At 42.8% G+C, this 244,764-nt stretch overlaps 1 protein-coding gene across 2 annotated transcripts; it reads right to left on the reverse strand.

The window, feature by feature from the left end:
* Positions 1–113,316: 113,316 nt before the first annotated feature.
* Positions 113,317–243,400, reverse strand: LOC137372081 (endoplasmic reticulum junction formation protein lunapark-like). Of its 2 annotated transcripts, none has more exons than XM_068035460.1 (13): positions 243,315–243,400; positions 241,890–241,994; positions 228,818–228,859; positions 213,342–213,529; positions 207,272–207,330; positions 207,091–207,131; positions 183,489–183,572; positions 153,107–153,158; positions 131,398–131,616; positions 129,680–129,785; positions 129,393–129,463; positions 116,766–116,924; positions 113,317–115,180 (listed from the first exon to the last, which is right to left on the reverse strand). In XM_068035460.1, the coding sequence occupies exons 2-13, from the start codon at positions 241,914–241,916 to the stop codon at positions 114,978–114,980; spliced, it is 1,251 nt and encodes a 416-aa protein (XP_067891561.1). In that variant the 5' UTR covers positions 241,917–241,994; positions 243,315–243,400; the 3' UTR covers positions 113,317–114,977. The 2 variants fall into 2 exon arrangements, with proteins under 2 accessions (XP_067891561.1, XP_067891562.1); XM_068035461.1 differs by lacking the exon at positions 243,315–243,400 and adding an exon at positions 243,010–243,298.
* Between the last annotated feature and the right edge of the window lie 1,364 nt (positions 243,401–244,764).

Genomic DNA, 244,764 nt, shown 5'->3' on the forward strand with positions numbered 1-244,764 from the left:
ATCCCATCAGGCCCTGGGGACTTATCTACCTTAATGCTTCGCAAGACACCCATGAAGAACCCTCATCAATGGAGTTTGTGAAGGCCATAGACTACCTGGCGAACAGAAGGGCGCCGGGCAAGGACGGAATCCCAGCCAAACTGCTCAAACACAGAAAGTCCCATCAATTGCCACACAATTATGACCTCCTTCTTCTCTGCTGGAAAGTAGGCTCTGTTGCCAAGAGATGTGTGATGCCAAAATCATCAAACTGTACAAAAATAAAGGCGACAGAGGCAACTGCAACAACTAACGGGGCATTTAACTCCTTAGCGTCCTGGGGAAGGCCTTTGCAAGGTCATACTTAAAAGACTCCATTTACTTGCAGACCGAGTGTACCCAGAAGCATGGTGCAGCTTCTGTGTCAGCAGATCTACTGTAGATATGATCTTCTCCATACGCCAGCTACAAGAGGAGTGTAGGGAACAGAGTATACCCCTTTACCTTACTTTTGCAGATCTCACTAAGGCATTCGACACCGTCAGCAGAGCAGGGCTCAAGAAGATTTTGGAAAAGATTGGCTGTCCACTGAAGCTCCTCAGTCGCGTCTGCTCCTTCCATAACAACATGCACTGCACTGTACAGTTTAATAGCTTTACTTCTGACAGCTTTGGAGTGAAGAATGGAGTGAAACAGGGTTGTGTCCAAGCCCCCACTCTGTTTGGCATCTTCTTCTCCATGCTCCTGACCTTCACCTTCCCTGAAGATATGGAAGGAGTCTACTTTCACACTAGGTCAGACAGAAAGCTCTACAATCTATCCAGGCTAAAAGCGAAGAGAAAAACACATCACATCCTGATCAGAGAACTCCTTTATGCTGATGATGCTGTGCTAGTTGCTCACACAAAATCTCAGCTGCAAAGACTCATGGACTGTCTCTCCCTGCCTGTAACTTGTTCTTCTTCACTATAAGCATCAAGACAACTGTGGCCATGGGACAAGGTGTTGCATCTCCACCCCTGATCACACTAAATAACACCCCACTGGAAGTGGTTAGCAAATTCTGCTACCTTGGGTCCACGGTGACAGACAATCTTTCCCTTGATGCAGAGCTCGAAACACGCATAGGGAAAGCAGTTACCACCTTTGACCGACTTGTGAAATGCTCATGGGATAACACCAAGCAGACCCTTAGGGTCAAGCTGATGGTTTATAAGGCCTGTGTTCTCAGCACCTTGTTGTATGGTTGTAAAGCATGCGCAACTTACAGCTGCCAGGAAAAGAAACTCAATTATTTCCATCTTCGCTGTCTGAGATGCATAATATTGCGTGAGGTGCGTGTAATATCGCGGGGGCTCCTCGGCGGCACTTCCGTGTCGGAAGGCCACCGAGTTGAAAGCGCGCCGCAGATTAAAATTCAGCCCATCATTCTTTCATCGCCACTGGGCCAAAATCCCGGAACTGCTCCCTAACAGCACTGTGAACGTAGCTTCACCACACAAACTGTAACAGTTCAAGAAGACCATCACCTTCTGAAGAGCAATTAAGGATGGGCAATAAATGCTGGCCTTGCTAACAATATCCACATCCTGTGAATGATTTTTAAAAATGCTTTCTGTCGCTACCTATTACTGATTGAGCGATCTCATCCAGTTCAATATCAATATTTGAGGTACATATTTATCATTAGTTTTTTCAGTGAATATTTCAATGGGCAGAAAAATGGTAAATGGAATTCAATCCGGAGAAGCGTGAGGTAACATATTTGGGAGGACAAAAAGGCAAGTGGAGTGCACGTCCACAGATCCCGAAGGACAAGTCGTTAAGGTGGTTAAGAAGACATACGGATACGTCCCTTTTTTAGCTGAGACATAGAATGTAAGAGCAGGGAGGTTATGTTAAAGCTGCATAAAACACTAGTTAGGCTACAGTTAGAGTACTGTGTGCAGTTCTGGTCACTGTAATACAGGAAGAATGTAATCGCACCAGAGAGGTACAGAAGAAGATTTATGCAGATGTTGGCAGGAATAGAGAATTTTAGCTATACTGAAAGATTGGATATGCCAGCATTGTTTTCTTTAGGACAGAGAAAGCTGAGGACAGATTTAATTGAGGTATATAAGGTACATAAGAGTATATAGGAAAGGTTTATTTCCCTTAGTACAGAGGTCAATAGCCAGGGTGCATGGATTTAAAGTAATTGGCAGAAGGTTTAGAGGGGAGTTGAGACATCTTTTCACCCAGAGAATGGTGGGGGTCTGGGACTCACTGCCTGAAAGGGTGGTGGAGGCAGAAACCGTCATTGCATTTAAAAAGTACATCCTCACACCTAAATCGTCCTTCTCACATCCCACTTCCCCCTCATCCCACAATCTTTTCTGATTTACAAGCTGCAGATGGTGTAAGCATGAATCTTGTGCTTTCCCCCCTCTGCCCCCCCACCCCACCACAACCCTACCCTGTTGTCATGATGGTTGATTGTGTGCGTGGGCTTGAGTATTACATAATATATGGCACTTGGATGAGAAATGAAAGGAACACTCTGTACTATAGGGAGTCACTTGACCTGGGGGGTTGCAAGGTCAGATAGCACAGGTAGCAGCAGTAAGAAGAAGCCTCCATTAAAGCTTGTTAATTCTTTGTTAAAGTTAAATCTGTGACCTCAAGTGTGAGACCTTCAGCCTGAGATGCGACACTTGTGACTTTCTCCTTTCAGATACCTGAGAACTGCAACATGGTCAGGCAGTGCTAGAAGATGTGGAAGAGCAAGAAGACAGTGCTGAAGAGGAAGCACCATCACTCACTCATATTTGCAGCCACCAGCTCAGATACTGACACTGTGTATACTTTAGAGGATAGCTTGGAAGCAGGATTGCACATGGTGAAATACTGAGCATGAGTGGTCTGCTGCCAGGCGAGGTGACAAGGTAGCACATGCCAGCTTACCGGAGGATGAGGACACATACATGTTCTACTGCAGAGGACTCAGATGAGCACTTCAATGGGGCAGGGTATAGAAGAAGGCTGATGGGTACACTCAATGAAATACTTGGTACATTGGCAGGCCTGCCAAAAAGCCTGTGATCAATGTCAAAGAGCATGGAGTACGACATCAACTTGGTACAGAGCTTGGAACCCATGCTTTCCAGCAGGGAAGTGGTGAACCACTCCATTAGCACACTTTGGATGCAACTGCTTCTGTCTGGCCACAAGAATGAAATGTATTCAGCTCTCTTGGAATACAGTGCCTCAGGGGCCTCCCTTCTGCAACAGCAAACTGGAAGATGTTGCAAATATCACTTGTTCCAGCCTGGACCTAGCCCAATGCATTAAGGTTCATGGCCATGTTCACCTTCACAGCCACTGGCAATGTCATCTTCACCCTGCTTTGAGGCTGCAGTTGTGGCTGCAGCAGGTGGACGATTTCATTGAGGACACCCTTACTAAAATGCAGGCATTTGACACATTATTCCTTACTGAGGTTCAGGGAGGAGAGTTGTTCTTTCAGCACCCTGAGTGGATATAGTCTTCTACTCTGCACATTTCTCCCCTCCTCGTTTAGCATCCTGTCCTGGTCTGTGTCACCTCTGTTCATTCTCCCAGTTATGCTGTACTCCAAGGGAATACAAACTACTGCTCCCATGTCTGGGAAAGTGGTTTGCGCACAGTCCTTGAAGTCAGGACAAAGTCCATTAACAGCTGTCACTCCACTCCCTGTAGACTTTAGCAACTTTAAAGAACTCTAGAAACTACCGAACACTTCTACAATCACAGCAACAGCCATCAGAAATCAATCACCACCTAAGCTGAAAGTAGTTGATGATCCTTTTAAATAGCACTGGGAGGGTGTTGAGTTACAGAGATGGTCGTGCTGGCATCAAATCAGTGTTACATGCTGATTGATGTAACAATCTACCTACTCTGCATACATCCGGCAGACACTCCCTGCACGTGATAATGCTCTCAGCAAAATGGCGTCCAGTGCGGCCTGCATCAAAGTGTGCACTGTCATGGACGTCATTTTGGAGCCAAACAGCACTCATAGCACTGATAAACTGGGCACTAAAGAGTCAAATTTTGTGACCAATATGTTTAGGACAGCATAAGATGGGAGTAAAGAGTCAAAAACAAAAAGCTTTGAGTTGTCTTTATAGATAATCTAATTTTTTTGGCCAATTCTTCTTCTCCTCCCAAAGGCTTGTTCAGGACTAGGAGTCATGGCTAATTTCCTGCTCCCCAATCTACCCGATTGTAATGTGGTCCGAGAAGGGCCATTCAGGCTGGCTGCCTGAATGCACAAGGGTGAATAGTTCATTTTTGCTTGTATAATTGGATGTGTTATTTGATATAGTTGTCATGGCAAGTTTTTATTGATGGCTTTTATTGCAGGGTTCTGGCCAAGAGGACTCTATGATGGGACATCGCAGATGAATAGGAAGGTGGGGTATAGTAGAGTAATAGCAGTGAAGGGTTGCCATCCAACAGGAACTGGAATCTGCTCACAGGCAGCCCATCCAAAGCAAAGGCATCCAGGATGCCCCCTCCCTGCCTCCTCCTCTTCATCATCTTCCTCCTCCTCCCTTCGTGCAGAACTTTCCCTCTCCGCAGCCTCTGCTCCATTTCCCTGTCATGTTGCAGACCCAGAGGCACTGCCACTAGAACAGCCATACTTGTTGCAGACTTTGTTTGGACATGTCACCAAATCCTCTGACCTCCCTGTAAGAATGCAGCAAAACTCCCTGCCAAATCCAGCAACTCACCGCAGCACCTCCAAAAATATTCATCAGTATTTCCACAAACTTTGCAATAGCCAATATTAATCTAAATAATCTTACCTACAAGTTGGATGGCTGGCTTTTTAAATAACAGTAGTGGGAAGTGTCTCTTTGATGCGTGACAAGATAATGCATTGAACAGACCCACATGGTCCAAGTTGGGAATACGTGTGTCAAATCAACTAGAACAGCTGTTTGGTGTCATGATTTTCCAGGTGGGGAAGCTCCCCACACAAAGCATGCCTGCGTGAGTGCCCTTCCCAGAATGGGTTACTGTGCTGGAAATGTCCGGGACACCGCATGCCCCACTCAGAGGGCCTCCAGCTTCCATAGTGCCAGCTATGGAGCCGAATTTCAATCCCTGAGACATTAACTTCAACAGATCACAATAAGAGGGTTAAAAGGCTTCCTTCAAAGAGGTTATTGAACATATTTTAGAAATGTGACTGTTAATACATTTTTACAAGCAAGAGAATCATTTAAAAAATGGAGAAGCTCCACTATTGTCAGTTATTTTTTTTAAATTAATTCAGCCATGGATAAATTTTGTATACACATTTGTGGCTTTATTTGCTAATTTCTTTCTCCAAGAAAAAGTTTATAATCCACCAAAATTTAGCATATGTGAAGCTATAGTTACATTTAAATAAATAATTATAGAAGATCTATAAAAATTATATTTTTATAATCTCAAGAAATATTTTTATTTTTATCTATGAGCTATGCCACAACCTAAGCATTAGGTTGTATGAGTTTAAGCCTCAAATGTCTCGTAGAATTTCTTAAACTCTATTGTGTTTAAACCTTATACTTTGAACACTCTATTGATACTGTGGAGGTTTAAGAAAGTGGTGAATATATAATTTTTATATTCTACTAAAAATTTTTAGTAATGGAGTTTTTCCATCATCCTGAGTATACATAGTTAGTAACAATTTGTCCCCAACAGGCATTCGTCATAATAGCTGGACTTAGATGTATCAAAGTTTTTCAATTTGTGTTTTTCTTTTATTCGAATGCTGAAGTTATCAACAAAAATTCCTCTTCTATTTAGTCGCAAGCAATAAAATTGCTTTCATGAGAGTGAAGAAAACCTCTTATGTTCACACTTAGTTTTCCATACACCATATTTTAATCAGGATGAGCTGTCACTAAAACATCTACTTATAAAGAGCAGCCACTAACAAAATGGTTCACAGAATCACAGAATAATACAGTGCAGAAGAGGCCCTTCGGCCCATCGAGTCTGCACCGATGCATTAAAGACACCTGACCTGTCTACCTAATCCCATTTGCCAGCACTTGGCCCATAGCCTTGAATGTTATGATGTGCCAAGTGCTCATTCAGGTACTTTATAAAGGATGTGAGGCAACCCGCCTCTACCACCCTCCCAGGCAGGGCATTCCAGACCGTCACCACCATCAGTGCTGTTCAGCAAGTCTTGCCGGGAAAAAATGCGTAGCTGCATATTAGATGAGAACAGGATTAGGTTCAGCTGTGATGACCCCATGGTGGAATAGTCTGCCGACACCCACTTAAAAATGAAGAATGGCCAAGAATACTGCAGAAGCCTGTTGAACAACATGATAAAAATCATCACCTTGACAAGAATAGGGAAGAAAATTGGTTTTAAAAAAGAATGGTGTCACATTTTCATCTAAACATTGTTTGCCGAGCAAAAGAACATATTATATTATGGCAGCACCTACCTGCATTTCTTTGTTTTCATTCATTGCATGATTGGCAACACCGGAGTACATATGCATACAGAGGGCAGAATATCATGTGGCTGTTTAAGGCGGGTATGGTAGTGTGGGGGGACGGAGAATCACATCAGAGCTGTCTGGCCGGAAATCCGACACCATGACATTGGTTCCGGATTTTCGCAGTAGTGGGAAAGCGTTTGGGCGTTATTGATATCCCAATGCAACGGGGAGCTATTTTGAATTGCTGAACAGCTCTTTTAAATGTATTTAAATATAATTAGTGATAGGCTCTCGATTTCATAAATGGCGGTAGCACTCACGTGCTGTTGGGTTCAGGTCCACTTAAACCTGGTGGCACCGTGGCGAGAGGCCACATTGCCACGGTGGGGAAGCAGTCCTGAGCATTGCTGCTTTGGGAAAGGGGGGACTCGGGGGCCATTGTTAGACTGTGTTGCTGTGGTCTCTGCAAGAGGGTTTGGGGTTGCAGGGGGCTCTCCAAGAATTTAGTATGGGTGTGGTGGAGGGTGGCGGGGGGGGGTTGGTGGGGAGCTCTGCAAGGGTTTAATTTGGGTGTGGAAGGGAACTATAAAGGGTTTAGTATGGGTTTGGGGGGGTGGGGGGCTCTGCAAAGGTTTAGTGTGGGTGTGGGGGGGCTGTATTGGGTTATCAAACCGCTGTGTGATGTGGTTGTTCGGTCACACTGCTGCAACAGAGGGAGGGCCTTCAGCAAGGTTGAACTCTGAGGTCCCTTAGGGACTCTGCTGAGAGATTTGTCAAAAGCTCAGTTGCCAAGGCAAGGTCATCGCTGCATCGACGGCGATCTGAAGGCCCACAGGTCACCTAGCGTGGATCTCATACACCCTGTATTTCTTGATCCACGTGGCATGATCTGGTGCCTCCGACAGAGAGAGGGCCAAGAGGCAGCTGCGCCTGACCATGAAGCACTACAATGAGAGCTACAGCAGCCAGCCAGGCCAAGAAGGGCCTGTCCATGCCAAAGGAATTTGGGGTCACCCCATGCCAGTGACCATGAAGATCACAGTGACACTAAACTTCTACACCCCTGGATCTTTCCAGGGATCCACCATGGACAAGTGTGGGATTTCACAGGCAGCAGCCTACTGCTGCATCAAGGCGTTGAACAATGCCCTATTCCAGAGGACCAGCGACTATGTGGACTATCGGACCGACCCTGACAGTCAGGCTGAGCGGGCCATCAGGTGCAGGGCCATCACTGGATTCCCCCAGGTGCAAGGTTGCATGCGTGGCCATTGTTAAGACCAAGGCGGGAGGAATGCTCTGTCAGTTCAGTCCTATCATTCCACAGGTCGCAGCATATTATTAAAGTTTTCCCACCCAACCAGAAAACAGCCAAATTAAACACTCGAGTAACCTCCCCCAGAATAAACCAAACCAAACCAGGTATCTATAGACAACAACAAATTAACTATTTCTTAAAAATATAAATCTTAAACACTACTAAGATAAACCTATGTCTGAAGACCTTATAACTTCTTATTTTAACCTAACTCCCCCATTCACACACATACACGCAAAAATCAATGGTTAACTTTTTTTTTTAAATGGTTTTTAAAAATTAGTTGTTTCTTAATAAATAAATAAATAACTGGGTTATAAGTTGTTGTGGGTTATGTTCCTGATGAATGAAGTATACTAGTGTAAAAATAATCAGATGCCACTTGAAGTCTCCTTAGGCAATTAACACAGCCTCTGGCTCATTGTAGAATTTCTGCTGAGAGAATTCTCTTCTTTCAAGGCAAGCATGCTTCGCAAAATTGGTTTTAGCTGGTGTTTACACACAGTTAAATCGAAACATTACATCATGTGACCTCTCTGTCCTGCTGTTCCCTAGGTAACAGGTGCAGCTGTGGCACACTGTGCCTCTTAGTTTATAAAGACACATTGTATTTAAACAGTCTTAAAGGCACCCTGAGAATCAGAGAAGAAAAAAAAAGTTCCGTGACACCATTAAGACTCCAATGGACCAGCCAGCTGCCTTCATCAGCAAGAAGCAATTATCTTTCAACTGGTCTGCAACCACCGAAAACGTTTCCTGCAGGTGTGTGCTCACTTCCTGGGAAACAGCCACAACGCCTACAGTCCTTGGTGACACAGCTTTTCAGGCCTCCCACTCGCCTTCAGGGATGGATTCTCGGGAACAAGGGGTATCCATTGAAGACTTGGCTTCTTATACCTGTGAGGAATCCTCCCAATGCAGCAGAGGAGAGGTACAACAGTTGCCACAGCTCCACTCAAGTGACCATCAAGCATGCCGTTGGGCTGCTGAAGATGACGTTCCTCTGCCTCGATCGATCCGGTGGAGTCCTACAGCATGCCCCAGCAAGGGTCGCGTGCATTGTGGTGATTGGCTGTGCTCTGCGCAATCTAGCACTGCAGAGGGGGGAGGCCTTACATGAAGGCTCTCACTGCTCAACAGAGAAGGACAAGGAGCAGGAGAAATCTCCAGCCTCCTCTTGCCTTGCCACTGCTGCTGAGCTCATGGCCCAGGTGTGCAGGTCTGCACGGATCTGTGGAATCTGGCTCGCCATGAGGGTTACCAGCTCTCAAATGGAGGAAGCCATGTGCTCATAGGTTTGAGACATGGCAGCACTCATGGCATGGATGGATTCCTCCAACATCCACTCATGGTTGTGCATGGCCTCTGGCATCTCCGCCATTTATCACCTTACCTCTCTCTGCAACTCCAGCATGCCCTGTGCTGTCGACACCAGATGCTCATCATTATCCTGGGGCTCAGCATGGGCCTGGCCACCCACAATCCTCTGACTGTCAGAGGCCTTGGCTGTCTCAGCCTCAGCCAGCTTCCCGGGCATGTGTGTGGTGCTCTCACCACCCTGATTCTAAAACTGAGCAGTTGCCCACCAAAGTGGAAGTTTCTGCGCTGGTGGAAGGTGCAGGAGAGTCAAGGGATGATGCATCCTCTGAGGGGTCCTTCTCCTCAGAGTTAGATGACCGTCCCCCTGTGGCTGTGGTCTCCTGCGCATGCCAGCCTGCACGAGAGAACACAAACATTTATGGGTTAGGCTGCGCAGATCTCATCATGTCAACCATGCATGGTGTGGTTTGCCATAATTTGTGAGTATGTCGATGGAGGCCAGTCCTCACTCTCTTGTGCAGGGACTCCAGTCTCCCTCTCCGAAATTGTACGTCCACCCTGGAACTTACCAGTTTCAAGGCCTCTTCCTCAGCAGTAGTGAGAGGACACAGATCAAGGACTCCTCCACCAATCAGGGCCATCACTCTCCTATTGTGGGCACTCTTGTCCTGCAAGAGGAAGGATGGAGATAGTAGAGATTGGCAGAGAGATCAACATGACATTTCTGCTAATGTCAGATCCTTGTTCCCCCACCGGGGGATCTGATATCTCTTATGCTGCCTCATGCCTCAGTGGAGTTAATGGAGATGAGCTACGAAGGAAAATGGCATGTGGCTGAGATGCAGTCATGCATCTGTCAGGATGAGGTCCTAATCCTCTGCCATCGCTGTAAGAGCATCACCCTCCCCATGTCACACACCTTCCCGCGTAGTCATATGCAATCCCCAAAAAGCAAGTGGTATGCAGCTCTCACCTTTGCAGAATGCAAGAGGTTGCTGACCCTCTTCCTGCACTGGACCCAGTTGCGCTGGGTGACCCCACAGCTGCTAACCTCCTCGGTGATCTCCACCCAAGCTTGCTTTGTCAGGCAAGAGAGCCTCCTGCTTTTCCCTGGCAGCCTGGAGGAGAATCTACAGGGATGCATCACTGAACTGTGGGGCCACCCGGTGTCTTACTGCAGTCATCATTTTCTGCCCTCCTTAGGGAGTGAGTGGGGGGGTCCAGGAACCAGTCGTACTAATTTTAGGGCTGCACCAAGCTGCCAATGAATTTAAGGTAGGAGTGAATGCAGGGCTGGCAGACTTTAAAATAGACGTCATCTGATGCCGTAAATTGTGACTTGCATTCCACCCCCAAAATGTGATTTGGGGGGGTCTGCATCTCCAATATGCAAAATGGCCAACTGTCGCATCATCGCGGTGGGGCAGCTGCCCACATGACGGACAGGAACGGCACCCATTTCCGGGACTGCCAATCGTTAAATTCAGCCCTCAGTCTTAATTAGAAAGCATGATTCTAAATCAAACTTTTTTTATGGAGGTCCTGAAAACAATGTAAGCAATATAACTGTGCTTTGCAATTTCTATGAAGGAGCTTATTTTACATTATAAAATTCTGTTCCATGGGCTGCAGAGCTGATGCAAGAATTCAAGGAAATGACTACCAAGATCAACAAAAGCATCAATCTGACAGGAAGCACTGGCACAGGGTCAGTGAATTTCTTTCACTGTAAATTATGTATGGAAATGTATTACTTTTAAAAGTTTATATACTGTGACATAACTACAATGCATAAGTTTTTTTGGAAGAGAAAATAAGAAAAACAAAACCAAAACACTTACAACCGGTTAAAAATATGGATTAATAGGGCATCTGCTGGCATTAACTGACTTCATCCTGAACAACGGGGGCTTCACATTACAAATGACATGAAAGTAATTGAGGACAAGAGGAAACTTGCATATAAAAACATAATATAAATAGTGGCCCCATGTTTTGGTCATTTATAATCCATCTTTGAATATTGTAACCACACGTTGGCTGGACATAAATGCAGAAAAGTAAAACAGGAAGTGTTGACATTTCTAATGTTCTGGTTGGGAAACAAGAGCTATTTAAAAAAATTGTATCTTAATTTTTTAACTCATCATTATTGCATGTATAAGGAGTCCACGTACAACAGGAATGTAGTGGCAGCGACTTGTTTAAATGAGTATAATGGTTTTCAGAAACACAACACAAAACATAAAGCTGTCAGTTTCCTCAAGCACAGAATTCACATGTAAATGTGACATTTAATGGCAAGGCAAACTAATTTTTCTTCAGTCCAGCTGGTTACGTGAGTAGAATTAAAATAAAAAGCTGTTCAAATCAGTAGAGAATCTATGGGAAGAGGAAAGATTTAAGCTTGATTCAATCCAACTTAATTTTTGCTCCTTTATTTACACGCAAAAATTCATCTAAATCTAAAAGAAGGTCAGTTTGAATCTAAGTCTGAGGCGTGTAAAAATGGTACAATGTTTCAATTTTCATGTGAAAACTTGATTCTATGTTTTATGCAATAGCAGTTAAAAAAATTATGCAGCATTTCTTAATAGGGTGAGAGTCACAAAAAGCATTTGACATTTTTCTAGAATTCTGGAGGAATTGCCTTGAATTTGTGCTGTGTTCAGCAGTTTTGGATAGAACTAGACAATGGCACATAAGATCAAGGGAAGTTCACTCAAATCAGTATTTACATATGGAAATATCAATGATTGTGAGATATGAAGGCACTTTTATAAGCTTGCAGAAGAGAATGCCATTTGCAGTAAGACTAACACTGTACTCACAGGAATTACAGAATTTTGCACTGTTACGACCGACCGCTCCAGTCAAAGCACCCAATCAAAATATACGATTCTGATAGTGGTAGGAGAAATGCACTGTTAATTCAATCCTGTCCCTCCACAGATCGCCTAACATATCATTTAAAAGCTTTCTAAACTAAAGAAAGACCCAGTCAAATTGTACCATCTATTAACCCCCCGTATGAGGCTAAGCAAACTAGGTGTCTATAAATCAACAAATTAGCTATTTAATTAGAAAAACTAAATTCTTAAATACTATTGAGACATAAACAACATTTAAAATAGAAAAAATTCGAGTCCTTGCAAATTTACTGTCCAATGTTGCTTGAAGTACTCACAGCCGTCCGATGGGGGAAAAAAAAGTTCTTCAACAGTAGAACAGTCTGTAGTCTAATTCCAGCAGTAGGCGATGTTTTCCTTCTCCAGCGATGAATTTCAACAGTTAACAACTTGCCAACACTTTCAATAGAATCAATCTGACTTTAGAGTTTTTGAGGGGTAAACAATTGTCACAGTCTAACTTCCCTTCCTTCAGTTTAAGTTATCAGAGATCTCTGTTTTGGCTTGACTTTTTCTTAGAATTTTGAGAGATAATAAATAAACAGATTAAATTCTCTTCCTTCAGTTGAAATGGGCTGAGAGCTCTTCTTTCAGGTGCTAACACACAGCTGTCTATATCCTCTCTTAGAACAGTCTGTTTGCACTATAAGCCAGTTCAAAATTAAATTGTAACAAATGTATCTCTCGATGCTCAGTCCGAGTGGCTGTATCCAAGACAATGAGAATGCACCCTTTGAATCACAGTCTCCGAAAGGCTGTATCCCAGGCAATGAGAATGCACCTACTCGGTAACTCCTGAGGCCTGTATATTCTTAAAGCAGTACTGATCCTTTGCTGTCTTAAAGGCATACCACATATTTCCCGGAGAGAAAAAAAAGATGGGATCATGACACCTCCACCCCTGGTGAAATGAAATGCCATTCCTGAAAGGCATTTCATTACAATGGGTAAAAAAAATACAAATTGAAAAAATGCTAACACTTTTTTTTTGCATTTACAAGCATACACTTTCCTAAAAATGTTAAGACAACAGCAACAAGTTCCACCAGAACATTTCGGCTTTAAATTGTCAAAAGGTTGTCACAATTAACCCATTTTTAATTTCCAAGCATAGTCTTCCAATTGTTTCTTGTTTTCCTTCCAAGTGTTCCTATTGTCCATCGCCTCAGCCAGGTGAACTGCACAACTAGGAGCACTGACAACTACTGGGTTTACTCTTCTCTGAGAAGTTTCTCAAGTACCCCTTAACCTATGTGGCATCACTTGACACTGGAAAACCCTGTCCGGTGTAACAGAAGCTGATTTTTTCTTACCCTGGGGTGTCAAAGGAATTTGACAGGTTTCCTCCAGCACATCTGTCTCTTTAAGAGACATTGTGTCATCCATTCTGTCCATACAGTCCTTTAAATAAGAATTTGGGTCGGAGTCTGCCTTCTTTACCACAGAGACTTTTTCAGAATCTATGCAAGTTTGAGCGGTCCCACCAGGTTTAGTCATCAAGACCATCTGCGAATTCCAGCTGTCCTGACTAGGTTCAACTAAGCTGCCCTTCAGCATACAATGTACCTCTGCTTCCACTTGGGCCTGTCTGTCTGGACCTAAGCGACAAGGATATTGTTTTAAAGGAATGGTCCCCTATACCCACATTATGTGTGGCTAAGGTTGTACATCCTGGCTTATCCCTACAAACATTTGGAAACACTGTGAAAACCCTGGTTAGGACTTCACGCTGTTTTGCCTCTAAGTGTAAAAACCTATTGTTTAATTTTCCTAGCCATTCTGCATTCGCTAATCTGACAGTTGGAGGTTCAATCTGAGAATTTCTTAGACTTGTTTCTGCCTCATCCTCATTATTCTTTTCCTTCTCAACAGTCATGGTTACCTGACATACCTGCACTGGCTTATCCTCCTCCCTGCGGTAATATTGTTCAAGCATATTGTGACACAACCGGTTCTTCTTCCAGCGATCAGGGGTGTCAATCAAGTAATCTACCTTAACCACTCTTTTGATCACTCTATACAGGCCACTGAACTGTGCTTTTAATGGTTCTCCCTGTGACGATAGCAACACTAATACCTCATCCCCTGGTTTTATGGTAGGTTGTGGCTTTCCCACCATTTGACAAGTGTGGCATGTCCTACAAAATTGTCTCATATCCTTTGTAAGACCTTGCCAGTAATAATGTTTGCTTACGTGTGAGTTAGTCTTCCGAATTCCCCTATGTCCTGCAAAAGGAATGTCATGTGCTAACCTTAATAATCCTGGTCGATATTTAGGTGGTACCACTATCTGTTCAACAACTGTCCAGTCTTCGCGTCGGCAGGCGTATGAGGTGGTCTCCATTTCCTCATCAAAACCCCATTTACCATATAATAGCCTTCTAGAACTCGCTTCGTCTCAGTTTCTGACAGAGCCGTCTGTGCTATTTGGTACATCTCTGGATCAGCTTGCTGGGCTGCAATGATAGACGATCTGTTAAACAACTGATTATCTAAATCCCCAAATAAGGTTTTGCTTGCCTGGCTATCTATTTGTGGTGCCCCTTTTACCTTCGACAATGGATCTTGTTTAGCCATTCCTCGGGTAACTGCACAAGCAGGAAATATTCCCGGAACTTTTTCCTGTGATTGCTCCATTTCCTTAATTTCACTTGGTTCCTCTGTAACTGTAGGAGAAACTGATACTTTTGATCCAGCCAAATCATGTCCTAGGAGTAGATCAATTCCCTTTACTGGTAAACTATGGACAACACCTACAGTTATTATCCCAGATATTAAGTCACTCGCTAGGAGTACTTTATACAAAGGTACGGGTATACACACTCCGCAAATTCCATTAACTAAAACTTTAGTGTTCAAGGTGCTCTCTGGTGGAAACCTCATATCTTTCCCCAGCAAGTGTGTTTGGGTTGCTCTTGTATCCCTGAGTATAATGATAGGTTTTCCTGCCTCACTTACAGGATATGGAGTTACTCTCCCCTTTGACAGAAATTCATTATAACTCTCAGGTATTTTATTCTTAACTGCTACACTCCTTTTAGTTTTAGTATCTGGTTTCACATTCACAGCTGTCATTAAAGCTATAGCCTGGTCTGCTATACTCTCAGTCAGAGTCTTTTCCTCTGGACTAACTTTGCGTACCCCAACAAGTCCTATGGGTTTAACTCGCAATTTCCAGCACTCTGAACGAAGAAGACCCATTTTGTTGCAATAATAACACTGGCTTGCGAACCTCACTTCTATCCTCAGCATCTTCCTTTCTGACCTGAGGAGGTGATCCTGGGGCATTCGCAGCTGTTCCTTCTTGTCCCCGGCTACTTGTCTTCCTTTCACTCTCCCACTTTCTATTCTTCTCGGGTTTATGCAGGTGACGGACAAAATAGGTTGGCTTATTCAGAAGCTCAAAATCATCAGCAATCTCTGCTGCATGCCTAGCTTTCAAAACTTTCAGGTGATCTTTATGAGTTCTCACTAGTGAAGAAATTGAGTTTTTAAACTCTAAGAGAATCAATTCTCGAAGGTTCTCAGATGTGGTTTCTACCTTTAATACCCATATCCAACGGTGGAAATTCATTTGCTTCACCCTCTCAAATTCTAAACATGTCTGCCCAGCCAGTCTCCGTAAGTTCCTAAATTCCTGATGGTAAGCTACAGGGACTAACTTATTCGCAGCAAGAACAGCCCTTTTTGCCATCTCATAATCTGCAGTAGCTGCTTCAGAAAGCATGGCATAAGCTTCATGAGCTCTGCCTACCAGCCTGCTCTGAATAAGTAGCGTCCAGCTTTCTTTCGGCCATTTCATCTGTTTAGCCACTTTTTCAAACGGTAGGAAAATGCCTCGAAGCCCCTTTCTGCGAATTTAGGAAGTGCCTGTATAAATTTAAACAACTTCTCACTGGGTCCCGATCTAAACTCAGATTCTTGCTGACCCAAATTTTCCCTGGATTCAAGACTACCCTTTTGTCTTAGTGCCATCTCTTTTAACTTAAATTTCCTCTCTTCTCTTTCACTTTCTCTCCAAAATGCTCACTCTTTATCCCTTTCTTCTTTTTCCAATTCAAGTTTTCTTAATGTTATTGCTTTTTCTTTTACCTTTCCCTCATTTTCCGATTCAAGTTTTCTTAATCCTTTTCCTGCCTCCAGTTTTTTCGTTTCTAACTGAATCCTACCAATATCATTGCATCACTCTCAGACCTACTACCTTCTTGTTCGTTGTATTGCCCTTCATCAGTATCATCATCATCATCTTCTACTACTAATTCCAGATGTTCAGCTATTATGTCAATAATCCCTGCTTTTTTGGCACCAGATTTCAATTCCAACCCCAATTTCACGCAAGTTCTTTTAATTTGTTCTTAATTAAAGTTATCAAGTCATTCAGGGAAACATTCTGCTTTCCCAAAAACTCTGCTACAACTAAAAATGCCATGATAGTGGTATCGAATGTATCTTATTATACAAGAGACCTGGTTCTTTTAATTTCTTTGTAATTGGATTTAGATTTAGATCCCAACAATTGAGTTTCCAATTGATATGATCCCAGACTCAAGAGTAATTAATATGATGCCAAACGCAGAACCCCAATTGAATATGTTATCCTAGACGAGTAATTAGTATGATTCCAAATGCGAGCCCTCCAAATTAGTCTGATTCTGATCCCAAACACGAGCCACCGAATTAAATATGATTCAACTGCAAGTGAGTCACTAATTAAGATATGATTCAAATCCAGAGAAACCCAATTAATCTGTGACTCAAATTTCGAGCGAGACCCCAATTGATTTGTTACGACCGACTGCTCCAGTCAAAGCACCCAATCAAAATATACGATTCACATTGTGGTGGGAGAAACGCACTGTTAATTCAAACCCATCCCTCTACAGATCGCCTAACATATCATTTAAAAACTTTCCAAATTAAAGACCCAAATTGTACCATCTATTAACCCCGCCGAATGAGGCTAACCAAACCAGGTGTCTTTAAATCAACAAATTAGCTGTTTAATTAGAAAACCAAATTCTTAAACACTACTAAGATATAAACAGCATTTAAAATAGAAAAAATTAGAGTCCTTGCAAACTTACAGTCCAATGTTGCTTGAAGTACAGCCGTCTGATCGGGAAAAAAAGTTCTTCAACAGTAGGACAGTCCGTAGTCTAATTCCAGCCGTAAGTGATGCTTTCCTTCGCCTGCAATGAATTTCAACAACTAACAACTTGCAAACACTTTCAATAGAATCAATCTGACTTTAGAGTTTTTGAGGGATAAACGATTGTCATAATCTAACTTCCCTTCCTTCAGTTTAAATTATCAGAAATCTTTGTTTTGGCTTGACCTCTTAGAATTTTGAGAGATAATAATAAATAAACAGATTAAATTATCTTCCTTCAGTTGAAACGGGCTGAGAGGTCTTCTTTCAGGTGCTGAAACGTATATACGTATATAAAGAGCAAGAGGGTAACCAGAAAGGGTTGGCCCACTCAAGGACAGAGAAGGGAATCTATGTGTGGAGCCAGAGGAAATGGGCGAGGTACTAAATGAGTACTAAATCAGTATTCACCAAAGAGAAGGACTTGGTGGATGATGAGCCTAGGGAAGGGAGTGTAGATAGTCTCAGTCATCTCATTATCAAAAAGGAGGTGGTGTTCGGTGTCTTGCAAAGCATTAAGGTAGATAAGTCCCCAGAGCCTGATGGGATCTACCCCAGAATACTAAGGGAGGCAAGGGAAGAAATTGCTGGGGCCTTGACAGAAATCTTTGCATCCTCATTGGCTACAGGTGAGGTCCCAGAGGACTGGAGAATAGCCAATGCTGTTCCTTTGTTTAAGAAGGGTAGCAAGGATAATCCAGGAAATTATAGGCCGGTGAGCCTTACGTCAGTGGTAGGGAAATTAATGGAGAGGATTCTTCGGGACAGGATTTACTCCCATTTGGAAACAAATGAACTTATTAGCGAGAGGCAGCATGGTTTTGTGAAAGGGAGGTCGTGTCTCACTAACTTGATTGAGTTTTTTGAGGAAGTGACGAAGATGATTGATGAAGGAAGGGCAGTGGATGTTGTCTATATGGACTTCAGTAAAGCCTTTGACAAGGTCCCTCATGGTAGACTGGTACAAAAGGTGAAGTCACACAGGATCAGAGGTGAACTGGCAAGATGGATACAGTACTGGCTCAGTCATAGAAGACAGAGGGTAGCAGTGGAAGGGTGCTTTTCTGAATGGAGGGCTGTGACTAGTGGTGTTCCGCAGGGACCAGTGCTGGGACCTTTGCTGTTTGTAGTATATATAAATGATTTGGAGGAAAATGTAGCCGGGTCTGATTAGTAAGTTTGCGGATGACACAAAGGTTGGTGGAGTTACGGATAGTGATGAGGATTGTCAGAGGATACAGCAGGACATAGATCGGTTGGAGACTTGGGCGGAGAAATGGCAGATGGAGTTTAATCTGGACAAATGTGAGGTAATGCATTTTGGAAGGTCTAATACAGGTGGGAAGTATACAGTAAATGGCAGAACCCTTAGGAGCATTGACAGGCAGAGAGATCTGGGCGTACAGGTCCACAGGTCACTGAAAGTGGCAACGCAAGTGGATAAGGTAGTCAAGAAGGCGGACGGCATGCTTGCCTTCATCGGTCGGGGCATAGAGTATAAAAATTGACAAGTCATGCTGCAGCTGTACAGAACTTTAGTTATGCCACTCTTAGAATATTGCGTGCAATTCTGGTCGCCACACTACCAGAAGGATGTGGAGGCTTTGGAGAGGGTACAGAAGAGGTTTACCAGGATGTTGCCTGGTCTGGAGGGCATTAGCTATGAGGAGAGGTTGGATAAACTCGGATTGTTTTCACTGGAACGACGGAGGTGGAGGGGTGACATGATAGAGGTTTACAAAGTTATGAGAGGCATGGACAGAGTGGATAGTCAGAAGCTTTTTCCCAGGGTGGAAGAGTCAGTTACTAGAGGACATAGGTTTAAGGTGAGAGGGGCAAAATTTTGAGGGGATGTGTGAGGCAAGTTCTTTACACAGAGGGTGGTGAGTGCCTGGAACTTGCTACTGGGGGAGGTGGTGGAAGCAGGTACGATAGCGATGTTTAAGAGGCATCTTGACAAATCCATGAATAGGATGGGAATAGAGTGATACGGTCCCCGCAAGTGCAGAAGGTTTTAGTTTTGGCAGGCATCAAGATTGGCGCAGGCTTGGAGGGCTGAATGGCCTGGTCCTGTGCTGTACTGTTCCTTGTTCTTTGACACACAGCTGTCTGTCTGTGTCCTCTCTTAGAACAGTCTGTTTGCGCTATAAGCCAGCTCAAAATTAAATTGTAACAAATGCATCTCTTGATACTCAGTCCGAGTGGCTGTATCCAAGACAATGATAATGCACCCTTTGAATCGCAGTCTCCAAATGACTGTATCCAAGGCAACGAGAATGCACCTTTCCGGTACCTCCTGAGGCCTGCTTCTTCTTAAAGCAGTACTGATCCTTTGCTGTCTTAAAGGCACACCACCTATTTCCCGGAGAGAGAAAAAAGTGGGATCATGACAGCACTATGTCAGAAGGAGGTTTACGAAGGATGTACATGTCAGCAAACAGAGGAAAAAGAAAAAATGGTTCTCTCTTGCAAAATTAGCTCAGAATCTCATCAATACTAGCTGTTCAACATTAGTGTACGCAAAGTTATCACAGAATCACAGAATTGTTACAGCACAGAAGGAGGCCATTCGGCCCATCATGTCTACACCAGCTCTCTGAAAGAGCAATTCACTTAGTGCCTTTCCCCGCAACCTTGCACATTCTTCTTTTTCATATAACAGTCTAATTCACTTTTGAATGCTTCAATTGAACCTCCCTCCACCACACTCTCAGGCAGTGCATTCCAGACCTTAACCACTTGCTGCGTAAAACAATGTTTCCTTATGTCACTTTTACTTCTCTTACCCATTACTTTAAATCTGTGCCCTCTCGTTCTCAATCCTTTCACGAGTAGGAACAGTTTCTCCCTATCTACTCTGTCCAGGCCCTTCATGATTTTGAATGCTCCTATCAAATCACCTCTCAGCCTTCTCTTTTCCAAGGAAAAGAATCCCAACTTCTCCAATCTATCTTCATTAGTGAAGTTCTTCATCCTGGAACATATGAATTCGGAGCAGAGGTAGGCCATTCAGCCCCTCAAGCCTGCTCCGCCATTCAATAATATTATGGCTGATCTGTTGGTGTCTCGGATTCCACACTCCCATCTATCCCTTATAACCCTTAATTCCCTTGCCTAACAATAATCTATCTATCTCCACCTTGAAAATATTCAATGACCCCACCTCCACCACCTTCTGAGACACAGCGTTCCAAAGTCACACAACCCTCTGAAAGAAAACATTTCTCCTTGTCTCTGTCCTGAAAGGATAACCCCTAATTTTAAAAAAGCGCCCCCTATTTCTGAACTCACTCACAAGAGGAAACATCCTCTCCACATCCACCTTATCTACACCGTTCAGGATCTTATAAACTTCAATCAAGTCTCCTCTCATTCTTCTAACTCCAGTGAAAACAAGCCCAGTCTGTCCAATGTTTCCTCATAAGACATTCCGCTCATTCCAGGTATCAATCTAGTAAACCTCCTCTGAACCACCTCCAACGCATTTACATCCTTCCTTAAATAAGGATACCAAAACTGCACACAGTATTCGAGATGTGGTCTCACCAATGCCCTGTATAACTGAAGCATAACATCCTTACTTTTATTTTCAATTCCTATCATAATAAAGGATAGCATTCCAATAGCCTTCTTTATTACTTGCTGTACCTGCATACTAACCTTTTGTGACTCCTGCACTCGAACATCTAGATCCCTCTGCACTTCGGAATTCTGCAGTCGTTCTCCAGTTAAGTAATACTCTGCTTTTTATTCTTCCTTCCAAAGTGAACAACTTCACATTTTCCCACATTATACTCCATCTGCCCGATTTTTCCCCACTCACTCAACCTATCTATATTGGTCTGCAAGCTCCTTATGTCCTCTTCACAACATACTTTCCTACCTATCTTTGTGTCATCTGCAAATTTAGCTACCATACCATTGCTCCCCTCATCTAAGTCATTGATATAAATTGTAAAAAGTTGAGGTCCTAGCACAGACCCCTGCAGGACTCCACTCGTCACATCCTGCCTGTCAGAAAAGGACCCAGTTATGCATACTCTCTGTTTTCTGCCAGCCAGCCAATCTTCTATCGATACTAATATGTTACCCCCCTACACTATGAGCTCCTACTTTGCGCAATAACCTTTTATGTGGCACCTTGTCAAATGCCTTCTGGAAATCCAAGTCCAGTACGTCAACAGACTCCCCTTTATCCACAGCACGTCACTCCTTCAAAGAACTCCAACAAGTTGGTTAAACATGATTTCACTTTCACAAAACCATGCTGACTATTCCCGGTTACCTTGAGTTTTTCTAAGTGCCCAGCTATAGCCTCCTTAATGATCGATTCCAACACCTTCCCCACAACAGAGGTCAAGCTAACTGGCCTATAGTTACCTGTTTTCTGCATTCCCCCTTCTTCAATAGAGGGGTTATATTTGCTACTTTCCAGTCTGAAGGGACCTTACCAGAATCCAGCGAATTTTGAAAAATTAACACCATTGCATCTACTACCTCATTAGCCATCTCTTTTAAGACACTAGGACAAAGTCCATCAGGACCCGGGGACTTGTCAGCCCACAGCTCCATCAGTTTGGTCAGTACGGCTTCCCTGGTGATTGTAATTTCACCAAGTTCCTCTCTTCCTTCCACCTCCTAATTTACAGCTATTGCCGGAATGTTTTTGTATCCTCTATAGTGAAAACAGAAGCAAAATAGAACCATTCTCATGGATCTTTTCTGCACTCTCTCCAATGCCCCCACATCTTTGCTAAAGTGTGGCACCAAGAACTGGATACAATACTCCAACTGAGGCTGGATTAGTGTCTTATATAAGTTCAACATAGCTTCCTCGCTCTTGTACTCTCTGCCTCTCTTAATAAATCCCAGGAAACTGTATGTTTTATTAACTGCTCCCTCAACCTGTACTGCCACCTTCAATGACTTACACACATATACACCCAGGTCCCTCTGCTCCTGCACCCCCTTTAGAATTGTACCCTTTATTTTATATTGTCTCTCCATGTTCTTCCCACTAAAATGAATCACATCACATTTTTCAGCATTGAAGTTCATCTGCCACCTGTTTGCCCATTCCACCAACTTGTCTATGTCCTTTTGAAGTACTACATCCTCCTCCTCACAGTTCACAATGCTTCTAAGTTTTGTATCATCCACAAACTTTGAAATTGTGCCCTGTACACCAAGGTCTAGGTCATTCATATATATCAGGAATAGCAAGGGTTCCAACACTGACCCCTGGGGAACTCCACTACAAACTTTTCTCCAGACCGAAAAATATCTATTAACTACTACTGTTTGTTTCCTATCGCTCAGCCAATTCCGTATCCATGTTGCTACCATCCCTTTTATTCTCACAAGTCTGTTGTGCGGCACTGTATCAGACGCCTTTTGAAAGTCCATGTACACCACATCAACTGCATTGCCCTCATCAACCCTCTCTGTTACCTCCTCAAAAAACTCCAGCAAGTCAAACATGATTTCCCTTGAGAAATCCATGCTGGCTTTCTTTAAGTTAACCTGCATTTGACCATGTGACTATTAATTTTGGCCCGAATTATTTTTTCTGGAAGTTTCCCCACCACGGAAGTTGAATTGACTGGCCTGTAGTTGCCGAGCTTATCTTTACACCCTTTTTTTGAACAAGAGTGCAACGTTTGCAATTCTCCAGTCCTCTGGCACCACCCTCGCGTCAAAGGAAGACCGAAAAATTATGACCAGTGCCTCCACTATTTCCACCCTCACTTCTCTCAGTATCCTTGGACGCATCTCATCCGGTCTTGGTGCTTTATCCACTAAGTACAAACAGCCTATCTAATACATCCTCCTTATCAACTTTAAACCCTTCAGGTGTCTGAATACCTCCTCTTTCACCATTGCCTGGATTGCATCGTCTTCCTTGGCAAAGACAGATGCAAAGTATTCATTTTATACCTCAGCTATGCCCTCTGCCTCCATTTGTAAATCACCTTTAAGGTCCCTAATCAGCCCAACTCTTCCTTTTACCACCCTTTTTCTATTTATAGGTCTATAGAAAACTTTGGGATTCCCTTTAATGTTACCTGTCAGTCTCTTTTCATGCTCATTCTTTGCTTCTCTTATTTGCTTTTCCACTTCCCCTCTGGACCTACTATATTCAGCTTGGTTCTCAATAGTATTTTCTATCTGGCATCTATCGTAAGCACACTTTTTCTTCTTTAGCTTAATCTCTACCTGTCTTGTCATCCAGGGAGCTCTAGATTTGTTTACCCTACCTTTCCCCTTCAAGGGAACATACCTTCACTGTGCCCGAACTATCTCTTCTTTGAAAGTAGCCCATTATTCAGCTACCATTTTTCCTGCCAACCTTTGACTCCAATTTATTCACTCCAGCTTCGTTCTTAACCCACTGAAATTGGCTTTCCCCCAGTTAATTATTCTTACTCTGGACTGTTCTTTGTCCTTTTCCATATCTACCTTGACTTTAAACAAAACCAGAATAAGGTGGCATAAATAAGAAATCAAAGAACACATTACCCACAAGGTCATACAATACTCTTGTAAATGTATCAAACACCATTAGGTATACTTGAGATTGACTTTTACTGACAGAAATATATGTTGGTGCATACCCGAGGGTCAGTCTACTATATATGCCGCAAAATTCCTTTTACAAACACAATTTAAGTCTAATTTACCTGCAAAATGATAATTAAATTGCAGTTAAACCCCTTTAAAGCTCAGCCCAATATTTATTATAGAACCATATTAGTCATCTCTGGAGATTAAGGATCACTGAAAGATTTAAAGGAACCTAATTTAAGGAATCCAATTTGTGAAGCTAAGTAGACTTTGTAAAATTTTAGAAACAAAAGTATTCATTCTAGTGTTTGGCAGAGTTTATAAGGCATTTAAGTTTCAGCAGATGGGACATACACACAACTGGACTGTACTTTTTGCTGTCTGTTTGACACTTGACTTGGAAGCCTTGAAATGATGCTGTTAATATAACAGTGAATATGAAATGTGCTTAATTATATAATATTCCTATTCGGTCTTCAGGTAATTTCATTATTATGTAAAACGTTCATTGTATTCACAGAAACACAGTTGTTCTCCTAAAATTTGAAAATAAATGAACCCTTAGGTTAACAGCCAAACATTGATCAATTATTGGGAGCTGAATCCATATTTGCTTTATCCCCTTTTGGAAAAATAGCAGTAACTATACAAATATTACCATAGCAAAATTATTTTCTTTTTACTCCCTTTATCATGGCATTTTCCATAGGTACTTTTGCCACAAGCTTCCTTTAACAAAAGGATAAATAGCTGGAACTGCAGATTTCTCCATGACTGCTACCAATGCAGCTTTAACTTTGGTCAACAGGAATTCGGGTTTGTAGTACGACACAACAAATTCCAGTTTTTCTATCCTCCCACTAAGATGGAGTTTACCAACCTGATGAAACTGAAAAAAATTGAAAACAAGTTGGATTTGGAAGCAGTTCTGAAATTCAAACCCCAGTGCTTTCACTTTTGTGTGAACTTCTCTGTTTTACTGCTGAACTGCCAGCCCTATGGACCATGTGCAAAGTTTAAATGGAATACATCTGAAGCTGCTAATACTATCAGATCATGGTCTCAGATGGTATCAAAACAATGCTCAAAATTTGCTCTCAGAATTTTTTTGATAATAATGGAATCCTCTGATGTATTTCTGTCTCGATGTGTGCTCAGGCATCTGATATATGTATTAATTTTTAATTACTGATGGTCAAAACATTTCTAAAAAGAGAACTACATAATCTCATCTTCAACACCAAACATTTCCTGCTACATCGATTCCACATTGTCTCCACTAAATATAGCTATCCGTAGAAGTTCATCTGGACACACTGATTTGTACCAACATGATACGTAATCCCCTACCATAAAAGAATCACAACATAACTAATTATTTCCCTAGTTTATATATTCTGTTGCCATAGAGAGTATCTTCAGGCAGCAATTAAGTTGTTTGCTTTCCATTTTAACTTAGTTTTTTAGTGTGGTAGAATTGTACTCTCAGTATGCAATTGATTTTTGTAGATCGAGCTGCAGTTGTTGATGTATATATATTTAACACTACAAAAGTACTTTACAATACTATGGCAGACTCCTAAAGACATGGCCATACTTTTGAGGATCCAATGCCAGGGCGGCATTTTAACCTGGAGGAGTGTGTAGCTTTGGGTGTGGGTGGAAGGTTAAAACCTACAAAACTGAAAGCACAGCAGGAACCCAGCTCCAACCTGCCAATTTCTGCATTTACCTGCAGTGCGTTAGGCTCCTTGCGTGCAGCCCTTTTGGGAGAAGCGGATTTCCTGTTAACATATGGTAACCACTCCATATGCTAACACTCTTGCATTTAACAGCTCATCCATGCGTTTTCTGGGCTTCCTGAAATTCGCCAGTGAAAGCAAGGTGAAAAACACAATGGTAATAGAGGGAATTGATTAAAGTTTATGGAACTTCAGGGCCTCTGCCAGCCGCCATTGGGATCCTTCCAGCAAAAGGGCAGACCTCCGCCGTGCGAGAAGAACGCCTTGTAAAAGGAGGCACCCTTCCTGCGGGCTTGGGGGGGATGATCCCTCCTTCGTGGGCAATTTGTGGCCCATGGAGGACCACCCCAGAACCACTTTAAACTCGGAACCCCCACCTGCTGGACCAAGTGACCACTCCCCTTCCCCACTTGCCAGGGCCTTCCAGACTGACACCGGCGACCCCACCTCACCTACCTGTGTTCCAGGGTTCCACCGTTCATTCTGGGTCCGATGCCACTGCAGTACCGGCAGTGGCCGCTGCTCCCAGTAAAACTGCCGATGCTGCTGAGCTGCCAGCCTTCTGATTGGTCGGCAGCTCTTGGAGGCGGATCCCCATCCTGATAAAGTCTTTAAAGGGACGAGGGTCACGTCTCCTTAAACTTTGACCCCAAAAGACTGGAGGATCATTCCGGGTGTCTGAAAAAAAAACAGGCTTTTCGGCTCGGTGCCGGGAGCCCCACTTCCTGAACAAAATCCAGCTCTATATTTTTATGCCTCCGAGGGTGCCTCTGTGTTGAGGCACCCTCATGTTTGCAGACCTGCCTCAGCAACGCCCACCTCTCCTGGTGGGACTGCCGTGGCTCTTGAGCTGCTGGTCCTCTGATTGGGCCAGCAGCATTGAGAGGCCAACGGATGGCAAACATGGAGGCAGCCAATTAGGAGGCTGCCTCAAGGAACATAACTCCACTGGTGTGACTCCCAGCAAGTGTGGGCTCGGGACCTTCATTTGGTCCCAATGTCAGGGTCCCGAAGCCTGCGGGAAAATCCTGCCAAACATGTCAGGTCGATGATCTTTCATCAGAACCTTCCAATAAAAGATTATTGTCCTGAAACATTGAATTGGTTTCTGTCTCCACAGATGCTGCCAGACCTGCTGAGCATTTCCAGCATTTTCTGTTTCTATTTCAGATTTCCAGCATCTGCAGTATATTGCTTTTTTATTAGTGGCTCAGGAGGCTCAGGTTGTTGTGTTAGGTGGTGGCAGATATTTGCAGCCTCCTAAAAGGCCTGCTCTCTGCTGGAAATGGTGCTCTCGCATTACCAGTGGCTGCCCTAGTGACCACGGTCCACAACCTTTTTACTTCCGGATCCTTCCAGGGCTCTGTGGGGAGACGTATCCAGGATCACCCAGTTGGCAGCCCACAAATGCGTAAGAAGGGTGACTGATGAGTTGTTTGCCAAAGCCAACAATTATATGAATCAGCTTGGGCTTGTGTCTCTGGCTGGGTTCCCACTGGTCCAGGGAATCATTGACTGCATAAATGTACCAATCTACACATCCCCGGATCAACCATAAGGACTTCCACCCCATCAATGTGCAGCTGGTGCGAAGCACAAAAATTAATTCTGAAGGTGAGCACAAAGTTCCCAGGAATCTGCCATGATACTTCTATCCTGTGGCAGGCCAAGTTCCCTGCCATCTTTGGACCTGCAAGGTTATTTGAGCAGTGGCTGTTAGGAGACAAGGTTGGCACAGTGGCGCAGTGGTTAGCACCGCAGCCTCACAGCTCCAGGGACCCGGGTTTGATTCTGGGTTCTGCCTGTGCGGAGTTTGCAAGTTCTCCCTGTGACCGCGTGGGTTTTCGCCGGGTGCTCCGGTTTCCTCCCACAGCCAAAGACTTGCAGGTTGATAGGTAAATTGGCCATTGTAAATTGCCCCTAGTGTAGGTAGGTGGTAGGGAATATGGGATTACTGCTGGGTTAGTATAAATGGGTCGGCACAGAGTTGGTGGGCCGAAGGGCCTGTTTCAGTGCTGTATCTCTAAATAAACAATAAATAAATAAATAAAATAAAATACGGACCTCAATCCTGGCTGATGACACCCGCCAGAAAGCCGACCAAAGAAGCCCAACAGCACTCCAATGAATGCCATATGACCATCAGATCAGTAATCGAACAAGGCTTTGAGGTGCTAAAGATGTGTTTCAGGTGCCTAGACAGATCTGAGGTGCCCTTCAGTACACACCAGCCAAGGTCTCCAGAATGGTCGTGGTGTGATGTGCTCTGCACAACATTGCCCAGCAGTGAGGTTTGGACCTGCAGAGCACAGATCGCCTGCGATGAATCTGAGGAGGAGGAAGATGAGGAGGAGTAAGGTGATGAGGATAATGCAGCACCAGCTGCTCACATTACTGTCTAGGATGCCCTTATTAACAGGTTCATTTAGGTGCACCAGTGAACCAGCTTCTGAACCACAATGCAATGGCCAGTCTTCCCACTCTCTCCCCCGCCAATGCAACTGACGCAAAGCAGTTCTGCAAACAACCAACCACACCTTGCACATTCCCCTATTGCTCAATTCATGTTTTGCCATTCACGATCAAGCACATGAAAAGGCAACTTGCCACCCAGCAAATAAGAACAGGCAAGACGGGAAAATGGTGCAAAAGAATAACATTTATTTGATTCTGCTAAAGAACAGAAACCTACCAACGTAACATTTTCTCATACACGCATGTGCATTCCCTTGTACAGCAACAAAAGTTTACCCTTCCTTTCCTACTACTCCTATGGCAATCCTGTGGCTTCAGCAGAGGTAAACTGCTTGCTCTGACTACTGAAATGCTCTTCACCTGTGTTTTGAACCCTGTGAGGACCCTGCCAAAGACTGTTGCAGGGCAGTCTCAGCCACCACGATATCAGACAGCATGTGGGGTACTGACTCGGGTGGTGGGGCGGGGCGGCGATGGTGGGGTGGATGCAACTGGCGAGATGTGAAAGCACTTTGAGTGGAGTTCCCATTTCCATGTCCCCTTTTGTCATCATCTGTCTCATGAGCAGTCAAACCTCACTGCTAATACTCTGTTAGAGAACACTTTAGTGCAGTGCTGTAAAGTCCAGGTATCTGCCATCCAATTTAATGCAACATACATGTTGCAACCAGAGTGTGCATGGCCATGGTTAAGGTGTGCATGGATTAGAGTGTTTGCTGTTCCAAAGTTGGCCATTCTATCTGTGAAAGACATTATTGCAATGACCTGCAACATCAATCCACTCGGACTTTCACCGGACTCCTTCATTGTTTCTGCAATCATGGTCACTGTGCGTGGAAGGTGTGTCAGTATATTGTATATTCTCTGGTTTTCCTCCAATGATTATCCTTTTCATTGTCAGCCCTTGGGATACAGCATCAGTGCACAGCTAAATGCAGCTTGTCAGGGTTGCACCCTCAGATGTTGAGGGCTAAATTGGATTTCCCCTGGAAACAGGCACAGAGATCGTGTTGCACATATTGATTGTAACACAGGCAGCATGCTGATTTCATGCCACCTGCTTATTTCAATGATTTCAGAGACCAGCCAGTGCTAATTGCGCGGTTTGTTGGCTGGATATGTGAACAGGGGGGTCAATATTGTGAATGGTTAACACCACTTAAAGCTCGCCTGCCACTCTTAAAGGGGAGGTGCATTCAGGCTGGAGCAGGCACAGGCAGTCATGCAGGAATTGAATCTGATCTGTAAAACATTGAATCCTACCACAGCATAGGAGAGAGCAGACTCGAAGGTTTTCCAACACTGCACTGCTTGAGGAGGAGGTCAGGAGAAGATATGTCCTGAATCCACGTGGGGCCCTCCAGTTAAACTCTCAGAAGGCTGTGAGGCCAGATAATCATGGAAGTCATTGCCAGAAGTCAAGCCCTGAGGATCTGGATGCAGTGCCGCAAGAAGTTGAATGACCTCACATTAGTGGTCAAAATCAGTCAAAGCGTCTTCAAATGCCATATCCTACCAACTGCACCACGAGCCTCAGACACTACTCGCTTCACCAAACTCCCATGACTCATCTACCAACAATCACTATCAATCAGGACTTATGCTCCATCACACCCTCTCACACTTAGCACTGCTGCAAGCGTCACACCTACATCTCACAGCTTGCAAACACTGCCAGCTATTCAACCATGACAGCACATCACCCAAACAGATTGCACCACTCTCACTAACACATTTCCCTTTCTCTTGCAGGACAAGATGGCACACAACTGGCGGCAGCGGTGCTAACTGGAAGGGGGCAGGCATGCCGACAGATCCCAAACCCAATGAAGAAGTTGTTATCAATTATTGGGACATCCATTTTTGAGTCTGTTTCCTCATAGCTAATCCTCCTTCTCATATCCCTCCACCCCCTCATTCCAAACGTTTGTGATTAATAAGCTGCAAGTGGTATAAGCATGCAGCTCTTACTTTCATTCTTCCCACACCATGACCTTACCCTTGCACCTTTCTTTTTTGGATACATAAGAACTGCAACCTGGCCAGGCAGTGGAGGAACAGCAAGAAGACTGATAATGATGAAGACACATTGTCACGGAATTTCACACTCGCAGCCACCAGTTCAGATACTGACACTGTGCATAATTTCGAGAATTGCATAGAGGCAGGATCTGCATGTGGTGAGACACCGGACAAGAATGGCCTGCAGCCATGGCAGAGGGTAGGTAGCAGCTCAGAAGAGGGTGAGGTCACCCTCGTGTTGTGCTGCAGTGGACTCAGATGTGGACTTCAATGGGGAAACTTACAGAAGAATGCTGATGGTTCTGCACAATTAAGTGCTTGGTGCAATGGCAAGCCTACTAGAAAGCCTGTGGTTGATGTCAAGCAGCACCGAGGAAGTCCAGCATGAACTTGGCACAGGACTTTGCTCAGAGATAGGAGCCCATTCTTTCCAGCATGGAAGTGGGAGCTAACTCTGTAATGAATTCTTTATGTTGTCTGATGCAACATAAAATGAGATGTGTGGAGTCCAGTTCATTGACTATCTCTAACAGGTTTAACAACAGCTAAACTATTACATACAGTACAGAGCAAACTATTTGCAGAACCGTCATCTGGGTGTTACGGTTGCAGAGTGACCCTGGCTTCTAGTCACATGAGTACATCCTGATACTTAACTCGTTAGCATACCGAGTTCTTAAAGGCATCATTCTTAAGGCAATCAAACAATATCCCCATTCTTTTCAAAGATAAGTCTCATATGCTACAAGTAAAAACACACAAAATTGGAAATCAAAATTAGTTATATGGGATAAAGATTATCAAATTTACAAGTAAAAGGATAGGGATTGTGAAATTTCCAAGCATAGAGGCTTAAAAGTCCATAGATCATTTTGGTGGTTTGACAACATTTGCTCGGGGAACCTGCATCTCATCTGTTGCTGTTTTCTCTGAAGTTTCTCCCTCTCTGCATTCAGTTTCTGTTGCTCTGCCTTCAACCTGCTAACATACTCTGTTGCTTTTCTCAAGATGACAACTTTTGAGGTCTTGTCATTCTTGGAAAGTTCCAGCACCTCATCTCGAAGAGCAAACAGACAATGCTTCAACTCATTCTTCCTCTGCCTCTTCAGGACATTGCATGTCCTTCACCTCTCCTCATCCACTGCATCTGAAGGCCTGGAGCTCAACGTCGAGGACCTGTTGGGGGAGGAGTACTTGGTTTCATGGAGATATCTGTCCATTCTGGCTCGTTTTGGTGCTGGTGTTTCTCTTATAGAGCAGAAGTGCAAGTGTGGCATAAGTGCTGTTGCTGGATTTCCAGACTGCACCATTTAATGCTGGCCAGAGTCTGTGAGCGGGTTCCGGTCCTTGGAAATTTCCCTCTGGAAATGCTCCCCACTGCTAGCCTTTGCTTCTCAGTAGTTACAACGTCAATCTCTTCTTGTGAGTCTCTGGAGCGAGAGAAAACACTGCTTGTTGACAAAGAGTTTTCACCATCTGAATTTGGATCTTCATTCTCTTGGTGTGGCATCTCTGTGAAGAGGCTGATACTCTCCAAACTAGAATCACTGAAATCATGGAGGAACTGTGACTCAATCCCAAACACCAGCAGGCTGGAACCAGGGAGTGCATCCTCTGAGGCGCAGTTCAGCATCGCCTTTGAAGTTTCCCATGGCGGCAAACCTGTCTGGGTGCATTTGTTGTAAGCCCTGGATTGACTTGACTCAGCACCCTTGGTCTCTTCTGCTGTAATGGGTACCTTTGTGACTTTGTGGGTAGTTGAGGTGCTTACAATCTGGTAGTCCTGCCACTGCTGGTCCGTTTGTGTCTACCAGGTAAAATATTTGCGGTTTCCATGCTGACTTGCCATAGCTGCATTGCATTGTTAGTGGGCCACTGCAAGGGATAGGTCTATTGTATGCAGATAACTTTGCAGTTGTCAGCTGTATCAATTAATTTCCAATGACTCCGGTACATATCCTTCAGGATTCGGACTGGTAGGATATTTGCACTAGCCCCGGTGTCAATCTTAACCCTGAGTGTTTGTTTAGGCATGTGATGTTAATAGTGGTAAAAGCTTCCTCATCTTCTGGCTGAGAATTGCTCTGCTCTGAGTTTTGTCTCAGGTCTGTTTCGCTGTGGACTTCGTGTATTGGCTTGCGTTTACACAGGTCTCTGGAGCTCTCCTTGCTGCTGTTGCCATGCTGCTGTGCCTGTCTTCTGTTCATTTGTGTCTCGTTGTAACACCTGGCTGCACCTTTGGAGCCAGACTTCATGCATAGGCGGGCCCAGTATCCTTTTTCACCGCATGCCTTGCATAGGTCTTAAAATGCAGGACAACTTCACAGTGAGTGGGAAAAACCACACTTACCACACCGCTTGCTTGTTCTTTTCAACCTGGTTATCGTGCCGATACTGTTGGCAGCATCTAGTGCTTGCAGATGCTGTTGTCTAGCTACAATGGCTTCATATTTCCTGCCATATTTGAGCAGCACACCAATGCTGTGACCTTTCTTCTTCCCCCAAAAGGTCTTTCTGAAAAGCTTTAATGGGCGTTGAGACCATCGCCAGTTCCCTTAGTCGCTCTGACAGCTCAGTTTCTGAAAAGTTGCGTTTGTTGCCCTTGCTATGGCATCTACTGATGAACTGGTCTATTGATTCCTGTGGCCGTTGCCTGTAGGACATCAATTCCAGGTGGTGAATTCTAAAATTCACTCATAATTGGAGCTGATTTTCTAGCATTTTCCATATCTTTGTAGGATCATTCTGGTCCTCTTCTGATAAGCCAGATGTATTGATTCTGTACAACCCCTCATTTCCAACTGCTATCAGTATTTTTACAGCCTACTTCTCTGGCTCTACAATCGCTTGGTCTGTGAAGCATAACTGCATCCTTTGTTTAAAAAGTTTGAACTCTGATAGGATATCAATGGCCTTCCAGTTCATGCTGGGAAATTTGGTATCCATCTTTCTGCTGTTCTTTTGCTTTCTGCTTTATATTTAACTTTGTTCTATTCACTCTGAATTGTCTCCCCTTTAAGAAATTTTCTGTTGTTTAGATTGTCTGCTTTGATGGAGAGGAGCAAATGTTTGACAGTGTGGACTGTTTATCTTGCTTGCAGCATTTAACCTTGTCTGCTTACACAGCTGTTCAATAGGTAGTTCAATTGCTTTTTTTGCTGGAGGTTGTTTATGTTCTTCACGCTCGAGTGGTTTAATGATTTTCTTTTAGCTGTGGCTGCATGAATGAAAACTCTTCTTCATGTTCAAGTTGTTTAAGGATTTTTTTAAGTTGGCTTCCCACACTTTTTTCTATCGGACGCCGCCTGTAATGGTGTTGACCTCGATCGGCCTGGGAGAGAAATTGGGTCTTCCCATGTTTTTTTTTAAAAGGATTCTTTGAAAAAAAATCAGCTTTTTAAACACTTCAAAGCTTCATTTTAAATGGGGACTCCTCGCCTAATGGCACAATGGCTCACCCGATCGCAGGAATTTACTTGCAGCCTTTCATTCTGTGCTCTGTCTTCTACAGCTGGTGGTAAGTTCTTTTCTCTTTCCACTGTTTGGGCCAGTATTTCAGTTGAACTTTCTCTCTTCTGGCTTTAGGAAGGGTAATTTTCAAAGCTGTTTTACCTGTGGTCTTCAAACTTAGGCTTTGTCTTTTCACCACAGCTGCCACCATGGAATGAGTTCTTTATGTTGTCTGATGCAACATAAATGAGATGCATGGAGTCCAATTCAGTGAAGATCTCTAACAGGTTACAACAAATTCCATCAGCACATCTGTGAACCCAACCACGATGCAGCATCTGATGGCCGATGTCGCAGCTTCCATCACAGTAAAGCAGCAGCCACCGAATGCCTCAGTGCTGCCATGCAAGCTCAGGCTGCTGCCATCATGTGGCTGTGGATACCATTGTTCAAAGTGGCATGCAGGGTCTCGCAGCAGTCCAGCAATCTGTCCTCTAACAGATTACCAGGATTGCTGATCCTCGAGCCTGGGTGAGTGGCAGTGGCACCATGGAAGACAAACCTGCTATGTTTTCTTCTCCTTTATTAGGGTTGACCATTGGGCAGCACAGTGGCGCAGTGGTTAGCAACGCAGCCTCACAGCTCCAGCGACCCGGGTTCAATTCTGGGTACTGCCTGTGTGGAGTTTGCAAGTTCTCCCTGTGTCTGCGTGAGTTTCCTCCGGGTGCTCCGGTTTCCTCCCACATGCCAAAGACATGCAGGTTGATAGGTAAATTGGCCATTAGCAATGTGATGCCACCAGGATGAGGGTGAGTGTCAATAGAGGATGAATAGATGGAGATGCGAGGAAGTGCATTGAAAGGGACAAATGGGTGCGCTTGCAGTTAAGTGGGTGGGAGAAGTGATGCGATGGAGCAGACGTGACTAGGTAGAGTGGGAGTGGTGGTGTGATATGCGCAGTGGGTTGTAAGTGAATGTGCAATGGTACTTACCTTTCCTGACATGGTTAGATCATTAAAATGCTCCCTACACTGAATCCAGGAGTGTAGCACTCATTCTGGCCCACTTCCAGCCATGTCTTCATTGTGGTTGCAGCAGGTTTCTTCCTCCCATTGCTGGGGAACAGTATTTCTCTCTGGCTCCCCACTGCCCCAACAGTCCATCAAGCGAGGCATCATTAAAGCAGGGCATAGCCTTTCATCACCTCTAGTGCATTGTGAAATTACTGTCTGTGTGCGAAACCTCCCAACTCCTCCAAACTGAATCTTTAGATTAGCCCTTTAAATATGAAAATTCAAATCGCATCATGCAGGTCCTCATCACACCCACTGCAGCACAATTTCAAACCCAGAAGTAAAATTATAACGAGGTAGCTGTGTTAGAATGCCACAGACAGACACACTGAACTTACTTCTGAGTTTCCCACCTGATAACAGACTTCTCCTCCCAATGCACCTCTGAGTTAATATCATGGTCCATGTTACTGACTGCTTACATTTCTTACTTTATTCATTTCCTTTGTTTGATTCTGTGGGCAGTCTGGATAGGTTGTTCTCAACCTGTTCCTTCATTGGTGGATTTCAGGCTCATAAAATTCAAACAGAAGTAATTTGTAGATTTAAAAATGACCATTGTTATGTGAGCACTTCTGTTTTTGTGTAAATTATGTTTTATGAAATTATAGTTGGATTGTGGACACTGATTCATCTGGAATCTATATTTTACAACTGAAGAGGCTGAACTTTGGGCATTTTTTAAAAAAAAGACAGTTCAACAAAAGGTTGACCAGTAACAAGTTTTTACTGGAAAGATTGTGATTTCCAGTAAACATAGCAGGGGGGTTAAACTTAAGAGCTATTTTTTGTTGTCACAAGACAGAATTTATGATTATCATGGGACCTGCCTTGAAAAAGTTTAGTTTCACTTTGAACTGTTTAAAACCCCTAGATTTTGGACTAAAGGAGGAGTTTGGAGATCTGCATATTGACCTGCCAGGAGAAGAAAATCTAGACCACTGTTACCTCTCTTTGAAGAATCCCTGCTCTTGAAAAGAAAATGTCTGTATGAAGTTGTACTGTTGCCTCCTGTCTTTTTAAGAAAACCTGAAAGTTTGCAGAAACCTTGCATCTTTAAAAAGAGCTTTGCATTGAATGGGTGAGAACTGAAACCTTTGTTGTTGCACACTTGATGGAAGACCTATGTGAAGCCTTATGTAGTTGAATTTCTTTGAATGCATCCCAAAGCAGACTGTTCATCAACATTACCAGCAGGAATCTTTCCAGGCAGCCACCTATTCGACTTTGGGACACTGCGCCAAAACAAAGGACTGCCATATCCGTTTCTGAGTCTAAGTCTTTTTTTTTACTCATTCTATTTCTTTATAACAGCTGTAAACAAAAATCCCTTTTTTCCGCTTAACCTGTTTTTGGATGTATGTGCATGTGTGTGAGGGCTGGAAAAAAATAGGGGCTTTCATATCTCAATTCGCGTATATATTTATTTCGTTATTGGTTAAGATTTGGTTTATAATAAATGGACAATTTTGTTGTTTATTAAAGAAACCTGGTTGGTGTGCTTTATTCTGGGGACAAACGGAGTATCTAAATGACAGTTTTGTAAGTGGGAAAATTTATTGATATGTTGTGACCAGTGGAGTAGCAGGACTGAATCAACAGTGCACTCTTCCCGCCTCGGTTGTAACACCATAAACAGAAGTTGAGTTGCTGAGGCTTTGGAGGATGAAGAGCTAGGACTCAGTGCTGCATTTGGCTGGTGACTGTAGTTTGCGCACCCAATTTGCAGGGTTTCCAGTGAAAATACAGAAACAGACAAGCAGTCAGTGAGATGGCAAGACCTGCGTGTTTCCAATGCCGAGGTTGATTTTTACAAGCATAGAAATCACACGTTGTTTCCCATTAAACTCTCATTTATTTTTACAATTTAGTTAAAGTATCAATTTATTCTGTGATTAAAGTTGTAAATCAAAATTCAAATCTAAACACGTCAATTAATTTACTCAAATGTCAGCTCAAGCTGCCACCAATTGATAAAGTCTTGAAAGTTACTTTGTGGCAAATAGATTCCAAACAAAAAAAAATAGTATAAATCATTTGACTAGAATACTTATGCATTACTCTGCTATGCCTCCTATTGCATACATCTTGCTGCAAGCCTAACCTGCTACAGATCTATTAATATTGATAATATATAATTTTTATGTGGATGGTTGAGTTTTCATTAGCTGATACAACAGGGCACAGCCAGAGACAATTATAAGCATCTCACCCTGATGGCAGCTGTGCATATAAAATATTTGGAGAAATTGTACTACCACATCAATGGGCAACTCATTGATTTCCATAGTTACTGAATACTTCAGAGGTGCTAGTTCAGCAAGTGATGTGTTTCAGTATTTAAATTTCTGTTGTTATGACCAGGTGAGAAAGAGGTCCAAGGGTTCCCTTTTAGCCTTCACCTGGTCTTACTGTAACAGGATTTTGTTTTAAACACACGGGGTTTTAGCTCCCCCCTTGGTGAATCCTTGTTCACCACTTTCCAATTATAAGGCAAAGAAATGAGCACAAACAGGCTTTCTCAGGTTTAAAGAAGAAAAGTTAAATTTATTAAAATTTAAACTCTAATTCGGTTAACGCCTATAGATACACACTGCGCCCCATGCTAGCATGCATACGCAATACGCACATGCAAACAGAGACAGAAAAGAGCAGAAGAAAAATAAAGTAGAAAGGTTTGAGGCAATCTCGGAAGAGGGGTTTTTGTTGTTGTGTTTTGAGCTCGCTGAAGTCCTTGCTTATAGGTAGATCTTGCTTTTCGTTGGGGCCCAGTATTTAGAGATATAGCACTGAAACAGGCCCTTCGGCCCACCGAGTCTGTGCCGACCATCAACCACCCATTTATACTAATCTACGCTAATCCCATATTCGTACCACATTCCCAGCTGTCCCTATATTCCCCTACCAACTACCTCCACTAGGGGCAATTGATAATGGCCAATTTACCTCTCAACCTGCAAGTCTTTTGGTGGTGGGAGGAAACCGGAGTACCCAGCGAAACCCCACGCAGACACAGAGAGAACTTGCAAACTCCACACAGGCAGTACCCAGAATTGAACCCAGGTCGCTGGAGCTGTGAGGCTGCGGTGCTAACCACTACGCCACTGTGGGAGACTTTTCTCTCTTGGGGTTCATTAGTCTTCAGTGGTTTTCAGTTCCATGAGAAAGAGATGGAAGTAGACAGGAGAGGCTGCAGCAAGGCCAGCCATGGGAGGTCTTGTCAGTTCAGGGGCAAACGGCTTTCTGAGTTCAAATTCTCTGCAGCATGTATAAAAAAACCTCCAATAGCTGGTTAGTCATGTGACTAAATTGGTCTGACCACATTGGTTTGTGTATTCGGCCATCTTAGCAGTTAACCTGGAATGCTAGCTCCTCCATCCTCAATGTCTGGTAATTAAAAGTCCATTGTGGATTGAATGTGTCAGGACATGGACTTTTGTCCCTTTTAAGCACTGTCCGTAAATATGCAAATGTCTTTCCAGTCAAGGGTCTGTTGGTTTTTGAAAAGCAAGTTCTTTCTTTAATCCAGTAACAGTTTAAAAATCAAAATTCATGTGGCAAAATTAATGTGCCTCATTCTTGGCAGATGGGGGCCTGCATGACACCTCCACACCCAGGGGAATGAAATGCGATTTGAAAAAAAATGGCACATTTCATTAAAAGGTTCGAGAGAAATATAAGGTACAGAAAGAAAAACCATGCATTTCTCTCATTCATTTCCATTCATTCATAACTCTTAAAGCTTATTAAAATTGTCTTTTCTGGGTGCCAGTGCTGCTTTAATTTCTCCTTTTTGGCATCCCACTAACAATGTGGTTCTTTGGGTTCTTTCCTTTAGTTTGCCCATTGCCATTACTGCCTAGGGTCTTGGTTCCTGTTGAGGTAATTTTTTTTTTAAAGATTCAGTAGTGGGTGGGTCTATCCTGAACTCTCTTTCAGTACTTTGCTGAATCATGCAAAGGCTTTTGACGTCAGGGGATGGTTGGTTCCCTTTTCCTCTGACTGTGGAGGAGGTTTCTTTGTTCATGTCCCCTTTGTTCTCCGGGACATTCCTGCCTGCAGATATGTATACAGACTTCACTGCACTCTCCTGTGGCACTTCGACTACAAAAGGCATCACCCTCACGATTTCTGTGTCCCCTAGAGGTCTTTCTTTGTCTCTGCATGTTCCTGTAAATGCTGTTAGCAACTCCGGTGGGGTGCTTCCTAGAGTCTGCCTTTACATAGGAGAATGTGGGGTCTAACTTTTCACATTTTTCAGGATTGGCTGACCGGACAGTGGGGGTTTTCATCCGGGATTTCTCCCGGACTTCCTTTAACCTGCCGTCTTGGTCACTTTATTCCTCTTCTCTTTCTCAACTTTTGCTAGCCATGTGCCTGCCTGTTCCCTTTTGTTCTTGGTGGGGGTCCCTTACAGTTCACCAGCCCTCTGCTGGAGGGTCCTCCTAATACCGATACAGGACTTAAGGGTGCAGGTTTCACTGTAGGTTGGGGTTTCCCCTCAACCTGGCACATGTGGCAACTCCTGCAGTAGTCCAGCACATCTTTGTGGAGTTTTGGCCAGTCAAACTACTGTCTTATACGGGCTTTGGTCTTTCATATACCGGCATGTACAGCCACTGTAGTCTCGTGGGCCAGTCTTAATATTTCTCTCCGGTACTTCTGTGGCACCACTAACTGGTGAACTACTGTCCACTCCTTGCCCTCAAGTCTGTGAGGAGAACTCCATTTCCTCATCAGTACCTCATTCTTTAAGTAGTAGCGATCAGGGGCTCCTTCGGCTTCACTTTCAGACCAGGCAGCCTGTGCTAACTCTCGCAATACTGGGTCGGCTCGCTGAGCCTCAGCTAGGGAAAATCCATTTAATTCATTCCCTGCGTCTCCTAACATTCCAAATTAAGTCTCTGACAGGCAGACCTCATGTCATTTGCCTGCAGTACCAATGCAGTCTCCTCTGGGGGAGCTGGTTTGATCATGGTCTGACTCACTACACATTCAGGGATACAGCACAGGACCGTCCCCTGCAACTGCCCTATCTCTCTGACCTCCTGCGGTCTTTCTTTCACGACTCGGGGGCTACCACCTTCATCCCTGCCAGATCATTACCTAGGAGGTCAACCCTGTCCAAAGGTAAACTCGGGATAATCCTACAGTCACCGGTCCCGAAACTAGGTTGCCCTCCAGGTGTACAGGTAGAGGCATACACTGCCCTCCAATACCATTCACCACAATTTTGGTGTTCACTGCACTCTCTGGGGGGAAAGGTCAGGACTTTTCCCAGTAAAAAGGATCTAGTGGCCCGTGTCCCTGAGAATCACTATGGGCATGCTTGCCTCACTTGAGGGGTATGGGGTTACTTTCCCTTCAGACACAAAACCCTGATAACCTTCAGGAATCCAATTAAATTTCCTGCATTGGCCGTAGTAAGCTTCCTGGGTTACACTCTTACTGCAGTTAAAGCCACAACTTGTTCTGCTGGGCTTTCCATCAGGTCCCGTCTTCACTGAGCGGGTGTGGCCTGGTTAACCTTACTGGTTTTCCCTTTAGTTTTCAGCAGCCAGCTTTTAAATGCCCTGCCTTATTACAATGGAAGCACACAGGTCTCCGGGTCCCACTGTTGCTCACAGCACCTTCCTTTTTGGCTGGAGCAGGGCCCCCTGTGCCTCCTGCTTTCCTTTCTCTCCCAGGACTGCCTGGGAGGAGATCACCTTCCCACCCTTTGTCCTTTTCGGATTTGAGAGTGTGATTAGGGAAACCAACATACAAATTAAAGCAAACTCATCAGCCAGAACAGCCACTTGCCGGGCTCTCTGGACCCACTGCTCCTCTACATGGGTCTTTATTGAGACTGGGAGAGTGTTTTTAAATTCCTCTAACATAATTACTTTCCTGAGAGTCTCATAGCTGAGCTATAGTGGAGATATTGTCATTGATAATGGGAAAATGGAAGACATGTTGAACAATTACTTTGCCTCAGTATTTACAGTTGAAAAGGAGGATAACTTGCCGGAAGTCCCGAAGAAATTAATAGCCGATAGGGGACAGGGACTTAATACAATTAACATAAGTAAATCATCAGTAACAAGGAAATTAATGGAACTAAAGAGTGAGAAATCCCCAGGACCTGATGGTTTCCATCCAAGGGTGTTAAAGAAAGTAGGCGAGCACATTGTAGATGCCCTAACTATAGTCTTTCAGAGTTCCCTAGATTCGGAGCGGTCCCTCAAGATTGGAAAGTTGCACATGTCACTCCACTTTTTAAGAAGGGTGAAAGGGGGAACCAAGGAAATTACAGACCAGTTAGCCTGACATCTGTGGTGGGCAAGTTGCTAGAGTCTATAATCAAGGATAGGGTGACTGAACACCGAGAAAAATTTCAGTTAATCAGGGACAGCCAGCATGGATTCATGACGGGAAGGTCATGCCTGACAAATCTCATTGAATTTTTTGAAGAGGTGACTAAGGTAGTGGACAGGGGTGCGTCCATGGATGTTATTTATATGGACTTCCAGAAGGCATTTGATAAGGTCCCACCATGTTGAACACCACTTGGAGGAAGCACTGAGGGTGGCAAGGGCACAAAATGTACTCTGGGTGGGGGACTTCAATGTCCATCGCCAAGAGTGGCTCGGTAGCACCACTACTGACTGAGCTGGCCGAGTACTAAAGGACATCGCTGCTAGACTGGGTCTGCGGCAGGTGGTGGAGGAAACAATACGAGGGAAAAACATACTTGACCTTGTCCTCACCAAACTGCCTGCCGCAGATGCATCTGTCCATGACTGTATTGGTAAGAGTGACCACCGCACAGTCCTTTTGGAGACGAAGTCCCGCCTTCACATTGAGGATACCATCCATCATGTTGTGTGGCACTATCACCGTGCTAAATGGGATAGATTTTGAACAGATCTAGCAATGCAAAACTGGGCATCCATGAGGTGCTGTGGGCCATCAGCAGCAGTAGAATTGTACTCAACCACAATCTGTAACCTCATGGCCTGGCATATCCCCCACTCTACCATTACCATCAAGCCAGGAGACCAACTCTAGTTCAATGAAGAGTGCAGGAGGGCATGCCAGGAGCAGCACCAGGCATACCTCAAAATGAGGTGTCAACCTGGTGAAGCTACAACCCAGGACTACTTGCATGCCAAACTGCGTAAGCAGCATGCAATAGACAGAGCTATGTGATCCCGTAACCAACGGATCAGATCTAAGCTCTGCAGTCCTGCCACATCCAGCCGTGAATGGTGGTGGACAATTAAACAACTAACTGGAGGAGGTGGCTCCACAAATATCCCCATCCTCACTGATGGGGGAGCTCAGCACATCAGTGCAAAAGATAAGGCTGAAGTATTTGCAACAAACTTCAGCCAGAAGTGCCACGTTGATGATCCATCTCGGCCCCCTCCTGAAGTCCCCAGCATCACAGATGCCAGACTTCAGCCAATTCGATTCACTCCGCACGATATCAAGAAACAACTGAAGGCACTGGATACTGCAAAGGCTATGGGTCCTGACAATATTCCGGCAATAGTACTGAAGACCTGTGCTCCAGAACTTGCCGCACCCCTAGCCAAGCTGTTCCAGTATAGCTACAACACTGGCATCTACCCGGCAATGTGGAAAATTGCCCAGGTCTGTCCTGTACACAAAAAGCAGGACAAGTCCAACCGGACCAATAACTGCCCCATCAGCCTACTCTCAATCATCAGTAAAGTGATGGAAGGTGTCATCAACAGTGCCATCAAGCGGCACTTGCTTAGGAATAATCTGCTTAGTGACACTCAGTTTGGATTCCGCCAGGGTCACTCAGCACTTGACCTCATTACAGCCTTGGTTCAAACATGGACAAAAGAGCTGAACTCCAGAGGTGAGGTGAGTGTGACTGCCCTTGACGTCAAGGCAGCATTTGACCGAGTATGGAATCAAGGAGCCCTAGCAAAACTGAGGTCAATGGGAATCAGGGGGAAAACTCTCTGCTGGTTAGTCATACCTAGCGCAAAGGAAGATGGCTGTGGTTGTGGGAGGTCAATCATCTGAGCTCCAGGACATCACTGCAGGAGTTCCTCAGGGTAGTGTCCTAGGCCCAACCATCTCCAGCTGCTTCATCAATGACCTTCCTTCAATCATAAGGTCAGAAGTAGGGATGTTCGCTGATGATTGCACAATGTTCAGCACCATTCATGACTCCTCAAATACTGAAGCAGTCCGTGTAGAAATGCAGCAAGACCTGGACAATATCCAGGCTTGGGCTGATAAGTGGCAAGTAACATTTGTGCCACACAATTGCCAGGCAATGACCATCTCCAACAAGAGAGAATCTAACCATCTCCTCTTGACATTCAATGGCATTACCATCGCTGAATCCCCCACTATCAACATCCTAGGGGCTACCATTGACCAGAAACTGAACTGGAGTAGCCATATAAATATCGTGGCTACAAGAGCAGGTCAGAGGCTAGGAATCCTGTGGCGAGTAACTCACCTCCTGACTCCCCAAAGCCATCTACAAGGCACAAGTCAGGAGTGTGATGAAATACTTTCCACTTGCCTGGATGGGTGCAGATCCAACAACACTCAAGAAGCTCGACACCATCCAGGACAAAACAGCCCGCTTGATTGGCACACCATCCACAAACATTCACTCCCTCCACCACCGATGCACAGTGGCAGCAGTGTGTACCGTCTACAAGATGCACTGCATCAATGCACCAAGGCTCCTTATATAGCACCTTCCAAACCCGCAACCTCTACCACCTCGAAGGACAAGAGCAACAGATGAATGGGAACATCACCACCTGCAGGTTCCCATCCAAGTCAAGACCATCCTGACTTGGAACTATATCGCCGTTCCTTCACTGTCGCTGGGTCAAAATCCTGGATCTCCCTTCCTAACAGCACGGTGGATGTACCTACCTCACATGGACTGCAGCGGTTCAAGAAGGCAGCTCACCACCACCTTCTCAAGGGCAATTAGGGATGGGCAATAAAAGCTGGCATAGCCAGTGACGCCCACATCCCATGAATGAATTAAAAAAAAACATAAGAGGCTGTTAACTAAGGTAGAAGCCCATGGAGTTGAGGACAAATTATTGACATGAATAGAAAGTACTCCGATTGGCAGGATGTAACTAGTGGTGTCCCGCAGGGATCTGTGTTGGGGCCTCAATTATTCACATTATTCATTAACGACTTGGATGATGGCATAGTAAGTCATATATCCAAATTTGCTGATGATACAAAGTTAGGCGGCATTGTAGACAGTCTAGATGATAGCATAAAATTGCAAAGAGACATTGACAGACTAGGTGAGTGGGCAAAACTGTGGCAGATGGATTTCAATGCGGGCAAGTGTGAGATCATCCATTTTGGGCCAAAAAAGGATAGAGCAGGGTACTTTCTAAATGGGAAGAGGTTAAGTACAGTGGATGTCCAAAGAGACTTGGGGGTTCAGGTGCATAGATCTTTACAATGCCATGAGCAAGTGCAGAAAATAATCAAAAAGGCTAATGGAATGCTAGCCTTTCTCTCCAGAGGATTGGAGTATAAAGACACAGAGGTTATGCTGCAGCTGTAGAAAACTTTGGTTAGACCCCAATTCGAGTACTGTGAACAGTTCTGGGCACCACACCTTAGGAAGGATATATTGGCCTTGGAGGGAGTGCAATGTAGGTTTGCAAGAATGATACCTGGACTGCAAGGGTTAAGTTACGAGAAGAGATTACACAAATTAGGCCTATTTCCACTAGAATTTAGAAGGTTAAGGGGTGATCTGATCCAAGTCTTCAAGATATTAACAGGAAAAGACAGGCTAGATAAAAATAAACTATTTCCACTGGTTGGAGATTCTAAAACTAGGGGGCATAGTCTAAAAATTAGGACCAGACCGTTCAAGAGAGATGTTCGGAAGCACTTCTTCATGCAAAGGGTGGTAGAGGTTTGGAACTTGCTCCCACAAACAGCAGTTGAAGCTAGAACAGTTGTTAATATTAAATCTGAGATAGATAGATTTTTGTTAAGCATAGATATTAAGGGATATGGACCAAAGGCAGGTATATGGAGTTTGGCCGCGGATCAGCCATGATCTCATTGAATGGCGGGACAGGCTCGAGGAGCTGAATGGCCTACTCCAGTTCCTATCTTCCTACGTTCCTATGTTCCTATACTTTAAGAGCCCTCAGCCACTGGTCAAAAGTCAGCTGCTTACTTCTTTCAAACTCCAGATAAGTTTGATTAGCTTGCTTTTTGAGGGTTCTAAACTTTAGGCGATAGGCTTCAGGTACTAATTCATATGCCCCAAGGATAGCATTTTTGGTCAGTTCATAATTTGATGATCTCTCATCTGGCACAAGGAATAAACCTCATGGGCTTTTCCAGTTAGCTTGCTTTGTAATAAAAGAGACCAGGTCTCAAATGGCCATTTTCGCTGCCTTGCCAGTTTCTCAACAGACTCAAAAAATGCTTCCACATCTTCCTTATTGAACTTTGGAATTAGATGAGCTAGCTTTAACAATTCTGTACCCAGCCATGAATTACGCTCTTCCATTTGGCCATGCTTTCACTGGGGTTACTCTGTCATCCTCTAGTTAACTCAAGCCACTTCAACTCTTTCTTTGCATTCTTGCTGGAAGATTCTTTCACTCTCTCTCTCCCCTACCTTTCATTTTCTTCACGTTCCTTGTAGAAGGCTCTTTCTTTCTCCCTCTCCTGCCTCTCTCTTTTTCCTGTCTTCTAATTCAAGTTTCTTTTATTACAATTGTATCTTTGCCTCAGTACCCCTGTCTGGGTCTACTTCTAACACTGCTTCTGCTTCTTCAGATTCAAAGGAAAAATGGCTGGCCACTAGCCTTCGGAGTTCAGACTTCCTAGCCTTGTCACTTAGTGATCGCACACTGCTCAGCCATTTTCCTCAACTCCTCCATAGACAGTGCTTTTAACTTATCCCAAGTTACTTCACTCTGGCTTGGAAAGCTACTCGCTTCAGTCATAGACATGTTAGTATTCAAGCACACACAACCACAAGAAAACCTATATTGAAATCTTTTCTCCTTTTTTTTGATTGGGAACAATTTGGCTTCCCACTTCCAATTTCTCTTGTTTGTAGGTAAAATTCCAGATGCTAGCACCCAAATTTCTGTTACGACCAGGTGAGAAAGAGGTCTAGGGGTTCCCTTTCAGCCTTCACCTGGTCTTACTGTAACAGGGTTTTATTTTAAACACACTGTTTTGAGCTCGCCCTTGCTGAATCCTTGTTCACTACATCCCAAGGCAAAGAAATGAGCACAAACAGGCTTTTTAGGTTTAAAGAAGAAAAATGAAACTTAAAATTTAAACTCTAATTCAGTTAATGCCTATGGATGCACGCCGCGCCCCATGCTAGCATGCATACGCAATACACATATGCAAATAGAGTTAGAAAAGAGAAGAAAAATAAAGTGGAGAGGTTTGATGCAATCTCTGAAGAGGGGTTTTTGTTACTGTGCTTCAAGCTCGCTGTAGTCCTTGTTTTTCGTTGGGGCCCAGTATTCTTCTTAAACTTTGTTCGCTATTGGAGTTTACATGTCTTCAGTGGTTTTCAGTTCCATGAGAAAGAGATGGAAGCAGACAGGAGAGGCTGCGGCAAGCTAGCCATGAGAGGTCTTGTCAGATCAGGAGCAAACAGCTTCCAGTTCAAATTCTCTGTGGCAAGTGCAAAAAAAAACTCCAACAGCCAGTTAGTCATGTGACTAAACCAGTCTGACCACATCGGTTTGTGTATTCGGCCATCTTAGCAGTCAACCTGGAATGCTAGCTCCTCCATCCTCAACGTCTGGTAATCAAAAGTCCATTGTGGATTGAATGTGTCAAGTCATAGACTTTTGTCCCCTTTAAGCACTGACCGTAAATATGCAAATGTCTTTCCAGTCAAGGGTCTGGTGTTTTTTTTAAAAACAAGTTCTTTCTTAACTCCAGTAAAAGTTTAAAAATCAAAGTTCATGTGGCAAAATTAATGTGCCTCTTCCTTGGCAGATGGGGGCCTGCATGACACTGTCTATGAGATGCTAAAACACAGTCTGAGAGATGGTTCCAGGAATGGAAGAAGGGGCATCTGAATTCTTGCTAATGCTGCTCATTGCAAACTTTGTGTATTGTCTAGAAAGTTTAGGTGCAGCCACAGCAACTTTGCATTCTGGAAATACACACATAATCTAGTTAACAAGTATTGTGAAGCTGCTCCAATCAATCTTGTAGAGAGAATCAGAAGCTGGGCCACATCTTTTTGATTTGTGGATAGGAGACTTTGGCATAGAAAATGCTTATTAATATACTGTACTCAGGAAAGAGAAATGGACGTTCTCTTTCATTTCACCAAATAGGATTACAATATTCTATCATTGGGTATTATAAAGTGTTCAGTGACAAGTAGAGATGAGCATTCTTATTACACTTTTTCAAGGTTTTCCAGCCATCTTCACTTCTTGCATCTCTCAGTGTAGATTCAGTTATGATTATTCAATAAAGGTCACAATAATTTGGTAAAAATGGAAACCTTAGTCAGTTTTTTCCAAAGATTTATTGATTTGATCTTCTTTGTGATGAAGAAAACACATTGGGCTGAATTTAACCGACCCCACGATTCTGCAGGTCGCGGTGCGGTGGCCGGTAAAATTCTGTGGAAAGAGGCCCGTCTCAACCTGCAACATCAAGAAGGGCCCGCCGCATATTACCGGTGGCAGTGGGACCTTGGTGCAGCCACCCACCCCTGCTGCCGCCTGGCCCTTCATATATATATGCAAATTGTACCAAATGACATGCAAATAAGCTTACCTGCAGGCAGCGGCAGTCCCATGCTGATTTTACGGCTGCCGTTTGTCTTCACGTGCCTTCGGGACGCCTCATGGAGTTCCAAGGGGAGAACCTGGTGGGGAGGAATAATATTTTCAGGGTGGGAGGGGTGGAGGAGCGGGGAAATCAATTTTTATTGGATGTGGGGATGATGGGAAGGGGTTATAGGCCAAATGTTAGAAGGTTGGGGGGGGTAAAGTTCAGGTAGGGAAAAAAGGTATGTTTTGGTTATTTTGGGGAATTGAAAAGACCATTGTGGGGGTTGGTGACAGGCCTCCATATTTTTATTACCTGTTTAATAAAAATGCTGATTACTTTGTCTTTAGAAATTAAAACTTCATCTAAGGGCTTAAAGCCCTTCAAAAATTGTGCAGGCGTCAGCGTGGTGGCACCACACGCTGTTGCCAGGGATGCAGCGGCCGCCCCCTTTATATTATTGGGGGCAGCCGCTCCACCCCCTCTATTTAAACGAGGCCTCGCGCGTAATATCATGGCGATCCCTCAGCAGCACTTCCATATCGGAAGGCTGCCAAGTTGAAAGCATGTTGCCACAGAACGCAGTGCGCAATTGAAATTCAGCCATTATTTTTCTGTCCACTATTTAATTTGGTCTACACTTGGTTGCAATAATTCAGTCACCACTTGTCTTTCCATGTGGAGTTAATCAACAACAATAACAACTTGCATTTATATAAAAGGTTATATTAAAAGGTTTACTAGGCTGATTCCTGGGATGAAGGGGTTGTCTTATCAAGAACGGCTAAGCAGGTTAGGCCTTTACTCATTAGAGTTTAGAAGAATGAGAGGTGATCTTATTGAAACATATAAGATTCTAAGGGGGCTTGACAGGGTAGATGTTGAGAAGATGTTTCCACTGGTGGGGGAAATCTCAAACTAGGGGACATAGTTATAGAATAAGGGGGCACACATTTAAAACTGAGATGCACAGGAATTTCTTCTCTCAGAGGGTGGTGAATCTCTGGAATTCTCTACCTCAGAGAGTTGTGGAGGCTAGGTCACCAGATGTATTTAAGGAGGAGGTAGATAGATTTTTGAAATTTCGGGGAGTCGAGGGTTATGTGGAGCAGGCCCAAAAGAGGAGTTGAGGCCTGGGACAGATCAGCCATGATCTTATTGAATGGCGGGGCAGGCTTGAGGGGCTGAATGGCCTACTCCTGCTCCTATTTCTTATGTTCTTATATAGCACCTTTAATATAGCAAAATGTCCCAAGGTAATTCGTAGGAGTATTATCAAGTAAATGTTGAAAGCAACCCACATAAGGAGCTATTAAGACAGATGACTAAAAGTTTGGTCAAAGAGGTAGGTTTTAAGGAGCGTCTTAAATAATAAGAGATAGAAAGGTCTCAAGAGGGAATTCCAGATGTTAGGTTCTAGGCAGCTGAAGGCATGGCTACCAATGGTGAAGCAAATAAAATTAGGATGCTCAAGAAGTCAGAATCAGAGGAGTGCAGAGATTTCAGAGGGTTGTAGGGCTGGAGGAGACTACAGAGATAGGGAAGAGGTGAAGCTACAGAAGGGTTTGAAAACATGGCTGAGAATTTTAAAATCAAGGCTTTGCTCAACTGGGAGCCAATGTAGATCAACAAGCACTGGGGTGATGGGTGAACAGGACTTGGTGTGAGTTAGGATACAGGCACCAGAGTTTTGGATGAGCTCAAATTCATGAACTTGAAAGATGAGAGGCAGTCCAGGAGAATATTGGAATAGTCAAGTATAGAGGTGACAAAGGCATGGATAGGGATTTCAGCAGCAGGTGAGCTGAGGCAGAGGTGGAGTTGCATAACACTGCAGAGATGGAAGGCAGCAGTTTTGGTGATGGAATGGACATGTGGTTGGAAACGGGGTCAAATACTACATCAATGTTGGGAACGGTCCGTTTCAGCCTCAGACAGTAGCCAGGGAATGGAGTTTGTGACAGTGACCAAAGACTCTCCCTATGATACAACGCCATAAATATAAACAACCCAAAGATGCCAAACAGGCAATTGATAAAGATGGGCAATGTAGAGGTATGGCAGGAAACTGAAAAGCCATTTATCATGATTCAACTGAATACTGAAAACAACTTTGACAATTTGAACCTGACTGGAACTGATCAAAGATTTACAACTGTGGTGAGTTAATGGAATGGATTTTTTTTTCAGGCTGAGACTTGGAGCAGAGATAAGCTTCTGTCTCTCCTTTGGTTGCTTCATCTGCCAGAGCAGTTCCACTTTTTGGTTAATACTTCATTAAGCAAGGATTGTGAACTGCGACTGACCTTTAATATTCATCCTGGCTCTAGTCAAGCAGATCACATTTAGTGCAATAAGCAATGCAATGTGGGAAAACAATTAAAAAAGCAAATTGAATTTATTTAATTTAAAATCTTGCATGTGGGCAGTTACCAAACGATGCTTTGAATATAATGTAACAGCCAGGAATTTGGTCACTGTCTAGGTATGGGATGGTTACAAACTCATACTGTATTTCAAATGATTTAAAAGAAAGCTTTCAGAAGAAGAGCAAGATGAGCAGATTATCCAAAGGATACAAATGTTTATAAAATCAAAAGGTACATTTATTATCCATGTGTGTAAACAGCTACCAGAGCTTCCCATGTCTGAGTTCAGCTTCCAGATCAGAGAATACAAAGCATTTTGGAACTCTTCTTTTCACCACCTTACAGTGGCTGAGATTAAAATCCAATAATCAGAAAGAGCATGCTAGAAATGATATTCATGTACATTTCATTTTCCATCCCTACCATTACCACTCCCAAAAGAATGTTCTCCTGAGCTGACCAAGTTAGCTTAGTGCTTGATAAAGTCCTTAATGAATGAATATTTATTCCTGATTTCTGTCAAATTACAAACCAGCCATTAACTGATTATCTTATGTATTATGTTCGCCATTAATTGTACTTTCTGACTAACAAAACTCACTTCTGAGATGACGCACTGAAGAACATAAATAAGAACAGACTGAACGCAAAGAGCCTGATCAGCTCTTAATGAATACACTTGCATACAAGTATACCACAACAGAAACAGCTAACCATAAAAATTGCCCAGGTTTGGGACACTGACATCAATGGACGTTTGTAGGTAACCTAGACAGGAACAAGTTGAACCACTGCACATAAAAACATATCAACAACTAATGGAACCAGCAATGTAAACAGAGCAGTACCAATACTACAGAGACTGTAGTTGTTTCATTCAGGATGTGAATATTAATGGGAGTTTTGAAAGGATGCATTCAAGCAGAGAGTCTGTATAGTATACATCCAGACATCATAATTTCCTTTTGGTGCACCTATAATACTGAACTTAAAGGTTAATAATGCATTTGCTGAAAATAAAAAGCACATTTATAAACAAATTGTTGCAAGAAATAATCTGCATGTTTCTACAAATTAAGATAAAAGGATCAGCTGTCCTGACAAAGGCTATAGAAGGAATTGAATCATCCAAAATAGATATTTAGAGGAAAAACTAACACTAAGTTTTTTAAAAAGCTTAAATAAACCTTTATGTCTTTATGAAGGAGAAAATTATTTAGTCTGGGGGAGTCATCTGATATCTAAATCAGCAAGTTTTGATATTTTGCAAAAAAACAAATTTCCTCCCTCTTGTTAGATTGAGAATATGCAAGAATATAGTTGTACATCGTTGTTTTTATTTTCAAAAGCAAGAATTTATTTTCAGCTGCTTTGAAAGAAATAAAATATGGAGGCAATCTAACAGTGAACATTTTGGATATCTATTTGAAATGATTTCAGCAGCAACACCAGCTGTTTGTCATACAAGGGAAAAGAAGCAGAGATAATTGTCTGCAGTCCAGTAAAACACAGAATAACTGCCATCACACTTGAGTGAGCTTATAGCCACCTTGTCCCAGAGCCTCTAGAAGATAGAGCAGTTAATGTTCCCTTTTATTTCAAAGGATATGTCACTTGTATCACAGATTTATACCATGATGCTGCAATTTCAACAAAACAGATGGATAATGGTGTCAAAGTCAGAAGCCTGGCTTTATCGAGTTTAATGCAGATTGTTCAGATAACTGCTTCTATCCACCAGCCTTGACAATACTTTAACTCTTAATCTTTGTAATCTCAGTTGTATTAAATTTCATCATTTTTGTTAGAAAGAGGAAAATTCTACAGTAATGGTTTCCTAATAGCCAGTTGAGAGGATACAAATCTGAAGGTTGATATGCAGCAGTTCCACAAGCTGCTGCATTGCTGATTTATAGAGTTCTTTATGACAGAAAGGAAAATTATCTTCTGCAGGTATAAATCAGGTAAAGAGTAGGAAATTGAACTTAGATATCATCTTGTCAGATGGCTAATGCTCTTCCTCCTGTCACTTTGGATAGGCCCAATTTGTAGAATACAGCAGAGGTAAAAGAAGACAATTAACAGTGACAGTAAAGTAATAGATGAAGCTATAAATCAGATCTTCTGCTTTTGGAAAGTATTTTGATTTTTAAGATGAAATACTGACGCAAATGTGAATTAGCCAAAGTCAACCTTGTCCTGTTTTCAACACTGTCCAGCTTTTCTCGTCTTTTGTACTTTATTTTTGCATTTTGCATATTAATGATACCACAATGTTTTTCCTGTAAGCAGGATGTGGCACTGAAGATAAAGAGTCTGTTGGACAGATGAAGGATGATAAGGCACCTTCCAAACTTCTTCCACTTTAAAGGGGTATTATCTTAATTTTAGGGAGCAATTCTGTACATTATCTACATTTTTATAACGCAACTAAATGCAGATGAAAGTGATAGAACATCATTTCCTTACATAATACTGTAATAATATAGAGCATTGTACATAGAGGAATTTTATCAAAGAGTTTTGCAGAACTCGTGTAAACACGTTATATCTTCTCCAAAATTTACACCAGCTCCTCCATTACCCTTCCCTTTCCCCCTTAGCAGTGGTTGGGATCCATGCAAAAAGCTTATTTTGGACAGTGTTTCTTCCATATAGGGGGAAGCAAGGAGTGACACATCATATCAGGTGTGTGGTATATAAAAAGTGCTCTGGTGAGAACCTACTGTTCAATAAACTGTGAATTGTCACACTAGCCATGTACCTCTCCGATCTGGGGTTGAATCTAGCTCAGACTGACTGAATGAAAAAAATCTCTGCCTGAATAATGTGAAGATGAGTTTGAGCATTAATAATCTGATTTCTTAGTTGTGCTGACTCAGAACAAAATTCAGCACAAATTGGCAATCTCAGGCATAGAAACTTCATGCATGTGCAGTATGGTATTTGAAAAAAAAAAATCAGTGCATAGGAAGTTGTTTCCTGATTTTGGGGGTGAAGTACATTATTATTCTGGCCTAAGGGGAACTGTTCTATCCTTCTAACATACAGCTAGCCTGGAAGGACTTGATACCAACACCAGATACAAAAAGTAGAAAGGTATTCCCTCCACAGTACTAGCTCTCCCATAGCTTCATGTACACAAACATTCACTTAAATATGCAACTGAAGAATAGCAAAAAGCCAAGCGATAGAAGGGAGAATCATCCAGTACCCCTTAATAACAGTGTGTATATCTTCATAGTAGTTGTAGTCAGGGTCAGGCCATCACTCTTCATATAGGAATGTATTAAAAAAAAACTTTCAAGGGACCATTCAGGACAACAAAGGTACTGAAATCAAAATCTCCACCAAAATTTCAGTTATTCAGGAAAATTGAAACTTTGAGCCAATCAAAACTATCCAAATATGGAGGTAGCTGATGGTTAAATGATTGACCAACACTCATTGGCTAGGGTCATGGATTAAAAAATGACCACTGTAGGATTGTCCTCACTCACTGAGCTACAGACCCATTAGGAATTACCAACTTTGGAATAGAAAGAGATAAATAGAATAGTGTAAATTTGAATTGCAACAATGCAGGTTTTTGGGCTGAATTTTACTAGAACAGCAGAAGTCCCGCCGCTGGAGCAGAAAGTGGGAAACGAGCCACTTGGGTAAACAGTGGGACCTGGTGTCATATTTTACCAGCAGCAGACAGTTAAGTGGCTGCCTTCAGAGTTGCCATCCCATTAAGGCCAGCAGCCTGCCTTTAAGACCTGTCGGCCCACTCAGAGGGCCAGCAGCTCAGCAGCCTCTGTAGTGCCACCACTAGTGGGGGCTATTGCTGACGCTGCAGCTAGAGTGACAGGACGCCTCAATGGCTGGGGACCCTAGAGGACAGGTCACTTGGGTTGGGTAGCTGGGACCTGCCCGGGTGAGAGGGCAGGGGAGGGTGGCTTGTGGGGGGTGGTGTCACTGAGGGTTGGGGGGTGGTGTCACTGAGGGCAGGCAGTGCCGTTGCTCCAGGGGCGGGTATTACCGCCAGGGCGCCTCTCCACAGGCCATGTAATGTCCAAAAAGGGGCCCGGAGCCTGCTGGGGATCTGCCAGGTTTCATTGGGTGGTGTCCCCATGCGGCAGGCAAAATGCCCACAGACGCAGGAAGTGAACAATAATTGGCCACTTAAGTGACTCAATTGGACTCCCAGCAGGTGGTCAATCTGCTAACTTTCACGCTGTTGGCAAAATGGCATGGTGGTGGGAAGACATCGGGCACCACATTTTGCCAGCCTTCCCGCCTCCCAGCCTGTCCCCAAAGGGTTCGGAAAATTCTGACCCATGATGTTCCGAACAGGAGTACTTGTTTTTCTTATTCCAATTTTATTTTGCCCTTTTTCTGACTCTTGTTTCTGAAGGCAGTGAATCATGCTGAGATATCGTTCCATGTACTTACCTGACACCAATACATGCCTTGATCTACAAGAATGCCCAGCTGATAAAAAATACTTTGACCTATCCCACCTGAAGACACTGAGGCACCCTAACTGCCACCCTGGTTTAGGTCAGCTAATACAGTACAAACCTGGCCTGTATGGTTCAGTACTACACCATGTAGTGTCTTTAACAACTGGACATCTGTGGGGAGTTCAACTTGGAGTAATTCTGATGTCAACAAATATTTACAGGCAGCTGGTGATTAAAGAATATTTTTTAATATACTCACTTTGCTAATTTTTGGTATAATTTCTTGCAGTTTTTGTTTGCTTGGGTGGGGAATTTGCCTGAAGTCCTTGTCAGTCTGCTTGTGTACAACAGCATTTGAATTCCCTGATGGTTTAGTGATCAAGTGATACTCTACAACTGAATTTCCCAGCTGTGCACTGGCATGGGGGAGGGGTGACATCTCCCAGTTTCTTGACGATCCAAAAAGATTCTCTCCAATCATTCAGTGACCTATTTGTTTTGAATAAATACTGGAGCACCATTCTTCAATACAGTAACACTTTGTCTCTTAAAACAGCTTGCTTAGTGATGTACCTACTGTAGAACTGTGTTTTCTGCCATTCTACAACTACGTCAATTGACTGAAAATGTAGTTCCATCTTACAATTTTAAAATATATCTACAAGACTGAACAAAATTGAGAGAAATTGTTTACTTTATTGAGCAGATCGCAAATAAACAACAATAGAAGTCTTAGGGTCATGTAACTTTTAAGTAGGTGCGGGTCTATAATAAAATTATGCAGAGATCCAGAGCTGAGTTTAGAACTAGCCAAAGTCTGAATAATGAAAAGAAATCAACATGTTGCATCTTCCTCTTTGTTTATGTTTATGGTTCAGGTTTATGTTTCAACTATCATATTAAGAGTGAGGGTACATTTAAAAACAAACCTCACAAGAACCCTCATTGTAGGCTAAAGTAAATTGACATAAAAAGAGTATGAAAGTTGTTTATCTTCACAGAGTAATGTGAAGCATTGCCTATTCAAATTGTGCGATCTGCTCTTTTCTGTAAAGTAATGAGGTCCAAGATGCAATAGTTAACACTACTTTCTATTTTGCACAACAAATTGTGAATATTTTTGTGCCCTTGTCTTTGAGTTATTCGGAGCTACTATTTCATATCCAAACAAATAGGCAGGTTATTTCCCCCCAAGGGTTCAGAAGGGCATACTATTTCATTTCCTCAGAAGATTGTTTCCAAGGATTTCAATCTCCCTTGTTAGAGATTACTAAACAGGTTGCATAGAGCACTTATGGCTTTTTCATCTAAAAGATTTTCTAACCATAAATAAAAGATTTCTACAAATTTTAGTCAGATGGAGCAGAAAGTATCAGATATTAATATTATATACAAGGCAGATACCATAATAAAGGCAATGGAATCAGGCAGGCAGATAAATTAAGCTAACAGGTGAATCGATAACATTCTACCATCATAACCTATGACAACCACTATACTGTAGACTATAGCACTTGAAAATGACACTTGTGCAATGGCAAAACTGCAAATAAAATTATCTTTTAAATATTATTTTTGCCATAATGGACTAATTTCATTGTTAATTATTTAATTCTAGCTGACTAATGCAAACATTGTAAACAGAATATTTATGGCCATCCTCGAGATGTGTTTTATTTTTACCTGTGATACCAACCATAATAGCTGCAAACTTTGTCTGAGCCATAGGATCATTACAAATGAAAAATGCAGATTTGCATGGATCTGCATAAAGTATTTCTTATCTGCACACTACAGGTAAGATTTATCTGTGCACTACATACATTGGATTTATCTGCGCATTACGTACACAGGATGCATTATTTACATAGGATTTATATTTAACCCAATGCAAATTATTTTCTGTAGGAACTGCAGTAATGAATTCACAAAAGTAGAACACTAATTTATGAACTTTGCAATCATGGAACAATTTATATTAAAAAGAATCATTAACTCCAAGCATAACACATTACATAAAACAAATAGTTCAGATTTGTTAGAGGCTGTTCAAAAGTTGTAATCTAATTTCAAAATTAAAATTACATCATTTGGTTTTCATGGTCTATATTGCCAACTAAACCTTTCCATTAAATTAAATTTGTAATTCACTCCCAGCCATCCGCTCTACCATCTTTTTCCATTTAGCATAAAGTGTTGAAAAACTTTGGGATTTATCAAAGGAAAGTATTGAAAAGTCATTACAGGTGGAATGCAATGAGAATATGCAGCAAAGTTCCTAAAACATTTTTAATAAATACTGAAACATTTTTAGCTAACATCCCTCACTTGGTATTTGGAAGCGTGCTATGACAAGAAGAAAACAAGAGAAAGAAAATTAGGTTTAAGTTTGCTTCTGCTCTTTTCTAAGTCACTATCTCAGTAATTGAAGCACCCCACATCCATGATTCACATTTTCGGCTTGAACAGATCTCCCTGATCTGCAAAATTATCTCCCTATCTGTCCTTTCCTCTTATCCAGCACCAAAACCAGATATAATTACCTGCTTTTCTTAATCTTAATTCACATCATCTCAACTGTTACGTTTTTCTATGGATGCAATGTTCCCTCTGAGCTACATCACCACTCCACCACCTGTTTTTTTGCACCTGTCCTTTAATGGATCTATACGTTGGTATTCAATTTCCCACCAACATTTTGATTATTTTTCAGTTACTTTTCTTTTAACATATGAATCCAATTCCATAAACTCTAGCAGAAAAAATATTCTTCATCTCTGTTTAATTGTTGTCCTTTTTTGTGCGTTATTCTCCCACCCAACACTTAATTTGAAACACATTCCTTACTTGACCTGGAATCCCCTCAGCACTGCTGCAACATATTCTGTTAGAATCATAGAAACCATAGAAAGGTTACGGCACAGAAAGAGGCCATTCAGCCAGTCATGTCCGTGTCGGCCGAATAAACTAGCCACCCAATCTAATCCCACCTTCCAGGACTAGTCCAGAGCCTTGCAGGTTACAGCATTTCAGGTGCAGGTCCAGGTATCTTTTAAAAGAATTGAGGGTTTCTGCCTCCACCACCATTCCTGGCAGTGAATTCCAGACACCCACCACCCTCTGGGTGAGAAAGTTTTTCCTCATGTTCCTTCTAATCCTTCTGTAAAAAAATGCAAGACTGAATAAAGATTGGCTGCAGTATCATCCTTCACCAGATGGCTTTCTGGACACTCCTCTTATTCATTTACATGCAAACAACATCCCCAGGAACAAGGTCAGCTTCAACATGTATGGCAATATCCTTCCACCACCTTCCTCATCTGTTTCTGTGTATCAGACTGCTTGTCCAACATCAGTCCTGGATGAGTGGTAACATGCACTCACTGAACAATTGGAAGATCAGACCATTACCTAAAGCTGCTGCAATAAATAGCAATCTTTTGCCACTGTCTCAATCTTAAATCAGCCTGTTTACAGTCTTGTGGGTTAGTTTGGTGAAAGGATGAAAACAGGTGCAGAATGGGTACTATGCTGATAAGACACACCTATTTGAAAGTCTGGTTTTAGCCTGCAATTTTAGTCCTAATTGCTGATTACCATCATTTAAACTTGCCTGGAGATGCAAAAACAGACACCTACAAGTTTAGCACACAAGCACTGTTTAGAAGCAAACTTCATGGAGCAATGGGCTTTAGGCACTTACTTTCACTGAAGGTGTGGAGTGTGCTTGTTAACACACAATAGCAGGTTTCATGGTGGTTTGGGGATCAAGTGAGAGGATGCACAAGTTCTCAGATGTGGCACTGGAGGTTTTGTTGGAGGAGAAATGCCCTGTACCCATAGAATAATAGGACTCCACCTTGCCCTGCTGTCCCTCTCTCCTACAGCAGCTTGTATTTTGCCTGGCCTCATGTCCTTCTTCCATTCCTCCTGCAAACCAAGGGGAACCTTGAGCAAGTTGCCCATGACCAAGCACTTCTTTTCCCCTGGTGGCTCCTATAAGGTGTCCAATAAAGTAGAGTAGCACAGCACTCGGGCTTTTTAGGTGAAGTTCTCAGAGAATTTCCAAAATTAATTTTGATACAGTGTTGGTAAAGTCTTGACAAAGTGTTCCAGAAAGTCTCCTGCTGTGTTTCAAAATTCCTCTTCAAACCTCCAGCAGTAAGCGAACAGTAAAAGGTGATATACATTTAAGTCACGCTCAAAATCCTCTGCAATGACTTGTTTCCTTCCAATCAGCTGGTCACCATTACCGAAGGGCATTCGATCAAGTGCTCTCCATTGGAATGCTGTGTAGCTTCCTTATTAAGTGCAGGTAGGCAATTTAAGTGGCAATCAGCCCCTTAACAATCTTCTACATGGGCGTTCCTAGTGTTAGCTTTAACTCCTTTACCAAGATGGCATCATGCACTAAATGTGAGCTAAACTGACCAAGGTTTCAGCTCAAGACCCTATCTTGGCTACCTTGGAGGTTCTTTAGTACCTGAAGGAGCTGCCGAAAATCAGCCCACCTCCCGATCCTACATATACACCCAGGTGCCTGTTTGATTTAGAGCTGAGTTTCAGACACCATAACCTCTCCAACACCCAGACTATCTACTTTCGTCTCCACAACAATAGTCACTTTAACTTCTGCCTTGAAACCCTCATACTTGCCTTTGTCACACTAGATTGATTAATCCTACACTCTCATTGCTGGCCACCCATCCTCCCACGTCTCCAACTTGTTCAAAACTCTGCTGCACATATCCTGTCCCATTCAACCATAATCCCATCCTCACTGGCTCTGCTTTTTCAATTAATTTAAAATTTTTGTCTTAAAATCCTTCTGTATCCTGCCGCACCTCATTCCACAATTTCAAGCAAAATACTTAATCCTATTTTTGAGCACCTCTGTTGCTATTTTATGTTGTTAATTTTCACCAACAATGACTCTTCTGCTCTTTGTACCAACTCATCCTCCCAATACCTACAAATTTTGTGCTTGGTAGACAAATGACTGCCTGTGAGCTGTAAGCCTAAGGCCTGCAGCCACTACATTTTGTACTTTTATGTTTTTGATTTTACTTCTGCCTTGTTTTTGCTTTGTTTTCGTTTTTTTTAAACCTGTATTAACTCTGCAGTGAATTTTTAACGGTTACTTTGTAGACATTGATTTAAAACTAAGTGTGATTGTGCTCTAATTAAGTCAAGTAATTAATCAATTATGTAATCAATGGCAATCAGTAGTAATATTAACTATGAACTTCTTTTTCCCCAAGAACTCCTTCCTTTTGTTTTCATGCTGGTCAAAGCAGGCCATGCACAGCTGTTGTTTTGTCTAAACTACTGTTTTTCGCTTCTTAAAAATAGCAGGTTTTTCTCATTGTTTAAACAGAAGTCAGTTCTTATGGTATTAAATGACCCTTGAACTACAAGTCAGGACAAAGGATAACCTTGCACATGGGGTGGACTGCTGGTGTGGAGTCAGAAGATGGAGTTTAATTCATGAACAGAGTTACGACTGAGGTGGGAGGAGTGCACTGTTATTTCTAGTTCCACTTTTCCACAGGTCACAACGTATATTTAAATGTTTACCCAGTTACTGATATGGTCAATCATAGACTCTATTTTTATCCCAGAATAAAATACACCAACCAGGTTGCTTTAATGAACAACAAAATTATAAGTTTATTATAAACCAAGACTTAACCAGTAACAAAGCAAAGTATTGACACACAGATTGAAATAGGCAAGTTCTCTTTTTACCTTAGCCCCTCACGCACACACGCACGCGCACACACACACACACACACCGGTTAACTGAAAAATAGAGATTTTCTCTTTAGAGCTCTGTTACAAAAAAAGACAAAAAGAATACTTAGGCCAAATACTTGATAATTCTTGCTGAAAAAAAAGAAGAAAAGGAAAGCTGTCAGTTGTCCCTTTTTAGTTTGGCGTCACAAATACACGTAGCTGGTTGTCATCAGGATCTTCCTAGAACAGTTCTTTTCAGGCGATGTTGAGGATCAGTTTGGCAGGCTTTCCAGGAGAAACGTGGCAACAGGGGTTTCTGGCAGGCCTTTCAGGAGGAATGCAGCATCAATTTCTCTATCTCTTACACTCGCTTCTAAGAGCTTCTCAAAGAGATGGAAGAGAGTGCTGATGGTGACTGCTCTCTTGGCTGGTTTTCTCCAACTCCCTGTCCAAAGCAAAGCCAAAAACAATATCCCAAGAGTCAAGCCTCCTGACCTCTATAAAGCTTGACGTGTCACTTCTCTGCAAACATCCTCCCCAGGTCAAAAACCCCCCACTGGGTACTTAGCTGAAGACAGGTGACTTCCAGTATGAGCTATTTACAAACCAAGTCCAAAAGACCTTCGATGACTCCAGTGAAAAAAATATCCATGGAATCCTTTTCAGTTTTCCCAAATAAAACAATGTCTATATTTCTAAAATACATGAGTCCTCAAAAAAACTTAACAAAAATATAGAAGCACTGTCATAGCAACAGTATAACCTAATTGATGGCAGGTGAGATTCACCAAAGTATGCGTAAACAGCCTGAGTAGCCTCGTAGTGCCTGTGAGAAGAATTCAATAAGGACTCATGGTTGTCAGACTCTTGTTTTGAGAAAGTTTGATGGAGACTTTGGAAAGCTGGAATGGAGCCAGGAATTGGACTTAAAGGGGCACAGCATCTAATGTTCGGGGCTGCAGCCGGAGTGGACTAATCAACCACTGAAGACTACAAGAGGAAGGGACATCAGCAGAGTGACTGACCAGAGAGTCTACCCCCCTGCAAGGTTCTCCGGAGACTTGGTGATGTACGTACCAAGGGGGAACAGTACCATTTTAGGGAGCTGTCTTGAACAGACTAATTTGGGGTTATAGCAGTTGTGCTATAGGAACTATACCATTTTAGGGAGCTGTCGTGAACAGCGTAATTTGGGGTTATAGCAGTTGTACTATAAGATTGTTGTCTTTCTATAGTCTTTCTGTCCTTTTTAATAAAATTATCTTTCTTTCCTATTTTTATCATTCATAATTATTTAATAAAAATTATTGCTTTAACACATTATTTGGCATTGAGGCACTCATTCCTGTTACATCCAGACTACGGCTCCGAACCTAAGTGAGACTCCGCAAGGGACTCTCATGCCCTACAAAGCCTCAGCTTTATAGCAAAAAGAACTGTCCAGATATTTACAGCAGCAAATCTCCCACTTCCATTCCTGCTTTTTTTACAACACTGCTTTTCTGTCTGTGCTTCAATGTCTCATAATGTTGTACTCTACTTCCTTAGCAGGACCTGTTTGTCACTTCTATTTCTTGCATTATTTCAGATATTTTCATCTTTCTTGTTATATCTCCTTACACATCTACTACCCTCAGATCCTGTCTTTTTCTTCACTCACTATCCTCTCCTCAAATTTCCCAGCAGACATTTCATGCTGCTCCACTTCATCAATCACACCTACTGAATCCAATACCAAACATGAATCAATGAACTGTTCACCTTAACTATGCCTGCATAATCAAACCTATTCTCTAATAATACTATCTGTTCCCTCAAAATATCAATTAGCAGGCAATGCTCAGAATATATATCCTCTCTGACTCCATACCACTGACTACAGTAAACAAAGCATAACACCCACAGATAATGGGATTCAATTCATGCACAATTTTCTGTGTCACTAGTTTAAGGAGTAATCAAAATTCCAAAGCAAAGCAGCTATTGGTGGCCAGTGGTGCTAGTGCCCCATGAATTGAAACCCCTTTTTCCCACACCAATTTTTAAGCCATGTGTTTAATATTTCTAATCTGCTTGACCTCATGCCAATTGGCTTCGCAACTGTGGGAGCAATCCAGAGATTATTACCTTTGAGGTTTAGTGTATTGATTTGGACCCTAACTCCTTAAACTCTTTCAGCAGAACATTATTCCTAGTTCTACCTATGTCGTTGGTTCCTGCATGTAAAGGCCTGCTAGGGTTTGCAAATGAGACCCGACCCGAGCCCGACAGAACCCCATCCGAACCCAAGCCTAAGCCGGCTCAAGTCCTTCCATTTTTTCCCGCGCCTGACCTGACCCGACCATCAGTTAACTTACCTTCCGTTTTTCACTTTGTTCCTTACCTGCACAAGCTTAAAATAACTTAAAATAATAAAGTAACAAAACCACCTTTAAAGTTTAAAAAGTAAATTAACATTAAAGTCACTTAGCTGAGGTGGTGATAGAGTGTGTCCAATCCGGCCCAACCAACCCCAGCATGAATGCCGGACCTGGAAGTGCAACCCGACCCGACCTGAACCCGACACATGTCATCGGGTCCCGTCAGGTTCAGGTCAGATAGCGGGCCTTTACCTACATGGACCACAACAACTGGATCCTCCCCCTCCCAATCCAAGTTCGTCTCCAGCCACAAGGAGATGTCTTTAATCCTGACAGTGGGCAGACAGCACAACCTTCGGAGCTGCTGGTCACGGCTGCAGTGAACAGTGTTTATTCTACTGACAATACTGTCCCCAATCGCTACCACATTCCTTTTCAGTCTACCCACTTGAATGGCATCCTGCACCAACGTGCCATGGTCAGTTCGCCCATCCACCCTGCAGTCCTTGTTCTCTTCCACACGGGTAGCAAGTAACTTGTACCTGTTGGTCAAAGTCAAAGGCTGCGGCTCCTCCATTGCTACATCCTGGACTCGCAGTCACACCCTCCTGTCCATGACCATTGACCAACTCTAAAGTTCAACTTAACCAATGGGGTGTGACTGTCTCCTGGAACAAAGTGTCCAGGTACCTCTCCCCTCCCTGATGCCCCGCAATGTCTGCAGCTCTGTCTCCAGCTCAGCAATTCTGAGCCAATGTTGTTCAAGCAGCGGACATATGCCACAGATATGATTGTCCAGGAATGCGATGCTGTCCACAAACTCTTACATGTTGCAGTTAGAGCACACCACCTGCCCCGCCATTTCTGTCTAACCTTATTTATTTATTTGATTAGTTAATTAGTTAATAATTTAGTAAAGTAAAGTAATAGCAAGTTACAGTCTCCTAGCTTGGAGACAAAAGAAGAACATTCACTCGCTAGTGGAGGTGAAACAAAAAAAAAGCAGGGCCTTCTTCCTCCTCTGCACCAAATTCCCGACTTTAGCACTCAGTTAAACTAAGCACTCTGTTCCCTGATCACTCTGTGGTCCACACTCTGATGGATTGTCTCCACTTAAACCGGGCTGAGATCAGTGTCCTGGCGAATTGTATAACCAGGGCTGTGGATAGGGCTTTAAAATAAAAGAGTGGGAGGAGGGGTCAGGTAAAGGGAGATTTAGAAATCTAAAGACAAAAGTCGAGACAATAGAGCAATCTCGCAATTCAGGAAAAGAGAAGCAGAGTGGGAGAGGAAGGGACAGAGAGTTTAACGGTAATAGTGCATCAACGAATAAGGTCCATGCAAAGAATAGTAGTAAAAGAGAAGGCTCTTCATCTGAATGTGGATGCTAAGACATGTGCTTAAAATTCCTTATACAAACCATAAGACAAATGAAGAGGTGCTTGAAATTGGAAGAGCAAAAAGAACTCTAAAAAGTCACATCCAAAAAGAAAATGTCAGTATTTCAGCCATTTTATCAGAACTGAGAAGCTTCAGAGATCTCTTCGAGAGGGCAAAGTGGAGTGCAGCAGAAAGAAGGGTCAACCTAGGCGTAGTTGAATGATAGACGTCATAGAACGATTGTAGACGAGCTACAGTGGATGTGTAAGGATGGCACAAGATAGACGAGCTTAACATTCCATGACAGCAGATCTCCTGGTACGAGTAGCTAAAAGCAGCAACAGCAGTATCTGAATGTGCGAAGCATTCACAATGAACTAGTAGCACATATAGAGATAAATGGTTTGGATCTAATCGCCATTAGAGGCATGGGGCTGACCTTTATCCAATAGGTGAGGGTCCTGGCGGTGGGCCTGAAAGCAGGAGGGCAACCACTCCTTGACCCTCTGTTGGACCCCTGGTGAAATTCCACAGCAGTCAGCCAATTAACTGCCTACAGTCGGAGATGCCATCCCTTTAAGGGAAAGGCTCCTGCTCCAGAACTGCTGGCCAATCAGAGGGCTGGCAGCTCAGCTGCACCCACAGCGCCACTGGGAGTGGTGACCTATACTGGAGGAGGCCTGCAGTTGCAAAGATGGAGGAGGCTCTGGAACACAGGTAAGTAGGGTCGGGTTTGCCGGGGCCAATCAGGCAGGCCCCAGCAAGGGGGTGGGAGTGGGTCTTGTCACGGGGGCAGCCATCACTGCTGGGGGGGGCCTCCGTGGGCCATTGATTGCTCCAACATTAGGGAAATGGACTCTTACAGGCCTCAATCGGCCTCTGGGCAGGAAGACAGTCCTCAGCTTTCCCTGCTCTGGACTAAATTTCATGGCATCAGGAAGGTGATGGGCAAGCCACCCGATGCCACTCCATGCCATTTTGTGCACCCCCCCTCCCCATCTCCCTTCCCGTCTCCAAGGGCAGAATAAAATCCAGCCCCTGGTTACAAGGTGACCAAGGTTTTGAGAGAAATATTCCAGGGTACACAACATTTCGAAAAGACAGGCAGAATGGAAAAGAGGTGTAGATGGCATAGCAAAGGATGACATAAGGACAGTAGTGAGAAAGGATCTTGGTTCAGAGGTGCAGGAAGGAGAATCAGTATGGGTGGAGATTAGAAATAAAAAGGGACAGAAATGCTGGTGAAAGCCATTGATAGGCCCCGTAACAGTAGTTATACTTTTTGACAGAGCATTAAGCAAGAAATAATTGGAGCTTGTAACAAAGGCAATGTAATAATTGTGGGGGACTTGAATCTTCATACAGACTGGACAAATCAAATTGGCACAGGTAGTCTGGAAGGTTAATTAGAAGAATGCTTTCACAACAGTTTCAAGGAACAATACATTGTAGAACTAACTGGGGATAAAGGCTGGAATTTTTTCCCCCCCACAGGAGTGGGCTGGTGACGGGGGGGGGGGTGGGGGGGAATGTAAAATTGAGTGGGAGGCCGGGGGGTCCATTCCAGATGTCTTTCTGCTCCTGCTGCAATTTTACCAGAGGCGGTAGGGGCAAGAAACAGCCCACCTGCCCCAGGTCAATCGAGGCCCTTAAGTGACCAATTAAGTGCCACTTAAGGGTCTTCTCTCACCACTGGTGGTAAAATACCAGCGGCAGGTGGTGCGTTAGGTCCCACAGAAAGCTTCCAGGTTTTACCTGGTGGCCTCTCTGTGGGCTGGGGGTGGTCCTCCTGATCGGGCACCCTATACCCCACAGGGGGCATACATACCTTTGTTCCAGAGCCGACGTCCACGGTCCTGCCATTGGCTGGGTGCAGTCCCAGCAGTGGCCACAGCTCCCAGTGGCGCTGCTGGGACTAAGAGCTGCCAGCTGATTGGCTCAAAGAGGTGGAGGTCCCGCCCAAGTCCACATAAGGGCCAGGGAAGCATAAAATACTGGCATGGCTCCCTCAGCCCAGCAGAGGCTGGCTTGCCCCTGACTTTTTTGTGCTGGTGGGGCTTCCTGCCCCCACGCAAAATTCCGGCCAAAGCTATTTTAAATCTAGTACTGTATAATGAGACAGGTTTAATTAGTAATCTCATGGTAAAAGATCCTCTGGGGAAAAAGTGATCACAATACAATTGCGTATTAAATTTGAAAGTGACATGCTCCAATCTCAAAACAAGAATCTTACAATTACATAGGTATGAGAGGAGAGCTGGCTAAAGTTGATTGGGTAAATAGAGTGAAAGGAATAATGGTAAATAAACAGTGGGAAACATTTCAGAGAAACAATTTTTAAAAAATGTTCAACAAAGATACATTCCATTAAAAAAACAAAACTCAGCAAGAAACATCCATCCGTGGCTTACTAGGGAAATTGAGGAGAGTATTAGATTAAAAGAAGAGACCTATAATGTGGCACAGAATAATAGTAAGCCTGAGGATTGGGAATGTTTTAGAAATCAGCAAAGGAGAGCCAAAAAGTTGATAAAAAGGGGAAAAAATACAATATAAGAGAAAACTAGCCAGAATATAAAAACAGATTGTAAGAACTTTTACAAGAATATAAAAAGGAGAATGGTTAAAATAAACATTGGTCCTTTAGAGGCAGACAAAGGAGAAATTATCACGAGGACAAGAAAATGGCAGAGATCTTGAACAAATATTTTGTGTCTTTCTTCACAGAAATAGAGGGTAATTCAAACAAAGTCAATTTCTTGATAAAGCATCTGCAATAACACTATTTTTGCCTAAAATGTGGACAATCTTTAAGTGATAGGGCTGCAACAATAAACTCCATTGGAATATTCTGGCATTCTGGGTTTTAAATGTTTCCACAAAGGTTATCACCAAATCAGCTGATTGCAACCTTCCAACCCCCCATCCGCCCCCCCCCCCCCCCCCCCCACCACACCAACCCCAGTTGCTCCAAGTGTTCCTTCCAAGTGTCACTATAGACCAGCACATACCACCAAGGTAAACTACACCATTAGGAACACTGGCTACCACTGCATTCACTAGTCTCTGAAAAGTTTCTGGAGGACCTCCTAACCTGTATGGTATCACTTGGCACTAGAAAAACCCATCGAGTGTGACAAAAGCCAATATTTCTTTAGCCCGGGGTGTTAAAGGAACTTGCCAGTATCCCTTTAACAAATTGATCTTTGTAAGAAGCCTAATACTGCCCACTCTGTCAGTACAATCTTCCAAGTGAGGTATTGGGTACTACAGGTAAAGAGTGATTAGGGGATGAGTGTGGGAATGTGTTTTAAAATGTTTTCAACTTCTGTTTTTTATTTACATTGTAATGAAACATGTTTAAAAATGGCATTTCATTTCTCCATGGGTGAGATTTCTTCTGTTTTTCGTAAGGTATTGCCTTTGTTACTGCATTAACGTTTCTGTGGTCTATGCAAAGTCCAGTTGAACCGTTAGGCTTAGGTGCTAATACTATTGGTGAACTCCAGCTGCTTTGACTGGGTTCAATTAGGTGGTTTTCCAGCATGTACTGGATTTCTGCTTTCACCTGGGCCTGTTTCTCTGGACTTAAGCGGTAAGGATGCTGTTTTATAGGAACAGATTCCCCTACATCCACACCATGTGTGGCTATGGTTGTACATCCTGGCTTATCCCTACAGACTTTTTCAAATGCAGTGAGTAGCCTTGTTAGGTCTTCTCATTGTTCTACATCTTAATAAATATGAAAGCATAGTGTCCAATCTTCCTAGCAATTCAGTATTAGCTAAACAGACAGCAGGAGGTTCAATTTGAGAATTATCTGGGCCTCCTTCTCCCTCATCCTCACTATCCCTTTTATTCTTCACTGTCCCTACTACCAGACATACCTATGCTTGCCTATCCTCCTCTTGAGATAATATTGTTTTCACATATTGATATGACACAGTCGATTCTTTTGACCACTTTATACGGACCACTGAACCATGCTTTTAATGGTTCACCCTGTAAAGGTAATAATACTAACACTTCATCCCCTGGATGAAATGTTCGAACATTTAGCATGCTAGTCTGTCCATTTGTTCATAGTTGTTTGGGATGCTTTAAGGTGTTCCTGAGCCACATTGCAAGCTCTCGTGAGCCATTCCCGGAACACGGATACATAATTTAGTGCAGAAGATTCATCCCTCTGTTCTAAAAACCTTTCTTTAATTAGTTTTAGAGGACCACTTATCTCATATCCGAAAACTAATTCAAAAGGACTAAAACCTATAGGCTCATTAGGTGAATCTCGAGTAACAAACAAAAGAAAGTCTAGCCCTTTATCCCAATCATGACAATATGCCCTGATCATTGTTTTGAGCGTTTGATGGTACCTTTCTAAAGCTTCTTGTGTCTGTGGGTGGTATGCTGAAGACTTATAACTATGTTAAACCCAAATTACCCATAACTTCTTGAAACATTTTAGACATAAAATTGGAACCTTGATCTGACTGAATTTCAATCGGTAATCCATATCTAGTGAAGAATTGGCGGTAATTGTTCTCAAGGGAATGGCCTCTGGGAATCGAGTAGCCATATCCATGAAAATGAGTATATATTGGTTCCCCGCTTTTATTTTCAGTAAGGGTCCTACACAGTCTACCAACACCCTACTAAATGGTTCCTCAATAACTGGTATGGGAATTAGAGGTTTTATGGCAGGTTGCGGTTTTCCCACAATCTGGCACGTATAGCATGTTTTACAAAACTGTAGTACATTGTTGGAAAGACCTGGCCAGTAATAATGTTGACTTATACGTGATTTGGTCTTCGGATCTCCACATGTTCCACTATAGGAATTTCATGTGCTAACCTTAATAGGTCTCAGCGATACTTAGGCGGTACCACTATCTGTTGAACAACCTTCCATTCTTCATCCACAGGTCTGTGAGGCAGTCTCCACTTCCTCATCAGAACCCTATCTGTAGTATAATAGCCATCTGGAACTCCTTTTGCCTCAGCTTCTGTTAGAGCTGATTGTGCCACTTTGTTTAACTCTGGATCAGCTTGCTGAGCTCTGATCAGAGAAAACTTATTAAATATTTCCTTTGGATTATCCAAAGCCCAAAGTAAAGTTTCAGATATTTGGCTATCTGTCTGTGGTGCCAACTTTACTCCTGACAATGGAACTTGTTTAGCCAATGCTCGGGATACTACACAAGAAGGAAAAATTCCTGGAACTTTTTCCTGTAACTGTTCTGTCTCCTTAACTGCACTTGGTTTCTCTGTGACTACAGGAGAAGCTGCTGCTTTTGCTCTGGCCAAATCATTCCCCAGGAGTAAGTCAATTCCATCTACCAGCAAGCTATGGACAACTGCTACAGTTACCGTTCTAGACATTAGGTCACATACCAGGTGCACCCGATGCAAAGGTACGTGTATATACGCCCTGCCAATACCAGTTGCTAAAACGTTAGCATTCAATACGCCCTCTGGTGTAAATGTTATGCCTTTTCCCAGCAAAAGCATTTGCCTGGCTTCTGTATCCCTAAGTAGAACTATCGGTTTGCCTGCCTCACTTGAAGGATAATTCAACAAGAATTCCCTATAACTCTCAGGTATCTTATTCACAACCCCTACACTCGCATTGGTTTTTGTATTTGGCTTCACAACTGCTGTCAAAGCTATAGCCTGATTTGCTGTACTCTCTGTCAGGGCCCCTTTTTCTGCATTGGCTTTGTGTACCCCAACAAGTCTCATGGGTTTACCCCGCAACTTCCAGCATTCTGCAAGAAGATGTCCCACCTTGTGACAATGATAACACTTTGGCTTGCGGATCTCACTTCCACCCTCAGCATCTTCCTTTCTGGCCTAAGGAGGAGATCGTGGAGTGTTCCTAGCTGTCCCTTCTTGTCCCCGGCTACATCCTTCCTTTCACCCTCCCACCTTCAATCCTTCTCAGGTTTGTGGGGATGATGGACATAGGGTTTGTGCTTATACACAAGGTCATAATCATCAGCGATTTCTGCTGCTTTTCTGGCCCTAGAAACCTTCTGGTTCTCTAGTACACCCAATCTGTACTAATGCTTTGTCTTTCAACACACCATTAACATATTGTTTGCCTTTGCTCCGTGACCTTTTGGTCAGCTATGTGGCCTGGTCCAATCTGCACCTTCTCCTTTGTTATCTCTTGCCCAACCCCCACCTCACTTGTTTATAATCTGTGACTTTTCTAATATTTGTCAGTTCCGAAGAAGGGTCACTGACCCGAAACGTTAACTCTGCTTCTCTTTCCACAGATGCTGCCAGATCTGCTGAGTGAATCCAGCATTTCTTGTTTTTGTTTCAGATTTCCAGCATCCACAGTATTTTGCTTTTATTTTAGTGTTTAATTCACTGCCACTTCTCTTCCAGGAATGCCTACCTTGAAGAAGTTCTGCTCTTCTCTCCGACGGGATTTTCGTTTGTCTCTTTTACCTTGTTCACCTTCATTGCTTTCTATTTCCCTCCTGGTGTTTGATAAGGTATCTACCAAAACTCGTTTTCACAGCCACATCTCCTTCCTCAGTGACTGTCTCCGGCTCCGACTGATTCCACGTGGATTCCAACTGCAGTTTCACCCATCATGCTTTGAAACCACCCAGGATCACAGGTATCTCAGAGAAATACAACGTTCCTCGGACTGCTACTCTCGCCGCATCCTGAGATCCACACTCAGTGCTATGCGCCGCCATATGCACACACTGGACCTCTCTCTCCAGCAGCACCGTCTCACCTTATCTCAAATCTGTTCTACTCCGCAGTTTCATCTCATCTTACGTCTCATCCGACGCATTAACAAAAAACTTTTTTTCTTCCTTTCAGGTGTTAAGGAACGCAAGCTCCAGCAGCTGATGGGGACTAATGCCCCTCCAGATCCTCCTTCCGCTTCACTTCCCTCTGACACTCCCCCTCTCTGATGCTGAGCGTTCTGTACTCAGCAAAGGTCTCAGTTTTATCCCCTTACGCCCCCACCTCAATGAATTTCGCGCTCGGCATGACGTTGAGCTCTTCTTCCGTCGCCTCCGCCTCCGGGCTCACTTCTTCGACCAGGAGTCCTCCCCCCGACCAGCAGACCCATTCACCCGCCTCCAGCATTCTCCCTCTACCTGGACCCCTCACCCTGGCCTCTTACCCGCTCTTGATCTCTTCATTGAAAACTGTTGGCGAGACATTGGTCGTCTCAATTTCTCTGCCCCCCTCACTCACTCTAACCTGTCCCCCTCTGAACTTGAGGCACTCCGTTCTCTCAGGTCTAACCCCGACATGGTCATCAAACCTGCAGTCAAGGGTGGTGCTGTTGTTGTATGGCGTACCGACCTCTACCTTGCAGAAGCTCAACGCCAACTCACAGACACCTCTTCCTACCTCCCTCTGGACCATGACCCCACCACCGAACATCAAGCCACCGTCCAAAGGACTGTCACTGACCTCATCTCCTCTGGAGATCTTCCCTCTACAGCTTCCAACCTCATAGTCCCGCAACCCCGGACAGCCCGCTTCTACCTCCTTCCCAAAATCCACAAACGGGACTGTCCCGGCAGACCCATTGTGTCAGCCTGCTCCTGCCCAACTGAACTTATTTCTTCCTATCTAGACTCTATCTTTTCTCCGCTAGTCCAGTCTCTTCCCACCTACATCCGTGACTCTTCTGACGCCCTACGTCATTTTGACAATTTCCAGTTTCCTGGTCCCAACCGCCTCCTCTTCACTATGGACGTCCAATCGCTCTACACCTCCATCCCCCACCAGGATGGTTTGAGGGCTCTCCGCTTCTTCCTGGAACAGAGGCCCAACCAGTCCCCATCCACCACCACCCTCCTCCGCCTGGCTGAACTTGTTCTCACATTGAACAACTTCTCCTTCAACTCCATGCATTTCCTTCAAGTAAAAGGTGTCGCTATGGGTACCCGCATGGGTCCTAGTTATGCCTGTCTTTTTGTGGGATATGTCGAGCATTCTTTGTTCCAGTCCTACTCAGGCCCCCTCCCCCAACTCTTTTTCCGGTACATTGATGACTGTATCGGTGCTGTTTCCTGCTCCCGCCCCGAACTAGAAAACTTTATCAACTTTGCTTCCAATTTCCACCCTTCTCTCACCTTTACATGGTCCATCTCTGACACTTCCCTTCCCTTCCTCGACTTCTCTGTCTCCATCTCTGGGGATAGGTTGTCTACCAATATCCATTATAAGCCCACTGACTCCCACAGCTACCTCGACGACACTTCTTCACACCCTACCTCCTGTAAGGACTCCATTCCATTCTCCCAGTTTCTCCATCTCCGACGCATCTGCTCTGATGATGCTACCTTCCATGACGGTGCTTCTGATATGACCTCCTTTTTCCTCAACCGAGGATTTCCCCCCACTGTGGTTGACAGGGCCCTCAACCGTGTCCGACCCATTCCCCGCACCTCTACCCTCACCCCTTCCCCTCCCTCCCAGAACCGTGACAGGGTTCCCCTTGTCCTCACTTTTCATCCCACCAGCCTCCATATCCAAAGGATCATCCTCCGCCATTTTCGCCACCTCCAGCGTGATGCCAGTACCAGTCGCATCTTCCCCTCCCTTCCCCTGTCAGCACTCCGAAGGGATCGTTCCCTCCGCGACACCCTGGTCCACTCCTCCATTACCCCCACCACCTCGTCCCCGTCCCAGGGCACCTTCCCTTGCAATCGCAGGAGGTGTAATACCTGCCCATTTACCTCCTCTCTCCTCACTATCCCAGGCCCCAAACACTCCTTTCAGGTGAAGCAGCGATTTACTTGTACTTCTTTCAATGTAGTATACTGTATTCGCTGCTCACAGTGTGGTCTCCTCTACATTGGGGAGACCAAGCGCAGACTGGGTGACCGCTTTGCGGAACATGTCCGCTCAGTCCGCAAGCAGGACCCTGAGCTTCCGGTTGCTTGCCATTTCAACACTCCCCCCTGCTCTCATGCTCACATCTCTGTCCTGGGATTGCTGCAGTGTTCCAGTGAACATCAACGCAAGCTCGAGGAACAGCATCTCATCTACCGATTAGGCACATTACAGCCTGCCGGACTGAACATTGAGTTCAATAATTTCAGAGCATGACAGCCCCCCACTTTACTTTCATTTTTAGTCATTTTTAGTTATTTTTTCTTCCTTTTTTTTTGCATTCCTTTTTACATTTTTTACAATCTTTTTTTGCATTTATTTAATTACATCTTAGTTTGTTCAGTTTGCTTACCCACTGTTTATTTCAGGTTGTTTTTCTTCAGGTTTGCACTTGCTGATGTTCAATATTCAGTATATTCACACCTAATCTGTACTAATGCTTTGTCTTTCAACACACCATTAACATATTGTTTGCCTTTGCTCCGTGACCTTTTGGTCAGCTATGTGGCCTGGTCCAATCTGCACCTTCTCCTTTGTTATCTCTTGCCCAACCCCCACCTCACTTGTTTATAATCTGTGACTTTTCTAATATTTGTCAGTTCCGAAGAAGGGTCACTGACCCGAAACGTTAACTCTGCTTCTCTTTCCACAGATGCTGCCAGACCTGCTGAGTGAATCCAGCATTTCTTGTTTTTGTTTCTGGTTCTCTACATGAGTTCTCACTATGGGAGGGAGTGAATATTTAAATTCTTCCAGGAGAATTAGTTCTCTAAGTTTCACACATGTGGCTCTCATCTTTAATGCCCTTATCCAACAATCAAAATTAATTTGCTTTACCCTCTCAAATTCTATATAAGTCTGCCCAGCCAATCTCCGGAGTTTCCAAAATATCTGTCGGTAAGATTCAGGGACTAACTCATACGCAGCGGGAATAGCCTTTTTTGTCATCTCATAATCTGCAGAAGCCTCCTCGGAAAGTATGGCATAAACTTCATGAGTTCTGCCCATCAACCTGCTTTGCAGAAGCAGTGTCCAGCTTTCCTCTGGCCATTTTATTTGTTTGGCTACCTTCTCAAAAGAAATGAAAAATGCCTCTACATCCCTTTCCTCAAACATAGGGAGCGCTTGTATAAATTTAAATAGCTTTCCGCCATGTCCTTGGCTAGACTCAGATTCATCCTCACCAGAATCTTCACTGGCTTCAAGACCACTCTTTTGGCTTAGTTCCATCTTTTTTAATTTGAATTCCTTTTTGTCTCTTTCGCATGCTCTTTTCCATTCCTTTTCCTCAAACTGAAGTTTTTTCATTGTCACTTCTTTTCAAACTCAAGTTTTTTCAATTCTTTTTCCTCCTTTTTCTGTTCAAGTTTAAGTTCTCGATTTCTATTTCTTTTTCCTTTTCCTGTTGAAGCTTATGTTTACCATTTCGAACTGAATTTTAACTAATTTAACTGCACTACTCTCTGATTTACTTTCTTCTTCTTCCAATTTCAAATGTTGGGCTATTAATTCAATTATCTCTGTTTTTTAGCCCCTGATTTTAATTCTAACCCCAAATTTGCTACCAAATCCTTTAGGTTAACCTTGGTTAAGTTCTGCAAGTCACACAGAGATACATCCTCAGTACCTAAGTTTCAGCAACTGCTAAAGACATTCTGGTGGTGTAGACTTTACTCTATTACACAAGATACCTGATTCTTTTATTTTCCTTTTTCAATTATTTGTACCCCGCTTACAATTGAACGGCCTCGACGTTGGGTTTAAATCCCGGCAAGAGCCCCATTTAACATGTTACAACCAAGGCGGGAGGAGTGCACTGTTAATTCAGTCCCACCTCTCCACAGGTCACAACACATTATTAAATTTTCCCACCTACCGAAACAGTCAATCAGATACTATATTTTCCCCCAGAAAAAAGCGCACCAACCAGGTTTCATTAATACACAACAAAATTATCCGTTTTTTACAAACCAAGTTTTAACCAATAATGAAGTAAAACATACACATAAATTGAAATGCTAAAGCCCCTTATCAAGCCTAGCCCCCCCCCCCTCCCCTACACACACACACATACACACACACAATACACAACTGGTTAACTGGGGGGGGGGGGGGGGGGGAGGGATTTTTGTTTACAGCTGTTACATAGAAATAGAAGGAATAAAAAAAACACTTAAACTGAAAAGAAGGTATGGAAGGAAGTATTTTGTTTTGGTGAGGTGTCCCAAAGGTGAATAGATGGCTATCAATGGGATCTTCCAAGAATAGTTATTTTCAGGTGATGTTGATGATCAGTCTGGGTAGGGTTTCTAAGAGATACAGCACAGAAAGCTGCAGTCAGGCTTTACAGCAGGAAACAGCAACAAGAATTTTCTTGGGTCTTATAGCAGCAGTGTAGCAGTAATTCTTCAAATACAGGAGGAACTAGTAAAATCACTTCTGTCTTCTCCTGGCAGGCACACAGCAACTTTTTGTAACAGTTCAAAATTAAACCAAAAACTGTTCAGAAGCAACCTTAAATGTTGGCCTGTCACTCCTTTGCAAACCTTTTTTTCTTCAGTCAAAAACACAACCCCTGCTGGGTTATTTGGACTCAGGTACCTTCCAGTCTATTTTCATTTCGCTCAGTCCCAACCCTTCTGTTGACCTTCCTTTTTTAAAAAGAAATCACAAAGTTTGGCAATCTCCAGATGACTCAATGTCCATAATTCAACTATAAGTTCTTTAAAATATATTTTACAAAAAATAGAAGAAATCTCATAACAGGTGGTAAGAATAGAGGAGCAAAATATTTTTTAAAAGGCATGAAAATTCTAACCGTTGATGTTCAGAAATACTTGGGTGTACTTTTACAAGGAACATAGAAAGTCAGCATGCAAGTCCAGCAAGGAATTAGGAAGGCAAGTGGCATGTTGACCTTTATTGCAAGGGGATCAGAGTACAGGAAGAAGGAAGTTTTGCTAAAATTGTACAGGGTTTTGGTCAGGCAGAATCTGTGGAGAGAGAAACAGAGTTAACTTTTCAGGTCTGTGACCTTTCATCAGAACTGGCAAAAGTCAGAAATGTATTAGGTTTTAAGGAAGTAAGGGTGGGTGGGTAAGAAAACAAAAAGGAATGTGTGTGATAGGGCAGAGGGCAGAGGGCAGGAGAGATTAAATGACAAAGATGTCATGTGACAAAGGCAAAGAGAGTGTTAATGGCAGAATAATGAGCAGCTTTGTCCAAAAGCACAACATGAAAACCCAAGTTTAAGGCAGGCACATGATTAAAAATGTAAATAAAATCATTTTTAAAAATAATAATAATGATTTTTTTAAAAAGGCCAGTCGTGCTCTGAAAGTGTTGAACTCAATGTTGAGTCTAGAAAGCTGTAAAGTGCCTAATTGGAAGATGAGGTTCTGCTCCTCAAGCTTGCATTGATGTTCACTGGAACACTGCAGCAGGCCAAGGACAGGAATGTGGGGATGAGAGCAGGGTGGTGAATTGAATTAGCAAGGAACCGGAAGCTTGGGGTCATGCTTTCTGAATGGAGGTATTCTGCAAAGCGGTCACCCAATCTACATTTGGTTTCCTCAATGTAGAGGCGACTGCATTGTGAGCAGTGAATACAGTATACTAAATTGAAAGAAGTACAAGTGAATCGCTGCTTCACCTGGAAGGAGTGTTTGGGGCATTGGATGGTGAGGAGAGAGGAGGTAAAAGGGCAGATATTACACCTCCTGCGATTGCATGGGAAGGTGCCTTAGGAAGGGGACAAGGTGTCAGGGGTAATGGAGGAGTGGACCAGGGTGTCGCGAGGGAACAATGCCTTTGGAATGCTGACAGGGGAGAGTAGCGGAAGATGTGTTTGGTGGTGGCATCACGCTGGTGGTAGCAGAAATGGTGGAGGGTGATCCTTTGGATGTGCAGACTGGTGGGGTGGAAAGTGAGGACAAGGGGAACTCTGTCACTATTCTGGGAGGGAGGGGAAGGAATGAGGTCAGAAGTGCCGGAAATGGGTCAGACATGGTTGTGGTTGTCAACCACAGTGGGGGGGAATCTTCGGTTGAGGAAAAAGAAGACATGTCAGAAGTGCTGTTGTGGAAGGTTGCATCATCAGAGAACAGATGCAACGGAGATGGAGAAACTGGGAGAATGGGATGGAGTCCTTACAGGAAACAGGGTGTGAGGAAGTGTAGTCAAATTAGACATGGGAGTCGGTGGTCTGATAATGAATATTCGTAGACAGCCTATCCCCAGAGATGGAGACAGAGAAGTTGAGGAAGGGAAAGGAAGTATCGGAGATCGACCATGTAAAGGTGAGAGAAGGGTGAAAATTGGAAGAAAAGTTGATAAAGTTTTCCAGTTCGGGGCGAGGGCATGACTTGGCATCAATACAGTCATCAATGTACTGGAAAAGTGTTGGTGGAGGGGGCCTGAGTAGGACTGGAGCAAGGAATGTTCAACATATCCCACAAAAAGACAGGCATAACTAGGACCCATGCAGTTACCCACAGCAACACCTTTTATTTGAAGAAAGTCCGTGGAGTTGAAGGGAAGCTGTTCAATGTGAGAACAAGTTCAGCCAGACGGAGGAGGGTGGTGGTGGATGGGGACTGGTTAGGCGTCTGTTCAAGGAAGAAACGACAGGCCTTCAGGCCATCCTGGTGAACACTGTGCTGTTTTGGTCTCCATATTTAAGGAAGGATATACTTGCATTGGAGGCGATTGATTCCTGGGATGAGAGGGTTGTCCGATGATGAGAGGCTGCGTAAACTATACTCTTTGGAGTCCAGAAGAATGAGAGGTGATCTCATTGAAACATACAAGTTCTGTAGGGGCTTGAGAAGGTAGACACTGAGTTTTTTTCCACTGGCTGGGGAATCTGGAACACTGAGGGCACAGTTTCAGGATATGGGGCCAATCATTTAGGACTGAAATAAGGAGAATTTTTTTAACTCAATTGGTTGCAAATCTTTGTAATTCTCTATGCCAGAGGGTTGTGGGTGCTCCATCATTGAGTATATTTAAGGCTAAGACAGGCAGATTTTTGATTTCTCAGGGAATCAAGGGATATGGGAAGCAGGCGGAAAAGTGGAATTGAGGCAGAAGATCAGCCATGATCACATTGAATGGTGGAGCAGGCTTGAGGGCTGTATGGTCTACTCCTGCTCCTATTTCTTATTTTATGTTCATATTAACAGGTGATTTACTGACATTCATTCAACTCTAATAGACTATTAAAATTATTAAATTACTAAGTACCATTAGGTAAAGAAAATCATGAAATCCATTGCTATTAAACCCGTGGATAATGCTACAGGTTTCAAACATATACATAACACTTGGATACATGTTAACAATGAAATATGCCTTGGAATTTGTGGTAAAAGCAAATATTGCATTCATAAATAAAAGCAAAATACTGCAGATGCTGGAAATCTGAAATTAAAACAAAATGCTGGAAATACTTAGCAGGTCAGGCAGCATCTGTGGAGAGAGAAGCAAAGTTAATATTTCAGGTCAGTGACCTTTCATCAGAACTGGCAAAGGTTAGAAATGTATCAGGTTTTAAGTAAGTAAGAGGGGGGGAGGTAAGAGAACAAAAGGGAATGTGTGTGATAAGGTAGAGGGAAGAAAAGGTTAAATGACAAAGATGTCATGTGACAAAGGCAAAGACAGTGTTAATGGTTGTGGTCAAAGACAAAGCATTAGTCCAAAGAGAGTGTTAATGGCAGAATAATGAGCAGCTCTGTGCAAAAGCACAACATGAAAAACCAAGTTTAAGGCAGGCACATGATTAAAAATTTAAATAAAATAATTTTTTTAAATCATAATCATGAAAATTGTTTTTAAAAGGCCAGTCATGCTCTGAAATTGTTGAACTCAATGTTGAGTCCAGAAGGCTGTAAAGTGCCAAATCGAAAGATGAGGTTCTGCACCTCGAGCTTGCGTTGATGTTCACTGGAACACTGCAGCAGGCCAAGGACAGAAAAGTGGGAATGAGAGCAGGGTGGTGAATTGAATTGGCAAGCAACTGGAAGCTCGGGGTCATGCTTTTGGACTGAACGGAAGTGTTCCACAAAGCAGTCACCCAATCTACGTTTGGTCTCCCCAATGTAGGGTAGGCGGTGGTGTAGTGGTATTGTCACTGAACTAGTAACCCAGAGATCCAGGGTATTTCTCTGGGGATATGGGTTCGAATCCCACCACAGCAGAAGGTGGAACTTGAATTTAATTAATAAATCTGGAATTAAAAGCTAGTCTAATGATGGCCGTGAAACCATGGTGGATTGTTGTAAAAAACCTATTTGGTTCACTAATGTCCTTTAGGGAAGGAAATCTGCTGTCTTTACTTGGTCTGGCCTACATGTGACTCCAGACCCACAGCAATGTGGTTAACTCTTACATGCCCTCTGAAATAGCCTAGCAAACCACTCAGTTGTACCTAACCGCTACGAAGTCAATAAAAAGGAATGAAACTGGACGGATCACCCGGCATCGACCTAGGCAGCGGAAACAACAACGGCAAACCCAGCCCCGTCGACCCTGCAAAGTCCTCCTTACTAACATTTGGGGGCTTGTGCCGAAGTTGGGAGAGCTGTCCCACAAACTAGTCAAGCAACAGCCTGACATAGTCATACTCACGGAATCATACCTTACAGACAATGTCCCAGACACTGCCATCACCATCCCCGGGTATGTCCTGTCCCACCGGCAGGACAGACCCACCAGAGGTGGTGGCACAGTTGGTATACAGTAGGGAGGGAGTTACTTTGGGAGTCCTCAACATCGACTCTGGACCCCATGAAGTCTCATGACATCAGTTCAAACATGGGCAAGGTAACCTCCGCCTTATTACCACCGACTGCCCTCCCTCAGTACTCCTCCATGTTGAAAAGCACTTGGAGGAAGCACTGAGGGTGGCAAGGGCACAAAATGTACTCTGGGTGGCGGACTTCAATGTCCATCACCAAGAGTGGCTCGGTAGCACCACTAATGACCGAGCTGGCCAAGTCCTAAAGGACATAGCTGCTAGACTGGGTCTGCGGCAGGTGGCGGGGGAACCAACAAGAGGGAAAAACATACTTGACCTCATCCTCACCAATCTGCCTGCCGCAGATGCTTCTGTCCATGACAGTATTGGTAGGAGTGACTACCGCACCGTCCTTGTGAAGACGAAGTCCCGCCTTCACACTGAGGATACCGTCCATCGTGTTGTGTGGCACTATCACCGTGCTAAATGGGATAGATTTCGAACAGATCAAGCAATGCAAAACTAGGCATCCATGAGGCACTGCGGGCCATCAGCAGCAGCAGAATTGTACTCAACCACAATCTGTAACCTCATGGCCCAGCATATCCCCCACTCTACCATTACCATCAAGCCAGGAGACCAACCCTGGTTCAATGAAGAGTGCAGGAGGGCATGCCAGGAGCAGCACCAGGCATACCTCAAAATGAGGTGTCAACCTGGTGAAGCTACAACACAGGACTACCTGCATGCCAAACTGCATAAGCAGCATGCGACAGACAGAGCTAAGCGATACCATAACCAACGGATCAGATCTAAGCTCTGCAGTCCTGCCACATCCAGCCGTGAATGGTGGTGGACAATTAAACAACTAACCGGAGGAGGTGGCTCCACAAATATCCCCATCCTCAATGATGGGGGAGCCCAGCACATCAGTGCGAAAGATAAGACTGAAGCATTTGCAACAATCTTCAGCCAGAGGTGCCGAGTTAATCATCCATCTTGGCCTCCTCCTGAAGTCCCCAGCATCACAGATGCCAGACTTCAGCCAATTCGATTCACTCCGCGTGATATCAAGAAACAACTGAAGGCACTGGATACTGCAAAAACTATGGGCCCTGACAATATTCCTGCAATAGTACTGAAGACCTGTGCTCCAGAATTTGCCGTGCCCCTAGCTAAGCTGTTCCAGTACAGCTACAACACTGGCATCTATCCTGCAATGTGGAAAATTGCCCAGGTATGTCCTGTACACAAAAAGCAGGACAAGTCCAACCCGGCCAATTACTGCCCCATCAGCCTACTCTCAATCATCAGTAAAGTGATGGAAGGTGTCATCAACAGTGCCATCAAGCGGCACTTGCTTAGCAATAACCTGCTCAGTGACGCTCAGTTTGGGTTCCGCCAGGGCCACTCAGCTCCTGACCTCATTACAGCCTTGGTTCAAACATGGACAAAAGAGCTGAACTCAAGAGGTGAATTGAGAGTAACTGCCCTTGACATCAAGGCAGCATTTGACCGAGTATGGCATCAAGGAGCCCTAGCAAAACTGAGGTCAATGGGAATCAGGGGGAAAACACTCCACTGGCTGGAATCATATCTAGCTCAAAGGAAGATGGTTGTGGTTGTTTGAGGCCAATCATCTGAGCTCCAGGACATCACTGCAGTTGTTCCTCAGGGTAGTGTCCTAGGCCCAACCATCTTCAGCTGCTTCATCAATGACCTTCCTTCAATCATAAGGTCAGAAGTGGGGATGTTCGCTGATGATTGCACAATGTCCAGCACCATTCGTGACTCCTCACATACTGAAGCAGTCCATGTAGAAATGCAGCAAGACCTGGACAATATCCAGGCTTGGGCTGATAAGTGGCAAGTAACATTCGCGCCACACAAGTGCCAGGCAATGACTATCTCCTGCAAGAGAGAATCTAACCATCTCCCCTTGACATTCAACGGCATTACCATCACTGAATCCCCCACTGTCAACATCCTCGGGGCTACCATTGACCAGAAACTGAACTGGAGTAGCCATATAAAAACCGTGGCTACAAGAGCAGGTCAGAGGCTAGGAATCCTGAGGCGAGTAACTCACCTCCTGACTCCCCAAAGCCTGTCCACCATCTACAAGGCACCAGTCAGGAGTGTGATGGAATACTCTCCACTTGCCTGGATGGGTGCAGCTCCAACAACACTCAAGAAGCTCGACACCATCCAGGACAAAGCAGCCCGCTTGTTTGGCACCCCATCTACAAACATTCACTCCCTCCACCACCAACGCACAGTGGCAGCAGTGTGTACCATCTACAAGATGCACTGCAGCAATGCACCAAGGCTCCTTAGACAGCACCTTCCAAACCCACGACCTCTACCAACTAGAAGGACAAGGGCAGCAAATACATGGGAACATCACCACCTGCAAGTTCCCCTCCAAGTCACACACCATCCTGACTTGGAACTATATCGCCGTTTCTTCACTGTCGCTGGGTCAAAATCCTGGAACTCCCTTCCTAACAGCACTGTGGGTATACCTACCCCAAATGGACTGCAGCGGTTCAAGAAGGCAACTCACCACCACCTTCTCAAGGGCAATTAGGGATGGGCAATAAATGCTGGACTGACCAGTGACGCCCACATCCCATGAATGAATTTTTAAAAATGTAGAGCCGACTGCATTGTGAGCAGCAAATACAGTATACTAAATTGAAGGAAGTACAAGTGAATCGCTGCTTCACCTGGAAGGAGTGTTTGGGGCCTTGGATGGTGAGGAGGGAGGAAGTAAATGGGCAGAATTACACCTCCTGCGATTGCATGGGAAGGTGCCATAGGGAGGGGACGAGGTATCAGGGGTAATGGAGGAGTGGACCAGGGTGTCGCGGAGGGAACGATCCCTTTGGAATGCTAACAGGAGACGACAGCAGAAGATGTGTTTAGTGGTGGCATCACGCTGGAGGTGGCAGAAATGGCGGAGGATGATCCTTTGGATGTGGAGGCTGGTGGGGTGGAAAGTGAGGACAAGGGGAACCCTGTCACTATTCTGAGAGGGAGGGGAAGGGGTAAGAGCAGAAGTGCGAGAAATGGATCGGACAGGGTTGAGGGCCTTTTCAACCAAGTGGGGGGGAATCCTTGGTTGAGGAAAAGGAAGACATATCAGAAGCGCTATTGTGGAAGGTTGCGTCATCAGAACAGAAGCATCGGAGATGGAAAAACTGGCAGAATGGGATGGAGTCCTTACAGGAAACAGAGTGTGAGGATGTGTAGTCAATGTAGCCATGGGAGTCGGTGGGCTGAAAATAAATATTCGTAGACAGCCTATCCCCAGAGATGGAGAGAGAGAAGTCAAGGAAGGGAAAAGAAGTATCGGAGATAGACCATGTAAAGGTGAGAGAAGGGTGGCAATTAGTAGCAAAGTTGATGAAGTTTTCCAGTTCGGGGCAAGAGCTGGTCTTGGCACCGATACAGTCATCAATGTACTGGAGAAAGTGTTGAGGGAGGGGGCCTGAGTAGGACTGGAGCAAGGAATGTTCAACATATCCCACAAAAAGACAGACATAGCTAGGACCCATGCAGGTACCCACCGCGACACCTTTTATTTGAAGGAAGTGAGTGGAGTTGAAGAAGAAGTTGTTCAGTGTGAGAACAAGTTCAGCCAGGCAAAGGAGGGTGGCGGTGGATGGGAACTGGTTGGGCCTCTGTTTAAGGAAGAAGCAGGGAGCCCTCAGACCATCCTGGTGGGGGATGGAGGTATAGAGAGATTGGATGTCCATCGTGAAGAGAAGACAGTTAGAGCCAGGAAACTGGAAATTGTCGAAATGATGTAGGGTGTCAGAAGAGTCACAGATGTAGGTGGGAAGAGACTGGACCAAGGGAGAAAAGATAGAGTCAAGATAGGGAGAAATAAGTTCAGTTGGGCAGGAAAAGACTGAAACGATGGCTCTACCAGGACAGTCCTGTTTGTGGATTTTAGGAAGAATGTAGAAGTGGGCTGTCCAGGGTTGCGGGACTATGAGGTTGGTAGCTGTCCAGATCTGTGGGTAGCTGTGGGAAGATCTCCAAAGGAGATGAGGTCCTGAAGACAGTGGCTTGATGTTCTGTGGTGGGGTCATGGTCCAGGGGAGGTAGGAAGAAGTGTCTGAGAGTTGGCACTCAGACTCTGCAAGGTAGAGGTCGCTACACCGGACAACAACAGCACCACCCTTGTCAGCAGGTTTGATCACAATGTTGGGGTTAGAGATGAGAGAATGGAGTGCAGTAAGTTCAGAGGGAGACAGGTTAGAGTAAGCGAGAGGAGCAGAGAAATTGATACGGCCGATGTCACGCCGACAGTTCTCAATGAAAAGTTCAAGAGTGGGTAACAGGCCAGGTGGAGGGAGAATACTGGAGGTGGATGAAAGGATCCGCTATTCGGGGGGAGGACTCCTGGTCAAAGAAGTGAGCCCGAATGCGAAAGTGACGGAAGAAGAGCTCAATGTGATGCCGAACATGAAATTCATTGAGGTGGGGGAGGGGGGGGGGTAAGGGAATAAAACTGAGCCCTTTGTTAAGTACAGATCGTTCAACGACAGAGATGGGAAGGTCAGAGGGTATTGTGAATACACGGCAAGGGGTCAGATTAGGAGAAGGTGCTTCTGGAGAGAGAGGTCAAGTGTGTACATGTGGCGGCGCATGGCACTGAGTGTGGATCTCAGGATGTAGCGAGAACAGCAGTCCGAGGAACGTTGTATTTTTCGGGTGGATTCAAAACATGAAGGATGGAACTTCAGTTGGAATAAGTCAGAGCCAAAGACAGTCGTTGAGAAAGGAGATGTGGCTATGAAAACGAGTTTTGGTAGACACCTTATCAAACACCAGGAGGGAAATAGAAAGCAATGAAGGTGAACAAGGTAGAAGAGACAAATGGAAATCCTGTCAGAGAGAAGAGCAGAACTTCGTCAAGGTAGGCATTCCTGGAAGAGAAGTGGCAGTGAATTAAACACTAAAATAAAAGCAAAATACCGCAGATGCCGAAAATCTTAAATAAAAACAGGAAGTGTTGGAAATAATCAGCCAGTAAGACAGCATCTGTGGAGAGAGAAGCAGAGATAATGTTTCAGGTCAGTGACCTTTCATCAGAACTGGCAAAGGTTAGAAATGTATTAGGTTTTAAGCAAGTGAAGGCAGGATGGGGCAAAGAACAAAAAGGAAGAAACAAAAAGAAACTTTATGGCCCCCCAACGAGCGGGCTAGTGGCGGGGGGGGCCATAAAAGTGAGTGGAAGGTGGGGGGGCCATTCCTGATGCCTTCCTGCCCCTGCTGCAATTTTATGCAGGGGCAGCGGCGATGAGATACGGCCCACAGGCCCAAGCCAATCAAGGCCCTTAAGTGGCCAATTAACTGCCACTTAAGGGCCTCCCCCCACCGTTGCGGTTAGTTTAACCGCGGTGGGCAGACAGCAAAGCCCCAAGAACACCACCAGGTAAAAGCTGGCGGCCTTCTTGCAGGCTACAGGGGACCCTCCTGATCAGGCACCCTGTGCCTCAGGGAGGATCGCCCCTGAAGCCTCAACCATCTCCACCACACAACACTCGCCCCGCAACCGAACCTCTCGCTTGACTCACCAGGGCCCAGCCGATTGTCCAAGGCGAGGCCCCAAAAACCTACCTTCCCTCCGGGGCCATCCTTCACATTGCTTGTGATGGTTTGGTGTAGACCCAGCAGTAGCCACTTTTCCTGGTGGCCTAATGTAAAATTCCAGCCAAGGTGTGTAATAGGGCAGAGGGCAGGAGAGATTAAATGACAAAGATGCCATGCCACAAAGGCAAAGATAGTGTTAATGGTTGTGGTGAAAGACAAAGCATTAGTCCAGAGAGAATGTTAATGGCAGAATAATAAGCAGCTCTGTGCAAAAGCACAACATGAAAAACCAAGTTTAAGGCAGGCACATGGTTAAAAATTAAAATAGAATAATTAAGAAACTTAACTTTTTTTAAAAGGCCAGTCATGCTCTGAAATTGTTGAACTCAATGTTGAGTCCAAAAGGCTGTAAAGTGCCGAATCGAAGGATGAGGTGCTGCTCCTCAGGCTTGCGTTGATGTTCACAGGAACACTGCAGCAGGCCAAGGACAGAATGTGGGCACGAGAGCAGGGTGGTGAATTGAAATGGCAAGGAACTGGGAGCTCGGGGTCATGCTTTTGGACTGAACGGAAGTGTTCCGCAAAGTGGTCACCCAATCTACGTTTGGTTTCCCCAGTGTAGAGGCAACCGCATTGTGATCAACGAATACAATATATTAAATTGAAGTACAAGTAAATCACTGCTTCACCTGGAAGGAGTGTTTGGGGCCTTGGATAGTGAGGAGGGAGGAGGTAAAAGGGCAGATATTACATCTCCAGCAATTGCATGGGAAGGTCCCATGGGAAGGGGACAATGTGTCAGGAGTAACGGAGGAGTGGACCAGGGTGTCACGGAGGGAATGATCCCTTTGGAATGCTGACAGGGGATGGGAGCAGAAGATGTGTAGTCATAACCTTTATTCCAAAACTCAGATGCAACAACATCAGAGTCACTCAAGGAATGTATTTCACTTTTTATCCCATAACTCAGCCTTGCAACAATAGTTAATCACTTGTTCTCACTTTCTTGGGCTCAACACTTTCTTTGGGCGGCACAGTGGCGCAGTGGTTAGCACCGCAGCCTCACAGCTCCAGCGACCTGGGTTCAATTCTGGGTACTGCCTGTGTGGAGTTTGCAAGTTCTCCGTGTCTGTGTGGGTTTCCTCCGGGTGCTCCGGTTTCCTCCCACATGCCAAAGACTTGCAGGTTGATAGGTAAATTGGTCATTATAAATTGCCCCTAGTATAGGTAGGTGGTAGGGAAATATAGGGACAGGTGGGGATGTGGTAGGAATATGGAATTAGTGTAGGATTAGTATAAATGGGTGGTTGATGGTCGGCACAGACTCGGTGGGCCGAAGGGCCTGTTTCAGTGCTGTATCTCTAAAACTAAAACTAAAAACTCCTGTGTTATATGGCTGAGGGATTGGCAGTCAGCTGGTGAATTTGAACGGGCTGTAGTGCAAGCCATGATATAATGCTGAATCGGGGCAGGGGTTGTAACTCAGTGGTGGTTGTGAGTGTACTAACTTATATAGTGAGGAATGAGAAGGATTTGGTTTTGTTTCTCACATTACTCGCTTGCACATTACATACTGTCACTTCCATTGCTGTTTCAGGGATCCCATACATCCGATGCACAATGATGACTTGAACAATACAATCCTTAGGATTGTATTCCATTTGTGTTTCTCATTCATTTTATGGGATATAGTTTGAGTCCTATTATATATTCTGGGGCAAGAAGAGACAGAATCTTGCTCACATGGAGCTGAGGGGAAAGTGCCCTGAAGACCCGCTACATAGGAGGGGCATGGGGAGGGAAGTACAGTGTACAATAACTTGCTCAGCTGGGAGGAGAGGGGACAGTGATGAAAGAAGGAAAGATGCCTAATAATGTTCTTAGTTGGGAGGGGGGTGGGGGAAACGGTTAACAGATCCAGTAACTTGCTCAGAATGGGGGGTTTAAAAACTTACGTAAGGGAGAAATGGGGAAGAGACTCTACTGCTCATCGCATACACATTGCATCGTCTTGATTCAATTCCTCTTTTGTGTTCACTTGATGGCCCGCTACGTGCCATGCCTTCGATATTTGGCATTTTTTGTGATCTAAAACCCTTCCATATTTCAATTTCCAAGGCCTTTGTTTTTAATTACATTTCAACTGGGATTTAACTTGTGTCTCCCATTTAATATTACTTTCTCCATGGGCAATACACTTTCAATCACTTCCATGCCTTCCTTTCTGCAAAATGCTTTCCCTTGTGAATTTTTTTTAATGGGTTACTGAATTGCAATTGATATGTTCCATTTGACAGTCCCTGTACTTCCAACATTGATTATTGTTTTGGGGGGAGGAGGCGGATAAATAGTAACTATTCAGGGTGCCATCTGGGCTGCCACGTATGTTACATCAGCACAATTGCTTTCAATTTGAGATGTAATGTTAACAGACCCACCTATTTTGGAATCTTGAATCAGATGCATTGGTAGGATCCTGTCAGCAGTTAGAGGGTTGTTTCTCTCTATGCTGTAACAATATTTATCTGTCTTTCTAAACAATTTCAAGAGAAGCCCGGGGATGAAGTTTAAAAGCTTTACCAGTACAGTTTTTTTTTACTGCAAATAAGCTATCAGCAAACTACTGTGTTGGTTATTTTTTCCTTACCTCAGAAGGAAAGGAAGAATGAGAATGAATAATTAGATGACTTGTGGTTGAATAGTTCATACATAGAAGTCTAAAATTATGATATATTTGAAGGGATATTTGACTAAGCAGCTGTGCTAGCTACTTACTTATCCAGCTAAATTGGGTAAGGGAAAACTAACTAGCTTCTCAGCTAAAATGTTAAAACCCCACTGTAATGCTGCTAAATACAAGGGCCTGAGTTGCATAACTATCCCTCTCCCATCATCTGTGCATTAGGCACCTACCTTAAATCTGGCCCAATTTGCTCATCATCTGTTGTGTATCCTGGGCCTTAAAAAAGACGAGATAAAAATTGAGTACATAATAAAGGAATGTATAGTAATCAAGGCAACTGATTTATACAAAACTAGACTGCTGCAGGATTTGATTCTCCAAATCCCAGTAAAATTCCTAGACTACAATGTAATAAAAATGCAGGTTAGCTTATTCACTTTCGCTAGATGAATGGTACTGTTAATAAGTGTAAATTACAGGGTATTACACCCCTAACATTAAACTAAGGGATACCATGGGAGATCTACAATGATTGATAAAGTTGTGTCCAGCATGCTTACAATTGTTTGTGTCACATTTTTACCTGACTGGTTCAAATTACATGTTCTAAAAATAGCAACCAATCCAACCAGCCAGATAGGGAACTATCAATCAGTAAGTACCAAGCGGAAATGAAAGCCAATATGAACTTCAAAACCTATAAAACAAAAATGGGCACTCAGCAATTGCTCCAACTAAAAAAAAGTGAACCAATCACTCCAAATATTTTTTGAAAATCTTGATCTGCAACGAATTTTGCTTTCTGTGTAAAATCGAGCGTTGATTGCTGGAAATAACACATACAATAAAAAGAAAAAAGATCAAATTTCTAAGAAAATGATTAAACTCACTTTTAAAATATCATTATCTATGTTTGTAATGCCTTTAAACAATAACTTAAGTGGGGAAACAAGTGAGGCTCAAGTTCGTCGAGATTATCTGAAACATTATTAGGTGAAAAGACTCAAGATGTCCTTTGTTCCTCTATGGAGCTGTGGATACAAATTTAATGTTTTTTCTAAATGATTCACAAGACTGACCATTTAGAAGTTCACAAGCCTTGCTGTTCATGAGGTCAGAAGTCCATTCCTCTTATCCACTCTGATGTTTGAAGAGAAAATTACTGAAAATAAAATCCATCAGGGAACGCATTATGACTCAATGCCGTTATTTTGTATAAACTATTAAAATAAGATAATATACCTCCAATTTTAAATGACATCGAAACATTCATATCAAATTACAAAGTGAAATCTTTACATTTTGTAATATATTGTAAAAGCACACATCAGACACCTTTCAATTATTCTGAAAACTCAAGATTACTCTTTATATAAACAGGTAGCAAGTTCTGGAAAGACAGCACCATTGATCCAGTTTGAAGGGAAGTTCTGAATAAAAGTATTGCATTTAAAATATTTCACCAAAAGGTTTTGCTTTAATATTTGTAGAAACACTTGGTACAGAAGAAAAACTGCAAATATGAAAAGATTTAATAGTTTTCTATTTCTTGGCCTTCACTATAAAAAGCTGCACCCTAAATAAATGGACAGTAAAAGTAAAAAGCTCCTCCCCGTATTGCTTGCAGAGATTTATTTACGCAAGTTTGGTATGTCAGGGAACATTGTATCTAACTACAGCTGATAAAAAAAACTTGAATTTATATAATCTTTAATGACCTGAGGATATCCTGAAGCACTTGACAGCTAACCTTTTTTTAATGCAGTCACTAATGTCATGTAGGCAAATGGGAGTCAATTTTGCACACAGTAGGGTCCCATAAACAACAATGAGATGAATTACCAATTAATCTGTTTTTGTGATTTTGGTCGAAGGGTTAATGTTGGCCAATACACTGGGGAAATCACAGAATTGTTACAGTGCAGAAGGCAGCCATTTGGCCCATCGTGCCTGCATCAGCTCACCTAATGAGCATTTCACCTAGTGCCATTCCCCTGCCTTCTTCCCATAACCCTGCACATTCATCCTTTACATATAACTATCTAATTCCCTTTTGAATGCTTCAATTGAACCTGCCTCCATTACACTCTCAGGCAGCGCATTCCAGATCTTAACCACTCGCTGTGTGATAAAATTTTTCCTCAATTCGCTTTTCCTTCTTTTGCCAATCACTATAAATCTGTGCCCTCTCGTTCTTGATCCTTTCACGAGTGGGAACAGTTTCTCTCTATCTACTCTGTCCAGACCCCTCATGATTTTGAATACCTCTATCAAATCTCCTTTCAACCTTCTCTTCTCCAAGGAAAACAGTCCTAACTTCTCCAGTCTATCTTCATAACTGAAATTCCTCATCCCTAGAACCATTCTCGTGAATCTTTTCTGCACCCTCTCTAACACCTTCATTTCCTTCCTAAAGTGCGGCTCCCAGAACTGGATGCAATACTCCAGCTGAGGCCGAACTAATGTTTGATACAGGTTTAACATAACCTTCTTGCTCTTGCACTCTATGCCCCTATTAATAAAGCCCAGGATACTGTATGCTTTATTAACCACTCTCTCAACCTGTCCTGTCACCTTCAATGACTTAGGCACATATACACCCAAGTCCCTCTGCTCCTGCACCCCCTTTAGAATGGTACCCTTTATTTTATATTGTCTCTCCATATTCTTCCTATCAAAATGTATCACTTCACATTTCTCCACATTGAACTTCATGCGCCACTTGTCCGCCCATTCCACCAACTTGTCTATGACTTTTGAAGTTCTACACTATCCTCCTTACAGTTCACAATGCTACTCTTCAAAGAAAAGTGCGATGGAATCTTTTACATCAACTGTTTAATATCTCTATCACCTCTGACAAAGCAATACTCCCCCAGCACTGCAATTAAGTGTCTGCCTAAATGATGTTGTCAAATCTTGGAGTGGGGTTTGAAAGCACAACCTTCTGACTCCCGAAAGGAACATGCAATATTTATTCTGTAGGGGAATACTATATTTATTTTATATGAATCAATCAGAAAATACTTACCTCACATTCTGAAGCGATTGCTTCCAAACTACTTTCCAAATCCCTACACTGAAGATATACATTTCCCTCCATCAACCCCTCATCCTCCTTTGCAAAAGCACAATCTTAGGTTTATTTTGAGCAATGCGAAGGGAGAACTTCAGTGTATTATCGAATCTGAAACAATTGTTTGTAGTGGACTACAGAAAAGTATAGACACTATGGGCTGAATTTTACCAGCCCCTCAACATCAGGGGTTGTGGCAGGGGGCCTGTAAAATACTTGTGGGAGTGGCCCACCATGATCCCCAACGCCGAGAATGCCACACCGCATCTTACCGGCGGCGGCGAGGCTTCAGTTTGGCCCACCCCGCCGCCAATTGGTGGGGCCTTCAATTAAATATTACAATTAATTTTTTTAAAATGCAAATCAACTTACCTGGTCCCAGAGGCCGTCCCACACTGATATTATGTCTGCCCGCTGCAACTCGCGCGCCTTCAGAACTCCATTTGGAGTTCTGAGGCGAGACACTGGAGGGGAGGAGGAAGGAGTGAAATTAGCAGGGGGAAGCGGGGAAAACATTTTTTGTTGGCTGTGGGGATGGTGGGAAGGGATTGAAGGGAAAATGTAAAGAGGTTGGGTGGGGGGGTGGGGGGGGGAGTAAGTTCAGGTTGGGCATAAAGTTAATGATCGTCATATAGGCCAAGAAAAAAACATGTGGGGAGGGGGGTTGGGGTTGGGAAAGGGCCTCCAGCTTTTGATTTTTTTTTTACAATAAATTCCAGAGTAATGTTCCTTTAAAAATTCAAATATTTGCTAAGGATGGCCGTTCCACCCCCTCCATTTAAATGAGTCCCCGCGTGAAATATCATGGGGGCTCAGCGGCGGCACTTCCGCGCCTGAAGACCACCGACTTCAAAGCGCGCCGCTGCGATGTGCAGCTTTCTAATAAAATTCAGCCTATGTGAAAAGTAATTGCCGATTCCAATTTGAAGTTTAAAAATGACAGTAGTTTCTAGCACCACAGAGTCAATGTTGAGTGCACCAGGCCAAAGATCACCAGCATTATTTAATTTTGCCTTAAGTGATCCATGAGCTTAAAAAAAGCTTTACTAGCATATGGTAACAATGTCACAATATAAAGCGCAACCATATAGACTATCAAGCTTTAGTGGGACAAAGAATAATCAGTGAATGATTATATGATTTTGCACCAAAGGTCTTCAACGAACTATGAATTCACAAAATAACACATATAACTTGTAAGTATAGTGGTATAGTGTAGTAGCATATGCCACTCTGTAAAAAAAAAACTAAAAGAAACTCCATGAAAAAAATTGATTTTCCCACAAATTTTACAGCAACACCCTAAGTTTATTTAGATTTTCAAACTGCAATTCATGATTTGCAATTTAACAGGGTACTTGTCACGTTTTTGTAAGTCATTCTTGTAAAGTGCCCTTAGATAATTTGCACTTTTGAATCTACAAGATAAAACTATTCAAACTCTTTGAACACATGACAATTGCAGAGTTTGCTTAAATGATAATGTAATAATTGATCATTGTTAACCAGGACTATTATACAAAACTATATTTTTTTTATCTTTTAAGTGCCAAATTTATCCCTTGGGTCCTAAAGATTAACCACATTGTTTACAGATGGTATATTATAAAAGGGGAAGAATTATTGCCACTGTATTTCATTGGTCCTCTGCATATTATGCAAAAAAACTCAACCTTGTCGCTTACCCTTTAATGCTGTAATGCACCAAATAGTACTCGGATAATGGTAATACATCATAGACCAATTTCTGTTTCAGCTCAATATACAGAGTGAGATGCAAGCACAATAATGTTCTCATCAGGGACTATATCTCTCTTTATGAGCATGTAGTTCACTAGATTCTTAAGGGCTGAGCCCCATAAATGCTGCAGCTTTTGGACCTGTCCCCAGAGTGGAGAGTATTGAGGCACTCTAGGCGCAAGTGTAAATTTAAAATATTTAACCCATTAATTCAGTACAAATAAAAATTCAGACTGAAATGATATATTTCTCTAAGTACTGGTTATGTCAGAAAAAAGACAGATACGGTGATAAGTTTAAGCAAAACACTTCTTTCTAAACAGTGTTATGACCGAGGCGGGAGGAGTGCGCTGTTAATTCAGTCCCATTTCTCCACGGGTCACAGCATATAAATAAATTTTCCCACCTACCAAAAAATAGTCCATTACATACTCTATTTGTCCCCCAGAATAAAGCCCACCAACCAGGTTTCTTTAATCAACAACAGCATTAACTATTTATTATAAAAACAAGTCTTAAACAATAATGAGATAATTCTATATACGAAAAGTTCCTTATTTCCCTCGACTTCATGCACACACACATACATTAAAAAAAAACTGATTAACCGTGGGAAAAGGATTTTTGGTTTACAGCTGTTTCATAGGAATGAAAGGAATAATAAAATAAATTAGGTTGTCATGTTCTAGTAGGCAGTTCTTTGTTTTGGTGAGGTGTCCCAGAGTCAAATAGTCAGTTGCCACACAAAGTCTCTCCAGGCGAGGTTGATGAACAGTCTGTAGGAGTTCTAGGCAGTTCCACTGCAGCAGGCTTAGCATAGGTCTTTCATCAGGGGTGTAGCAACAGATCTGCTTAGGTGTCACAGCAGCAGTCGAGCAGTAGAAGATTTCTTCAGATTTCAGGATTTCTTAAAACACAGGAAGCAACAGGAACCATACTTGATGCAGGGATTCTTCAGAGACAGGAGGCAATAGGAATCTGCCAGCTCTGAAATACAGAGTTTCTTCTCAAGAAACATAGAAAATAGGAGCAGGAGTAGGCCATTCGGCCCTTCAAGCTGATCATGGCTGATCATCCAACTCAATAGCCTGTTCCTGCTTTCGCCCCATACCCTTTGATCCCATTAGACCCAAGAGCTAAATCTAACTCCTTCTTGAAACCATACAATGTTTTGGCCTCAACTGCTTTCTTTGGTAGCGAATTCCACAGGCTCACCACTCTCTGGGTGAAGACATTTCTCCTCATCTCAGTCCTGAAAGGTTTACCCCGTACCCTTAGACTATGACCCCTGGTTCTGGACTCCCCCACCATCGGGAACATGTTAGACTTTTATAGGTTTATATGAGATCCCCCCTCACTCTTCTGAACTCCAGCAAATATAATCCGAACCGACTCAATCTCTCCTCATACGTTAGTCCCACCATCCCAGGAATCAGTCTGGTAAACCTTCGCTGCACTCCCTCTATAGCAAGAACATCCTTCCTCAGATAAGGAGACCAAAACTGCACACAATATTCCAGGTGTGGCCTCACCAAGGCCCTGTACAATTGCAGCAAGCCATCCCTGCTCCTGTACTCAAATCCTCTCACCATGAAGGCCAATATACCATTTGCCTTTTTTACCGCCTGTTGCAGCTGCATGCTTACCTTCAGCGACTGGTGTACGAGAACACCCAGGTCTCACTGCATATTCCCCTCTCTCAGTTTATAGCTATTCAGATAATAATCTGCCTTCCTGTTTTTGCTACCAAAGTGGATAACCTCACATTTATCCACATTATACTGCATCTGCCATGCATTAGCCCACTCACTCAACTTGTCCAAATCATCCTGAAGCCCCTCTGCATCCTCCTCACAACTCACCCTCCCACCCAGTTTTGTGTCATCTGAAAATTTGGAGATATTACATTTAGTTCCCTCATCTAAATCATTAATGCATATTGTGAATAGCTGGGGTCCCGATCCCTGCGGTACCCCACTAGTCACTGCCTGTCATTCGGAAAAAGACCCATTTATCCCTACTCTTTGTTTCCTGTCCGCCAACCAATTTTCTATCCATCGCAATACACTACCCCCAATCCGATGCGCTTTAATTTTACATGCTAATCTCTTATGTGGGACTTTGCCAAAAGCCTTCTGAAAGTCCAAATAAACCACATCCACTGGCTCTCCCTCATCAACTCGACTAGTTACATCCTCGAAGAATTCTATTAGATTTGTCAAGCATGATTTCCCTTTCGTAAATCCATGCTGACTCTGTCCGATTCTACCACTGTTCTCTCAGTGCTCTGCTATAAAATCTTTGATAATGGAGTCTAGAATTTTCCCCACTACTGACGTCAGGCTGACTGGTCTATAATTCCCTGCTTTCTCTCTACCTCCCTTTTTAAATAGTGGGGTTAGATTAGCTACACTCCAATCTGTGGGAACTGTTCCAGAGTGGATAGAATATTGGAAGATGACCACCGATGCATCCACTATTTCTAGGGCCACTTCCTTAAGTACTCTGGGATACATATCATCAGGCCCTGGGGATTTATCGGCCTTCAATCCCATCAATTTCCCCAACACCATTTCTCTATTAATACTGATTTCTTTCAGTTCCTCTCTTTCATGAAGCACTGTGTTCCCTCAACATTTTTATGTACCCCACAAGCTTGCTCTCGTACTCTATTTTCCCCTTCTTATCAATCCCTTGGTCCTCCTTAGCTGAAGTCTAAACTGCTCCCAATCCTCAGGTCTGTTGTTTTTCCTGGCAAATTTATATGCCTCTTCTTTGGATCTAACGCTATCTCTAATTTCCATTGTAAGCCATGGTTTGGCTACCTTTCCCGTTTTACTTTTGCGCCAGACAGGGATAAACAATTGTTGCAGTTCATCCATTCGCTCTTTAAATGTTTGCCATTGCCTATCCACCGTCATCCCTTTAAGTAACATTTCTCAATCTGTCATAGCCAACTCGCGCCCCATACCTTTGTAGTTTCCTTTACTAAGATTCAGGACCCTTGTCTCAGAATCAACTACGTCACTCTCAACCTTGATGAAGAATTCTATCATATTATGGTTACTCGTCCCCAAGGGGTCTCACACCACTAGATTGTCAATTATTCCTCTCTCATTACACAATACCCAGTCTAGGATGGCCTGCTCTCTAGTTGGTTCCTCAACATATTGGTCCAGAAAACCATCCCGTATACACTCCAAGAATTCCTCCTCTACGTTATTGTGACTAATTTGATTTGCCCAATCTATATGCAGATTAAAGTCACCCATAATTACCGATGTTCCTTTATCGCATGCATCTCCAATTTCCTATTTAATGCCATTCCCAACATCACCACTAGAGTTTGGAGGTCCATATACAATCCCCACTAAAATTTTTTGCTGCTTAGTGTTTCTCAGCTCTACCCATACAGATTCCATATTGTCAGAGCTAATATCTTTCCTCACTATTGTGTTAATTTCCTCTTTTACCAGCAATGAAACTCCACCACCTTTTGCTTTTTGTCTGTCCCTCCTAAATACTGAATATCCCTGGATGTTCATTTCCCATCCCTGGTCAACTTGCAGCCATGTCTCTGTAATCCCGACTATATCATACCCGTTTACATCTATTTGTGCGATTAATTCATCCACTTTATTGCGAATGCTCCGCACGTTAAGACACAAAGCCTTAAGGCTTGTCTTTTTAACATTACTTGTCTGCTTCCCACTATTTTTCACTGTGGCCCTGTTTGATTCTGGCCCTTGATTTCTCTGCCTATCACTTTTCTTATTCCCCTTACTGTCTTGAGATGCAGGATTCCTTTACAGGGAGAGGTAACACTTTTTCTGGGTCTTACTCTCAGATCTCCAGGCAGGTCAAAAGCCAAATTTTAAATGCCTGCTCTTTGTCCAACTCACTGGCTTTTTAAAGGATCCAAAGTGAAAGCAAACTGTCCTGAACAGGTCACATGTGCAGACATAGGGCTGAATTTTACTGGCACCTTGACGCTGCAGGGAGAGGCCCGCCTTGACCCGCAACGTCAAGAAGGGCCCGCTGCATATTATTGGTGGCAGGGGGACCTCGGTGCAGCTTCCCTGCCGCCTGGCGGTGGACCCTTCATCTACATATGTTGATTGCCATTAAATATATTCAAATTGACCTACCTGCCATCCCACGTCGATTTTACGGCCTCCGTTCGGCCTTAGCATGCCTTCGGAACTCCATACAGAGTTCCAAGACGAGAACCTGGTGGGAAGGAGGGAGTAATAAAAATTTCAGGGTGGGAGGGGTGGAGGAGCGGGGAAATCAATTTTTATTGGATGTGGGGATGGGGGAAAGGGGTTGAAGGGCAAATGATTGAAGGTTGGCGGGGAAGGTTCGAGTATTTGAAATTTCAATTAATGGTCATTTTGGGCAATGAGTTGACCATGGGGGGGTGGTGGGGGGAGGGGGGTTGGGGAAAGGCCTCCATCATGTAATTTTATATTTAATAAAAATCAGTAATGATTTCCCTTTAAAAATTAAAAATAATTGTAAGGGCTTAAAGCCCTTTAAAAATGGTGGCGCTGGATGCTGTTGCTGGGGTGCTGCGGCCACCCCCTTTATGTCATTGGGGGTGGCCACTCCGCTTCCTCTATTTAAATGAGTCCCCGTGCGCAATATCATGGGGGCTTGGCTTCTGCCGCTGAATGCGGGCACAATGCTGTGTTTAAAGGGCGCTGCCACGGAGAGCGGCACCTGAATAAAATTCAGCCCATAGAGTCTCCCTTGTCATTCAAAGTGTTGTTCTGAGGAGGTCAGACCCCTTACTGGTTTCCTTGAAATTGCCTGCTTTCCTGTCCTTGTACATGTTCAGCTTTCTTTCAAAACATCCAAAAGTTTCAACTATTTGCAGGTGCCTCAATATCCACTGAAAAATCCTTTTTCAGTTTTTTAAAACACACAGAATTCTAGGTTTTTAATACAAAAACAAAAACCTTGTAACAAGAGTCATCCAGTGCTGTTGTTATTTAGCCTGCACAGTGGCATGATCTGATCATGCCATTTCTTCCCAGCAACAGCACACTCAAGGCCTTCTGACCCTCAAGTCCTTTTGCTTCCTTTCTAATATAGGAAATACCTCCTTATTGCCTTCCATAGTTAGTGCAATGATCTACTGGAGCAAATATTTAGTGGATTCAAAGCATATTTCAAAGTCACAATAATCTGAATTTTCTAGTGTTAGCAAAATACAGTTTAGAAATTCAAAGTAATGCAGCCAATGCGTATGGCTGTCATTTGTAATTTGGTCTTGCATCAATTAACCTACCTTCACATTTTGTGATGTTTGAGTTATCTGCATCCTATACTAATTTGAGCATAGAAATGTAGAAATATACCTTAATGACCAACATTTAATTTGGATCCAAATAAATAGGAGTTTCTTGAAAATGCTACTTTTCATTTTTCCAGAAATAGTTTGATTCAACTATTAATTTAATCAAGTTATGGATTAAAAGAATTAGCTTAATAGGAATATTAATGCCAAGATATAGATAGATCCCCGACCTTGTAATTCTTCAAATGATAACCATGCATATATAGATAGATTTTGAAGAATCTACACAATGAACGGCATTATGCAAACGTTTGAATCACTCATGTCCACTGAACCTAAAAAGAGTTGGAGAAAGCAGGAGAGGGATGAAGAAGTGGCTTCATTGATAATTGAGGCGAGATTTTAACTTGCTCAAAAAAAAACATTCACTTACAGTTAAAATTTTGCCCTAAGGCTGCAAGAGCTTTTTCTTAGGTATATGCTGCCTGGTTCTTTGACTCCTGGGACAAATCCCACATTAATGCAAAAGGAATAACATTCTCCTAATCACGCTTACTTTCAAACTATAGTTTAGACAGACTGTGCTTTTGACTTCCATCCTTATAATTATTTAAGACAAATTCAACCTGCTTAGCAAGCAAATTCTCCCTGCAAAGAATAATGCTTATAGCATTTCTAAAGCGTAGGTGGAAGGGCTAAAATTCACAACCAGGAAAATCTGCAGAGAATGATCCCTTGAGCTGTTACAATTGGACCTCTTTACAGAACATTCATATCAATTATAGAACCAGTGAAATTGTAGCACAGAAGATCGCCACATAGGCCATTGCACCAATCCTAAATTTTCAATTGCCGATCTCTACTGTATACCCATTTACCTGCCCTGTCCCTGCATTGTTTTATATTCTTTTCAAATACTTATCCAATTCCATTTGAAATATTATAGTCCCCCAGTAGCTACCTGTGGCAAAATATATCCAGTCTATGACCTCTGGACCCCCAATTCACCAATTTCTGGGGAAAAAAACTATTTATTCTTACTAGGACCTTGCTTTTTTTTACAATTTTCATTAATGCTATACAACAATTTATATTTATATAGCACCTCTAATGTAATAAAACATCGCAAGGTGCTTCACAGGAGTGTTATAAAACAAAATTGGACACTAAGACACATAAGGCAATATTAGAGCAGATGGCCAATAGCTTGGTCAAAGATGTAGGTTTTAAGGACCATCTTAATGGAAGAAGAGAGGAATGAGGCAGAGAGGTATTGAGAGCTTAAAGCCTGGGCAGCTGAAGGCACAGCCACCAATGGTGGAACGATTAAAATCAGGGATGCTCAAGAGGTCAGAATTAGCTGAGCGCAGGTATCTCGGAGGGTTATAAGGCTGGAGGAAATTAGAGAGATAGGGAGGGGTGAGGTCATGGAGAAATGTGAAAACAAAGATGAGAATTTTAATATCGAGGAATTGCTTGACTGGGAGCCAATTTAGGTCAGCAAGAACATGAACAGCCAGCATGGACTTGATGGGCTGATGTCCTCCTTGAGTGCCATAAATAACTCTATGACTATGACTAAAAATGACTAAGAATTGGGACCCTTTACAAGGGCAATTAGAGTTGGGCAATAAATGTTGCCCTTGTCAGCGATGTTCACATCCCAAGAATGAAATTTTTAAAACTGGACTTGGTGTGAGTACGGGCACCAGCAGCAGAGTTTTCGATGACCTCAATTATTTGGAGGGTAGGATGTAGGAGGCCAGCTGGGAATGCATTGAAATAGAGATAAAAGCCCATGCCAATTAGGATAAAATCTGAAAAATTCCTCTTCAACCCCCTTAGGTGATTGAAACTATTCCAGGAGATGACTCTGGCCTGGTTAATATTGTACAGTACCCATCAAGTGAGGGGACCAAAACTGGACACAGTGCTCTAGCTGAGGACTAGCCAAGGTAATGTACAAGGACAAAATAGTACGCTTTGTTTTATAGTGTATCTAGAGGTAACAAAGTCATGAATGAGGGTTTTAGCAGCAAATGAGCTGAGGCAAGGTCGAAGTCGGGCGATGTTACGGAGGTGAAAATGGATGATCTTATTGATGGGGTGGATAAATGGTCAGAAGTTCGTCTTGGGGTCAAATATGACATTAAGGTTGTGAACAGTCTAGTTTAGTCTAGATATAGGTGTTGGGGCAAGTTTCTATATAATACTAAGAAATGTGTAATTGTAAGGACAGTAGGCAATATTCAACTTCTACAAGCAGATCTAGATGCGTGGGGGGGCAGGGGGGTGGTGCGGGGTGGGGGGGGTTGGCCCAGTGACTGGCAAATGTTTGTGTCATGCAGACCCCCATCTGCCAAGACTGAGGCACTTTAATTTTCTCATATGAACATTGATTTGAAAACAGTTGCTGAAGTAGATACGATCATACGAATTAAGAGCAGGAGTAGGCCACTCGGCCCTTCGAGCCTGCTCCGCCATTCAATAAGCTCATGGCTGAAGTGATTACTCCACGTTTCCACCTACCCCTGATAACCTTCCACCCCCTTGCTTACCAAGAATCTATCTACCTCTGCCTTAAAAATATTCAAAGACTCTGCTTCCACCGTCTTTTGAGGAAGAGAATTCCAAAGATTCACGACCCTCTGAGAGAAAAATATTCTCCTCATCTTTGTCTTAAATGGGAAACCCCTTATTTTTAAACAGTGACCCCTAGTTCTACATTCTCCCACAAGGGGAAACATCCTTTCCACATCCACCCTGTCAAGAGCCCTCAGGATCCTGTATGTTTCAATCAAGTCACCTCTTATTCTTCTAAATTCCAGCAGATACAAGCCTAGCCCGTCCAATCATTCCTCGTAAGACAGCCTGTCCATTCCAGGTATTATTCTAGCAAGCCTTCTCTGTACTGCCTCCAATGCATTTACATCCTTCCTTAAATAAGGAGACCAGTATTGTACACGGTACTCCAGATGTGGTCTCACCAATGCCCTGTATAGCTGAAGCATAACCTCCCTAATTTGGTATTCAATTCCCCTCGTGATAAATGATAACATTCTATTAGCTTTCCTAATTACGTGCTGTACCTGCATACTAACCTTTTGGGATTCACTAGGACACTCAGATCCCTCTGCATCTTAGAGCTCTGCAATCTCTCACCATTTAGATAATATGCTTCTTTTTTATTCTTCCTGCCAAAGTGGACAATTTCACACTTTCCTGTATTATACTCCATTTGCCAAGTCTTTGCCCACTCACTTAACCTATTTATATCCTTTGTAGTCTCCTTATGTCCTCTTCAAAACTTACTTTCCTACCTATCTTTGTGTCATCAGCAAATTTAGCAACCATACCTTTGGTCCCTTCGTCTAAGTCATTTATATAAATTGTAAAATGTTGAGGCCCCAGCACAGATCCCTGTGGCACACCACTTGTTACATCTTGCCAACCCAAAAATGACCCATTTATGCATACTCTCTGTTTCCTGTAGCTAGCCAATCTTCTATCCATGCCAATATGTTACCCCTACACCATGAGCTTTTATTTTCTGCAATAACCTTTGATGTGGCACCTTATCAACTGCCTTCTGGAAATCTAAGTACAATACATCCACCGGTTCCCCTTTATCCACAGCACATGTAACTCCCTCAAAGAACTCCAATAAATTGGTTAAACATGATTTGCCTTTCAAAAAACCATGTTGACTCTGCCTGATTACCTTGATTTTTTCTAAATGCCCTGCTATAACATCTTTAATAACAGCTTCTAACATTTTCTCTAAGACAGATGTTAAGCTAACTGGCCTGTAGTTTCTTGCTTTCTGTCTCCCTCCCTTTTTAAATAAAGAAGTTACATTTGCTATTTTCCAATCTAACGGAACCTTCCCTGAATCTGGGGAATTTTGGAAAATTAAAACTAACGCATCAACTATCTCACTAGCCACTTCTTTTAACACCCTAAGATGGAGTCCATCAAGACCCGGGGTCCTGTCAGCCCGCAGCTCCAACAACCTGTTCAGTACCACTTCCCTGGTGATTGTAATTTTCTTGAGTTCCTCCCTCCCTTCCATTTCCTGACTTACAGCTAATACTGGGATGTTTCTTGTATCCTCAATAATGAAGACCAATGCAAAGTATCAGTTCAATTTATCTGCCATCTCCTTATGATCCATTATTAATTCCCCAGACTCACTTTCGTAGGACCAACGCTTACTTTGTTAACTTTTTTCTTTTTGAATTATCTATAGAAACTCTTACTATCTGTCTTTATATTTCTAGCCACCTTTCTCTCATACTCTAATTTTACCTTCCTTATCAATCTTTTAGTCATTCTTTGTTGGTTTTTATATTCTGTCCAATCATTTGACCTGCTTCCTATCTTTGTGCAATTGTAGGCTTTTTCTTTAAGTTTGATACTATCTTTAACTGTTTTAGTTAACCACAGATGGCGGGTCCCACCCTTGGAATTTTTCTTTCTTGTTGAAATGTATCTATTCTGTGTATTCTGAAATATCCCCTTAAATGTCTGCCACTGCATCTCTATTGACCTATCCCCTAACCTGATTTGCCAGTTCACTTTAGCTAGCTCTGCTTTCATGCCCTCATAAGTGAAGAAAGGACTTGTTTAAAAAAAATCACCAGGCCCTTGGCTGGTAAAGCCTGGCTACCCGACCTGAACCCGACTACATGTGTTGGGTTCGGGTCGGGTCGGATCTATATTCCAAGTCCAGCATTCGGGCTCGGGTCTGGTCGGGCTGGACAGTGCTGCTTCCGGGAAGTCACGGGATTAGACTCACCCATGATTCCCCACAACTCCATCTGCAGGAAAAGCCTCCTGCCGGAACAGATGAACGATATTTGTGTTGGGTTGGGTCAGGTCAAGTCGTGCGCGAAAAAAAATTAAAGGACTCGGGCTTGGGTTGGCCTTTAATTTTATTCCCAAGCCAGGCTTTATTGGCTGGATAGACATTTGCATATTAACAGACAGTGCTTGTGGAGACAAAGGGGTACTTCCCTTATCCAATTTAACCCACAATGAACTTTGAACACCAGACATTGAAGGTGAGGGAGCTCAAATTTCAGGATGACTGCTGGGATGGCTGAATCCACAAACAAATGTGGTCAGACCAGCTGGTCATATGATTAGTCTGCCTGGCAACCTGGTTTTTCTGAATTGCACAAACAGTTTGAACAGAGATTGCAGTATGTTCCTGAACTGAAGAAGACTTCTCCTGTCTGGCTCTCCCTTGCTTTCTCACGGAACTCCAAATCCACTGAAGACACATGAACCCCAAGAGAGAAAGGTCTCCTGCAGTGAACAAGCTTTAAGAAGAATACTGGGCCCCAACGAAGAGCAAGATCTATCTACAATCAAAGACTCCACAGTGAGCTCGAAGAACCGTAACAAAAACCCTCTTCAGAGATTGCCTCAAACTTTTCCACTTTATTTTTCTTCTGCTCTTTTCTGTCTCTATTTGCATGTGTGTATCATGCATGCATGCTAGCATGGGCGCGCCTTGTATCCGTAGACGTTAACCGAATTAGAGTTTAAGTTCAATAAATTTCAACTTTTCTTCTTTAAAACTAAAAAAACCAGTTTGTGCTTTTTTTGTGCCTTATAATTGGAAAGCAGGGGGAGCCAAAAACAGTGTATTTAAAATTAAACCCTGTTACGGTAAGACCAAATGACAGGGAATCCTAGACCTCTTTCTCACCTGGTCGTAACAGTTTAACTTAGAGAAGTGGTGTATTTGGATGTGGGCAGGACAAATGCTGAATATACATACTCTCTTCAAGGAAAAGAACTAAAGCTGATAGAAAAAGGAGATCTGGGAATTCTGGTACATAGATCTCTTAAAAATTTATGACCATGCTGGGAAAATAGGGCTAGGTTAGGTTTACAGGACAATACAATATAAAACAAAGCATACTATTTTGTCCTTGTACAATACCTTGGTTAGTCCTCAGCTAGAGTACTGTATCTAGTTTTGGTCCCCTCACTTGATGGGTACTGTACAATATTAACCAGGCCAGAGTCATCTCCTGGATTAGTTTCAATCACCTCAGGGGGTTGAAGAGGAATTTTCCAGATTTTTTCCTTATTGGCATGGGCTTTTATCTTTTTTTTTGTCCTATCCTAGGAAATTACACAGTAAATGTGGAGTGCATGTATTCCGGTGCACTAGACACCCATCACATTTGTGTGGAAGGACTGGATGGATCAATAGTAGGTCGTTTGCTGGCCATCATTTGTTGTATGTTCATAAAGTCATTCATAATTTTGAAAGCCTCTATTAGACCACCCTAACCTTCTGAATTCCGATGAAAAAGTCACAATTTTTCAACCCTTCATAATTCTTGTTTCTGTTTTTAATTTATTCTACTGTTTGTTTGTTTTTGCCAAGTACTGTCCTTTGTTGTAATATTCACCCCATAATTGGGTGCCTGAAATTGCGAGTAATCTACTGTGGCACAAAGAAAGAAACAATTCTTGTGCAAATGCAGCATTACTTCCTTGTTTTTAATATTTAATGTCACTATGCATAAAAGCAAGAATTTCATTTGCCTTTTTCAAGGTATTTTGAGCAGGGCTCCCAAGGTTGATTTGAGTATCTGCAACTCAAGAGCAATTTGTTCCTCCGCTCTTAAAAACCTCATTCTGTAGAATGTTCTTCCTTTTACTGTTTTTTTCCCAAAATGTACTTTACATTTCTCTATATTGAACTGTATTCTGCCATCTATTTTACTCTGCTAACCCTTTGAATGTCTTTTATCAGGAAACTTCAGTATCATTCCTCTTGTGCCTATGTCCAAATCATTAATAGAAATGGATAATAAAGGCCCCTGCACAGATCCCGAGAGGACACCACGACTACCGACATCAAACTAATCTGGAAAGCATCCATTCACCATTTGTTCAAACCATAACAGTTTCGCTATCCATATGGCTACATTCTCCTTACTACCACACACCTTAATTTTTTGTAATAGGTCTCTCATGTGGAATCTTATCAAACTTCTTCTAAAAATTAAAACGTTCAACATTCACTGCATTCCCTTTATCTATACAATCAGTGATTACCTCAAAAATGTAATTAATCAAGCACAATCTGCCATTACAAATTAATTCTGCCTGTACCTGATTAGTTTTTGTCTTTCCAGTACTCATTCTGTATTGTGGACTGAAAGTGTACCCAAAACGAAACAAGAGCATCTGGCCTATAATCTCCTGTCCCTACTTCATTTGACTTTGGCCTTTGGCAGAATTCATTGTTTCCAAAGACCTTTTGGTAAATTATGGTTAGTGCCTCTACTCTCATCCTGAATTCTGGGTTGAATGCCATGTGGGCCTAGTGATTTTGCTACATTTAGTTCCATTAACCTTTCTTCAAATTATAGTTTACTTTTGTTTATCTCCAGAAGTGGTTCCTTCACATCGTACTCTGATACTCCTACTGCCCACTTTCATTTTTCTCTGTAAAACCTGAGGCAAAATACTTATTAAGCATCTCTAACATTCCATCTTTTTCAAGTACAAGGTAGTCCACATTGCCCCTAAATGGTGCCCTTCTTTGGTTCTCCTTGTACATCTCAAGTACTTATAAAATTGCTGTAGTGTTTTTATATCTGTGCCACATTGACCTTGACTGTACTCAATGTGAGCTGCAGAAGCATTAGCAGTAGCCACACTGTTCTAGGTAATCTGTTAATGAATAAACGTTACACCCAGTGCATTTGAGGGATGGCATTCAGCACGTTGCCATCCACCAATCTATCCAAAACATTTTCACTTTCTCAGGAAGTACCTAAGCTTGATGTCCTATACTGATTTCGAACACAAATGGAGAGTATGCAATGAATTGCACAAACAGGAATTCCTTTGTATCCTTAGAATCCCGTAAACTGCAATCATCATCAGAATATCTTGTGTCAAGTAGTCCCCAATAATTCTTAAGGCTAATCATATGCAAAATGAAGATGGAAGGGCTGTTAGATCTATTTATATAGTCGTTCACATCAAGGCATTTGAGTACCTAGATGTCTCCATGAAAATATATAAACACATTATATTCCTCAAATGAAATGCTAGAAAAGCCAGGGGACATAAGGATGCTGCAAACCACCAACTTTATTTGCTGACATCCTGAATCCTCATCTTTAGGTGAGATAACCATTTGACAGCTCAGATTGTAATCACTGGTTCCTAGAAAATCAGAATTCCCTTCCTAACATCACTGTTGGTGTACCGACACAAGGACTGCAGCAGTTCAAAAAGGCAGCTCACCACAACCTTCTCAAGGGCAATTATGGATGGGCAATAAATTCTGGCCTAGCCGGTGACACCCACATCCCATGACTGAATAAAAAAAGCCAATGCCACAGGCTCAGGGAGTAGATAATCTGCCAGTTTCCAACATCTAGATCAGCATTAAGGCACACAGGATCATTGATGGTAAACCAAGATCTTCAACCATATCCAATCAAACAAAGTCTGCAGGAGGTCCTCAGTCAGTGATCTAACTACATTTACAAGAGATTGGCTTTGTGCAGAAGCATTACTAGTTAGAATCCTTTAATCATGTGGTCAGTATATTAGTGCACCATTCCAGGTCCTACTACAGAACAAAGATTGATCATTACTGTAGCTGATCTTGTAAGTAACAGAAGTCCCGGGGAGTCTAATGGTTTATTGACAATCAAATCACTACAGAATGTCACAATACCACTATATCTTTTATAGACAGCTTCCACCTGAATTTGTGACTGGTACTGGAAAAAAGTGTTATGGATGGCCTGACTTCTAGGTCACTTTTTCTAGGGGAATAGAATTTGGACATTCTTGTAGTTGGGATAACCTTTAAATGATATTGAGTAGGTGATAGTGGGCATTTCTGTTAAAGTAAACATATCTTAAAACAAGAACCAACAACAACTGGAAGCTAAAAAAGGAATGCACTGGAACAAAAGTGAAACAGGTCCCACAAAACATAGGAAATTAGAAAATACATTAAAGTACCATTATAAAAAGTCATAGCACCATATCTTTAATAGAAAAACTAAAAATTACCTTGAACACGTGGAAATATATATATGAGCAAATGAGTGTTGTAGCAAAAAATTGCAGTCATGTAACAATGAGACATGTTAATATAAATGACGATTTATCATTGGTGATCCTTTATTAAAACATTGTTAGTCAGCTTTTTGCTTCAAAAGGTGTTATTGTAAAATGTTGATATATTAACTTTTTCTGAAGTCTATCAAAACAAACCAAATATTCCAGTAGTATTACTAGACCTGAAAACATTGATTTATGACTTGACTCACTTACATTGGCCCATTTCACAGTAGATTGGGGTCAGCCAAACAAGCATAGATGGAGAAAATAAAGTTCTATACATAAAATTGGATATAAATTAAGAAAGATATGGGAAGAGGTAGAGCTGAATGAACATGGTATAGTACTTTATTATAAATACAGGTTGAAGTAGTAGATGACTGCAAGGCAGGAATTTATTTTCTACTTATTTTTCTGTCAATTTCTGTCTTGGGGAGGTGGTGCAGGTTGGGGTGGTGGGAAAAGATCATGAAGGGAGGTGGTGGAGATTGGGAGGGGTTGGATGAGAGCTGGGAAGAGGTTTGAGGAGAGATGGGGTCAGGGGGATGCAAAGACAAAAATTTTGCAGGTCAGGGTGTGGTGGTAGGCATAGAGTTCAGATTGTTGGGCTGCAGGAACCACTCCTGCTCCTCTTAGCCCACAAGCAGTGCTGTAAATGCAATTTGCTTATGGATGCGGCCTCCTTTTACCTGCTGGATTTCCCAAGTCATGGGAATTCCAGCCAACGTTAGCTCAAAATAAAAATCGTGTTAAAATGGAGGCACATAGCCTCCTTAAAAGATTTCATTGATTGACTTGCATCCCGCGAGTGGATTGGTCAGCAGACCCTGGGTCTAGTTAGTTTTTCGATCTGCCAAATTAGAGAATTAAACTAAATCTTTCAGTTTTCCTTTTGGAATGCGGGCAGCTACATCAAACATCAGGAGACAATTATTTCATTAATCAGCTCTCAGATACTAAAGTTATGGTTGCACCAATTTGAAAACATTTTGGACAAAAATAAGAATTTGTTCAGCTTTCAACTGGTACTCATCCCATATCAGCAGGTTCTCTTTTATTCATTCACAGAATGTGGGTGTCACTGGCAAGGCCAGCATTTATTGCTCATCCCTAATTTCCCTTGAAAAGGTGGTGGTGAGCTTTCTTCTTGAACTGCTGTAGTCCATGTCATGAAGGTACTCCCACAGTACTGTTAGGTAGTGAGTTCCAGGATTTGATTCAGCAATGATGAAGGAACAGCAATATCTTTTAGCAATAACATGTTCCAAGGTGCTTCACAGGAGCAATATAGAACAAAACATAAAAGATCCTGAGGGGTCTTGACAGGATGGATGTGGAAAGGCTGTTTCCTCTTGTGGGAGAATCTAGAACTAGGGGTGATTATCTAAAAATAAGGGGTTGCCCATTTAAGACAGAAATGAGGAGAAATTTTTTCTCTCAGAGGGTTGAGAGTCTTTGGAACTCGCTTCCTCAAAAGTCTTTGAATATTTTTAAGGCAGAGGTAGATAGATTCTCGATAAGCAAGGGAGTGGAAGGTTATCGGGGGTAGGTGGGAATGTGGAGTTGAGATTACAATCAAATCAGCCATGATCTTGTTGAATGACGGGGCAGGCTCGAAGGGCCGAGTGGCCTACTCCTGCTCCAAATTCATATGCTTGGTGTAATATTTTCCAAACATAAGATATTAGGGCAGATGGTCAAAAGCTTGGTCAAAGAGATAGGTGGCGGGGAGGCGGTGGCATAGTAGTATTGTCACTGGACTAGTAACCCAGAGACCCAGGGTATTGCTCTGGGGACATGGGTTCAAATCCCACCACAGCAGGTGGAATTTGAATTCAATTAATAAATCTGGAATTAAAAGCTAGTCTAATGATGAAACCATTGTCGATTGTTGTAAAACCCATCTGGTTCACTAATGTCCTTTAGGGAAGGAAATCTGCTGTCCTTACCTGGTCTGGCCTACATGTGACTCCAGACCCACAGCAATGTGGTTGACTCTTACATGCCCTCTGAAATGGCCGAGCAAACCACTCAGTTAAGGCAATTAGGGATGGGCAATAAATGCGGGCCTGGCCAGCGATGCCCGCATCCCATGAATGAATTTTTAAAAAAATCTTAAAGGAGGAAAGCAAAGTGGAAAGGTGTAGGGAGAGAATTCCAGAGCTTAGGGCCGAGGCAACTGAAGGCACGGTCACAGATGGCCGTGATTAAAATTGTAAATGCTCAAGAGACCAGAATTAGATGAGTGCAGATATCTCAGAAGATTGTGGGACTGGAGAAGATTACAGAAATAGGGAGGGGTGAGACTTGGAAAGATTTGAAAACATGGATGAGAATTTTAAATTTAACATGTGGCTTGACTGGGAAACAATATAGGTCAGCAAGAAAAGGGATGAGAGGTGAACAGGACTTGGTGCAAGTTAGGACATGGACGGCTGGATGACCTCAAGTTTATAGAGGGTAGAATGTGGGAAACCAGATTGGAGTCAGTCTGCAGCTAACAAAGGCATGAATGAAGGTTTCAGCAGCAAATGACCTGAGGCAGGGCAAAGTCGGGTGAAGTTACGGAGGTGGAAATAGGCGGTCTTAATGGTGCAAATGTGGTCAAAAGCTCATCTCAGGATCAAATATAACACACATCTCTCAGACAGTTGCCAGATGGAGTTGGTAGCTGGGGAACAGAATTTGGAGGGGGACCAAAAGCAATAGCTTGTTTTTCTAATATTTAATTGAAGGAAAGTTTTGCCCATCCAGTACTAGATGTCAGATAAGCAGTCTGCTAATTTAGCAACAGTGGAGAAGTTGGTGGTGCGGTAAAGCTGGGTGTCCTCAGCGTACATGTGAAAACTAACGCCGTGATTTCAAATCATGTTGCTGAGGGGCAAAATGTAGATGAGAAATAAGAGGTGCCAAGGATAGATCCTTGGGAGCAAGAAGAGAAGCTATTGTAAGTGATACACTGGCTATGATTAGATAGATAAAAATGGATCCAGGTGAGAGTAGTCCCATCCAGCTGGACAACAGTGGCGAGGCACTGGAGGAAGGTGGTGTGATCAATACTATCAAAGGTCAATAATGATGAGCCAGGATGGTGTGTGACTTAAAGGGCAACTCGAAAGTGGTGTTTCCATGTGCCTACTGTCCTAGTTTTTCTAGGTGGCAGAGGTCACGGGTTTGGGAGGTGCTGTCGAAGAAGCCTCAGTGAGTTGCTGTAGTGTATCTTATAGATGGTACATATTACCTATACCACTGGCACATAGTGTGTGCAATGAATCTTTAAGTTGCTTGAATAGGGTCACCAATCAAGTGGGCTGCTTTGCTCTGGGTGTTGGCCTTCTTGAGTGTTGTTGAAGATGCACTCATCCGGACATGTGGAGAGCATTTCATCACACTCCTGACTTGTGCCTTGTAGATGTTAAGATATTGGGAGTCAGAAGGTGAGTCACTCACCACAGAATATCTAGCCTCTGATGTGGGCTTGGTGCCACAGTATTTATTTGGCTAGTCTAGTTAAGTTTCTGGTCAATGGAGACCCCCTGGATGATGGTGGGGGATTAGACAATGGTAATGCCATTGAATATCAATGGGAGGTAATCAGGCTTTCTTTTGTTGAAAATGGTCTTTTCCTGACAGCTGCATGGCATGAATGTTTCTTGCTACTTAACAGCCCAAGCCTTAATGTTGTCCAGGTCTTGCTGCATGCATGCATGGACTGCTTCATTAATTGACGAGCTACAAATGGAACTGAACACTCTGCAATCTACAGCAAACTTCCCCATTTCTGACCTTATGATGGAGGTAAGGTTATTGATGAAGCAGCTGAAGATGATTGGGCCTAGGACACTGCTGAGAAACTCCTACAGCGATGTCCTGGGGCTGAAATGATTGGTCTCCAACAACCACAAACAACTTCCTATGTGCAAGGTATGACTCCAGCAGTAGAGTTTTCCCTGCTTCCCACCAATTTCAATTTTACTAGGGGTCCTTGATGCCGCACACAACCAAATTCTGCTTTGATGGCAAAGGCAGACACACTGACTTCACTTCTGGAATTCAGCTTGTTTTGTCAATGTTTGTACCAAGGCTGTAATGAGGTCTGGAGCCAAGTGATTCTGGCAGAACCCAAACCAAACATCAGTGAGCAGGGTATTGGTAAATAAGTGCCGCTCGATAGCACTGTCAATAACCCCTTCCTTCACTTCACGCATGTTTCAGAGTAGACTGATGGGGCGGTAATTCGTACTTGACCCAGTTGGATTTGTCCTGCTTTTTCTGTGGACAGTACGTACCTGGCCAATTTTCGACTTTGTTGGGTAAGTAGTTGTTGTTAGCGTACTGGAATAGCTTGGCTGGAGGCGTGTCTGGTTCTGGAGCGCAAGTCTTCAGCATTACAGCAAGGATGTTGCCCAGGCCATAGTCTTTGCTGTATCCGGTGTATTCAGCTGCTGATTCTTGATATCACGTGGAGTGAATTAAATTGGCTGAACACTGGCTTCTGTGATGTTAGAGACCTCAGGAGCAGGCCAAAATGGATCATCCACTCAGTACATCTTACTGAATATGGTTGTAAACGGTTCAGCCTTTTGCACTTACATGATGGGCTTTGCCATCATTGAGCATGGGGTTGTTCATGGAGACTCCTCCTCCCATTAGTTGTCCACTTGTCCACCACCATTCGTGACTGATGTGACAGGACTGTAGAGCTTTGACCTGATCTGTTGGTTTTGGGATCATTTAGCTGTCTATGACATGCTACTTTTGCTGTTTAGCATACATGTAGACCTGTGTTGCATTCTCACCATATTAATACCTCATTTTTAAGTACACCTGTTGCTGCTCCTGGCGTGCTCTTTTACACTCCTCAATGAACCAGGCTTGGTCTCCTTGCTGAAATAAATATAAAAAATGCTAGAAATGCTCAGCAGGTCTGGCAGCATCGGTGCAGAAAGAAACAGAGTTAACATTTCAAGTCAATGTCCTTTCATCGGAATGGTGCTACCGAGCCATTCTTAGTAATGGACGTTAAGTCCCCCACCCAAAGTACACTCCATGCCCTTGTTAAGCTCAGTGCTTCTTCCAAGCGGTGTTCAACATGGAGGAGTACTGATTCATCAACAGGAGGTTTCCTTGCCCTAGTTTGACCTGATGCCATGAGACTTCATAGGGTCTGTAGTGAATCTATGTTTGAATTTAGCAGCCTCGTGGTAGCAAGGTATGTGATTCTATAACTTCTGGGATATGTACTTAAAGGATAACATTTAGACATATAATTTCCAGTCGGCGTGGAACAGCAAAATACTCAGAAATAAAGATTTGTTAAGTCTTGATCTACATATACACACTATACCTTAAAAAAGTAGCAATTCTGGGTCTTTTACACAAGCAAAATATTCAGGTATTACCATGTTATACTTATTTTAAGGAACCAAGAATTAGAAAATGACGGAAGAGGGGGAGAAAAGAGAATAGCAGGAGAAATGTGCCAATGTCGTACAATAGTCGTGCACACATGCACTCCTAAAATCTGAGTTTGAAATAAACCCTAGTTTCCAAATTTCTTCTCTGTGGCAGTTGTAAAGGTATTACATAAATTATTTCTAATTTGCACCTTAATGGATAGAGGTCCTTTGCTCAAACTGCTTTAATTCTGCGCAAAGTGGCAGGTTTGCTCACAGAAATAAGGATGCTGGTATACTAAGTAAAAGAAACATCATATTGATGGGCTGTTTCACTGAGCGATCATGGCAAAGGAATTTACATGGAGCCTGTACTGTACTTAATGAGGGAAGTCCCTAATGCAGTCAATAGTTGGACCAAAGTTTTGTAGGATTGGTGAGTGAGTGGAGAAGGCGGTGGGGGCGGGATTGGCAGGCATAGGAGGGAAAATGTTCCAATGCTCAGCATTCAAATTCTTCATTTTCTTGAGCATAACAATTCACCAAAAATTGAAAGAAAACAAAAATTAGTGTTTAAAAAAGGCACAGTAAAGTAAACCAACACTAATTTGTTTAACATGTTTTTCTGGCATTGTCTGCATAAAGAAACTTGAGGAGAAACAGATAAAGGGAGTTGGGAAAGTATCTTTATACAGGCCTATTCTGGCTACTCTGCTTTGAAGCATTCCTGAAAAGCTATAATTTAAACTTTATATACAAGGGCAGTATATCTGGGTTTCAAATAATGGTCTCTTTAAAACATGTAACTTGGGAAATGCAAGTTAAGAACCACACGAGAAAAGCAATATGCTTAACATGAACTTCCAAAAGCAATTTGGGTTCTTAGGAAAGTCAGTATTTCCATGCATGGCAAAAAGGAAGCTTACTTACCAAGAGATCTTTAAGCACTTGCCAATGTGAGCAAGAGATACTCGAGGGCCAAAACAAAATAACCCACTTTTAAAAAAACTAATAAAACAAGGAGGCAATAAGTTCCAGATCTCAAGGAAATACAATTTCGCACATGAAATCCTAAGTCATTCTCAGTAAGTCCCCACGTATGTTTAAGATACATTATTAGTGCATGCATAGTAGACTCGAGGAAGCATTTGCAGTAATCAAAGTTCTTTAAAAAGTGAAAAGATACCACAGCAAGATTTTACTCTTGTACACAGAAAACAATTTATTATACAACTTTCTCTGTGGCAGATTATTATTGCCCAATATCACAGCTTTTAAAATGGTATATACGATCACCTTGATTATATTCTGTTTATTGAACTAGGTTTATCACAGCCTTTGCACTAGGCATAGGTTTGAAGCATCCTGTAATAAATACATTGGCCTTGAAAATGCTCTTGAAAATGTAGTTTTGTAGGTCCCAGAAACTGTCAACTGCTGCCTGCATGGGTTGCATAGCAGCATGGCTTGGCCCAACAGCATGGACACATTATTACACATGAATGAAAACAGATATTCTTTTCCTCACAACCTAATTGAACAAAATAACATTTGCCGTTTATGAAACCCCAAACGCATGCAAAACAAAATTGGGATTAGAATCATAGTATCCAGTACAGAACTCAACAATCAATCACTGAAATAAAGCTTATCTTTAATGAAGCGCTTATTTTTAAAATTTATTCTAGAAATACTGCTTTTTCAGAAACTAAATATACATCATCAGTGTTGGGCAGTGGCCATTCATACAAATATACTCCAGTGGTAATCTTCAATGCCAGATTTGGGGAATAAAGCTTCAGTTATACCAAGGAGAAATAATGCACATAATAATTATGCCTTGGTTGTTCGAGCATTGAATCATCTTTGTGTTTCAGCATTAATTGAAACAGGACATGAAGACGACAGCATTTTACTTTTTCTAAAGCATTCTGATTTTGATTTTTATACGGGGGCAAAGTAACATTTCAGCATTCTATATAAAGAGCTTAGTTGGTGCAAACATGGTAATTACAATTTATTTAACTTTCAAAACTTCTAAAGCACATAAGCACACCATAAAGTACCAGGAGTATCCCTGGACTATTATATTAGTCCCTGTAATACAATAGCTTCTCATGTAAACTTAGAAAAATCTGCACTGTACCTCCTCTACAAAGCATGTGAATCATCATCTACAGACAAAGAAAACACACTATCCAAGTGAACAGTTTTTAAATATTAAATATACAAAGGACTGGGTAACCCTACTATCCAAAAATTTCAGGTTTAAAAATATAAAAGCTAGTTTTACATTTCTGACTGTAAACATCAAGTCTTGTGACATGCATCATAGCCAAGGTAGCCTATTTTCCATTAAATCATTTTCTTCCTAATCCAGCTTCAACCTTTCAAGACTTTAAAGCATTATAAATTAAACAGTCTTTAAAACATAAAAACGACCTCGATCCAAGTACATATCATTTCATGTCCTAAAGTGAAAGAGGGTTAAAGGGTCAACCCATTTTAAATATTTAGCGAATAGATTCTAACCCTCCAATTTTGTACAATACAATACATCTGAAAACCAAAGGGCATTGTGACCTGACAACCGATAAAGCAGCCTTTGCTATTTAATATCACTGGTGATTTGCAGATTTATCACAAACAAAAAAAATACATACAGCAAATCTAGATTTTTTTTCTTTAGAAACAAAAAGACTTATATCGATATATTAACACTGATAATAGTTAAATCTTTTAAATTTTAACCTAATCAGTTAACCCATTGTATTGGTCATCTGGCAGAACCAATTGGTACACTGTTATGAGTTACACATTAAATCTCTAGCTGCTTGCTGAGCTGTAGGCAACTTTGCTATTCAGTACCTACAGGAAACTCTTCATCCTTACTCATTTCAATATCCTTCGCATTTTCTTTCGATTGCTCCTCATTTTCCATTTCTTTTTCAACTCTTAACTCAACCTCCATTGGAGTATATTCTTCTTCTTTATCAGTCACAACTTGGTTGCTATCGAGAAGTGATGCAACATTTTGATCTTTAGCTTCCTCACTTGGTTCTAGAATACAAAAAAATATAACCAGTCTAAATAAGTTGTATAAAAACAACCTTAAAACTTTCAAAATGGTTGCTGTTTAAGTATGATCACTGCACACCCATCTCTGTAAAACAGTAATTATATCCATTTCATGACTGATGTAAAAATATTATACCTTTCAGTATCAATAAGTGGTGTAAGTTTTTTTTTCTTTAATTCATTCTCAGGATGTAGGTGAATATACTTGCAATACTATTTACCTGTCACTTCATAAAAGATGTATAAGATGCAAGAAGCTTTATTTCCTTTCCTCTTAATCCCAATTATTTAATTCTAAAATTCCATTTATCAGTTGTTTACATGATTGTAAGATACTTCTCTCCTCTCTCTCTCTGCTCACCCCACGCCCCCACCACCATCACCCCCCTTACTTCCCAAAGTGCATATGTAGCTCTTGCTGAATCTCCAGAACTTTCTGGTCGATTTATGCCATTTGCTTTGCACAAGTAGCATCTTGTCCTCCTCAACCACCCTGTTATTTGTAAGAACCTCCTGGATTTACTAGCTCATTGCCCAGTAAACTCACTGCAGAAAGCTAGGGCTGGAAGTTAACAGCGTTAAGTAACTTTCGAACAACCTGATAATTGTTAATGCAATTCCAATCAACTTATTTGGTCCAGAAAGGGAACAACTTCAACTGTTCAATCTCATTCCTGCATGTAGTAAATTGTTGAGATTTTTAAAATGTCAAATTTTAAATTACATTTTTAAATTTTCCTTTGTTTCTTTCTCTCATAATCAATCTTTCTTTCCCTCACTAGTTCACTAGTTCTCTCTGAACCCGATTTGTATCTAGTTTACCCTCCTTCATCATTCCTGTTTCTTTCTCAATCTTTAAATCTCATTGGTTAGTTCCTGCAGCCATACTGGTGCCAAACGTCGTGTCCTGCACTCCTTTGGACCCCACCAGAAAGGCCGAGAGGGGGGTTTTGACGACTGGGCAACTCTCAACCTCCATAAATTTGCCCAGGCATGCGCCATGGAGAGGTCACTCCATAACCACTGACCACCTCCAGGCGCGTATCCATTGTCTCTCGAGATAAGGAGGCCCAAAAGAAAGAAAGAAAGGAGATGCACCATTCACTAAGGTCCCAGATGGCCCATTGCCCTCACTGTGTCGTTATTAGCTCGCACCTCCAGCAAATTAAGCATAAAAGAAAATCAAACTAGAGGATGAAGAAAAGTCTAACTAACAGCCCCACTCCAGCAAGGTCTTGCCAACTGCATGCTTCATTACTAGTGCTCTGTTCCCTTAAAATTTATTTTCATCTCCAAAAGAAAAGCAAGATCAAATATTATGAAAAACACTGACTCAAATAAACAGTGAACTTTACTCCAAAATATATATCTGAAAGAACAAATTTGCAGAAAGTTTTGAAGCCATTTTGTAATTGACTGAGAAAAATAATACATCTGTAGAATTCAGTATAAATGGGAAGGGATAACAATCAACAAAGTTTTTAATATTTTTGAGTAACATGTCCTTCATTCAGTGCAACCCATTTGTCAATGTTGCAATGTGCTTAATTTGGTCAAAAGTACATACCATTAGCAGGTTGACCATCATGTATTGCAGACTGAGAGCCAACTGAGCTTTGAGAGTCACAACGTGTTCTTTTTTCAAAGTTGAAATCTGGAAGTCTTGGAGCCTGAGGCCTTGTTTTTCGTGCCGGATTAAGAAAGAAACAATATGCACATCTAAATGCTAGTGAAGAAAACAGAAAGAAAACTTTACAAGATTAAAACACACTTATGTGCAAGTTTAACATGCAGCAGAAGCACCATAAAACAGATGAGTTAAACCGCAACAGTCTACAAAATCCATTATTATTTCTTAGCAGTCTGTGGCGAATTAGATCTTATGAATAAAACATTTCACTGGAACATCAAAATGGTGGAACTGCTTTTCGATGGCATGTAATGTGGGTAGGATAATGGTGCCAATGCATTCATGCATTCTATGGCACGTCATACTGCCCATCATGAAACGTGAGAAGTTCTTGGTACTTGCTGTCAGCCTAGTGAGGACTTAAACGTGCAGTTGCAATTGATTGAACTATCTTCTTGAGAAGGGCTGCAGAAAGGTGTTGGGGGAGAAAGTAAGTGGAAGGCTCTTTTATGTTGAATAGACATCAAAATTATGTCTGGGAATGTGAGATCAAAACAAGTTGATCCTCCACACCAGAATCATTAACCAGATCCCTGAGCTAGATACATCCCCACTATTCCCAGGTGGTAGTGATGATTGAACTGCTATGCTGGCAGTTCAATGAAACTTAGAAGTTAAATTGGGATATTTTAGCCAGCAAGACACCAGCAGTACCCTGCATATACTTGAGGGGTCCTGAGCCTTGGCTTTTGTGAATTTGTGCCCAAATTCTCCAGGCTTTAGTAAATGAAGTATGTCTCTAAAGGGATATGGGTTGTGCATTCCACATCTGGCAGATACTAAACATAATTAGGAATTCTCAGTAGTTTGGTTTGGAGAATTTTAAGCAAGGCCAATGATGTGTATATCTGGACTACCAAATAATAATAAAAAAGACAAGGACTCGCTTTAACTGGATAGTTTGGGCATATCACCTGAACAATGTGGTCTAATGCACAAAAAACATTCTTTGACAGTATATTAAATTTCAATTTTCATAGCTCTCCTGTTTTTACAAGGTTCTACATCCATTTTCAAGTTTTCTTGTAAACAAGCAGTTTTGAATGAGATCTGTGTAACGAAGAAAAAACTACCAAGGATATCTCACGATGCTTTAATCAAAAATTAAATAACCTACAACCCCTTTTCCATGTCCAATCCACATAGCCATCAATTTCTTCTTGACAAACAATACTGAAAATTTCCACTGCCTCCCCTCTCCCTTCCCACTTTTAACCAGAAATAAGCAACTTTTAACAATGTGGGAATTAGTTTAATTTTCTATGAAAAGTAATTGATGTGGAAGGGATAGAGAAATACTTCCACTCCTCCATTTTATTTTGAGCTCCTACTGCTGTGTACCTAGTCAACGGTGAGGTTCCTGCTTTGGGTAGGAAAGAAAACTTACTATTTCTAATGGGGTATTCACTAAATGAGCTCATGATTTGTCACCCAAAAGTCTTTCTTCAAAATGTGAAAAATCCAAATTACAGGCTTTACGGAGAGGAAATTACACTCAATTGATAACTCTCATGCTATTAAAAAAATTATTTGGAGGGAGAAGTACTAGCACTCTCCATTAACTTCTCCATTAATTGTTTGCCTGAAACACATCACATTGCTGATTGTATATAATTAACAATATAGATAAAATAAAATGTAAAATCTCAAACTGAGGAACCCTGTGAGTATTAAATCAAGAAACAGGAGACTACAAAGGAATTTGGTATATGAATAACTTCAACAGATGTAACATTATCCAGCCTTCATTATCCTAAGTCAGATTGGAACATTCTTTGCTCTAGTCCTACTCAGGGCCCCTTCCTCATCCCTCTTTTCGGTACACAGGTGGTTGTATTGGTGCCATTTCCTGCTCGGCCAAGAATGGGAAAATTTAATCAACTTGCTTCCAATATCCACCCGGCTCTCACCTTCACATAGCCCATCTCAGGCCCTTCCCTTCCTCGACTTCCCAACTTCCATTTCTGGGGATAGGCTATTGACCAGTATCCATTACAAGCCCACTGACTCCCAAAACTACCTGGACTAAAGTCTCTCCCACCCAGTTTCCTGTAAGGACTCTATTCCATTCTTCCAGCTTCTCTGGCTCCGTTGCACCTGTTCCAATGATGTCACCTTCCAATCCAGTGCCTCCAATATGTCCTCCTTTTTCCTTAACCAAGGATTCCCCTTCACTCTAGTTTGACAGGGCTCTGAACCGTGTCAGTCCCTATTTTTGCTTCTGCTGCTCTCATTCCTTTTCCTCCCTCGAAGGATGATGAAAGGGTTCCCCTAGTCATCACTTGTCATCCCACGAGCCTCCACATTCAATGGAAGATCCTCTGCCGTTTCCGTCACCTCTAGCATGATACCATCAAACATATCTTCTCTTTTAGCATTCTGAAAATACCGTACCCTCCGCAACATCCTGGCCCACTCCTCAATCACTCCCAATGCCCGTTCCCTTCCCACACCACCTTCTCATGCAAGCATAGAGGCTCCTCTGTCCCCACCGTCCAGGACTTCAAACACTCCTTTCAGGTGAAACAGCGATTTATTTGTATTTCTTTCAACTTACTATGCTGTATTTGCTGCTCACGATGTCATAGCGTCATAAAGTTATTCAGCACAGAAAAACAGGCCCATCGGCCCATTGTGTCTGTGCCGGCCATCAAAAACCTAACTATTCTAATCCCATTTTCCAGCACTTGGCCAGTAGCCTTGTATGCTATGACATTTCAAGTGCTCATCTAAATACTTCTTAAATGTTGTGAGGGTTCCTGCCTCTACCACCCCTTCAGGCAGTGCGTCCAGATTCCAACCACCCTCTGAGTGAAAATTTTTTTCCTCAAATCCCCTCTAAACCTCCTGCCCCTTACCTTAAATCTATGCCCCCTGGTTATTGACCCCTCTGCTAAGGAAAAAAGTTTCTTCCTATCTAACCTATCAATGCCCCTCATAATTTTGTATACAAAATGTCATCTCCTATACATAGGGGAGGCCAAATGCAGCTTGGCAGAGCACCTCCATTCAGTCCGCAAGCCCGACCCCAAGCCTCCAGTTACCTGCCACCTTCATTCTTTGTCCCACTCTGATTGCTCAAGTCCTCGGCCTCCTACAGTATTCCAAAGAAGCTCAATGTAAGCTCCAAGAACAGCACCTCTTTTGATTAGGCAATTTACAGCCTTCCGGACTTTTGTTTCTTCACTTGTTTCATTCCCATCTCCTTTTGCTTTGCACCATCATCATTTTTGTCATTTAATCTCTTCTGCCTTTCACCCTTTTGCTTTGCATCCTCCCCCTTTCTCTGCCTCTGCACTTGCTCAAAGTCTGTTAATGTCTCTTTTTCCAGCTCTGATGAAAGGTAATCGATTTGAAATTAACTGTTTCCCTTTCCATAGATGCTGCTTGACCTGCTGAGTATTTCCAGCATTTTCATTATCTTGCGAATGCTTCAATTATTTCCCCAATACATTTTACTCAACCTACTCCAGTATAGGATCATAGGAAATAGAAGTGGTGTAGGCCATTTGGCCCATTGAGCCTGATCCGCCTTTCAAACCGATCATGGCTGATCATCTACCTCTTCGCCACTTTTCCCCACTATCTCCACATCCCTTGATGTTGTTAGTATTCAGAAATCTATCGATTTCTGTCTTAAACATGCTCAATGATTGAGCTTCCACAACCCTCTGAGTAAAGAAATTCCTCCTCATCTCACTCTTAAATAGCCTGCCCCTTATTCTAGACTAACCAGCCACAGGAAACATCATATCCACATCACCCTGTCACACCCGGTAAGAGTTTTGTAAGTTTCAGTGAGATCACCTCTCATTCTTCGAAACTCTTGAGAATACAGGCACAGTTTCTGTAAACTCTCCTCATAAGACTATCCCGCCATCCCAGGGATTAATCTGATGAACCTCCATTGTCCTTCCTCTCTGGGAAGTATATCCTTCCTTAGATAAGGAGACCAAAACTGTACACAATACTCCAGGTGCAATCTTACCAAGGCTTTATATAATTGAAGCATCTTTACTCAAATCCCCTTGCAATGAAGGCCAACATACCATTTGCCTTCTTAATTGCTTGCAGCACCTACATACTAGCTTGCAGTGACTCATGAATAAGGACACCCAGGTCTCTTTGGATATCAACACTTCCCAACCTCTCACCATTTAAGAAATGCTCTGCCTTTCTGTTTTTTCCTACCAAAACGGATCAGTTCACACTTAGCCACATTATATTCCATCTGCCATGTTCTTGCCCATTCACTTAGCCTGTCCAAGTCCCCTTGAAGCCTCTTTACATCCTCCTCACAACTTACATTCCCTTCTAGTTTGGTGTCAACTGCAAATTTGGAAATATTACAATTGGTCCCCGTATCCAAATCATTTGTATAGATTGTAAATAGCTGTGGCCCAAGCACTGATCTTTGTGGTACTCCGCGAAGAACAGCCTGCCATCCTCAGAATGATCCATTTATTCCTACTCTCTGCTTTCTGTCTGTTAACCAATTCTCAATCCATTGCAGTACATTACCCCAATCCCATATGCTCTAATTTTGTTTACGAACCTCATGTGTGGGACCTTATCGAAAGCCTTCTGAAAATCCAAAGACACCACATCCACTAGTTCTCCTTTATCTATGCTACAAGTAGCATCCGCAAAAAACTCCAACAGGTTTGTCAAACGTTATTTCCCTTTCACAAATCCATGTCCACTCTGCCCAATCATATTATTTTTCAAGTGTCCAGTTAGCTCATCCTTTTATAATAGGTTCTAACATTTTCCCTACTACTGATATCAAACTAACAGGTCTGTAGTTCTCCGTTTTCTCTCTTGCTCCCTTCTTAAATAGTGGGATTACATTTGCTACTTTACAGTCTGCAGGAACCCTTCCAGAATCTATAGAATTTTGAAAGATCTTGCATCCACTATCTCTATAGCCACCTCCTTCAAACTTCTGGGATGTAGCTCATCTGGCCCAGGGGATTTATCAACTTTCAATCCAATTAATTTTTTTGAGCATTGCCTCATTATTGATTCTAATTACTTTCAGTTCCTCATTTTTACAAGTACCTTGGTTCCCTAGTATTTCTGGGAGATTTTCTGTGTCTTCCTCTGTGAAGACGGGCACAAAGTAATCGTTTAGTCTCTCCGCTATTTCCTCATTCTCCACGACAAACTCTCCTGTCTCTGCCTGCAATGGACCCACATTCGTCCCTGCTAACCGTTCCCCTCTCACACACCTAAAGAGGCTTTTACAGTTTGCCTTTATGTTTCTAGCTAGCTTACATTCATAAGCTCTTTTCCCTTTACCAGTTTCTTGTCCCTCCTTTGTGGGACTCTAATTGCTCCCAATCCTTGGGCTTTACCACTTTTTCTGGCGACCTTATAAGCCACTTCCTTTGACTTAACCTCTTTTGTTAGCCACGGTTGATTCAACTTTCCTGTTGGGTTTTTGTGGGTTAGAGGAAAGTATATTTGTTGTAAACCATGTCCACCATCAAAATTTTTAATGTATTTTCCCAATCCACCCCTCATATCTTCATAGTTTCTTTTGTTCAAATTTAAGACCCGAGTTTCAGAATGAACTACATCTCTTTCAAACTTAATGTAGAATTCCACCATATTGTGATCACTATTTCCGAATGGCTTCTTTACAGCAAGGTTATTAATTAGCCCTTTCTTATTGCATAGTACTAAATCTAAAATAGCCCGATCCCTTGTTGGTTCTTCAACATACTGCTCCAGAAACCCATCTCGTACACACTCCAGGAATTCATCCTCCACAGCATTAGTGCTAATTAGATTTACCCAATCTATATGTAAATTAAGTCACCTATTATTACTGTATTGTCTATGCTACATGCAGCTCTAATTTCCTGATTTATACAGTGTCCAAAATTACCGCTAGTTTAGTGGCCGATAAACAACTCCCACCAATGTTTGCTGCCCCTTGCTGTTTCTTAGCTCCACCCAAACTGATTCTACTTCTTGCTCCTTCGATCCAAGATCCTCTTTCACCAATGTACTGATCTTGTCCCTACAATAGATTCTTTCCTCAGCTGGGATAAAGAAATGTGGGGAACTCAGGGAGAGAAATTTTCATATGGAGGTGTAAATTCAAACAATGAGCGTCACCAAGTGATTGCTGCAATTGTAGCTGAGAGTTGCTTCCTTTTGTATTTAAATATTGCTATGTCTAGAGTACCAATGCGGCATTTCCTAGAGTAAAAAAAGGGGCTTGTCCAGATAGCTGATTCTTCTCTTGTAACCACACTCTTTAATCTCGCTCGTTGTCAAATTTTTCTTGCCTATTTAAGTTGATACCATTGTGGTCAGTCTGTCCACTTGTTCCCCCAACGGCAAGCGTTTTGTCTTGCATGCCATCTCTAAAGCTTCAGTGTTAAAGTCAAGCCTCATTCTTTCCAAGGACTTCAAAAATGCAGAGCTCCTTGCAACCTCAGCCATCACTTTGTCATACACTCTTCAGACTTTTAAAATCAAAGCTAGGCATCACCTAATCACTGATATGAGAGTTATCTTTCCTGTCTTCAGCATTTTTGGTGACCTGAAATGCGGGCTTTGACCTTTCACTTTGGTTTATTAATTTTTTAAAAAGTAACACAGGCTTTGTCGACATGATTTCTGAGGCCATTACTACAGGCCAGCTTGTAGCATTACAGCACAAAACGATAATTGTTCAGAGGAGGCAAGACAAGACAATAATGCTTAGGAAATCACGTGGACTGTTCCAAGTTGATGGCCATCAGATAGTACCTGGAGAAACCCAATGAACACCGAACCAAGAAATGACCACTGTACATATATGGTAGGCTTGCGGCAAAATCACAAGTTTTTTTTAAAATTCATTCACTGGATGTGGGTATCACTAGCAAGGCTAACATTATTATCCATCCCTAATTGCCCTCAAGAAAGTGGTGGTGAGCCAGATTTTAAAACAGCTGCAGTCTGTGTGGCTAGTAGCAGGATTTTGACCCAGCAACAATGAAGGAACGGCAATGTATTTCCAAGTCTGGGTGCGTGCCTTGGAAGGGAACTTGCAGGCAGCTGCATTCCCATGTGCCTGCTGCCCCTGTCCTTCTAGAAGGTAGAGGTCACTGATTTGGGAGGAGCTGCCGAAGCAACATTGGCAAGTTGCTGTAGTGCTGGTGGTGGAGCGAGTGAAGGCTTAAGGTGATGGGTGTTGCTTTGTTCTGAATCATGTTGAGCTTTTGGATCATTGTTAGAGCTGCACTCATCCAAGCAGCTGGATTGTACACCATCACAATCCTGACCTGTGCCTTGTAGATGGTGGAACGCCTTTGGGGAGTCACGTGGTAAGTTACTTGCCGAAGAATACCCAGATTCTGTCCTAATTCTGTAGCCATATTGGCTGGTCCAAGTTAAGTTTCTGGTCAATGGTGACCCCTCCCCACCCCCCCAGCATTTTGAATGTGAGGAAATTCTGTCATGCTGCGCACAAAGTAAGTAGCATGGAGTTCAGCTTGATGGTGCACTGCTTTGACAGAGTAATCAACTAGGGGAATTTGTTGAGAGGGGGAAGTCGGCGCAGTGAGGGAAGAGGTGCAGTTTTGGTCTTTTACAAAATAAAGAATGGTGCCTGTGTCAGACAGCGCTAGACAGGGAGTCCTGGTGAGTAGCTGGAATGTATTTCTAGATGATAGTCTAGAAAGTAAAGGCACAGCACGGAACCTCAGCCCTGTGGAATGCATATCCTGTGCTATATGGGAAATCCTGAACGATCATATATGCAGGAAGTATCATCAGCTAGAGCAGCTCGAGCTCTGGGTTTCAGAGCTTGAGCAGCAGCTGGAAACACTATGGGACACCCACGAGGCTGAGAGCTTTGTATTTAGCACATTTCTGAGGTGGTCATCCTGTAGCTTAAAAATGTGCAGGCAGAGAGGGAATGAGTGACCACTGAAAGGACAAGGAAGACGAGGTAGACAGAACAGGGATCCCATTAGTGCACCTCGCTCTCCAACCAGTATTCAGTTCTGAATACTGGTGAGAGTGATGATTCCTTTGGAGTGCAGACAAAGCTAAGTCAGCGGCACCATGGGTGGCTCAGCTGCACAGTGTGGGGAGGAAGAGTGGAAGAGCAATAGTGCTAGGGTATTCGATAGTGAGGGGAACACAGGTTCTTCTGCGGCCGTAGACGTGACTTGAGGATATGTTGCCTCGGTACTGCCACGGTCAAGGATGTCACTGAGCAGCGACAGGATATTCTGAAGAGGTCATCGTCCATGTCACCACCAATGACACAGAGAGGAGGAGGGATGAGTTCCTGAAGGCAGAGTTTAGGGAACTAGAAGACTGACTGAAAAGCAGGACCTCAAAGGCAGTAATCTCCAGATTACTCCCGGTGCCATGTGCTAGTGAGTACAGAAATAGGAAGATACAGCTGATGAATACGTGGCTGAAGAGATGGTGCAGGAGGGAGAACTTTAACTGCTAAGGCATTAGGACCACTTCTGGGGGAGGTGGGACATACACAAGTTGGACAGGTTGCATCTCAACAGGGCTGGGACAAATATCCTCGGAGTGGGTTTTACCAGTGCTGTTCAGGACTGTTAAAACTAGTTTGGCATGGGGATGGAAACCCAAGAGTAGATTCAGAAGGGAGAGAAGAAAAGTTGTCAATGGAAGACAGAAAATTAGTAAGCGTGTTTGGAAGACAGAGGAAACTAAGGCTAGAACATAGACAACAAGGGAGTTTGGCAATGACAAATGGTATATACTTCAATGCAAGAAATCTAGGGAATAGACAGATGAGCTGAGAGCACAGATTGACAAGTAAGAGTATGATCATATAGCTATTACTGAGACATGGCTGAAAGGAGGGCAGGAATGGGGGCTTAACATTCCTGGTTACGGGGTTTTCAAACAAGATAGAGAGGGGGATAAAAAAAGAGGGTGGGGATTGCAATATTGACTAAAACAATTATAGCTGTGAAGAGGGATGATATGGTAGAAGGATCATCAAATGAGGCCATAAAGGCTGAACTGAAGAACAAAAAAGAGACTATCACACTTCTGGGAGTGTACTATAGACCCCCGAACAGTCAGAGGGAGATGGAAGAGTAAATATGTAGGAAATTCTGATAAGTGAATAAGCAATAAGACAATTATAGCAGGGAATTTTAACTACCCAAATATTAACTGGGATAGAATTACTGTGAAATGCACAAAGGGAGCAGAATTCCTAAAACGCATTCAGGAGAATTTGTTTAGCCAGTACATAGCAAGCACAAGAGAGGTCTTCTGGACTTAGTTTTAGGGAATGAAGCTGGGCAGGTGAAAGAGGTACAACTGGAGACCACTTTGGTGGAAGTGATCATAATTTAGTTAGATTGAGGGTAGTTATGGAAAAGTACAAGGATAGACCAGGAATAGAAGTTCAAGCGGGGAAAAGCTAATTTTACTAAGCTGACATGTGATTTAGCTGAGTGGACTGGAAACAGCCAGATCAGTGGGAGGCATTCAAGGAAGAGATAGTGATGGTTCAGAGCAAGTATGTTCCCTTAAAGAAAAATGGTAGGACTAATAAATCCAGAGCCCCCTAGATGTCAAGGGGTTTAAAGAAGAGGATAAAGAGGGAAAAAAAAGGAAGCTTATAACAGATACTGAGGGCTCAACACTGCAGAAAACCTAGAAGCGTACAACAAGTGTAGGAGTAAAATTTAAAAGGAAATTAGGAAAGCAAAGGGAGAGCATGAAACAATATTGGCAAGTAAAATTGAGGAAAACAAAGTTTTTTTAAATAATTATATAAAAAGAAAGAGTAGGGCCTATTCGGGACCATAGAGTCACCTGCATGTGGAGGCTGAGGATGTCGTTAATAAGTCAGCAATCAGATATAAAAACAGCCACTAGCAAAATAAAATGAGGCAGATCATGCTACAAATAGTTTACAGAAAGCTGTTAGCTCAAAATTGTTGCTTCCAAGGTTTAACTTTTTTATAAATTACAAGAACATTCACTTTTCAGTTTTAAGAACTGAGAAACATCCACTGACTTTTATTCGGCAACCAAAGCTGTCATCTCTATTATAATGGTGTTACAACTGCTTCAATTCTTTTTGTTAAATTATGAGGATTTGTGTTTTAAAACTGAAAAAAGATTCCAGGAATGCTGGAACTTTGTGTTATTTTGAAAAGAGGTCATTAGAAGGTCTTTTGGACTTGGCTTGCAAACATAGAGTTCTTATAGAATGCTACATTTCAAGCTTTTAATAGTGTTTCAGCAGTGTCAGTCTACAGCATTGGACCTTAAGCATTGAAGTAAAATTACATCTGGGAGGCATTTCAGTAATAGCACTATAAACATATGCTGAAAAGTGATGGAAGGTGTCGGTAACAGTGCTATCAAGTGGAACCTTCTCACTAATCACCTACTCACTGATGCTCAGTTTGGATTCTGCCAGGATCACATGACTCCAGACCCATTAAAGCCTTGATCCAAACGTGAAGAAAAGAGCTGAATTCCAGACGTGAGGTGAGAGTGACTGCCCTTAATGTCAAGGCAACATTTGACAGTGAGGCATCAAGGGGTCCTAGCAAAATTGAAGTCACTGGGAATTAGGGAAAAAACTCTCCAGTGACTAGTCACACCTATCACGAAGGAAAATGGCTACAGTTGTTGGGAGACCAATCATTTCAGCCCCAGGGCATCGCTGCAGAAGTTCCTCAGGGTAAGTATCCTCAGCACAATCATCTTCAGCTGTTACATCACTGACCTTCCTACCATAAGGTCAAAAAAAAGGGTGTTTGCTGATGATTGCACCTTGTTCAGTTCCATCTGCAACTCTTCAGACAATGAAGCAGTCCATGCCCGCATGCAGCATGACCTGGACAGCATTCAGGCTTGGGCAGATAAGTGGCAAGTAACATTCGTGCCACACAAATGCCAAGCAATGACCATTGCCAACAAGGGAAAGTCTAACCACCTCCCCTTGACATTCAGCAGCATTACTACCACCAAATCCCCTATCAACAACATTCTGGGAGTCACTGTTGACCAGAATCTTAACTGGACCAGCCATATAAATACCGTGGCTGCAACAACAGGTCAGAGGCTGGATATTCTGCAGTGAGTAACTCACCTTCCAACTCCCCAAAGCCTTTCCACCATCGACAAGGCACAAGTCAGGAATGTAATTGAATACTCTCCACTTGCTCAGATGGGTGCAGCTTCAACACTCAAGACGCTCAATACCATTCAGAACAAACCAACCCGCTTGATTGGCATCCCAGCCACCACCTTAAACCTTCATTCCCTCCATCACCAGTGCACCATCTACAAGAGACACTGCAGAACTCACCAAGGCTTCCTTCGACAGTCCCTTCCAAGCCTGTGACCTCTACTGCCTTGAAGGACAGAGACAGAAGGGACATGGGAACACCACCGTCTGCAAGTTCCCCTTCAAGTCACAGACCATCCTGATTTGTCACCGTTCCTTCATCGTCACTGGGTCAAAATCTTGCAACTCCTTCCCAGCACTACGGGAGTACTTTTACCACACGGACTTCGGCAGTTCAAGAAGGCGGCTCACTACCAGCTTCTCGAGGGCAATTAGGAATGGGCAATAAATTCTGGCCTACCAGCAAAGCCCACGTGCCATGAGCAAATGAAAAAGGCTGAAGAATAATAATTACAAATACACTGTGAAAACTGACCTACAGTGATCATTTTATTCATGAGTCATGAGGAAAGTTTTTGGGTTACTTGTCAGGAAAAGTTGTTTACAATGGATCAGGAGACATGCAATGATGAATGTTGCCAGAAGATGTGATGGAATGAGCAGGTGTAACATCAGAGACTGATACTGTGCTGGGAATGGAAAATACATTAGAGGGTGAGCACAAATGTAAGATAATCATAAAAAGAACGAAAGAAGCGGCTAGAAAAATGTTCTTTACACAGAGGGTGGTTAGAATGGGGAAATTCTCTGTCAAGAACATTTGATGAAGTAGAGCTCATAAATTATTCCAAAAGGGAATTAGATAATTGTTTAACAAAAGTAACGTTAAAGGGTATGGGAAGCAAGCTGGAGAATGAGATTAGAAGAGGTGGCTCATGGGAGAAAAACAATGGTATTGACTCCAATGGACCAAATGGCCAGCTGTGTCCATCTATACCGTTCACTGATTACCAACACTCCTGAGCAGAAGGGAGAGGGGAGGATAATCAAATAGCATGCTACACAAAAAGCATTATAACTTCGAAGAAGGGGAGGGAAGGAAAGAAGAGGTTCTGCACGTTGTAGGAGACTGGATCAATCTTACCCCCAAAAAGGCATTAATGTGCACAGCTAACTTATGTTATATAGAGAAAAAGTGTTATGAACAAAATCAATACAAAAAGATTTAGTTACACGATATACTCAACTTTTCTCCATCTGAACCAAAAGTACTTACTTTACAAGGTCAACTGTATATCCCATAGTTTGCATATTACTCTACTTAATTTTCAGTTCAATGCAATACTTCTTACCAACATATTCAAATTCTTCTTTCAAGGCCATGCCATTGTGGGAAAAACACTGCTGACAAATAAGTGCGTATCTGTGAAAATTTAAAATAAAGTATAAAGCATTAAAAAACCACAATTAATGAACTCTTAAGAATGTCAAGAATAATTTCAAGAGGTTCAGTATCCCCGAGCCCAAGTCATCTAAATCATTCTAAACTAAATCAAGTTATCACTGAGATATTGCAATACTACTTTTTGTACTAATATACCACACTACCAATACCACATACAAACTCCTTTAACTTCACCTGTTCTGTGGGCCGTCTCCAACTAAATATTCAATAACCCTATCAACAGCTCCTCGATCCCGAGGGAGGATTGGTCTTGCTAGGGGTGGACCAGGAGGATGAAGCCCTAGAATCAAAAACCAAAAAAGTTAAATCTGGGTGGAAGCTGTTATTCAAACACACTTTTTCAATATAAAAATCACATTGTAAAATGCTCCAAACATATCAACGCACAGCACTAATGAAAAAGTTTAACTAAAGTGTGAAGTATACCTAATTTGATGCATGTTAACAAACTAAGATTCTTTAGTACGTTTATAAGGTTCCCACTCCAGGACTTGAGCACAAAAAAAATTAAGGCCGACGATGCTCCAGTGCAGTACCAAGGGAGTACTGCACTGTCAGAGGTGCTGTCTTTCGGATGAGACGTTAAACCAAGGACCTATCTGCCTGCTCGAGTAGACACAAAAGATCCCATCGCACTATTTTGAAGAGCAGCAGGAGAGTTATCCCCGGTGTCCTGGCCAATATTTATCCCTCAAGCAACATCATAAAAAATGCTCATCGGGTCATAATCACGTTGCAGTTTGTGGGAGTTTGCTGTGCACAAATTCACTGTCAATTTCCTACATTACAACAGTGACTACACTTCAAAAGTACCTAATTGGCTGAAATGTCCGGTGGTCATGAAAAGCGCTATATAAATGTAAGTCTTTTTTTTAACATCTATATCTGTGTGTAGTTTTAGACAGACTTTCAGATATGGGTATTCCGGTCATCAACTGAAATTTTCTTAATTCCCTGGCTTTTACCAATGAGGCAAATTTCCAGTCATTCTACAAGTTATCTTTTGCTAAAATTAATTGTTGACTAGATCTTTAAGCTAAAATCTACAATATAAACTTCCTACATTTACCCAAATTTTGAAGAATGTTTCTCTTAAAATTCAGGAAGTTTGAACAAAAAGAGCAGTCACCTGGCATAGTTATCAACGTTTTTTCAGGCTAGAAGTTATTACATAAAGGGGGATGTACTGTCCTACAGTGCACAAATACAAACAAACTTACAGCTGCTTTGAACTTTTGCCAGATGTGAAAAATGTTTCAGAAGGAAGCACAGAAATAATAACTTAAGGACTTGCAATTCTCCTGCAACAGGCATTACTTTTTCTGCTGCTACTCAGGCCAACAGTAATTAATGTAATTAAACATCAAGAGTAATTATTTCACAATGACTGGTCATTTTTACAAATCTTGGCAAACTCTCAGATACCTGCTGCTTATTAATTTACTACCATATGGAAGCCCTGTGGTTCAACATTTTTGTATTTAATTGATTTTTGGTCTGTTGAATGATGTGGAAAACATATGAGAAAAATACAACTGCAGTTCATGAATTTGATAAGTGAAAATAGTAATAGCTGACAACATGCTCACACAGAACAGTTCATTTGTACAAGCTCAGAAAGCGAAAGAAGCTTACCGCTTTGCTGAAAACTTTTATTGCCATTTAAACAGTAGTGCTGTAACATATTAATAAGCTTAGTCAGGGACTTTAAAGATATGAGATGCCAGCTGTGAATGACAAATGGCTAATTAAATATGGAAGTTTCATTAATCGGCTAGCTGGCTCAAAGTGTAGAAAATAAAATGTCTTTCACTTACAAAGAAAATTATCTATTTTATTGGCAACTTGGGATAGTGCTAAAAACCATGATTAAAGTCAAGTGCTTTGTTTACCCATTCCAGGCATGGAGGTAGCTGGAGGTATTATCCGCCTCGCGAGTACAGGTGTATGTGAAACTGACTGAAAAGTCTTTTCTGGTGGGCCACCAGGAGCTGATGTGCTATGTTGTAGAACAGGTGTGGTAGCCTGCAGAGCTCGTGGATTTCCCTGGTCGAGGTTCTGGGGAGTGGATGGAACTTGAGCTCTCTGAGTTGATGTCCTCTGGCGAAGTTCTAGGGAGAAAAAAAATTGTATTGTTCTTAACTGCACTGAAAGCAGACTTTGTGTAATCCATATATCTATCACAAAAGTCGAGATTCATCTGAAGAAATCAACTCACACAACTTCTCATTTGTTTAGTCTTTATCTCTGAACATGCAACTTCTTTTGCTCAACATAAGTGATGTAATTTGAAAACTGTCATTTCCATATTCGTTTTGGATGGCTTTTACAATTAAACTCATTAATGTAGCTTTGCAGCTTAATTATTTAAATTACAAACAATTCAACCACACATTAGTGATTAACTACGTTATAAACAATCTTGAAATAATTTAGTTTGAAACTACAAAGTCTTATTTCCTTGAATATGTGCTCTCCTCCAGAACAGCTTTCTCCATGGAATTGATCTCTATGCTTTGGACTGCAGTTTTGGATGAAAAGTCACTTCTGATGTATATCAATGGAGGGCTGCATTGTTTTAAAAATTAAATTATCTTTAAAACCTCTATTTGAAATCAAAAGTTAATAAATTTACATGCCATCTGTTGAAATCAATTTAGTGAAGTTCATGGCTAATGGCAATAACTTGTTATGCTGAATATCAATATTGGGTGACTACAAATATATTAAAAAATCCATTTGCAAATAGCAGTGATATAGTTTTAAGAAAAAACCTTAATTCACCTGTTCATTGTCTAGGCCATTTCTAAATAAGAGTATAAACTGGGAAGCAAATCAACCATATTTTGAAAACTAAGCTCTGTTCAGGGGTAGAACTAGAAACTACAAAGAAACATTGCCTATCTTGATTATGGACTTGTTCTTATTTTAAAGAGTTTAAATTTTGTTAGTCAATACTATTCAAAACTTTAGTAAAAGCAATATCTTGTCATACACTTGACTTACAAATGCAGTCCACAGCAATTTGACTAATTCGTGAATTGGATGAGGCTTGACTGGACTATATTTTAATTTTCATCCTATGGTAACTCAGCAGTTATGAATAAAGGGTTACACTCCAGCTCAAACAGATTACCTGCTGAGGGATCATGGAAAGGATATGATTATGGGACAGTATGAATAGTAAAGGGATCAGTATACAATTCCTTGTAGAACTCATAGGCTGCAAGATCAAAAATTCTGCATTTACATAGCTCATCATGACATCAAGATATCCCAAAGAACTCAACAACTTGCATTTATGTAGTACTCTTGACATAGAAAAACATCCTGAGATGCTTCACAAAAGTGAAAGGAGGATAAAAGACACTGAGCCAAAGGAAGACATATCAGGAGGGGGTGACCAAACGCTTGGTCAAAAAGTTGGGTTTTAAGAGAGAAGACGGAGATGAAGAGGCACTGTGGTTTAGGAAGGGAATTCCAGAATAAATGGCCTAGGCAGTCAATAGTGGGCTGGGGAAGGAGAAGATGCACAAAAAATACTAGATTCACAAGAACAGAGAATTCAAGGGGGCAGTAGTGCTGGAGGAGGTTAGAGAGATAAGGAGCGACTTTAAAAACTTGGATGAGAGTTTGAGAGAACCATGCAAGTCAGCATGGACAGAGGTGATAGGTGAGTGGGATTTGGCATGAGATACAGTGCAGGTGGCATAGTTTTCAAATGAGCTTGGGAGTCCTGGAGGGTGAAAATCTAGAAGGGGAAAGGCTTTTCTGGTGATCAGGGCATCAAAGACAGAGTAACTGAGCAAATCAACAGCTGCAGAAATCAGGTCAAACAGGAGTTTCAAAGTGCAGTTGTAATCGACTTGGGATGACCTTCTTTCCCATCCAGGGATGGACACAGCACAAGTTGGGGCTTAAAGGGGTAGGAAAATATGGGTGTAGCAGTGGAAGGGAGTTTCTCAAAATGGAGACGTGTGACCAGTGGTGTTCCACAGGGATCCATGCTGGGACCACTGTTGTTTGTGATATATATAAATGATTTGGAGGAAAGTATAGGTGGTCTGATTAGCAAGTTTGCAGACGACACTAAGATTGGTGGAGTAGCAGATAGTGAAGGGGACTGTCAGAGAATAAAGCAGAATATAGATAGATTGGTGAGTTGGGCAGAGAAATGGCAGATGGAGTTCAATCCGGGCAAATGCGAGGTGATGCATTTTGGAAGATCCAATTCAAGAGTGAACTATACAATAAATGGAAAAGTCCTGGGGAAAATTGATGTACAGAGAGATTTGGGTGTTCAGGTCCATTGTTCGCTGAAAGTGGCAACGCAGGTCAATAGAGTGGTCAAGAAGGCATACGGCATGCTTTCCTTCATCGGACGGGGTATTGAGTAGAAGACTTTGGTTCGGCCACATTTGGAATACTGCATGCAGTTCTGGTCGCCACATTACCAAAAGGATGTAGATGCTTTGGAGAGGGTGCAGAGGAGGTTCACCAGGATGTTGCCTGGTATGGAGGGCGCTAGCTATGAAGAGAGGTTGAGTAGATTAGGATTTTTTCATTAGAAAGACGGAGGTTGAGGGGGGACCTGATTGAGGTGTACAAAATCATGAGAGGTATAGACAGGTTGGATAGCAAGAAGCTTTTTCCCCCAGAGTGGGGGATTCAATTACTAGGGGTCACGAGTTCAAAGTGAGAGGGGAAAAGTTTAGGGGGGATATGCGTGGAAAGTTCTTTACGCAGAGGGTGGTGGGTGCCTGGAACGCGTTGCCAGCGGAGGTGGTAGACGGGGGCACGACAGCGTCTTTTAAGATGTATCTAGACAGATACATGAATGGGCAGGAAGCAAAGAGATACAGACCCTTAGAAAATAGGCGACAGGTTTAGATAGAGGATCTGGATCGGCGCAGGCTTGGAGGGCCGAAGGGCCTGTTCCTGTGCTGTAATTTTCTTTGTTCTTTGTTAAGGGATTATAACAATGTGTTCTGATGGCTTTGTCAGTGTTTGAGACCACAGGAGTTAAGGTGCCATGGGAGATGATGAGTTCGAGGGGGTAGCATGAATATGGGTCAAAGAGTTTTAGGAAGGACATGAGAGGACTGAATTCAGAAGGGAGATTACAAGTGAAGCCAAGATTTAACTCACTTAGGATGATTGAGGAGTCACTCAGTGCAGGAGGATCACCCAGAGCAAGTTAGGGTAGGCCTTGAAGGTTCAGTTGACAACAAGGATTTTAAAAGAAGAAGCAAAAGGGGTGTAAGAAAGGTGAAGGTACCAGAGAGTAAAGTATAAGGGCTACATCTCAACAGTAAGTGTAGGACAGGTGGCAGAAAATATAGCCAGGCAGGGAGGCTTTGATGAGAAGCATGTTGTTGCCATACTTCGCCAAGCTTTAATTAAAGCCACACAAAAACAAGAAATGCTGGATTCACTCAGCAGGTCTGGCAGCATCTGTGGAAAGAGAAGCAGAGTTAACGTTTCGGGTCAGTGACCCTTCTTCGGAACTCCTCCTGAAGGTGCCAATGGTGGGGCGAAGGAAACAGGGATGTAGGAAGAACGCAGAGTTCTTGGAGGGCTGCAAGGCGGGAGTTCCGAAGAAGGGTCACTGACCCGAAACGTTAACTCTGCTTCTCTTTCCACAGATGCTGCCAGACCTGCTGAGTGAATCCAGCATTTCTTGTTTTTGTTTCAGATTTCCAGCATCCGCAGTATTTTGCTTTTAATTAAAGCCAGGTGGTCAATGCAATCCTCCACAGTAAAGCTGCAGATGACAAGGATATTCTAGACGGAAATGTTGCGATTGACTGCAACTGTGTATCTCCTTCTTGGGCCAGGTGTCAGTTTTTGTCTGATTACACTCCTGTGAAACATCGGAGAATATTTAACTCCATTAAAGGCGATATAAAAATGTAAGTTGTTGACATGTTACATTGAATGGAATTGAAATTCAGAATTCTATGACTCATGTCATGCCAATAATAATCTGCTTAATTCGTTTGTTAATGCAGATGGGGCAAGCCATTAGCTGCACCGCTTCCGTGGTGCCTGATTTGCCATCATGTTTGCTGCAGCATATTCTAATTTCATTTCCAGAAAACGCTGATCGGCATAAATTATGGAGAGGTGAAGAGGCGCAAATAACTGTGTCAGGAATTCCAGAGCTTAGCCCCTAGACGGCTGAAGGTGCCAATGGTGGGGCGAAGGAAACAGGGATGTAGGAAGAACGCAGAGTTCTTGGAGGGCTGCAAGGCTGGAGGAGGTTAGAATGATAGGAAGGGACAAAGACATGGAGGGATTTGAACAAGAGGATGAGAATTTTAAAATCAAGGCTTCTCCTCCCGATTGCCATATTACAGTGCAAGTCATTCCATTCTAGGAAATGCTGGTCCATTGTGATCACTTGACTAATTAAAGCAACTGATGAGAACATTCTAATAACTTTTCCTACTCCAAGATGAACCTTGAAGTATATGGACTATAAAAGATGAAAAATCTTTACAAGTTTTTTTTAAAAAACAATTGTAGTCATGGTTGTATTCTCCCCCATAGGTTTGGTACCCATAAATCCACATGACAAATGGGCTGATTTTGGCAATAATGTCAGAGGTAAGCATTGTGTGAAGTAAAATAAATTCATGCTCCACTTTGGTGGACCTTCTGGTATCTGCTATCAAAGCAAAGCCTGAGAAAAGGTGAGAAACTTGACAATGGGCCATAAAAGTGTAGCAAATTATATGAGAAAGGACAGAAGGGAGAAACAGTAACAGAGAAATAATTTAATTCTAATTTAAACAGTGTTAAAAAATGCATTGGAGTGTCATCATTCCGTAGAAGGAAAGGGCTGCATTACAGTGACACCACTTTTCGCAGCCAGAATGCAGACAATTAGTCAATTTCCCTATCAATCACACCTGGAGATCACACGGCCATAAGCGATTAGGATTCATTTTCTGCACATGAATTGTAATATGAAACAATCCTCCTTTCAATGCGTTTTGCTGGAGAAATCACCTTGCTTTTTATCGGGAGAAGTTACTACAGTTTTGGTCATGAGTTCTGCTTGCTGCAGCTCATACAGACTCTTGATAAAAAGATTCTAAATAAACTTTGTTTGCTTTGCTGTTTGCTGAGTAAATAGACTTTGTTTGCCATAAAACACACTGTTCACTGCAAAGCCTGTCATACATAAAGGTCAGTCTCCAGGTCCTTGGTTGGCATAATGGTGTCACAATGGGCATTTAAAGGATATTGGTATTGGATTCCATCTCCATTCTACTGAATTTTCAGTCATAACTAGAATGGGATGGGAAATAAGGAGACCCATCCCTTTACACTGTTTTACACCATCTAGCAGTTTACTCAGATATATTAGCAACAGCTTGTGAGCAGTTGCACATGTCTTTGGGGAGATCAAGGTATAAAACAAAAGCAATTTTCATAACTAAATTTTATTATTAGTGAAATTGCTGGCTGGGTGGGTATTTTTGTTTTAAATAGATAGTAGAAGAAATTATTGCTTAAATAAAAGTTTGCAAATCTAGTCAACATTTGACTTCGCTGCACCAAATTAGACAGTAAAACCATGTAAAAGTATCAAAGTTGTAATCTGATGTTTTAGATCAACACCAGATCTTACTGGAATTGAAGCATATTGCATTTAATCATAGTCATCGTGCTTCCTATATCCTGCTACATGCTCTCATTGGCTATTTGACTTTACTGGAGACCATTTCAGCATGTTCAGCATTTAGGAGATTACTTTCCTCAGAACTCTTGCATATTAAAATAATTTTCAATAAAAAGGTCTATTCCTATTACTTGATGCAGGATTAGCTTCAATTTTTTAAAAACTCATTGATAAAGCATCTTTTCTGAAACTGAATTCCATAGGGTCACATTGAATTGCAGGGTTGTCTTCTTTTGAGCATCCTTCACAAACCAATATACACTGAGGACATCAGGCCATCTAACTATTCCCTTCATGTCTTACATGAGGATATTTTTCCAGATGTATTCTCAGTTCTCCAACCCTTGATCAACTTTCTTTACTTGCTGAACTTTTGTTAGACTTTCAGTCCTCCAAAAATGGTAGCTGGCTTGAAATTGTGCCAAAAGTCTGTATTTATTTCTTTTTACAGATGCAACTAATACCTGCAATCCACATATACAGTGGTGCAATTATATTGTCCTCCAGTGAACCAACAAAGGTAATTCTTCATCAGAGGCAGGATCCAAGACACTTCAATTTGCTATATCTAACTGTTTGCGATCATCAACGCACACAACTTCATACAAAATTACTATATGGAAGATGATAATTTGGAGAACTAGGAAGAGCACTTCAAAAACAAATTAACTGGTTGGTGTAAGAAATGGGACCTTTTAATAAATGATACTTCTTAGATTAATATAGAATTCTTAAAGAAACAGTAGGCATAGTATGAAACAGATCCACAGAAAAGCTGTTTTTCTCTCTCTCAAAAGGGATAGAGAAGCTGTTCTTGGCAGCCAGAGTCATCACTGGTGTAAACAAAGTAGGGGGAGAGGAGTATGACATTCCGAGGTGGTCATACAGAAGCCGCTAGACATCGCAGTCATTCTTAAGCTGATAGGAGGGAGTCTTCTAGCAACTTGTGTACCCTCTTATCTGTACAAGAGTCTAGTGAAAGCTAACAAATAGTTCCCAGCATGAGATAAACTGAAAGATGACCTTCAGCTAAAGTGATGGACAAGAGGGAGGTGACCACCTTCTCACTTCAGGTACCTGTCCTGTCGTCACTGGTTAAAAGGGTTTGAACAAGTGACTGACATAGGGTGAACAAGCAGACCCCAAACATAAGTGTTACGTAAGTGCCTCTGTGTTTTGTTAAATATATTTTTTGAGGATTCATTTTTGAAAGATTGAAGAAACGTTGAACGTTGGGGTTTTCAAAGGGGGTCATGTAAAGGCCACTTGATTTTGAAAAATAGTCCCTGGAAATGTTTTTTTACAAGGGGCATTGAGAAGTCTTGTGAGGAAAACAAGCCTGTCTGGGAAATCACCTGATTTCCAGCAACAACAAGAAGCCTTTTTGGGAAACCACATGACTTCCAGTTCAATAAACAACAGAGAAGTTTGGACACCGAGAGAAGTTGTTTACAAAGAAGTGACAGGTCACTATTGATGGAGGTCAAAAGGTTGACCTCCTGTTGTCTGTTTTGTTTTTGAATTGTTTTGAGTTGGGGTTGAACTGTACAAAAAGGGAGAGAATTCCCAAGGGAGGGGAGAAGAGAATTCCCAAGGGAGTAGAGATGACCACAACCCAGCTCAACTTTCCAGCACCTCTCTAAAAGGCCCTGAGAAGTCCGCTGTGTCAACTCATCTCGTCTCCTGTCTTTGAAGAAATGCCTGCTAAATTAATTCTCAACGCCGCCTGAAAAGAACTGTTCTAAAAGGTCCCAGTGACCCGTCTATGTGTACTCAGAGGCCAGACTGTATGCCAGTTTTGGGACATAACATATCTCATTTGCTGTTTCTTAAAGAATGAGTAAGTATTCCATCCAAGTGGTTTTTTTTGTCTGTAATAGAGCTCTAAAAACAAAATCCCTTTATTTTTTCAGGTTAACCTCTGTGTGTGTGTATGTGAGAGAGTGTGAGGGGCTAAGATAAAAAAGGGAACTTTAATATTAGAATCTGGGTATTCATGCTTTACTCCATTACTGGTAAAGACTTGTTTTATAATAAACTGATAATTTTGTTGTTTATTAAAGAAACCTGGTTGGTGTGTTTTATTCTGGGATAAAAATAGAGTCTATGATTGGCCGTATCGGAAGCGGAAAAAAATTTAAATATATGTTGTGACCTGTGGACAGGTGGAACTAGAACAAACAGTGCACTCCTCCCGCCTCGATCGTAACATTAGGTATATCAATGGATGTTCGGAGCTGCAGAGAGCAGCCCTCAGCTGGCAGAAGACAGAGCTTCCTAACACCTCAGCCAACTGGAAAGAGAGAGAGAGAGGCTGCCACTTCCAGCTGCAGAGTTCAGCTGCAAAAGACTGTCCAGCTGCAGAAATCAGCTACATTTGCTTGCTTGTTCTGCGGGATCAATTGTAAGGGGAATAGATAAGCGTTTCTGTGGCTGCAAAAGAGACTCCAGGATGGTATGTTGCCTCCCTGGTGCTAGGGTAAAGGATGTCTCAGAGCGGTTACAGGACATTCTGAAGGGGGAGGGTGAACAATCAGTGGTCGTGGTACACATTGGTACAAATGACACAGGCAAAAAAAAAAGGATGAGGTCCTAAAAGCAGAATATAGGGAACTAGGAAGTAAGTTGAAAAGCAAGACCTCAAAGGTAGTGATCTCGGAATTACTACCAGTGCCACGTGCTAGTCAGAGTAGAAATAGCAGGATATATCAGATGACTACGTGGCTGAAGAGATGGTGTGAGGGAGAGGGTTTTAGATTCCTGGGGCATTGGGGGAGGTGGGACCAGTACAAACTGGACGGGTTACACCTGGGCAGGACCGGGACTGATGTCCCAGGGGAAGCATTTGCTAGAGTGGTTGGGGAGGGTTTAAATTAAAATGGCAGGGGGATAGGAACCTTCACAGGGAGTCAGAGGAGAGGGGATCAAAGACAAGAACAAGAAAAGAATAAGAAAAGTGATAGGCAGAGATATCAAGGGCCAGAATCAAACAGGTAAACAGTGAAAAATATTGGGAAGAGGACATGTAATGTTAAAAAGACAAGCTTTAAGGCTTTTTGCCTTAACGTGTGGAGCATTCGCAATAAAGTGGATGAATTAATCGCGCAAATAGATGTAAACGGGTATGATGTAGTCAGGATTACGGAGACATGGCTGCAAGGTGACCAGGGATGGGAAATGACCATCCAGGGATATTCAGTATTTCGGCAGGGCAGACAAAAAGCAAAAGGCGGTGGAGTTGCATTGCTGGTTAAAGAGGAAATTAACGCAATAGCGAGGAAAGATATTAGCTCTGACGATGTGGAATCAGTATGGGTAGAGCTGAGAAACACTAAGGGGCAAAAAACGTTAGTGAGGGTTGTATATAGATGCCCAAACTGTAGTGGTGATGTTGGGAATGGCATTAAACAGGAAATTAGAGATGCATGCGACAAAGGAACATCTGTAATTATGGGTGACTTTAATCTGCATATAGATTGGGCAAATCAAATTAGTCACAATACCATAGAGGAGGAATTCTTGGAGTGTATACGGGATGGTTTTCTGGACCAATACATTGAGGAATCAACTAGAGAACAGGCCATCCTAGACTGGGTATTGTGTAATGAGAGAGGAATAATTGACAATCTAGTGGTGCAAGACCCCTAGGGGACGAGCGACCATAATATGATAGAATTCTTCATCAAGATGGAGAGTGACGTAGTTGATTCTGAGACAAGGGTCCTGAATCTTAGTAAAGGAAACTACGAAGGTATGAGGCGTGAGTTGGCCATGACAGTTTGGGAAACGTTACTTAAAGGGATGACAGTGGATAGGCAATGGCAAACATTTAAAGAGCGAATGGATGAACTGCAACAATTGTTTATCCCTGTCTGGCGCAAAAGTAAAACGGGAAAGGTAGCCAAACCATGGCTTACAAGGGAAATTAGAGATAGCATTAGATCCAAAGAAGAAGCATATAAATTTGCTAGGAAAAACAAACAACCTGAAGATTGGGAGCAGTTTAGAATTCAGCAAAGGAGGACCAAGGGATTGATTAAGAAGGGGAAAATAGAGTACGAGAGCAAGCTTGTGGGAAACATAAAAACTGACTGTAAAAGTTTCTATAGGTATGTGAAGAGAAAAAGATTGGTGTAGACAAATGTAGGTCCCTTACAGTCAGAAACGGGAATTTATTATGGCGAACAAAGAAATGGCTGACCAACTAAATGCATACTTTGGTTCTGTCTTCACAAGGGAGGACACAAATATCATACCAGAAATGTTGGGGAACACAGTGCTTCATGAGAGAGAGGAACTGAAAGAAATCAGTATTAGTAGAGAAATGGTGTTGGGGAAATTGATGGGATTGAAGGCCGATAAATCCCGAGGGCCTGATGATATGTATCCCAGAGTACTTAAGGAAGTGGCCCTAGAAATAGTGGATGCATCGGTGGTCATCTTCCAATATTCTATCCACTCTGGAACAGTTCCCACAGATTGGAGTGTAGCTAATCTAACCCCACTATTTAAAAAGGGAGGTAGAGAGAAAGCAGGGAATTATAGACCAGTCAGTCTGACGTCGGTAGTAGGGAAAATTCTAGACTCCATTATCAAAGATTTTATAGCAGAGCACTGAGAGAACAGTGGTAGAATCGGACAGAGTCAGCAGGGATTTACGAAAGGGAAATCATGCTTGACAAATCTAATAGAATTCTTCGAGGATGTAACTAGTCGAGTTGATGAGGGAGAGCCAGTGGATGTGGTTTATTTGGACTTTCAGAAGGCTTTTGGCAAAGTCCCACATAAGAGATTAGCATGTAAAATTAAAGCGCATCGGATTGGGGGTAGTGTATTGCGATGGATAGAAAATTGGTTGGCGGACAGGAAACAAAGAGTAGGGATAAATGGGTCTTTTTCCGAATGACAGGCAATGACTAGTGGGGTACCGCAGGGATCGGGACCCCAGCTATTCACAATATACATTAATGATTTAGATGAGGGAACTGAATGTAACATCTCCAAATTTGCAGATGAGACAAAACTGGGCGGGAGGGTGAGTTGTGAGGAGGATCAGAGGGGCTTCAGGGTGATTTGGACAAGTTGAGTGAGAGGGCTAATGCATGGAAGATGCAGTATAATGTGGATAAATGTGAGGTTATCCACTTTGGTAGCAAAAACTGGAAGGCAGATTATTATCTGAACGGCTAAAAACTGAGAGACGGGAATATGCAGTGAGACCTGGGTGTTCTCGTACACCAGTCGCTGAAGGTAAGCATGCAGGTGCAACAGGAGGTAAAAAAGGCAAATGGTACGTTGGCCTTCATAGTGAGAGGACTCGAGTACAGAAGCTGGGATGTCTTGCTGCAATTATACAGGGCCTTGGTGAGGCCACACCTGGAATATTGTGTGCAGTTTTGGTCTCCTTATCTGAGGAAGGATGTTCTTGCTATAGAGGGAGTGCAGTGAAGGTTTACCAGACTGATTCCTGGGATGGCAGGACTGACATATGAGGAGAGATTGAGTTGGTTAGGATCACATTCACTGGAGTTCAGAAGAGTGAGGGGTGATCTCACAGAAACCTATAAAATTCTAACAGGACTTGACAGGCTAGATGCAGGAAGGATGTTCCCGATGGTGGGGGAGACCAGAACCAGGGGTCATAGTCTAAGAATACGGGGTAAACCTTTCAGGACTGAGATAAGGAGAAATTTCTTCACAGAGAGTGGTGAGCCCGTGGAACTCGCTACCACAGAAAGCAGTTGAGGCCAAAACATTCAAAAAGGAGTTAGATATTGCTCTTGGGTCTAAAGGGATCAAAGGGTATGGGGTGAAAGCCAGAACAGGCTACTGAGTTGGATGATCAGCCATGATCATAATGAATGGCGGAGCAGGCTTGAAGGGCCAAATGGCCTACTCCTGCTCCTATTTTGTATGTTTCTATGATTGGTAAACTCTTCTCATCTGTTAAGGGTCGTACACTTTTCTTGTTTACTTAGCTTATGCGTCTACTCAAAGCTGTTGCTTCTTAATAACCTTAATAAACTTAACAAACTACTTGAAAGTTACTCGAGTTCTCGATTGCTTATTTTGGGTAACCGGTGACTCCCAAACCAAAATCTTACAAATTGGTGTCAGAAGTGGGATTCACAGTGGTCACAATCATAGGCTTAAGTTTGTCAGAAGCTTGGTTAAATGCCTATGAATATTGTGGAGACTGGTGAAAAAACCTCAGGTGAGTTTTGGTTATGTAAAGACAGAAGCACAATGGGATCGGCATTTCACAGGGAACAGGTGATAGATAGCCTGATAGGAAAAACGGGCGCACCTGAGTGAAAGATATCCTGAGAATTTTAGAGAAGCGCGATGGGGATTAGAGTGCATTCTCAGTACACTCTCTACTGAGGAGATTCAGAAAAGCAAACTTAAGTTAAAAAGGGCTGGGATAAACTGGCCTATGGGGCACATTCATGCGCCTCACAGTTAAGTAGGAAAAATCAAGAACTAAGAGAGAAAGTACATAAGTTGCCAAAAAAAAGGCAAAGGTTGGCAGGACAGTAGCACCATCCTGCACAATTACGCTGGGAACAGGAAGCACATGACAAAGTGCGTTATACAAGGAAAAAACTAAAGTTGATACTGGAACAAAATATTGAATTACAGACAGAAAACACCAGACTAAGTGAGGAACTAGAAGATGTAAGGGGAGTTTTAAGTGAGTTAGTTCAGCAACAAACTGTCGCCTCCCCAAACCAGACAATGCCCAGTGTTGAGCTGAAATCCGTCAACTCCAGGTACAAATCGGTCAACAGCTGGCAGTGGAGGCTGCTACCTCCAAAACCAGAGCAGCTGACCCTGGCTCTTGTTGGGACAATATAGTTAAGAACATCACTCCCTCTCCCATACAAGACAGACAGAAAAATGCCAGTGTGTGTGGTTACTTGAACCAGGGCCAAGGCAGAGTTGGAGGGGGGTGGAAAGAGGGGCAGTGAAGAACCATCCTCATCTACCCTATTCACAACTATGCACAGGCCCCTTTCCCCGTCAAGGTAAGGACTTTGAGGGAAGAGTTAGGCATGCTAGTGGACATGAACACCAACACCCTCTTCTTTGTGCCAAAATGGGAAATTTTTAAGACCTCACACCCAGAGTTAGAGAACGATGACTTTAAACAGATTCTCCTAGCTGCCTGCTCCCTAGAATTAAAGCAAGAGATTGACCGGGACACTATGACCAAAGGCACACTCAAGGAGATAGAAGCTGACCAACATAGGTGGTGAAGAGAACATTAATTTCCACGAAATCTTAGTTATCAAAACAGGCCCCCACCGTAAGTCCAGGTGTATACGCAGAGAGACTCCATGGCTGTTACCATAAAACTTGAGGGGGAGGACAAGAAGGATGATGATGATACAAATGCGTCATATCATGACACCTCAAATTTTAAGGGCCTTTTCATGAGAAGACTCCAACCAGCAGTAGGTAATGGGTTGGGCATTTATAACACTAAAACAGTGACCTGGGATAATTTGATCCTCGACGCCAGTACAGTGTGGGGACAGGTCCATGGTAACCTCCCTCGAGCACCTGCGAAAGCTGAGGTAGCAACCGAAGGTCCCTTGCCCAGCCAGAAATTGGGACTGCCTAAAAACCCCATGCTGATAAAGAATGTCCCAGTGCGTTGTTTTAACTGCAACAGCTTGGGCCATTACACTCCCAATTGCTGTAATAGGCAGGGGGGGGCACGTTCTAACTGACAGAGATAGTGAGCCTTGTTCCTCTCCTCCTCCAGCATTGAAGAAGCCTGACCCTGTCAAACAGTGACTAGAGAGACAGTAGAGGCAGTGATAGAGGCAATGCAAATTGGAACTGGGACCCGGCCAGTGGTTGCCGCAGTGTCTCTGTCCTCCAGGCCAGTAAGCCAGCCTCCCCAATGACTCCTACCGGTCGCCCCGGGAGAGGTAGTTTCCCCCTCTCCAATATGACTGTAGTGGGAGACCAGTGGTCTGCACTGTTGATACTAGAGGCTGTGTATTCACAAGCCATAATCATGATTGTGGAAACATGACTAACCTTGAAGACATTAGCAGACTGGTACATGCTTCTATGAAGCAGTACCCTCACATTATGGAAAGTATATCGTATATTCAAGCCATTGCTGAGTCATTGTTAAAGCAAGGGGTTGCTCGCAAACCTCAGAAACTGAAAAATCAGTTTGAGGAAAAAGCTAATACGTTTGAAAACAATTGGGAGTTTAAGCTAAAATACTGTCTTCCCTGATGCCACTGATAATGCTACCACTGATTTTGTTCTTTTTAATTCCGAAGGATAAAAAAACCTGTGCAAGTTGATAAAGGGCTCCAAGACTTGGGAATTCTGTTTAAAATGGTGCTTGGTTCATCTTTGATTGGAAAAAAAGTTACGTAAATTGAGGCATCTGGGAATGTTTTGCTCTGCCCCCTTGAAAACAAACAGAGAAGTTAACCCTTTGTGCTATCAGTTTTTCTTTCATTTAATTCGCCACACAACTAGGGAAGGGGCTGTACTGGACCTGGTATTGGGGAATGAGCCCAACCAAGTGGTCGAAGTCTCAGTAGGGGAGCATTTCAGGAACAGTGACCATAATTCCGTAAGGTTAAAGGTACTTGTGGATAAGGATAAAAGTAGTCCTCGGGTGAAGGTGCTAAATTGGGGGAAGGCTAATTATAACAATATTAGGCAGGAACTGAAGAATTTAGATTGGGGGCGGCTGTTTGAGGGTAAATCAACATCTGACATGTGGGAGTCTTTCAAACGTCAGTTGATTAGAATCCAGGACCGGCATGTTCCTGTGAGGAAGAAGGATAAGTTTGGCAAATTTCGGGAACCTTGGATAACACGGGATATTGTGAGCCTAGTCAAAAAGAAAAAGGAAGCATTCGTAAGGACTAGAAGGCTGGGAACAGACGAAGCCCTTGAGGAATATAAAGAAAGTAAGAAGGAACTTAAGCAAGGAGTCAGGAGGGCTAAAAGGGGTCATGAAAAGTCATTGGCAAACAGGATTAAGGAGAATCCAAGGCTTTTTATACGGATAGAAAGAGCAAGAGGGTAACCAGGGAAAGGGTTGGCCCACTCAAGGACAGAGGAGGGAATCTATGTGTGGAGCCAGAGGAAATGGGCGAGATACTAAATGAGTACTTTGTATTATATTCACCAAAGAGAAGGACTTGGTGGATGATGGAGTCTAGGGAAGGGAGTGTAGATAGTCTGGGTCATGTCGTTTTCAAACAGGAGGAGGTGTTGGGCGTCTTGCAAAGCATTAAGGTAGATAAGTCCCCAGGGCCTGATGGGATCTACCGCAGAATACTGAGGGAGGCAAGGGAAGAAATTGCTGGGGCCTTGACAGAAATCTTTGTATCCTCATTGGCTACAGGTGAGGTCCCAGAGGACTGGAGAATAGCCAATGTTGTTCCTTTGTTTAAGAAGGGTAGCAAGGATAATCCAGGAAATTATAGGCCGGTGAGCCTTACGTCAGTGGTAGGGAAATTATTAGAGAGGATTCTTCGGGACAGGATTTACTCCCATTTGGAAACAAATGAACTTATTAGTGAGAGGCAGCATGGTTTTGTGAAGGGGAGGTCGTGTCTCACTAACTTGATTGAGTTTTTTGAGGAAGTGACGAAGATGATTGATGAAGGAAGGGCAGTGGATGTTGTCTATATGGACTTCAGTAAAGCCTTTGACAAGGTCCCTCATGGCAGACTGGTACATAAGGTGAAGTCACACAGGATCAGAGGTGAGCTGGCAAGATGGATACAGAACTGGCTCGGTCATAGAAGACAGAGGGTAGCAGTGGAAGGGTGCTTTTCTGAATGGAGGGCTGTGACTAGTGGTGTTCTGCAGGGATCAGTGCTGGGACCTTTGCTGTTTGTATTAGATATAAATGATTTGGAGGAAAATGTAGCTGGTCTGATTAGTAAGGTTGGTGGAGTTGCGGATAGTGATGAGGATTGTCAGAGGATACAGCAGGATATAGATCGGTTGGAGACCTCGGCGGAGAAATGGTAGATGGAGTTTAATCCGGACAAATGTGAGGTAATGCATTTTGGTTGATCTAATACAGGTGGGAAGTATACAGTAAATGGCAGAACCCTTAGGAGTACTGACAGGCAGAGAGATCTGGGCGTACAGGTCCACAGGTCACTGAAGTGGCAACGCAGGTGGATAAGGTAGTCAAGAAGGCACACAGCATGCTTGCCTTCATCGGTCGGGGCACAGAGTATAAAAATTGGCAAGTCATGCTGCAGCTGTACAGAACCTTAGTTAGGCCACACTTAGAATATTGCATGCAATTCTGGTCACCACACTACCAGAAGGACGTGGAGGCTTTGGAGAGGGTACAGAAAAGGTTTACCAGGATGTTGCCTGGTCTGGAGGGCATTAGCTATGAGGAGAGGTTGGATAAACTCAGATTGTTTTCACTGGAACGACGGAGGTGGAGGGGCGACATGATAGAGGTTTACAAAGTTATGAGTGGCATGGACAGAGTGGATATTCAGAAGCTTTTTCCCAGGGTGGAAGAGTCAGTTACTAGGGGACATAGGTTTAAGGTGTGAGGGGCAAAGTTTAGAGGGGATGTGCGAGGCTAGTTCTTTATACAGAGGGTGGTGAGTGCCTGGAACTTGCTGCCAAATGTGACAGCATAGTGAAGATTTGGAGTGAAGATTTGGACTGAAGGCTTTGCCTTTCAAAGACATGGCCTTAACCCATTCAGGTCATTTATTATCTTCCAAGACAAAGTGCTTGAGAAGGGAAGATATTGAAGCTACCTTGAAATGTTAAACCATCAAACCTGGGCATAATGAGTTGCTATTTCGAACACTCAAAGGGAACATTTACCTGAAATTTAGGGGGATAATCAAATTTACATTCAATAAAAAAACTGATGGAAGAGCAGTCTTAGGTGGTTCCTGAGTATCAAAAAAACTCAGAAGATTCCTTCTGAGCAAAAACAAATTGAACATTCATAAAAACCTATCAGCCCAACAACACTGTTGTAGGAATTTGGGAGGATTTCAAAATTTTTGAAGCATAAAAGATCATATAAAATAAATAAACAAATGTGTTAATAACTAGCAACAGTGGGGAATGTATGATTTTAGTTTTATGAGAATATTGCATTGGACTGTAAAGTTCCTCCAGAGTTTATGAATAAGACAGGATAGAATTAATGGGATAGCCCACTTAAAGTGAAAGATAAAGACAAGATAATAAAACCACCAAATGGGAATTGGAATAACTCATTTGGGCTGAATCTTGTTCAGACCCCGATGTCGGGCTACGTGGCTGGGGGTGGGGTCGGTAGATCAGAGTGAGAGTGGCCTGCCACGGAGCCCAACGCCAGGAATGCCAGGCCCAATCTTCCCGGCGGCGGGAAGCTCCATGGCAGGCCCTCCACCGCTCTGCGGCAGGACCATGCTTTAAATATTGAAATTACCTGTTTGCATACATTTAAACTGAATTATCCGCAATCTTACCTTCGGTTCCGGATCTTCAGCGCGACGGGCGGCACTCACACACCTTCAACATTCCTATCCAGGGGGGAACTCATCAGCTGAAGTGTAGTGGTGGGGGTGGGGGGCGCGGGGGGGTCAACTCTGTACTTTGTGCAGTTGGTGGGGGGAGAAGGGGTCAACGCAACAATTTTTGTGTAGTGGGGAGGGCAAGCATTTAGTTTCAGTGTAGTGGCAGGGGGGCAACTCTGCATTCTTAACACAGGGCTTGCAGCCCTTTAAAAATGGTGCCATCGCCTGCGCAGAGACAGTAGACAAGGCCACCTCTGCCACATAATTGGCGGGGTGGGGGGGCCGCTCTGCATCTTCTAGTGAAGCCAGGTTCAAGTTTGCAATCGTGTGCACGTGCCGGCCACCTTTTGCACCTGCCTCTCCCAGCGGCTGGAAAACAAAATGCAGCCCCTTTTGCGTGTTTCAATGTAATATATATCAATCTAGTATCCCTGTACATTCTAGTGAAAGTCAGTAAAGTGCAGTTGAGCCTTCTAAACTGATAGCTTTCTCTTGGAGATGTTCATGTCCTTGCCTATGAACTTTTTAAAAAGAGAACTGTATTTAATAGCCTGGCCACTACCCGAAACATTGGGACCATGCAGTGGAAGATAAGAAAAGGTCTTCAGACAAATAATCCCCCTTGATTTTTTGATATGATCACCTGAAAGATGATATTGGGATACCAGCGTGAGAGTGTGCAGATGTGATTTGTTGTGTATGAAGTAATTAACATGCGGGAATGCATGGTGAACCTGCACTGAAGAATGGGTCTCAGACATGCTCAGCCATTTGGCAACAGGACATGAAATGGTTAATGTGGCCAGTAGAGTGAGACAACATTTTAAATCATCAATGCATTGACACAGAAAATCTGACTTTAAAATCAGGATAGAATGGTATCTGGCAGAGGAAGTAAACTTGTTGGGCATGTCATGCAGGCCTCCACCTGCCAAGAATGAGACACATATTTCGCCACATGAACATTAAAACGTAAAATTGTTGCTGGGAAGAAAAGAGGGCCTATCACAAGGAATTGCCAGGCCCCTCACCAGAAACATCTTTTTTGCATACTAGCAGCCAGCGTTGAAACGAAGGAACCAGTCCCTGCTTCCCAAATATACAACCTCAGACCAGTTTAGTCACATGACCAACTGGCTGTTGGAGTTTTTTGAATTTGAACTTGCCACAGAGTTTTAAAACTGAGAGAGCTGTTTTCTCCTGGACTGAAAAGACCTCTCTCCTGTCTGCTCTCATCTCGCTCTCACCAGCTTTGGAAACCATTGAAGACACATGAACCCCAAGAGAGAAAAGTCTCCTACGATGAACAAGGTTTACGGAGAATACTGGGCCCCAACGAAAAGCAAGACTACCTACAATCAAGGACTCTACAGTGAGCTCGAAGCACAGTAAAAAAAACCCTCTTCAGAGATTGCCTTAAACCTCTCCACTATTTTTCTTCTGCTCTTTTCTGTCTCTATTTGCATGTGCGTATCGCGCATGCATGCTAGCGTGGGGCGCGGCATGTATCCATAGGCGTCAACCGAATTAGAGTTTAAAATTTCACTTTTCTTCTTTAAACCTAAGGCGGCCTATCTGTGCTCATTTCTTTGCCTTATAATTGGAAAACTGTGAACAAGGATTCACCAAGAGGGAGCTCAAAACACTGTGTTTAACAATTTTATACTGTTACAATAAGACCAGGTGAAGGCTGAAAGAGACCCCTAGACACCTTTCTCACCTGGTTGTAACAGGCACTTAACGTAAAGAGGGATATGCAACCTGGATTAAGACAATTGAAGGCTAGGTCTAGTATTGAGTAAGAATTATCTAGGTAGAAGGAGAGCAGGAAAATCTTTTAAGTCCATGCATGATCTTTTGCTTCAACCATGTGTATTTAAGGCGCCAATAAATTAAAATTGAGTGAGATGGTCCGCAGGTGAAGCATGCCAATCTATGTTGATAGTTCATAAGTCTCCTCCTGAAGTCCCCAGCATCACAGATGCCAGACTTCAGCCAATTCGATTCCATCCTCTTGATATCAAGAAACGACTGAAGGCACTGGATACTGCAAAGGCTATGGGCCTTGGCCTTGACGACATACCAGCAATAGTACTGAAGACCTGTGCTCCAGAACTTGCCGTGCCCCTGGCCAAGCTGTTCCAGTACAGCTACAACACTGGCATCTACCCGGCAAGTTGAAAAATTGCTCAGGTATGTCCTGTACACAAAAAGCCAATTACTGCCCCATCAGCCTACTCTCAATAATCAGTAAAGTGATGGAAGGTGTCGTCAACAATGCTATCAAGTGGCACTTGCTTAGCAATAACCTGCTCACTGACGCTCCGTTCGGGTTCTGCCAGGGCCACTCAGCTCCTGACCTCATTACAGCCTTGGTACAAACATGGACAAAAGAGCTGAGCTCAAGAGGTGATTTGAGAGTGATTGCCCTTGACATCAAGGCAGCATTTGACTGAGTTTGACATCAAGGAGCCCAGCAAAACTGGAGTCAATGGGAATCAGGAGGAAAACTCTCCGCTGGTTCGAGTCGCACCTAGCGCAAAGGAAGATGGTTGTGGCTGCTGGAGGTCAATCATCTCAGCTCCAGGACATCACTGCAGGAGTTCCTCATGGTAGTGTCCTATGCCCAACCATCTTCAGCTACTTCATCAATGACCTTCCTTCAATCATAAGGTCAGAAGTAGGGATGTTCGCTGATGATTGCACAATGTTCAACACCATTCATGACTCCTCAGATACTGAAGCAGTCAGTGTAGAAATGCAGCAGGACCTGGACAATATCCAGGCTTGGGCTGATAAGTGGCAAGTAACATTCGTGCCACACAAGTGCCAGGCAATGACCATCTCCAACAAGAGAGAATCTAACCATCTCCACTTGACATTCAATGGCATTACCATCGCTGTATCCCCCAATATCAACATCCTGGGGCTACCATTGATCAGAAACTGAACTGGAGTAGCCATAGAAGTACCGTGGCTAGAGCAGGTCAGAGGCTAGGAATTCTGCAGCAAGTAACTCACCTCCTGACTCCCCAAAGCCTGTCCACTATCTACAAGGCACAAGTCAGGAGTGTGATGGAATATTCTCCACTTGCCTGGATGGCTGCAGCTACAACAAAACTCAAGGAGCTCGACACCATTTAGGACAAAGCAGCCTGCATGATTGGCACCCCATCCACGAACATTCACTCCCTCCACTACCGACACACAGTTGCAGCAGTGTGTACCAACTACAAGATGCACTGCAGCAACGCACCAAGGCTCCTTAGACAGCACCTTCTAAATCCGTGACCTCTACCATTTAGAAGGACAAGGGCAGCAGAAGCATGGGAACACCACCACCTGCAAGTTCCTTCCAAGTCATACATCATCCTGACTTGGAACTATAATGCTGTTCGTTCACTGTCACTGGGTCAAAATCCCGGAACTCCCTTCCTAAAAGCACTGTTGGTGTACCTACCCCACATGGACTGCAGCGGTTCAAGAAGGCAGCTCACCACCACCTTCTCATGGCAATTAGGGATGGGCAATAAATGCTGGCCTGGCCAGTGACGCCCACATCCCATGATCGAATAATAAAAAAGATTTTACTGGAAAAGGTTTTACATTTATTTTTGGTGGCAGCTTAGAAATATCTAGATATGCTAAAATCAACAGTGAAGTCAATAAGGATATTTCCTTCTCAAGGGGAGGGTGTAGGGAACTCTAAGAAATGGGACCTTTTAAATGAATGATACTTCTCAGAGTAATATAGAATTCTTTTAGAAACAGTCGGCATAGTATGAAACAGACCCACAGAAAGGCTGATTTGAAAACAAGGGTGTGTGTGTGTGTATATAGACACATATATATACATATTATATATCAAAACTTTAAAATTGAGGGATGATGAACCAGAAGCCAATGTAGGTCAGTGAGCATAGGGGTGATGGGTGAACAGGACTTGGTGGGAGTTAGGATATGCACAGCAGAGTTTTGAATGAGCTCAAGTTTACGTAGGGTGGAAGATGGGAGGCTGGCCAGGAAAGCATTGGAATAGTCACATTTAGGAGGTAACAAAGGCACAGATAAGGGTTTCAGCAGCAGATGAACTGAGGCAGGGGCTGAGTTGGCTTTCAATAATCATTTGTGGTTCAACATCTAGTAAAACAGATCACTTGTGACAATGAATAATACATACTCTTTAAGAGGAGAAAATATTGTGGCCAGTAATTTTATCAAGGAACTTGTCCTTCTTCCCTGACTTTGTGCCCCATTTGGATAAATAACTTTTTTTTTTACATGTTATTTACAAAAGGGAAAGTGTGTTATTGAATTTACCAAACAAAAATATGTTGCAAACTCTTCTAGATTTTAAAAAAAACTTACCTTGACCAGGTCTTGGAGTAGCTGGCATTCCGGAAGTCCCCTGATCAAGTTCCTATCAATGAAATCATCAAGATGTAGTTTATGTTGACAAAATTAGTCTATAGTATTATTTCTGATGCATCAAAAAGAGTCAAAATTACCCATTGCATGTTGCATATCACAGTCAAAGAGAAGAGAATTACAACTCTCAGAATCAGTTTAAGCTAAGCTGGGTTCAAACCAGGGCTACAAGGGAAAGAACATTATACTGGCCCAGTGTACTATCCAGTCCCCTTGAATTGCTGAGAAGTTAAATATTTCCAGAACTTGAGATAGTTTATTTGAGGTAAACAATTTAAGGAAAGCAAATATTATGAAAACAATTAAAGCTAGTAATTTAATTCTCTGTTACTACATTTTTCTCTCAAAAAGTTGTATGTACTGTGATGCATCTTGGGTCAGAGCAAGTCCAGGCGTGTATATACAATGCCAAAATGAACAGGCGAGGGACTGGGTGGGAAGGAAGGAGGGGGGGGGGGGGGGGTGGAAGAGAGAATCTTACTTCACTGAAGGTTCATGATCAGTATTGAGAAATTGTAGGGAAAAATGAACAAGGTGTTGGAGTGTATAGCTGGAGCAGTTAAATGTAAAATTAAAAACACATTTATCTTATGCAAAGCCTTGATCTTGTGGGGGATGCTGATGTACTAAAAAATTTCCAAAGGAAGGCCAGTACAACGATAGGTACTTTCAGAGCTTTTAGGCTCAGGAATCTGTTTTTTTTCCCCTACCCACTGGACAAGTGTTTAAAAAAAAAAAGAACTTGCATTTATATAACACCTTGCATGACATCAGGACTTTCGAAAATGCTTTACAACAAATGAAGTATAATGAAGTTCAAACTTTGACGTGATATAAAGGAGGTCTTTAAAGTGATGAAGGAAATAAATTCTGTTTGGTTAGATAGATTGATTATTTGAGCTAGTTAGGGAGGGGAGGACTAGGAAGCATCAGCATAACTGAAGGTTGGATTAGATGACAGGAAGTTTTTTTTTTTACAAACCTCCAGTTCATATGGTTATTAATCTGATGACTAGTATGTTCACGAGAGATAACTGATTTTAATCGTGAAATTAACTGGCAATACAAAAATCAGATATTTGAAGCAAAACGAATAGATTATACACTGAAGCTTGGATAAATGCATGCTGACTTAACCATCTATATTGATCTAAAGTATACAGCAACGTCCATCTAGGATGAAAGATTGTGGAACTATTGACTAGCATTGCTGCTTTAACCCCTAACACCAAGAGAGCATGTCATTCATCTCACTTTTTTCTTATTTCTTTAAGGAATTAATTTGGCTTGAAGCTTCTTAGAATTTTGAGAGAGAAATAAATCAGCTTCTCTTCCTTCAGTTTAAATTGTCTCAGACAGCTCTCCTTCCTTCACTTGCTGCAACAGTCTGTCTCAACTCTTTGTTCTCTTTCTCTCTCTCTCTATGGCTGTTGCCTGGCAACCAGAATGCACTTTGGCTCACTGACTCCACAGAGTTCTTAAAGATGCACTGATCTCTTCCACTCTTAAAAGGTGCATCACAATATTTCCGAAGAGGGAAAAAAAACACAGGACCGTGACAAACATTATATCAATATGCCGGTCACTCCTCCTATGAAGACTTCTTTAATCTAATTTTGGTCATCTTTGATCAGTGATCAGAACTGGATACAGTAATCAAGATGCAGTCTGACTAAAGAACTGTACAGTTATCACTTCTTTTGTATATATTCTATTTTTATATTCGACTGTTTTGGCTGTGTAGCTGAACATTTTATTAACTTTGATGAATGCTGCTCTGCATTGGTTAAGCAAGTTTAGGCTGCAGTCCACTAAAACACCTAGGCCTCTCAAATTAATTTTAGCTATTTCAACACCATTCATAGAGTACATGGGTTGCTGTTTATACACAGGTGTTCTGATCAATCATTCACTTTCAGTATGTTTGTACAGTAGTTTCAACCCGTTAAACACATTTTTCTTCACTTTTACCACCACATACATTAAATGGAATTTAACAGGTTCCTTTTCTTTTTCTTCTGCAACAATTATAAACTATAGGATAACCAACAATCCTTACATTAGTTGTGAATATGAATCATTTGACTGAAAGAGGTGAAAAAGAGCCTGTTCCCAGTGCAGTAGTCTAATGGTTATGGTACTGGACAAACTCAGAGTTCACGAGTTCAAACGTCAATGTCAATTTGTGAAATTGAATAATATTGGTAATTTGTGGGCTTGCATCAGAAATGCCATAGAAACCCAATTATGTTAGTCATGATCTTTCTTCAAGGAGGGGAGCCCGTCATCAATCCATAATCAGATTTAAATTTGACTCCAGTCCCATGCTATGTGGATGACTCTTAGTGTCTCTGAAATGGCCTATCAAGTCACTCAGTCGAATGCAATCACTATAAAATTCAATAAGGGGAAGAAATCAGACAGATCTATTAGCAATAATCCATTTGGATGACTAAGGCAATCTCAGTCTGATCAACACAGTAAAATCCTCCTCATCAATATTTTGGGGCTGGTGCCAAAGTTGGAAGAGCTGCCCTACATACCAGCCAAGCAATAGACTGACATAGATACACTTGCACTTGCTGTGGACACGTCAGTCCACGACAGTATTGATAGAAGTAATCACCAAATACAAAGACAAATACTTACCTCCAGTGCAAGAACATCCTGTTGCAAGTGGTGTGGCACTATTACACTAAATTGGACAGGCTAAGGATAGATCTAGCAGCACATCCATGATGCACTATGGTCCATTATCAGAAATGTAAATCACCACAATTTGTAACCTCATGGCCAGTGTCATGCTCACGCAAAGAGCAATTATGAATTATAAAAATGAACGGATTAATCTCCCAAAAATGGACACACTTTTGCTGTCAGACAAAATGGAGTAAGAGGTCAGTTGACCTCTTCTGTGCTATGATTATACATAGTGACTGCTGGAGACTGAATCCATTATGTCTGGACCAGCCTTGAAGAAAACATTAGAAATGCAAATTACCCTATTCAATGCTAATAGCTACCTTTTTCAGATAGTTGGATTAACAATAATCTTTGCAGATATAAGAGTCTCCAGACCCAAACTCAGGATAATAGGTGTGATAAAACATCACTTTATCAAGATGAGCAGCATTCAAACACCATTGTCTAACAATGGCCACACATTCAGAGACATCGTATGAAAACACCAGGGGAGAGCAACTTTGGTCACCTGACAAAAACCGAGCCTGATGAGGTTTTTTTTAAAAAAAGGGGACTTTTCTGTGCAGAAAGCTAGAGAAGAGACAGAAAGCCAGCAGCCAGGAGATCTATTCCAGCCAAGAAAACACTGCCGAACACCATCTTTAAAAACTACCTAGAGGCAGAGATGAAAAGGTGACCTTTGAAAACTCCCCATCTGAGAGATTGAAACAGGATCTTCGTCAGTGGACTATAATTAAGATTTAACCAAATAAGGCTGCAGCCAAGCATCCGTCCTCCTGAAACTCTCCAAAGCTTGACTCCAGTGAACAGGAGAAAAGGAAGAAGAGGGCTGCATTGTTTAAATTTTCTTCCCGGGAAAACAAACAAGGTTTCACAATGAATGCTTTTTAAAAAACACCACACCTAAATGCATGCTATCTTTTAACCTCTATCTTCTCGCGCACGCGTGTGTGTGAAATTGCAAAATTTCGGGGTTTTTGTTTAATAAACATTTATCTTTCTACGTGAATAGCTGCCACTTGTGTTTACTGACCATTAAAATGCTTAAGGGTTATAACACAATTCTAATAAAAACAATGTCTGAGGTCAGTTCAGGTGAAAAGGGAAACCACCCCAATCATTTCCTATCTGTTTGTAACACCAAGCATATTCCTCACTCCTTGATCACCAACGAACTAAGTGACCAAACACAGTTCAATGTGAAATTCTAGGGGTAGTAACAGTCATACCTTAGAATGAGGTATGAACTAACTGTTGCTACTACACATGGCTATCTGTATGCTGATCAGAGCAAGAACTCAGCAGCCCCACGGCCAACTGATCAGAGCAAAACTCTCTAACCCTACCACATCCAGTCAAGAACGATAGCGGGGAACCAGGCAACAAAGAGGGGGAAGCTCTGTGAACAACCCCATCCTTAACCATGGTGGAGCCCAGCATGTGAATGCAACAGGCAAGGCTAAAGTGTTTGCAAGTGTCACAAAAAGGGTCAAGTATACTATCCTACTCAACCTCCTCCAAAGATCCCAATCAACAGAGAGATGCATATCCAACCATTTTGGTTAACTCTATACAACACTGAAACAGATGTGCATCAGACATAGCAAAGGCAAAGCAGTCCGACAATATCCTAGCTGCAGTGCTGAACGTCTATTCCCCTAGTTGAGCTGCTGCAGTACAGCTACAACACTGGTATCTACCCAATGTTTAAGAGCTCCCACGTATATCATATTCACAAAAAAAACAAGGTAAATCTAGCCTGGCCAATTGCAAACCCATTAGCATCCTCCTGATATCAATGATGGATAGAATCATCAATAGTGCCATCAAGAGATACTGATGCTGAGTTTGGGTTCCACCAGAATCATATGGCTCCAGACCTTAAATATGGTTGTGAGAGCTGAATGCCAAAGGAGGTGAGAGTAGGTGCCATAGGCATAAAGGCTGCATTTAGCAATTATGGCATTGAGGATCGTTAACAAAACTGGAGTCAGCTGGGGTCAGGAGAAAAACCTTCCATAGTTGAAGTCATGTCTGACGCAAAGGATGATCATTGTGGCTGTCCTCACAGCCCCAGGTCATCACTGCAAGAGCTCCTCATGGGCAGGGCTGTTTGCTGACTACTCCAGGGTTTAGCTTCATTCACAGCTCCTGATAATGAAGCAGCCCATACCAGTCTGGAAGGGTGCAGCCGCAATAATTCAAGGAACTCATTAGCCACGATGAGGTAGTCAATATGTGTAGTGCCCTTGCTAATGGACTCAGTATCCACCCATTGCCCACCCCCTGCCACACAACAATTAGTGCACTGACTTAAGTAGTTTAAATCTGAAGGATGGTTGCAGCAACTCATGAAGCTACTTCAACAGCACCTCCTTCTCTAGCGGCAAAAAAGGACAAGAGCAGCAACATAATTGAAAACACCATCATCTTCAAGTTCCCCTCCAGGTCACACACCATCTTGAATTGCACACATCGCTCCATACCTTCATCATCACTTGGTCAACCTACTGGAATTCCCTACTTAACAGCATTGTGAGAGTACCAATGATGGCAGTGGTTTAAGAAGCCACAATATCACCTTCTCAGAGCAACGAAGTACGGTGATAAATGCCACCTTGCCAGCATCACTTGCATTCCCAGCACAAATAAATGTATGTTATTTTTATAACTGTTTTTGACAGGGCACCAAATCTCAAAACGAGGCAGCAATAATTATTCAAAAAGGTATCCAACTAAAGCATTATTCTTTCTTGTTTTCCTTCACTGATGCTCTCTAGCCTGAATAATTTCAGCTAATTCGGTTTTTAGTTCTGATTTACAGCATTTGCAATTTCTTTTTATTATTCTGCAATTGGTTCAACAGTTGTACAAAACAAACATGAGTCTGTTACAGTCAATTATATTTGACAGCAATGGCATAATTCAGTAAGCCCTGCAGGCATCAATACTTGTATTCTTTGGTATTTCAGGTTTAAAAGGGTTTCTAGGAACTGAATGCATTACATTCGGCAGACTCTAGAAACGTGTGTGAAGCAACCAGAGCCTCAGAGCACGGACCAAACTCAAGTGTACAAAGCCATAGTCCTCACCAACCTTCTGTATGGCGCAGAGTCACAGGTCCTATAATGCCATCATGTACGCCTTCTAGAGCGCTTCCATCAGCGCTGCCTCCACAACATCAAGATCCTCTGGCAGGACCGCATCTCAAACATTGAAGTCCTGGAAACAGCCAACATCACCAGCATTGAGGCCATCCTCCTGCAAAGCCAACTGCGTTGGGTCGGTCACGGATGGACAACGGTCGTCTGCCCAAGATAGTGTTGCATGGAAAGCTGACCACAGGTAAAAGGAACAGAGGGGCCCCATGCAAACGTTTCAAGGTCTCCCTGAAGAAGTCCATCTCTGTGTGCCACATTGACCATAGCCAGTGGGAAGCGCAGGCCATAGATGGTGATCCTACATAAGGAGGGCTACAGACACCTTTGAGACTGAGTGAAGAACCAGCATGAGAGATAAAAAGGAGAAGGACAGATCCAATTACCCCCAGCAGCGACCACACCTTCACTCGTACCCGCTGTGGGAGAATCGGCCGGTCACGAATAGGCCTGACTAGCCACAAGCAGCCTGCAACCGATGACTACAACCTTCCCAAAATCTTCGTCTGCGAAGAAATGCCAAGAGATGCCACAGAGAATGAATGAATGATTTCTCCCTATTCCATAACATGTGAATAATTTGTATAAGGAACCTCTGAGCAGGAGAAAACACGTAACATACCCGGTTTTCTTTGCTAAAGTCTAACAATGTTTTTGGATTGCTCCCCCCACCCCCAACAACCCCCCTCCAATCACCAATATAATCCTAACGGCATTTTATTTTGAATCAAAGAAAAAGGCAAGAGAGCTTGAGAATCAGTAGAAATAGTGAAGCTGAAATTGAGGGAAAGTTTTTGTTCTCAAGGGAGTTTGATGCTGGGAGGGATCACAGGTTCAAACATCAGCTAAGAGATGGCTTAGTTACATTTAGAAAGATCTGGCAGAGATGTGGCATGGTCACAGACAGCTTGCGGTGTGTGCAAGGTGTGGGCCATCCTGGATCAACAAGGTATCTGATACACTGGCATTAAATGTTAGAGGATTGTGACCCTTGAGTAGACCCTGAGATCATGGAACAACGGTCCACACTAACATACAGGCTGGAGAGTGTTTCGAGGCCAACTTTTCAGATGGTGGCCAACCTACACAGTGGCCTGGATTTTGAGGTGATAGTGACAAAAGTGGAAAAAGTGACAAAACTGTCATGTGTTTGCTGTCATTACACTGAAACTGACAGCAACTTCTGTGGGTCTACACATGCGCAGAACGCAGGAATCCAGAAGTTGCTGTCATTGATTCTAAGCTACTCCGGGGGGTACAATGTTGAGGCAACCCCCCAGACTGCAATCAATGGGAAATCAATCGGCTTGATAGGAACTTCCACTCTTATGCTGTTTGTGTCGCTGTAAACATCCTTGGAAAAATTTACACTGAATGAAATGTTTTTAAACAGTGTACTACTTTATAATTCCTGAACAGCCTCACTGGTCCTGGAAAGCTAATTTTATATTTCCAGAATATCAAATTTCTCCATTAGGATACAAAAGTTCCACATTTTTAATTTTATTTTTAAAAGATTTGTTTATCTTTATTTTAGCTTCTACCTTAATCCAATCATAATTTATTTTGTTTTCTAAAAATGAAAATTAGAATGGAAGGATAAATAAGTACTTTCAATTTCCTGATTTGCTCTTTGTATGAATACATCATACATTAGGGCGGCACAGTGGCGCACTGGTTAGCACCGCAGCCTCACAGCTCCAGCGACCCGGGTTCAATTCTGGGTACTGCCTGTGTGGAGTTTGCAAGTTCTCCCTGTGTCTGCGTGGGTTTCCTCCGGGTGCTCCGGTTTCCTCCCACATGCCAAAGACTTGCTGGTTGATAGGTTAATTGACCATTATAAATTGCCCCTAGTATAGGTAGGTGGTAGGGAAATATAGGGACAGGTGGGGATGTGGTAGGAATATGGAATTAGTGTAGGATTAGTATAAATGGATGGTTGATGGTCGGCACAAACTCGGTGGGCCGAAGGGCCTGTTTCAGTGCTGTATCTCTAAACTAAACTAAAACTAAACATCACTTGCTGACATCACTGCTGCTGCACAGCAAGACATCCCTTTGACTTGGCCAGAATTAAAGTACCATCAGGAAAGGGGAAAACCACGCCATAGAGATTACCAGATCTTTGCGGGAAGCTTTCTTTGAGGTTAGCAGCTAGCGTAATGCAAAATCCGAGCCAATGAGACAGTGCTTGAGCAAAGTGAGAGAGGGTAAATGGTTAACCACCTGCAGAAGGACCATGAAGAGACAGGAGCTGAAAATAGATGGACCAAGAGATCCTTGAGCTTTTAGAATTCTCTAATAGATATATTGTTCTTGATATCTATAAAGCAGACAATGACAATGACTCAAGGAAGGATATGCAGGAGCAACACTATGGCACCATGGAGAAAAGGTTACAGAAAAGGTGAGAGGAAGACCAAACAGAAGTTATATTGAACTTGTACTAGACACTAGTTCAGCTTGGGTATTGCATCCAGTTCTGGGTGCCGCGCTTTAGGATGGATGTGAGGGTATTGGAGAGAGTACAGAAAAGATTCACAAGAATGGTTCCAGAGATGAGAAATTTCAGTTATGAAGATAGATTGGAGAAGTTAGGACTGTTTTCCTTGAAGAGAAGACTGAGCGATGATTTGATAGAGGTATTAAAAATCATGAGGTGTCTGGACAGAGTAGATAGAGAGAAACTGTTCCCACTCGTGAAAGGATCGAGAACGAGGGGGCACAGATTTAAAGTATTTGGTTAGAGAAGCAAAAGTGGCATGAGGAAAAGCTTCTTCACACAGCGAGTGGTTACGGTCTGGAATGCGCTACCTGAGAACGTGGTGGAGGCAGGTTCAATTGAAGCATTCAAAGGGGAATTGGACAGTTATATGAAAAGGAAGAATGTGCAAGGTTACGGGGAGAAGGCGGGAGAATGGAAATGAGGGAATTGCTCTTTCAGAGAGCCAGTGCGGATATGATGGGCCGAATGGCCTCCTTCTGCACTGCAACGATTCTGTGATTCTGAGAAGTCTGTTCCGCCAACACCTGATGAATGATGCCAATGTTGGGACAGCTATTCCATAGACTAGTCAAAAAACAGCATAAACATAGTCATACTCCGAATCATATCCATCAGATTCTTCTATCACCATCGCTGGGTATGTCCTAGCCCACAGTGGGAGCACAGTAGTATAGTCAGCTGGGAGCCTTGGAGTCCTCAATATTGACCCAATGAAGTCTCATGGCATCAGGTAAAAAACAGGCAAGTAGACCTACTGCTGATTACTAGCTACTTGCCCCCCCGACCTCCTCAGCCGATGAATCAGTACTCTTCCTTGTTGAAGACCATTCAGCCAACCAAATCGGAACTCAGTGATGCCATTGATTCCCTAGCCAGCGGAAAAGCCCCTGGGAAGGACAGCATTACCCCTGAAATAATCAAGAGTGCCAAGCCTGCTATACTCTCAGCACTACATGAACTGCTATGCCTGTGCTGGGACGAGGGAGCAGTACCCCAGGACATGCGCGATGCCAACATCATCACCCTCTATAAAAACAAAGGTGACCGTGGTGACTGCAACAACTACCGTGGAATCTCCCTGCTCAGCATAGTGGGGAAAGTCTTTGCTCGAGTCGCTCTGAACAGGCTCCAGAAGCTGGCCGAGCGCGTCTACCCTGAGGCACAGTGTGGCTTTCGTGCAGAGAGATCGACTATTGACATGCTGTTCTCCCTTCGTCAGATACAGGAGAAATGCCGTGAACAACAGATGCCCCTCTACATTGCTTTCATTGATCTCACCAAAGCCTTTGACCTCGTCAGCAGACGTGGTCTCTTCAGACTACTAGAAAAGATCGGATGTCCACCAAAGCTACTAAGTATCATCACCTCATTCCATGACAATATGAAAGGCACAATTCAACATGGTGGCTCCTCATCAGAGCCCTTTCCTATCCTGAGTGGTGTGAAACAGGGCTGTGTTCTCGCACCCACACTTTTTGGGATTTTCTTCTCCCTGCTGCTTTCACATGCGTTCAAATCCTCTGAAGAAGGAATTTTCCTCCACACAAGATCAGGGGGCAGGTTGTTCAACCTTGCCCGTCTAAGAGCGAAGTCCAAAGTACAGAAAGTCCTCATCAGAGAACTCCTCTTTGCTGACGATGCTGCTTTAACATCTCACACTGAAGAATGCCTGCAGAGTCTCATCGACAGGTTTGCGTCTGCCTGCAATGAATTTGGCCTAACCATCAGCCTCAAGAAAACGAACATCATGGGGCAGGATGTCAGAAATGCTCCATCCATCAATATTGGCGACCACGCTCTGGAAGTGGTTCAAGAGTTCACCTACCTAGGCTCAACTATCACCAGTAACCTGTCTCTAGATGCAGAAATCAACAAGCGCATGGGTAAGGCTTCCACTGCTATGTTCAGACTGGCCAAGAGAGTGTGGGAAAATGGCGCACTGACACGGAACACAAAAGTCCGAGTGTATCAGGCCTGTGTCCTCAGTACCTTGCTCTACGGCAGCGAGGCCTGGACAACGTATGCCAGCCAAGAGCGACGTCTCAATTCATTCCATCTTCGCTGCCTTCGGAGAATACTTGGCATCAGGTGGCAGGACTATATCTCCAACACAGAAGTCCTTGAAGCGGCCAACATCCCCAGCTTATACACACTACTGAGTCAGCGGCGCTTGAGATGGCTTGGCCATGTGAGCCGCATGGAAGATGGCAGGATCCCCAAAGACACATTGTACAGCGAGCTCGCCACTGGTATCAGACCCACCGGCCGTCCATGTCTCCGTTATAAAGACGTCTGCAAACGCGACATGAAATCGTGTGACATTGATCACAAGTCGTGGGAGTCAGTTGCCAGCATTCGCCAGAGCTGGCGGGCAGCCATAAAGACAGGGCTAAATTGTGGCGAGTCGAAGAGACTTAGTAGTTGGCAGGAAAAAAGACAGAGGCGCAAGGGGAGAGCCAACTGTGCAACAGCCCCAACAAACAAATTTCTCTGCAGCACCTGTGGAAGAGCCTGTCACTCCAGAATTGGCCTTTATAGCCACTCCAGGCGCTGCTTCACAAACCACTGACCACCTCCAGGCGCGTATCCATTGTCTCTCGAGATAAGGAGGCCCAAAAGAAAGAACTCCGAATCATATCCATCAGATTCTTCTATCACCATCGCTGGGTATGTCCTAGCCCACAGTGGGAGCACAGTAGTATAGTCAGCTGGGAGCCTTGGAGTCCTCAATATTGACCCAATGAAGTCTCATGGCATCAGGTAAAAAACAGGCAAGTAGACCTACTGCTGATTACTAGCTACTTGCCCCCCCGACCTCCTCAGCCGATGAATCAGTACTCTTCCTTGTTGAAGACCATTTGGACAAAGCACTGCAGGTAGCAAGGACACAGAATGCACTCCTACTGTCAATGTCCATTGTCAATAGTGGCTTGGTAGTACCTCCATTAATCAAGCTGGCCGAATCCTGAAGGATATAGCTACCAGACTTGGCTTGCGGAAAATGGTGAGAGAACATGAGGGAATAACCTGCTTGACCCCTTCTCACCAATCTATGTTGCATATGCATCAGCCCATGATGGGATTGGCAGAAGTGACTACCACATAGCCCTTGTGAAGACCAAGTCCCATCTTCACACTGAAGACATCCTCCATCGTGTCGTGTGGCACTATCACTGTACTAAGCTGGCTCAATCAGGTACAGATTTAGCAGCTCAAAACCTGGCATCTGTGAGGCATTGTGGGTCATCAGCAACAACAGCAGAATTGCATGCCACCACAATTTGTAACCATATATTCTTCATTACTCCATCACCAAGCCAGATGACCAATCCTGGATCACTAAGGAGTGCAGAAGAGCAGGCCAGGAGCAGCACCAGGTATATCTGAAAAGTAGGAGGTGAACCTGGTGAAGTGATAACACAGGACTACATGCATGCTAAACAGCAGAAGTAGCGTGCTATACAAAGAGCTAAGCAATTCAACAACCAAACTATCAGGTCAAAGTTCTGCAGTCCTGCCATAACAGTTGCTAATGGTAGTGGACAATTAACGGGAGGAGAAGGCTCCATGAGCATCTCTATCCACAATAATGGCGGAGCCCACCATGAGTGCAGAAGACAAGGCCGCAGCATTTAGAACTATCTTCAGCCAGAAGTGCCAAGTGAACGATCCTTTTCAGCCTCCTCCCAAGGTCCTCATCATCACAAATGCCAGTCTTCAGCCAGCTCGATTCACTCCACAAAATAAGGAAATGGCTGAGTGCACTGGCACAAAGGCTACAGGCTCAAACATCCCTGCCATAGTGCTGAAGACCTCCACTTCAGAACCAGACACACCTCTAGCCAAGTTGTTCCAGTACAGCTACAACACTGGTATCTTCCAGACAATGTGGAAAATTGTCTAGGTATCTCCTGTCCACAAAAAGCCAGACAAATCCAACCTGGAAGTGACTGCCCTATCAGCCCACTCTCAATCATCAGCAAAGCAACAAGGAGTCGCCAACAGTGCTAGTGAGTGGCATTTACCATTGACCTGCTCACCAATGCCAAGGTTGGGTTCTGCCAGGACCAATAAATTCTAGGCCTCATTACAGCCTTGGAGTAAACATAGACACAAGAGCTGAATTTCTGAGGTGAGGCAAGAGTGTCAGTCTTTGGCTACAAGGCAGCATTCGACCGAGTATGGTACCACAGAGCCCTAGCCAAACTGAAGCCAATGGGAAAGTTGAGAGTTGTGGGGTCGGTGAGGAGAGAAAGAGCTCTCCACTAGCTGAAGTAATACCAAACACAAAGCAAGATGAATGTTTGTCAGTGGACAATCATCACAGTTCCAGGACATTGCTGCAGGAGTTCCTCAGGTCAGCAACCTAGACCCAAACAGCTGCTTCATTGATGGCCTTCCCTCCATCGTAATATCAGAAATGGGGTTTCCTCACAGAGTGCTCGGTTCCATTCACAATTCCTCAGACAATCAAACATTCCATGCCCACATGCAACATCTGCAGAGCATTCAGGCTTAGGCTGATATGTGGCAAGTGAGATACGCTCCACATACATGCCAGGCAATGATCATCTCCAACGAGAGAACCTAACCTCATCCTTTGACATTTAATGGCGTTACCATCATTGAATCCCCCACTATCAACATCCTGGGGATTATCACTGTCCAAAAATTCAACTTAACCAGCCACATAAATGCAGTGATAAAGAGAGTAGGTCAGAGGTTGAATATTCTGTGGCATCGATGAGGCACAAGTCAGGAGTGTGATGGAACACTCTCCACTTCACTCAACAGGCGCAGCTGCAACAACACACAAGAAATGTGTCACTATCCAAAACAAAGCAGCTGCTTGATTGGCACCCCATCCACCACCTTAAACATTCACTTCCTCAACCACTGGCGTACTCTGGCTGCTGTGTGTACTGTCGACAGGATGCACTGCAAAAAGTCACCAAGGCTTCGTCAGCACCAACTCCCAAACTCGTGACCTTCACCACTCAGAAGTCAAGAGCAGCAGATGCGTGGAAACCCCAATACCTTGAAGTTCCCCTCCGTCCCTACTTGGTCATATACCATTCATCACCTATGGGTCAAAATCCTGGAACTCCCAACCCAACAGCATTGTGGGAATAGCTTCATCAGAATGTAGCAGTGCAAGAAGGAGATGCACTAGGGTTGGGCAATAAATGCCAGTTTTGCCAGCAATGCCCATATCCTAAGAATAAATGTAAAAAACATAGCAAGTGCCAGTTTCAGGAACTAGGAAATAAACTGAAGTACAAAGACTTAAGGGTGGCAGCTGCACACTGCACTAGATATGAAAAAAAATAAAGGACTGAACTTAGTGAACCCGTCGCAGGTCCCGGCAGTAGACCCAGAAGCGGGTGCCATCGTTGCTCATCACGTGTGCAGCCAGCACACCATGATCATGCGACAGGCAGCCAATTATCACAAGAGGGTTGGGGTCCAGCCAATTACACGACGTGGACAGGCAGCAAGGCACCAATCGCATTGTCAGCGGAGACGACGCAGGTGCTGGCACCATCTTTAAAGCACTGCCAGCACTGCTTAAACTGTTGTTTCACTGACCGACTTTGCCACTGATTTGTTTTTGATGCTGACTCCCTCTGCATGAAGTCCCTGTACTACCGAACATCTACGCCCCACCCACCACCACTGCTTGCAGTCCCTCTGCTGTTGTACTGCTGATCTAGCCCTCAGAAGATCTCCAGAAGCCAAGATATACCAAGTTAGGCAGAGGACACCAGGTGGCCCACGGTTCAGTGATGCTTCCCTGGAGATTCTCCTCCAAGCTGCAAGGGAAAGGTGGGAGGTCCTCTTTCTAAAAGGATGGCAAGAGGTCTTCCTGCCTGACGAAGCGAGCCTGGATGGAGATCGCAGGGAAGGTTAGCAGCCGTGGGTTCATCCAATACAATTGGGTCCAGAGCAGAAAGAGAGTCAATGACTTACTTCATTCTGCCAAAGTGAGTGTTTGATACATCTCTCCTTTTTGGGGCTTGCTTGTGGCTACACGGGAGGCAGCGCAACATGGAGAAGGAGTCACCACAAATGCGATAGCAAGGGAGGTAGACATCACCACATTGTGACAGATGCACGGATCCACCTCGGCCAATGATGGCCCAAGAGTCGATGTGGGAGAAGCCATGTAGAAAACCCCAGCAGGGGACAAGGCTGCCACTAGCAGAACTGTCCTCTTGCTCATCCTGCAAAGTCTTACTATGTCTCTCTTTCCACTTGCAGGACAAACAGGCCCATAACGCCAGGAAAACCTCAAGATCTGGCGGAGGAATAGCTGATATCCGGCCTCTGTCCATGGCTGAGATGGCAGCACTGGAGCTAGCTGAGGCCCAGGGCAGCCACTCAATTGCAGATGGTGAGACTGGAGTCTCTGCACAAGAGTGAGGATTATCTTCATTCAACATCCACCTCACTTAGAGAGCCACATCATGCTTGGTTGGCATGACAAGATCTGCACAGCCTAACCCACAAATGTTTCTGTTCTCTCATACAGGTCAGTGACTGCAGGAGGCTCCAACTGAAGATCGACAGCCTCTGAGGAGGAGCAGCAGTCAGAGGATGGATCATCACATGACTCTCCTGCACCTGCCACCAGCACAGATACTTTTACCTCAGTGGGTTTGCGCTCGGCCTCAGAATCAGGCTCACAAAGCCGGTGAAAGACCCACACGATGGCCCGAGCAGCTGGCTGAAGCTGTGACAGTCGAGGGGGTGGCCAGGCCCATGCTGAGCCCTGGCAGATGACAAGCCTCTGGTATCAACAGCACAAGGCATGCTGGATTTTCAAAGAAAGAAAAGGCAACATCTGGCAGAGCTGCCAGAGACCATGCATAGACATGAGCGGATGACGGATGAGTCCATGCATGCCACAAGTGCGGCCATGTCCAAGGCATGAGCGTGTTGGGCTTCCTTCATCCAGAGGTTGGTGACCCTCATGGAGAGCCAGGTCCCGAAAATGCATGCAGATTTGCACACCATTGCCTTGGCCGTGAGCTGAGAGAAGAGCGAGGTGCCTGGAGCCTTCGTCAGCTCCTCGTCCTTCTCTGGTCAGCAGGGAGGTTCAAGTGAGCCTTGAAAGGGAGGAGGAGAGGCTGACCTCCGCAGCTGGGGGCTCCTCTCACGGCGCTCTGAGTGTGGACATCAGCTCCTCAGCCCCTCTGCCAGTGAGCCTAGCTCTAGTATCCGCGATGTTTGAGAAGATTCCTGCACCTGTGCAGGAAACCCTTAGGCAGCCAGAGAAGGGTCACCAAAGTCATCCCAGGCCAAGTGGCAGCATGATCAGCAGTCTGCCTCCAGCCCAGCTGCTTTCACAGGGGTCACACCTTTTAGAAGTACACTGAAACGTATAAAGAAAAAAAAAACGGAACAATTAGAGTTTCATGGATGTTTGACGCTTGCCTTTTGCATTGTTATAAAAGTTCTATTATTGCAGTCTACATTCAGTGTGGAAAATGTTTATTCTTTCATGCTTTAATTGTTGACTTCATCCTTCTCCCTTAGTGGGTTACCATTGTAGGCACAGCCCTCCTTTGGTAAGCGTCTCATATGAGACAGAACGCGTGGTTCAGCTGGGCGCTAAGCACGGAACCCAAACAGAAATGAGGCGACAGACTGAATGCATTGAGGTGAGACTTTATTGATTTCACTCTGAGAGATCATCATGGTGGCTAGAAGTAGGTAAGTATGAGATTGTCTCTTGCCTCTTTTGCCCGTCACTCAATGTGCCTGGCCTCCGGGGCAAGGCGTGCAACATCCAGCGCTGCTTGTTCCATAGCCTCCTCTGCATCCTCCTCGTTGGCTGAGGACTGGCGATCAATCATGTCCTCTTCTTACAAGACCTTCGCCCTCTGCAAGGCTAGATTGTGCAGAGCACAGCAGAGCACCATGATATCAGAGGCCCTTGCTGTGGCATGATGGTTTGCTCGATGGTCACTCGGGTCGAGCCATGGAAAGTATTGGACCTCTCCTCTGCTACAGTGCAAGGATTCCTCACGTGCATCAGTAGCTGTGTCTTCAATGGGTAGCCCTGGTTTCCCGAAAATTCACTTCTGAAGTTGAGGGGGGGACCTGAAAAGCTGTGGCACCTGGGACTGTCCAAGTATGTAGCTGCCGTGGCTGCGTCCCAGGAAGTGGTAATGAAAGCGTTTCCTGTTGACAAAGGCAGCTGGCTGGTCCATTGGAGCCTTGATGGCTACATGCATGCAATCTATCGCACCTTGCACCTGGAGGAATCCAGCGATGGTCCTCTCTGTCTTACTGTCATGGTCTGTCTGGTTGTGAACATATTTGCTGGCCCACTTGAATAAGGCATTGGTCACCTCCTTGATGCAGCAGTGGGATGCTACCTGTGAGACCCCAAACATGTCCCCAGTGGAACCATGGGAAGATCCAGACACGTAAAAGTTAAGTGCCATTGTGATCTTCAGGGCCACTTAGCGTGACCACCAAATCCCATAGGTCGCAACTCGTCCTGTAGCGTGCCGCAAACGTCAGTGGCAACTTCCCCGGAGGCCTCAGCTCGTGCCCTCATTACAGCCTTGGTTGAAGCATGGACAAAAGAACTGAACTCAAGAGATGAGGTGAGGGTGACTACCCTTGACATCAAGGCAGCATTTGACCGATTATGGCATCAAGGGGCCTCGGGCAAAATGAAGTCAATGGGCATCAGGGGGAAAACACTCCGCTGGTTGGAGTCATACCTAGCGCAAAGGAAGATGGTGGTGGTTGTGTGAGGTCAATCATCTGAGCTCCAAGACAAAACTGCAGGAGTTCCTCAGGGTAATGTCCTCAGCCCAACCACCTTCAGCTGCTTCCTCAATGACCTCCCTTCAATCATAAGGTCAGAAGTGGGGATGTTTGCTGATGATTGCACAATGTTCAGCACCATTCGCAACTCCTCTGATACTGAAGCAGTCTGTGTAGAAATGCAGCAAGACTTGGACAATATCCAGGCTTGGGCTGATAAGTGGCAAGTAACATTCGTGCCACACAAGTGCCAGGCAATGACCATCTCCAACAAGAGAGAATCTAACCATCTCCACTTGACATTCAATGGCATTACCATCGCTGAATCCCCCACTATCAACATCCTAGGGGCCACCATTGACCAGAAACTGAACTGGATAGCCATTTAAATACCGTGGCTACAAGAGCAGGTCAGAGGCTAGGAATCCTTTGGTGAGTAGCTCACCTCCTGACTCCCCAAAGCCTGTCCACCATCTACAAGGCACAAGTCAGGAGTGTGATGGAATACTCTCCACTTGCCTGATGGGTGCAGATCCAACAACACTCAAGAAGCTCCACACCATCCAGGACAAAGCAGCCCGCTTGATTGACACCCCATCCACAAACATTCACTCCCTCCACACCGACGCATAGTTGCAGCAGTGTGTACCATCTACAAGATGCACTACAGCAACGCACCAAGGCTCCTTAGACAGCACCTTCCAAACCCACGACCTCTACCAACTAGAAGGACAAGGGCAGCAAATACATTGGAACACCACCACCTGCAAGTTCCCCTCCAAGTCACACACCATCCTGACTTGGAACTATAATCGCCGTTCCTTCACGGTCGCTGGGTCAAAGTCCTGGAACTCCCTTCCTAACAGCACTGCAGGTATACCTACCTCACATGGACTGCAGCGGTTCAAGATGGCAGCTCATCACCACCTTCTCATGGGCAATTTGGGATGGGCAATAAATGCTGTCCTAGCCAGCGACGCCCACATCTCATGAATGAATTAAAATGAAGAAACTCAGAAGAAGTGGAAAGAGAAAAAGAATCATCATTGCACTAGAATGTAACAACATCCTTCAGGTTGTGCTAAGGATAAGGAAGCGAAAAGATACAATTAATGTGTATTACAGATCACCAAACAGTACAGATGAAACAGTGATATGCAATAACAAGTTAAGGTACAAGGTGAGGGGAACTGATAGGGTCGATAGAGAGAAACAATTTCCTGTGGTTGGGGAGTCTAGGACTAGGGCAAAATAGTCCAAAAATCAAAGCCAAACCTTTTAGGAGTGAAATTAGGAAACACTCCTACACACAAAGCGCAGCAGAAGTTTGGAACTCTCTTCCATAAACAGCAATTGATGCTCGACCAATTGTTAAATTTAAAACAGAGATTGATAGATTTTTGTTAGCTAAAGATATTAAGAGATATGGAGAAAAGACACACATATGGAGTTAAGCAGATCAGTCTTTATCTCATTGAATGCTGGAACAGGTTCAAGGGGTTAAGTGGCCTATTCCTGATCCGATGATCAATAACATGGAATGACTTTAGCTATCTCAAGAGACTGAAATAAAAGGTAATGCACATATTCGAGTGGGAAACGCTCTGTATTGAGGACTGCTTCCTAGATCAATTTATTTCTAGACCAACAAGAACAGAAACATTGCTAGATTTAGTTCTGAAAAATGAATTTGGGCAAATAACTGATTTTAGAGTAGAATAACTAGAAAGTAGTGACCACACATAGGAAGAACACAAGAACAAAAAATGATAATGAAGTGTTAAAATAAAAGGATGCTAGACTGGTAAAGGGCAAAATTAAGTGAGATAAGCAAGAATCTGGCCAAAACTAACTGGTCAGAAAAGTTATCAAACAGATCAACAGACCAGACCTTTAAATGAATTGGGTAACGTACAAAACATATTCCTAAAAAGGAGGCGAAAAATCAAAGAATCAAGATCTGTGGATAAATCAAATAAAACTAAACTGAAACTTAAACATGTGGTATATGATAAAGCTAGGGCTAAAATTACTGAAGAAAATAGTGAGGAATATAGAAACTTTAAGAAAAAAGTAGAGATGGAAGGGCTACATAAAAATGAAAGAGACCATCAGCTAAGAGAAAACATAGAAACAGCATTCATAAGCAAATAAAAAAAGAAAAAAAAGTCAACAGGATAGGATTACTAGAGTTGATTCTAATTGTAGAAAATGAAGGTATGGCAAACATTTTAAGTAACTATTGTGAAGTAGGAATTCAGGTATTCTATGCCTACAATTGCATTGGGATCCAAATGTTTATCCTCAGCACAATCCAATTACTCCAACTTCGAACAAGGTTCCACACCTACCTGGTCGGTAAGCAGTTCACTGTGGAAACTGACCAGAAACCACTGGAGATGATCGAACCATTGACAAGCGCACCACCTCGACTACCAGCAACTTCTAGTGAAAGTACAGGGTTACAACTTCGATGCCTGCTGCAAACAGGTACCAAAATGGTTGGATATGCTGAGCAGATTGCCAAATCCAAACAAGAATGAAGTAGTCCTCCTGGACTTCCGTTATGTACATTATCACACAGACTGGTGCAGCTCAATTATGTGCGTACTAAAGAAGGATGGAGCAATCAGGATACGTCTAAATCCGAGACACTGAACCTGTCCCCCACCCTCCACCACACAAGATTCCAACATGAGAGGAATTGAATCCAAAGTTCACAGGAGCAAAATTCTTCTCCAAGTTGGATGCAAACATGGATATTGGTCAGTACACCTAGTTAAGGAATCTCAGAAAGTCACCACCTTCAGAACACCATTTGGAAGATATTACTTCCAGAGACTACACTTCAGCTTATGTCAGTCAAGATCTGTTTCAGCAGCATATGGATAGAATTATAGAAAACGCACCTGGATGTATATGCTTTGCCGATGATATTTCTGTAATGGGCAAAACCAAAGAAGAGCATGATCGAAATCTTCATTTGCTGATGGCGGTAGCTCATAGCGAACGGTTTGTTTTTAACAGCATGACGTGCCAGGTGACTGTAAGTCAGATCAACTTCTCAGGCAAAGTCAAAGATATAAGGCATATGCCTACCCCACAAGACAAAGATGGTCCACAGAGATGTCTTGGATTTTTGAACTTCCTGGTACCATTCCAATTTTTTTTGACAAAGCATCATCACTGAGAGAGCTCTTAAAGAAAGACATACCATATGTGTGGTAGGAGGATCATCAGCATGTGTTTGAGTCTCTCAAACAAGCATTGTCAGCAGAAATCTGATGGAGAGCTTTGGGCACAATCACTTGTTTTCATTTGATGGTTATACCTCTCAAGATACCAAGTTTATCTCTCAGGCCAAAAGCATCTGAGGGTTTCTGATACCTCTTTTATCGTATCAGGCCATCCTTCTATAATGACTCTCCACAGTGCCTTCAGTTGTGGGTCATTGGCTGTTTCTGCTTGCAGTTGGTCACAGTCGTGGTGACCAAAATGCAATAAATAGATTCTGAGCACATCTTCCACCTTGATGTCCATGCTGTCTATTTGTAGATCCAGATCATCTCGAGTGATTTGTGGTCGGTTTCCACAGTGAACAGCTTACCAAGCAGGTAGGTGTGGAACCTTGTGATCCCAAACACCAGAGCAAGTGTTTGACGTTCTAAGTTTGAGTAATTGGATTGTGCTGAGGATAAACGTTTGGACCCCAATGCAATTGTAGGCATAGTATACCTGCATTCCTACTTCAAAATAGTTACTTAATATTTATTTATTTTATTTATTTAGAGATACAGCACTGAAACAGGCCCTTCGGCCCACCGAGTCTCTACCGACCATCAAACACCCATTTATACTAATCTTACACTAATCCCATATTCCTACCACATCCCCACCTTCCCTATATTTCCCTCCCACCTACCTATACTAGGGGAAATTTATAATGGCCAATTTACCTATCAACCTGCAAGTCTTTGGCTGTGGGAGGAAACCGGAGCACCCAGCGAAAACCCATGCGGTCACAGGGAGAACTTGCAAACTCCGCACAGACAGTACCCAGAATTGAACCCGGGTCGCTGGAGCTGTGAGGCTGCAGTGCTAACCAATGCACCGCCATACCTTCATTTTCTACAATTAGAATAAGCCCAGTAATCCTATACTGTTGACTGTTTTCTCTTTTTTTTCTTTTTTCTATTTGCGCTTAAGATTTTCTTGCATATGCACGCTGCATGTTCTGGGAGGGTCAATTGATGGAATCGTATCCTCTCTGATGTGCAGTACGGCCTCCACGTCCTTCTGGTAGTGTGGTGACCAGAATTGTACGCAATATTCTAAGTGTGGCCTAATTAAGGTTCTGTACAGCTGCAACATGACTTGCCAATTTTTATACTCTATGCCCCGACCGATGAAGGCAAGCATGCCGTATGCCTTCTTGACTACCTTATCCACCTGCGTTGCCACTTTCAGTGACCCGTGGACCTGTACGCCCAGATTGCTCTGCCTGTCAATACTCCCAAGGGTTCTGCCATTTACTGTATACTTCCCACCTGCATTAGACCTTCCAAAATGCATTACCTCACATTTGTCCGGATTAAACTCCATCTGCCATTTCTCCGCCCAAGTCTCCAACCGATATATATCCTGCTGTATCCTCTGACAATCCTCATCACCGTCCGCAACTCCACCAACCTTTGTGTCGTCCGCAAACGTACTAATCAGACCAGCTACATTTTCCTCCAAATCATTTATATATACGACAAACAGCAAAGGTCCCAGCACTGATCCCTGCGGAACACCACTAGTCACAGCCCTCCATTCAGAAAAACACCCATCCACTGATACCCTCTGTCTTCCATGACCGAGCCAGTTCTGTATCCATCTTGCCAGCTCACCTATGATCCCGTGTGACTTCACCTTTTGTACCAGTCTGCCATGCGGGACCTTGTCAAAGGCTTTACTAAAGTCCATACAGATAACATCCACTGCCCTTCCTTCATCAATCATCTTCGTCACTTCCTCAAAAAACTCAATCAAATTAGTAAGACACGACCTCCCCTTCACAAAACCATGCTGTCTCTCGCTAATAAGTTTGTTTGTTTCCAAATGGGAGTAAATCCTGTCCCAAAGAATCCTCTCTAATAATTTCCCTACCACTGACGTAAGGCTCACCGGCCTATAATTTCCTGGATTATCCTTGCCACCCTTCTTAAACAAAGGAACAACATTGGCTATTCTCCAGTCCTCTGGGACCTCACCCGTAGCCAATGAGGATGCAAAGATTTCTGTCAAGGCCAGAGCAATTTCTTCCCTTGCCTCCCTCAGTATTCTGGGGTAGATCCCATCAGGCCCTGGGGACTTATCTACCTTAATGCTTTGCAAGACACCCAACACCTCCTCCTTTTTGATAATGAGATGACTGAGACTATCTACACTCCCTTCCTTAGGCTCATCATCCACCAAGTCCTTCTCTTAGGTGAATATTGATGCAAAGTACTCATTTAGCACCTCTCCCATTTCCTCTGGCTCCACACATAGATTCCCATCTCCGTCCTTGAGTGGGCCAATCCTTTCCCTGGTTACCCTCTTGCTCTTTATATATGTATAAAAAGCCTTGGGATTTTCCTTACTCCTGTTTGCCAATGACTTTTCATGACCCCTTTTAGCCCTCCTAACTCCTTGCTTAAGTTCCTTCCTACTGTCTTTACATTCCTCAAGTGCTTCATCTGTTCCTAGCCTTCCAGCCCTTACAAATGTTTCCTTTTTCTTTTTGACTAGGCTCACAATATCCCGTGTTATCCAAGCTTCCTGAAACTTGCCAAACTTGTCTTTCTTCCTCACAGGAACATGCTGGTCCTGGATTCTAATCAGCTGACGTTTGAAAGACTCCCACATGTCAGATGTTGATTTACCCTCAAACAGCTGCCCCCAATCTAAATTCTTCAGTTCCTGCCTAATATTGTTGTAATCAGCCTTCCCCCAATTTAGCACCTTCACCCGAGGACTACTCTTATCCTTATCCACAAGTACCTTAAAACTTATGGAATTATGGTCACTGCTCCCGAAATGCTCCCCTACTGAAACTTCGACCACCTGGCCGGGCTCATTCCCCAATACCAGGTCCAGAATGGCCCCATCCCTAGTTGGACTATCTACATACTGTTTCAAGAAGCCCTCCTGGATGCTCCTCACAAATTCTGCCCCATCCAAGCCCCTAGCACTAAGTGAGTCCCAGTCAATATAGGGGAAGTTAAAATCACCCACCACCCTGTTACCTTTACATCTTTCCAAAATCTGTCTACATATCTGCTCCTCTACCTCCCGCTGGCTGTTGGGAGGCCTGTAGTAAACCCCCAACATCATGACTGCACCCTTTCTATTCCTGAGCTCCACCCATATTGCCTCGCTGCATGACCCCTCTGAGGTGTCCTCCCGCAGTACAGCTGTGATATTCTCCTTAACCAGTAATGCAACTCCCCCACCCCTTTTACATCCCCCTCTATCCCGCCTGAAGCTTCTAAAGCCTGGAACATTTAGCTGCCAATCCTGCCCTTCCCTCAACCAAGTCTCTGTAACAGCAACAACATTATATTTCCAAGTACTAATCCAAGCTCATCTGCCTTACCTGTTATACTTCTCGCATTGAAACAAATGCACTTCAGACCACCAGTCCCGCTGTGCTCAGCAACATCTCCCTGCCTGCTCTTCCTTTTAGTCCTACTGGCCTCATTTACTATGTCCTCCTCATTTATTTCACTAGCTGTCCTACTGCAATGGTTCCCACTCCCCTGCCACACTAGTTTAAACCCTCCCGAGTGACGCTAGCAAACCTTGCAGCCAGGATATTAGTGCTCCTCCAGTTTAGATGCAACCCGTCCTTCTTGTACAGGTCCTATCTGTCCCTGAAGAGAGCCCAATGGTCCAGATGTCCGAAACCCTCCCTTCTACACCAGCTGCTCAGCCACGTGTTTAGCTGCACTATCTTCCTATTTCTAGCCTCACTGGCACGTGGCACAGGGAGTAATCCAGAGATTACAACCCTAGAGGTCCTGTTTTTTTTTTTAAACTTACTACCTAACTCCCTAAACTCCCCCTGCAGGACCTCATCACTATTCCTGCCTATGTCGTTGGTATCGATGTGTACCACAACCTCTGGCTGTTCACCCTCCCCCTTCAGAATGCCCCGTCCGTTCAGAGACATCCTTGACCCTGGCACCAGGGAGGCAACATACCATCCTGGAGTCTCTTTCACGTCCACAGAAGCGCCTATCTGTGCCCCTGACTATAGAGTCCCCTGTAACTATTGCTCTTCTGTGCTTTGTCCCTCCCTGCTGAACAACAGTGCCAGCCGTGGTGCCACTGCTCTGGCTGCTGCTGTTTTCCCTTGATAGGCCATCCCCCCCAACAGTATCCAAAACGGTATACTTGTTAGAGAGGGGGATAGCCACAGGGGATTCCTGCACTGACTGCCTGCCCCTTCTGGCAGTCACCCATCTATCTGCCTGCACCTTGGGTGTAACCACTTCTCTAAAACTCCTGTCTATGAAGCTTTCCGCCACCTGCATGTTCCTAAGTGCATCCAGTTGCCGCTCCAACCGATCCATGCGGTCTGTGAGGAGCTGCAACTGGGTACACTTCCTGCAGATGTAGTCGCCCGGAACGCTGGAAGCGGCACGGACCTCCCACATCTCACAGGTGAAGCACTTCACCCCTCTGTCATTCTTAGCACTAATTAGTTAATTAATATAAAATAAATACTTATTAAATCCTTACTAAATTATGATACACTTAACTATGTGGTCCCTATTGCTAGATTTCTACAATAAATACTAAATGCTAACTAAATACAGTAATCTCCTCCCTCTGGTTTAGTTACTCTACTTATTAATTCGTGTTTTAATCAATTTTTTTTTATCAGTTTTATCTTCAAATTCAGTACAGATTCCCTACCAGCCAATCAGGTCACAGCTTTCCTGTGACGTCACTTTTTCAGTTTTTTTTCCCTACCAGAGGTAACTTACCGGTCTGGAACTCCGCCCTCCAAGTCTGCTCCGAGAATCCTCGAGGTAAGTTTTTTATACTTACCGCATCTGGAACTCCGCCCTCCGAGTCTGCTCCGAGTCACTCAATGAGTGACTCATTGCCCAGGTACACTTATTGTAGCTCCTGGACTGACTCAATGCGGGTAACCTTGGTCTCTTCTGCTATAATGGGTACCTTGGTGATCTCGTGGACAGTCACCATGTTGAGGTCCTTACATGCTGGTAGTCTTGCCAATCCTGGGCTGCTCGTGTCTACCAGGTAAAATATTTGTGGTTTCCATGCCAACTTGCCATTTATGCATTGCATTACTAGCGTGCCACTGCAAGGAATGGGTGACCCATTGTATGCAGTTAACTCTGCAGTTGTCAATTGCATCATTAATTTCCAACGACCCCGGTACATACGATTCAAGATTCGGACTGGTAGGACATTTGCACTAGCTCCTATGTTCAATCTTATTCCTGAGTGTGTTTGCCAACTTAGGCACATGATATTTATAAGCAAAAACTTCCAGTTTTTTTTGAGTTCATCAACATAATGTGTCAGGTTCACAACGTGAAACACCTGCTTGTCTTGTGGCTGAGAATCACTCCACTCTGAGCCTTGTCTCAGGTTTATTTCGCTGTGGCCTTAGTGCATTGGCTTGCATTTACACAGGTCTCTGGCATCTCCTTGCTGCTGATGCCCTGTTGCTGCGCCTATCTTCTGTTCATTTGTGTCCTATTGTGAATTCTAGCTGCGTCTTTGGAGCCGGATATCTTGCATGGGCGGGCCCAGTGTCCTTTTGCATCGCATGCCTTGCGCAGATCTTGAAATGCAGGACAACTTCGCAGTGAGTGGGACCAACCACACTTACCACACAGCTTGCTTTCTTTTTGCGAGTTGGTTACAGTGCCGATACTGTCAGCTGCATCTAGTGCTTGCAGATGCTGTTGTCCAGCTACAATGGCTTCGTATTTCCTGCCATCTTCTTGCAGCGCATCAATGCTGTGACCTTTCTTTTCTCCCAAGAGGTCTTTTTGAAATGCTTCAATAGGTGTTGAGACAATCACCAGCTCCATTATTTGCTCAGACAGCTCAGTTTTGGAAAAATCGCATTTGTTGCCCTTACTAAGGCATCTCCTTACGATTTAATCTATTGATTCCTGTGGCTGTTGCCTGTAGGACATCAATTCCAGGCGAAGAATTCTAAGATTCATTTGTAATTGGTGCTGATCTTCTAGCACTTACCACATCTTTGCAGGATCTTTCTGATCCTCTACAGATAAGCTGAACGGTATTGATTCTGTACAACCCCTCATTTCCAACTGCTATCAGTATTTTCGCAGCCTGCTTCTCTGGTTCTACAACCGCTTTGTCGATGAAGCATTACTGCATTCTTTGTTTAAAAAGTTTGAACTCTGATCGTATATCAATGGCCTTCCAATTCATGCTGGGAAATTTAATATCCATACTTCTGCTGTTCTTTTGCTTTCTGTTCTGTATTTAACTTTGTTCAGCTCTGTGTATGCCTTCAGCATTGTGTTTTCTATTTGTGTTTTAAAACCTGTTTTAAAACTTGTTCTATTAACTTTGCACCGTTCCTCCTTTAAGAAATGCTTTTTTTCAGGCTAGCTGCTTTGACAGAGCATAACAGGTGCTTGACAGTGTTCTGTTTTTTTCTCTTTCAGCACTTGGTTTGTATGTGTACACAACTGATCGAAAGGCAGTTCACGGGTTTTCCCCCTTTGCTTTTTTTTGCTAGAGTTTATTTAACATCTTCAAGCTCGACTGGTATGATGATTTTTTTCAGCTTGAATGCTTTAATGGAGACTCTGCTGTGTTTGTGGGGGGGGGGGGGGGGGGCGGGGTTCCTGCGCTTTTGTTTGCACTATCGGACTTTGCTTTTTTTTTAGTTCACGCGCTTTCAGGGTTTCCCCTTTTATTTTCTCTCACTCACGCTGAGCTTTTAGAGAATGATTTTTTTTTTGACTCTTCAAAGGCTTTTTTCGTTAAAACTGGGATTTCTCAATTGCCGGCACAATGACTCAACCAATCGCTTGCTTTTCAACCACGCTTCTGTTCTATGGAGCTTTTCCCATCCTTCCAAGATAAGTAGCTTTCTTTCACTCTTTTCAGGTACTTGTTTCAAAGTTTCTTCACTTGTTACTTCAAATTTTCTCTTCTGTTTTCTGTACTTGTTTTAAATTTTATTTGCAGTTTTCCCCATGGTTTTCAAGCTTATATCAAACCTTTTCACCACCGCTGCCACCATAATCATGAGTTTCTTTTGCTATCTTAAGCAACACAATGAGGTATGTGGATTCTAGTTCCTCGAAGGTCTCTAGAAGATTAACAGCTAAACCAATGCACACTATACAGAGTAAACTATACATAGAACCTTTGTCCTGGGTAGGACAGTGCAAAGTGACGTTGGCTTCTCGTCACATGGCTACATCCTGGTATTTAGCTCATTAGCATATTAAGTTCTTAAAGGGACATCACTCTTAAAGCGATCATACAACATACTACAGGAAGCTACGCAACTATTGCTAGAGATAATTGTAGAAAAGGAAGTGACTGAAAAAATTAACAGAATTAAAGCAGATAAGTCAGTGAGCTGGATAGCATCTACTCCAGGCAGTTGAAAGAAGTCAGAGGGAGACAGCAGAGACTTTGCCCACAATTATTTAAGTACACAAATCATGCTGTGGGACCGGAAAGTAGCCAATGTTGCACCCGTAATCAAGAAGGGAGAGGAGGATAACTATAAAGCAATTAGTCAGTTGTGGGCAAACTCTTAGAATCTGTAATTCAAGATAAAATTAGTGAGCATTTAAACCCTTGGGTTAATGACAGTTAGCATAGATTTGTTAAAGACAAGTCGTGTTTGACAAATTTAACAACAGACTTTGAAGTGAATGGATAGATAGATAAAGGGAATACAGTAGATATATGTGAATGAGAACATAGGAACATACAGTCCCTCGAGCCTGTTCTACTTTTCAATAAGATTATGGATGATCTTCTACGTCAACTCCACTTTCCCACTTGATCCCCAAATCCCTCAATTTCCTCAGTCCAAAACTCTATTAATTTCAGCCTTGAAAATACTCAATGGCTGCGCATCCACGGCCCTCTGGAGTAGAAAATTCCAAAGATTCACAACCCTCTGTGTAAAGAAATTTCTGCTCATCAGTCCTAAATGGCCGACCCTTTATCCTGAGCCTATGCCCTTTAGTCCTAGACCTTCCAGTCAGGGGAAACAGGTGCTCAACATCTACCCTGACAAGCCCTCTCAGAATCTTACATGTTTCAACAAGAGCACCTCTTATTCTTCTAAACTCTAGAGAGTGTAAGACAATTATACTCAACCTTGCCTCATAGGACAACCCTCTCAGCCCAGGAATCACTCTTAGTGAACCTTCACTGCACCTCTTCTAAGGTGAGTATATTCTTCCTTAGGCATGGAGACCAAAACTGTGCACAGTGCTCCAAGTGTGGTCTCACCAAAGCCCTGTACAACTGCTGCAAGACTTCCTTATTCTTGTACTCCAACGTCCTCACAGTAAAGGCCAACATGCCATTTGCCTTCCTAATTGCTTGCTGTATCTGCACGTTAACTTTGTGTTCTGTGTACAAGGACACCCAAATCCCTCCGAACACCAACATTTAAAAGTTTTTCACCATTTAAAAATATATTTTCTTCTATTCTTCCTCTTAAAGTGAATAACCTCATTTTTCCCCATATTATACTCCATCTGCCACTTTCTTGTCCACTCACTTAACCTACCTATATTTCTCTGCAGACTGTTCGTGTCCCCTTCACAGCTTACTTTCCCACCCAACTTTGCATCGTCAGCAAACGTGGATACATTACACTCAGTCCCTACACCCAGGTCATTACAAACAGCTTAGGCCCCAGCAGTGATCCTTGAGGCACCCCACTAGTAACAACCTGCCAACCTGAAAATGACCCATTTATTTCTATTGTTTTCTGTCCTTTAGTTAATCTTCTATCCATGGTCATATATTACTCCCAACCCCATGAGCCCTTATCTTGTGCAACGACCTTTCGTGTGGCACCTTATCAAATGCCTTTTGAAAATTCAAATATACTACATCCACTTTCCCCTTATCTATCCTGCTAGTTACATTCTCAAAAAACTCTAGCAGATTTGTCAAACATGATTCCCTTTCCTAAAAACATGTTGAGTCTGCCTAATCATAGTATGATTTTCTAAGCGATCTGTTACCACTTCCTTAATAACGGATTCCAGCATATTCCCAATGACTGATATCAGGCTAACTGGTCTGTAGTGCCTTTTTCTCTTTCCCTGCTTTCTTGAATAGTGGTGTTACACTTGCTACCTTCCAATCCACTGGGACCATTCCAGAATCTAGTGAACTTTGGAAGAACATGAGTGCATCCACTATCTCTGCAGCCATCCAAGATATAGGCCATCAGATCTAAGGGATTTGTCAGCTTTTAGACCCATTAATTTCTCCAGCACTTTTTCTTTGTTAATATTAATTACTTTTAAGTTCTGCACTCTCATTAGACCCTTGGTTCCCCACTATTTTGACTGTGAAGGCACAGAAAATATTTGTTTAATGTCTCTGCCGTTCCCTTATTCACCGTTATAATTTCTCCCATCTCAGTCTCAAAGGGACCCATGTTTACTTTCGCTCTCTTCCTTTTTACATTCTTGTAGAAACTCCCACTATCAGTTTCTATATTTCTTGCTAGTTTACTCTCACTCTATTTTCTCCCTCTATCAATTTTTAGTTATCTTTTGCTAGCTTTACAGAAAGCATTTGACAATTTTTATGCAAAAAGGAAGGTTGGAAGTAAAAGCTCAATATAAAAGGATTGGTTTAGTCTATTTTAGCCCAATGGAAACATAGCATTTCCCCTATAATATAAATGAAATTCATGTGCCAATTTCAAGCTTTATAAAACCTGTTGAATTCCATAATAGTTCATTCTTAAAAGATATTCAGATGTTTCATTGTATTCTAACTACAACAAATTAACTAAATGAAAAGTTATCAGAGCCATGAAACTTGTTTTCACACGCAACAAAAAGAAAATAAAGACAATTATGCACTTCTCTCTAATCTTCACTATCTTCTAGCTTTACACACTTACTTTAGCCTTCTTGGATTCTGGATCAAATCTCTCCAAAATTAGTTTGGCATTCTTGTATGTCTCCTTTTCCATGACCTCTTCAAGCTATTTGGAAACACATTAGAGTCACATATCAATGTTGGTCATATTTATAGCATTAGTTATACTAGTATGAATGTTAACTGACTGCAAATAACAACACACAAGCTCAAAAGAGTCAAGTGCAGCAGGGTCTTTATTGGAAACATTCCTATGAAAATTATATGAGATGTGGCAACAATGACCCCCATCACCTCTGGCTGGTACTCTACTCATCACTTAAAATATTTGATTTTTATTAAAAAGTTAACAAATTCAGTAACTTTATCCAGTGAGCATCTGACCCATGCAGATTTGCTGAATAAAGGGCAGTAGTCAGACAATACCTCCGGGCTAGGGAGGGGCAGGGGTGGGGGCATCATCTAGCACTGTTGACCAAAATGCGTTTGCAGGAATGTTGGATGAGGACAGGATGAAGCTTAGCTGTGATCTTTCCCATGGTGAAATAGCTTGTAAGTATAAAATTGGCACAACTATTTCAAATGTAAGCACTGGAATAGCTCACAAAGATACACTTTCCAAAGAATACAAGAGATAAAACTGTCCTGCATACACCAGTATTAAATGTTACAGAACATGGTAGCTGGCAACACAAATTAAATTTGGTAATAATTTTGCAAGTACAAAAATGCTCTTGTCTTTCATATTTGGAGTTTTTGTGACCGAATTATGAAAAAGAACAGACAATAGTGAAGGTCAGAGTGATAAAGGTAACAATTATGCTGGGCAAAGATAATGTTATAGGAATAATAAAAGGCCCTTAAAAATAAAGGAGCGATGAAAAATAAGTATATATTAAAATGCCTGTATAGCAATGGACAAAGCATCAGAAAAATAAAACCGTATCAAGTCACAAAATGTGAGAAAAACACCAACACGGCATATAGATTTTTATTTTATTCATTCAAGGGATTTGGGCGTTGCTGGCTAGGACAGCATTTATTACCCATCCCTAATTGCCCTTGAGAAGGTGGTGGTGAGCTGCCTTCTTGAACCTCTGCAGTTCATTTGGGGTAGGTATACCCACAGTGCTGTTAGGAAGGGAATCCAGGATTTTGACCAAGCGACAGTGAAGGAACGGCGATTATAGTTCCAAGTCAGGATGGTGTGTGACTTGGAGGGGAACTTGCAGGTGGTGGTGTTCCCATGCATTTGCTGCCCTTGTCCTTCTAGTTGGTAGAGGTCGTGGGTTTGGAAGGTGCTGTATGACTATGTCAGGCTGTTGCTTGACTAGTCTGTGGGACAGCTCTCCCAACTTTGGCACAAGCCCCCAGATGTTAGTAAGGAGGACTTTGCAGGGTCGACAGGGCTGGGGTTGCCGTTGTCGTTTCCAGTGGCTAGGTCAATGCCAGGTGGTCCGTCCGGTTTCATTTCTTTTTATCGACTTCGTAGCAGTTAGATACAACTGAGTGGCTTGCTATATCATTTCAGAGGGCATGTAAGAGTCAACCACATTGCTGAGAGTCTGGAGTCACATGTAGGCCAGACCAGGTAAGGGCAGCAGATTTCCTTCCCTAAAGGACATTAGTGAACCAGATGGGTTTTTACAACAATCGACAATGGTTTCATGGCCATCATTAGACTAGCTTTTTAATTCCAGATTTATTAATTGAATTCAAATTCCACTTTCTGCTGTGGTGGGATACCCTGGGTCTCTGGGTTACTAGTCCAGTGACAATACCACTACGCCACCGCCTCCCCTCCAGCATATAGATAGGATAAGGACAGTTACCCAAATAAGAGCTCTGTGCACAAATGCATGCAGTATAAGAAACAAAACAGTTAAAATAGTAGCACAAATTCAGCTTTAAGAGTAGTATGTAGTAGCTACCAAAGAGGCCTGGCTACACGCTGTGCATGACTTGAAGCTGAAATGACAGGGAAATTGGGAAAGGAGGAGCAGCAACATTGTTGAAAGACACAAATAGGTCACAAAAACTCCAAATTGATCAAAGAAAGATAGCAAAATAATCTTTTGGCTGAATGATTGATGGGGAGTACAGTAGCATAGTGGTTATGTTACTAGACTAGTGACACAGAGACCTGGACTAAAGATCCAAAGACATGAGTTCAAATCCCACCAAGGTAGCTGGGGAATTTAAGTTTATTTCATTAAATAAAAACCTAGAATAAAAAGCTGGTAGCAGTGGCGATAACCTTGTAACTATGGATTGTCGTACAAATTAGATTGGGCGGCTAGTTTTTTCGGTTGGCACGGACATGATGGGCTGAATGGCCGCCTTCTGTGCCGTAATTTTTTTATGGTTCTGTGAGCCTTTATGGGGTCCAGAGTCAATGTTGAGGACTTCCAGAGCCACTCCTTCTGGACTATATACAACTATTCTCCCACCTCTGGTGGTTCTGTCCTGCCCTAAAGGACATTAGTGACGAGATGGGTTTATTTATTCTATTTAGAGATACAGCACTGAAACAAGTCCTTCGGCCCACCGAGTTTGTGCTGACTAACAACCACCCATTTATAGTAATCCTACGTTAATCCCATATTCCCCATCAGATCCCCACCATTCCCCAACCACCTACCTACACTAGGGGCAATTTACAATGGCCAATTTACCTATCAACCTGCAAGTCTTCGGCTGTGGGAGGAAACCGGAGCACCCAGCGGAAACCCACGCGGTCACAGGGAGAACTTGCAAACTCCGCACAGGCAGTACCCAGAACCGAACCCGGGTTGCTGGAGCTGTGAGGCTGCGGTGCTAACCATGCGCCACTGTGCTGCCCCCGAGTCTTCCCTCAGCCTTCTCTGCTCTAAGGAAAATAACCCTAGCCTATCCAGTCTCTCTTCATAACTGAAATGCTCCAGTGCAGGCAACATCCTGGTGAATCTCCTCTGTACCCTCTCCACTGCAAACACATCCTTCCTATAGTGTGGCGGCCAGAACTGTACACGGTGCTCCAGCTGTGGCCTAACTAGCATTTTATACAGCTCTATCATAACCTCCCTGCTCTTATATTCTATGCCTCGGCTAATAAAGTCAAGTATCCCATATTCCTTCCTAACCATGTAATCTACCTGTGCTGCTGCCTTCAGTGATCTATGCACAAGTACACCAAGGTCCCTCTGATTCTCCGACTTCCTAGGGTCCTACCATCCATTGTATATTCCCTTGCCTTGTTAGTCCTCCCGAAATGCATCACCTCACACTTCTCAGGATTAAATTCCATTTGCCACTGCTCTGCCCATCTTACCAGCACATCTATATCGTCCTGTAATCCAAGGCTTTCCTCCTCACTATTTACGATGCCACCAATTTTCGTGTCATCTGCGGACTTACTGCTCATACCTCCTATATTCATGTCTAAATCATTAATGTACGCTACAAATAGCAACGTTCCCAGCACCGATCCCTGCAGTACACCATTTGTCAGAGGCTTATAATCGCAAAAACAACCCTCGACCATCACCCTCTGCCGCCTGCCACTAAGCCAATTTTGGATCCAATTTGCCAAATTGCCCTGGATCCCATGGGCTCTTACCTTCTTGACCAATCTCCCATGCGGGACCTTTTCAAAAGCCTTACTGAAGTCCATGTAGACTACATCAACTGCTTTACCCTCATCTACACACCTAGTCACCTCCTCGAAAAAAATTAATCCTTCATATCTACTCTATCAAAGCCCCTCATAATTTTGTACATCTCAATTAAGTCACCCCTCAGCCTCCTCTGTTCTAAGGAAAACAACTCTAGCCTGTCCAATCTTTCCTCATAGCTGCAACTTTCAAGACTTGGCAACATTCTTGTAAATCTCCTCTGTACTCTCTCCAGAGCAATTATGTCGTTCCTGTTATGTGGTGACCAGAATACGCAATACTCATGGCATCAGGTCAAACATGGGCTAGGAAACCTACTGCTGATTACCACTTACCACCCTTCCTCAGCTGATGAATCAGCATTCATTCATGTGGAACATCGCCTGGAAGAAGCACTGAGGGCAGGAAGGGTACAGAATGCAGTCTAGGTGGGGGACTTCAATGGTGATCACCAACTGTGGCTTGGGAGCACCACTGATGAGTGAGCAGGCGGAATCCTGAAGGACATAGCCGCCAGACTGAGCCCGCAGTAGGTAGTGAGGGATTCAACACAAGGCAAAAGCCTACTTGACCTGGTTTTCAACAAGCTACCTGTCGCAGATGCATCTCTCCATGACAGTATTGGCAGAAGTGACAATGTAGAGATTAAGTCCCATCTTCACACTGAAGACACCTTCCATCATATTGTGTGGCACCAGCACAGCGCTAATAATTTTTTAATATTCTTTCACGGGATGGCAGCATTGTTGGCTAGGACAGCATTTGCTGACCATCCCTAATTGCCCTTGAGAAGGGCGTAGTGAGCTGCCTTGAACCGCAGCAGTCTATCTGGTGTAGGTACACCTACAGTGCTGTTAAGAAAGGAGATCCAGGTTTCTGACCCAGCGACAGTGAAGTAACGACGATATAGTTCCAAATCAGGATGGCGTGTGTGTTTTGGAGGGGAATTTGCAGGTGGCGGTGTTCCCTTGCATCTACTGCCCTTGTCCTTCGAGATGGTAGAGGTCACTGGTTTGGAAGGTGCTGCCGAAGGAGGCTTGGTGAGTTGCTGCAGTGCACCTTGTAGATGGTACACACTGCTGCCGCTGTGCGCCAGTGGTGGAGGGAGTGACTTTTTAACCTTGTGGATGGGGTGCCGATCAAGCGGGCTGCTTTGTCCTGGATGGCATCAAGCTTCTTGAGTATTGTTGGAGCTGCACTCATCCAGTCAAGTGGAAAGTATTCCATCACACTCCTGACTTGTGCCTTGTGGATGCTGGACAGGCTTTGGGGAGTCAAGGGGCGAGTTCCTGCAAAATTCCCAGCCTCTGATCTGCTCTTGTAGCCACAGTATTTATATGGCTGGTCCAGTTAAGCTTCTAGTCAATGGTAACCCCCAAAATGTTGATAGTGGGGGATTCAGTGATGATAATGCCGTTGAATGTCATGGGGAGATGGTTAGATTCTCTCTTGTTGGAGACAGCCGGTGCCTGGCACTTGTGTGGCATGAATGTTACTTGCCAAGCCTGAACGTTGTCTAGGTCTTGCTGCATAGGGACACGAACTGCTTTAGTGTCTGAGGAGCTGTGAATGGTACTGAACACTGTGCAATCATCAGTGAACATCCCCACTTCTGACCTCAAGATGGAAGGTCATTGATGATGAAGCAACTGAAGATGGCTAGGCCGAGGGCACTACTCTGAAGAACTTCTGCAGCGATGTCCTGGGGTTTAGATGTTTGACGTCCAACAACCACAACCATTTTCCATTGTACTAAGTATGTATGACGCCAGCCCGTGGAGTTTTTCCCAATTCCCATCGACTTGAATTTGCTCGGGCTCCTTAATGCTGCATTCAGTCAAATGCTGTCTTGACGTCAAGGACAGTCCCTCTCACCTCACCTCTGGAATTCATCTCTTTTGTCCACGTTTGGACCAAGACTGCAATGAGGTCAGCAGCCGAATGGCCCTGGTGGAATCCGAATTGAGCATCGGTGAGCAGGTTGTTGTTGTGTAAGTGCCGTTTGATAGCACTGTTGATGACACCTTCCAACGCTTTACTGATGTTCGAGTGTAAACTGATGGAGCAGTAATTGTATGGATTGCATTTGTCCTGCTTTTCGTGGACAGGAAATATCTGGGCAACTTTCCACATTGTTGGGTAGATGCCAGTGTTGTAGCTGTACTGGAACAGCTTGGCTAAGAGTGATGCTAGGTCTGGAGCGTAAGTTTTCAGTACTACTGCTGGGATGCTATCAGGGCCCATAGCCTTTTTTTGTATCACGTGGAGTGAAGACTGGCATGTGATGCTGGGGACCTCAGGAAGAGGCAGAGATGGATCATCCACTTAGATTTCTGGCTGAAGATGGCTTCAAATGCTTCAGTCTTGACTTTTGCACTGGCCTACTGGGCTCCCCCATCACTGAGGATGGGGATGTTTGTGGAGCCTTCTCCTCTGGTTAGTTGTTTAATTGTCCACCACCATTCATGGCTGGATGTGGCAGGACTGCAGAGCTTTGATCTGATCCATTGGTTGTGTGATCGCTTAGCTCTGTCTATTGCATAGATACAGAAGAGATCTAGTAACACAAAACTGGGCATCTATGAGGCACTGTCAGCCACCAGCAGAACTGTATTCAACCTCATTATCAGCAAGGCAGGGGGACTAATCCTAGTGCAATGAGCATTACAGATCATGCCAGGAGCAGTACCTAAAAATTAAGTGCCAAGCTGGTGAAGGTACAACACAGGATTACATGCATGCTGAACATCGGAAGCAGTATGACACAAGACAGAAGCGATCCCACATCCTCAGCCGGCCACGGCAATATTCGAACTGAAGCACAGCTCATTGTCAAGTAGGATGCCGAATTTGCAACGGTTTGGTTTAGCCCAAGACTGTCACTAGGGAGGGGGATGGAATCAGTGACAAGGGTACAGATATTATGGTGGGGGTGAAGGCAATACGCCTTCGGGCTACAAAATGCTTAACTAGACAAAACAGCAGGTCATCCGGGAACGTATGCTGGAGAATCAGTCTGACAACACAGAAGGTTTTTTTTGAGGAGGTAACAGAGAGGGTTGATGAGGGAAATGCTATTGTTGTGGTGTACATGGACTTTCAAAAGGGGTTTGATACAGTGCCACACAACAGACTTGTGAGCAAAGTTATAGCTCATGGAATAAAAGGGACGGTAGCAACATGGGTACGAAATTGGCTGAGTGACAGGAAACAAAGAGTAGTGGTTAATGGATGTTTTTCGGGCTGGAGGAAGGTTTGTAGTAGAGTTCCCCAGGGATATGTGTTAGGACTCTTGCTGTTCCTGATATATATTAATGACCTAGACCTTGGTGTACAGGGCACAATTTCAAAGTTTGCAGATGATAAGAAACTTGGAAGTATAGTGAACTGTGAGGAGGATGCTGTCGATCTTCAAAACGACAGACAAGTTGGTGGAATGGGCAGACAGGTAGCAGATGAAGTACAATGCAGAGAGAAATGTGAAGTGATTCATTTTGGTAGGAAGAACATGGAGAGACAATATAAAATAAATGATACAATTCTAAAGGGGGTGCAGGAGCAAAGGGACCTGGATATATATGTGCATAAGTCATGGAAGGTTGACAGAGCAGTTAATAAAGCATACAGTGTCCTGGGCTTTATTAATAGGGGCATAGAGTACAACAGCAAGGAAGTTATGTTGAACTTGTATAGGACACTAGTTCGGCCTCAGCTGGAGTATTGCGTCCAGTTCTGGTGCCAAGCTTGAGGAAAGATGTGAGAGCTTTGGAGAAAGTACAGAAGAAAAGATTCACGAGAATGGTTCCAGGGATGAAGAATTTCAGTTATGAAGATAGACTGGAGAAGTTAGGACTGTTTTCCTTGGAAAAGAGAAGGCTGGGAGGTGATTTGATAGAGGTATTCAAGATCATGAGGGGTCTGAACAGAGTAGATAGAGAGAAACTGTTCCCACTCGTGAAAGGATTGAGAACAAGAGGGCACAGATTTAAAATATTTGGTCAGTGAAGCAAAAGTGACATGAGGAAAAAAATTTTCACGCAGCGAATGGTTAAGGTCTGGAATGCGTTGCCTCAGAACATGGTAGAGGCAGGTTCAATTGAAGCATTCAAAGGGGAATTAGACAGATATATGAAACGGAAGAATGTGCAGGGTTACAGGAAGAAGGCAGGGGAATGGAACTGAGGGAACTGGTCTTTCAGAGAGCCTTTGTGGACACGATGGGCCGAATGGTCTCCTTCTGCTCTAACGATTCTGTGAAGTTGGGGGAAGATGGTGGTAAGGTAGGGTTGGGTGTCGTTCATATGTGTGGAGCAAACATATTTTCGGATGATGTAGTTGAGGGTTGGCATGTAAATGAGAAATAGGAGGGTGGTTCAAGATAGATCCTTGAGGGAATCCAGAGTTAATGATGCATAAATGTTTATAAACATTCCATAAACTTCAGAACATGTCTTAAGTCGAGCAGAAAGAGAGGGGAAGGAGAGTGCAAGGGCCTTTCCCAATCCAATTTGAGATTTTCCTTTCAAATAAAAGCAGCTGAATTTTGAAAGCTTCTTGGTCAAACAGGAAGGTTTCAATTATCCTCCTTTGTTTTTGACAGTTGGAAAATGTTAACATTCGTGGCTGTTGCAAGACAGAGTAAGAGGGCAAGAAGAATGAGAGTGAGCACAAGAGACAGCATACTCAAAGCAAGAGAAAAAAAAGAGAAAGGGAAGTGGTTTCTTAAAAAGGCTTCCTTTTCGAATGGTGAAACCTGTGTAACACAAAATATCGGTGAATATCTGTTGTAAATTATACCAAGTTTCCCCATTTCATAGGTTGCCTCACAGTGAGGAGAATCAAATATCAGTGAAGGAGGTACTGAGACAGAAGCACTGAGGCAGTAAACTAATAATAGCTCAGAAGTGGATGGTGCTGTGTGGATCACCACTGGAGATGAGATGGGTTGTTTCAAACGTAGGGATGCAACAGCATTACCTTCCTTGAAGGACTCAAGAATAAGTAAAATGAATAGGTAAATTTAATCATGACAGAGATGACTGAAATAGCACAACAGAAAAAATGTGATGGTGGAATTCGCAGGAACCCATGGTAAATTGCCATTTTGTTTCCGGTTACAGTAAAATTCTAAAGTGCAAACCATTTACTTCAGGGAAAAGAAGTGCTAAGGAGCAAAATATTCCAAAATCCTCAAAGCTTGTTAATTGTACTTAACAGCTTCATAGAGAAGAAATGTCAAATATTGCTAATTGTTTAAATATAATGAGGAGAATAATTACATGCACCTACTTCAATAATGGAATGTACAAAAATCTATCAGCAGTCATTATTGAAAGTTATTAGACATGACAGTAAATGACAGGCAATTCTTCAGATTTATTTCCTCATAGCACTTAATGCTATTAATTTAAAGAAGGCTGTTAGCAGAGTGCTTTAAGAAATAAAGTCTGTGTGCCAATTAACCGCTGTCAGCATTGATTTTAGATTATTTATTAGCAGAAGCAATTAGCTTGGTGCAAAGCTCCACAAAAGCTCAATAAACGCAAAAAGGAGCAATGAAATTTCCTTTAATGACATATAAAGGCCAATATCTCATTTGCTTTACAGTTAATCTCAAACCATCAGTGTGGAGAGAAAGTTGCAATGTTCTTGTAAGGCAGGATAAAATTAAATTTAAAATAAACCTGTTTCCTGCATGAATACAGGCAAGAATCAACTGTTTGAAAACTGTACAAATTCAGTTTGATCTGCTTTAATTTATGCTGATCTGAAATAGTTTAGGTGAGTATACAGGTCCCAATGAACTGACAAAATTTAAAACTGATGTGCAGAAAGGAATAGAACATCTGCTAACAGGGCTTACACAAAGCTGAAAGGACTCAACTTAAGCAGAAAGACAGATGGGAAGAAACTGGCAATGCCCGATGTCAAAGTAGCTCTGATTCTTCTCAAATGGTATCACTTTTGAGACATCAAAATAGATACCACTATTTGGAATTCATATACAAAATGCATAATGAATACACACTAAGGCATCTGTACCACAAATTCTACATGCATTGGATTATTTCTGCCCTTGTAGTCAATTCTAAAATAATATTTTCTAAATTGTGTCAGCTGTGTCTCAGTTGGTAGTGCACTCACCTCTGGGTCATAAGGTTCAAGGACCTTAAGCACAAAAATCAAGGCTGACATTCCAGTGCAGTACTGAGGATGTGCTGCACTATTAGAGGTGCCTTCTTTCGGATGAGACATTAAACCAAGGCCACATCTGCCTGCTCTGTTGGATGTAAAAGACCCCAAGGTACCATTTCGAAGAAAAGCAGCTGAGTTATGCCAGTGCGCTGGCCAATATTTATCCCTCAATCAACATCACAAAAACAGATGTTATCATCATCACATCGCTGTTCATGGGTGTTTGCTGTATGCAAAATTGGCTGCCGCATTTCCTGCATTACAGCAATGACTACACTTCAAAAGTACTTCATTGGCTGTAAAGCACTTTGAGACGTCCAGTGGTTGTGAAAAGCGCTATAAAAATGCAAGTCTTTCTTTTATTTAATCATAAGAATAATAAACCTCATAAATGATTGTAAAAAGGACACTGCTGTACAAGATAATTGTCTGGAATGGATGAGTATTGTAAATTCAATAAAGTACAGTGCTCATGATAACACTACTCATTCAAAGAATGTAAAGGAATGATGGGAAATCTGGTTTGGTTAACAATATTTTTAATAGTAATAAAAAAATGATTAAATCTTTGTAGTGAAGATATCAAAGCACTACTACCATGCTACATTCAGAACAGCTCAAAACTATACACTCAGGAGTCTTTGTGGGTCATCAGCAATAGCAGAATTGTATTCCACCATAATCTGTAACCTAATGGCCCACTCTACAATTACCATCAAGTCAGGAGACCACCTTAGTGCAATGAAGGGTATAGAAGAGCACACCAGGAGCAGCACCAGGCTGCTAAATAGGAGGTGCCAACCTGCGACGACAGTACAATATGCATGCTAAACAGTAGAAGCAGCATGCTATAAGCAATCCCAAACCCAAAGCTCTTCAGTCCTGCTAACTTCACTGATGAATGGCAGCAGACAATTAAACACTTAACGGAAGGAGGGTCCCATCCTCCATACGAGCGAAGCCCAGCATGTGAGTGCAAAAGAACAAGGCTAAAGCATTTTCAACCATCTTCAGCCAGAAGTGCTGAGTGGATGATCCATCTTGGCCTCCTCCTGAGGTCTCCATCATTACAGAAGCTGGTCTTCAGCAAATTCAATTCAGTCCAAGTGATATCAAGAAAGGGCTAAACGCAATGCATACAGCAGAGGTTTTGGGTCCAGACAAGATCCTGGCTGCAGTGCTGAAGACGCGCTCCAGAATTAGCCACGTCGCTAGCCATGCTATTCCAGTACATTAACAATGCTGACACCTACCCAAACAGTGGAAAATTGCCGGGGTATGTCCTGCCCCCAAAAAGCAGTTCAAATGCAACTTATCCAATTACTGCCCTATCGGGCTACTCTCAGTCTTCAGCAAAGTGATGGAAGGGGTCACTGACTGTGCTATTAAGTGGCCCTTATTCACCAATAACCTGCTCAACAACATTCAGTTTGGATTCCACCTAGACCACACAGCTCCAGGCCTCATTACAGCCTTGGTCCAAGCATTGACAAAAGAGCTGAATTCCAGAGCCGAGGTAAGAGTGATTGCCCTTGACATCAAGGCAACATAGAGAGTGTGGTATCAAGGAGCCCTAGTAAAATTAATGTCAGTGCGAATCAGGGGGAAAATTCTTCACTGACTGGAGTCATACCTAGCACAAAGGAAGATGGCTGTCATCGTTGGAGACTAATCATCTCAGCCCCAGGACATTACTGCAGGAGTTCTTCAGAGCGGTGTCCTAGGCCCAACCATTCTTAGCTGCTTCATCAATGACCTTCCCTCCACCAAAAGGTCAGAAAATGAGGATGCTCACTGATGATTGCACAGCGTTCAGTTCCATTCGCAATTCCTCAGATAACGAAGCATTCTTTGCTTGCATGCAGCAACACCTGGACAATATCTAGGCTTAGGCTGATAAGTAACATTCATGCCAGACAAGTGCCTGACAATGACCATTTCCAGTAAGAGAAATTCTAACCACCTCCCACTGACATTCAATGGCATTACCATCATTGAATCCCTCACCATCAGCACCCTAGGGAGGTGGGGGGTCATCATTGACTTGACTGGACCAGCCACCTGATACTGTGACTACAAGAGCAGGTCAGAAGCTGAGTAGCCCGTGGTGAATGACTCACCTCCTGACTCCCCAAAGCCTGTCCACCATTTACAAAGGCACAAGTCAGAAGTGTGATAGCATATTCTCCACTTGCCTGAATAAGTGCAGTTCCAATAAAAGTCAAGATGTTCAACAACCTGACAAAGCAGCCTGCTTGACTGGCAACCCCATCTAGCACTTTAAACATTCACTCCCTCCACCACCAACATACTGTGGCTGCAGGGCTGCAATGTGCATCATCATGATGCAATGCAGCAACTCACCAATGTGAGTCTGAGAGCAACTCCCAAACCCACAACCTCTACCACTTAGAAGAACAAGGACAGCAGGCACATGGGAACATCACCATCTGCAAATTATCCTCCAAGTCACACACCATCCTGACCTAGAAATAGATCACCAATCTTTTGTTGTCAATGGGTCAAAATCCAAAACATTTTTCCCAATAGCACTGTGGGAGTACTATTGCCACACAGACTGCAGTGATTCAAGAAGACAGCTCAGGACTACCTTCTCAATGGCAATTATGGATGGGCAACAAATGCGGGATTTGTCAATGATGCCCATGTCCTCTGAATGAATAAAAGGAAACAAAAAAGATAGCAGAAGTAGTATTTGGAGAATAGATTGGGAGGTTGAGCATTGATTGCTGTTGGAGCTGCACTCATCCAGGCAAGTGAAGAGTATTCCATCCTTGGAGCTGTTGGAAAGGTGTGTGGGCGTCACAAGGTGAGTCACAGAGCGGCTACAGGCCATTCTTCTGGGGTGAATAGCAGAGGTCGTGGTCTACATTGGCACCAATGGCATAGGCAGGAAGGGGGATGAGGTCCTAAAAGTAGATTTTAGGGAGCTAGGAAGGATATTAAAAAGCAGGACCTCAAAAGCAGTAATCTCAGGATTACTCCCAGTCCCAAGTGCTAGTGAGCATAGGAATAGGATGAACACATGAAGGAGGGAGGGCATCAGATTTCTGATGCATTAGGCTGGTTCTGGGGCAGGTGGGACCTGTACAAGTTGGACAGGTTGCATCTTAACTGGACTAAGACTGGGACTAATATCCTCGCAGGGAGATTTGCTACTGCTGTTGGGGAGTGTTTAAACTAGATTGGCAGGGGGATGGGACCTGAGAGGGAGCTCAGATTGGAAGGAACCAAAACTGGTAACTTCTCAGGGGTGTGGGAACCAGGAGGAAATATCAAGGAGGAATACCAAAGAGCACAGCATACTGAGAGAGATAGATAGCACTAGTAAAGACCTGCTAGGGTCTGTAAATGATATCCGACCCAAGCCTGACAAAACCCCATCCGATCCTGAGCCCAACCCGGCCCACGTCCTTCCATTTTTTTCCCACGCCCGAACCAACCCGACCATCAGTTAACTTATCTTCAGTTTTTCACTTTGCTCCTTACCTGAACAAGCTTAAAATAACTGTAACAAAACCACCTTTAAAGTCCAAAAAGTAAATCAACATTAGAGTTACTTACCTGAGGTGGTGATAGAGCGTGTCTGATCCGGCCCAGCCCAAGCCCAAATGTCGGACCTGGAAGTGCGACCCGACCCGAACCCGAAACATGCCGTTGGGTTCGGGTCGGGTAGCAGGCCTTTAAGTACTAGAGTAGGGAATAGTAAATTATTAGGTGCGGACAGAGTAAGGGAGAAAGTAAAGTTTAAATCAGGATTAATGTGCATGTATGTGAATGCACAGAATGTGGTTAATAAGATTGGTGAGGTACAGGCGCAGATTGCCATGTGGAAATATGATGTTATGGCTATAACAGAGACCTGGCTCTAAGAACAGCAGGACTGGGTGTTGAATACTACTGGATACAAGGTGTTCAGGAAAGCTAGGAAAGGGAAAAAAGGGGAAGAGGTGGTGGTATTGATTAAGGAGAGCATTTCAGTGCTGGAGAAAATGAATGTCCCAGAGGGGTCGAGGACAGAATCTATTTGGCTAGTGCTAAGGAACAAAAAAGGTGCAGTTACATTGCTCGTTGTTGTCTATACGCCACCAACTAGTGGGAAGGACGTGGAGGATCAAATTTGCAAGGAAATTACGAGAGGTGCAAAAAGTATAGGGTAGTTACAATAGGGGACTTTTAATTATCCCAACATAGACTGGGTTAGTAGTAGTGTAAAGGGCAGTGAGGGACAAGAATTCCTAGAGTGTGTTCAGGAAAATTTTCTACAGCAGTATGATCCTAGTCCAACAAGAAGGAGGCACTGCGAGACCTGGTTCTTCAGAATGAGGTGGACTAAGTATCAGTAGATCATTTAGGGGTCAGTGATCATTGTATCATAAGGTTTAGGCTGAGTATGGAAAAGGACAAAGAGCAATCCAGGGTAAGAATAATTAACTGGGGGAAAGCCAACTTCAACGGGGTGAGAATGGAGCTGGGGCAAATAAATTGGAATCAAAAGTTGGAGGAAAAATGGTAACTGAACAATGGGCTACCTTCAAAGAGATAGTTCGAGCACAGTCAAGGTGTGTTCCCTTGAAGGGGAAAGATAGGATAAACAAATTCAAAGCTCCCTGGACGACAAACGAGGTAGCGGTTAAGATAAAAGAAGAAAAAGTGTGCTTATGACAGGTGCCAGATAGAAAATGTTATTGAGAACCAGCCTGAATATGCAAGGTCCAGAGAGGGAGTGAAAAAGCAAAGACAGTGTATGAAGAGGGACTGGGATTCCCACTGATGTTAGCTGCCAAAGATTTCTATAGACATATAAATAGTAAAAGGGTGGGAAAAGGAAGAGTTGGGCCAATTGGACCATAAAAGGGATTTACGCATGGAGGCAGAGGGCATAGTTGAGGTATTAAATTAATACTTTGCATCTGTCTTCACTAAGGAAAAAGATGCAACCAAGGCAATGGTGAAAGAGGAGGTAAATTCAGACACTAGAATGGTTTAAAATGGATAAAGAGGACGTATTAGATAGGCTGTCTGTACTTAAAGTGGATAAAGCAACAAGACCGGAGAAGATGCATCCAAGGATACTGAGGGAAGTGAGGACGGAAATTGCGAAGGCACTGGCCATAATTGTTCAGTCTTCCTTAGACTCGGGGGTGGTATCAGAGGAGGACTGGAGAATTGCAAACGTTACACCCTTGTTCAAAAAAGGGTGTAAAGATAAACCCAGCAACTACAGGCCAGTCAGTTTAACTTCGGTGGTGAGGAAACTTCTAGAAAGAATAATTCGGGACAAAGTTAATATGCACAAATGCAGGTTAATTAAAGAAAGCCAGCATCAATTTCTTAAGGGAAAATCATGTTTAACTAACTTTCTGGAGCTTTTTGAAGCGCTAACATGGAGGATTGATGAGGGCAATGCAGTTGATATGGTGTACATGGACTTTCAAAAGGCGTATGATACAATGTCCACGCAACAGATTTGTGAACAAGGTTGTAGCTCATGAAATAAAAGGGACGGTAGCAACATGGATACAAAATTGGCTGAGTGACAGGAAACAAAGAGTAGTGATTAATGGATGTTTTCCGGGCTGGAGGAAGGTTTGCAGTAGAGTTCCCCAGGGGTCAGTGTTGGGACCCTTACTTTTCCTGATACATATTAATGACCTAGACCTTGGTGTAGAGGGCATAATTTCAAAGTTTGTGGATGATACGAAACCAGGTAGCATTGTGAACTGTGAGGAGGATAGTGTCGAACTTCAAAAGGACATAGACAAATTAGTGGAAGGGCAGGCAAGTGGCAGATGAAGTTCAATGCAGAGAAATGTGAAGTCATTCATTTTGGTAGGAAGAACATGGAGAGATAATATAACATAAAGGGTACAATTCTAAAGAGGATGCAGGAGCAGAGGGACTTGGGTGTATATGCGTGTAAGTCATTGAAAGTGGCAGGACAGGTTGAGAGAATGGCGAATAAAGCATACAGTATCCTGAGCTTTATTAATAGGGGCATAGAGTAGAACAGCAAGGAAGTTATGCTGAACTTGTATAAGACACTAGTTCAGCCTCAGTTGGAGTGTTACATCCATTTCTGGGCGCTGCACTTTAGAAAAGATGTGAGGGCATTAGAGAAAGTATTGAAAAGATTCACGAGAATGGTTCCATGATGAAGAACTTCAGTTGTGGAGGTAGATTGGAGAAGTTAGGACTGTTTTCCTTGGAGGAGAGAAGGCTGAGAAGAGACTTGATTGAAGTATTCAAAATCATGAGGGGTTTGGACAGAGTTGATAGAGAAACTGTTCCCACTTGTGAAAGGATCGAGAACGAGACGGCACAGATTTAAAGTAATGGGTAAGAGAAGCGAAAGCGACACAAGGACAAAGTTTTTCACGGAGCGAGTGGTTAAGGTCTGCAATGTGCTGCCTGACAACGCAGTGGAGGTTGGTTCAACTGAAGCATTCAAAGGGGAATTACCGTTATGCAAGAAGGAAGAATGTGCAGGGTTACAGGGAGAATGTGGGTGAGGGGTACTAAGTGAACTGCTCTTTCAGAGAGCCGGTGCAGACATGATGGGCCGAATGGCCTCCTTCTGCACTGTAAAAATTCTGCGATTCGGCGAGTCACTCTCCACAGAATGCCCAGCTCCTGACCTGCTCTTATAGCCACAGTATGTGTATGGCTGGTAAACTTAAGTTGCTTTATTTTCTACTGGATCCTTTGCATTGTAAATCATCTGCACTGGTTCACAAATACTTTTAGATCTGCTCCAATTTACTCTCATTCTGTTGCTTTCTATCCCATAGTCTCACAAATCTTAGTTTAGTCTCCATGCTGCAGGCTCTCCACTTCTCTCCACCTCTGCTTGTTAACCTTGTCAGTCTCCACTCCTCCCTAATTTACACCCACACTAATCTCTCTACCTCAGTCAGTTAAAACTACCACAAAAAAAACCAGGGAACTAACCCCATCGTCCAAAGGCAAATTCTTACAACACACAAGTCTGGGACAAGAAAAAGCCATCGAGCTGATAGAAAATCGTCCCTCAAGTTCATTCTCCCAGCGTAGATCTGAATGTATTTTCAACACCACCAATGTTTGCCCCTAGTATTCTTCTGGCAGGATGTTACAAATATCAACAAATTAAACACGCTTCTTCTTTTCCCATCTGTTTTCCATCTCCTTGTCCTAATAGCTACCTGCTGGGGTACGACTCCCAACACTCAAACAGCAATTATCCATTTGAGAATTTGACAGTGAATGCGTGTAAGGTATTCAACTGCAGGGGCGTCACAACCAAGCTAGAATCCTTTCTTCATCCAATCTCCATTCATGCATACCCTTTAGGAGTGAAAGGTTTGGTCAATTTTCCTTTCTCCAACTTGGGGTGCTCCAAATGTTGATAGTTCAGTGCAGATCAAGATTTAATCTGGGCTTTCCTGGTCTGTATGGTCCATAAGCTCAGTTACTTACTGGATAAACTCACTCAGTTATTAGAAGTGCATAAACATATATAGATAAATGAAAAGACTCATCTTAGCCAGATCCAAAACAAAATCATCTTAGCTACTTTGAACTTTAATTTCTCTTAACATCTTTCCATAGCCTCAATGGGATAATATCCTGCATCAGCCAGAAGTTCTCTGTTTTCTATTAAACGGTTTGTAGGTCATTCAAACCCATTAACTTCCTTCTATAAATTAGAGCATCTATTGCTTCTTTCCCATTTTTATCTTTTGTTTTTACAACGCCACTAAAATGCTTCCTCATCTTTCAGTTCTGGTAAAGAAATATATCTAAAACATTAACTATAGTCTTTGCTCTTTACAGGTACTGGCAGACATATGGCCTATTTCCAGCAATTTCATTTATTGTTCCAATTTCCAGCATTTACATTTTTCCCTTTTGTACTGTTTGATCCACTCTTCCAAGAATCCACCTTTGAGGTATGCAGTTTCTCACTACGATTTTAGTCTGACCTTGTCATCCTGTGCATCCATTCCCTTTTTTGTGACATGTACTAGCTGAAACTTGCTTTCTTCAGATCTCTCTTTGCAGCACCCACCTCCAGCTGATTTAGTGCACATGGATTCTAGTTAAAGTTTCAGGCTTTCCCTTTTAAATCCACTTAACAGCAGATATTTTTGTGATAGTCAGCACTCCATTGACCATTATGCTTCATACATCCACCCTCTCAAGGACATTTAGAGCTTCTCTCTTCAGCAGCGTTAGTTAAAATTACTCTGTACGAAAGATGCCATGTGTGATCTGGTGGGGGCAGGGTGGGGGGGGGCGAGACTCACAGGTGACAGAATTCCTTGAATTATATTTCTTCCTACCCCATTTCCATTAAACGCACCCACATGGCATTTTCTCAGTGCTTCACTTGCTCTGCTGCCATAACTTTGATGAATGTTCAGAGGAAATCCTGCTCGTCTCCTGAACTTCTGCCAAAACTATGGCAACAGAACAGAATATGCCCCGAGGAAATTTCTGGCAGCCATTCTTCTCCCCCAACCCTAATCTATCTCCATCACATCTGCTCTGATATTATACACCAGAACTTCTGAAATATCCTTCTTCCTCAGCTGAAGACTCCTGGCCATATGTAAACCATTTTTTTTGCTCCTCTGCTTTCACCCAGTCTTCCTCCTCTCCCAACAATGGGGTCCCCTTTGTCGTCATTTTCCAACTCAACAACTGCTGCATCCTCCAGCTTATCATCTACCATCTCGACACCAACCCCACAATTCCACCCCCAAGCACACAGTCATCTCTGCTCTGAGCTGAGACGCGAAAAAATGTTCGAGCAACAGTAGGAGTGCCATGAGCAATGGTGCAAATAGATAGACTAGATGGTGGCTGGGATGTGGGGTTTGTAGTTCAGCTGAGGTTCAAACATAACACCAGGGCTACACACCATGGAACTCAACCATAGCGGGCAGCAGAGAGGGATGATGACAGAGCTGAAGTGTAGATTTTTCTCAAGGAGCAATAGATTTTCAGGTCCCTGACCAATCAAGGTCATAGTTAATACTCAATAGCATTGAAGTGGAGCATCATTCTGAAAAGTGGAAGAAAACTGTCATATTCTAACTGAGCCACAAATACAACTGTTACAAATAAGTTGCTGATTAGAAACCTAACGATTTTCTTCCAACTGAACATATTTATCCATAAGGTTATTCCTCACAAGTGTTATTGATTTAATTTTTGAAAAGTTATATGTTTCATTGATTATGGACACATTGACCAATTTCTGAACTAATACTGCCACATCAATCTGATGAGGATCAGGTTTTCAAAATAAACAAGTTGTTTTATTTGGAGGGGCGGGGGTAGTTGGAGGGAAATAAAGATTAGTACAACAACGATGAGGAGAGTTTTATTGCCATTTGTGAAAAGCTGAAACATGGAATGCAGAGTAGTACGGAGGTAAAAAAGGCATGGATGAGTGATTTAGTAATCAAACGTGCAATAGTCCTGGTTTGTATGACTTAATATTGCATGTTTAAGCCATTAAGGCAGAATCCACCAATTTGTTTTGGGAGTGCTTGAACTGAGTTTGTATTCACTGTTAGATATTCTAGTTCATAAGGCAACAGAAGCATGAAAGGTACTCCAAGTTTTGTTTAGTAGAGATTTCTTTAAATTACAGTCATGTATTCTAGCTCTGCACAAAAGTCACCTCATCCACCTTATATTGTCCTATTGATTTAATCATGACTAAAGAAACTCCATGGCCAGAACTTTATGCCCCCCCCAAGGAGTGAGGTGGTGTCAGGGGGAGGGGTAAAATGGAGCGGGAGGCTCGGGGAGCCCTTCCCCACCTCCGCCACCACTTTACGCAGGGCAGCAGCAGCGAAAAATGGCTTGCCCGCCCCAGGCCAATCAAGGCTCTTAAGTGGCCACTTAATGGCCTCCGCCTGCCACCACAAGGATTTTACCCATGTAAAAGTAAGCGGCCCAGCCCCGAGAAAAGCCACCTGTTAAAAGCAGATGGCTCTCTGACAGTCTGGGAGGGCCCTCCTGATCAGGCACCACTCCCGGTGGCACTGCTGGGACTAATGGCTGCCGGCCCGCTGATTGGCTGGCAGCTCTATTAGGCGTGACTTCCTGCCTCAAGCAGGTGGAAGTCCTGCTTCAGAACAATTAAAGGCCAGGGACCCACAAAATGCGGGTCGGATCCCCAGGCCAGGAGGAAGCGGGCTCGCCACCAACTTTTCAGTCAGTGGACGGCTCCCGTTCACCAAGGGCAAAATCCCAGCCCATGTTTCTCAAGTACAGTAGGAGTCCTTGTTTATCGAGATCTACACAAAAAAGGGAAAACCAGGATCAAGTGTTCTGCTGCCTCTGACCCCTCCCTTTCCCAATTCCTCCTCCCAACTGAACCCCCAACCCTCCATTACCAGCTTTCCCTAGCACTCAATTAACTTCCTGTTCATGAAGACCATGACCTGATACCTTAACCCCTTCCTATCACTGTTCACAATCCAACTTCTTTCCTTGGCTCCATACCTTGCAATTATGTCTCCAACATTCCATGTTCCAGCTGGTCAAAGTCACAAAAGGCATTCTGTGTGACTGATCTCAAATCACAATCCCTCTTTGAACTCTCTGCTGGCTATGAAGTAGTCATCAGAATCATTCTCCCCCTCCTCAAGTGTTTCACTTCCACAGTCCACCTCCATGGCACTGCTCTTATGGTTCTGGTTTTAATTGTTAAATTGTAGGCTTTATATTGCCTTCAATGGCTTCTACTAACAAACATGTGGGCTCCTTTGGTGTACCCCAGGACTACATCCTTCCCTGCCTCTTTCATTCATATATTATCCCTTGTTGACATTATTCAGAAGAATTGGTTCAGCTTGCACTTGTACAGACAGCTCCATGTTTTTGCCTCTTTCACCAACCCCAAGCATATTACCATTTTTTTTCAATTGTCTGCCCCAACATTCAGACCAGGAGAAGGCAAAACATCCTTCAGTCAAATGTCAGCAAAATTGAAGGTCTTCCTCTTCAACTCTTGTAAATATCTTTGCACCATCAACCAACTTAATTAACTTCCCAGGTTGCACCTTAGTTAAGCCCAGCAATACAGAACTTTGGTATACTGCTCAACTTCTTTCCATTCATCCAGTGTGTCATCAGGACCGCTTTATTTCATCTCTAATATCATGTGCCTCTGCCCATACATCCCCTCTTCTGCTGTCATGCTCGATTACCTTTCGGCTCAATTTTGCTAAAGCTCTCCATCCAGCTTTCACCCTCCCCAAAATTACAACTCATCCAAAAGCACTGCTGCCCATATCCTCACCAACATCAAGGTCCACATCCCCACGCTCCAGTGAACTGACTTTGATCACTGTCCCTGCCTTCAAATCTCACCGTGGCCTTGCACCAATCTCAATCATTTCTCGGGACACATTTCTGCACATACACATTCTGACAATGGCTTGCTTCTGCACCACCACTTTTGGCAGCTCCTTTAGCTACTATACTCCATCTTCTAGTACACTCCCTAAACACTTTTGCCTCATCATCTGCTTCCCCACCTTCAAAAGCCTTAACACCCATCTCTTCAATCATCTATTTGCCTAATCCTGCACTTTTCTCCCTTTTCCCTCTCCTATTCCTTGGCCACCTGTAAAGTGCTTCAATACGTGTCTGCATACGAAAAACACAATAGGAATACAAGTAGTAAATGTTGGAGAGCAGAAATTTTAAACTTTCATTTTTCTTCTAATGCTTATCATGCAAAGAAATTAAGTGCTTGAAGGGAATATTTGATTACTTCTGCCAAACATTAGTCTGATACAGTGTGATTCCTATAATCTGCCCAGAAATCTGCCTTAAGCCAAACCTCAAGAAAACATCCTTTACTGCTTCAGTCTAAACATTTTCACTTATTACTCCAGTCATGCTTATAACCTTCAAAAGAGTAAGATTACCAAGTTAGATTTTTTTAAATAAATGGTCAGCTTTATGCAATCAACCTTTATCCAGTCAGTCAGTCTGCTCGATTCCAGCACTGAGATGTCTTGTCCCCGAATGTTAGGGCTACACCTTTCTTCGTTATCTTTCAGACAGAACAAGGAATGACTACATTTTTTTCCCCAAATACAGTGTATATTTTGTGCTCAAGCTGTGGGCTGTTAGAATTAAGGATTGGAACAATTTGCATTCTGGGGTCCCAGTGTCAGCAATCAATTGATTCCAGGTCAAATATAACATGATTAGATACAGAGTATCTCACTCTAATACTTCAACCATGTTACTCAACCCCATTTAAAAATGTAACCCTCGTTCTATGAGAGATATTTTACATTTCCTACACCAGCTAATCTGTGGCTTTCCTGACTGAGCCTGCACTGTTGACGTGGATTGTGTGTCAAAATTAAAATCATATACAGTCAACAGAAAATATGTTAATCCCATAAGTGAGAGCTTGACTTGAAGCCAGCTTTCACTAGTAAAAGATCAGGTCATGCATCATTCAACCTTAGGATTGGCTATTCTAAAAGTTTACTATGTACTTTAAGTAAAGTTGCAACCAAAATTTTCAAAGCCAAACTTAAACTGCGTGCTGTCAGCAAAGTATCCATAATCTTGGCAGAGCTGTTAAAGCTAATAATGTATGTTGCATTAGATACTGAAGTAATATGCACAGCCTAATTGGGTATAGAAGCTAGTCTCTAAAAGCCATTATTAAGTACTTAACTGAATCGATCCTACAAAAGTCATCTTGCCAACCTCGAATATTCAATTATTTTTGTTGTGCTTGACACAAATTTTGCAGTTTACAAGATAAACATAAATGACTGCACATTGAATGACCAAACAAGTAGCAGAAGCAACTCTTAAAATGCTCAGTTTTACAACCTTTTCCTCGACTTATGTAAACTGAAATTTCAGACATATTTGATTAGTAGAATTATATGTACATGACACATAAATAACCAACACTCAAGCAAAATAAGTTGCCTGCAATTATTTAGTTAAATACATAGCTTTCATTTTCTCCAATAACAGTTGAATACTATCGATTCTGACCCCCAAAATTGTGATTGAGTTATTACCTGACTAAAAACTAAGCTTTACTGAGATAACTGACTGCAAACAAGTTTCATGTTCAAAAAATATTAGTCTTAAACTATGATTTAATTGCTCTTGGCTTTTGTGTGGTTCTTTTTTCTTAAACTGCAAAAGACTTAGTTTCTGGTGCATCTTTTTCTGTCAATTTGCGTTTTCACTTGTCTTGCTTTACTCTTAAATTGATTTATAGCTTTCTTTGTGGACAGTCATGGTTGAAGATACCCTCCAGATAACCTAATGTGCGACAGCATGTCAATTACTAGCCTTTTAGCATGGCTGCTCCTGTTCAAGACTGGGCAAGCATTTTTTTTTTAAAGCAGCCAAGAAACAATGTGTAATAGCTCAAACAGTTAAGTTCGCTATCTACTACACCAAGACTTGAATTGAGAGATCAACTAAAAATAAAAAATGCAGAATCCATTATTGCATGCTTAGAAATATGGACAAACACAATTAACATATTTAATCTAAAATTTATTTCTCTCACACGAGAACACTATGCTGAGGTTGCAGTTAGTGGAGATATACAGGAAAATAAAAAGTTGGCAAATGCCAGCTGGACGCTTACAATACTTAAACACTACAAAATTAGTAATTGGGACAGCAGATAGATCTAAGTGAAATGGTTTTAAAAGAAGAATCTGGAATAGAAAATCATCTTAAAACGCTACTTACGATTTTTTTTTTCTGTACTTTTAAATCTTCTAGAGCTTCACCTGTAATAAAATGTTAATTAGCAGTCTGGTGGCTTTCAAAAATAACCAATGGCAAATATATGGTTAAAAAATCATAAGACAATACAGAGTGTATAAAAATGCAATTTTTTTTTTTACAAAGGAGGTCCTTCAAAACTCACTGTTCCTTTCAGTTCTTTGGCAAAACAGCCAAATCAAAATTTTCCGTATTAACCATACCCTGAAAAACATAATAAGCATAAGCAGCACATAAATATGATTAAGAATTAAACAGATCAGGCATACAGAGTAAATCTGAGCCAAAGTAACAAATGATTCACTGGAACATAATTATACAGTATAACAGTTTTCCTTGTTAACTTCAGTGGACAAAGTCTTCTGAGGGAAGCACCAGCCAGAAAAAAAGATGGTTACCTAATATCTCCAATATCCTTGGATAATAGGGGAGTACAGTTCAGGTTGTGAAAGATTCCAGAGATAGCTTAAATATCGATTCCATAAATAACAATCCTACCAGAAGTTATGTTTAAATTGCGTGGTAAAGGTGCAGTGTTGTGTCATGGACCCCTTCAGTTCTCCTTTTCTCTTAAAACGAAAGCCAGAGTGCAAAAAGTCGCATATATTGGTTTTATTAAGACAGTTTATCCAAAATGGAAGGTTTCTTATATTGAATGAAAGAGGCACATTTCAATAGTGAAGGCATAATCCATGCCTCAGCAGTGTGCTTGGTACACTCAAGTCCATAGGTCAGAAACTTTAAACCAGAAAGGGTACCTACAGCAAATTAATATACTTAATCAATTCCATCATCTCATCCACCACTCCCACGTCACCCATCCTATGCGATCCCCTCCCTCACACTCCTCCCATGCAATCCCCATCCCATCCAATCCCTATCCCATGCCATTCCCCCATCCCATTCTTCCCATGGCACCTCCTTCCTCTCATGCCATTCCCATCCCACTTCCATATTGACCCTGACCCTCCGGTTAAATTTGTATACTTAAACAATCCCATCATCTCATCCATCCCTCCCATTCCGTCCCCATCCCAAACCACCCCTCCAATGCCATCCGCTCCCTCCCACTCCATCCCTTCCTCGTATACAAGCCCCATCCCATGCCATCTGTATCCCATTCATCCTTCCCTTGCCATCCCCATCCCTCCCATCATCATCTTAGAGTCTATTTTATTATTTAATTCTGCGATGTCAAACCTGTTTTATCCCAATCTACCCAAAATCTCTCCAGTACCAATCACCACAGTCTCCTCCCCAGGCACTAGGCACCGTCCAAAGATGGGTCTTCCCCATTCAACAGATGCCTTGTATTGAATCAATCAAAAAAACTGTCACTCAACACACGCTGCACTTAACATTACAACAAAATATAACAATATCTAATCAACCAAATGTCAGTCCACAGGTACAAAACTTCAATGGACCTTACAAAACACTCCACTAAGACCTACAAACTCAACAGAAGTTGTCCTATTTTTAAAATGGGTCTCCCTCTACGATCCCTATATTACACTGATTGAGGTAAAGCCTAGTCTCTATTTTATATTATACTGGTTATATTTAACCTCAGCCTATATTTGAGATTACATTGATTAAATTTTACCTTAATCTCTCTCTAATTGATATCATTGTCTCGCGAGTGCATACTAAACTCACCTCTCACGTGAAAAGCTTGAACATATCCACTGCAGACCTGATATCTCATTTGGAGCCAAATCTAAATGCCAAAAAAAGTTTTCATTTGCACAACTTGGCCTCCCTCACAGTAGGAAATGGGGCCAATAAACATTCTGCTGAGTGCTGGCTCCACCCATCAATTCAACCCACCGACCAAACAGAAAAGTGCAGACAGACAGAAACTGCATATTATAATAGATTGTGTCCCCACACTGCTAGATTGCTAAACAGCCATGGTACATTATAGTAAGTGAATTAAGTTAAAATGGATGTGGTTTCTTTTCTGAATTTAAAGTTGAAGATTTGAGATGCCTTGCATGCAACAAAAAGACACTTTTGAACATGGGTTAAAGAATAAAGGCTTTCTTTGATCCAGGGCGATTGTGAATTTAACAACATTTGCCCAAAGATTGCAAAATGCAAACTCACATAGCTCTGCTGCAAGTTGTAATTCAGAACCGTATACCACTACTCTTAAAAAAAAAGGGCCACGTCACCAGTTGGTCCCTGCAATATATTTTAATCTGAGGGAAAGAGTCTGCATTATCAAATGTCAAAACATCTTAGTTATTTAGACATTCAATTTAACAAAGTTTGATGGGGAATTCTTTCTTCAAAGGGCCAAGTATACTCAACTAGGGTGTTTTTTGTACAGCCGGAAACCCCAGGGGTGAGCTAGCATAGAGCTCTGGTTCAGGTGAAGCATAGTGTTCCGGTTCAGGTGAAGCATAGTGTTCCAACAACATACAAACATCTTTTTCTGGAAAATTGACTATAAGGGGCTTCACACAATGGAAGATTACTAGAGAAAGCAAAAGAAAGATGGACAGCTTTCTGGGCAGATTCAAATCATGGTTTAAACAAGGGCACAGAATATAATTTGTGTTTTTTTTTTAAAAAGAATCTTCATAGGACGGTGTGGCCTGTCAATATAGTAAACTAACCCTATCCCCTGAAAAAATGTATAAAGGGTTGAACACATCAGAGACCTTTACTGCAAGGATGAGGGACCAAAACTACAGTTAAGGGATTGAGACCTCAAACAGAAGGAACCTTGCTAAATCACCGGGAAGAGAACTTACAATCCAGGTAAACCAGGTAATTACAGGCCGGTGAGTCTAATACCAGTGGTAGGGAAACTATTGGGAAAAAATTCTGAGGGACAGGATTAATCTACACTTGGAGAGGCAGGGATTAATCAAGGATAGTCAGCATGGCTTTATCAGGGGGAGATCATGCCTAACAAACTCGATTGAATTTTGAGAGGCGGTGACTAGATGTGTAGAAGAGGGTAAAGCAGTTGATGTAGTCTACATGGACTTCAGTAAGGCTTTTGATAAGGTCCCACATGGGACATTTGTTAAGAAGGTAAGAGCCGATGGGATCCAGAGCAATTTGGCAAATTGGATCCAAAATTGGCTTAGTGGCAGAAAGCCACGGTGATGGTTGAGGGTTGCTTTTGCAAGTGGAAGCCTGTGACCAGTGGTGTACCGCAGGGATCGGTGCTGGGACCCTTGCTGTTTGTAGTGTACATTAATGATTTGGACGTGAATATAGGAGGTATGATCAATAAGTTCACAGGTGACACAAAAATTGGTGGCGTCGTAAATAGTGAGGAGGAAAGCCTTAGATTGCAGGACGATATAGATGGGCTGGTAAAATGGGCAGAGCAGTGGCAAATGGAATTTAATCCTGAGAAGTGTGAGGTGATGCATTTCGGGAGGACTTGAGGTGATGCATTTCGGGAGGACTAACAAGGCAAGGGAATATACAATGGATGGTAGGACCCTAGGAAGTACAGAGAATCAGAGGGACCTTGTGGCACTTGTCCATAGATCGCTGAAGGCAGCAGCACAGGTAGATAAGGTGGTTAGGAAGGCTTATGGGATAACTGCCTTTATTAACCGAGACAGAATATAAGAGCAGGGAGGTTATGATGGAGCTGTATAAAATGCTAGTTAGGCCACAGCTGGAGTACTGTGTATAGTTCTGGTCACCACACTATAGGAAGGATGTGATTGTATCGGAGAGGGTGCAGATGATATTCACCAGAATGTTGCCTGGGCTGGAGCATCACAGCTATGAAGAAAGACTGGATAGGCAAGGGTTATTTTCCTTAGAGCAGAAAAGGGGGGACCTGATTGAGGTATACAAAATTATGAGGGGCATAGATAGGAAGAAACATTTTCCCTTAGTGGAGGTGTCAATAACCATGGGGCATAGATTTAAGGTTAGGGGCAGGAGGTTTAGAGGGGATTTGAGGAAAAAAAATTTCACCCAGAGGGTGGTTGGAATATGGAACACACTGCCTGAAGGGGTGGCAGAGGCGGGAACCCTCACAACATTTAAGCAGTATTTAGACTAGCACTTGAAATGCCATAGCATACAAGGTTATGGGCCAAGTGCTGGAAAATGGGATTACAATAGATAAGTGCTTAATAGCTGGCACAGACATAATGGGCCAAAGTGCCTGTTTCTGTGCTGTATAACTCTATGACTCTAATCAACAAGAATGGCCACCCGGGAGATTGTGCGACAAGTTGGTAATATAATTAAGCATTCTATTTCTAGGTATTGTTGAAACATTTACTCACTGAGAGTAGAGGAACATTGTCGAAGCATTCATTTACTGGGAGTAAAGTCATCAGTTTGTTCTCTGTAATTCGCAAGTCAAACCAAACTAAAAGTTTGGGTTGCTGCTTTCGATTCTTACATTAACAAGAATGGGTATAGAAAAGTTGAACCCGAATAAATTGTGTTCTTTTTATTCATTCTGGGGATATGAATGTCACTGGCAAGGCCACCTATTATTGCCCATTCCTAGTTCCCCTTTAGAAGTTGGTGGTAAAGCCTTTTTCTTGAACTGCTGCAGTACACATAGTTAAGACACACCTACAAATGCTGTTGAGTAGCGAGTTCCAGAATTTTGAACCAACAACCATGTGGGGAAAAGTACTTGGAAGTGGTGTTGTTCCCATGCACCCAATACCCTTGTCCTTCTTGGTGGAGGAGGTTGGGAGTTTAGGAGGTGCTGTTGAACAGGCCTTGCTAAGTTGCCGAAGTGCATCTTGTAAATAGTGCATGCTGCAGTCACAGTAGCTGGTGGAATAGGGAGTGAATGTTTAAGGTGGTGGATGGGGCTCTTTTGTCCCAGATTGTGTTCAGCTTCTGAGTTTATTGCAGCTGCACCTATCCAGGCAAGTGAAGAGTATTCCATCAGTCTCCTGATTTGTGCCTTGTAGACGGTGTAGAGGCTTTGTGGAGTTAGGAGATTAGTTACTCATCACAGCATTCCCAGACCCTGACCTGCTCTTGTAGCCACAGTATTTATGTAGATAGTCTGGTTAGGTTTTTGATCAATGACAACCCCCAGGATGCTGACAGTGGAAGATTTGACAATGGTAATGTCACTGAATATCAAGGGGAGGTGGTCAGACTGACTCATGTTGGACATGGTCATTGCCTAGCACTTGTGTGGTGCAAATGTTACTTGCTACGCATCAGCCCAAGCTTGGCTGTTGTCCAGCTCTTGCTGCATGCAGGCATGGACTGCTTTGTTATCTGAGGAATAGCAAAGAGCAATGATTACTGTGCAATTAGCAAACAGCACTATGTCTGTCCTTAGGATGGAAGGAAGATCAGGATGAAGCAGCTGAAGATTGTTGGGGCTAGGACACTACCCTCAGGAACAGCGAGGTCCTGGGGCAGTGGTGATTGGTGTCCAATTTCCTTTGTGCTATGTGTAACTCCAACCACTGGAAAATTCTTCCTGATTTGCATCAATTTACGTCTTATTAGCACTCCTTGGTGGCATACTACATCAAATGCTCCCTTGATGTCAATGGTAGTCACTTTCACTTCACTTCTGGAATTCAGCTCTTTTGTCTCCATTTGAACAAAAGCTGCAATGAGGTCTGGACCAGAAAGTCCAGGCAGAATCCAAACTGGTTTGACACAACCATAACCTCAAGTTCAGAAAGAAGGCAGATAGTTCACATTTAACTATGTCACATAGATGTTGGTGAGCGTGTGGAACAGCAACCAAGAAAACAGTGGAGGTGAAAAGTATCAATAAATTCAACAAGGAGATGGAGAGTTTTTTAGTAAACAATATCAGAAGGAAATAGAAGAGACACAGTACAGTAATGTAATTTTTTTAAAGGTTGGGACTGCCCAAATGGAATAGTCTTATACATTCCTATGTAATCAACTTAAATGACCTCTTCTGGGCCACACTGTCCTTTCAAAGAGACTATAGATAACTGTTGATGATTCAGATGGTAATATTTTACTCCACTTAAATGGGCTATGCAATTCATACAATCTGGAAAAAAAATCTTCAGGATTTTTAACTATCACAATTCACCTAAGAGATTGCTTCAATTTTTTGGTATTCACTTATGTGAGCTTTAGTATTAGCATATAATCTTCTTTTGTAACTATAAATCTTTTAAATTGCACCAATAATAGCAAAATTGGACTATCAAGATGGCTTTTCCAAAGTAATCCAAACTGATATTAACAAGATTACTTACAGTAAAGGAAAGAAAAACCCTGGAAGTGCCAAGGTTAGTCGTGCAGTCCATTCTTCCGGAAAACACCACAGGTACACAATTATAAAGGTTATGATATAAAGAACGGATGAATAGAGAACCAGTCTTCCAACCCAGATCTTTTGCAGTCTCTGATTCTTTTCCTTGAATTCTTCCAAATCATTTATTTCCTATAAATAAAAACAACTAATTAAATTCTACAAAATTTGTACCATTAAAGGGTTAGTTTTAGATAAATGGTTCAAACTTCTACTATATGTGGAGTTAGACATCATTTCTAGTGTTAAAATGTTGCATTACACTCAAGCAGCACCACCACTCCCATCCTATACCCCCAAATTTTATATTTTATTCGGAAAATGTATGTGAAGTGTTTGTAATACAAACTTAAAACATTATATATCACAACTATAGCCAATAACCCTGCTTCTCAAAAATAAATCGACAGATTTTATCTGATTAGAATCTAAGTTACAAAGGAAATGGGGATAACATAATAAAAGATTTAATGGATCCTGTTGTGAAGTAAAACACAATAAATAGAGATGCCTCTAAATTAAGTTTTGCAGCTCTAAAGGGAAGTTGCTTAAAAAAAAGTCTATTTTTTAATCTGTTACAAGACATTCCAAATTCAGTGAATTGTTTTGTATCCTCTCCAGAAGAAAAACACTTCAAATGCATATTGCCTTACTATCTGGGGGAGGAACATTACAAGTGGGCCTCAACAAAGGCTGCAAATTCACTATTTTAACCTCATCCTTCTGATTCTATCTCCTTTCTGAAATCTGCTTAAAGCTCTTTCATTTTTCATTCTGTAGCAGCATGCATACTATTCTTGTTCTCATTCAACTTTATTCTCTCCCTCCCCACTATTAAAGGCCGCAGAGGTTTTCAGCTGTTTCTTTTCAATCCATAGCAAAGTTGCCAGGAGAAAGTAATCTAACAAGGTTCAGGTTTATTTCTAGTCAAGAGGACTCTCCACTGTAATTATTTTGTTTACAGTATTGACTCCCATGTCAAGATGGGGCAGGGTGGGGGAAGGAATGAAAGAGGAAGACAAAAAAACATCCATTGTATACATACTTTTTAAAAACTGAATATTTTAATATCCTGGCTAGGCCTGACATTATTTCTCTATTAGAATGGTGTCAAGTGCAAACTGTACTGAGCTATCTATAAATAATAAAGTCCAAGGGGTGCAGACTTGAATGTATATGGCGCTCAACTGTTTAAGTCATTCACCATCAGATCTGGTTGGACCACAAACATCACCATGCCCTGCTCCCCTCTGCTAAAGCTGTAGACTACTCTCAGATTATCCTGGAATGCAAAGATAACCCACAGGTTCTTTTTTCCACTACTAACAGTCTCTTGAAACCCCTCTCCCCTGCATCCCCCACCCCTGCAACAAGTGTGAGCAGCTCATGGACTTCTTTGTCACTAGGCTTGAGACCATCCATTCAGCTGCCTTTACCACATGCCTTCCATCAAGCTTCCACCAGGTTTCCTCTTGCCCAAGCCCTAAACTCGTATAATTCTCTAATTTCTTTCCCATCTTTCTTCGTGCCCTCTCCAAGCTCACCTTAACAGAAAAAATTATCTGCTCTCTTGACTCTATTCCCATTAAACTGCTGACCACCTATCCTCCCTTCCATCCTGTATCCTGGCTGATATTGTAACAATTCCATCTTCTCAAATACTGTCTACTTCCATTTCAAATCTGCCATCGTCTCTCTCCTCAAAAAGGCACCACTGACCCAACTGTCTGTACACACTACCAGGCTGTCTCGAACGTCCCTTTTCTCTCCAAAGTCCTTGAACATGTCACCTCCCAAATCTTCCCAACAACTCCATATTTGAACCTTCAGAATCAGGTTTCCTCCCCTGCCACAGCACTGAAATGGCCCTAATCAAAGTCAGAAATTACATCCTCTCTAACCATGAAGCACTACTCTTCCTCAACCTTATCTACGTCTCTGTACCCTCTGACACAATTAACCACACTACCCTCCTCCAACTCTTTTCTGTTGTCCAGCTGACTGGGACTGTCCTTACCTGGCACCATTTTTTCCTTACCCAGTGTTACGACTGAGGTGGGAGGAGTGCACTGTCTTTTCTAGTTCCACTTCTCCACAGGTCGCAACATATATTTAAATGTTTACCCTGTTACAGCCAATCATACACACGTATTTTATTCTGGGATTAAAAAAATAATCAACCTGGTTTCTTCAATAAACAACAAAATCATCTGTTTATAATGAAACAAGACTTAACCAGTAACAAAGCAAAGCATTAACACAGATTGAAATAGAAAAGTTCCCATTTTTAAAATTCCCCAATTATACTCACACACACACTGGAAAAAAAATGCAGAAGTTCTCTCTGCAGAGGTCTGTTACAAAAGAAAAAGACAAAAAAAGACAACTTTGGCCAAATACTTGCTAATTCATAACGAAACAGGAGAAGATATTGAAGGATGTCAGTTGTCCCCTTTTTGGTCTGGCTTCCAGGTATACAGAGACGGATCACAGGGATCGTTTCAGAAGCAGTCCATTCTGGAGATGTGAAGAATTATTCTAGTAGGCTTTGCAGGAGAAATGTGGCATCAGGATTTTCCGCCTACACACAAACTTGAATCACAGGATTTTTTTAAGCTTCTCAGGAGCTATGTAGCACCAGGGATTTTAGCTCTCCCACACTGGATACCGGTGCAGGATTTCCTCAAAGAGGTAGACAAGGTGGTGAGCTGGGTGGTTTCTATTTCTTCCCTGGCATGAAAACACCAACTGTCTTCAAGCAGTTCACACCCCAACTGCACCGAAAACAATATCCAAACCCCAGAGAGCTGACCTCTTGACCTTCATAAACCTTGACATGTGGCTTCTCTGTAACCATTTTCCCCCAGATCACCAAGGGTTTCTGTTGTTTACTGAGCCCAAAGCACATAATTTCCAGCACAGGTGGCTTCCAAACAACATCTCAAGTGTCCTTTCAGTGAACTTGGTGGAAAAAAAACACATCCATGGAGTCTTTTCAATTTTAACAATTGTCCTCAAAAATTAAATGGAAGCACTTTCATTACACCAGTCGTAACCAGAGAATCTCCTTAATGCCATCTCTTCCTAGCCACGCACTGTTAACTCTGGAGTCCTCGAAGATCTATTATGGTTCCACTCCTATTACATATCTCCAAGCTGCACCTCCAGCAACATCTGAAGATATGATGTCATGTTCTACACGTATGCTGATGGCAGCTCAACCTCATCACCTCTCTCAATTCCTCCACAGCCTTTCTATTGTCAGACTGCTTGCCCAACTTCCAGACTTGGATGAGACACGATTTCAACAACCTTAATTTATATAGTGCCTTTAATGAAATAAAATGTCCCAAAGCACTTCACAGGAGCATTATAAAAAATATGACAAAGCCACAAAGGAGATACAACAGCAGATGACTCAAAAGCTTGGTCAAAGAAGTAGGTTTTAAGGAGCTTCTTAACAAAGGAGGTACAAAGCAGAGAGGTTTAGGGAGAGAATTCCAGAGCTAAAGGCCCAGGCAACCAAAGGCACAGTAGAGCAATTAAAATTAGGGATGCTCAAGATGCCAGAATTAGAGCACAGATATCTGAGAGTCATGGGACTGGAGGAGACCATGGAAGGATTTGAAAACAAGGATGAGAATTTTAAAATCGAGATACCTGTGTGGAATTTGCAAGTTCTCCCTGTGTCTGCGTGGGTTTCCTCCGGGTGCTCCAGTTTCCTCCCACAGCCAAAAGACTTGCAGGTTCGATAGGTAAATTGGCGATTATAAATTGCCCCTAGTATAGGTTTGTGGTAGGGGAATATAGGGACAGGTGAGGATGTGGTAGGAATATGGGATTAGTGTAGGATTAGTATAAAAGGGTGTTTAATGGTCGGCACAGACTCGGTGGGCCGAAGGGCCTGTTTCAGTGCTGTATCTCTAAATCTAAAAAAAAATACTGCTGATATGGAAGCCAATGCAGGTCAACAAGCACAGGGGTGATGGGGGAAACAGGACGGTGCAAGTTAGGACACAGACAGCAGAGTCCTGGATGACCTCAAGTTTACGGAGGGTAGAATGTGGAAGGCTGTCCAGCAGTGCACTGGAATAATCAAGTCAAGAGATAACAACGGCATGGATGAGGGTTTCAGCAGCAGATAAGCTGCGGCAGGGGTAGCATCGGGCATTGTTATGGAGTTGGAAGTAGGCGGGCTTAGTGATGGCATGGATATGTGGTCGGAAGTTCATCTCGGGGGTCAAATATGATTTTAAGGTTGCAAAAGCCTGATTCAGCATCAGACAATTGCCAAGGAGAGGGATGGAGTTTGTGGAAAGGACAAAAGAAAATGGATTTGACCCTCCCAATATTTAGCTGGAGAAAAATTCTGTTCATCCAGTACTGGATGTCGGATAAGCAGTCTGACTATTTAGTAACAGTGGAGGGGTTGAGAGAGGTGGTGGTTAGTTAGAGCTAAATATTGTCAGCATACATGTGGAAACTGACTTGTTCATGGATGATGTCGCCAAGGGGCAGCATGCAGATGAGAAATCAGAGGAGTCCAAAGGAAAGATCTTTGAAGGACACCAGAAATAACTATGTGGGAGCAGCAAGCGAACCATTGCACATTATTCATTGACAGCAACTAGATAGATAAGAATGGAAACAAGCAAATACCCAGCTGGACAAAAGTGGAGAGGCATTGGAGGAAGATGGTGTGGTCAACCCGTCAAAGGATGCAACACAGGTCATGAAGGACGAGGAGCGATAGCTTACCTTTGACACAGTCACATAGGATTTGTGACTTTGATACAGCTGTTTCAGTACTGTAACAGAGGCAGAAACCTGATTGAAGGAATTCAAACATGGAAGTTCTGGAAAAGATGAGAATGGATTTGGAAGGCGATAACATGTTCAAGGATTTGGGAGACGAACAGAAGGGAGGTAGTGGAAATGGGGTGGTAGCTTGCAAGAACAAATAGGTCAAAGATTCATTTTTTGAGGCAAGGAGCAAATCTGAACTGGGGGGAAGGCAGGGCTGTACTTGAGGAGAAAGAACCGTTAACATTATCATTTAACATGAGAGTCAGAAAGGGAAGTCTGATGGTCAGCAATTGAGTGAGCATCGGGTCGAAAGAACAGGAGATCAGTCTCAAGGACAAGATAAGCTCAGAGAGGGCATGAGGGAAGATGGGAGAAAAATATAGAGAAAAGGTACAAGCTCAAGGTTAGGGCAGGGGGATCTTTAGAAGATATTTGGCCCAGTGGGTAGGGGAAGGGAGGAAAGTGGCGAAGTTAACTGATCGCATCATCTCAAGCTTAGTAACAAAAGAAGTCCACGAGCTCCTCCCACTTGTTTTTGGAGATGAGGGTGGAGGAGTCGGGGAGAGAGGTTTAAGATGGGTTGCAGTAGAGAAAAGAAGCCAGGCGTTATCTCAGCATTTTGTGGTCCAGCTAGATCTGGTAGTGACTGGCGAAACCAGTTATCTGCCATACCTATTCAAGACTGTGTCCCTTGGACTTAAGGGAATGGAGATAGGGCCGGACTGGGGGGGGAATGACCAGGGTGAAAGGGAGTAATGGTTTTAATGGGGACAAGGGCATCAAAGTTGGAGGTGAAGGTGTGGTTGAGCAGATCGGTAGCTGCAGTAGTAAACGGGTGATCAAAGCCTAAACATTTGGGATTTTCAAAGTGCAGCAGTAAGTGAATTGGGGCAGAGTTTTTTCAGGGGCAAACAGGGATTGGGAGGGGAAAAAGGGAATGTGGGTGGACAGCGATACAAGGAAGTCATCAAAGGTGGCCTCATCTGTGAGTGATAAAATGGGAGTAGCAAGGCCACATGAGTTGGCAAGGTCAAGAAGTGGCAGTGAATACAGATTGGGAAGTTTACATGAAGGGAGAGAATAAGAGAGGACAGGAGAGCAGTGAACTCAGAGGAGAGAGAGAACATAATAAATTGAGAAGGAGGTTGAAATCACAGAGGATGAGAAATCATCTTTTGCCGATGCAGAGGGAGGAAAGCAGTGAAGATAGCTTGGTGAGAAAATTCATATGGTACTTGGGTAACCGGTAGAGAACGAGGATTTTAAATTAAAAGTGAGAGGGGTAGAACAAAGTGAGATGCTCAAAAGGAGGAGAAAGTGCCAGAGGTGTAAGCAGACAGACCAAAGTGTGATTTGGTTATAAGAGCCACACACCACCACAAGGGTCTGGCCAGGGCAAGTGGTGGAAGGTATAGCCAGGCAGGGAGGCTTCATTTAGTGGGAAAGATGTCATCACATTCACCCAAGATTCTGTCAAGTCCACGATGTCAATGAAATCATCCACAATAAGCTCATGGATGGCAAGGGCCTTGTTCACAAGTGAATGGACATTCTCCAATTAAACATTGGAACAAAGCCATTGTCTTCACCCCTCACCAAAAACTCCATTCTCTCACCACCAATTTCTTCCCTGTTCCCTGGCCACTACCTCCAGCTGAATCCCATTGTTCACAACTTCAGTGTCCTATTTTACCTTGAGCTGAGCTTCCAAACCTACATCCTTTCCATCACAAAGACCGATTACTTCCACATCCATAACATTGGCTGCCTCTGCCCCTGCCTCAGCATATCTGCTGCTGAAACCCTTACACATGCTTTTGTTACCTCCAGACTCAACTATTCTACTGCTCTTCTGGCCAGCTTCTCATTTTCCACTTTCTATAAACTTGAGCTCATCCAAAACATTGCTGTCTGTATCCTAACCCACACCATGACCCGCTTACCCATTATTCCTGTGCATGCTGGCCTACAGTGGCTTCAAAACTATTTTCAAATCTCTTACCCCTCCCTAATTCTAATCTCTTCCAGCCCTACAATCCCCGAAGAAATCTGTGTTCCTCCGAATCTAATCGACTGTTCATCCTCCCCCTGCCCCGCCCCACTCCCTTTACCTCACCATTAGTGGCTGTTCCTTCAATCATCTAGGTCCCATCTAGAACTTACTCCCCAAGGTTTTCCGTCTCTCACACGTCCTTTAAGAATCTCTTCAGAACCTACCCTTTTAAACCAAGCTTTAGTCACCCATCCTTACAGCTCCTTTGGCTTGGTGTCAATTTATATCTGATTATGCTCCTGTGAAACGCCTTTTGACATTAAAGGTGCTACAAATATTCAAGGTATTGTAGTTCTCATACTATAATTTTTTTTTTTAAATGTCCTACAATTAACACACTTCTGTACCATCACACCTCTTCAATAATCACAGGACAAAACAAAATTACAATTGTCTCAAATATTCAACATGAAATGTTATGCTAACAATGCAAAACAACTCATATCAATTAATTAACGTGCACTAACTAAAAACCAGTTCACTTCACTAGACAAGTAGTAAAAACTACTAAATATCATCCAGTAACCACTAAACCAACCAAATCACACTATTTTTCCACATAATACTACAATTCACAAACCAGCAAGTACCAAAAAAACAATTTCTCTCACTTGGTGGCCATATTACTTTGAGTCACTGACTAAAAAAGCTATAGCCATAAACCCAATTTATTTTAGGAATCCTAACAATTTTACCCCTGAAGACTCTTCTAGTTTCTCTGGAGCCTGGATCTGAAGTTCCCCTAATTTTGCAGTGTTTAGTGTTACTTGGGCTTTCCTCCCAATATTTCCAGGATCTGGACAAGCTTCACCTCAATTTATGACCTGTGACAATTAAAAAGCAATCATTTTATGCCTGGTAAATATCATGTTCTGCTACTGTCATAAACAGCAGAAGTATCAGCAACCCGACTTTAACTTAAGTGGGGGGAGATGGTGGTGTAGTGGTAGTGTCACTGAACTAGTAACCAGAGGCCCAGGCTAATGCTCTGGGGACATGGATTCAAATCCCACCATGGCAGATCGTGAAATTTGAATTCAATTAATAAATCTGGAATTAAAAAGCGAGTCTAACAGTGACCATGAAACCATTGTCCATTGTTGTAAAAACCCATCTGGTTCACTAATGCCCTGTAGGGAAGGAAATCTGCAGTCCTTACCCGGTCTGGCCTACACGTGACTCCAAACCCACAGCAATGTGGTTGACTCTTAAATGCCCTCAGAAATGGCCACTCATTTCAAGGGCAATTAGGAATGGGCAATAAATGCTGGCCTAGCCAGCGACTCCCACATTCTATGAATGAATAAAAAAACTCCACATACCTGATTAAGCAAAGTACTTCTAACTACCCTCCTGCAAGCTAAACATCTGATCTTTGCCAAAGTTTACCACTGCAGCTTTGTGTTTGAAGATATATGGGTGTCTGTTTCTCTTTCCAGCTCCCTCTGTTCAAGGGCAAGCCTCTCAAACCAGCCCTGCTGAGCATAAGTGGGCATAAACTGCTTATTGATTACCAAGACAGTTCAAATAAATATAGTGTACATGACCAAAATATGAAAGCTTAGCTAATTAGCATTTAACTACCTATCATCTCAGGGACTTTTTTTTTTTTTTTTTAAAAAGAATTTCTGTTAAATTTGCTTGAAAACCCAACATTTAAATTTTTTCCCTGCTCCTTTATGGAGGAATGGTGAAAAACCTCCTGAAATATGACTACAATATTGGAGAAATAATATTGGAACCTTTCCAGTCACATATGCGAGAATTGCCTCTAAACTCAAAAATTGGAGATGCAAAGTAATGTTCTCTGATATATTTCCAGTGGTTGGGAATTAAGGAAAGTAAGGAAACTAAAGATGCAAATGAGTAGCTAGCTAGCAGCCTGGCTCATAACCAATTATCAGTAGGGCCCTACCAAATTCACAGTCAAATTTCACAATCCTGGCATGTTAAGAATCATGAATTTCATGATTTCAGATATTTACATTGTAAATTAACCAACGATGAAAATGATCTATTTAGAACAAAAAAAAGGTTTCCAGTTTCAAATGGTGATTATTGTATACTCAAAAACTATTGTAAAAAGCTGACTATAAACAGGTCACATTCTCTGTTCACCAAAGTCAATGGTTGAATGCGAGCATGGAGTAACCTGCAACTGACACGCATTAATCTGAGACTTCATCTCCTCACAATGTGTAGCAAAAACCTTTGGTAGGTAGTCCTGTCGTAGTTTACTTGCACTTGGCAAGCAACCACCATTTTGCATATTATGTTAAATGAATACCCGTGGCTTTGGATGACCAAGATTTTCCAATGGTATGTTGGCGCATGCAAAAGCATCCACATGTTCCATTGTAACCAAGTGACGATTTTCTGAAATAAAAACAAAAAGTGCTGGAAATACTCAGCAGGTCTGGCAGCAACTGTGGAGAGAGAAGAATGACGATTTTCTGAGCTTTCTGTCGACGTCTTAAAGAGAGATGAAACCATTGTTTTTTGTTTTTTTTTGCATGTTCATTTTCCAGCAGTATGGTGCCAGATGCTCTCTTTCTGCTGCAATGGTTTTCGGACTCTTAAGTGATGCTGAACCGCCTTATGTGATCGAATGAAATGCTGCAGCTTGTACAAAACAGTATTCCACCACTGGCATGCAGTACTTGGCTTCCAAATTCTTCCACTCGATGTCCTGCAGTATTGATTGGCCATTTTTGATTTGCTCATTCCGGCATTCTCACTTGTCTGCTACACTTGAGACTGCTTCTCTCAAAACTGCACCAGACGCCCTCCCTCATCTACCAATCAGTGAGGTGAGCCTTGTGTCAATCACTAAGATGCAGGACGTTCACCACATGCCCAGCAATCAGCGAGGTGACCCTTGTGTCAGTGAATAAAATGCGGGAAGTTCACAAAATGGCTGCTTTCACAGAGGACCCAAGATTTCCCAAGTCTGTGACACATTTTTCATGGCCAAGAATTTGGTGGGGCCCTAGTTATCAGAACTAACTGGAAACACTTTCAGAACAAAAATGACTGGTATAGGGGAGATGTACTGCACCTAAACTAAGTAGGAACAAATATTTGCAAAGAACATTGAGGCAGCAATTAAGAAATATTTAAACTAGAATGGCTGGAGAGGGGAAGAGCGGGTGGGCAGGAAGCTGAATCCCAGACGAATCACAGGTCGATATGGACAAGAATACTTTGAATGACATACAAGAACAAAATAAATAGGAATTGGCAGACATTAGGGAACATAAAAGAAGGCATCTACAGAACTACTAGATGCATTAAAAATAAGGTTCCAGAACTAGAGGCTGTAGTGGGGCAGTGGTGGGAGTCACAGAAACATGGCTAAACCTAGAGGATGGAAATGAACTGAACTTCAAGGGTACTGAATGCTCCAAAAATACACTGACAGGAAAGGAAGTGGTGCAGCCCTATACTTCAGGGATATCCAGTAGGTAAATGAAGTTGTTCCTGTGGGGAAGGGAAAACTATAAAATGACACTGGTCTTGAGCTTTGTAGATGGCATGATGAGTCAGGTGGTGAGCCATTCATTGCAGAGTACCCAGGTCTTTGCCCTATCTTTGTAGTCAGTGCTGACGTGGCTGGTACAGTTATGATTCTAGTCAATGGTTTGCACACAATTCTGACCATGGGAGAAAGCAAGTGGTACCGTTGTAGGTTGGAGGTGTGGTTGTGTTTTCTCATTTACATGGCACTTATGGCACCTACCATTTGTCAGCCCAAGCCAGGCATGAGCTGCCTCATTACCAGAAGGGTTGTGAATAGAGTTGAACACTATATAGTCGTCAACAAACAGCGCCACTGCTGGCCTTATGATGGAGGGAAGGTCATTGATGAAGCAACTGAAGGTTGGACCAAAAATGCCTTTTGAGGAACTCCTTCACCAATGTCCTGGTGCTGCAGTGATTAACCTCAGTCGACCTCAACCATCTTCCTGTGTATCAAATGTGACTCCAACCCCTGGAGGGTTTTTCTTATGACCCCAAATAACCTCAGTTTTGCTAGGACTCCTTGCTGCCACACTCAATCAAATGCTCCTTGATGTAGAGGCCAGCTGCTCTTACCTCTCGTCTAGAACTCAGTTTATAGTCAGGATCTAGGCTGTCATGAAATCCAGAGCAAAGTGGATCTGGTGGAACCTGAGCTGTGTGTCAGCGAGTAGATGTCATTTAATGGCACAACTGATGCCATCTTCCAACACTTTATGACTGGAAGAGGGTGATAAGGCAGTAATTGGCCAGAGGACATATCTGGACAGTCTTCCACATTGTCTAGAATATACCTGTGTCATAATTGGACTGGAACAACTTGGCTAAGGGAACAGCTAAGTCTGAGGCATCAGTACTCAGCATCAAAACAGTTATGCCACAAGGGCTCTCCACTGACCTACTGTTTAATGTCAAGTGGGATAAACTGAATTTGTTGGGTACCAGCAACAACAATGGTTAGGACTTGGGAGGTAGCAGAGTCACTTGCAAACTCAATCCTTTTGGTTAAAGGCACTTGCAAACACCTCAGCTGTATCTTTTGCAGTCACACACTGAACTCTACCATGAGAATGGGGATATTCATGGAGTCACTTTCTCCTGTCAGTTGCCTGGCTGTCCTCCACCATTCTCAATTGCAGGCAACAGAGTTTTTAGCTCTGCTCTGTTGATTGGGGTATGTTTAGCTCTGTTTATAATCCACTGCTTTTCAGGTAGCTTCACTAGGTTGGTACCTCATTTTAAGGGATGCCTTTCTACACTCCCCACTGAACTAGTTATCTTCCAGGGTGTTGGCAACTGCGATGTGAGGGATGTGCCAGGCCATGATGTCATAGATTATGGTGGTGTATAATTCTACTGATGTTAATAACCTAGCTTCTTAGAGATGATAGATCTGTACTTCGTCTGCATCACTTTGCGTGATGGTATTGCTACAGTACCCGATGGAGGACGATTTCCGTAGGCAACCAACACTTTGTCTTCACAAGGAATATGCCTTGGTCACTCCCACCAACACCACCATGGTTAGAAACATCCAGGTAGATTCGCAGGCAAGAGTAGGTTACTACCCAGTACTGGATCCCTCACTATCTGGCACAGCTTCAATCTGGCAGCATGTCCTTCAGGACTCAAGCAGCTCGATTATTGACGACACTGCTGAGCTTCCTGAAAGTAATGTTCAAAATCAAGAATTACTACTTTGTCAGTTTTGTGCGAGTGTGCGGCTGCTAGAATTAACTGATAATCAGCAGGTTACCACGTCCTTGTTTCACCTGAAGCCATGAGATTGTATGGAGCCAAGAGTTAATGTTAAAAGGACTCTGAGGACCACTTCCATCTGACTACACAACTTACTGTACCTCCATCTCGGGTGGGTGTGTCCCAATGGTGGGACAGAACATAACTCAAGATAACAGAAGAGTTTGGGGTATTAGCTTATAGAAGCCATACTCATGGAATCCTATGTCAGGTTGTTGCTTGACTAATTTATTGAACAGTTTTCCCAACTTGAGTATCAGTGTCTAGATAATAGTAAGAAAGATTTTGCAGGGCTCACTGGACTGAATGTGTCTAATTCTTGTTCTGATTCAATAGATAGCTCATAGCCAATAGGCCCATCTGATTTTCTCCTTACCTTTGAACTTTGTAGTGATTGTATTACAACTGAATGGTTTACTAGATCATTTAAGTGGGCCTGAAGGACATTAGTGAATAAGGTGGGTTTTAAGACAATGTAGCAGCTTTCATGGTTATTTTTCAGCCACGAACACATAAGTTACTTGATTTATTAAATTCAGTTTCATAACTCACTGTGGTGGATTATGAATTGATGATCACTGCCTAATACAAGTCTAATACTCCAACTGCTACACCATAGTAGCCCTATTCCTGCCACAGCCATTACTGCCAGTGCCCCCTCCCGAATGATAAAGTCTTGGTGTGCTGAAAAAGATCTCTTTACGCCCCTGCTACTTTCCTAGCAGTAAGCCTGGAACTAGCTTTTTGTTCTTTCAAAGGCATACTCTACACAGTTGACAAATTCACTACAAACACAATAAGTTCTTTGAAGAGCAAATAGTTGGTTACCACCACTGATAGGTAACGAAGTTTTAGATGAGCGCGCTACGGGAGTGGGACAAGAGACAGCAGAGAAGGGAAGAGGAGATGTGGGGCAATCAGCCGTGTTGGGCAGCAGGCATGGAGCTGATAGTCTCTACTGCCCTGACACCCCAAAATACTGCAAACATTCTCACACAGATCTCATTTACTCACTCACTACTGATCATCCTTCTCAACCTACTACCTTCAGAGGCCCAGTGCCAGTTGCATCTGCTACCATCGCCATTACATTCTCCTCCACTATTCGCTATTACCTAGCATGTAGTGCCCACCCATCCAGGGGCAGCTTGCACCAGCAAGTAGTATAGAACAAAGGAAGGAAGACTGAAGAGAGAGAGTGGGGAGATTAGACTGGTGAGGGGGTATGAGTTTGGCAGCAGCAGGTTGTGAGGCACATTAGGAGTAAGTGGGTGCTAGAAAGATAGAGATCTTCTGTGGAAGAACAGCCACACCTAGGAATTTAGCTCCCCAGTTTTGACCCTAGAATACACCTAATGCTAACAGATGCAAGGATCCCCAAGTGAGCCAAACTTCAATAGAACTGGGAATAGGAACATGAAGCCCAGACACTCCCCCATAGAGTTGCAAACCCTCAGACTTCTCATGAACCATTCCAAACCCCAGGAACCCTCCTCAGTGCCATCAAAGCAAAGGATCTCCATTCCAATGCTGAAAAACTCTGGGACTTCCACAAATTATCAAATCCCTTGGTGCTATCAAACCCAAGCACCCTCTCATCCTACCCCATGCTGCTCAACTTCCAGATCATCCCAAGTGCTGCAAAACCCCAGGCCCTGCAGTCTTACCAAACCTATCCATTTCTGCCCAACTTTGCAACTATCCCACACTCCATTAATAGCAAATTCCACATCCATCCACCACCCCCCCCGCCCATCACAGACTTGCTAAACTCCATGATCTCACCCCTGCCCTGTGCTTCCAAATGTCTATTATCTATCTCATATTTGGTGTTATCTTTCCAACCAACCTGCTGAAAAAAAATACAAACTGGAGCACATACATAAAAGGAAAAAGTGGATAATTATCATGAGCAATTCACAGAGATCCACAATCAGATTATCCATTAATTTGAAACGCTACTGTCGCACGGCAGGTATCACACATGCAAACTGCTATATTATACTTCAAAAGGAAAGCTAGTCATTCACAACAGAAAGTTTCAACTGACTTTAGGAGTCACATTTTCTTTAAAAAAAAGTATTAGGAAACAGGGAAGTCTGACCTTATAAATACATGAGAATCAGCCTCTAACTGAGTTTAGCACAGTGCAGCATTTTCAGCTGAAGGGGACACATCAAGATGCACACAACTACACTTTAGCAGCAAAGTAACATATTAAAGGTTTATGGTTTAACATCCCTGCCAATGCATCCTACTTTCAACAGTGTTATGGGGACACAGTAGAATAAAAATAAAAAATTTACATTTTGCACACATCCGTCCTATATAAAGCTACATCATCACAGTTGAAACTATTTGTCACACTTGCAAGAGACAAGTTCAGATAACATTTTCACTGGAATTACAACAAATGTGCCATAACAATTTTATTTCTACTTTAGGCCTACACATTTCTTAAACTTTTGGTACTTCAGTGACCCAGTAGCTCTTTAACCTGCTTTGGAAGTGCAAATGCTCATTATTGCAGGTGCAGTGTGATTGATATTTTTTTAAAATCAGCCACTTATGCTAAACAAATTGAATTCTCCCAGTTTTCATGTTGAAAAGTCACACATTGCCATTATTATTTTGATGCTTAAGTAAAACTTCATGAAGTACGGTGGGAGGAAGCTCGTGTGGAGCATTAACACTGGCATGGACCAGCTGGCCTGTATCTGTACTGTATATTCTATATAATTCAATGTAAATTGATAAACTGGTGGGAAATCTATAGATCAGCAGCAATTAGGAACAGAGACTTTCAAGTAGCATCAAGTAAGTTCAAAAACTACAATTGAGAATTAAACAGCGAATAACACTAGGAAAACAGAAAGGGAACCAATGAAAAGCAATTGAAAATATCCCAGAAATATTTTTGCCAACATCTTGTTTATTCAAATCATCCAAGCATAAACAAGTGACAAATTTTAAAAATGTGTAAAACTTAAATAATTTGCAAAAAAAAAAGAAATTCACAACCCATAAAACTGGTGTTCTATTCGAAATGCATTGAATACATTTTGCCCAAATCCTAACGCTCTGATGGGGCCAAGTATCAACTGTGCTCCTGGTATGGCACAATATTTACCTTGATAGCTGCCCTGCAGTTATGGTGAAATCTTAAATAGGAAACAATCCTGGGGACGAAATATTACAGAGCTGCAAATACAATAACATATAAAACCAAACCAAAATAATTTACTACACTATTTAAAAAATGTAAAATTGAAGTAAAATGGTACCTTGTCAATTTTTTCTAATACTTCTATAGTGGAAGGTTTTGCCTGCATTAAAAGGAAAAATTTGTTAAAAACACACAATGATATATTCAACTAACTACAAGTATTCAAATGAACCATTTTGTACTGTGCATTACTACGAATAACAAAAATTTACTGGTCCATTTACAATGGGTGGAACCCCTCAGATGGTTCAGGTCTGAAGGCGAGATAGTCTTCCAATATGGAACCATTTGAACTTGTTTGGGATGGTACAGCGTCAGGTATGTATGCAGACATGAAATAGGCCAAACAGGGACACCAATCACATCACAAACCTGATGGTACACTTATTATAAAATTTTAAAAAATTACATGACCTGTTCAAGTATCCTCCTCACCAAAATGTTAACACACCTAACAAAATGGCAGGTATTGCTTATTGATATTAAATCTTCATGCATATCCTATATTCAACTCTGCATAAACTACAGATTTACTTTTATTACAAGTACAGAAAGGGGAAAAACACTGCAATGTGTATCACCTTTTAAACTGTACAGCACTAAAAAATTCTCCATTCTTCTGCAAAAGTCCCAAAGCAATGCTCCAATAAGACAAAGGATTCATAAAATTATAAATGTCTTCACATACCAGGATGGCTTCCCCCTATCCCAAGGCATGAGAGAGTTGTAAGTGAGGAAGAGAACGAAGGAAGAGAGGAGTGGGTGAGTGTAATGAAGGAGAACATAGAAACAGCAGGCAGCCATTCAGCCCCTTAAGCCTCTTATACCACTCAATTAGATCATGGCTGACCTGTACCACAACTCCATTTTGGCTCCTTCTGCTGATGAGACGAAAGACTTTCACAGTATATACTCGATCAGATTACAATAAAATGAGGAAATAGGTTAACAGTAGGAGAAGAAAACTAAGTATAAGGAGACAATCTCAAAAAATATTACAAACAGCAACACATTATGAGAACATATCAGGAAAAAGCAAGTTGTCGAAAGTGAGATGGGACCCCCTGAAAGGAGAACTTAGTAAGTTATGGAAGATAGTGGTACTGACATTTAACTGCTGCTCTGCATCAGTGTTTACAAAAAGAGGTTACTGGGTAGCAGATAAATCCTGAAGTGGTTAAAAAGGAGTGAGAAAAATAACAAACAAAAATAAAGTTTTAGAAAAGTTAGTTAAATTAAAGAACAAAGTGCTGGGACCTGACAGCGTACCTCCAAGGATCTGGAAGTAAATGAGGAAAGGAAGAGAGAGGCCCTAGAAATTATGGGCGATTTCAACTGTCCCCACCTGGCAGAAACTGGGTGTTGGGAGCAGCTAAAATAATGACTCTTTTTTTTGTCTGGTTATGCTTCTGTGCAATGTCCTGTGATGTTTCTCTATGGTAAAAGTATTATCCAAATCTAAGTTACTGTTGTTGAATCAAAATCATTGATGTAAATTAGAAACAGTAGTCACACCAGCACCGAACCCTACGACACTTCACTCATTGGTACCCCTTCCAACTGCGACATTGCCCAGCACCTGGTGTTTTCTATTTTCAATTTCTTATCCATACTCAAGTTTTTCTCACAACTTTGAGATTAATTATTTTCAAATGTCCATTGGAGATCAAAGCACACAGACTAGTAGGGCTTACCACAGTTGAAATAAGCACCCAACAACATCTTTCTCCTCTCTACATCTTCACAGTATTGAAATCAAGACGCTGCACAGTTGCCTATTTTAATTTTTATCCCGGGGAGTTCAAAACCGTGAACTTTTCCCCTCCCTTAATATTTCCTTATTTTTAGAATAGTCAGGTTTTGAAAAGCCAGGTTCAGCATCTGAATCATTCTTCCCATTGTTGGGTCAAAATCCTGGAATTACCTACTTAACACCTTTGGGGAAGTGTCATCATCACAGGCGAGAGAAATAAATGCAGCCTTGCCAGGGTCCCTTACAACTCGACCCTAAGTTAAAAACAAAAAATACCCACTTCCTGATTTACCTTCTCTTTTAACCCATTGAACTCTGTTGGTCTCCTGCACTATGTGCTTTGGTCCTGAACCTTCAGTTCTTGGTAAAAAAACTTGCAGCAGTACACTAAATTCATGAGATGCAGGCTTCTTTACAATTTAGTAACGAGTGAAGACTGACTTCAGAATAGAGTATAGAACCTGGCAAATGGTACTCCACCAAGCAAATTACAGGTTTTAGAAATATGTTAATCTGGTTGACTCTTGAATGCGCTCGCTAGTCACTCAGTTGTATCAAACCACTACAAAGTCGATAACGAATGAAACCGGACGGACCACCCGGGATCAACCTCAGCACCAGAAATGACAAGGGCAAACCCAGCCCTGTCAACCCTGCAAAGTCCTCCTTACTAACATCTGGGGGCTTGTGCCAAAGTCAGGAGAGCTGTCACACAGACTAATCAAGCAGCAGCCTGACATAGTCATACTCACAAAATCATACCTTACAGACAGTATCCCAAACACTGCCATCACCATTCCTGGGTATGTCCTGTCCCACTGGGAGAACAGACCCAGCAGAGGTGGCCACACAGTGGTATACAGTTAGGAGAGAGTTGTCCTCAGCATCGACTCTGGACCCCATGAAATGCCATGGCATCAGGTCAAACATGGGCAAGGAAACCTCCTGCTGATTACCACCTACCGCCCCCCTTCAGTTGATGAATCAGTACTCCTCCATGTTGAACACAACTTGGAGGAAGCACTAAGGGTGGGAAGGGCGCAGAATATACTCTGGGTAGGGGACTTCAATGTCCATCACCAAGAGTGACTCGGTAGCACCATTAGTGACCGAGCTGACCTAGTCCTAAAGGACATAGCTGCTAGATTGGGTCTGCGGCAGGTGGTGAGCAAAGGCCTGCTCGGGTCTGGAAATGAGACCCGACCTGAGCCCTACAGAATCCCAGCCGAGCCCAAGCCCCACCCAACCAGAGTCCTTCCATTTTTCCTGCGCCTGACCCAACCAGACCATCAGTTAACCTACCTTCTGTTTTTCACTTTGTTCCTTACCTGCACAAGCTTAAAACAACTGTAACAAAACCACCTTTAAAGTCCAAAAAGTAAATCAACATTAGTGTCACTTATCTGAGGTGGTGACAGAGTGTGTCCGATCCGGCCCGACCCAACCCAACCCAAGCCCAAATGCCGGACCCGGAAGTGCACCCGAACCGACACGTCATCGGGTCCCGCTGGGTTCGGGTGAGGTAGCAGGCCTTTAGTGGTGAGGGAACCAACAAGAGGCAAAAACGTACTTGACCTCATCCTCACCCTATCGCAGATGCATCAGTCCATGACAGTATTTGTAGAAGTGACCACTGCATAATCTTTGTAGAGACTAAGTCCCGTCTTCATCGTGCACTACCACCGTGCTAAATGGGATAAATTTCGAACAGATCTATCAACGCAAAACTGGACATCCATGAGGCACTGCGGGCCAGCAGCAGCAGCAGAACTGTATTCAAACACAATGTGTAACCTCATGGCCTGGCATAGCCCCCATTCTACCATTACCATCAAGCCCAGAGACCAACTCTGGTTCAATGAAGAGTGCATGCCAGGAAGCCAGGAGCAGCACCATGCATACCTCAAAATGAGGCATTAAGCTGGGGAAGCTACAACACAGGACTACCTGCATGCCAAACAGCATAAGCAGCATGTGATAGACAGAGAAAAGCGATCCCACAACCAACGTTTGTTTCAGATCTAAGCTCTGCAATCCTGCCACCTCCAGTCGTGAATGGTGGTGGACAATTAAACAACTAACTGGAGGAGGTGGATCCACAAATATCCCCACCCTCAACGATGGGGGTGCCCAGCACATCAGTGTAAAAGATAAGGCTGAAACATTTGCAACAATCTTCAGCCAGAAATGCTGAGTTGATGACCCATTTCGGCCTCATCCTGAAGTCCCCAGCATCACAGATGCCAGTCATCAACCAATTCGATTCACTCCACGTGATATCAAGAAACGACTGGATACCGCAAAGGCTACGGGCCCTGATAACATTCCAGCAATAATACTGAAGACCTGTGCTCCAGAACTTGCTGTGCCCCTTGCCAAGCTGTACCAGTACAGCTACAACACTGGCATCTATCCAGCAATGTGGAAAATTGCTCAGGTAGTCCTGTACACAAAAAGCAGGACAAATCCAACCCGGCCAATTACCAGCCCATCAGTCTACTCTCAATCATCAGTAAAGTGATGGAAGGTGTCGTTGACAGTGCTATCAAGCGGCACTTGTTCAGCACTAACCTGCTCAGTGATGCTCAGTTTGGGTTCTGCCAGGCCACTCAGCTCCTGACCTCATTACAGCCTTGGTTCAAAAACAGACAAAAAGAGCTGAGCTCAAGAGATGAGGTGAGAGCAACTGCCCTTGACATCAAGGCAGAATTTGACCGAGTATGGCATCAAGGAGCCCTAGCATAACTTGAGTCATTGGGAATCAGGGGAAAACTCTCTGCTGGTTGGAGTCATACCTAGCGCAAAGGAAGATGGTTCTGGTTGTTGGAGGTCAATCATCTCAGCTCCAGGACGTCACTGCAGGAGTTCCTCAGGGTAGTGTCCTAGGCCCAACCATCTTCAGCTGCTTCATCAATTACCTTCCTTCAATCATTAGGTGTGACAAAAACCCCACATGCCAAATGGAAATATTAATTTCATCGTGTGGAACTTTGCCTGAGACTTTTACTGGAAATTGTTACAAATAACTTTTAAAAACATAACAGCAAGCAGCCAAGATTGCCACGCACAATTTGATATGAAAAAAACCAAAGGATTAGGCTGGAGACAGATGCGATTAACTCAGCCTAGCCAGAATAGGCTGCTCTCCGATTCACTTATCTGAGGTAGCCTTGTCAATGTTAGTCGTCAAAAGCCATCGACACCCATGGACTTTGAAAGAGCCAACCCCCACCCGCCCCATCAAGTATGTCTGGGCAGCCTGAGGGGAGAACCTTAAATTTCAGAGACCATTCCAGAAGATTCTCATTCAAACACAAAGAGGTGGCACAGTGGCTCAGTGGTTAGCACCGCAGCCTCACAGCTCCAGTGACCCAAGTTCAGTTCTGGGTACTGCCTGTGCGGAGTTTGCAAGTTCTCCCTGTGACCGTGTGGGTTTCTGCTGGGTGCTCCGGTTTCCTCCCACAGCCAAAGACTTGCAGGTTGATTGGTAAATTGGCCATTGTAAATTGCCCCTAGTGTAGGAAGGTGGTAGGAGAATGGTGGGGATGTGGTAGGGAATATGGGATTAATGTAGGATTAGTATAAATGAGTGGTTGTTGGTCGGCACAGACTTGGAGGGCCAAAGGGCCTGTTTCAGTGCTGTATCTCTCTCTATGACTCTATGTCATGTGGCTGCTTGGGCCACTCTGGAGATTTGTGAGTGGTGACTCAGAAGGCAGACAATAACTAAGATCTAGCAAGGGAACATCTCTCTCTCCTCTCTTCAGTCAAGTCCCAGAGAATCCTCGGCTGCAACCTCTAAGCCTCAAACCTACAGCCCAGGATAGCCAGCAACTAGGGGACAGAGATAAAACCTCTTCTTCTGCCTTCTGGAACCGGAGAAGCAAGTTCAAACCGCGCATGTAGCCCAGCGAGGACTTCAGGACTACAATTTCAACTAAGAACTCTGGAACTGAGATTCAGTATTTAAATTCCATTTATCACAGACTCTACTCCATCCTCACAACTTTGTTTTTTCCTCTGTGATCTATTTGTGTGTGTGTGTGGCTTGTGTGTGAATGTGGGGGGTGTGGATGCATCGGTATTTTAGTCATTTTAACCAGTTTAGGGTGATAAGGATAATAAACACATCTTTCTTGTATAAACTCAAGAAAACAGGTCTGATTGGTTCATTTGCAATTATATTTGAGGAACAGGAGCAAGTGCTCACTGAGGTGGTAAGTTAAATCGCTGTGTTAAACAGATAAACCTGCTGTGACTAAACCAAAGAAGGGACGAAAGAGGAGCCCGAGACCCTTTCCTCACCTGGTTATAACATAAGGTCAGAACTGGAGATGTTCGCCGATGATTGCATTATGTCCAGCAACTCCTCAAATACTGTGTAGAAATGCAGCAAGACCTGGACAATATCCAGGCTTGGGCTGATAAATGGCAAGTAACATTCACACCACACAAGTACCAGGCAATGACTATCTCAAGCAATAAAATCTAACCATCTGCCCTTGACATTCAATGGCATTACGATCGCTGAATCCTCCACTATCAACATCCTGGGGTTACCATTGACCAGAAACTGAACTGGAGTAGCCATATAAATACTGTATCTACAAGAGCAGTTCAGAGGCTAGGAATCCTGCGGCAAGTAACTCACCTCCTGACTCCCCAAAGTCTATCCAACAGCTACAAGGCACAAGTCAGGAGAGTGATGGAATACTTGCCTGGATGGGTGCAGCTCCAACAACACTCAAGGAGCTCGACACCATCCAGAACAAAGCAGCCCGCTTGATTGGTACCCCATCCACCACCTTCAACATTCACTCCCTCCACCACTGATCCACAGTGGCAGCAGTGTGTACCATCTACAAGATGCACTGCAGCAACTCACCAAGGCTCCTTCAACAGCAGCTTCCAAACCCGCGACCTCTACCACCTAGAAGAACAAGGGCAGCAGATGCATGGGAGCACCACCACCTGCAAGTTCCCCTCCAAGTCACACACCATCTTGACTTGGAACTATAATCGCCGTTCCTTCACTGTCGCTGGGTCAAAATCCTGGATCTCCCTTCCTAACAGCACTGTGGGGGTACCTAACCAACATGGACTGCAGCGGTTCAAGAAGGCAGCTCACCACCACCTTCTCAAGGGCAATTAGGGATCGGCAATAAACGCTGTTCTGGCCAGCAACGCCCACGCCCCATGAATTAATAAAAAAATTAGTTAGAATTGTAGCAAATATTAAAGGAAGCAAGAGAGGAAAGCCATAGAGAAACAGCAGACATATAGAAACTAAAGGAGAACCCAAGTAGCAGGAACTACAGATAGTGAACTGAAAAGAAGCCAAAAAGCTACTATAATTTAAAGGATAATGAGCAACACTACCTTTAAATGCAACCTGTAGTAAAATATTGACTTGTAGAAAACATCACATATAATGTGTTCCTTTTCAAACAGTTTTTTTAAACTGAGAAACTAAGATGAGAGCCACAGCATAATGTAGGATATGTTCAAGATTTAAAGAGAGAGTAAAAGAGAAAACTAAGTGATTCAGCAAGCAGTGATTAGTTGGTTTAACAAATTGAAGAGGTGTACTGCTTTTCAAGAGGAGAATATGTTCTTATTTAGAGTTTTACCATTCAATACATTAAAAAGTTACTATTTCTTTCCTTAATGAAAAATTTAACTCAACTGCAGAATCCGTAAGTGCTTGTCTACTCATTAATGTAACATCTAATTTATGTTGCGAATCAGTTACATTTATGCATCCATCAGAACCCTATTTGACTTTATTTTGGGCTGTGTGCATCAAGTAAATAACTTGGTGGGCTCCCATCGCAAGGCAAACAAAATTGGGGCCTAGCTTGCTTCACAATGATGCAAACCAAATTTAAATATGTTTCGATAATAATGCATCAACATGGCATTAAGTTTGCTGTCAGGATTAAATGCACATGGGGAATAAGTACATTGATTGGGAATAAATTCTAAAGAAACAATTTAAATAAAATGTTGTCCTTAGGTCATGAGGTGAAGTATCCGAATTTCCATGCAAGTATAGAGCACTGCGGATGCATGTAGGGCATCCTAAAAGCTCATCAACTTGATCAGTAAAAAGCTAAGCCAGAGAAACCAGGAAAGTGACAATTTGATTTCTGTATGTTGGGGTACCCAATGTCAGCCAGAGCTGTATTAAGTACAACTGGCCTCACCATCCCAGGGTTATGGAGTAGAGAAAAAAAGTATAAAGCAACTGCTATTGGAAGTACACATATGCAGCCATCAGGAGAGAGGAGGGCAGGTTCAGCAGTCAAGCTGCCTGCTAAAATCAATCAAGGCTCAAATATAAACAGCAATCACTTGGGTAAATATTGGGTGGCATCCAGTGCCTGGAAATTGCACCCAAAAACAAATCCATGCTTTTGGAGGAAGGGGCAAGGAATAAGTTGCCAAGGAAGCAAAATAAGCAAAACAAATATTTTAGGGTGCAATTGCAACAAAGCTAACCATCTCATGTCATTGAGATAAATGTGGCAATCCAGCAGGACTCTTAAGTCTTTGTCTTCTGAACACAGAATTCCAAGCTGTTTCACACAACAAAAATCAGTGACTAGCACAAAATTTGCCTGTACTCCTTTGAGACAAATTGATTTTCAAAATATAGAACACAAAATAAACATATAATAAAACACAGAAATGTTTTCATTCTGGGGTAAAGTAAATCAAATTAAATTTGTTTTTCCCTCCTTCAAGTCTAACCATAAACTATTCCTAGCCAAAAGTAGACGAGTAATCTTAAGATCACTCTGCAGCTGGCCATTAGGAACATGAGTGCAGCCTAGGTGAATTGCCCTCCAATTTTTGTCCTTTACTCAATGTGGTGCCCAGAATTGAACACAATAATCCAGTTGAGGCCTAATAAGTGATATATAAAGGATTAACTAGGTCACTTGTCAGGTCTCAGCTGGATTTTGTGTCCAATTCTATGCACAAAACTTTTGGAAAAAGGTCAAGGCATTGGAGATGATGCAGAAAAGATTTACCAAAATGATACCAGGAATGAGGGACTTCAGTTATGTGGAGAGACTGGAGAAGCTGGGGTTGATCTCAGTACTGACTATGGCAGTAACCAAGATTTGAAGTGACTGCCTTTTTTCTGTATGTTAAAATTTATAATTAAAATTCAGATTAAAACTCCCTATTTGTCACACTGCCTATTTCCACCTCATTGTCACCTCATTCCACCTCTATGCCCCTGCCTCACCAACACCAAAAGCCACATGCCATGCCTTCTTCAACTCAAAACTCAATCTCTCTAATATCCTGCATATCAGCTTCTCCAGCTCCACCCTCCACAAACTCCGAACTCGCCTATTACTCTGCTGAACAGATCCTATCTTGTGCAAAGTCTAGCACGGCCATCTCACTGACTTTCACTGGCTCCCTATCCTCCAGCGTATGGACTTCAAAATCCTCTCTGACCCGGATTTAACGCTTTGCCACTGACCTCGAAGAAAGTTACTCACAAATATCTAGCAATCTCTGAGATCTCAGTTTGGATCTGGCGCCAAGTCAAGGGGATCTTCAGACATGATGTCATCAAGCAGGACAAGTAGCCAATCACATTGCAGTATTCTCAGAGACAGCAAACTGGGAAGTAAGATGCACTTATTATCTTTCATTTTTAATTACCATTTCCAGAGCAAGAATTAAATGATTGGGACATTCACATGGGATTAAGGTGGAAGCTGAAATATCATTTTTATTTAAAGAAACTTAATGCAAAATTTATCATAATGGAAGAATTTGACATACCACAAAAATGAAATTAAATTCGTTTTCCAGGTACGGAGACATTTTTCAGCAGTAATTAGGATCTTAGTACGCCATTAAAAGCCTGGTTACACTTCATTTAACAAGGTGTAACTTTTTCAGGGTTCTAACAGCAAGACTAATAGCGTAAAAGGGCAACTTCTCGTCAGTTCAGTGATTCCTACTGGATTGCAATCTGAGGGAACCTCAACAGTGCACCTTATGGACAATCATAGAATCAGTGACAGGAACGTCTGGATTTTCACCGTTAACTGCGCAAGTGTGGACTCTAGAAGCTGCTGTCAGTTTCAGGGGAGTAATGACAGCAAACATAGACATTTACACCATCATTACTACTGCATAATCTGGGGCATCATCTTCAAAATTCTCCATGGCCTTAGGTCCCCTTAGCTTTTCAAGCTTACCCCTAACTTGGATCTGCCATCGATGGCAGATCTTTTGGCAAACATAGGTCTGGAATTCACCACAGAAACCTCTTTACCTTGCTATAAACCTGCTTTCTAAAAGAATTTCATTAACTACATTCAGTCGGAGCAGAGGGACCTGGGTGTATATGTGCATAAGTCATTGAAGGTGGCAGGACAGGTTGAGAGAGCGGTTAATAAAGCATACAGTATCCTGGGCTTTATTAACAGGGGCATAGAGTACAAAAGCAAGGAAGTTATAATGAACTTATATAAAAGGCACGTGTTCAGCCTCAGCTAGAGTATTGCGTCCAGTTCTGGGTGCCGCACTTTAGAAAAGATGTGAGGGCACTGGAGAGTGCAGAAAAGATTCAGGAGAATGGTTCCAGGCATGAAGAACTTCAGTTACGAAGACAGACTCATGAAAGGATCAAGAACGAGAGGGCACAGATTTAAAGTAATGGGTAAGAGAAGCAAAAGCAACATGAGGAAAAACTTTTTCACACAGTGCATGGTTAAGATCTGGAATGCGCTGCCTGAGAGTGCGGTGGAGGCAGGTTCAATTGAAGCATTCAAAAGGGAATTAGACTGTTATATGGAAAGAAAGAATGTGCAGGGTTACGGGCAGAAGATGGGGAAATGACAAAGTGAATTGCTCATTCGGAGAGCCAGTGCAGGTACGATGGGCCGAATGGCCTTCTTCGGCACTGTAACAATTCTGTGGTTCAGTCACCCACAATTTCTCCCCTACCTTCTGCTCTTTGTTATGTGAAAGGTGTATGCAAATATAAGTAGCTGTAGAAAATTCACAGCAAGGTTTAGAAAAAAAACTGGCACGTGCACATAACAAGAATTAAGCATTTTCGTCTTAGTTTGTTTATTATTTTTTGCTGGTCATGGCACAAATGAGGTTAATATCAATTACTTCTAGCTGTTTCTTAAAGGTGCAGGAATGTTACAGTCTAGGATGAAGAAGCATCACTTTAGATGCAATATTCCTAAAAGTTTATTCACACAGCACAGTGGTGCAGTGGTTAGCACCGCAGCCTCACAGCTCCAGCGACCCGGGTTCAATTCTTGGTACTGCCTGTGTGGAGTTTGTAAGTTCTCCCTGTGTCTGCGTGGGTTTCCTCCAGGTGCTCCAATTTCCTCCCACATGCCAAAGACTTGCAGGTTGATAGGTAAATTGGCCATTATAAATTGCCCCTAGTATAGGTAGGTGGTAGGGAAATATAGGGACAGGTGGGGATGTGGTCGGAATATGGAATTAGTGTAGGATTAGTATAAATGGGTGGATGATGGTCGGCACAGACTCGGTGGGCCGAAGGGCCTGTTTCAGTGCTGTATCTCTAAACTAAACCTTACTGCATAGGTGCTATTCTATTCAGTCAACTTGCTCAAGTTCAGACAGGCAGGCAGGCCAAGTGATGTCTGAAATATACTGGAAATAATAGCTTTATTTATGTGGACAAACATTCTATGTAATTGATAATCAGTGCATGGCTAATGATCAATTGTCATTCTGAAAGATGCTTTTTTTCCCCCAATATCCTTTATTCCAACAAATCAGTCAGTCAGTCTGAAGCTAGCAAAAATACTGGGCTAAAATAAATTTCACCATATGAGTAACTGAGTTTTAAGAATGAATTTTATGTTGAAGTAACATAAAAGAAATCTGTTGTTTTGGCATTGCAAATATAAAGTTTTTAATTATAATATATTGTTTCTATTGAATTCTGTTCATTTACCTTTCAGCCTTAAAATAATTTGTCTTTTGGTTTACAATTTGATCAAATGCATATTCTTCTGCCCACCAAAAATGAGTATCTCACAGTACGTTATATTCCAATAATTGGCAAGAGTTCTCCGTTTCACTCCTACGTCTTGCTATATTTGCCTAGATATTGCGCAGGTACATCAATTCATAGAGAACATGCGCAGGGTCCACTTACTGGGATGGCTAGTGATGCTGAACCCAAGGAAAATATCGAACATAAAAAGCCAAAATTGTAACATGTACAAAGATAAATTTAACTGCACAAACAACTGAAATTAAAGAGCTAGATACAAATATCATGCCAGCCTCGGTTGATACCAAGACATAAATAGAGACATAAGAGTACTAAAGACAAGAAGTTACATTAAGTATATAAAAAAACTAGTTCAGTCCCAACTGGAGTATTTTGTCTAATTCTGGGCACCACACTTCAGGAAGGACATTAAGGCTTTGGAGAGAGTACAGAAAAGGTTTACTAGAATGATTCTAGAGACGAGGAATTATTTATGTGGATAGACTAGAGAAGCTTGTTTTCTTTAGAACAGTGAAGGCTAAGAGAAGATTCGACAGAGGTGATTTAAACCATGAAGGGCTTGGATAGAGTAAATAAAGAGAAACTGCTTTCCATCGCTGAAGGGTTGATAGTCAGAGGGTACTGATTTAAAGTGATTGCCAAAAGAACCAGAGGTGAAATACAGAAAATTACGCAACGTGTGGTTAAGATTTGGAATGCACTGGTTGATAAGATGGTAGATAAAGATTCAATAGTAGTCTTCAAAATATTAAATTGGATAAATACTTAAAGGAGAAGAAAAGTGTAAGGATATAGTGAAAGAGCGGGCAAGTGTGACTAACTGGATTGCTCTTCGAAACAGCCAAAACAGACTCGTTGGGCCAAATTGTTTCCCTGTATGCTGTACTACTTCTATGGTTCACTGACACTATTTGCACAGAAATAATCATAACTCGAAACTTGTAATTTCTACAGCTAAAAAAGAACATTTTGGATGCACTGGGGAAATCAATGTATTATAATTACATCAAATATGTCAAATCACATACAGAGATAAGCTCATAGGCTCCAAACTCCTGAGACGGGTTTCAAGCTGCAACAAGCCATCATTTGGCTTTGGCAATTAACCTTCAACTAAGCTACTTTTTAGAATAACACAAGGTCATACTGAATCAATGCTGCTGCTACTAGGGGAAATAAAGCATATAACATTGAACTTTATTAGAAATACTACTTTGTAGGAAACACATGGGGAACTATCCTTCCACAGGATAAATTTCATTTTGATCTGTACTACAGATAACTTGTCGAATTTACTATAATTGAGATCAAAATCAATTTCTTCAGTTCACTTACCCTCCAGCATGAAAGCATCACTCCCATTTTGTTTTATTCAAGTTGCTTGTGACACAGATAATCTAATCAATCTATTTATATGAAGGAGCACAAATAATTCTGGACCTGCAGAATCAACAAATTCATCCATCAAAATACAATTATGTATTATCAATATATGCACACTATATTTAAAATTAAGTTCCACATAATATTAAAGCTTTAACAACCCACATTCTGAAAGTTCATTTCAATAAGGGATTCAAGCAAATGCAAAGGCATCATTCTGGAAATTCAGCACTTTCAATTTTAATTAACATTTACATAAACAAATGTCACAATGTAGAATATAATTTGGTCAAATGGAAACATATACTTTTTACATCACTAAACCTCCTAGGTTTACTTTGTTACACCACTTATTTTTCATCAAAAGAAAGCACTTGCAAGACATCTCAAAGTGCTTCACAGCCAATGAAGTGCTTTTGAAGTGTAGTCACTTGTAACGTTGGGAAACACTAGTCAATCTGAACACAGCAAAGTCCCAAACACAGCAGTGAGGTAGATGACCAGATAATCTGTTTATATTGACTTTGGTTGAGATATAATGCCGGTCAGGACACCAGGAAAGCTAACCTGTTCTGCGAAAAGTGCTATGGGATCCTTTATGTCCACCTGAATGAGTAGACGGTTTAGTATCTTAATATTCTGACACAGATTTCAAGTTTTGGGTAAAAGACACAGGCGGAATATGAGGAAGCATTTTTTTATACAGCAAGTGGTAATGACCTGGAACTCACTGCCCACAAGGGTAGTGGACGCGAAGAAGATCGATGACTTCAAGAGGAAGTTGGATGGCCATCTGAGAGAAAAAGACTTGCAGGACTACGGGGATTGAGCCAGGGAGTGGGGCTGACAGCATAGCTTCATGAAGAGCCGCAATGGATACGATGGGCCGAATGGTCTCCTTCTGTGCAGCAAAAGACTCTACTGCTTAATATTAAAACAAGCGGAATAAAGGCTGGAATTGGCGAAGTTTCATAACGGTACAGTGACTTCTGTTCCTAACGACCTGCAACATAAACAGGGCCTCGGACATCTTTGTCACGGATTAAAAATAGTTTATTGTAATGAAACGCACCTTCGGTTTAGAAACACGCACTCTGTATCAATGCCCAGGCCTACAGAGACCACAACAACTGTCAGGCTGCCGTATGCTTTCTCTCGCAGCCGACTGTATGTGAAAAATCACCACTAACACCGTACCAATAATCGAGGCCCTTCCTGAAGCGGGAAGCGTCTCCCAGGCCACGCCTGCAGACAGTTCAGAGGTAAAGGCTCAAGCTGCATTAGATGGCCTACAGTTCTTCACGACTACTATCACGAACCATACGGACACTAAAACATGCAGCCGGACCATCCCCTCCGCTGCTGTTACCCACTCACCTGGAACTCCAAACTGCTTCCTCTACCACCAACAGCAGCACATCCTACTGCGCAAGCGCACAACCAACCAAGACGCCTATAACCTTTCACCCGTATACCACTGTCACGTGACGCAAGTGGTGCTTTCCGCGGGGTTGGAGCAAGTGAAAGACACAAAGCGCAGGAGTGAGGGTAAGGCACTGTGGAAAAGAAGAGAAATTCACTGTAAACAGACCGATATAGACATTGTGTTCCAATCGTAAACGCATTATAATTTTAAAACCTTTTTTTTTACATGGAATCTTAATTACACACTAAGACAATTTGATTTTCTTTAATGAATTACTGTACTTCGATCTCTTTATCTAGTACAGTTAATTGTGATATTATTTTGATTACTGCATCCTCTTCAATTTCGGCATTGTTATTTCGTTTCCCGAATCGGAGGAAAACAAACGATAAATAAAATAGTTTTGGCAGTTAATTAAATTCAGAGCTGTAGTTTGGAAATGATGTTGATTTTGTCCACAATTGTATTTACATCAGACTTGCGGATCCAATTCATATATTTACCAATTTTCGGTTGGAAGTCTTAATATTGTTAACAACTATAGTTCCAACTTTTTAAACATTTACAATTCGATAATCGATTGTGTTATTTAATTAGTACTAATATGAAATGTTTTCCCAATTCTAATGCTATAGTTTATATAAGATTCATAAATTATTGTCTCCTGATAATTCTTCTGCTTGAATAGATATTAAAATACAAGAATGGATGTTAGCCCAGCTACAGCAACGTCATTGATGTTGCTGTTTGATCGACGAGGTTCCCACTGAAACATATTTCTAGTCATTTTATGCCTGTATCTGTGCATTTTATAGACAATGAAGACAGGAAAATCGGCAAAGTAATGCAAACATTTGCTACCGATTATTGCAATTAGAGATTTCACTACAAACACATGATCCGATTTAATGAAACATATTGTAACAACGACGGTACCCTCAAGGATAGCAAAACCTAGCTACGTTTTATTCAAAAAAGTTTTTTTACTTTGAATTTCTCAATAAATGTTAATTTCCGTAAATTGTTTTAATTTATTGATATCTTGACACATAAATTAAGGTTAGTGTAATTCTAGTAAAATAAAATATGAAACCAATCTTGTACGGTCTTATGTGATCATCGACTATAAGCATCTTTGTAATGTGGGAAATCCAGGATTTTGGAGTGCAGATCAATACTTTGAAATTGATTATTTGTTGTAGTTTATGTGTCATAAATTAGGCTAAAGTGGAATTATGCATACAACGTTGTCTTTCCAAAATAAAATCTGACCGCAAATTATCTTAAGTAATTAAACGGTCTGTTTGCAAACTGTCGAATTATTTATTTGTACAGGGAAAATAACATTTGAACTTTTTGACCTAAAGGATATTGGTCCTCAAATATACAGAATTCCCGTGT

The sequence above is a fragment of the Heterodontus francisci genome, chromosome 7 (genome assembly GCF_036365525.1).
Source record: "Heterodontus francisci isolate sHetFra1 chromosome 7, sHetFra1.hap1, whole genome shotgun sequence".
Taxonomy (NCBI): domain Eukaryota; kingdom Metazoa; phylum Chordata; class Chondrichthyes; order Heterodontiformes; family Heterodontidae; genus Heterodontus; species Heterodontus francisci.

Bases quoted from the DNA above. Each gene is read 5' to 3' on its own strand.
- LOC137372081 (XM_068035460.1), bottom strand. From the start codon at position 241,916: ATGGGAGTGATGCTTTCATGCTGGAGG. The intron at 129,464-129,679 runs GTGAAGTTAAAG...AAATTTTCACAG, and splicing joins GGAGACGGCCCACAGAACAG to ATACGCACTTATTTGTCAGC. The intron at 115,181-116,765 runs GTATGTACTTTT...TTTGTATTCTAG, and splicing joins TGATGGTCAACCTGCTAATG to AACCAAGTGAGGAAGCTAAA.